This window comes from Syngnathus scovelli, chromosome 7, assembly GCF_024217435.2.
Source record: "Syngnathus scovelli strain Florida chromosome 7, RoL_Ssco_1.2, whole genome shotgun sequence".
In the NCBI taxonomy this organism is placed as follows: Eukaryota; Metazoa; Chordata; class Actinopteri; order Syngnathiformes; family Syngnathidae; genus Syngnathus; species Syngnathus scovelli.
In genome coordinates this window covers 2,211,532-2,473,326 of record NC_090853.1, presented here as the reverse complement: position 1 = coordinate 2,473,326, position 261,795 = coordinate 2,211,532, and the positions used below count along the sequence as shown (strand labels likewise).

General features: G+C 43.9%; 22 protein-coding genes, 4 long non-coding RNA genes, 2 other non-coding genes and 1 pseudogene across 58 annotated transcripts; 15 read left to right on the top strand and 14 right to left on the bottom strand.

The window, feature by feature from the left end:
* Positions 1–3,938: 3,938 nt before the first annotated feature.
* Positions 3,939–29,041, top strand: zgc:77784 (uncharacterized protein LOC402947 homolog). Of its 3 annotated transcripts, none has more exons than XM_049726682.2 (25): positions 3,939–4,358; positions 10,953–11,279; positions 16,039–16,196; positions 16,373–16,632; positions 17,271–17,398; positions 19,015–19,139; positions 20,003–20,174; positions 20,281–20,486; positions 21,377–21,458; positions 21,514–21,685; positions 21,746–21,912; positions 21,987–22,108; positions 22,186–22,402; positions 22,579–22,697; positions 23,916–24,093; positions 24,251–24,469; positions 25,161–25,203; positions 25,323–25,459; positions 25,527–25,811; positions 26,259–26,394; positions 26,966–27,237; positions 27,331–27,423; positions 28,026–28,154; positions 28,314–28,408; positions 28,481–29,041. In XM_049726682.2, the coding sequence occupies exons 1-25, from the start codon at positions 4,298–4,300 to the stop codon at positions 28,490–28,492; spliced, it is 3,915 nt and encodes a 1,304-aa protein (XP_049582639.1). In that variant the 5' UTR covers positions 3,939–4,297; the 3' UTR covers positions 28,493–29,041. The 3 variants fall into 3 exon arrangements, with proteins under 3 accessions (XP_049582639.1, XP_049582637.1, XP_049582638.1); XM_049726680.2 differs by having other exon boundaries at positions 3,941–4,358; positions 27,313–27,423; XM_049726681.2 differs by having other exon boundaries at positions 3,942–4,358; positions 21,517–21,685; positions 27,313–27,423.
* Positions 26,007–27,800, bottom strand: LOC125972732 (uncharacterized). Of its 2 annotated transcripts, none has more exons than XR_007482904.2 (3): positions 27,469–27,800; positions 27,015–27,158; positions 26,007–26,472 (listed from the first exon to the last, which is right to left on the bottom strand). It is a non-coding gene; the product is annotated as an uncharacterized lncRNA (long non-coding RNA). The 2 variants fall into 2 exon arrangements; XR_007482905.2 differs by having other exon boundaries at positions 26,007–26,365.
* An 879-nt stretch (positions 29,042–29,920) lies between the features above and the next one.
* LOC125972731 (lens fiber membrane intrinsic protein) lies at positions 29,921–31,346 on the top strand. The gene is made up of 5 exons (XM_049726685.2): positions 29,921–30,071; positions 30,260–30,435; positions 30,720–30,869; positions 30,996–31,130; positions 31,192–31,346. The coding sequence occupies exons 2-5, from the start codon at positions 30,261–30,263 to the stop codon at positions 31,251–31,253; spliced, it is 522 nt and encodes a 173-aa protein (XP_049582642.1). The 5' UTR covers positions 29,921–30,071; position 30,260; the 3' UTR covers positions 31,254–31,346.
* A 48-nt stretch (positions 31,347–31,394) lies between these two features.
* LOC125972730 (heat shock cognate 71 kDa protein) lies at positions 31,395–35,187 on the bottom strand. 2 transcript variants are annotated; one of them, XM_049726683.1, is made up of 9 exons: positions 35,021–35,187; positions 33,878–34,084; positions 33,588–33,793; positions 33,346–33,498; positions 32,717–33,272; positions 32,420–32,622; positions 32,144–32,342; positions 31,847–32,079; positions 31,395–31,767 (listed from the first exon to the last, which is right to left on the bottom strand). In XM_049726683.1, the coding sequence occupies exons 2-9, from the start codon at positions 34,080–34,082 to the stop codon at positions 31,600–31,602; spliced, it is 1,923 nt and encodes a 640-aa protein (XP_049582640.1). In that variant the 5' UTR covers positions 34,083–34,084; positions 35,021–35,187; the 3' UTR covers positions 31,395–31,599. The 2 variants fall into 2 exon arrangements, with proteins under 2 accessions (XP_049582640.1, XP_049582641.1); XM_049726684.1 differs by having other exon boundaries at positions 33,878–34,087; positions 35,021–35,178.
* Positions 35,188–36,518: 1,331 nt separating this feature from the next.
* si:dkey-4p15.5 (zona pellucida-like domain-containing protein 1) lies at positions 36,519–39,878 on the top strand. Of its 2 annotated transcripts, XM_068651283.1 has the most exons (11): positions 36,519–36,621; positions 37,125–37,225; positions 37,297–37,523; positions 37,585–37,769; positions 37,836–37,908; positions 37,974–38,071; positions 38,134–38,214; positions 38,294–38,465; positions 38,803–38,899; positions 38,988–39,017; positions 39,119–39,878. In XM_068651283.1, the coding sequence occupies exons 1-11, from the start codon at positions 36,608–36,610 to the stop codon at positions 39,196–39,198; spliced, it is 1,158 nt and encodes a 385-aa protein (XP_068507384.1). In that variant the 5' UTR covers positions 36,519–36,607; the 3' UTR covers positions 39,199–39,878. The 2 variants fall into 2 exon arrangements, with proteins under 2 accessions (XP_068507384.1, XP_049580768.1); XM_049724811.2 differs by lacking the exon at positions 36,519–36,621 and having other exon boundaries at positions 37,066–37,225.
* Positions 39,285–50,464, bottom strand: LOC125971804 (synaptotagmin-like protein 2). Of its 3 annotated transcripts, XM_049724800.2 has the most exons (21): positions 50,207–50,462; positions 49,958–50,061; positions 48,578–48,732; positions 47,186–47,343; positions 46,979–47,084; positions 46,032–46,080; positions 45,898–45,964; positions 45,507–45,828; positions 45,304–45,440; positions 43,359–45,167; positions 42,261–42,374; positions 42,148–42,198; positions 41,987–42,078; positions 41,819–41,902; positions 41,524–41,693; positions 41,008–41,110; positions 40,765–40,926; positions 40,578–40,662; positions 40,383–40,479; positions 40,103–40,308; positions 39,285–39,841 (listed from the first exon to the last, which is right to left on the bottom strand). In XM_049724800.2, exons 3-21 carry the CDS (start codon positions 48,679–48,681, stop codon positions 39,693–39,695), a joined length of 4,065 nt encoding a protein of 1,354 aa, XP_049580757.1. In that variant the 5' UTR covers positions 48,682–48,732; positions 49,958–50,061; positions 50,207–50,462; the 3' UTR covers positions 39,285–39,692. The 3 variants fall into 3 exon arrangements, with proteins under 3 accessions (XP_049580757.1, XP_049580758.1, XP_049580759.1); XM_049724801.2 differs by lacking the exon at positions 41,819–41,902 and having other exon boundaries at positions 49,958–50,464; XM_049724802.2 differs by lacking the exon at positions 43,359–45,167 and having other exon boundaries at positions 49,958–50,424.
* Positions 50,465–51,291: 827 nt separating this feature from the next.
* Positions 51,292–61,920, bottom strand: picalmb (phosphatidylinositol binding clathrin assembly protein b). 7 transcript variants are annotated; one of them, XM_049724805.2, is made up of 24 exons: positions 61,721–61,920; positions 61,240–61,382; positions 59,235–59,377; positions 59,024–59,099; positions 58,842–58,944; positions 58,666–58,759; positions 58,413–58,524; positions 58,229–58,335; positions 58,103–58,144; positions 56,722–56,807; positions 56,524–56,647; positions 56,314–56,447; positions 56,063–56,163; positions 55,756–55,908; positions 55,374–55,457; positions 55,003–55,095; positions 54,749–54,856; positions 54,238–54,354; positions 54,124–54,154; positions 53,947–54,046; positions 53,624–53,683; positions 53,161–53,265; positions 52,721–52,826; positions 51,292–52,122 (listed from the first exon to the last, which is right to left on the bottom strand). In XM_049724805.2, exons 2-23 carry the CDS (start codon positions 61,367–61,369, stop codon positions 52,734–52,736), a joined length of 2,196 nt encoding a protein of 731 aa, XP_049580762.1. In that variant the 5' UTR covers positions 61,370–61,382; positions 61,721–61,920; the 3' UTR covers positions 51,292–52,122; positions 52,721–52,733. The 7 variants fall into 7 exon arrangements, with proteins under 7 accessions (XP_049580762.1, XP_049580761.1, XP_049580763.1 ...); XM_049724804.2 differs by having other exon boundaries at positions 61,240–61,919; XM_049724806.2 differs by lacking the exon at positions 52,721–52,826 and having other exon boundaries at positions 61,240–61,918.
* A 3,758-nt stretch (positions 61,921–65,678) lies between these two features.
* On the top strand, positions 65,679–70,303 carry LOC125971807 (zona pellucida-like domain-containing protein 1). The gene is made up of 10 exons (XM_049724812.2): positions 65,679–65,811; positions 66,791–67,011; positions 67,145–67,326; positions 67,847–67,919; positions 68,425–68,522; positions 68,695–68,775; positions 68,896–69,067; positions 69,127–69,232; positions 69,765–69,794; positions 69,964–70,303. Exons 1-10 carry the CDS (start codon positions 65,679–65,681, stop codon positions 70,146–70,148), a joined length of 1,281 nt encoding a protein of 426 aa, XP_049580769.1. The 3' UTR covers positions 70,149–70,303.
* LOC137840433 (uncharacterized) lies at positions 66,858–92,868 on the bottom strand. Its single transcript, XR_011087075.1, has 8 exons — positions 92,627–92,868; positions 88,487–88,726; positions 87,636–87,710; positions 87,398–87,472; positions 84,968–87,303; positions 77,360–77,450; positions 69,957–70,138; positions 66,858–67,005 (listed from the first exon to the last, which is right to left on the bottom strand). It is a non-coding gene; the product is annotated as an uncharacterized lncRNA (long non-coding RNA).
* Positions 71,481–73,827, top strand: si:ch211-229d2.5 (zona pellucida-like domain-containing protein 1). The gene is made up of 10 exons (XM_049724926.1): positions 71,481–71,577; positions 71,759–71,979; positions 72,040–72,224; positions 72,295–72,367; positions 72,436–72,533; positions 72,711–72,791; positions 72,860–73,028; positions 73,093–73,198; positions 73,534–73,557; positions 73,697–73,827. The coding sequence occupies exons 1-10, from the start codon at positions 71,481–71,483 to the stop codon at positions 73,825–73,827; spliced, it is 1,185 nt and encodes a 394-aa protein (XP_049580883.1).
* Positions 92,869–98,033: 5,165 nt separating the features above from the next.
* On the top strand, positions 98,034–128,725 carry alcama (activated leukocyte cell adhesion molecule a). Of its 5 annotated transcripts, XM_049726909.2 has the most exons (16): positions 98,035–98,332; positions 120,745–120,851; positions 121,044–121,260; positions 121,433–121,497; positions 121,864–121,951; positions 122,480–122,653; positions 123,113–123,237; positions 123,330–123,462; positions 123,720–123,832; positions 123,936–124,062; positions 124,644–124,765; positions 126,271–126,403; positions 126,950–126,979; positions 127,324–127,435; positions 127,600–127,744; positions 127,803–128,725. In XM_049726909.2, exons 1-15 carry the CDS (start codon positions 98,266–98,268, stop codon positions 127,700–127,702), a joined length of 1,716 nt encoding a protein of 571 aa, XP_049582866.1. In that variant the 5' UTR covers positions 98,035–98,265; the 3' UTR covers positions 127,703–127,744; positions 127,803–128,725. The 5 variants fall into 5 exon arrangements, 2 of the variants coding, with proteins under 2 accessions (XP_049582866.1, XP_049582867.1); XR_007482944.2 differs by lacking the exons at positions 126,950–126,979; positions 127,803–128,725 and adding an exon at positions 126,699–126,882 and having other exon boundaries at positions 98,034–98,332; positions 127,600–127,730; XR_007482942.2 differs by lacking the exon at positions 127,803–128,725 and adding an exon at positions 126,699–126,882 and having other exon boundaries at positions 98,034–98,332; positions 126,950–127,435; positions 127,600–127,730.
* Positions 128,726–129,907: 1,182 nt separating this feature from the next.
* Positions 129,908–140,255, top strand: dyrk1ab (dual-specificity tyrosine-(Y)-phosphorylation regulated kinase 1A, b). 3 transcript variants are annotated; one of them, XM_049726907.2, is made up of 12 exons: positions 129,908–130,716; positions 131,952–132,013; positions 133,364–133,560; positions 133,683–133,775; positions 133,870–134,058; positions 134,158–134,305; positions 134,390–134,676; positions 134,758–134,904; positions 135,212–135,352; positions 135,442–135,745; positions 135,821–135,945; positions 136,096–140,255. In XM_049726907.2, the coding sequence occupies exons 2-12, from the start codon at positions 131,986–131,988 to the stop codon at positions 136,684–136,686; spliced, it is 2,250 nt and encodes a 749-aa protein (XP_049582864.1). In that variant the 5' UTR covers positions 129,908–130,716; positions 131,952–131,985; the 3' UTR covers positions 136,687–140,255. The 3 variants fall into 3 exon arrangements, with proteins under 3 accessions (XP_049582864.1, XP_049582865.1, XP_049582863.1); XM_049726908.2 differs by lacking the exon at positions 131,952–132,013; XM_049726906.2 differs by lacking the exons at positions 129,908–130,716; positions 131,952–132,013 and adding an exon at positions 132,059–132,626.
* A 213-nt stretch (positions 140,256–140,468) lies between these two features.
* On the top strand, positions 140,469–140,540 carry trnap-cgg (transfer RNA proline (anticodon CGG)). Its single transcript has one exon. It is a non-coding gene; the product is annotated as a tRNA-Pro (tRNA).
* Positions 140,541–140,763: 223 nt separating this feature from the next.
* On the bottom strand, positions 140,764–140,835 carry trnap-agg (transfer RNA proline (anticodon AGG)). The gene has a single exon. It is a non-coding gene; the product is annotated as a tRNA-Pro (tRNA).
* A 271-nt stretch (positions 140,836–141,106) lies between these two features.
* thap12b (THAP domain containing 12b) lies at positions 141,107–144,613 on the top strand. Its single transcript, XM_049725530.2, has 5 exons — positions 141,107–141,450; positions 141,736–141,856; positions 142,011–142,118; positions 142,197–142,233; positions 142,377–144,613. Exons 1-5 carry the CDS (start codon positions 141,362–141,364, stop codon positions 144,260–144,262), a joined length of 2,241 nt encoding a protein of 746 aa, XP_049581487.1. The 5' UTR covers positions 141,107–141,361; the 3' UTR covers positions 144,263–144,613.
* Positions 144,614–144,702: 89 nt separating this feature from the next.
* Positions 144,703–149,522, top strand: map6b (microtubule-associated protein 6b). Of its 2 annotated transcripts, XM_049725532.2 has the most exons (4): positions 144,703–145,562; positions 146,661–146,877; positions 147,083–147,131; positions 147,719–147,825. In XM_049725532.2, exons 1-3 carry the CDS (start codon positions 144,940–144,942, stop codon positions 147,125–147,127), a joined length of 885 nt encoding a protein of 294 aa, XP_049581489.1. In that variant the 5' UTR covers positions 144,703–144,939; the 3' UTR covers positions 147,128–147,131; positions 147,719–147,825. The 2 variants fall into 2 exon arrangements, with proteins under 2 accessions (XP_049581489.1, XP_049581488.1); XM_049725531.2 differs by lacking the exon at positions 147,083–147,131 and having other exon boundaries at positions 147,719–149,522.
* Positions 149,523–150,155: 633 nt separating this feature from the next.
* On the top strand, positions 150,156–155,985 carry zgc:112083 (uncharacterized protein LOC550461 homolog). The gene is made up of 10 exons (XM_049724771.1): positions 150,156–150,318; positions 153,766–153,932; positions 153,994–154,220; positions 154,294–154,405; positions 154,463–154,615; positions 154,700–154,774; positions 154,860–154,980; positions 155,061–155,199; positions 155,268–155,392; positions 155,462–155,985. Exons 2-10 carry the CDS (start codon positions 153,782–153,784, stop codon positions 155,859–155,861), a joined length of 1,503 nt encoding a protein of 500 aa, XP_049580728.1. The 5' UTR covers positions 150,156–150,318; positions 153,766–153,781; the 3' UTR covers positions 155,862–155,985.
* Positions 155,986–156,194: 209 nt separating this feature from the next.
* Positions 156,195–169,945, bottom strand: LOC125971782 (mediator of RNA polymerase II transcription subunit 13-like). 2 transcript variants are annotated; one of them, XM_049724763.2, is made up of 30 exons: positions 169,060–169,945; positions 167,580–167,814; positions 166,691–166,859; positions 164,954–165,099; positions 164,690–164,887; positions 164,409–164,606; positions 164,174–164,330; positions 163,985–164,092; positions 163,169–163,885; positions 162,853–163,069; positions 162,740–162,767; positions 162,538–162,659; positions 162,359–162,449; positions 162,079–162,275; positions 161,811–161,998; positions 160,858–161,747; positions 160,596–160,760; positions 160,140–160,363; positions 159,847–160,042; positions 159,439–159,751; positions 159,130–159,346; positions 158,850–159,041; positions 158,555–158,778; positions 158,334–158,476; positions 158,096–158,254; positions 157,832–158,014; positions 157,617–157,762; positions 157,327–157,491; positions 157,148–157,248; positions 156,195–157,000 (listed from the first exon to the last, which is right to left on the bottom strand). In XM_049724763.2, exons 1-30 carry the CDS (start codon positions 169,123–169,125, stop codon positions 156,868–156,870), a joined length of 6,288 nt encoding a protein of 2,095 aa, XP_049580720.1. In that variant the 5' UTR covers positions 169,126–169,945; the 3' UTR covers positions 156,195–156,867. The 2 variants fall into 2 exon arrangements, with proteins under 2 accessions (XP_049580720.1, XP_049580719.1); XM_049724762.2 differs by having other exon boundaries at positions 160,596–160,763; positions 169,060–169,944.
* A 794-nt stretch (positions 169,946–170,739) lies between these two features.
* On the bottom strand, positions 170,740–177,035 carry LOC125971786 (uncharacterized). 3 transcript variants are annotated; one of them, XR_007482612.1, is made up of 7 exons: positions 176,942–177,035; positions 176,128–176,311; positions 173,572–173,643; positions 173,326–173,495; positions 172,100–172,232; positions 171,833–172,023; positions 170,740–170,995 (listed from the first exon to the last, which is right to left on the bottom strand). It is a non-coding gene; the product is annotated as an uncharacterized lncRNA (long non-coding RNA). The 3 variants fall into 3 exon arrangements; XR_007482613.1 differs by having other exon boundaries at positions 173,326–173,467; XR_007482614.1 differs by lacking the exon at positions 173,326–173,495.
* On the top strand, positions 170,926–173,318 carry c18h3orf33 (c18h3orf33 homolog (H. sapiens)). 2 transcript variants are annotated; one of them, XM_049724772.2, is made up of 5 exons: positions 170,926–171,122; positions 171,352–171,411; positions 171,500–171,659; positions 171,885–172,045; positions 172,113–173,318. In XM_049724772.2, the coding sequence occupies exons 1-5, from the start codon at positions 170,985–170,987 to the stop codon at positions 172,353–172,355; spliced, it is 762 nt and encodes a 253-aa protein (XP_049580729.1). In that variant the 5' UTR covers positions 170,926–170,984; the 3' UTR covers positions 172,356–173,318. The 2 variants fall into 2 exon arrangements, with proteins under 2 accessions (XP_049580729.1, XP_049580730.1); XM_049724773.2 differs by having other exon boundaries at positions 170,928–171,122; positions 172,116–173,318.
* plch1 (phospholipase C, eta 1) lies at positions 173,452–201,882 on the top strand. 7 transcript variants are annotated; one of them, XM_049724766.2, is made up of 24 exons: positions 173,452–173,652; positions 176,527–176,623; positions 184,166–184,312; positions 185,093–185,336; positions 185,458–185,587; positions 186,649–186,819; positions 186,905–186,998; positions 187,340–187,543; positions 187,652–187,772; positions 188,245–188,416; positions 190,441–190,548; positions 191,429–191,587; positions 192,021–192,083; positions 192,571–192,665; positions 193,140–193,237; positions 193,326–193,505; positions 193,842–193,949; positions 194,757–194,881; positions 194,954–195,038; positions 195,134–195,280; positions 195,453–195,532; positions 195,678–195,737; positions 196,544–196,904; positions 198,006–201,882. In XM_049724766.2, exons 2-24 carry the CDS (start codon positions 176,545–176,547, stop codon positions 200,474–200,476), a joined length of 5,502 nt encoding a protein of 1,833 aa, XP_049580723.1. In that variant the 5' UTR covers positions 173,452–173,652; positions 176,527–176,544; the 3' UTR covers positions 200,477–201,882. The 7 variants fall into 7 exon arrangements, with proteins under 7 accessions (XP_049580723.1, XP_049580727.1, XP_049580724.1 ...); XM_049724769.2 differs by lacking the exons at positions 173,452–173,652; positions 176,527–176,623 and adding exons at positions 180,176–181,435; positions 197,213–197,237 and having other exon boundaries at positions 198,006–198,149; XM_049724768.2 differs by lacking the exons at positions 173,452–173,652; positions 176,527–176,623 and adding exons at positions 180,176–181,435; positions 197,210–197,237 and having other exon boundaries at positions 198,006–198,149.
* A 4,111-nt stretch (positions 201,883–205,993) lies between these two features.
* Positions 205,994–209,610, top strand: LOC125971862 (extracellular calcium-sensing receptor-like; annotated as a pseudogene).
* A 174-nt stretch (positions 209,611–209,784) lies between these two features.
* LOC125972177 (extracellular calcium-sensing receptor-like) lies at positions 209,785–213,140 on the bottom strand. The gene is made up of 6 exons (XM_049725598.1): positions 212,907–213,140; positions 212,553–212,838; positions 211,661–212,479; positions 211,215–211,436; positions 211,024–211,147; positions 209,785–210,960 (listed from the first exon to the last, which is right to left on the bottom strand). Exons 1-6 carry the CDS (start codon positions 213,113–213,115, stop codon positions 210,050–210,052), a joined length of 2,571 nt encoding a protein of 856 aa, XP_049581555.1. The 5' UTR covers positions 213,116–213,140; the 3' UTR covers positions 209,785–210,049.
* A 332-nt stretch (positions 213,141–213,472) lies between these two features.
* On the bottom strand, positions 213,473–216,380 carry LOC125971858 (extracellular calcium-sensing receptor-like). The gene is made up of 6 exons (XM_049724919.2): positions 216,178–216,380; positions 215,848–216,115; positions 214,980–215,771; positions 214,666–214,896; positions 214,475–214,598; positions 213,473–214,415 (listed from the first exon to the last, which is right to left on the bottom strand). The coding sequence occupies exons 1-6, from the start codon at positions 216,378–216,380 to the stop codon at positions 213,505–213,507; spliced, it is 2,529 nt and encodes an 842-aa protein (XP_049580876.1). The 3' UTR covers positions 213,473–213,504.
* Positions 216,381–217,233: 853 nt separating this feature from the next.
* On the bottom strand, positions 217,234–219,029 carry LOC125972178 (uncharacterized). The gene is made up of 4 exons (XR_007482704.2): positions 218,616–219,029; positions 218,286–218,415; positions 217,831–218,217; positions 217,234–217,756 (listed from the first exon to the last, which is right to left on the bottom strand). It is a non-coding gene; the product is annotated as an uncharacterized lncRNA (long non-coding RNA).
* A 1,206-nt stretch (positions 219,030–220,235) lies between these two features.
* On the bottom strand, positions 220,236–222,884 carry LOC125972176 (extracellular calcium-sensing receptor-like). The gene is made up of 5 exons (XM_049725597.1): positions 222,577–222,884; positions 221,701–222,507; positions 221,407–221,634; positions 221,211–221,334; positions 220,236–221,140 (listed from the first exon to the last, which is right to left on the bottom strand). Exons 1-5 carry the CDS (start codon positions 222,829–222,831, stop codon positions 220,236–220,238), a joined length of 2,319 nt encoding a protein of 772 aa, XP_049581554.1. The 5' UTR covers positions 222,832–222,884.
* A 455-nt stretch (positions 222,885–223,339) lies between these two features.
* On the bottom strand, positions 223,340–226,125 carry LOC125971857 (extracellular calcium-sensing receptor-like). Its single transcript, XM_049724918.2, has 6 exons — positions 226,037–226,125; positions 225,682–225,973; positions 224,824–225,612; positions 224,532–224,753; positions 224,344–224,467; positions 223,340–224,280 (listed from the first exon to the last, which is right to left on the bottom strand). The coding sequence occupies exons 1-6, from the start codon at positions 226,123–226,125 to the stop codon at positions 223,340–223,342; spliced, it is 2,457 nt and encodes an 818-aa protein (XP_049580875.1).
* A 2,486-nt stretch (positions 226,126–228,611) lies between these two features.
* On the top strand, positions 228,612–232,257 carry LOC125972457 (extracellular calcium-sensing receptor-like). The gene is made up of 10 exons (XM_049726146.2): positions 228,612–228,811; positions 228,873–229,173; positions 229,249–229,335; positions 229,407–229,514; positions 229,584–229,750; positions 229,816–230,269; positions 230,534–230,764; positions 230,901–231,024; positions 231,089–231,561; positions 231,820–232,257. Exons 1-10 carry the CDS (start codon positions 228,612–228,614, stop codon positions 232,252–232,254), a joined length of 2,580 nt encoding a protein of 859 aa, XP_049582103.2. The 3' UTR covers positions 232,255–232,257.
* Positions 232,258–237,024: 4,767 nt separating this feature from the next.
* On the bottom strand, positions 237,025–256,676 carry LOC125972003 (neprilysin). The gene is made up of 23 exons (XM_049725235.2): positions 256,420–256,676; positions 250,786–250,962; positions 250,594–250,629; positions 249,796–249,957; positions 244,781–244,861; positions 244,543–244,638; positions 244,358–244,476; positions 244,223–244,291; positions 243,812–243,946; positions 243,271–243,372; positions 243,061–243,197; positions 242,844–242,937; positions 242,634–242,762; positions 241,728–241,826; positions 241,571–241,648; positions 241,352–241,455; positions 240,934–240,992; positions 240,410–240,529; positions 239,745–239,878; positions 239,420–239,485; positions 239,169–239,264; positions 238,949–239,025; positions 237,025–238,814 (listed from the first exon to the last, which is right to left on the bottom strand). Exons 1-23 carry the CDS (start codon positions 256,460–256,462, stop codon positions 238,715–238,717), a joined length of 2,313 nt encoding a protein of 770 aa, XP_049581192.1. The 5' UTR covers positions 256,463–256,676; the 3' UTR covers positions 237,025–238,714.
* Positions 256,677–261,795: the final 5,119 nt, after the last annotated feature.

The following is a 261,795-nucleotide window of genomic DNA, read 5'->3' as shown; positions in this document are numbered from 1 at the left end:
GAGAAAGTAATCATTAGCACGGCAGTGTGCATTAGTGTAGAATTTGCATTAAGGAACAGACATAAGCAATAATGCTTCTGGAAACATCATTATTGGAAACAGAAAGCCGAGAGAAGAGCCTGTGATGAAATGCTCCAATAAAAAATATCATAAATACAAAAATGGGTTCTTCTGGCTGAGTGGTAATTACATGGCAGGTCTCTGTGTGCCATGCAATCAACTGTGGCACATTTCTAAGGTGAAAAGCACTTTCATTTTCTTCCCTCCTCTTCAATTTTTGCAAACATCCAAATGTGTTTGCTAAGTGAAAGTCACTCAGTTGCTTTTTTGAGTTGCTACGAAAATTAACTCTAGTTAGCTTACGCTAATAACGAGTTGGTTTCATAATGCTAACTATTAGCAACGGTTCAGCCTTGAGTTGGAGCCGGCAATCAATTAGCCAAATAATTTTTTCGTGAAAACTGTCTCGCTCTTATCTTTATATCAATGCTAATACGAAAGTCTCGACTGATGATTCATTTCTGACCTAGTTACGCAACTACGCAGTGATTTCGCCTTTCTTCATTCAAAGTGATATAGCCTCCTTTTTAGTTTGCTGACTAATAGGAGACGCAAATGATGTTTTGTTTTGTTTTCCAAGTGAACTTCTTGTTTGGTGACTCTTTTGTTACCTCTGCACTGGGGATTTTTTAAGCAGAAACACACACACTCGTACACACACATTCCTCCTGTCGTCTCTCTCCAGGCATTTGTTTGATGAATATTAATCAAGCACACCTTTTAATAATGAATACAGAATTATTATAAAGTTATCTTGAACTCCTCCTCGCCTACTTTCCCAGACGTTTTACTCAAGGCCACATTGCGAGACACCGGCCCGTGAGGCATAATTAATAATGATGAATGTGCGTTTTTCCAGCTAATTAGGCCTCCATTTTTGACAAGAGCTTTTTTTTTTTTTTTTTTTTTGCTTGAGAAATTGGTTACACAGCATCACAATGGCTTCTTGCTCAACCTTGTCCTTCAATAGCACAAAGCCATAGAAATAAGATTAATTAAAAAAAAACCAGCAGATATGAACAAAGAGGTCAGGTGCAAGGACCAAGGCGAAATCACGCGAGGAAATGTAACGTAAAATAGTGAGTAAATGGAATGTGAACACGTGAAATGTCCGGCAAATAGGCTCATTATATCAGCTGCAGCGCTTGTGGGTGTGCACGACTCACTGCAAACAAGTCACACAATGGAGCAGCGCAAAAGGAAGTGAAATGTTGAGTGGGGCGCTAATAAAGGCTTGGCTGAAGCCCGCTTACGCTATAAATAACGCATCGGAGTTCATCTGACCGTTTCAAGGTCCTTCGCCAAACACACATATCAGCGAAATGTGCTGACGAGGTTTCCGCTCAGGTCAACACCTCAGATCTTCCAGAATGGACAACGTGCTAACAGGCGCTAATTGCCACTAGCCGGCGATAGGGTGTTCATTTTTTTGTCGCATTTTATTTGAGAGGGGGAAAGTAGACACATAAGGTCAGAGCCCGGGGGGGTGAAAGTTGAATCTTACATTCTTCATGGCAATCACACTGCATCCCAACATCTATACACACACAGTAACACAAAATACACAACATAACCCACAGCGGAAACTTCAAATTCCTTATCTCACACATGCACATAAACGAAAATGACAGTAATGGTAAATCTTTCCTTATAGACTGCGCTTTAGGGCTTTAAGGGATTTTGTGCCGGTTCCAAATATATTGCATGTGCCCTTCGTGGAGCGCTTGACATTTTGATGAGTACAGTTTGTCAGTGCTGCACACACAATCCAGGAAAATGCTTCTACCTGAATCAAAATGACAAAGTCCGTGAAATGGCTTCCATTTTACACACTGGTCGTTTACATCGCAAGCTTGTACGTAAAACTCAAATTAATCAGTTTGGCCTCATAATATTTATTATTTTGAAACCCTTCAATGTACTCTCAGTTTTAAATATTAGATTCTGGCAAATATTTGTATTTTTCCAATTCCTATTTATTGTGAAACATACCAGACAAGCTAACTTTTAGCCTAGCTAGCATTTTGTTTGCTACCTTCTCCTTTGATTTGTACTACAACAGACTTTGTGTGGGTCATTTCAAGTACATGTATCCCGAGAAAGTTATTCGCCAGTGTCTCCTCACACTTGTGAAGCTTTTAAAGGAAAATAAGTCCGATCTTCTCAAGTGACACCACCGGGACCATCACCTCCATTTCATGCTTCTTTGCTCTTTGTGGCCCCTTAATAAGCTGCACACTTCGACCGAAGCAGAGACAGAGTCATTGTGGGGCTCTTCTTTGTGTCACGCTCTCCAACAGACATCTGGACTCCTCTCGCGCTAACCCAATCCCCATTCGCATTCACGACGAACAAAGGCAAGCCGGCGTCCAAAAGTCACCCTTCATCAAGAGCACCTCGCCTGGCCTGACACAAACACAATGAGGTGGAGGGATGAGATGCGCCGACACGGCTGAATCGTTTGCTCTGGGCAAAAGTGAGTCGCATCCTCTGGGGAGATATGTGTCCACGACACCCCACAAGGGAGAGACTTGGTCAGCCGGAGGAGACGCCATCAGGGCCAGATTGGTGGTGGGGACAACAGCTGGCTAATAAATCAACAGGGGAGGACTCAGCAACATGGCGCTGCGATATGACCAACAGGATTTTGCTTATACACGACAAAATCAATTTAAAAAATATAGAATTAAACAGTAAATTGTAAGACTTAAGAAAGTGTCAAACTCAAGGCCCGGGGGCCAGATACTGCCCGCCAAATCATTTTATGTGGCCCGCCAAGACAAATTGTGCATCGAATTCGTGTGTCATTACTAGAATTGCAAATTATCTTCACTATTATCTTTTTTTTTTAAATATTTGACCAGTTTTTAGAAGCTATAACTACAATGTAACCCGTGATTTCACTTAGGTGGTATCAACATGCTAACTCATTGCTAAAAGCTAACTCTACTGTTAGCTTTTAGCAATGAGTTAGCATGTTGATACCACCTACAATACTCTACTGAGTAGAGTTACAATGTAACCCGTGATTTCACTTAGGTGGTATCAACATGCTAACTCATTGCTAAAAGCTAACTCTACTGAGTAGAGTTAGCTTTTAGCAATGAGTTAGCATGTTGATACCACCTACAATACTCTACTAAGTAGAGTTAGCTTTTAGCAATGAGTTAGCATGTTGATACCACCTAAGTGAAATCATTCTCTAACTGCTTGTTGTTTTTTGTCAATATTGTTACGAACAACTTGTGAAAATGTTACATAGCCCTTATTTATCTATTTACAGTAAATCTATTCATTTGAATTTTGTAATTTGGCTCTACTCTGTGTTGACCATCGTAGAATATTGAACATTTATTGGATCTGTCTGTTTTCCAAGCAGATCGGGAAGAAACACCCTTAACACCGTGCACATGATAATCGCTCAGCGTAATCTTTCAGAGAAATCCAATAAAGCAAAAACGTGCCTACGATGGGAAGAGAGGGAAAAAATCTATTATTGGCATTTGTGTACTGTCTGTCCCTTTTCGCTCTGCACATAGTGTGCTTTTTATCCTTCTCCAAAAAAAGAAAAAAAATACTGCTTGCTTGGAATCAGGTGTCTGAAAATAGATATGGGCTGTAATCCTATTAAAAATAACGATTTATTTTCACTCCAATTTGTCTCAGTCTCCAATTTTGCATATGTGATGTCCGTATCGTTAATTCACTCCGAGCTTTACTGAAATATTATACCCACAACAAACAAAGGGAGATTGCATTGTTGTTTTTTTGCCCCCACTAGTGCATTACAATGTGTGTGTGTCCACACACACATACTCAGACAAACACACACACACAGAGCACAGATGTCGTGTCTGTCCCTTTAAAGAGTGGAGCTGGCTGAGGATTTGTTGCAGCCATCAGGCGAAGAAGCGCAGCTCTCGCTTCAGATTGGCGTCTGGAGCGCAGAGAACACGTTCTCCTCCTTCCCGATTGAGCTAAATCGACTCAAAGCCACCTTTTCTTTGTGTTCCAAGCACAACCACGAGAGCTCCGAGCGATGCTGCCGTCTTGTAAGGTTCATCCAAGCGGACGGTGATGCTGATGATGCTGACAAAGCTCTCTGGGATGGACTGTAAAGTTTGTTTGGGGGTGATTTCACTCGCTTGAAATCATCCAGCTGGGGTTGAAGAGCCCGCTTGGAGTGTGAAGACAGAAAAATCCCGGATTGGAGCTTTGACCCAGAGCCGGCTTGGCGATGAACTTTGGACATCTGCTGTTTGGGTTGTTGGTCATATTCACCAGCACCATAACATCAGGTAAGACACAGATTACATGCTCATATTGGGTTACAAAAAAATTTCAAATGTCAAATGATATTTTGAATATCTTAGAATTTACTCACATGACATGATTGACAGCTTCAATATGATTTGATGACTATAAACTCAGTGACTTAAGGGACAACCTGCATATTATGTACCAATAAAAAAAAAAAAAAAGTCCCAGTGGCATCTTTAGCATAATTTTATTCTGACATTCAAAGACCTGAGCAAGATTATTACTACTACCTGTAGAAGACCATCATTTATCCCAAAGGACATTCGGTAATTGGTTGATGTATTGTGAACGAATATTTTATTCTAGGAACTTATCGTCCAAGTGGGACAAATGAGCCAAAAAAAAAAAGGACTTTATAGTATGTACATTAAGAGCTACAATGACTTGCCATCCGGGTGATAACCTCAAAGGACACACTGACCCTTTACTTTTACGATCAGGATCAACCACGAGAGTAGCAATAAAATCTGGTTCTCTATAGGGACGGTGGCCTTAGCTTGAAATGGCCCCCCACGCTCACCCCCACCCAACTGAAAATGCTTTTAAGCGCTTATTTTTTTATTACCGTTGCGAGCTGGATTACAAAAGCATTCCAACCATTGCTTAATAGCAGATTATATTGACAGAGATTTAATCTAACCCCCAAATTAAATCTCGAGGAGAAAAAAAACAATTCACGAATATAGATTGTTAGTTGATCATTTATATCCGACTGATGTTCTGGATTCAATCCAATTTAAAAAAAAAAAAATTAATCAAGCAGCACCACAGTTTTGTGATTAAAAATGATCAAATATATTATAATAATAAAGAAACATCAATTATGTATATATGCATATATATGTACAGTAAAATAAGATTCACTGAATACGAAAATAAATAAATAAATAAATAAATAAATAAATAAATAAATAAATAAATATGTTTATTTTAAGAAATAAAATAAAACAAAAACCTACACTTTGAAAGCCCTTTTCACTTTTGGGGTGAGAATAACAAATGGCAAAAACTTTCACTGCAAACACAAAGTGAAGTTCCATGTTTGTTTATCAATTTGAATTAAAAATGCATCGAAAAGATTTTCCTGTGGCTACCGTCTTAACAAATTGGATCACTTTACCATTATGCTTAATTATGCTACTTTTCACATCGCCCCCTGTTGGCCATGACTAATCAGTAATATTGGCTTGGAAGTGCACATTTGCATTAAATTACCATCCACGATCATTTCACTGTTTGGTGGTCACTTACCTTTCATGTTTCCCTCTGGGATGATTTTAGCACTTCCACATTCTAATCACGCTCCACATCTCTTTGCGATGGCTTTTTTAGACAAGTGTAACTTCTCACCAACTCAGGTGCTCTCTAACACCCACCATCTCCTCGTCTGCCCGCCTCCATTAATACTGCATGGAAAAGACTGAAGCTCATTTAAACTGCATATTTTCCCGATGCGTCTGACGGTAAAGCACTCGAGCGTTGAGTTGATTTCGAGAGGTTTTCAAGAGAGGAGCAGGTGGAGCTCATTTGGTTATTGCATTGAGCGGACAAAATAATGGTGAAGGTACTGAAAGATTTTTTGGTGTGTGAAATTTGCTTTGAAAGTCAAAGGTACTTTATTCAGCGGGGCTTGACTCGCTTTATTCCATCAAAAAAAAAAAAAAAACGTGGGTGATATTAAACCACATGAAACCACCACTTGGCTGCAATTGTCTTTCATTGAAATGAATGGAAAAGGGTTAGGGTTAGGGTTAGGGTTCAATGAGGCTGAACTTAACGTTAAAAAATTGCAAACATCATGTGACCAAAACCTGTGACATCACTATCGTCTGTCTACATGTGTTGCTGCACAGCTTGTATCAAAATCATCAATTCCTGAAAGTATGAAATAAAAGGTGCAATATATTTGCCTGTCTACGGTGTTTCCCATTATTTGTTAGCATTAAGCTAGCCGGAAAATTGCAAACAGGCATTTGTATAGTTCTAAATACAGCAAATGTAATTGTCTTAGCTTTACAGTAGACTTTAACTGGGACTGGCATTAAACAGCTTGAAGCCTCTTCTTTATTCACTATCCTAAACTGTAGCTTGTTGTGGAGTTGAATTTACTGCCACCATTATATATCTAATTTTTGTTCACAAAAAAAATAAAAATACAGACAGCCCCTTCCACCTGTCTCCATGTAGCATGCACTGCTTTGAGGTTACGAAATTCATTGATGCCTGCAGTTCATTCTTATGCGGGAGCACAAATCTCCGTTAATTCTCCGTTAGATCCTATTAAGATGTGAGCTCTCTTGGCACACGTGGTGCTGAATGATGGCAAACAAGTCTGGCCTCCTCTTTGTGCCCTTGCAGTTAGTTGCATGATGACAAATGTAGCTGCGGGCTCACGAAAACATCTATCCCCGTCTCCTCCACACACACAAAAAAAAAAAAACGATCGCTTGATAAAGCCTCGGAAGAAGCTTCTTCTCAACGTTCGTCTCATCTGTTCTATACCTGAGTCACGCTGACGGAGGCTGATGATGTCCCTGTTTCGGGTAGAGCCGATGATGACATCACCGCCAGATGATTTGAAGGGCCGTGAGGAGGCACACAATGGCTCAGACGGCTCGGAGCGAGGCCAGAAGAGAATCAAAGTCGACTTGGCTTTAAATTTGTTTGGTAAACACGTTATCACCCACCGGCAGAGGATATTTGGAATGCTCCAAGACTGCGGCTGCCATTTTATTGGCCTTTAGAATCTGAAAATGAATTAAAAATGGATTAAATGAGTTGGAATTAAGCTGATTTTTACCTCATGTGTGAAAAGTTGTGAGGAGTCAAAAGTCCAAGCAAAAACAAACAAACAAAATACAGCAGGTCCTCTAATTGGTTTAAGAAGTACTCAATTACTGCCACTAGGGGGCGCTTCAAATGGTGTGTTATTTTAAGTGTAGTGATTAGCTGGTATAACTACACATTTACATAATTGCACAATTTAATCAATGTATATTTGAACACAAATGGTGCAGCAACACTTCTAAACAGACAATAGTTACTTCAGTAAATCAATTAAATATTAGTTTAATATTAGCTCAGTCTCAAAACCCTGAAACCTGAATTGACATATGGCTGAATGCCATAACGTTGACATTTTGAAAATGTTTGTGTCGACTGCATGATTACAGCTAAAAGGATTTCACACAGCTCACAGCACAGCACGACACTGCGACACTTCTATCTCGAAAGTTTCACATTCGTCACTCGTTACCATTCCGCCGTCTCATCCCTTGTGACTTATAAAATCAACCTAACGTGTCATCAATTTCTCCCGTTAAATGTTTAATTATTGTACCGGAGTGCCATAACACTTTTAATCTCACACCTTGGCCTCAGACCCTTTTACGCGGACCATTAAAGGTGTCCTTTTCACGGCTCGTGTCGCTGGTCCGCCAAGGCGTCTCAAAAGTCTCGTACAATTATAAGTCACTTTGTTTGGTTAGTTACAACTATGCTAATGTTTTCCTCAAGCTAGCAAACGTTACAGGTGGTCCGAGCTCGAGGCTTGTTAGGCATTTTTTAATTTGCCCACCAACTTGGAGTGTTTGATGTGCCGTCAACGCATCTAAAGACGCTCTGTCACTTTGCAATTAAGAGCTTGTCTGTCAGCGTCGCTAATGGTTAGCGTCCCGCATCCTGTTCCCGCCTTGATGTGTTTGTACAGCGGGAGAAGATGAATAAATCCTCACAGCTTAGATACAATCAAGGCGATTAGCGCACTTTAATCGTCCTCACGGTCGGTTCACGGTGAGTGAGAAGTCAACCACGCTGCTAATAAATCACTAAAGTGGTCTTTTTCAATAGAGGATGGCGATATGGCTGTGTGGGGGATATCGAATTAAAGAAGAAAATTGCTATAATTCTGCCAGAAAAAGCTCCACGGGCTTCTTGCAGTGGATTGATGAAGCGAGCCAGCAGGCGTCTGTAAAGGACGCTAGCTCAAGGTTGCATGTTGACTATATGCATTTTAGGGCCTTTCTTTTGCCAATATATTTTGTCCTTGAGGAAGCAGGAGATGCAGTTCTTCCAGATTAGAACATACTGCAATATCTTTATTTATTAGTCATCATGTTTTGAATTTTTGCTGCAGTTATTTTGTTTTTGTTAATTAGCTGATGACCACTGGCGGAGCTAGAGGGGGGTGTTGCGGGGGCACTGCCTCCCCATGAATTATACTTGAACCCCACAGGTGCCAGTTTTTGTTAACTGTAACGATTAGTTGATGACCAGTCACTGGCGGAGCTAGAGGGGGGTGCCGCGGGGGCACTGCCTCCCCCCGAATTATACTTAAACCCCACAGGTGCCAGTTTTGCGATTTTTCCGGGAATTATTTTCTCACTTTTCCCCCATCACCTGAAGAGCACATATAGTGATTATTAATCGGAATTTCCTGAAGAATTTTTGGGCTTTGAAAAACCATTATTTTTGGAACCCCCTGAGGTATCCTTGCAGTTCAGCTCTGACCCTAATGAGGCCCAGAGCTTTCGAAACATAGCTGGATGATCTATATGTTAATTATTGCGGCTGTATTTTCATTTAGTGTGCAATTATACTGTCGTCCATTTCCTTGTGAAAAAAAACAACAAAATATGCAGACTAAAACACCTCAAAAAAGGTGTCCGTAATTGAAGCGCCACATCTTCGTTCCCCTTTCAAAAGAGGCTTTCAAGCAATCATTCTGTCAGCGTTTAAACATTAGCCAACAAAATGTCGCTTTGGTACAAAGCAAAATGTGTCGGCGTGTTTGCTCAATGTGGCGTAGTCGCGTCCCTGATTGCAGGCTTGTCACCGGTAGAAGCTCGGCAGCCGCACAAAGTCAAGATGCCAGAGCCGTGTCGCACCGGTGACACACTGCCAAACGGTGTTGAGTACACACAGACGTCTGGCTGTCGTCTCCGGGTTGGCGTGTTTCGAATAGCTGCGTGCTAATGAGAAGCCGCCATCTCCGCGTGTCATTAATTTAGTCCATTTAAAGTCATTTGTCTGTGAATTAGTTCCCCAGTTCTCCCGACGGTCAATTGAGTTACGAGTTCATGCGTAGGCAGGACTATTGGCAGGTTTCATGCTTCGGAAGGCGTTGCTAAAATAATGAATTGCTTTTCTTGCTTCTGCTTCTTCAATGTTGGATGGAGGTCATGAACGCCTTACAAGAATTTGATTGGTTCCGCATTTTTAGCTCAGAAGACTTGTGTGGGTTGTTCTCAGGAAGCATGGTCCAGAACTTTGTTCATGTTAAATGTTGTCTCCTCGATGTCATGGTTTTTACATGGAGTAGCAAAAAAAGCTAAAAACAAAAATGGTACACACAAATTGTCTGATTGATTTCTCATACAGTAGTGATATTAAATAATATTAATGATGTATGGCTATTCATTAGCTTTGTCTTTTTTTTTTATTTCTGCGATGAACTTTTGAAGGCCATCTTAGTTGAGAGGAATCAAAGATGTTTCTCTTAGATGCAAACATTGAGCCATATTCTTGTTTGTTTGTTTATTTGTTTGTTTTGTGACGCCATCTTGTTCCAGTAGCATACAAAAGAGCGTTTCGAGTGATATTTCCAAGCCTTCCAGATGGCTTCGTTCTTTTTTGAGTTCTTGTTTACCATCTCCGGGCATGAAAAAATGTGCTTTGCAAACTGTGTCAACGCAGCGCGGCTAAGAGAAGAGGCCATCTTGAGCGTTAGCATGGGGCTCACGTATTTTTACAATGTGTTTGCGGTGACCCATCCAGAACGCCGGGGTTTCTTTTCTAATAGCTCGATTAGCGCTTGCATAAAACCTTTTAGAGCGGTGGGCGACCTTGAGGTGTGAGCGGCTCTAAAACGTTGACTTCAGGTTGACCAAAAGATGTCAATCTGCTTATCGCTACAAAAAGGAGGATTTACGCCCCTTTAACATCAGCAACTGCTCATCTGCAATCATAATGGATTTTTTTTTTTTTTTAGTCCAGATTACGTGCTGGAAATAATGCTTGTAAAAGCAGTGCAGTGACCATTTTCATTTTTAGTTGTGTTAATTCCACGAGGAGGAGACCATCTGTTCGTCAGAATCCACCTAAAAGCGGCGGCGTTTTGAATTATTCATGGCTAAGAGTAACACGTTGTTAGGGATGCCGGCTTGGCCTCTAAAAGCTTAGCGTAAATCTGCTGGCCCTTTTTCCCTCAGTGGTGAGGAAAAAGCTGGTAATGGATCCCTTGGGAGATGCAGAGATAGAGAAAGAGTTATCTTCATCACCATAGCTCACCTCTCATTCTCTCAATTTCCACTTTTTGGGGCCCAACAGTCTCCTTCAACCGCAACAGGCTGACCAGCGACATAATAAATGACAAATTAAATGCTTGGCTGCATCCTGAGTGCAGACCTTGTCCTCTGGGATTCTCAGGACACAGACTGAATGCTTTTGAAAAATCTCATTCCATTTTTTTTCCCTCCCTTCAATATTGCCGTTGTGAGATATATATGGTTAATAATAATAGAAAATAAAATATATATATATATATCTAATATAAACATCTTTCTATCTCTAAGGGTCACGGGTGCGGTTCGAAGACAGCGCCCCCCGGATCGTGGAGGACCCGTCCGACTTGATCGTCTCCAAAGGGGAGCCGGCCACCCTCAACTGCAAGGCGGAGGGCCGCCCCGGTCCCAGCGTGGAGTGGTACAAGGATGGCGAACGGGTGGAGACGGACAAGGACGACCCTCGCTCGCACCGCATGCTCCTACCCAGCGGCTCGCTCTTCTTCTTGCGTATCGTCCACGGCCGACGCAGCAAACCCGACGAGGGCGTGTACACCTGCGTGGCGCGGAACTACCTGGGGGAGGCCGTGAGTCGCAATGCTTCGCTGGAAGTTGCAAGTAAGATTTTGGGATATTCATTTCTATTAATTTTTTAATATATGTTAAGCTAGTAATATAATTATAATAATTTCGTAATTTCGATTTCTTTGTGTGTCTTGGCATGTGAAGAAATTGACAATAAAGCAGACTTTGACTAGCTAGGCCAAGCTAGCTAAGCTAAGCTAGCATTTGTACAAATGTTTGGCTGCTTATATACACTTTAATGGTTTGTTTTACAACTTATATTTATAAACTATATTATTCAGATAATAAAGAATACCAGCAAATCAGGTATTATCACACAAGTACAGAGGGGAAATAGATTTTACATTGCTGCAAAATGTAAAATGGTTTCCGTAGCTGAGGTTCACATTAGGTTACTGTCGCAGCGCCTTTTATTCAGGTGCACCATGTTGGAACAAATCACATTGATTGTGGTGGACTTCTTCTTTAATTGCATCATTTGAGATTTGACTGCGTGCGTATTGTCTTTGTTATGCAGCTGAGGACTACAGCAGGGGAGCAGAGCAGATACACGACACGCTCGCTCCGCTATTTTTCTTTCCCGTCGACCCCGGACGTGCGCCATTGTCTTCTCTCCTCCTAATTGCGCCAGCGTGGCTCGGCCCCCGGCTGAACCGCCGCTCGCCTTGGCGCGGGGGAAATGGATTAGCCGGTGCCTTGATTAGGGGAAGCTGCAGAAAAGATTAGCAGGGTCGAATCATCCCGGTAGGGGAGACGCAAAACAGCGGTTGGAGTCTTATCTCGTGTTGTGGCTTCATGACAGGGGCGTTCTATTTTGCATGGCTGGCCTCATCTGCATCTCACGGCCGTATTTAAAAACACAGATGTGTTACATCGCTCCTAAAGATACATTACATCCAGAAAGTAGTCACAGAGAAGAATATTTTGTAGCGAGATTCTGTTAGCAACATAACACGGAAGTATTGGCGCATTTCCCCTGGAGCATGATCTGTTTACTTTTAATCTGCTTTCCTTTAGCAAGCAGAAGGGCATATGCTAAGCCAGCATGGTCGTGGTCTTCTTAGACCCCCCCCCAACTCTACCTCCCCTATGAGGGCGATTGTGCTGACTGTGGGCTAAAAAAGTGACCCAATTACCTCTGGCAGGGAAGGCGAGGATGGGAGTGTGTGTGTGGGAGTGTTTTAATGAGAGACCACTTTTAAGATGGTGGTCTGGCACGAGGATTTGTGTTTGCGTGTGGCTTGACAACAGGTGGTGGAGAGGAACTCGTGTACAAGTCCCAAGAGCGCTAACGAATAGCCATACATCTGTTCCACTTCACCGAGATTTGCTAGCAGAGTCAACTATCCTAATTTGATCACTGCCGGATTGTGTCTTTTTATATAAGTCCACTTTCTCTAAAAGCAGGACTATTCTTAATAATATGAAACTGCAGGAATTATTTTTAAAAACGTGGACATTTTAGATTAGCCCGTTGTGTTTTTTTGTTGTTCTTGTCTGAGCCATAATGTACTGAGCCGCTTTCGGGTTCCTTTTGTGCTTAAAACAAAGAAAATATGCCAAGACAAACAAAAAAGTAGAAACAAAGCAGCTCATTCAAAAACTAAATAACAAAAAATAGATTTTTTTAGCAATTATTCCTAAAATGGCAGTGCACAAAATATCTTCCAGCCAGTGAGCGCCTTGTCTTAAAGTGTTTTTGCGCTTGGATGCAAGCCAGTGTCATTATTCTCTTTAACTACAAACTTCTAAAGCCTTGAAAGAAAGAAAAACACAAAATAATGAGACAATGTCGCAAGTGGCGCTTCCCTCCAAAGTGCCAACACCGATGCTAACGCCTCAGTGAGGAGACGGCGGTCACATGGCGTGGGAGGATTAAAGTAAAGTAGGACAAATAAAAAAGAAAAGTTGCTTTAAAAGGCTCGGCATCCAGATGTTCCTCTTATTCCCGATGAGGGATTATGAAGGAATCAAACTTGTCGGGCGGAGCTGTTTTCTCCTGTGTTTGAAAAGCAAACTGTTATAAAACTCATTATTTTTGGAAAAAAAAAGAAATTGTCTGAAATAAAGAGATTGAAAAGTTCCAAATGAACAATATTTTCAGGTAAATGGCCTTACATAGATCAATAAGAGAATTGGAACCTTTAAGAAACTCTAATTTTAACGACAGGAATTAAAAAATAGAAACGACGTAACAAATAAACCGTAGCAAAAACAAGACAAAGTGGCTAAGCGAGCTGATTGGATGACACAAAGGGGCGGAGCCAATAACAACAGGTACAAACAAGGAAAACAAAAAGTTCCATTCATCAAATCAGCTTGTTAAGCAGGGTAGATATTATAATAATATTCCTACAAGGAGACTCCAATAATAAATAAATAAATAAAAAGTAAGCAGAAGTGTGTGCGGTGATAAATTAATTCGTTCTCAAACTCAGCCCCCCCAGCAGGGAGCTCGGCCGTCCCGTGCTCGGGTGTAAAAAACACCTAGGTTAATTGTCCTCTTGCTGAGAGACGAACCACTTTACGACTTTAAAGCGCACGACCAGACAATCCGAGCGAGGATTAAAAGGATCGTCGTCGGCCCTCCAGCCGATGACTTCATTAGTTCTGACCGGCCGCTGGAATCGGCCTTATTATTATTGCGCAATACTGCTTGCAAACTATTCGCATAGCAACAAGAAAGCAGCCATCGTTGAAAAAACAAAAGTCAGATTGTTTCACGAGATCACAATAGATCATAATAAATATTTCAGTTGACGATCCGAAGACTTCACTTCCCGACATTTTCCCGTTCGCAACATGACAGAGGAGCATCGTGTTTCTTTCAGCGTGTCACTTATGTAAATAGCTTGTCGCCTGTTGACTAAACCACCCCGCGGCTTTTTTTTTCCCACGCTCACAATCGATTAATATAAAAAAGAGCCATCAAATGAAATTGTATCTCCTTTTTTTTTTTTACTCGTCTCCCTCTCACCAATCTAAGAAGAAGGCGATGCTCGGCAGGAGATATCAACATCAATCTAGCGAGAGCCGGCTCCCTGCCTGGAATGATGATGCAACGCTTATTTAGCCCTATTTTGTCTTTTATTGAAGTGCACAGGAAGCGCCTCGGGGAAATTGAGTTGGGAGGATTTGTCTCTCTGCGAATCGGAAGGGTCAGGGCCTCGCCCCCCCCCTTGAGGAGAATCGCTTGTCCCGCTCGGTGCTATCATGGCGGAGAAGTTAGAGGGGGGGGGGCCGAGTGACCGGCTTTGTCACGGCGAAAGTTGCAAGTGGGAGCGGGAAGGATCTCATTAGCGGTACTTTAAGGGGAACAACGGAACCACCATTAGTCATCTTTAGACAAATGCTTAAGATGGCCGCCTCGGAAAAAGTTTTACTTTCTGCAACTTTCTCCTCTTTTAAGTACCGTCTGTCTATCGGGGCCCCTCAGGCAAGTTGCCTGCCCTGTTATTTAGTGCCCGCTTCCGAGATTTTTCATCCAGGGCTTTGGATTGATAGCGGCATCTGAGAGCGTTTGTGTACAGAGCAAATGTCACGCGGGTTGATTTGGAAAGGGATGGTCGTGTTTTGTGTGTTCAGAGCAGAGCTCGTGACAGGAGCCAAAATGGACGCCCTTGTAGTTTCACATTGGAAGAGCGAGGTGATGGCAATTGTGTTTTTTTTTTTTTTGCACGTTAGGTGAATGAATATAAATGTACGCACCGACATCCCTAATGAAGCCTCGTTTCTGCAAAAGGTCACTCCACCCGAGTCTAAAATCATCCGAGGTGCGCCGGTAGAAGTCTCACAAAGCGGCGGGAATATTCATCATGGTTTCCCCGAGACGCTTGATGATAACGTTCCATTTTTACAACCTCGCCATCATTTAATTTCAAATGAGCTTTGCCCAAGCCCGGCGGGGTTGAAGATTGATGTTATACGGCCCGGCCCGGCCGTCGTCATCGTCTGAGCTGGCAGGCAAGCGTGCAGATCATTGATGGAGTTCAAAATTGCTTCCAACTGAAATTGAAGTTTGGTTAAATGTCATTATTAAGTTGGTTTTAATACAAGGTATATCTTAATAAATTATATATCTTTAAAAATAAATATTTTTAAAATATTTATAAATTAGTATTTTTGAAATACTTATATTTAATTTTAAAAATATTTTTAAAATATGTATGCAGTGGTCCATTATATATCTGCACCTTTAAGCAGATCTGCACCAAAAATCTTTTTCACCTGACTGGATGATGCTAATGAGCTACTTTTCACCCGCACGTTGAAGTATTTTTCAAAGGGAGCTACTTTGAGGTACTTTAGACTGCCTGATAAAAGTTCTCCAAGTTGATCTGCTGAGCGAGATTACAATGATGGATTCCGCCGTGGAGGAGACGGCTCTGCTTGACACCCGAGCTTTGCTCTGTCACTCACGGCGGGAAATTAAAAGATATCAAGACTTGGCAAAGTCAAACTTCTCCTGCAAACACAGGTGTAGTGACATCCATGGCTACGGTATATTCGCGAGTTCTTTGAAAGGATAACGCAAAGCTTCTGTAAATACACAAAGCCCGCCCCTCCCCTCCCTATGAATTATGAATTCGCAATGTTATTTGTTTACTCAGTGTAGGACGGGGAGATATGCATAATTCATCAGCTCCGCCAGAACGGACAACAGAGAAAAACGCTACAGGAGAAAGTCACGCAAATCAAGACTAAACAATTCCAACAAATGTTTTGCCAGCAATATGGCCGCCTGCTTCTCGCCCATGTAATTAGTTCCGGTGGGGTTTTTTTTTCTCCGCAGTACTCCGAGATGATTTCCGTCAAGCGCCGAGCGACGTGGTGGTGGCCGCCGGCGAGCCCGCCGTCTTGGAGTGCGTCCCCCCGCGCGGTCACCCCGAACCGTTGGTGTCGTGGAAGCGCAATAACGTCAGGGTCAACGCCAAAGACGAACGCATCTCGGTGAGTAGCGGCCGAATTATAATTTTATTTGTCGTATATATCAGGTGACTATCCAATAATTTCATTTTTTAACTGAAAATTCTAAAATTATTATTAAAATTAAATTAAATAAAATTTTGACCATGACTTATTTTTATTTTTAATATAAGACTTAGTTGTGATGCCATTCTTTTTAGGTGCGCGGCGGCAAGTTGATGATCTCGCACACCAGGAAAGGCGACGCGGGCATGTACGTGTGCGTGGGCACCAACATGGTGGGCGAGCGCGACAGCGACCCCGCCGAGCTGGTGGTGTACGAGCGCCCCGTGCTGGTGCGCAGACCCATCAACCAGGTGGTCATGGAGGACGACACCGTCGACTTCCTGTGCGAAGTCCACGGCGATCCACCTCCCACTGTGAGATGGCGGCGAGAGGACAGGGAACTCCCGCGAGGGAGGTAAGAAGTGTGAACAAAATATTTTTATAGCGCCAACTACTGCCAAAAGGACTTATTTGCAATCAGATTTTTTTTAAGGTATCGGTAGCCTCCTTGAGTACTCGATACCTCAAAATAAGAGTGCCAACTATTGCCAAAGAAGACTTAGTTGGAGTTTTTTTTATTTACCTTAAATATCGGTATCTGGTATCGGCGGCCTCTTTGAGTACTCAATACCTTAAAATAAGACCGGCATCGATACCTAGTACCGGAACTGTGACCTTGAATGTGTACTTTATGAGGTTAATATTAGTGTATGAATATGAGCGTGTGGATCAGTGGTCTGACCTAACTCAATAAAGACGGAACCATAAAAGGATTCATTAGTCGGCAGAATTATCCTGTGACTGATTTCCTTTCCCTTTTTCTTCCAACTCAATATACCGTGTACTTAGCTAAGCCTATTAAATAATTCTGCATTTGCTCACTCGCGAATGTAATTAATATTTGAAATTAATTGCTAATGATTAGTGGAATGACTTTCCATAGTTTGCAAAAAGAGCTTCTGTTTGATCTTATTATACCGACTCGGCTTCTTAAAGTGAAATTATTTTCCAGATGATGGCATAACGTCCCGCCGGGGTGTCTTCGTTTGTTAGGTTCGAGATCCGTAATGGCAACAGCCTGCGTTTATTCCGCGTGAAGGAGCAGGACGAGGGCACGTACACCTGCATGTCGGAGAACAGCGTGGGCAAGACGGAGGCCTCGGCCATGCTGCAGGTGCACGGTGAGCCCATGAACAGGAACAAGACATTCATTTTGTATGCCGGCTGAACATGCTCAAGCATGCATGGAAGCTAGCAAAAAAAAAAAAAAACTTTCCCCCCACTTTTTTCCCAAATCTTTAATCCGCTCATTTTTTCATGTTGTCAGTACGGCACTAATACTCTCTTCATGTCCACATCATATTAAAAAAAAAAAAAAAATGTGGTCATCTCCTGTCCGGTGCTTGTTTTGGCCCGAGTTAGCATTCGCCACATCTGTCGGGATTATGCTAAACTGTCGGGATTAGGCCATTTGACAGATGTTTTGCTGGACGTGCGCTTGAACTCACCGCCGCCGAGCATCCCCCGCATTAATAAGACATGACTCCTCTTCCGTTTCTCCTTCCTGGTTTTCCTCGCCCTGATTTCTACGTCTAGATTCAAACGTTTTCCTCCACTTATGTTTTTATCAGTCTAAATGAAATCCAATCCCGGCAAATTGTCGTTCACTCCCATTCGCTGTGTGTGTTGTTTTTTTTTCATTTTCCACACGCTATCGGCGCTTTTGTGATGTCGCTGCGTGTTTCATCCATCTCATTAATTTTCCATCTCTCTCCATCTTGTTTCAAACCCTATCATCATTCCAGCTGGCCGGCTACATAACTTCCACTCATCCCCTCCGTGCCGCCGCCTCCCCCCCCCCCCCCCCCCCCACCCTTGTCGTTTCGTATTCTTATTTTCCTGTTTGACAGCGCGTCTTCCTTGGCTTTGAGGAGCACAAATAAAAAAAATTCAGATAAGCGCAAGTCCAAATTACTACATCACAGACTCATAAATCCGTTCATGTCTCTGTCGGGCCTTCTATTGCTCAAATTAATTCTCACTCTGCATTTCTGAGCACCAATTAGCGCAATTACTTACTAACGGAGAGGAGCAACGTTTGACCCCAAACTGCTCTGATACGCTAACACGTTCACTACCATCGACGGCTATAGACGTGAAATTTCCATTTTAACTGGGCTGACAGTGTAAAGTATTTTTGCTTTGACTTACACGGCGACTTTTTCGCATCTTATTATTTAAATGTGTGACTTCTATAAATCTGTTCAGATGTTAAAATTCTGCACGAGAAACCTGTGGGAAGATGAAAACATGGACAGGTGTTTTCTAGCAAAACAGCAGAAGCATGAGATGTCATGTGACTCATGCAGCCCACGTTGAGCATCGAATAAACATGTTGAAATTTTATGTTGACATTTTTCCCAAAATTTTCCTTTTCTAGTTATAGCTGTAATAATTTTTTATTATTTTTTTTATCAGCCAATACCAATGAGGTCATTTTTTCACTGCCAGCACTACAAGTCCCAGAATGCACCAAAAAACAAAAACCACATTAACTCAAGATTTGCTGACATCACAAATGTTTGACTTTTGAGACACATTTTTTGGTTGCTCTTTTAGGACACTGATGCCGAAAAATATGCCGACTTGCAAACATAGGGGCCGACTAAAAGCCACGAAGTTTAATGGCTTATCTATTTTTGATGAGTTGCGCAATCACGTGTTTTCGAAGTAATGATGACAGCGAGGAAAAATATGTGCTTAACAAGTTTCGTCTTCTTCTCCTCTCCTGCTGTAGTGCCACCTCAGATCGCTTCCAAGCCACGGGACCAGATCGCCTCCCAGGGGAGGAGCGTCACCTTCCAGTGCGGCACCACGGGTAACCCCCCGCCTGCCATCTTTTGGCAGAAAGAGGGCAGCCAGGTGAGCAATTTGAAGAGTCACTTTTGTGACATCTTCTTGGAAGACTTAAAACGGAAGGAGATGCTCTAGTGTAGAGCGGATGGGAGGAGAGGTGGAGGAGGAAGTACAGCAGGTGTGTGAAGAACCTCTGCGGGCGTTACTTGAAGACAAACGGTGTCCTCCTTCCACGTGGGGGTTATAAATAAACAGCAAGAAGTTGCTTCAAATTTATTTTAACTGGTCTGGTTTTTTGGGGGGGGTCCATCTCTTTATGGGGATTATGTCTCACGTCTAAGCCTCTTACAGAAATAATATGCTTGTGCAAACACATCTATGCTATTTCCCGCTCTGAAAAATAGAAGAGTGTGAAACATCTGTTGGAGGCCCTCATGTGGATAACATAAAAAAAGCCCTTGTTATCTTTTTTTTTTTTTTTTTATGACACCAATTTTTCCCCGACAGACTACATCAGCTCATGAACGCTTTCATCTGCCGAGCCTACTTGAACTCGGTTGCTAGCCAAAACCAAACGATAAAAAAAAAGTCTCATATCTATTCGACAACTCAACTCTTTAACTCTGTTGCTAACCAAAACAGCAGTACCTACCATATTTCATCAAATAGAAGCCATCCTTGAAATAGAAACCATTCTATAAAAAGACACAACTATAATTATCTCAGTCCCTAGTCCCTGAGCTCTGTTGCTAGCCAAAACAGCAGCACTGATCTAGTTCTCTAAGACACGCCTCCCTTTTCCCCACTTAAGAATGGTGGTAATTATCTCAAACACCTCAATCTTTTCAATTCCCATCGCCACCTAGAGTACCGGAGTGGAACAGCATCATCAACATAATGATTTTTGTTAATGCATGCTGTGTTTCCAGATGTTGCTGTTCCCTGGCCAACCGCCATCCCAGTCAGGCCGTTACTCCGTGTCCATGAAAGGCGAGCTGACCATTACCGACGTCCACCCGGAGGACTCTGGCTTCTACATCTGCCAAGCCATCAGTGTGGCGGGTAGCGTGCTGAGTAAGGCCCTGCTGGAGGTGGAGGGAGGTATGATTAATCACTTCCACCTACTTGACCTTTCACCTCATGATACATCAATTATGCTGACAATCCAAATTTTATGCATAGATGTAAATAAATGTCTCCATGCTAGAACCTTCAGGCCAGATCCCGCCAATCATTCGGCAAGGCCCAGCCAATCACACGCTGTCCCTGGGTGCCACGGCCCGCCTCCACTGCCGAGTCATCGGGGGACCCTCGGTCAGGATTTCTTGGGAGAAGGACGGGGATAGAATCGAGGGGAACGACGCTCGCTTGACTTTAGCCGAGAACGGCACGTTGGAAATAAAAGACATAGAGGTGAGCCAGTGAGAGTCAATATGAAAATTGACTTTATATAAAAATAGCAAGGTCAAATTACGACAATTTCAAATTTGACCTTCATCGTCTTTTTTAGCTTTTCGCTCCGATCCACTTTGATGCCAACTGCCAATTTATTCCATAATGATGAGCGCGTTTCAAAGAGCGACGTCTCCGAGGCGCCACCTATCTCTCGCTCTCTCCCCGTTGCAATTACGTGCTCAGGCGGTGTATAATTGTAATGTTAATGAAGGCCCCTGTTTGCAAATGCTAATTTAGCGCTGCGCTTTGATGAAAGAGTGGGAGCGCTATCGGGGGGCCGTAACCCCACCTGGACTTTGGCAAGGCGGCATCCTTTATCCTTAATTGACTGGAGATAGCCTATTAATCATCTAACTGGCCTCTAATTAAAAGGCCTGCTTATTGTCTGCTCTTGCAAACTTAACATTAAGCTTGGCTCCAGTCCACCATTGAGAGGGTGAGGAAGAGGAGGAAGAGGAGGAAGACGAGGGGGGGTTGGTTGATCTGCCTTGGCAATGCCTTCAATGGAACAGAAGAGATGCATTAGTGTAACATCGAGGGGGTGTCGAGGGAATGCAAAAAAAAATGGAGAGGACGCGTCAGAGACTAAAAATATTTAGCCCGCCCGCACACTGACATCGCGCCATCAATATTTCATTGGTGAGCTGAAGTCATCTGAAGATGTTCACCTGATTGCATGCCGCCAAGGTCAACACTGCCGAGCATGATCTCATTCGGTCTCTGGATCTTTGTAGCAGTGCGGGGCGGGGCGGGGAGTTACTTTGCATCTTATTCTCAGAATCGACTCGATATTTTTAAGACAAATTCCTCCACACAACTCAAAATTGACTTTCCCAATTGCCTGACAGGAAGCCGACGCTGGTATGTACACGTGTGTGGCGTCCAGTCCCATGGGGGAGTCCAGTTGGAGCGGGATGCTGACCGTCAGAGGTATTTTGCTTTTCCGCACATCATCTCCAAAACCTCTCAGCGTCCCTTTCCTCAGCAGAAGGCCCGGTCTTGTCCCCGTCCCGGATTTCCGAGTTCATCCAATTGCCGGGACCCCCGCAGAAGCCCGTGGTGACCGACGTGACCAGGAACAGTGTCACCCTCACTTGGCAGTCCAACCCACATGAGGGCGGGGCCGCCGTCACCTCCTACGTCCTCGAGGCCTTCAGGTACGTGCGGCTGTTACTTTATTAGGCACCCCTGCGTCATCTTTGGATTGTCGCCCGCAGCCAATCGGTGGGCAGCACTTGGCAGACGGTGGCCGACCACGTGCGGCACGAGCGGCACACCGTCGTCGGGCTCATGCCCAACACCGTGTACCTCTTCATCGTCAGAGCGCTCAACTCCTACGGCCTGAGCGACCCCAGTCCCATTTCGGAGCCTGTCAGGACGCAGGGTGAGATGATTTACTTCCTGGATGCCAATTGCTAAATCTCTGCGGTTGAGTATTTATAGAACCGTGTGTTCCAGACGGGAGTCCTCCAGAAACGGGCGTGGACCACAGACAAGTCCAGAGGGAACTCGGCGAGGTGTCGGTTTACCTCTCAAAGCCCGTCGTTCTGTCTCCCACCAGCGCCAAGATTTCTTGGACCGTGAGTGTCGAAGTATCATCGCATAAGCTCCTCCATAATCGGATCACTGAATTTCCACTTGCGCCAACTCTCCGCAGGTGGCTCGTCATTCCCGCAACGTTCAGGGGTACCGGGTGTTTTACCGTACCATCGGCAGCTCGTGGCTGGTTCAGGACGTGGAGGCCATGTCGGATCACAGCACCGTCTTAGAGAATTTACTCGGCAACGCTGAATACGAGGTGAAGATTAGGCCGTACTTCAACGAGCTGCAGGGACACGACAGCCTCATGGTGTTGCTACGCACCCCGGAAGAAGGTAAATGACACCACGTAAAATTCTCCACCCAACTCCGCATGAGCAAGCACTAAACAACGAGGAAAAACTGCCACTAAGGGAGAAACTTCAAGCGCAACGGAGAATGTCTACGCTTGCTAATAGCGCTGAATAATTATAGCCATGCCATTTTTTTTTTTTTTTTTATCACTCCGCAGTGTTGAGCGCGGCTCCGCAGGCAGTGTCGGTGGTGCAGCTCACCAACAGCTCCAGTATCAGCGTGTCCTGGGAGCCGCCGCCTCAAAGTGTGTATTGCGGCATCATTCGGGAATACAAGGTAAAGTCGTTTCAACATCGAGCAACAATAAGAGCTAAAAATAGAATCTTGGATTTGCAATTTGACTGACTTAGATCCCTGCATTCCAATGCAAAGAGTGTTTTTAAAGTAAAATGACTTGATTCGATTCGATTCGATTCAATGGGATTACGATGATTTGATTCAATATGGTACATCTCAATTTGAGTGTATTTTTGTCAATTTATATATTGTACATAATTCATAAAAGAACTTGTCAAGACTCCAAATGTGGCATTTCCTTTAAAGATACTATATATCCCTTAAAAAAGACGATTCGATTCGAAGCATTCGCATCTTTCAAATCAAAATGTTAGCGCTAGCTTAGTGCACCCTTTGACTAATTCACATTTTCCTTGACTAGACCTCCTTAAATTACAAAGTACAACTGCTCCATAATAATTTTTAATCAGCTAATACATTCACATTAGCATCAGCGCTAATGTAGCTGTTACCCAATGGTCAGATGACTTATTAGCATTTAGCATGTACAGTGACTGGACTGACTTCGGAGCTTGTTATTGTCACAGTTTGGTTTGCTGCCCACTACGTTATATAACCAACTTCACCAACTTGGTCAGCTTGTTGACATTCGTAGCCCTTGTCTGTTTGCATTTATCACAGCGATGCTGTAAGGGAAAGAAGTATTTCTTACTGCAGCCATAATTCCCGCACTACAGTCACTAGCGGCAGCAGGGTGTGGTGCAATGCAAAGCAACTGGAACAATCCGCCTTCTTTCTGTAGCTTATACACTCACGTTATGAAATTAGTGATTATTCAGAGCCTCTTATCTGCTGCCAGTACGTGCCGTTGTCATCGTGTTCTCAAGCTTCGCCGTGCCTGTCATCTCCTCTCAGCGCACTGATAAAACGGCAGTGTTCTGATTATCTATTCTCTCCCAGTGAGCGCCGTGCTGATGACTCAGACCTCAGGCCTCATTTCGGAGAAGAAGAAAAAAAACATGGAAACAGAGCAGACTTGTTGTGATTCTGTCTGTTATGTATTAATGAGAAGAAATGCGATCGTAATATGCCTCAGGCAAGGATCACTTTTAATCCCCTTAAACCACTCGCCATGTTTGCTCTTAACACTGCGAGTCTTGAAAGTGGACTCAAACTATTTTTTTTTTGCCACGAGATTTTTCTCATGGGCTTTTTTTCAAACACCGCAGTGTGAGCTTGTCCACGTGTTGCGTTCAGGTGTGGTGCGTGAGCAGCATCTTGGACGAGGAGAAGCAAATCAACCGAACGGTGGACGGAGCCGTCTTTTCTATCCTTCTCAACGGTTTGCTGCCTGACGTGCGCTACGACGTTAGCGTGGCTGCCGTGACCAGCCTTGGAATCGGCGCTCCCAGCTCACCTGTCCACTTTGCCCTCAGTGAGTCCTCAACTAATCAACTATTTTTTATGACTAACAACTAGTTGTCCACCTTGAGCTTTGACAAATTATAAAAGGGTGGTGTGTGCCCCTACGGCCCCCCTTCTCTAGCTCGGCCAATGTCTCCAGAACTTTTAACCATGTGCTCGTTCCTCAGCTCCACCAACGGGCTACGCCTCCACGCCAGTGAGGACGGACGGCGACGTAAGCATCTCGGAGCAGATCACCGTGGTGGTACGGCAGCCGGCTTTTATCGCCGGGTTAGGGATGGCCGCCTGGCTGGCTCTGATGGGCCTCAGCGGCTGGTTCTACTGTCGCCACCGCCGCAGGAAGCAGCTGGGCCACTACACTACGTCCTTCGCGTACACGCCGGCAGGTGAGCGATGAAGGGCGGACGGCAAAGTGCATTTTCCAATTCAAAGGTTTCATGTTTTTTTCAATTTTGCCGCCATCTATTTGTTCCCCCTTGAAAGAAAAGAAGTCGAACCATTGCAGTGTAAATCCAGCCAAAGTGAACTTGGGTTGAACCTCTGAAATGTGACACTTCTCATTTTTAGATAGGCGGCGTTGTTGAAATTCGAAAGGATTACTGTGACTTCGACTGTCACTTCTGATAGACCGAGAAAAAAAGACATCTTGACACGTTTGCTTGCAAACAACTCATGGAAAAGTTCTTATTAGACCTCATGGGACATGCTCGAAGCTTACTGTCATTGTCAGCTGATTTAAGTGAATTTGTTTCGATGAGGCAACAAGAAACAATAGCGGAGAAATTTGTGACAACTTTAATTTCAACGCAGTTGCAACTCAAGACCTGATTTAGAAACATTTACTACCCAAACATACTTTTATGCATCATGCAACTGCCATTATAATTAATTCCTTAAGCAGAAAGCCCAAATTTGTATGCATGGTAAATAAAAATCATTAAATGGCCAAATTAAAAAAAATTAAACCTTCAAAATATTTTTATATAAAAATTAAACATAAATTTATTTTTTTAATTATTTTTTTTCCCAATTTCATAGTCTCAAAATTTATGCATGATACTTTTTTGATTCCTTTAGTTGGCTTTGCTCACGGTGAAGGATCCGGACTCATGAATGGAGGGTAAATATTACGCTTTAACATTTAATTCCGAATATCGTTTTTATGGTCATCCTCCAAAACAACCCAAATAATAAACACGATGAGTATTATATTAAATGCTTTTAATTCGTTTCTTCCAGGCCGGGTATGTTGGGTTCGAACATGAGCAACTTCCCATGGCTAGCCGACTCGTGGCCCGCTCCAAACCTGATCCACAACAGCAAAGATTCCATCAAGTGCTGCCCTGGCAAACTAGATTCGGAGAAATATTATAACGGTAAGAAAGCATGGGACCAAATATGGCCACTGGCGGAACTACATTTTAATTCCACCTTTGTGCGCAGCCGTCAGTATGGCTAACTACCAGTCGGTGAAGCATAACATGGCGTCCAACGACAGCCCCATCTACAGCACCATCAACGTGGCAAACGAGGAGGACCTCCTGAGCTACTACGACACCTACTCCAGCGCCTCCTACAAGGCGGGTCCCGACCCGTACAGCAGCAGCCCGGCGCTATCCAACAGCGGCCTAGTGGCTCTGGAGCAGGACCCGGACCAGTGGACCATCCAGTCTGGACACTCCACCACGGAATACGCCAAGCTGCACTACTCCAAGAAGAGCAGCAATGGTGATTAGAAGGCTTGATTTGGCATTTTCTGCTGCCAGGGCATGAGGAGGACTTACAAGGTTGCGGAATGTATCGCTTAGACATCTGCCGTCATGGCAACCGGCAGGACATGGTGCCAAGGGACAGCTTCGAGGCATAACAATAATATGTCCTTGCATCATTGAATTCCATGCACGTCACTCACAATAAGCTTCATTCTTGCAACTTATTTGTTTAATTACTCAACTCAGTTCCATCTCGACAACATTTCAAGGACAAGTGAACCGCTATACAATAATTCAAGGATAACAAAGTTAGAGGGAAAACAAAAACCTCGTTTAGTGAAAAGTTCATATACAAAAATTTTTTAGAGGTCCACCAAGCAGGAAAAGACATCGTAATGAGAATGTCCTTCATGCCCTGACGAGAGTTCACCCAAGCATGATGTCGCGATTGTACTCTCAATAGAGAAACTGGTCAAGCAGAGATCCACCGGGTCGGTGTGCCCACCGGCGCCTCTCACTTGGGTGGACGTGTTGTCGCTTCCTCTTCCCGCCAACAAGGAAGGACGCCACCTAGAGGTGGACGACGAGGACCAGCGCAGGTAAGATGGCCTTCGGGAATGGATAATTGTGTGTGGCAGAAGAAGGGCAGGGCCGCTCTCCCCATGGCGTGTCTTTAACTGATGGAATTAGCCGCAATGTGACAACATGAATTAACTCGTTTGACATGACTGCGTTTAATTGAGCCTGTTGGCATTGAATGAGTTAGTCATAAAAGTGCTCCTGGAAACTGCCATGTTGGAAATATTTAGTGAGTATCACTCCTGTTGAAAAAAAATTTAAATAAAAAAATATTGCTGTGAAGCGCATATTTCTCTGATACAGCAGGAATTTCGTGGGGCTGAATTTGCCTTAGTTTATTATTTTATTTTGCATAGAGATTATATTTGTCCTTTATTTCCTCAACATTTTATTATTTAATTAGAATATATAATTTTTTATTATAATTAAATTTTAATGAATTATTCAACAAGAGATGAATTTGCAGATTTAATTTATTTGTTCATTCTGTGATTTAAGAAAATACAAGGTAACTCAGTAATTAATTTTTTTTTTCTCAATTATTCAGGGGTCCTCAAGTCCTATTAACAGTACTCTTCCATTTTTTACTAGTTCCGGCGAGGAAGATGACTGGTGTCCCCCGTTGCCCGCCAGAACTTACCTGATGGACGAAACTTCCTCCGCCCTCCACTCGGCCACGTCCTCCCCTCAGCGGGATGCGTTGACCTCCGCCGACAACACCCGACCGCAGCATGTGGACCTCCTGGCCCGTCAGCACTCCCACTTCTCCCAGTCCAACCCGGATCTGTTCACAAAAAACAGCGAAACACCCCACAGCGCCACCCGCTGGGCGGAAACCTTGAGGGGCGACGGCCTCTACAAAGGTCAGTTGCAATTAGGCCTCTGCATTTTTTTTTTCAATCTTTATGATCCTGGAGGCTGATATTTGCACTCATCAGGACAATCTCCCGTGGCAGGCGGCGATTTGAGCCCCATGACGCACAGATGCAGAACCAAGAAGAAATCCCCCAAGGATGGAACGCTCAGACGGGAGCCACACAACCAAGCAGGTATGACTCATTATCTTCAATTTGCCCCAGTTAGTGTCTACTCACATTTTTTCAGCTGTTGTCTGCCAGATTTCACTTTCCAGAATGAAACTGCATGCAATATCTGAAAGAGTCATTATCAAATCAAGCAGATTAAAAGGTCTCAAGAGCATCCATTTCAAAACATAATAGATACATTTGTCATGGATTGGAGCGATCAAATGTTATTGAGGGAAAAGGGTATTAGAGACAGCAGACAAACGAACACAACGACCGAACAAAAGCAACAACAGGCCCGACCGACAATGACGTGAGACAAGAACACATCAACAATCGGACAGGAAGTGACACAGGACAGGACTTAAATACACGACAGGTAACAAGAGGCAGGCGATTGTGATTACATTGATTGTGAGGTACCACAGGAGGGGAGGGGCTACACAAACGGAAACCATGGTAACGCATAATAAAGTAACCGAGGACGAGTCGTGACAACGCTGCCTCAAGTGGCTGATACGTATTTAGTGTTTAGCATTAAATCACAACAAAGGCCATCTGTGGCCTCCTTCCGTGTTAATACGAGTTCGAACTAAGCAGGGTGTTTATTTCCTACTTGGCCACAGAGCTGCCCCCTCCTCCGGTTCCTCCGCCCACTGAGAAGTCCCTGCAGCCTCCCGCCGACGTTGGGACCCTCGCAAACGACGACCATGTTTCCCTTCACCGGAGAGAGGCCGCAAAATGGTCATCAGAGGGTAGGCGGCAGTAACAATGAAAACACACAACAGCTGGGTGACATCATGTGATGGTCATGAAATCTACATATCAGGATGGGGGAGGGGGGGGGGCATGAGAGTGTTTAGGGTTTAACCTATATCCTGTGTCAAATAAAATCATTTGAATCTCATCTACAGATGAGAAGGTAATCCAGTACGGGTCGTCGGAGCAGATGTCAGATTTTGGGTCACTAGGTGGCGTCTTCACCCGCTCTCCACACATGAAGAAGCAGGTACTTGTCGATTTCGATTGCAAACTTGCTAACGAAAACTTCCAGTACATCCAGACTTTTCTTTCCTTCCAGAACCTCATGTGAGCTTCTCCAATTCCGTCTTCGTGAACCATTCATCAATCAAAGTGTTAAAAAAAAAAAAAGGACTTCACATCCAAGTTGTCTATAAAATGTCAAGATTCAATCTATGGGACCCCTTCACGATTCCTACAGTGTTTTTTGTCAGCCTGAATTATTCAAATAAAAAAGTGTACATATTAGCTTGTGCTAATCGATAGCCACCATTAAACTGTGCACATCTGCAATATCGTGATAGGAGAGCGTGTGTGTGTGTGTGTGTGTGTGTGTGTGTGTGTGTGTTTGTGTGTGGTTTGTGTGTTTATTGCATTTCCATTGACTGTGTGCCAAAGTCAAGGGGCCACAACAGTGTACTGTCTGCTTGCATTTGTAATCCTCTGCTGCTATTTACACACATACACGCACGCACACACACTTGTGCTTTGTGTCGGTGCACTGTATTAAAGCAACACTATCAAACTATTGGCAACAGCGGCCACTAGTGGCCTAAATGGAAATTACAACACAGGCATATATATATATATATATATATATATATATATATATATATATATATATATATATATATATATATATATGGATATAAAATAATTAATAATTAAAAGTATTAGAAAAATATTTAGGAATATATTTCAACTTTCAGGCAATATTAAACTATTTTCTTTATGGAAATTAAATAATATAATATATAAATAAATATATTGTGTAATGAAAGAGTTACTTCAGATTTCATTGCAAATAAATACATCAAACGAATAAAGTTAATTATATACACAAATGAATATAAACAATAATAATCCCTAAAATTATAATAGTTTTTTAATGTTGCTTTAAGAATTACACAATAAAAAGATCCTCGATTTGTTGTCTTTTATATTTGATCTAATTAAAATGTTTCCCTGACTTTGTGTAAATACCTTTTCTTCCATTTTTTTTTTTTTTTAAAGAAGATTTGGGGGGCTTTGGGCGGGAGACAAAAGTATTTTTGCTCAATGAGATGTCACGGCAACCATGACATGGTGTAGATTTTTGAATGTATCTGAGAAAATGATGTGAATATAGTGTTTGAATCTTATGTGTGGGTGCATGTGTGTGTGCCGTGTGAATACTGTACTGTACTGTGACACCATTCATTATTTTTAATAAATCAATTTTTAAAAATTTGGAAGGTTGAGTTCCATGTCTGTAAAGCAAAAACTTTTGAAATCCGCCACATCAAAATTAATAAATCATAAGTAAATGAGCAATAGCAAATGTAAAAGTCAAAGTAACGCAAAATAAGTTCGTTTGACAGGACAGCATTTGTCCAAAGACTTTTTTGTGACATTTTGAAAGGAAAGTGCTCAGTCATCACTTTTCATCAGTGAGGTGCGCTTTAACAGTTTTGTGTTTTCAGCAGATTCCCTCCAACAACAAAACGCATCGCATGGCGCCCCGTGATTGGTCGCGCCCGCATTGTTCGGTGTTTCCCTCCGGCAAACAAAACTTTCCCGACACTTGCAGCCACACTCGGCCTCGTCTGCGCGTGGAATAATCACAGCGGTACTTCATTTTTGCTTTGGGAAAGGGAAAGCACGCAGGCCAGGTGAGAAATGCATCATCATTAACCCCAAAAAAAAAAAAAAAAAATCATATTTTTATAAAGCCTATGTCTGGAAATAAATGAAGTCTCTGAGATATTTACTTTTGTAGGACTTAAAAATGGCTCAGAAATGTTTTTTGTTACGTCAAATGTTCGATTTTTCTCCCAAAAATATTTGATTTGCCTGACAGTATGTACAGCTTCATGGGAGGTGGTTTGTTCTGCGCCGGAGTGGGCAACATCCTCCTGATCGTTTCCACGGCAACCGACTATTGGATGCAATACCGCCACTCCAGCAATTACATGCACCAGGGACTGTGGCGCTATTGTGTGCCCGGCAAATGCATGACACACACGGACAGTATTGGTAAGACCAAACCGCGCAATATATGTAAAAAATAGCAAAGAAAAAAGAAAAAGTTAGAAAATGGTACCAAGAGAAAAATTATGTAAGAAAATGGAAAAATGAGAAAAAAAGTATTCCTAATAATAAATTAAATAAAATAATGGAAATCCAAATATCATTGGATTACATTAAAAAAAAATCTGACCGATAAAAATCTGAATAGAAATATTACAAAAAATTAAATATTACACTTTACATAGTCAGGATTTATGAGCTGTTTAGCGAGCTTGCTTTGCGGTTGTCAGCATACTGGGACGCCACACGGGCTTTCATGATCCTGTCCCTGCTGGCTTGCTTCATCGGCATCGTCATCGGCGTCATGGCCTTCATCCACTACTCCTCCTTCGATGGCTTCGACAAGACCTTCGCTGCCGGCATCCTCTTCTTCATCTCCTGTAAGCGCCAAAACGTCCCTCCGACCATCCAGCTTCCCTTTTTGCCTTTCTGCTTCTTGGAATCATTTCATTTCCCATTATAGACCATTTTCTTGGTATTTTGGGTGCCATTTTGTATCCACGTAGGTTTCTTCGTGCTGCTGGCCATGGCGGTGTACACGGGCGTGACTGTCAACTATTACGGCAAACGCTACGGGAGCTGGCGCTTCTCCTGGTCCTACATCATGGGCTGGGTAGCCGTGGTGCTCACCTTCTTCTCAGGTACTCGCTCCTCTTCCTCCTCTTCATCATCAAGACAAGCTTTGAAACATCTTTGTTGCAGGTATCTTCTACATGTGCGCCTACCGCATGCACGAATGCCCACGGAACTCAAACTCGCGCTGACCTCAAGGAGATGCCCGTACCAAGTCCCCGACATCATTTCCTCTTCAAGCCTCATGAATATTCACGAGCAAGCTCAATAAAGCACTAAATCAATCTGAATGGTCGTTTTCTGAAAACTGAACAAAGTTCCATTATGACAACTTTGATGCTTTTGCGTAATTTTATTAAGGAAAAGTTTTGTATTGAAAAATGAGTGAGGATTAAAGAAGTGCAACGCCAAAGAGTTTGTGTGCAAATAAGAGCCCAAAGCCAGTGAAAGTACCTCGAAAGCCATAACGGGCGAACTGAGACGCCGGCAACACTTAAGGTAGACAACGTTGTGCCATGGCGGGGGGGGATTTTTTATTTAATCCACCTCCTCAATGGTGGGTCCGGAAGAGGCAGCGCCACCTGAGCTGGGGAAAGCTCCGCCTCCCGGCATGCCCCCAGCCCCCTGGTACAGCTTGGTCATGATGGGGTTGCACACCTTCTCCAGCTCCTTCTGCTGGTGCTCAAACTCGTCTTTCTCTGCGGACTGAGTGACGATGAAGGGGGTGTTATTGAAATGTAAACTTCACCCAAAAAAAACCCAAAACCTCTTGTCAAATTTCTACCTGGTTCTTATCCAGCCAGCTGATGACCTCGGAGCACTTGTCCAAAATCATTTTCTTGTCGTCCTCGCTGATCTTGTCCTTGAGCTTTTCGTCCTCCATGCTGGCCTTCATGTTGAAGGCGTACGCCTCCAGCGAGTTCTTGGCGGCCACCTTCTCCCTCTGCAGGTTGTCCTCCGCCTTGTACTGCTCCGCCTCGCGCACCATGCGGTCGATGTCGTCCTTGCTCAAGCGACCTGAAAAGGTTAACGTTATTTAAAAATGGGGAATATTCTCAGGTGTGGCATTGCGGGAACGAACCTTTGTCGTTGGTGATGGTGATCTTGTTCTCCTTGCCGGTGCTCTTGTCGGCCGCGCTCACGTTCAAGATGCCGTTGGCGTCGATGTCAAAGGTCACCTCGATTTGTGGAACGCCCCGGGGGGCTGGGGGGATCCCGGCCAGCTCGAACTTGCCCAGAATGTTGTTGTCTTTGGTCATGGCCCTTTCGCCTTCAAACACCTGTGGGCATTAGCCGCCTCGTTAGTTCCTTTGTGTGGGGTGTGCTTGCGAGGGGGCCGGCGTGGGGGGGGCCGTACCTGAATGAGCACGCCGGGCTGGTTGTCAGAGTAGGTGGTGAACACCTGCGTCTGCTTGGTGGGGATGGTGCTGTTCCTCGTGATGAGAGACGTCATAACGCCGCCGGCCGTCTCGATGCCCAGAGACAAGGGGGTCACGTCCAGCAGCAGAAGGTCTTGGACTGCCTCAGACTTGTCGCCGGAGAGGATGGCAGCCTGCACGGCTGAGGAACAAAAACAACGTTTTGAAATAATGGAACTGTTTTAAGATCTGTTTTGGTACATTTAAAAGTTAACGCAAGTTTGTCCACACGATACCTGCGCCGTAGGCCACAGCTTCATCGGGGTTGATGCTCTTGTTCAGTTCCTTCCCGTTGAAGAAGTCCTGCAGCAGCTTCTGGATCCTGGGAATACGAGTGGAGCCCCCTACCAGGACGATTTCGTTGATGGACGACTTGTCCAGCTTGGCGTCGCGCAGTGCATTCTCCACGGGCTGCAGGGTGCCGCGGAAGAGGTCCCCGTTGAGCTCCTCGAAGCGAGCCCTGGTGATCGAGGTGTAGAAGTCGATGCCCTCGAACAGCGAGTCGATCTCGATGCTGGCCTGCGTGCTGGAGGATAGCGTACGCTTTGCCCTCTCGCATGCCGTGCGGAGGCGCCGCACAGCGCGCTTGTTGCCGCTGAGGTCCTTCTTGTGCTTGCGCTTGAACTCGTTGGTGAAGAAATTGACCATGCGGCTATCAAAGTCCTCGCCGCCCAGGTGAGTGTCACCCGCCGTCGACTTCACCTCGAAGATGCCGTCCTCAATGGCCAAGATGGACACGTCGAAGGTGCCGCCGCCCAGGTCGAAGATGAGAACTTTTCTTTCTGTGCCGACCTGCCGACGGACGCGAGCGTGCCATTGGGGTTAAAACAATCAAATGGCTTGTTGGGCGGCGTTGACGTCTCACTTTCTTGTCCAGGCCATAAGCGATGGCCGCGGCGGTGGGCTCGTTGATGATGCGAAGGACGTTGAGGCCGGAGATGGTTCCGGCGTCTTTAGTGGCCTGGCGCTGAGAGTCGTTGAAGTAGGCCGGCACGGTCACCACGGCGTTGTTCACGGTCTGCCACAAACAGAAACGCACAACGTTTGGGACCAATCCTTCCACAATAAATTCGTGGGAGTAAAACGAAGCACACGCAGCTACCGTACCTTTCCGAGGTAGGCCTCTGCAATCTCCTTCATTTTAAGGAGCACCATGGAGGAGATTTCCTCAGGGTAGAAGCTCTTGGTCTCACCCTTGTACTCCACCTGGACTTTGGGGCGCTTATCATCGTTGATAACCGTGAAAGGCCAATGCTTCATGTCGGCCTGAACCACACTATCATCAAAGTGCCTGCCAATGAGTCTCTTGGCATCTGAATTGGACAAAAACAAAATGACTATTATGTAAAAGGGGACAAAAACACGCGAGGTTATTCGTCGATATTTGGGTTTCATACCAAACACTGTGTTGGTGGGGTTCAGGGCCACTTGGTTCTTTGCGGCGTCACCAATCAGCCTCTCTGAGTCGGTGAAGGCAACATAGCTGGGTGTGGTCCTGTTACCCTGGTCGTTTGCAATGATCTCCACTTTGCCGTGCTGGAACACGCCCACACACGAGTAGGTGGTGCCCAGATCAATACCAATTGCTGGTCCCTTGGACATGGCTTCTGGGGGGGGAAAATAAATCAATTAAGGGCAGAAAATAGCACTGTCATCAGAACAAACCACGAGGTCGTTTTATTCAGCTTCTTTCCAAACATTCGGAACTATTTTAGTCCACAAAGGATCAGATCAAATGTGGAATGTCCACTGAAGATCCACAGCACCTGTTTTCAAGCCTTTACTGTGGTAACAGTAGTCAAGGTGGACAAGGGCCAGTTTTGAAAGCAGGTTTGAAATGGTGCTCGAGAGGTCAAGACCATGAATGTTCGTTTTAAAATACATCTGTGAAGTAATTGTAACCAAGCAAACTATGTAATAAAGTTAGGAAGTGGCTATTGTCTTTCTTTCCTTCAGAAAATCACTATAACAAGACAGCCAAACTATTTTATCTTGTATAGCCTGTTAAATATACGGTATTTTAAACACTTATGCAGGTGTGAGTCTAAAATGGAGGCCGCATGGTGACGTGGGAATTTCTTGAGCTTCACCTTGTCGTTATTAGGGTGTGGCACATCACTTCCACGAGGCGAACAACTGCCAGCATTTCATTGCGTAACAAAACTTTGTTCAACAGAGCTCGACATCGAAAGTTTTTGGGAATAAGAAATATGAACAATCGCAGCTTACATACGTCATCCACACAATAAATAATATAATGGACATAGCGCACAAAAAGTTACGAAAGTCGTTACAATTAATGCGGGTGTGTTTCCATTAGTAGTTCAAGCTAATTGATAGAAACTATTTGGTAGCTATTTGTCCGGCTACTGTAACATACTAATATAGGGCTAAAAAAAAAAAAAAAAAAAAAAAATGTCCGTCGCCCCTCGTGGGCGAATACCGAAACTTCCGTAATGTCGGCTTGTTCCATTGTAAAACTTTCACTCGCCGTTTTACGAGCTAATATGGAAAAGACGAAAAGAAAAATATGTACTCACCTGTTTATTACAATGTGTGGTTGCACTTTAAGGCCTTTGAGGTGCTGTTGAACCGGTCCAATACCGAACCGGTGATATGTCGAGACAGTGACGAACTAAAATTTCCTGGTCTCGCAGGATTCTTTAAATCCCGCAGCACGCCCGCCACAGAAGTCTCGCGAAGACGAAGACGCTCCAATGAAAAAAAGCCATTCACTGTTGCTACCAGCTAAGGGGAAGTTTTTGGCAAGGGAGGCTTTTCGTTGGTTTAAAAATACCTTGCATTTTTATGACGTCACGGTTCGCTATTATACAACGGTGGAAAACTACTAAGCACAGATTGGACAGAAATATGATGAGAGCTAGTTCCTCATTCTGCCCATCCTCAAAAATGCCTTTTTTTCATATTTGCTAAAACTGTCATCACGTGACAGTAGTTACACAACTAGTTCTGCCCATCCTCAAAAGTATATTTATTTCATATTTGCTAAAACTGTCATTATCACTTGACAGTAGTTACTATATATATATATATAATTAAATTGGTAAGATTGAACTTGGAATACTGCAGCTCAATATAAATAATGGCTCATTTGTTGCCATGTGCTGCAGGGTCCATGTGGTAACCAAACAGAGTCATCCAAAACTTTGTTCAACTCAAAAAGAGGTCACAGTTGCTATTCTGGGTTCTCTTTGTGTATGCTACTTTTACATATGTGCTTTTGGTCAATGGGCCTCAATGTGTACACGCAAGTTGTATTTCCACAGGGACACAAGATTTACTGCTCTGGGATATTTAGTCCCAGACTTCTGCCAAAGGCATGACTTGAAGATAATACGATTTTTATTTAGATGACAAAAGTCATTAAAAATGGCATTTGAAAGGTGAGCTGTCTAATGTATTGTAATACTTCTTCACATAGCGTCATTTTGTGGGTGAAAGCCACCGGGGAGCTGTAAAGCTAGACGTCCCTTGATGCAAAGACCAAGAACCGGATCTCTCCCCACATGGGTGTGTCCTAACAGTCACAAAATTCTCCAGAATTTACAGCACAGCCTCGAGGGCGCATCAAAAGAGTGTCGGTTACAAAATTGTGACGAGCGGCGAGTTCCATTTTTATCATTTGAAAAGATCTCGGAGGTGTTCTCACGTCACTTTGTTTGTTGTTGTTGGCTACGCAACACTTTCACTGCCTTTCCCATGCATTCACACAAGGGATGAATAGTCATTCTGTAAACATATAGCACCTTAGAAACAAAATCAGTGATAACAGAAAATTCACGAAAAACATTCACCATAAAATTAAATTTGAAATATACAATGCACATACTGCTTTAATACTTTTTAAATACTAGCAAAATACCTGAGGTATATTAGGTATAATGTTTTATTTAGTGTTTTGTTTTTTTCTCCCAAAGTGTTTTTTTTTCTCCTTTGCAAAAAAAGGCTAAATTTCAAAATTGAAAATAGAAAACACATTTATGCACAGAATGTATACTGTGAACGTCAGGGCTCGTGTTGCACTATTGTTTAGTGGCTTCCCCTTCCACGCCCCTATTGGTGACCCTATAAATGGAATCCTGTGCGGGACTTCTGGGACAGACAAAATGGGGATTTACAGGTGAGAATTCATTATTATTATTATTATTATTAGTCACCATGAATTTGCTTTTTCACAGCTTTGACAATAATAGTCTTGTATTATCATTATTTTCTGATTCCCTTTATGTACTAATACTTGAGTGCGCTAAAAAATTTAGAGCCAATTAAAATCGTGTATTTTTCATTTTTGTGAATATTGAAAGATAAACATGAGAAAAGGGCAGCACGAAAAGGAAAAAGAAAATTACAACAGTAAACTTTAACAGCCCAGAACCAAAGTAAAGAAAATTATTTGAACAAGAAAACACTAAATTCTCAATATTTTTTTTTATTACATAGAATGACAACTTTTACTATCTTCCATTATTATTCAATTGGTTTTTTTTTGGCCTACATTTCTTATATAAAATCTTGCCTTTTTCCAAAATGGCTAACTTTTGCTAACTTCTTTTCCCTGAGCAGAAATTTGCACTGCACTGGATATTTTTCAAGTTTGTCCCTGCAAATGTCTTCTTCATCCAGAAAAATGAAGCTGGTGCTGCTTGCGTGCCATCTCGCTATCTTGGGAATTCGGGGTCAGACACCGCCCGAGTGCGCTACGAGTGACACGAACAGAGCCCCAGGTAGTGAACTTTCCTGTTTTCTTCCCATTTAGTTTTGTCTTGTGCAAAGTGTCCCACTTTGTTTGTCCTAGAAAACTCTGACATAATGGTCTACTGCGGGACGGACCGCATGTACCTGAGCATCTACCTATGCCCCATGTACCAAGCCCTCTACAACGAGTCCCTCATGGTGCTGAACAACGAGTTAAACAACGAAGAATGTTTCGGCGTGGCGGACTTCACCGTCGTCCCACCCGTCTTGAATTTCAGCTTCCCTATAAACGAAAGCTCCCCGGCGTCATGCGGGAACATGTTTACCGTAAGTGGCCGCGCGGCTCGCTCGGAGAGCTCCAGGATGTGACCCGAGCGTTTCTCCGAAGGTCACCGATGAGGTGGGCACCGGCGACTTCGCCGACTTCTCCAAAGTGCAGTTTATCAACATTTCCGGCACGGTGAATTCCATCGACCCGTCGTCCGGCATGATCACTTATAGGCCGCAGCTCCTCTACATGTTCTCCTGCCTCTACCCGATGCAATACATCCTCAACAACACCGAGCTGGGCGTGTAAGTGCGGTGGCCCGTGGGAGCTCTTTGACGGCACTTGTCTGATTTTTAAAAAAATCTTTACAGATCCGGTGTGAACGTGGCCATTAAAGACAACAACGGCAGCTTCATCAGTACGCTGAGCTTGGAGTTATTCGAAGTAAGACCATTCCGTTCGTATCTTTGGTACGTATTATCTAACAAGAAGGTCATTTGATTGGTCAGGACGCTCAGTTCCAAGACGCTCTTACCATCCCAGAGACGGGACTCCAACTGAAGACCAAAATCTACGTCGCCGTACGAGCCACCAATTTAACAGAAAGGTAGTTGTTGTCTTCTTAAGAGTTTTCGAAAAGGACAAGACAACTAAGGATCTTTTTGAAAGGTTCAACGTTCTGCTGGATCGATGTTACGCTACCACGAGCCCTTACCCGGACTTCAACAACTTCTATGACCTTTTTATCGGGTGAGCGCACGATGGCTTTGCAAATGAAACGTAACGTTAAGTTCTCGCTGTTCACTCACACTCGTTTTGTCGTCTAAAGCTGCACACGTGACGAGCAGACGGAGATACTGCTCAACGGCGACTCCCAGGAGGCGCACTTCTCCTTCGAGGCCTTTCGATTCGTGGAGCACAAGAATCTGACGGTGTCCACGTTCTATCTACATTGTGTCACGAGATTGTGCGAAGTGTCCTCCTGTGATGCATTAAAGCCTGTGAGTGTCACAATACAAATAGCAGAATACAAGTCAGTGGAAAGTTCCGTTAGCCTGCTAGCTAACCTGGACAAAAAAAAAAATAGAAAAAACATGACGCTACGTGATTTTTTTTTCCCCCTCTTAGATAAATTGAATTACCAATTTTAGTCATGAGTCTCTTCCATGAAATCCTCCGAATGTCTAATTTAATTCGCCCTGAACCAGGAAGTAGCCTGCTATGGCTAACTCAATGACCAATGAGTAAATATATGGAGAAAAACTGTATTTAAAAAATAAATAGATTTAAAAAAATGGAATTAAACTAACCTTTCTTACTTACGTTTGTTTTGAACAGGATTGTTCCGGTACCCGAAGAAAAAGAGACGTTGAGGAAGTGTTGGCTAATGCTACAGTCACCTCACAGGCCATTTTCGTGGCCAAAAAGAGCACGGGTGCGTATTAATTGTGTGTTTTTAAAATATACGATTGCATTGAATTTACATTTATTTTGTGATTTTTTTGGGGGGTTTTGCTTTTCAGATGATTTTCAAACTAACGCAGCTTCTTTGGGTAAGTTTGGACATGCCTTTTGTTTTGGAAAATAAAAATGAAGTTCAAAAATAAAAATACTGCTTATACAGTAGCGTATATCTATTTTCTCTATTCTTCAGGTTCGTCAGCGAGCCGCTACAGCGACCCACTGTTGGCGATCATCTTCTGTATTGTCATCTTGACTGGTTTTAGATTCTAGAATCCTTTCTAGATTATTTTCTTAATATATTGTATTTACCATACTTAGCTTTTTTTTCCCATAAGGACAACTCGTTCAAAAGCACCTTATTTTTAAGTGTAAACTTTATTTAACATACACAAACTGAACAACTGTTTGTTAGTCTCTGGAATTTAGTGTGAAAATCAACAATAAATATTGTTGTAATCTTACAGAAGTGATGATAGTACACCACAAGCTTTACTATAGATGCATATACACTTCTCAGTTTGATTTAGTGTTTTAAAGGAAGCTTCTGGAGTATTTGTTAATCATTTAACACATCCAAAATGAACAGTTGTGTGTTTTTTTTTTGTTTTTTATTCTCTTTTGTTCATCTTCGGCCTATTGAAAAAGTGAATAGAAAAGAATTCTTCGCCTTGTATGGATCAAGAAGACATCATGACCTTGGGCATCAAATTTTTTTTGCAAATGTTATTTGTGAAAGCGCTATGATAAGAGCGATGTACTTGTTGTTATTTGAAGGCCGTTTTGGCAGAGCTTAGCAGGCGCAGGGGCAGCACTCCCTCCGCCCATTCGTTGGGCGACGCCACCATGCGCTCCCACAGCGCCGCTTCGCCGGGCGTGGAGTCCATCCAGTCCACGGCCGACCCGTAACTCCTTCCTGAGAACAGTTGCCATTAAATACATTTCATGATTCAGATCTGTTGATCCCATTCTTTACAATAAAAAAACAAAAGAGGTCACTAAAGACACGACTAACTACAAATTAATTTATGCAAAACACACACTTTGTGGGGAGGGGCAGTGCCCCCGTGCCCCTCCCCCTCGCTCCGCCAGTGACAATCTCCATCTGCAGTGAAGTAGCTCAAGAGTAAAACAATGGCAGCCTTTAAGAAGTTGACTGTGTTGAAGTGGAGTGTACCTGTGCCGGTTCCGAGCCTGATTCCGCCCAGCAGGTTGCTGGCCAGCTTGTCCCTGTCCCAGACGGTGAGCTCCACGCAGGCCTCGGTCAGGTCGATCGCCCTGATGCCGTCGTACACCATGGTGTGGTTGAACAAAGGATTGGCCGTCCTCCTCAGCACGCGCGTCTTCTGACGACTCTTGCGGCTCGTGTCCGGGAGCACGAAGCTGGAAATGGCGTGAGAATCGAGTCAAAACACGATGACGCCGGCGCTAAAGATTTCCACCGGTACCGTGTGTACCATTTGACGTAAGGGTCAATGGTGGTTCTGATTAAAGGCAGGTTCCTGCATTCTTTCACCCAGATGTGAATCTCTCCTGTTCTGGGAACATGCTTAGCTAAAACAAAAAAGAAAGTTTTACATAAGGGTGGGACATTTATTGAGTTATTAAAATCCTGTCATCAACACGATGGGGAGAAAATCATGAAAATTGACCTTCACCGTAGATGACCTTAGGCAGGAAGCGTACAGCCAATCTCATCTCTCCTCGGCCACTTAACGATGCCAGAGTTGTTCTTGTCTGAATTACAAATATTCAGATTTTTACTTGCAGTACCAACTCTCAACACAAGATGGCGCCAGCAAAGGGATCAACAGGTGCGTGCGTGTTTTCATGTCCTACCTTGGCTTTGAGTGGCAAGTCGTTCATGCGGGTGTGGTCAAAGTCCCACTTGGAGAGGTCCACATCCACCTCACCCAAGAAGGTGTTCCGGCCAAACGTGTCGTGATGCCACACGGAGAGAACCAGCATCTGTGTCTTGAGAGACTCGATGCCAATGTGATACTGGAAAAGCAAATTGATTGTAAAATAAATAAATAAATAAAATATTAATGAACAATAGCAACATTCTGCGTACACACTCACCCTGAGGATCTCATTAAAAGTCGGATTAAGCGTCTTTTTCTTCACAGATGTTTTCTTTTTTCCCAGATGTAATTTGTCAGGAACGAGGTAACTTTTGACGTAGCTGAGAAAAACACATTTAGTCAAATTCTTCATCACGTGAATAATAGCAGCTGTCAAAAAGTTAATAAACATTTTTTGTATATTTCGATTTCATTATGCTAAATGTAGCTAAAACGATACACAAGCTGTTGGCAAATGTGTTTAAAACGTGATGCTGCCTCATGACAAGAATGATAAACATGTTTTTTTTTTTTTTTTTTACACTCTAATCCATCAAGACTCTAATCTAATTTACAACAGAGGAAGACTTAATTTGGTTTTATTTGATGAGAAGAAAGCTCTAACCAAATACGATCACGTCTGGAATGCTGGAGGTTCGTGACATTTTATCTCCTCACTTAACCCACGTGTGGAAATATGTTTTCCCGGGTATATTCTGAGAACTCATGTTCTCCATCCGTTTATCATACTCACGGGTCTGAGCGACCTCTCTTGAGGTCAGCGGCCGCCAAGTCTTGACACTGAGCCACGAAGATGTGGAACTCTCGGAGCTTTTGCACGTAGTTGATGGAGAACTGGATGCTGCCTTGCACGTCCACGTTGCCGAAGTCACCGCTGTACATGGTCATCACGCTCCCATTGAACTGCCAACCGACACAAACAAGATGCGTTCGTCGGTGCTGCTGTTTTGGTTAGCGACAGACTTTAAAATGGCTTTCGTGTAAGCGTTAGTGTAAGCGGCTCATGCGGTGAGTTGAGCGAGACATACAGACGACACAGAAGCCAAGTCAAAGGACGAGTCCGTCGTGCGTATTCCCGGGTGGAGAACGTCCTCGTAAAACTGGCTGTCATCCTGCAACATACGTGTGCTGCATCATGCACGGGGGGGGCACGCGTGCAGGGTCATGCCGGACGCCGGCGCCGTGCTTCGTTTTACCTCCGTCTGTAAAAACGAAGGGACCGACTTGCTCATCTTCTTCAGGCTCTCTTGCTCCGAGAACGGGCGTGGAGAAGGGAGCGTCATGGCGTCTATGGTGAAAGTACAAGGTGAGGAAATAACATTTATTTGAAATATTTACAAGCACTTGAGATTGTTACCGTCAGCGGTTCGCCTCGTGATTGGTTTCGGCTCTTGCCGTCTCTCTTGTGCTAGCGGGAGATAAATCATTAAAGTGTAATTAAAGGAAAAAAAATTGAGTGATGATACTCACTTGGTGACAAAGACCCAAGCAGGTCCTCCATACTTTTAGCAAGACCTTTAGGTCTAGCTTCTGCTCGCTGCAGCGCTTTCCTCACAGGATTCTCCTCATCCGCGATATTTTTGCCTGACAATGGTAAAAAGAGAAAGCGATTTTTTTTTTTTATTACAATCACAAGGCAACATAGGGCTAGCTTAACTGAATTGGGTTAGCTTTCTTGTTGTTCACAGCGGCCATTTTGACACACAGTCACAAGATTATGCTTAAGCAATTCCAGTAAAATGACCTGAAATGGAATTTTGCGCTACACTGTCAAAGTCGTTTTACGAGTGTGCCTGATGAACCTTCCCAGCCCACAAGCCAAATATCCGCCAAAGACTGAGTGTTGACGAGTGACTAACTTTGGCAAACAAAGATAACACACACACGGATACGGTAAGGTGTCCTGTGTTTGTTGAACAAATGTTTCTTCAGAGATATCATTGCTGACAAATCCATCTTTACATAGTTTCAATTCTGTTTTGAAAATTCCTACAGAAAAAAAAAAAAAAAAAAACACGCAAAACTTTTCCCTATTAAAATAGAGCTTTTTGTATTGATAGTTGCTGTGTGCAGTCATCACCAGTAGATGGCAGTCATGTTAAGTCAAAGTCAGCTTTGTCTATAGTTCAACAGGATATTTGGGGGGGACTGAGGAAAGTTCTGGGCGCTACGGCAATATCCATCCATCCATTTTCTGACCCGCTTCTCCTCACGAGGGTGGCGGGTGTGCTGGAGCCTATCCCAGCTGACTTTGGGACACCCTGAACTGGTCGCCAGCCAATCGCAGGGCACAAGTAGACAATCACACAATCACACCTACAAACAATTTGGAAGGAAACCGGAGTACCTGGAGGAAAGCCAACGCAGGCACGGGGAGAACAAGCAAACTCCACACAGGAAGGCCGGAATCGAACCCCGCACCTCTGAATTGTGAGGCGGATTTGCTAACCAGTGCTCCACTAAGGCAATATTTTTTTGAATTTTTTTTCGTACACATAAATTCCGGGAATCACTGACAGCATAGGTTCTTGAATGTGAGTAGAACATGGATGGATGGATAGTACTTACATTTGAAAATATTCCTGGAGTTGGACAAGGACTCGGACGTGTTGCTTAGAGGAGACTCGGGATCAGCATCTGGGTTGCTGTAATTGATCCTCGCCTGGCGTGGGCCGGGCTTAAAGTTCTTCTTGGAGCCCGTGGGAGTGCTGGTCCTCACAGGTCCGCCGAAAGTCTCGGAAATTTCCGCCTCGGGAGGCAGGGTACCCGGCTCGTTGGCCATCCCCAAGTAGTGGCTGTAGTCTCGGGGTACGAAAGCCCTGGCCAGGGGGGTCTCGGTTCCCTTGACGCTCTGAGCGCCATCGCTGCTCGGCTTCCTGCTTTGGGAGTGGACGGGGCTGACGTGGATCTTAAGCGTCGGTTCTTGCGGGTCGACTAGAGCGAACATACTGGTGGATCGACGCAGAGACCTCCCGCGACCGCTGGAATGGCTGAAGCTGTCCTTTCTTCTTTTGGGAGAACGAACCTCCCTAGGTGGAGTTGGTGGCGGTCTTGCAGTTTTGTCGACCCTGCTGGAGTCTTTCAAGATCTTTTTGGGTTCTTTGGGCTGAGCAGACTCAGGCAGGTTCTTTTTTGGCTCGTTGGCTGAGACTGTTTCAAAGGAGCGAGGCTCGGGCTGAGAAGAACCTAACTCTTCGGGTGGTTGTGGAGTGTTGATTTGCCTTTTGGGGCTTTTGGTTTTGGGGTCTGCGGTGGTTTCGTCCCAGAACTCCAGCAAGCTGCTAAACTGGGCTCGGCTCCCACCGAGGGAGGGCGACATTTTATCGATTCTCTGATTTAGAGGCAGACCGGTCAAATTGTCTCGATTGGAGCCTTCGCCGTCGCTGCCTGAGTGGTTGCCAATGGTCCGTAAGTCAAACTCGGATTTGGTGAATCTCTTGGTCATCTTTGCACCCCGCACGTTTTTGTGTTTAGCGCCATTAAGCGATGGTTTGCCTGCCTCCTGCTCCCAGAAGGTTTTGAGCTGCTTGATCTTCTCCGCTGTGGTTTTTTGTCTTTGAGGACTCTCTGCGTCTTTTGCTTTGGGTGACTGCTCGCAGTCTTTGGTGGAATTCTCCGGTGTTTTGCAGAGGTTCTCGACATGGTTCCTGCAAGTCTTGAGGTCTGTATGCTCTGACTCTGGACTCGGGCTATCTCTGAACTGTTGAAGGGTTTCTGCTTGATTTAAAGAGACCCCTTTTACATCTGGACTGGACCGCAGAGGTGTTTTTGGCACTAGTGGTTCAACAAATAAAAGCTCAACGTCAGAACCTTTCCTGTCAGCTACTTGGGGATTAGCGCTTAAAATTTCAGGGTATGGGTAGTTCCTGAAATTAGAACGGTCTAAGTCTTGGTCCTGTTTCAATCCCACATGCTGACTTGCGTTGACTACATTTGTGACAGAGGGTATGTTTGGCCTCTTCTCGTTTCCTTCTCTTGTCTGGGTTTTGTCTCCAGGTATCACAGGCGTGGTGCTTTCCCCAAACGATTTCATCCCGGTGATGTCATCATTTTTCATATCGTTCATGGTCTCATTGGCTGTTCCTTCTGGCTGACTCGTCCATATTTCTTTTTCCTGAATATCTTTCTTGAAGACCTCCTCGCTTCCCGTCTCACGGTGTCTGTCCGGGTTCCTCGAGACCTCTTTACCGTTCACCAAATTGCCGCTATCGGTTCTACGGTTGAACCAATCGAGCACTTTCGTGATGGAATCCTCGTCGTCGCCGGTGGGACTGGAGGCCGGGTTGGTCAACTTGAACGAACGTTTCTGTTGGGATCTCCTCTGTGTCTTCTGCTTGGAGGACTCAATAAAGTTGATGTCATAGGATATCGGAGCTTCTAAATGTAAAGAAAATGATCATATAAGGAATAGGAGCTAGAGGAGGAATTAGCATTAGCATTAGAGTAGCATTAGCCTTTCCCTAGCACAGGTTGGGTCTAAAAAGACGACTTTGGATGACATCACAGATCTTACCTGCGTTTTTTTGCCACTCTGGCTCCTCCACGGATGATATCTCACTGCCGCCAATGACTGGATCATGATCCCGGATTCTTTCTACGGTCTGATGCCGTCCTCGTGCGAAATTATCTTTGATCATCTGTTCTGTGTGTCTGTCCAGTGATATGGAATTATTTGAAAGTAGGACAAAAAAGATGCGAGTTAAGGTTGCCACTCACCTGTGAGCTGTAATAAAAGATAGCGTTCCATTTTCCACCAGACTGGAATGAGATAAAACCTGAGAACCATCATTCTGCTGAGGAGAAGCAGACGGGTGGGCTGACACCACGACTTCACCCTTGGATCGGTTGGAGCTTCCACTGGAGTTCTGATAGAGGATTGGTCTTGAGGCAGGAGCGACCTGAAGGTCCAGGGGTGCCTTTGTTATGAATGTCCGCTTTTTGGGGATAGGCTTAGAGGAGCCCTCGGATGTCGCGGAGTTCCCCGATGTCTGACTACTACTCCCCCTTGCTTGCTGATACTTCGGGAGGGAGGTGGGATCTAAGGAAAGGGAAATATCGTTTTGAAAATTTGTAGTCGGATTGACACGACTGAAGAATTTTGGCTCACCTGTTTTAGTGAGCTCAACCGGTTCGTCAACGAGGAGGGAAGCTCGATTAAAAGGGTTCGGTCTGGTCTGGAAGGAAGACAGAAAAAAAATTACTGTAGGAAAGAGGCAAAGAATAAATTTTTGCAAAACAAACCATTCTTGGAGAATGGACTGCCGACACCAGATCTTCTTTCTTTCGATTACTACAGGAAAAAAAAAAAAAAAAAAATATGAATTTGAAGGTCTCTGGCTTAGTGGTCCACCCACCAAGTGTGAAATTAAACAAAGTAAATCTTTAGTTATGTGTAATAATAACACAACTTCAAGGCTTCAATGCACGGTTGGAAAGTGCTAGAAAAAAAAAAAAAAAAAGTCAAATATTGACTGTTAAGAAACCATGTTGAAGGAGTCTTGGAAGTAGCACTTTGCTAGCTTAAGTCAACTTCTCTTCCAAAAGACTCCACAATGAGTCAATAACCTAAATCTAATTTAGATAATCAACAAACAAAAATGATCATCATATCAAAAAAACAGTTGATAGAATTCCAGTTGCCCAAAATAGGCCGCAACTATTTCTCATTCGGCGGCAATGACGCAGAAGGTTTTATTCAATTAGGCACTTTGCTTAACTTGCACGCCACAACGGGAACAAGGCAACTCATGGACAGTATTCACAACACCCGTGTAAAGTCACATATTCCCTTTTGGCGCCGCCTTTGTTTACACGTGAGGAGTCACAAGACACACACACACATGAACACACTCAGGTAGCTGAGCAAATATTCTTAAAAAAAAAAAAAGAGACTTTAAAGAGATTTCCACTCGAGGAAACCGAGCTACCGGTAGGTCGGACTTTTCGTTTATTATGTAATACATAAGCTGGTCATAATAACATGAAGGAGCATTAAGAAAAAGAAAAAAAAACTGTGCAGAAAAGTTGGAATGCTGAAAGTACTAAAGGATAAAAGCGGGAAAGTTAGAGCAAAGTCAGTTAGATTATGAAAAAAAAAAAGTCGGAGAAAATATAGCAGCAGAAAAAAAATTGACAGGTTATATTTTCCCCCAGAATAAATGTGTAAAGTCAAAAAAGAGAAATCATACTTCAATTCCCGTGGCATGTCCAAACATCTGGCAGGTTTCTGTGGTACCACCACGTCAGAACTTGGACTCTTGAATGCTCGCGATCTTTCTGGTCTATAACAGCCTTCTGCAAACATATGAAAGCTTCTGGTAGGGATTATCGCACACGACTATTTACAGCATCAACACGGAGCGTTGGATTATTAAAAAAAAAAAAACAGACACTACCTGAAGCGCTCCTTTGCTTCATGGAGGCCAAGATGATTTCCGAGCCATGGATCTTGTCCATATGCCTGCGAGACTTGGCGTCGTAGAACCACTGGCCCGTCAGGTACTTCAACTTGGAGTCTGACGATGGACCTTGGCTCACGATGCTCTCCAGCTTCCTGGTGGAAAAAAAGAGAAAACATATTTTCATTTTTGCAATATATACATACACCGCATAAAAAAATGTTGGTCAGAGTTTGTCGTAAAGGGAGATCTTTAATTAGGTGTTACCTGAGAGTGAGCAAATAACAAATTTCGGTCATGACATCATCACAAGATAGTAAATCGAAAATATAAACGAAGAACTAGGAAACCTTCGTGAAGACCTTTAATTTGAGATATGACTCAATTGGTGTTTCTTGATTTTTGAGTTTGTCACCAAGAACATGTTTTTAGGGGAAAATTGGTATTATTGATTCCTTGTGGTTATCCGCAAAGTGATTTTCTAATCTTGTTAGTGCTTAACTTTTTTTTTATGCCCTGAATGAGATTTCAAAGCAAATGAAATTTTCGTTGAGTTAAAAATCCTATCCATAATTGTTTTTTACGAGTTAAGACTCAATGTGGTTTGCGTCAAGTTGATGCATTTTTCTTCTTTTCTTGGGATTCCTCAACAAAGCTGCTCTTCAGCACATGAAGGAGTTCGGGAAAGTGGCAAACATCTCCATGGAGAGGAAACGGAATCAACAGAAGACGGTGTCATGTGATGAAAAGGCAGGGCATTATTATGGGATGTTGTCATAATCCTCTTACACGCATGCACACACATTGGCCGACCGCCTTCACTTAAAGCCTGATGCAGAACATAACGTCTGCTCGCATTCTTCATGCCGTGCGACTTACGAGGCTTTCAAGTTTGGCGCTCGGTGAACTTTGAACCCCGTTTGGAATGAAAAAGATTCAAAGGCATGAAGTGTACTTCATGTTGTGGCCTTTGACTCTTACCTGCACAGATCCAATGTATAAAAACACTACTTTTAATTTCAATTGATTTTATGATCCACCATAATAAATAAATAAAAAAGGGCTTCTTCAAAGCCACTTTTGTCACGCATGACATCACATGACAATAACATTAACTTTACATGTGTTGGTCCATTTCAATTGTGGTCAGTGCAAGGTCGCTAAGCCGCCTCCCCCTTAGCTCTGATTGGCCGTTAAAGCTAATATTTGACATTCTTGTGTGTGCCAGACCGCGAGTTACCTCCCCCCGCCCACATGTCCATTAACAAACTTCTTTATGTCACATTCCCAGCCGCCACTTTATTGTGCTAATCTCAAGCAGGGGTGTTCAACCAAAGGCTCGCGGGCCGTGGAGAGCTCAGAGGAAGGGTCCCACGTGAGATAACTAACCTGATTCTCTGCTCGTCGGCCTGCTTGAGTTGGGCGTCCCTCCTCAGCACGGTCATGATGACCACACGCTCCTCCTCTGTCAGGAAGCTCAGGTCGATCATCATACCTCGGCGCCCTCCTCTCCCTCCGACGGTGGGGGACAGATTGGGAAACACCTGGAGAAGCACAGATGCAGCATTTAAGCAGACATGTTGATGTTTATCACCTCTAAAATAAATATTGTTTCATGTTTTCGTCTGAAATTAAAATGAGCATTCCATTTTGTATTTTCTGCTAATAAGCTAACCATAATATATAACTTTATTTAAAAAATTAAATTAAAACAACAGGACCTCTTGCACTATTTTGATCAATTTCATTTTTACTTACTGAAAGGCAATTTGGGAGTTATGCTGTCAATAATTATTAGAATGAATCAAAAATGTTACGCAACACGTACTTATAAATAGCAAACCACAGAAACTGATCATTTTGTCATGGTCCCTTAATTTAATTTCTTCAGCAAACAAGCCAACTTACTAACATGTGACAAATGTCATTTGAGTTATTTTTTAATTTTTTTTAAATTGTTTTAGCTATGGGAGCTACTATTTAAAGCAGCGTGAGATTTAAACAAAGTTTTCAAGAACAGCACGCTTCCAATTCTTGTAATTCACCACAAATGAGGCTTAGTGAAGAGCTGCCAGCCACTAAACGCATTTGCCGACTATTTCTTTCATGATGATTTATGAGCCAAATAGACTGCTTATGAATTACAAACGCGTCAAAATAGCAACGGTTTTGACCCTAAGACTCAAGTGTCAGGAAAAGTCTGATGGGTCGGACAAAATTATTTTGTTTTCTAACACAAAAGTCTTCTCGCTTGTATGAACCTATTTGTGCATTTCTATTCCTTTTATTTATCCATGCCTGGTTGCAGATGAAGCTTTTGCAAATATTTGCACTAATAAGAATATTTTAATGCGTCATTTCAGCCAGGAGCAGGTAGAGAAGTAAATGAGTTGTCACAAGATATATTTAAAAAAAAAAGAGAGAGGAGTATTGTAACTAAAAACACGTATTTACAGTATATATTAAATATTGAATGAACTTTTACAAATGCAAAATGTCAGATTTTTATTAAGGTTTAACTGATATTTGAGTTTCGTGCTGAATAAAAGGCAATTACAAATTTGCTTTGTGTATCTTGAAATACAATTAAATAAAATAATTACTGTATAGGAAAACACAACAGCTATGGAAAAATCATTTTCCTCCATATTAATACAACTTAATATCTTAATTTAATTGACCTTTGTTTTATACGTTGCATTATACCGAGCGCGGTTTCTAATATGCTTAAAAGCAACTCCGCACGTAAATATTGAAATTGTCTCCTACCTTGGAGCTTTAGTGGGCCTCTTGTATGTGCAAAAAAAGGAGTTTAGCCACTTGGCTGGAGCGCCGCAGTCGCTTGGATGAACTCAAAAATCTTCAGGGAGTAGCTAAGAAGAGGGGCAGGACTCGTTGGAGATGGGTTGGACCGTCCAGAACAGACAAACCATCTCCTCACTCGAGCACAAGTGTGGCTTACAGCTGCTGACGTCACTAGAAAGGGCTCATTAAAAAAAGATCAAATAGTGAACGTACCTGTTGTAATTGCAGCCGGTGACCTGTAGGTGTCGTCAGTGTTTGCCAAAAGAGTGCAAACTAGTTAGTTGTTCTGCAACTTGTACAGTTATCTTGTCCTGCTTGAAAATAAAATTAGTATGGTTCAAAATAAATTTCCTTCTCTGGCCTACTAAACCATGTTCTGAGAAATAGCCTGACCTTTTTGGAACTTATTCCCCCCAAAAAATAAAAGCCATGAGAATTACAAAGATGAAAATTGAACCAATTGTGTAGTGTCGCAACACTGCCAAAGCCATTACTAGCGCTTACACGGAAGAGGAAAAAAAGAAAATATGAGATAAAGAGACGATAGGCTTTTTTTTTTTGTGGAAGCTGCTCTTTATTTGAAAAAGAAAAAACAATATTTGAGTGGTCGCCTGCTACAGGTTCTAATGACAGAAGAGATCTGCAGAGAGGATCATCCTGAATCAAGACTTAATAGGTGGAGTCAAATTGGATTTGAATCATGTTCACATTTCATACATCTTTCATTTTAGCAATCAAAGAACAGTCACTTGTTTTGTCTTAATTATCCTATTTACACTGAGCGCCGATCAACAGCGCTCGTCCCTCGTCCTCCACCGACGCTCGCCCACCCGCCGACCGAGCGATCGTGTTGATCTCCCGTCCGATTCACGTGGCGCTCGAGCGGGACGGCGGGTGGGTGTCTGCGTGGAAAGATGTGTGCAACATGAAGACAACTCTTCACATTCAGAGAGTAAAGGCAGCCTCGAGCGTGCTCGCCGAGTCGATGGCGTGCCAAGCTATTAAAGCAAAATGGAGCCCGCCGCCGCCGCCGAGATGGTGCGTGAAGTGTTACCCAAGTTACAAACAAAGACCTCGATATAGGCACAGAATGCACTATGTACTCCTTAGCGCAGGGGTGGGCCACCCTTTTCGTATCAAGTCCCCCAAGGGGCCGTACTAATTTTACAAAAACATGATCAAACTTCTTTTTTTTTCCTTTTCAATATTCATTATATATTACGAGAATGTGTTTCGGATTGGATGGTGGGCCGCATTGGTGCCCCACCCCTGCTTTTGCAGAAACCTCTGCACTCTCAGCACAGTGGCGGCTGTGATTTAATTTTTTTTTTTTGACATTTTTCTTTTTTAATTTTCATCTAGCAATAGTAAAAAAAAAAAAAAAATAACAAAAATCAATATTTAGTGCTCTATCATTCGGCTTAATAGGTGTCATTTATATAATAGCTATTTGTCACTCTACCTCTTGACGATAGTTTTAATGTTCAAGCACTCCCACGGGTGTTCAATGCTCATTATTATGCGCTGTTGATTTTACAATAAACCCCCCCCCGCTCGAGCTCCTTCGACCGATAATCATAAATAAATACAAACGACACAGGGAATGTCTACTGTAAACACGGTAAAAAAGACACAAACTAAACGGGTGTAAACGTCGTTAGCATCACTACACCGTGACGTGTGATGGACTGTGGCGCCGAGGGGGAGGAAAGGGGGAAAAAAAAAAGGGGAAGGTCCCCATCAACCGGCAACTAATCCCCCTCCCCCCGTTCGCTCAACACCCGACCGCAGTTTACATTTTTTTTTAGTGTCTTTTTTTTCTTAACCAAATACATAACATCAAAGTTTGTCAGCAGCCAGAACGTTACCCTTACAGATGACACTGTAAAATAGAGAGGGAATCCTTTTTTGTTACCATGGTTACAGAAAACCAATCGCAACATGTTTGATATTTTTAGTGAGTAGCGTGTGTGTGTGTGTGGGTTGGGGGGGGTGTAAGAGAGGAAAGTGGTGGAGGAGGGGAGGGTACGTGAATGTCTCTCCGGAGACCTGGACGAGGACCAAGCTTTTTGCTGCTAAGTGCTTCATCTTTCCGATAGACGAGCTCTTCAAAGTTACATGAACTGCGTCTGCAAGGGAGAAGGACACAAATTAGGCGAATGTACGAGGTCACGTCATCTCGGTGCTGCTGTTGGATAAGCCCCGCCACACACTCGGCAGCATATATTCGATGAGCTGCATTAATGATACATAGATTAAAAAAAAAAAGGTTTTCAGTTTCCATCCATCCAATTTCCACTACTGCTTAAGTTCTAGTTAGCACCTCAAACATGGTAGCTCAATGTCCCTTACACTTGTCCCTTAAGTGATATCATGCAAAGCTTGCTGTGGAAAAATATCTCGTGGGCGGGGCACAGAGAACAGTCAGCTGGTTAAATTCAATTAAATAAACAAAAAAATAAATCAGTTCTTAGCAGTATGCGATGAGTGGCAGGATAAAATAGGCGGCGTGAGGCTCATTACAGCCAAGACAGTGAGAGGAGCAAAGCAAGATCAAGCAAAGACTTAAAAGCATGTGGCATCTAAGTCAGATGAAGACAAAAACATGAAGACGACAGACAACGTGTGAGAGAAAAAGAGAGAGCGAGAGGATAAGCAGCCACACACGGATGTTGAGCACAGGCCACATATGGGATGCGGCCGCCAGCAGAAGGGGGCATGCTGTACCTAAGGAGACGCTCTACAAGAAATCCTTGAGAGAGAGGTGTGCAAACGGGTCCTGTCCGGGGGCTCGGAGAGGACTCTGGCTGGAAGGGCTAGAGGCCGCCGAGGGCTATTCATAGGAGGACACACACACACACACACACAAAGAAGTAGGGGGGCCAGAGGAGAAGTCAGAGAGTCAGCGCGGAAGACGGGGGAAGAGGGGGGATGAGATTAGTTCGGACAAGCGGCAATGTCAAATCGAATGTGTTGGATAGATGGAGGAGAACAATTGGAGGAAAAAAAAAAAACGAACAAGGAGATGATGCGGTTTGAGAGCAGAGCCGAAGCTCGTTCAAACCCGACATCATCGGCGTTTGCGCTAATTTGGGAATATGACAGCACGATGATCTCGCACACCAACACGAACACCTGGCAGAAGCAGGGAGGCGTGGTGCACCCACCTGAGTGCTGGACACGGAGCCAAAAGGGTTAGGCGGCCTCATCACTGGCTGCCCGTACATCATGGTGGGCGGATTCATCATGCCCATGGAGCCCATTTGTGGGGGCTAAAAAGAAAAATGGAGGATTATTTGTCAAACGTTGCAATCAAAGTACTGGTCCGGGGAAAAAAAACTATTCTTGGCTGATTTGGGAGCAAAAATTTAAGATAGGAGCACTCGATGCTGGAAGTGAACTTTACGAGGAGCAGTTTGGCCGATTGTGTAATTATTAAATAAACCCTCAGGCATGTAGTCCTTATCCTCTGAATAACAACCGAATTACTTATACCTACTGAGCAGCTGTAAAAAGCTTGCGCATGCAATTTGCTGCCCTCTAGCGGCCAATGTGCGCACATATTCAATTTCTAACTGAGCATGAAACAAATTTAACTTGTAACATGGTCGCTACACTTGCAGTACTCACCATGCCATAGCCCATCATGCCTGTGGGTGTGGTGGCAGGGAAGGCCATGATGGACGGCGGCTGTGGGAACATAAAAAGTTGTTCAAGGCTGCTAGAGATTTTTTTTTTTCTATTTTAAAGGACAAGTAAAATAAAAAAAATCTTACTATGTTCTATGCGCCATCACGAGTCTAATAAAAGTATTCTGATTAATATTGCATTTGTGGAAAGTCCACCCATTTTCATCCCATGTCAGGGGGGCAGCCATTTTGACACTGACTGTCGACTGGGCCGCACGCTGTACAGACCGAATGCCCCCCACCCCCGACGTAGATGTAAATCACCATGGAGACGGGGTTCCAGGTCGTCGTCGGTGCCGCTTTAGGTTGCCAGTTGGTGCCGCCTGTCAGCCTCTTCTCGCCGGGCTGACTCCAGTGCATGTCACTGTGGATTAAGGCGGCTTCAGTTAAGCGTTTCGACCGCAGTGCTGGGAGGACGCCGAGCGACCGTACGCCACTTACTTCTTCATGGTGCCGTTCCCGATGCCGAGGTCTGAGGGGAAAATCCAAGAGGCTTCAGGCAGGAACGATATAAAAATTCGATGCAGTTGAATAAATTCAGAAATGTATACATACTGCCGACAAGGTTGGCGAGGGAGGAGTCAAGGTCGTCCGACACCAGCTTCTCTGGCTGTTGATTGGACGGCAGGTTGGAGCCGGCAAGAGTCGGTTTCAGGATCCCTCCGGCGATATCTGACAAGACACGGAGGGTCAAATTTATGAATTGGTTCACTTGCCAAGAGAAGTTTCGACTATAATGTTTTGATAAAATTTTGTTATGACTGTTGACCATATGAAATTCTGGTGCCAACTTACGAGTTATGCTTCTAATGAAAAGTATAAATTACATGGCAAATAAAGTGAAATAAGTGACTAACCTCTCAATGTAGTAACATTTTGTGATCACAAGATGGCGGCACATGGCCATAAAACGGCATGAGGTATCATTGAGGTGACAATAAACTAATAAAAAAAATCTCAAGTGTGAATCGCAACAGGACTCTACCAAGTGCATATTAAGCAGGGAACATAAGAGAATAAAAAAATAAAAAATAAATAAAAAGATGACTTGAAATGAAATCCTAACCTTCAGCATTGAGGCTGTTGCTGCCCGTGGCTTTGGCCCCAAACACAGACTCAAAGTCCACTTGGAGACCTGCAGGTGGCTGGGGAGGGGGCTGAGGCGAGGAGTATCCTTAAAGAAGATGAAAAGAAGGCAGCTGCAGCTTAGACAAGCGACACCTCTCAAACGGGACGCGGTTCGACAAGCGCGGGGAGTCGTCAGCGAGTGGCGGAGCGGGATTGGCACATCCACGCGCACACAGAGAAAGCCTTCAATACCTCTGAATAGACCTGCTACAGTAGAGGGCTCTGTGGGGAAGGGAGCCTGGTGTGGGAGGTGCTGGGCAATGGACACTGGGCCACAGAAGGAGTCTGACACGCCACAGGAAGCATTAAGAAGAAGGAGAGGAAGAAGAACCAGAGCAAAAAAGAAAAAAAAAAAAAAGCGTTTCAGAACCAAGCCAAACAAGCAGGCAGGAAAAAAAAAAGGCAGCTAACATGTTAAGGAATTGAAAGTCACAAAAGTGTGAAATATTAGAGAATGTTACCATCATAAACGGGAGGGAGGGGGTGACTGAACATTGAAACAAAAGCTTTTGGGGTATTTTATAGGGTCCAATGTTTTACAGGACTCGGAGCCATTGCAGTACCTGAGATGGAGTGTTCTAGCCGCACTGTGCATTTGTTATTGCTTGAAACTGACACGTTTGTGTCAGTAAAAGGATTGTAACGATCTAGGGGAATCAAACATAGTGTTGGTAAAAAGAAAACAAACTTAAAAAAAGCTCTACAGCAACATCACACAACCAAACTTCATCTAAAATGGGATTTAGGTGGTTTGGGGGGGGTGGCGGTATCATTTTGAATAGGGGGTGGGCATCATTTTGGTTCTATAAAGGAGGACGCAACGATTTTAGCTTCACAGACAACAACACTGACAACATTTAAACGACATCAGCATGGAGGACAAGCACACTACGTCGTCATGCTTCGACGCCGACATGAGCGGAGAAACAAAATGAGAGTCATTACCACCAAACATTTCATGAGCAGACGTCCTAGTGGAAAAGCTAACACCGTCTGAAGACACGACAGGTAAGTGAGAGGCATCGACAACGAGTTTTGAGAGGAAAGGGTTAAGGTTTGGCATGGAGTCGTCTCCAGCTTCGGCGGAGGTGAAAGGATCTACAGGCAGGCAGAGAGAGAGAGAGAGACAGGAGAAAATGAAACAGACCAAAAACGAGTGGCGAGGAACTGGTGGACGTCAAAAAAAGAGCATGCAGAGCAGCTCCAAACAAGACGCAGGTGGCGAGCGAGAGGTGCGTCGGCGGCGCGCTACCTGCCCACGCCGTCGCCACGGGGAGCCCTGACGAGGCCGACTGCATGGCTGGCTGGAACGTGGACTGAAGGTCAAACAGGTCGCTCTCCATTTTCACCGCGCTGGAACCACGTTACAGAACGATGAGTCGTCATTACATATAAGAAAATGAAATATGCTGCCCCCTACTGTCACAATATATAATGCAGCAAAGGCAAATTTTTAATTGCATTTTCTGTTCTTGCCGCGTCAGACAATTAAATGTAAGGTACCCGTTGGAACAGCTCGGTGTGGAGAAGAGATCGATGGCCGGGGCCGTGTTAATAGTTCCCCCCGTGGTGGAGATGGGCGACGTATCAGTGGTGGCGAACGAGGGCCTCTTGGAGAGCTCCTTGAGTCTTTGCTCCTGCAAGATGAAGGACGCGCATCAAAAATAAAGCAAGAGCGCGACTCTTGAGCTAAGGTCGGCTCAGTTGAACCACCTTCAGCGCCTTGAGCCGGGCCTGCTCCTCTTCCAGCGCCGCCTGCTTTTCCCGCTCATCCACTTTGGTGAAAGACATTCCCGTGCTCGCCAGCGACGACACGGCGTTGGACAGAGTGCTGGCTCTGTGGGGCGGACACAAGTCACGCTGGGACCCGTGGAGTCACAGTCACAGCCCGTGATGGGCCAATTAACGTACCTGCTGGCTGCCGTGGAGTCTTTCACCTTCTTGCCCTCTAAAGAGGCCAAGTGCTGCTCCAGAGCTTCCAGGAGGCTGCTGGGAGCCTGTCGCGGCGAGAAAACACACTGTCAGCTTTCTGCTCACACGCCGCATGACCGTGTGGTGCGAACATCGACACCATGAAGGACAGTGGTGGGCAACCAAGCAAGGACAGAATATAAACCATCCTTTTTTTTTTCTTAATAACAGTTCCTCCAAAGTTAAACGACTCTAATGAGAACAAGCGCAAGAAGGAGGAAAAAAAAAAAAAAAAAAGATAGCTAAGATTTTCTAACGGTGACTAGTTTGTATTCTGCAACAACTGATTAAAAAAAAATAATAATCACCCTAAAAAATTTAGTTTCGAGTCAACCTTCATAGTAACACTCCATCGGATTTCACTTTCTGTGACTTGAAAGTTCATCGTCGCCCACCACTGATGGCATTCCTGCCATACACTTAGTCTGCATGAGAGCGACGTGTGTGTGTGTGTGCGTGTGTGCGTGTGGGATGACGCACTATACCGCAGCATGTTCAACAACCTACGGCAGATTGTTGGAATGGACCACAACTAAGCACAACAGGGGCAGCCATCTTGCAGCAAATGAGCTACTCTGATTTGACACTTCACTATGAGGAAAAAGACACCACATAGACCCCCCCCCCCCCCCCCTTCCTATTTCTTAGGCTGTTTGAGACAACCACGTGGTGGGAGACGGCACGAAGACATGCAAAAAAACGACAACATCGGCGAAGCAAGTCACAGACACAGAAGAAGAGTGAAATGAGAGTACTTACACAGACTGTGAACTAAAGTGGAAAGATAAGGGAGGGGAGAATACAGAATATAAAGGTGGTGACAGTCAGGGGAGGAATCCATTTGAGCAAATAAAGCGCCGACGGCACGGCACGGCACAGCACCTACAGTCCAAGCATGTGCGCAACCTTTACTGTCAATGTGCAAGTGTGACTCGACTGCAACCTCTGTGTGGACCTGACACCTTTATTTACTGTAGTGCAAGAAGAAGAAAAGGAAAGCTTGAGGCGCCAGAAGAAAAGGACAGAAGAGAGCACAGCAACTTCTGTGGAACCATGCGCTCAAGAGTGGCGGGGGTGAAAAAAAAAAAAAAATAACGGCATGCAAAGTGCAGAAAGAAGAGAGCATAGCCGATGGCGGCCATCTTGCTCAGAGGAAGCCGATCAGTGTGCTGCCTCATTCATTGTCATAGACCCGGGAAAAATGTCTGACATTATGGTATTTATCGCGGATGGAGCTTCTCATGAGTGTATATATATCGGTAGGTGATTTTAATTGATCCAAAAAGGGGAAAGAGAGAGAGAGACCAGCTTGCAAACTTACCTGGGAAAGGTCTGGAATGTCTCCTCGGTCGATGCCCACTTGCTGTTAAGAGCACATAGAAAGCCAAATTAGTTTTTCTTCACCCCCCACTTCTCACTCCAAGCATCCTGTAAGCCACTAACGTACCTCAGCTACTTTAAGGAACTCTGATATCCGGGTCATTCGGGTGAGGAACTTTTTGTAGATGTCCAGCCCTTCTTTGCACTGGGTTTTCTTCATGTCAAAGTATTTCTCTGTTTAGAAACCAAAGAGGAAAGTTTAAATGTTGGTGTGAGAAGAAGAGGAGGAGGAGGAGGCGGTGTTTTCTTACCAAGCAGGTTGATGATGCCTTCGTTGTAGGCAGCAAAGAGCCTGATGGAGTCTTTGAAGAGGAGCATGAAGGCTGCATTGATGACTCCATTAGTCAGCTCGTTGGCATTGACCTGCGGCAAAGCAAATTAGACATTTTTTGTAAACACGCCTGACGTTTCTCTTTGTGGCGTTGAGCGGAGAGAGGCCATTGACGCAGCACTCTCGCACACGAGGCTTTTTTTTTTTTGCGGCAGGTTTCACCTCCAACTCACATTGAAATCGAGGAGGGCGTCCATCTGGTTCTGAATAATGGGGATGGTCTTGAGCAGCTTCTCTGTATTCATGGTCCTCATGACGCCGTCCACTCTGAGAGGATCAGCGGACACGAGTAGTTAGTAGCCGCCGTTCTAGACAAGTACACGTTGTTTCCTCATTTTCAGTGTCTTACCCTCGCTTAACTTTGGTGAAGTCAAAGGCAACCTGTCTGTACGAAACGGCTTTCTCGTTCAGGTATCGACTGTACCGCCGGATAAACGTGGACATGTCGTACCCTGGAATGAAGAAACGGGTACGCGCATCAGACGTGTTATAAAAAAAAAAATATGACAGCGGGCGAGGTGGAGAGCTTACCTTGGAGGCCACTTTTGTCCAAGAAATTGCTGAGGTTGAATAATGTGTTCCTCGAAGCCAGGTACTGCACAAAACGCTGGAAATGGGAGTGAAGGAGAGGCAAACATCACTAAAAGGTATTAAATCCAATCATACATGCGATGGTAATCTGCTTGACATCAGTCGCCTGGGTGAGATTATCTGACATGCCGTGTGTGTGTGTGCGGCTCACCTCGTTGCCATACACCATGAGGTGGTGCGTGGTGATGAGCGACTTGAACACGACCACCCAGCTGGTGTTGGTGGTCCTCTCAAACAGCGAGTCGGCCAGTTGGGGAATGTTCACGTTCATCTCGTTGGTACAGTGGATCAGGTCTGACGCGGGAACAAACGAGATGCCATTTTGTCCTATTCTCGTCCATTTTTTTTAAACGTCAAGAACATTCCATAGGGTGATCGCAATGCCGTGCTGGCGCTATGAATAAACACAAGTGAGCGAGCGCCATGAGGGACAAGCTGAGTTTTGCGCCCCCAGGTTCAAAGTTGCCATGATTTGGACTCTCTCGATTCAATTTGGCAACGGCTGATCAATCCGTGGCATCTAACATGGCCTCTTTTTAATAGTAATGAGCGCATGGTGCACTCCATTCAGTTTTCTGTTCAGTGACGGCCGCTGCCAGCGATTGGTAAATCATACATGTGCTGTCTCACTCGCTCGGGGCTCATGTCGTTTTTTTAACATCCGCAGAGCTGGCCGAGCGACGCTAGTCAAAGCTGCTTGACCCGCTTTAAAATGGAAATATTTTCGACGGTCTTTATCGTTAAAAAAAAAAAAAAACTTGGCTGACGACAGCACGGATCAGAACGCCAACGTAATTGGGCCTCCCTTCTTTTGCCGTCCTATATTTGACTCCTCAAAATAGGGCAGGGTAACCTTCGCCAGAAGCGGATGCTAGTTAGCACGGGTGACTGCGTGAAGAAGAGCGAGGAGGATGAATATGGAGGAGGCAGTCAAGTGACAGCTAATAGCCGGCTTTTTGGGGGGCTTCTCGTGGGATATAATCGGACTCGTGCGACAGCCGTGATGATTCATACCGGAGGGAATTGCCTTGCGTCAGTGTGACATGCAAAGATAACTTGTGGGGGAATAAATCATGTTGCGCATGGGATCAAAGTGCAAAGTGTAACTGAGGGTCACACCAAATAGAACGAGAAGAAACTAACTGCAGCGTGGGCCAAAAAGAAGATCTAAGCTTTGAGGAAAAACATTCTTAGATTCACACAATTATATTTATCAAACAGAAGTCGTGAAGGCTCAATATTTGGTTCCACATTACAACACACTACAAAATGGCAACAATTTAAATAAAATCTTGCAGGATGAGGGCTTGATGGAATGTTTAGGGTTGCAACAGTCAAGAATTCTTGGTGTTGTGATACTGTGCTGAAAATACTATTAATTAAAATTTCTCATATCATATTAGGACTTCCAAGATTAATGATTCTGCAGGTTGGAGTTTCCTTAGGGTAGGTAGTTAGGATCTCAAGTATTTAAAAGCTGGGTCTCTAACCAGCGGTCACAATTCAACTTTCTGGGCCACCCAATACCGTGTAAGTTTTACATTTATGATGGCATTTTCTTGACTTGATTTTGCGATTGGCAGTAAAATGTTCCTCGGGCCGTTGGTTGCCTACCAGGCCGATGCTTTAACTCGTGACACCTCGGGCGAGTCACCTGAGCGGCACAACAGGTGTGCCACCTGCCAATAAAACAAAACGGGATCTACAAGCCCATCCCTAAAAATCATAATTGATAACATTTAATTTGTATCCATTAATTACAGACTGTAGGTGATAATGCGTGAATTTTGCTGGCAACAAATACATCTGATGTCATAGGGGGCCCGGTTAATACATTTTATACTGTTAGCATCTCCGACTACTATTACTACTTCTGCCTTTAACTAAAAGCAAAAATAAGGAATACAAGAAGAAACGTCATTAATCGACAACAAACAGCTTCAAACACAAATTCTGAAATTAGTTGAAAATTCACACGCTCGAGGAAACGTAGTTTAATTTGATGTCTTCTCCGTGACTTGCGATAGCTTTTAGCATGTTAGCGGCGCCTCAGGCTTTCGGGCCTAGTCGTTCCAACAGCCGCCATAACCTCATCAGCGGCGGCTTCAAAGAAGCGACACACTTTTAAAATAAAAAAGACAATAAAGTATACTCACAGTCTAAATGTTTCTTCTTCGGGCCCATTATTTCGTGAGTGGTGGCCTTGCATACGGTTTTGGATACGGCGGATCCCGTTACGCTGTGCTGGGCTGCCGTTATCCGGTCCGTAATGCTCTGCCCCGACATCTTCGCTCACTCGTTCCAACACAAAAAAATAATTCTGGGGAAGGGGAAAAAAAACACTTGCCGGCGTTTATTGTCGTCAATGTGGTCTAGCGGAGGGAGGATAACCCGTCCACCGCTTTGCGAAACCTGGCCGGACTCCTCCTTGCCTCTCCCACCGCGGTGGTTGGTGTGAAATCAGAGCTAAGCTAGTCGGCTGTTATAATAAGGAGGGCGGAATGTAGCGACAACAACAACAAACGTTAACAATGTGTCGTTGCGCCGCTAGCTGCCCGTCACACATTCAAGGCTTGCGGTGTTCGCATTCATCCGCCCCGGCTCTTAGTCTCGCTTTCATCCCGCTGTGGCTCACCGGATCCCCGCCTGCCTTCCTGCAGTTTATCTGCCTGCCTAGCGCCGCTCCGCCTCCCGGTGCCGCCGTCGCCGATGTAGCGCAATGGTGAGAAGGAAGAAGGACGCAGAACGGGCCCGGAGTGAGGGGAAATGGCGGAACTTGTCAGGCTAGCACGACGCCCGCTGACCCTGGATCCGCTGGCTCAGCGCCCGGGCTTTTAAAGACTGATGTGACGCAGGTGCACCTAACTGACCTCAGGCCAGCTAATATGGGCTATGAGGAGCCGTCAGGGACATAATTCACTATTATATTTCATACATACTACTAACGCGTTCTCGCATGTATTATTTATTTACCCTTCCCAGACACATTAGAAAACACTCTCTGAAGAAACACAAATGAAATGCTGTGATACGCACAAATGAAATGCACTCATAAAACTGATTTTTTTTTTTTAAATTCCACTCATTACTGAAAAGCTTTCATCCACGCAAGTCACATCCACCAATGAAACGCTCTAAAACGCTCTCTGAACTGCTCTCACACAAAGAACTGATATTTTTGCTCACTTATAAATTGGCTGTTGTTTTTGAATCATCTTAATCTGCAGAATTTTTAGCTTTGTGTTTTCAAATAATTTTAGTTGTTCAGTTTACTGATTAACATTTTTTTAGTTATACTTTCAGCAGAAAAAATATTTCACACACACAGACTCTCCTTAGTGACTATAAATAGTAGAATTTGTCTATAAATTAATAATTCCAACATAACAATGTATTCTAATTGACATTCCGTAATGACCTGCCTGAGCTGTGACCTTTGAACCCAGACCCGCAGGGTGGGAAGTGCATTTGTGGTGCAGTGACAGTTACTGACCACAGGGAGGCAGCATAGAACCATATGTCCTGCTCAACGCTTCAAGTCAAACGTCTTATTTTTTTCAGTTGCGGGGCTTTAACAAAACTCTAACACACAAATGACAATTAAAATGCAATATATTTTATAGTCATGCAGATTCCTTTTCTTTTCAATTTTATTGAGGTCAAAGATGAATGTCACACCCCACCATACACGTGGACACTCGGGGAGGAAGAAAATATTGAGTTGCTTTCATAAATAATGACGTACTATTGAGTTTCCCTGCTCCACCTGGATTAGTTGCAGGAGACCAAAACAACCTCTTCTTTCATTTTTGTTGTTTTTCATCATTTCTAACAAGTAAAAGGGTGAATCCAAATGCCAAATTTGGCAGAAACAAATTAATTTAAACCAGGTAGTACAGTCGTGTAGTGGGCAGCACATTTGCAACGTGGAGTTCATGGTTTTTTTTTTTCCCCCTACATTAATTTGGGACTCGCACATACGTGACACTCCTAAATTGGGTGAACAGGGCCGTAGTTGAGAGGAGGTACAGAGGGGACATGGCCCCCCCCCCCCCCATACTTTCTGAATCTGTCTCCTTCACAATTTTATTACCAGTAAAACAATTCCAATTTATTTTTTTTGACGCTGTGACAAGTTCTGAGATGCCCTTGAACGCATCACAAGTGGTTGTGTCAAAGGCGACCAATCACAAATACACACACACACAAGACAGACATTCTAAAAAAATATTTCACAAACTTGCCCGCAATCGACAAGAACATGCCGTTATCAAATGTCAACTTTTTTTTTCAAAACTTAAAGAAAAACCTATCAACTATTTTCACCCAATTGACATTTTTGGCTTTTGGAATCACACAGCTCACTGAGGTTTGAATCTCAGCACCGCCTTTGATGAGGGCTTCACCTTCCAGGCCGTGTTCAATCCGGCGCGTCGGGTTACGGTCTGACTCTCACAGGTTTTGTGACGCCACTGTTCGCTTTCCACGAGCGTGGATGTTTCAGCTCCATCAGATAACGGCAGCTCTATTTGGCACATCTTGAAAGTGGCGGTGCGTTGTGACTCGTGGGCCTTTAAAGGTCTCTGAGTGCAACGGCGCGCAAACACGGGTTCACCAGAGCACGGCCCGAAATGAGGACAAAAAAAACTTTGGAATCTCCATGATGATGGTTGACGTTGGAGATAATGAATTCATTTGAAATCGTTTTTCTACAAGAAACAGTAGGAATCGAAAATAATCTCGAGTCAAACTGTGAACGCCCTCTTAAAGAACACATTAACTCTACTGGTGATGTTCTCAGGAAGATTTCACAGGGAGTCAATTTGTGAGTAAATTGAGTCGAGATCATCATTTCAATACTCCTGCTTTTTTGTGACATTTGTGTTTAGCGGCGTGCTGTGCTGTGAGCATTTTCGACTGGTTCAATAAAGGTTAAGAAACTGCTCCAGAGCAGTTAACGTCTGTGTAAAATAAATATCTCATGTAAAAGTAAATCGCCTTGTGCGAATGTTGTTTGCCGATACCGTGTGCGAATACCGTTTATCGATTCCACCCATCAATAAGGAAAATAACATTCATTAAAACACTTCAATAGACTGTAAATTATTAAATAACAGTGGATCTTGATTATTCCTTCCGGTGTGCACGTCTTGGCCACCGGGTGGCAGTATAATAAATGAAACGAGGCAGAGGATAAAGAATATATGCCTGTGATTATTTTGAAATAATCTGTTGCTGCATTGTTTGTGTTGAAAGGTCTGTCTCTTAAAGGGGAATAAAAAAAAAAATCTTTACTAGGTTGTCATTATAGATTATTAAAATTAGGGCTAATAACAGATTGTCATGTGATGTGTCAAGAAACTCGTGCGTCTGAAAGACAAGCTCGCCCAGAAGTAGAACGCAGGGACACGGCACCGACTAAATAGGTCATTAGCTGGGTGTGAGTTGTAAAATAAGAAAGATGCTAACGGGCTTAGCATATGTATTCATTTCATGCGCTTGTGACCATCTGATCCCGTTCAGGGGCCGGCCGCCACTTGTTTGTTTGGACGCGGCCCATATTTGATTTCAGCTCTACCTCATCGTCAACAGCCTCGGGCTTCATCAGGAATTCCAAACGGGATCGGAGGCCAACACGTGAGGCGGGTGGGCCGGCACGAGTCGGAGGATGGAAGACCTGTTTTGAAGAGGAGGTCAACGCTGACGCAGGTGGAAGCGGGCATCCCGAGCATTTGATTTCAAAGTTCTGAAGTTTTATCATATAGTTTTTTGTTACAGAAAATCAAGTTTATGTTAGCATATAAAAAGACACCTGGGTTAGCGCATGACCTTGAGGACAAAAGTAGAATACAAACATTCGCATTTTCTGAACGTACATCCCAGCGTAGGCCTCCGACAACCTTTTAGCGACGCTTTGTGCATCCCAATCGCTTACAGACAGCTCCGCGTCGGACCATGAGCCGACTATTATGCGGATGTGAATGTGGGCCGATGACAGCTTAATTCGCGGGCACCCTCCCCCCCCCTCTCGGACTCATATACGACTCCCCCGCCCTTCTGAGACCCGGCGTTTGTGCCAGCTGACAGGTGATGATCAGAACCGGCGGAGGCGAGTGGGAAACGGCGCGGCCGGCTCGGGTTTCGGGGCTCCGTGAAAAGATTTGTTGAGGCCGTTTCAGATCTGATGGAGGTTCCCATGTCCGTCACCGAGGGCATGTTTGGATAATGGCCGCCGCTATCTTTCATATCTGATGCGGGCGAGGACGCCTTCTCCCTGGTGGCGTAGCTTTGAAGGCATCAGGAAACGGTTAACCAGGTGTCGAAAAGGAAGCGGTGGGGGTGAAATGAGGCGCGACCCGACTTAAAAAGGCCTTGAAAAAGGGCCGGATTGGCGACCGTCATGAGCGAGTGAGGCCAAAAGGGGGAGGGCAGAAGGGGGAGATAGAGGAGAACCCGGAGATAGAGGGTGGCGCTACTTTGCTTCGAGGTCACAGAGGGCAGTCGCCTCCGGACTGGCTGGCACTCGGGAGATAAACGCCATTTTGGAGCGTCCGTCCCGGGGAACGTGCGGCAGCGCCATGTTGGCCCTCTGAAGATGACGGCGGCCAAAGCTCTCGCCGGTGCCCAAATGTGCTTCCTCGTCCTACTCCTGATGAGCGGCGTCGCTTCGGTGTCGGCTCAGTTTAACGGATACAACTGTGATGCTAACCAGCACAGCAGGTTTCCTGGTGAGGATGATGCACGCTCGCAACATCAGGACCGCGTTAACGTTTCACATCGTCGATAATTATGACTCGAAATGTAATTTGGACCTGCGGATTGTAATGAGAGCCACTTTGAGCTGCACTTCATCACACTGTCTGATCATTTTTTAATAATTTAATAAGGACGGGTGCCTGACCATATTCAAATATTTACATTTTAATGGAATCTTTTTTTTTTTAGATTCACTTGTCAGTATGATGCAGTGCAGTTCGTTATAAAGCGAGTTTTCAATATTACAGATTTGATCGGGACAAAGTGTTATCTTGATTAAAGGCAGAGAGACGAAAACGCTTACACTGTATAGAATTATGAACAAAATGGATTCCAGCCTTCCACGTTGACAATCGGCTTCCCAAAATGAAAAAAAACTTTTTCATTTAATCAAAATAAAGTTTGGCTCTTGATGCTCACATTTCAAAACGTTTTGTATTTTTAAGTACTACAAATACAATTACAAGACTAAGCATCACGATAATAACTAGGGATAGGCGAGTACCGATACCAGACATCGATACCAGACTTATTTCAATACCAGTATCGTCCACCCTCTTGAGGCCATTTTACAATCAGGCCCAAGAAATTAGAAGAATGATCTGTCTGTTTTTTTGGGGGGGGATTTTATGTGTCCTTAGTACTAGTGGTATCGGTACTTGGTATCGGTGACAACACAACAATTAAGTACTCATACTGAAAAAAAAGTGGTATTGAATATCAATTGATAATTTTTTTTTAAAATTGATGTATTTTAAATCTCCAAATGTTGAATGAACTGATTTTGCATTTAAGATATTATCATCTTATTTTACTTGACATGATAACAGTTTACACACTTTTACACTTTACACGTCAACATTATGACAATATGGATTTGCGTAAGTCAGCACCCCCCTAGGTAATTGTTGCCCAATAAGTATAAATACTCACTCAGTTGTTGTTTGAAAGGCGAGCGGGACGTCAGCGTGTATTGCGGCGTGCAGACCATCACGGTGAAGATCAACTTCTGCCCGGTGCTGTTCTCCGGATACACTGACACGGACCTGGCGCTCAACGGTCACCATGGCGACGCCCAATGCCGCGGCTTCATCAACAACAACACCTTCCCTACCGTTGTGCTGTTCAGCATCGGCCTCAGCACTCTGGAAGCTTGCGGCAATAGCCTGGAGGTGAACACACACACACACACACACACACACACACACACACACACACACACACACACACACACATATTTAATCAATATTAGCTTCATTAAGATGTTTACTGGCTTGGTGAAAAGCGATCTTGCTTCCTCCGCAGGTCAGCACAGCTTTGGGACCCAACGCCTACGGGAACATGTCGCTGGTACAAATCGGGAACGTCTCCGGCTTCGTTGACACCCCCGACCCTCCGACGATCATCAGCTACCTCCCTGGTTTGTTGTACAAATTCAGCTGCAGCTACCCGTTGGAGTACCTGGTCAATAACTCACAACTGGCTTCGTAAGTTTACTACTTTCCTAATCAATCGGGAGTTGGTGACATTTATCTAATCAAGACGTATTCGTGATGCGGAAGAAACTGATCAGAATAGAAACTGCGATCATGATACAAACCCCATATTGTTTTCCATTGGAGGTGATACAATTAATCGATTAATCGAAAACTATTTTGCGAATCGAACATGCACGTCAGGTTCATTGAAAACTCGATTGTTCTCAAACTTATTATACCAACCCCGGAAAATACTTCCAAAGTGACCAACATCAAAATACAATAATTGATAATTACGTCATCCTGTTTGTCTCAATTCTTGGATTTGACAAAAATGGATTCTCATGTTGATATTGTTAAATACAAAATGATGGGCAGCTGAATTAATTAATACCGCAGCAGCTCTTTTGTGTCAATTCAAGAGCTGCTGCGTAAAGCCTTGAGCTGAGATGACGCTGGAAAGACTTATTGATAAGCTCCACGTTTATTATGGATGGCACCTGAGCTCACACATTGGATGTTTTCACAGTTCGTCAGCCGCCATATCCGTCAAGGACAGCAACGGCACGTTTGTGAGCACACTGAGTCTCATGCTGTACAATGTGAGTGAGCTGGTTCACCTTCATTCCAATCGCTGCACGTTTGGACCTCAAGTCGAGATCTAGTATCTAGTGAATATCAGTATTCGCCCAAGTGCCGACTTGTTTCAGATAGAATGTTATTTCTCGGCGGCCATTTGCAAACCGTTTCTATCACTATGACGATGTGCCATTTGACAAAAATTTTTTGAGGAACTATAAAATAGTGGAAGCAAAACTATTGTAAAGCTATTATTGATGATTATCATTATGAAATAGACACAAAAAGTATCCTTTTAAAATGAAGTTTAAAATGATTTGAGGTCAAATTTGGGGTCACTGCCCTCCAAGTAAACAAAAACTTCATCTCAAGCCATGTACTGTATATTTATTGACTACTATAAATGTAATAATAAATAAATAATAAAATAAATAATAAAAAAATAATGTAATAATAATAAATAAAATATTTTTTTTTTACAAACAAGCTCCCATTTTAATTAGCAATTTATGATTCCTTTTCCTTTAGGACTCCACGTACAACCAAATGCTCTCCATCCCGATGGCCGGCCTGGCTTTGAAGACCAGAGTGTTTGCCGCAGTCAAGGCCACCAATCTGGACAAACGGTAACGCAAAGCGATTATTTAACGCCGACTCGATTTGACTCGATAAGTCAACCGCCGCCGCCGCCATTATGATATTATACGACAGCGAGGCGCCGGGCCGTGACAGAAGGAGAAAGACCCGAGCGCATTTTCCCATGTGCAGTCTCCATCTCACCGTTTTGTCCCCCCGCAGTTGGAACATCTTGATGGACTACTGTTACACAACCCCCTCAGGGAATCCTAATGATGAACTTCGCTACGACCTTTTCCTGGGGTAATCTGACTTGTCCAGCCACCACAAAAGGGGAGCTATTAGCCATTCATGCCCGTCCGTCTCTCTGAAAGCAACAACGTCATATCGCGTACGCGGCTTTTTCTCTCTGTCTCGGCACAGCTGCTACAAAGACCCTCAGACCACCGTTTTTGAGAACGGCAAGAGTCAGATGGGACGTTTCTCCTTTGAGGTTTTCCGCTTTGTCAAGCACCGGCACCAGAAGATGTCCACCGTTTTCCTGCATTGCGTCACCAAGCTGTGCAAAAGCGACGATTGCATCATGCTCATGCCGGTACGACTTCATCGGATCGGACTTGACTGTTCTGGTGTGACCCGTGATGTGTTTGGCAGATCTGCGGGCGGCGGCGAAGGCGGGACGAAGGGACCGGCCTCGGATCGCCTCCGGCCGCCAGTGGCAATGCCGTCATTAGCGCTGGGCCAATCATCACCAGGAGTGGTACGAGCGCACTCTTACGGTTGATGCTTAGATATAAGGTCCGACACATTCGGTAGATATGCCAGAACCTCCAGAAGAAGACAAATTCATTCATTGATGTTTCATATTGAGGTCAACATTGCTGGCATTTTTTTAAGCCGATTCCAAAATTCCAATAACCGATTAATCGTTCAATTAATTTAAAAAATGGCATTTTTTTTCTTGATGCTTAAAAAAAGCATTATGAATGAATTACAGGCATAAAATTAGACTACGTTACAATACTTAATTTTTTTGTCGTATTTAATTTCAAAAAATCATTTCCATTTTTGGGGCATAGGTTTGAAGGTCATTATTTTCAACTTCAGTTGTAATTTTTTAATGTCTAAAGAAAAAAATTGACAATAAAAAATGGGAACCAGTGACAGGCACTTTTTAAAAAACGCTTTACTTTAGTGTTTTTTTTTTTTTTTTTTTTACTACGCTAAACAGCTTCTACCTTTAATAGGAGTGAAAGTCAATTTAATAAAAACCCATTCTGTTTTTATTCCAGATGATACCGCTGTCAACAACACTCAGCTCGGTAAGCAAACTCACAAATTTTATAAACTATAGAAAATGTTTAATATCTTTCTGGGATGCTAGGACTGATAATTTGTTTTTCTGATCTTGAATTAAAAAAAAGCAGGGTCACGATAAGTTCATGCTTAAGCACTTTTAAATTTCTTTCACTGCCCCATTTTACCTTCCAGCGCCAGGCGGCCCCTCCCATCTGATGAATCCGGTGACCACGGCGCTCATCTCGGGCGTGGTCATACTGGGCGGGACGAGCGTCGGCTTCGTTTTGCTGTCGCTTCGCCTCCTGCAGAAGTCACACGTGCTAGCATCCTCCTCCTCCTCGGCAGCCTCAGGAGTTTGGAACCCCGCCTTTAAATGAACGCAATTAAATTATAAACACACAATAGTTAATTCATTTGCACACACCTCACTAAATGTGTGTTTCAGGTGTTGTTAGATTTTAAGTACACGACAAAAAAAAAAAAAAAAACTTCAAGTTAGATAGTATGAATTCTTATAAGGCAGAAATCTTAAGATGGGTGCATTGTTATTATGATACTGACCAAAAGTATAGAAGCATGATTTAAAAATAGTTTTTTTTTGTGGTTAAAATCAATAATAAATATAATTTTTTAAAGATGCATTTTTGAAATACATTTTAAAGAACTTTTATGCTTTAGGTGTTGAATACTTTAATAAAAATGACATTTTTCATGTGTATAGTTTGTGCTTATAGCAAATAGATGAGAAAAAAAAAATATATATATACACACATATAAAAAAAAAAAATTCCAGTGCTCACTTTGAGAGATTTAAAGTGGATTTTTCTACTTTTCTCATTTTGTGAGCCATTTCCCCAAACGGCAACAGTACCAAATATTAACGCCTTTTGTGATTGCCAGAATGAACTTTTCCAATTTTCCCTGGATTGATTCTCCTTCGCCGTGACCCGTGTAATAAAAGTCTAGACCTCACGTGCATGACTGGCTCCGCTCTAATCCCGACTTTCAACTGCCATTATGCGAGCATGTCTCCATCACGCACAAGAAACGATGGAAGAAGTGGAGCGAATACTGAGACCCCCCGCCTGCCTCGGGTCACTGAAATCTTTCGCCCAAAGTGGGAAGAAGAGCGAAGAAAACCCGCGTGGGGGTCACGTCATCACAACACGGCATGGATGATAAACGCAGACAGCCATCCTTTATCTTGACCCGGATCTGAGCTTTCTCTCAGGTGGCTCAGCTGACAAGATCATTTTACGGGATTCTTGCTTAGTCTTTCGAACTAATCTTGAGTTTTTAAAAAAAAAAAGATAAATATCATCAAACAGACAAGAGGCCCTCTTCTCTTTTAGCTAGCAAACATTCCCCCACTTAAATTTCACATTAGCGACGAGAAAAAAAAACATTGTTTGTTTCAAGTCCTGCGTTGGGTTTCATCACCTGCCTGGAGGAGATGACCGCAAAAAGCGAATTGTGTCTTTGACCCTGTTCCCCTCCAATCCCGAAACAGTTCTCAACAAATCAGTCAGGTCAGCGCATATAAAAGCGTCTCCACCGGACGTCCTCATCAAAAACTGGGCCGAGAAACTGAGGTAGGTTAGCTCCCTCCGAATGGATTTTGTACCCTAATCCAGGAATGCCTTTTCCGGATTAATCTACCTTCTGAAGTGACATTAGCGCTTCTCCCTTAGCTTTCAGAGCGACGGGAGATGGCTTTGATCAGGTTCCTCATCCTGACCTCGTTGTGGATCGTGGGCCGAGAGGCCCTCAGCCTCTCTGACTGCGGAGTCTACGCCAGACGACCTGGTGAGACTGTGCAGGGAGGGGGGGAGTATTGATTTTAGTTTAGACAAATGCCCTCGAGGACAATGCACTGACTTCATATATTGACCCGCCGCATGTTGACTAATGTGCTGGTAGATATTTGCAGCCCAAACAATGTTGTTAAAACGTCGGCTGCAGTTTCAATTTTTTTTTTTCTGATCAGAATATACCGATATCGCCGTGGTGTGCGGCACATCCGCCATCGACCTGGCTATCCAAATCTGCCCGGTGGTCTACACGGGATACAACGAGAGTTTACTGATCCTCAACCATGTGATCGGAAATTCGGAATGTCAAGGGAGTCTGGATGAGACGGTTACGCCCCCTGTGGTCAGATTTAACTTCCCAATCCGGGAGGGGAACGCCTGCGGGAGTAACTTCTTGGTAAGATCTATTTCGGGGTGGTTTTAAAAAAGTTCGGTTTCTCAATGGAATTCTCTTTAGACCACAAGCGCGCCTGGAACGGGATTATTTTCTGACTTCTCGAACATCCAACGGGTCAACGTTAGCGGTGCGGTGCGCTCCTCCGACCCCACCGTCGGTACGATCACCTACAACGCGGAGCTCAAATATTTCTACTCGTGCGCCTACCCTTTGGAGTATCTTCTCAACAACACCCAGGTGGACGTGTAAGTACGCTAAGAGGTCAAGAAGTCGCAAGGTGTCGCCAACTCGGTTGTGCGTTCTCCTCTTTTGTAGGTCTTCTGCTTCCATTGCTCTAAAAGACAACAACGGCAGCTTCATCAGCACCCTCAGCATGACGCTCTTCCAGGTGCCGCTAACAAACTCGCTAACCTTTTAATGCCGTCTTCATCCTTAACGTCTGTCTTTATTTTCCAGGATGAAAACTACACCAGTCCACTCATCATGCCACAGGAGGGTGTCGAATTGAGAAAAAAGATCTACGTGGAGGTGGTGGCCTCCAACTTGACGTCACAGTAAGAACTTTTGTGGATTCCGTGTTTATCAAAGCCTCACAATTGATCAATTCTGGTACTGGATACTTCCTGGGTAGCTCACCGTTGTTTGGATCTTGATAGATTGTAAACTTGAGGCTTCCGCCTGTGACCTGGAGTCTCTGACTCTGTGCTGGGGGCCTCATTGTTTCTCCTCAGGTACTTTGTGCTTCTGGATCGTTGCTACGCTTCCGTGTCACCGCACCCAACCAACTCCACCTTCTTTAATCTCTTTGTCCCGTAAGTCCAAAGGGAAAAAATAGTTTTGTTTTTGACTAGAATATGTGAGGTTGGTCTTGTTTCGAAAGGTGCTCCATCGCCGAGCTGACCACCATTCTGGAAAACGGCGAAAGCCAAAAAGCCCGCTTCCACTTCTCAGCCTTCCGCTTCATCGAGCAGCAGAACGAAACCATCTCCACTTACTACCTGCACTGCGTGACGAGACTCTGCGAGCAAAGCACTTGCAGCTCCTTCAAAGTAAGATGGCGTCCATTTCCAATCACAAAAAAAAACCGACAAACACGTCGCTGACCATCCACAGCAATGCAACAATCGGAGGAGAAGGAACGCGGAGACGACGGTCGTCCAGCAAAGCATCGATGAGCCGTCCTTGCTCACCGTGCCTATAAAAACCAGAACCGATGAGCGTACGTATCCTCTGACACTTTACACAGACACCATAGCTCTAAATCGACAGAGTTTAGCGATGGAGTTATTCATCTACAGCAGGTCAAATTGCCTCAGGAGCCCGGAAGATTCCTGTTGCCGAAAAAAGCGTCATAACAGGAGGCTAAAGATTTTAAAGCTTCCAACCTGATGATTGGGAAAAGATGGATGCACGGTGCTAAAAATCCGCGGTGGCTTTATATGACAAAGTTGTATTTCTCAGCCTCTTTTTAAAAAACGTCAGCCTGCTTGTTATCGTACAGCCACTATTCAAACCGTCATCCCTCATATTGAAATACTCTCCCTATCTTTCCAGCAGCCACTCAATCGAAAGAAGAGGGTAAGGATTTTTTTTTTCCTTCTTGATGGCACCGCTATTTCAACATAAACAACTTTTTTTTCAATCTGGAGTCGCATAATTTCCTGTGCCGCCGGAGCGTCTCGGTCAAGTAATATTTTTGTTTTTTGTGTGCACACAGTTGAGTCCGGCGAGGGCCGACGTGACGCGTCGGTGGGCCTGGGGATCGCTGTGGCCGTCCTCTTTGCGCTAGGCGTGGCGGCCATTTTGACAGCGGCCTTATTTTATCATAAGATGAGGCGATTGAGCTAGCAGAGGTACACGTTGTATGCAGGAGGACTTTAAAAAAATAATAATAATAATTCCTACACATTTATGGACGTATCACGATGCATACAACTTATTCTGTATCTTTTTTGTTGTTCCAAGCTGGAATTGTTTTATGTAGTATTTAAAATCCACGTACGCACGTCACAACAATGATTTAAAGCAGCAGAGGATATTTTAATATTAATTTATTTACAGCTTTACTTTCATTAATATAAATATTGTAACAGTGTTTTGCCAATCCCAAAAATTTCAAGACTTGCTGCTGTGTAAATTGCCACCATTTTGGGTTGTCGGGGATGACGCCTATTGATTATTAAAGCTTGCGAGATGTACAAACAGAGTAAATCAAATCTAATCACTCACTGCATGTGATTCCCTCCAGTGACGCAATTCAGACACTGTGATCAACATTGCATTTATAGTCAAGCAGTTTTTGTAATGACTTTCCACCAGAGGGTGTCTAATCACCATTTTTTTTGTTCACTTGTCCAGTGAGTCGTTTTAGCAGTGGACAGGGAAAGTTTTAAGGAATCCAAATTTAAATTGACCAATTAAAGATGTCTTATTCGCTCAATAGGAGCGCTAGGAAAGATGTCTTATGTCAATAATTTCCATTTTTGCATTTCCGACTGGAATTCGTCTCCGAAACTCAATTCGTGACAGGCTGAGCTGGCGCCGCCATTTAGTGGGGTCATGACTGATTTGATGGAAATGGAGATGGTTTCCTGTGCGACAAGGGGAGCAATCAACGGGTGATGAGATGAGCCACTTTTTAACGTGAATGGAGGGGACGACCAGCTGATCTCGCTCCATTAAGGCAGCAATAAAATGTACGTTCGCGATGAATCTTTTCTTTTATGACTTCACTGTAATTTAATTAAAACAACAGGGATGGACACCGACCTTTAGATCGGGGCCGCTTTGCCCTCTAAAAGTGTTTACGGCCTTGAGGGGGGGTGTTGTGGACCTGCTGCCCGTGTTGCAAACGACAGGCCATATTTTATGTTTTTTTTTTTTTTTTGGTGGGCCGACGCTTGCTGACTTGTCATCGTGAGCGGCATTTGAATGGAAGCCATTAAATACTGTCACTTTCATATCTGCCAGACAAGGGTGGAGCAAAAAAAAAAATCCGTTTGGTGGTCCTTCTTAGCTCCTTTTCCTTTCGGTGAGCTGGATGAATAATTGTTCTGTCATTTCCACTCTAATTAAAAGGCACATGAGTGTGTCTGTAGGCTAACCGTGTAGCACTTTTCATGAAAAATGAATGGAGCAGCTGTAGCCTAGTTCAAGGCCGGCACGTGAGCATAAAAAGCGGCATGACTTTGAATAAACATGGGCGTAAGGACGCCAAAGGAGATAAAATAATACTAAAAAAAGCCATGCGTGGATAAAGAGAGGTGCAAAAGTGTTACGGCAGACTGCTGAGCGGGCGGAAAGCGTGTGAAGGGGTCTGGTTATTCCATTAACCTTTTGTAATGAGGCAGAGAAAGTGGACGGCGGCAGGTAAAGCAAAATGTCATGTTCAAGTCAGAGTCACAGCACATCCTCAATGGACACTTTATGGCTAGCCTATCTTAGCTTACCTTATGGTGCGAGACTTTTTGCTGGCAATAAACATCATATGACTATTTCTCATGCTTTGGCATCTATCTGAGCAAGAAACGTCTAAGAATAGGATCTGGAGATAGGCTAGTTGCTAACGCTAACTGATACAATTCTCGATATTTGGGGGAATGAAAATTAAGTCAAATGTTACTGCTACAGGCTATTAAATGGGTACAATTATTATTGTTAACAATAAAATCAGAGATGTTAGCTTGTTAACCAGAAGGCTATTAGCCGACTAGCTTAATTTGCTACATCTCATTTCCTAGTATTATTTTAATAGGGTTGGTGTAACCTTCAAAGGCTGACTATCTGACCATCTGTCTGCTTCAGTTGCAAATTTCCTTTTCCTCAAAATGTGTTAACATTACAAATTAGTTTGTGGGCTGTCGGTGGCCCTCAGGACGTAGGTTGCCCAACCCTGGTTTCCAGCGTATCTTTGCAGCTGCATCTCCCCTATGAATATAATTTGCCGTCAACAACAGGGATCAGCTACTTGAGCAAGTGAATGTATTATAGTTATCTTGAGGATAGCAGAAAAATGCCTCGTGATTGCACAACTTGTGAGAATTAGGAAGTATTGCAAAAGCACCACGTGTTTTTTGCTTTTCTTCCCAGGGCATATTGGCTCCGACAAACAATACAGAACATCATGTGGCGTATGTTTTGCGTTTGCGCCTCCTCCCGGGCCCTCGACGGAACACGCTGTATTTCAGCCGCGTCACATTTGCATGCTCATTTGCACATCAAGTGGACAACCAGCATCATTAGCATTCATGTGAAGTGGTGCATTTGTCCACGCCGACGTCAAGTAAGCTATGTGTTGCTCACTTGAGACATTCTTTACTCGCTGTGCGAGTCTTTTTGCTTGTCTCTAGATAAGTTGCTTCTTATTGGAAATATTTATCGTGACGCCTGGCCCCTTGTACCTGCGTAAAAATACTAAAAGGAAGAAACCTAGCGCTTTGTGCTAAACTTGCTTTGGGCACAAAAAAATAAGATCCTGGAAATAAGAGTTCAATGAACCCTCATCAACTTGGTGTTAATAGACTAGAAAGCGGTGCTAATTATTTGAATGTACTATATGGATTTAGAATGCTTTCAGTATCTGCTCCTGCTGAAGCGCCGCGAGTCCATCGGTACGACTCATGACAATGTAATTGTATTTATCGATTACAGTGGTAAACGTATTGATCGGTTGTGCTTCGCTTCTACAGGTGAGTCCATACCGTAGCTGCGTGTCTTCTTCGGGCTACTTTGACAAAAAAAACATTGAAATCTCGCGAAAAAAAGGGCACTCGAATGTTAAATCCTTCCAAAGAGAAACTAATCCTGTTCTGGATGAGCCCCTCTACGACATACCTGCACTTTAAATCCTCTCAAAGGCTTTCTCGGGACTTGTACTATAAATCCTCACGTTATATAGCTAGATGAATTTGAAAAAAAAAAACAAAGTTCACAATATGCACATCCTTTCTCTGATAAAAGTTGATAAATGCATTTTTAATCCATAAAACTAAAAGATAAAACAATTACACCTTGGGTATTTAAATGAACCACTTACCGTAGCTTTTCAGTCCATTAGCTTTATGCTAATGCTAATTAGCAAGCCTGTTGTAGTAAAACGTTGAAAAACAATAACAGGCTATATTCTTGATCTTCTATAATGACTAATATTAGTGCCGTACCGATGAGCTGGGAGGAGTCGAGACATCTCAATTAACAAAATGTCTGTCTGATATTGCCCCCATGTGGACAAACAAGGCAAGTACAATATTATGGCGTGCTATTTTTTTCTCATTAAAATATAAATTATAACTTTTTGGGGAGACTGGACCGGATTAATTGTGTAACCCTCCAGACGCAGTCTTCAAAAATAAATAAGACTGTCAAAACAAGGTCTACTTACTGCTGGCATTTCAGGAATTCCTGGCAAGTCTTTCCTGGACTTTTTAAGTACATTGCCTTAAGCGTTCAAGTAGAATTGCCGCACTCTCTCTCTGAAAAAAAAAAAAAAAAAAGTCAAGTTTAATCATTAAAGTTTAATCATGCAATGTAGAGGAGCTAAAACTTACAGTGTTAGCGTTTTCATCTTTTATTTTGGGTAATGTAAATGCATTATTATTAAAATGCCTCACCGCAGTTCCAGGAATTTTTTTTTTTGAATATAATTTGCTTGTGTGAATAAATATCCTTTTGAAGTGATGTAAATGCTCGCCTCACCTTGCCCTACTTCATCTTAACTTATTTGTCTAGCTGTCCATCATCCTTTCAGCACTTGGCTACTTGTTAATGATTGATGCGCCACCTTTTAACGTGATGGATGAACAGCCCGCCGCAGGATGCGACCAGCTTGGGTTAGCCGACCGCCCACCCTAAGACCCCCCCCCCCCCCTCGCCCCCCCACGGCCCCACCCTTTCGTCCGCTGATGGAGGAACAAAGGCACATTCAACAGAAGCTCCATTAATAATGTACAGCTTGAAGGGGTGATGGTGCCAGTCGGAGAAGTGGTGGGGGGTCTTTTCCTGGAAGAGCGGAGGTTCTGTTATGGCGATATTAAAAGTGTATTTGCAGCTACTGTACATGAGTCACATACAGTATGTCGGTTGACGTCTCCGTCCGTCATGGTTTCTCGGAAGACTCATGAAGCTTGAGATGGTACCGGCATTATGACTACCCTTATTTGGATAGCACTTAGCTTGAGGACTAAAATTTGCTTTCTTAGCAAAATCATACAAAAATGAGTTCTGGTCTTTGCAAGATTGAGTATCAATTTAAAACTGACTGTGCCGATACTGGAGTTAGATACTGCATTATTTGGTTGAAATTAATTGTGAATAAAATAAATATAAAAAATAATTATAAATATAATAAATATGTAAAAATATATAAAAATGAACAATAATTTGGTTGATCGGTCAAGTAGATACAATTAAATTAATTGCAAATAAAATAAAAAATTATAAATATAATAAATATATATAAACAATAATTTGGTTGATTGGTCAGTTAGATACAATTATATTAATTGTGAATAAAATAAAATAAAAATTGGATATTTATTAAAGTATTTTACATTAAAAAAAAATTCTCCTGCTCTTTAAATGACTCTGTCCATCATTGAATTTCAAAATCCTGCCCTTGAGCATAAAACTTGTTCGTCCCTGACTTCATTCCTATGACAAACGTGTCACACAACAACATAGTTTGTGTCACGCACAAGACCTCACGCAAACATTTGCAGTTTCACTGATGCGAAACCTTATTTTCGCTCTCGAGCAATTTCCATGATAATTTGTTTTTCGCTGCTTCAGTCTCACTCATAATGTGAACACCTGCGACTCCAAAAAGATCCTATTTCGTTGCGGACAACATATTTCCCACCAATGCGAACGTGCTCGCAGCATTATTGTGTCAGTTTTTTTTTTTTTCTAGATTGTGTCGCCGGCGTGGTTTGGACAGACACCAAAGGGACACTGGAGGAACATATAAACAGCTGGCTGGGATGCGGGCCCCCAATTCGTTGGTGGCCACCGGGAAGCCTGTGGGGGATTATGCTTCATAATTCATAGAGGGAAGGCAGACACCCGTAAAGAGACAAGCCTCAGGCAGGGCAAAGTAGAAAAAGCCCCCCTTTTTTTTTTTTTGTCATCTGCTGAGGGAACTCTAAAGGGCATCGCATCAAAAGCTGGCCAATTCGGAGTTCAATTACATTTTCATGAAACGCTTCAAAGAACAAAAAAGATGTACGTGAGATAAATGAGCCTGTAGGTCAGGGGTGGGCAAGTAGTTGAGCTCATGGTCCTCATATTTTTTGGCTAAGATGGGGTAGAAAAAAACAAAAGTTACATATACTAGCTTAGACTTTCAGTCTGCTAGCTTCATGCTAACGCTAATTAGCATATACGAGCAGTACGATAACAAATGAAGAAAGACATTAGTCTTTAGCGTCTGTGATGAGTGACTAATATTAGTGCTGCACTGATGAGCTGGGGGGGAATTGAGTATAGAAAATGTTACGAAAAAATGGCCTAGTTTTTATAAAGGTGACACTTGGCATCAAATTAATTCACTCTTTCATTCATTTTTTTTTCCCAGACGAGTCTCAAACATCAACATTGACTCTGATAATGAATTATTAGCCGAGCCAGGAAAAAAAAAAAAATTGCAGAGGTCTGTGATTAAGCAGAATAAGTCGACAAACTTCAGTTGTGACAAACACCAATGTAGCACTAAAGTTTTTTTGGGAATAAATCCCCTCGGTGTATCCAGACGTCTCCCGTTAAATCCCCACCTAGGCGCATTTGCAAGACTTTGATGCGGCGACGAATGCTAATGGGAGGCAGGCGATGAATTAAATTACGCAGCATACTCTGGAGCGCAAATGTCTTAGCTGTGAGTTATGATGTTGCCAAGCGGCGTCGTTTAGCCGCGGCGCGCTCTTTCAGGTGTCACTTTAAACATTTCAATTATTACAACTTCAATTTTTTTTGGGAGCCTTGTTTGCGTACGGTAACTTTTTGTTTGACGTTTTAATCCACTTTAATGGAGGGTGATACAAAATGAAGGCCCATAGCGTAGCGCACCGCTAATGCTTTATTACTATAATCGAAAGCAATGACCGTGGAAATCGCTCACAAAAGTGAGTAGTGTACATTTTTGTAATGATCTTTAATGAGAGCTGAGAAACCACTGAAGAAATTGCACATGTATTTTTCTGTTCGAGGAGCAAAAGTGTGCACACCCCTGAACAGAGTTTCCATCGCATCATTGCGTGGAGCTTTTCCATCATACTGTATCGCTCCGATTATCGGTCATTAGCGGCCATTGATTACTTCCTGGAGTACAAGCCAACTAAGTGATTTTGTCCTTTTGAGTAGTTTACATTACAGACATCTCCGTATAGATTTTATGCTAAGTGCTATCTTGCAAACTGCACATTATGGTGGCGGTAAACAGGAAGTAATTATTTATAGATGAATGAGATTAATGGCCGCGGGAAAAGGGAAATTTTTAGTAAGCCCATCAGTGGATTCTTTTATTATCTTGATAAGTGTGGCAGCTAGCTATTTACAGCAGATTACAAATTATTGCCATATTTTTTTGCAAAGCAGAGGCAACGGTATGCATATATTAAGTGTAAAAAATTTTTTTGCAATGTGGTTACGTACCACACACAGATACACAACGATGCCGTACCGCCCAATTATACAAATATATAACACGTACGTATACGTGCTGCCACACGATGCATAATCAGTCTTTGATACCCGAGCGGGAACATCGCATAGACGCAATGGCAGGCCGCGTAATTGCTTGCGACTCGGAAAGTGAGCTTTCAAAGCGTGCGTGCACAGCGAGGTGAAAGGCGAGGTAGGATGAGAAGACGAAAGGTGTCGGATGAGGATGGAGAGAAAAAAAAAAAAGGGGCAATCACCCAATACACCTTGCGGGAGGAAATCACTCACGCTGAAGAAATTTAAACAATTGCTGATAAAGAGCGACAAGACAAATGGAGGGGGCCTTTTTCTTTACGTGGAGTTTGCAATTCATGTTTGCGGGTTACCTGATGAATGCAAGATGCTTAATGTGCTACGGTGACACAGCAAAAAAGATTTTGCAATAGAAACCAGGATGGAATTCGAAAAAATGTCAAGGTTGGAGGAGTAACAAAGGCCGTTTGTGTGTGTGTGTTTATTCATAGTTTCGGAAGGTCAATAACATTCCAAGCCTACATCATCTTCACAAAACATTCAGTGGCCTAATGTAACACATGGTTGAATGTGAATAAATATATGAAATAAATAAATATTTTACGCGCTCCGACATTAACGGTGATCCAAGGCCTGTGTCGCCATCAATACAAATTTCATGAATGAAAGGAATGAGAATACTCTTGCAATTCCGGATATTTCGTTTTATTCAGGTGATCAATCATCTTTGTTCGGGTATTTTTAAAAGTGCTTTAAAATGGTTTATAGCTAAATTGAATGAATATATACGCTGGCTTTTTTTGTCCTCAGTCTGCGGTAAACTTGCTAAACTCCCTTCTGCATGTTTAACCAAGACCTGTTTTGCATACTTAACTGGGGGGCTAAATAATTATGCGCTTCCTGCCTGCTTCTCACTCTCGCTAAAATAGCACAGGCCCTTTCTCGTGGGAGATGGCGAGGAGGGAACCCGAGAAAAAAAAAAGAGCGAGAGGCGTCGGTGCACAGAGAGCAGCTCCCACGACACTTTGGTAGCGGGGAAAGGGGATTTATCCGTAGAGATGTAAGAGCTCAGCATCTGCTCTCCAGCGAGGCGGAGGAGAGCGCTGGAAGCAAGGCGCATCACCGTCGTTTGATTAAAGATTTATAACCTTTCAGACATGTTTTCTTTCCTTTTGGAGTAAAAAAAAAAAAAAAAAAAAATCTGCCATTTGCTGAGAGCAGTTTAAGGTAAGGAAGGGTGTGGTTCCTCGTCTGCATTGTTTCACGGAGGATTTTTTTTTTTTTTTCCACCACGATGCACATCACTGTGTTTACATGCTGGCAGATTTTTTTTTTTTTTATCGTGAGTGAAAAAGCCGTCTAGAAGCCTCCATTCAGTCACATCTGCATCCGAACTCGACATAATGACGAGATCGGCTGTAAATTGAATCCACTACTAATGAATGGGCACTTTTTTTTTTTTTTTTAATCAAAACAAATAATGTATGAAATTATAGAGAATCATTATTTTATGAGATGACTGCACTCCCACGAAAACAAATTGAAACAGAAAAACATGAAACACCTAATTTGCACGAGGACTAATCGTTAATTATTGATTAGATTACTTTGCTATCGCATAAAGCCCGGTTGACGTTTCAGCGGGAACGTGTGATTCATTTCGAATTTCGGGGAGGGGAGGGGGTGAGTACATTTCTACAATATAGAACATAATGTTCTCGGGAGAAAAAATACTGATCATTTAATAATACGTGACAGTAATTGGAAATGACTGATGTAATAATTGATTCATTGTGGGACTTAAAAAGAAGGTTTTTTTATTTAATCAAAGGTTAACTTTGCATTGTGGTTGGCATAGAAACGGGCGATCAGAACATTCAGACTTTCCACTTTCGACTCTCTTGACTAATTCGGCGCACTGTGTAAGGAGAAAAAAGATTTTAAATGGTAATCAATTAATTTCAATGAAAAAAGCTGATTTAATAGAAAGGTGCTTTGAGTTACAAGCTTGATGGTGAAATGAATTCAACTCGTAAGTCAAGGCGCCGCTGTACCTGTATTAGCTAATCCAGCAAAGATCTGACATGCTTGTATTTCATGAAGCACAAGAAGCAATCCGAATTGATTTTTTTTTTATGTGTCGTTTAGCGTGAATCGCTTTTGTCGAGCCTCAGGCAAGACTGTCTGTCTGCTTTTCAAAACATTTATGAGTGAAGAAAAAGTGGAACTTTTACCCAGTTCTAAAATAAGAAAAAAAAAATCTAAATATTTTGGCACACTTGGCAATTTTGTCCTTGGCGCTAGTTTACGGATTGACATTGGAGTAACGTTGCGTCACTGCTGCCAGGCAAGAAAGTTTCTTTGTCTCCGACTGCAGTTTGAAAAGTTTTATGGCCGTCAACAATCTCAGCGGAAGTCCTGCTAAATTTCAGACTACCATATGTTACTTTATAAAATAACCCCTCTCAGGGTTCAGACTAAAAAGCGTCAAAGCACTCATTTTCGCCAAATGCTTGTCTTACTCATCTAAAAATGTCTCGTAATAGATGACTCGGGTAATGTGAGGTACGGGAGTAAGTAAACCATGATTATCTTCAGCAGCAGAAACACTTGAACGGCCATTAATGAATCTCACGCATCCCATTGTCAACCATTTTCGAAGAAGAAAAAAAAAAAACCCATAAGTCTGCTATGATGGCTGCATGTTTAAACGCAAACAATAATGTCAGCTTTTGCCATCCATTTTTATTTTTCAAGCAGCGAGGTGCAAAAAGCCCCTCAGGCTCTAAAGAGCCAACGTAAGCAGGGTTGCTTTCACACAGGCAGGTTCTCAGGCACCTGTGCTTCTCCGGAGGGTGCCAGTCAACTCGTGCCCTGCAGCTTCGCCCTTAATTGGTCTCCATGTCAAAAATGCAAAGTCTGCTCTCAGCCACCTTAATCCGAAAGCCCGATATGTAAAAGTCCCAGCACCACTTTGATAATGTCATCGCATGTAAATTCAGAAGGATTCACGCATCCCCCCCCACCCAGCCAAATTTTACCTTATTAGAGGTCAAATTGGATTTAGTGATGCTTTAATGAGCCAAGTTGAATCGTTTTGGCTCTTTCATCAATTATCCATCATGCCTCGAGAAAAAAATAAAAATGGTCTGTCAGATCACATCAACAGTGTGCGAGTCAAACATTTGTGCAGTTGACTCACATTCATGCTGAGACCAAAGTCGAAGCATCCCAGAGTGATTCATTACTCATTAAACGGGAGTGGAAATTCCACAAAACAGGTAAATAAGCTTCAGGTAACTAACACGAGCCAATTTTGTTTTTTTTTTCCAAAATATACGATGGCAAGTAGGTCAGCCGCAATGATCTCAAACTCCTCAAGATGCTAAAACTGTACACGAGTTTAGTCATTTACAAAAGTTGTCTTCATCCAAACAATCGAGGAAGTCGACTGCGGATTCCACGTTGAAGAATTATGCAAGACATCCTCAAACTTTCATCAAAAGAACGGAAACATAAAAGCCTCGCTGACACGTTTCCTTTTTTTTTTTTTTTAAAGATGCTTTCCCTCGCCCTCGAAACAATCAGCAAGGGGCAGAGAAGAAACTCGAAAACAGGAAGTAATAACAGAAGACTCATTGTTTGCTTTTCAAAGAAATCGAACGACATTCCTATCCGACTGGCGAACGATGAGGTCATGTCGTAATCAGGCTGCACTTTTGTCAGGTGACGTTGGAAGCTCACGCACCCCCGACTGTTTGCAAACAAAGAACAACACACTTCAGTGCCGAGGGTAATCAAAGAGCTTTCTGAAAAGTTTGTTGTGTTATTTTTTATTTTTTTTCCACGGCTTGAACTCTCCCAGGATGACAGGCGCTTAATTGGATCGCTTCGATGAGAAAGACTTGGAAAGTAAAGTAAGATGGATAGCGCTCACCAACGATGAGTGTTAGCTTCACGCTGGGCATGAAAACATCTCCTCCCGTGTCGGGGGGGGGGGGGGGGGCTTTGTAAAGCTTAACAAGTGAGAGACAACATGAGCACATGCCGTGGTGGGCAGTGCAGTTGGTATTTGGGCCTTTAAAGGGGATTTACCTGACTTAATCCAGATCTTAGCACCACCATCGCTGTCACGTCGTAATTATAGAAAGCAGCAATATCCAAAAAACAACAACAGGTAACTGTAACGGTGCCGCGGATGTTAATCGAAGCAGTTCCGAAGCTTTCGGCAACTTAAATTACAGTCATGTGGAAAGTAAAATTTGACTGGGCGGTTAAAAAAAAAAAAAAAAAAACCACATACCATCCATATGCCAACAGTCAAGTGAAGTGATGGGCAGCTTGAATGTTGAGTTGCGCCACAATTAAAAAAAAAAAAACTTTGACGTCTTTATCCGTCATTGGTAGCGAACCAGTTTATTAGTGTCTATTGAAAATTTTAGGGGGATTAGATTTAGATTTAGATTTAGACTCAACTTTATTAATCCCTTGGGATTACTCCTTCAGGGAAATTCTGTGTCCAGTAGCAGTAAAATACAAAATATACAAAAAGAAAAAATATAAGAGATAAAAATATACAGAAATATGCAGAAATATATACAGTGCAAAAATTAGCAAATGAAATGTAAAAAAATTGGCCAAAAACAAAAAAATAATTCGTCAAGAGGCCATCCCTGATATATCCTGCACATATAGAAAAATCAGATTTTTTATTTTACGCCGGTAGCCATCGTCACCGAAGCTTTGTTCCGTACAGTACTTTTTTTTTTTTCTCGAATGCAACACTGTGAAAATCAAGTCTCCTGTGCCCATGCAAGACAAAGAAGCATTGCCGTGGCCCCAAGAATGAATCCGACCCGTAAGAACAAAAGCGGCATTCGCCGTGAAATACGCACTTGTCACATCCCAACGGTTTGTCTTAAGTCCCGCCGCCCCGCTTGTGTTGACGTACGGGAGAAGAAGGGGTGGACTAAAGCCATCCCTCATCAACATCACTCCCGTTTGCACGCTGTGTGTCTGCGCTGTGTGATAATGAGTCAGCTTGCCTGTGTGTGTCTCTAATTAGACAACCTTTTTAAGGTTTCCCCCCCCCCCCCCCTTACGTTTTTTTTTTGCCCCTGCTGAACAAATCATTCCTTTCATTTTCACCAACCTTGGAAACTATCACGAAGACAACAAACCATTCATTTCCAACACATTCAAGGGGGGAAAAAAGCTTTTGTGATCTTTCATTTAAAATACCTGTCACTTTTTTTTTTTTCCAGACAATGTATTTGTAATTAACACGAGTCTGTTCAATGGATTCTGAGCAGGGAAAAAGTACTTGATTAGTTTTTGAACAAGTGTGATGGAAAGAGACAAGGTTAGCATTTAAAGTGAGGATAGTTTTGCTATCCACATCCTGGCACTTTTCCCATTGTTTTCTTCAGGTAGAACGAAGATTTGTTTTGAAGCTGAATTGCGTCGGATTTCGCTTTTGTCACGTTGCGAATCGCTCTTATGTTCCTGACTCATTTTTTGTTGCAGAACTTTCTAGCCGAGCGGTTATCATCACACTTTGATGCTACCGTCCCGAAAAAAGTCCAAAGCAAAACATATGGTTTAAATTTAAATATTTTTTTTTTTTGCATTCGAGATTCCGAGGAAATTCAATTGGCTTGAACGGCACGAGATGATGCTTTGAACAAAAATTGTCTCGCGACCCGGTTTTCCCTCAGTTCTGCTAAAATTTCACTAAAATTTCAATCTTAATCTTTTGTCGGCACATTGTTCCCCGTTTTTTGACACACGCTACATCAAACCGATATGAGCCTCCGTTGCTAATATTAGCCGCGGAGTTCGGCTCGGAAACTAGGTTAGATGGATCCTCTGGGGTCATACCGTCCGTATCTTGGATATTATGACCACTCATGGATGTTCCCTCCTCTCTCACCCGAGGGCTTAATGAGGATCAGCGCTATAGAAAATGGATGGATTTTGTTAAAACTGCACAGGTGTAGCAATGAAGTGTCACAGAGATAATAATTTATTAAAACATAACCATGAAAGTTCATGCCGTGAAAGTTCATGTTTGCAAAGATTCTTTACTCTGGGCTGGCTGTCTTGGAAATAACTAGAAGAATTCTAGGACAACCGGAACAAGCGCTCGATTCAGTGGCCTGAGAATGCTAGTTCATAATATTTTCATGTATTGCTCCTGTGTTTCTCCATTAATAATTTGAGGCAAGAAGTAGCTATTTTTTTCGAATTTGAAAAACAAGTTTCAATGAAGCTTTACAGTGCATTCCGAAAAAGAAGCAAAACAAAAAAACTAATTAGTTAAGAGAACATCCTTGGGATATTTGACAAAGTTGTGTTGAAGCTGTTAGCAAAATGCCATCTTTACTTTGTCCTTCGTCAACTTTTGGCAGCAAGTCGTTAGGAAACGTCACTTAGTTGTGAAGAGGCGACGCACATAAGGAGGATGAACAATTCTGACTATTCATGTCACTCGGTGGATTTGATAGCAAATGCAAAAATAACGTTTCTTTAGAGATGACGCACGTTGCAGCCTCAAGCGAGCGGCAAACGATCAGCCTAAACATGTTGCTATTTTTCTCCCACATATTCGACGTGGCAAGCCGGGATTCACTCTCTGATCTTAAAACTCAAGTCAAAAATGTGTCTCACTGTTGAATCGTGCCTTTAGGTAAGAACAATTAAGAAGAAAAATCTAAATGTCATGCTGGCTCACCTGTTTTCTGGGTTTGGTCATGTGACTGTGATGTCATGTTCAGTCGCCAGCAGTGCAAGACAAAATGGCCGACGCCTGAGATGGATAAAAATGGTTTAATTAGTCTTGTGACAAGCCAGGATTCACTCTCTGATCTTAAAAGTCAAGTAAAAAATGTGTCTAAATGTGGCACTCTGTTGAATCGTGCCTTTAGGTAAGAACAATTAAGAAGAAAAATCCAAATGTCATGCTGGCTCACCTGTTTTTTGGGTTTGGTCATGTGACTGTGATGTCATGTTCAGTCGCCAGCAGTACAAGACAAAATGGCCGACGCCTGAGATGGATAAAAATGGTTTAATTAGTCTTTTTCCACACACACCATATGAATCATAAGAGCTTTATTAGACTAATGAGGGTTAATAGAACATATTATTGTGAAGAAAATTTCCAACTTGACTTCCCCCTTTAACTTCTTAAAAATTGCGCAAATCTCAACTCCAAAGTGAAACAATGTCGCCATCTATTAGCGCTTTACAAACCGGAATTTCGAGCTGGGCGAGAGCTTCGTCCAAGGAAAACAACTCCTCGACAAATATTTACGTCGATAGCAGTAAACAGTTGATACAAGCAAAATGAGTTAATAGTTGCTGTTTGCTTTCGGCCACGAATAGAAGCCAAATGCGAGGCATTTGAAAAAAAAAAGAAAAATGCTTTTGGCTCATCATGTTGCTGTCAACCCGCATGGTCAAGTGTAGTTTATCAAAGACTCCGGAGAGACTTTAGTTGCACATATTACAAAGCAAAGCGCAGATTGATATTTTTACAAGCCCTTGCCACGAGGCATAATACGCTGCCGCTGTTTGGGCGCTAACCAAGTTGTCCTAAGTGAATTGAATTAACCACGTTAACCCTCAATTTCACCGCAGGTCGCAAACAATCACTCAAATGTATATTTTGATCCACTTGCTGTAATTACACTCCAGATGAAATCTCTTTGGAGAAGTAAACCAGATTAGTCGTCTCAAGTGACGCCACAAGGGCGGCGCTATAAATTAGCACATTTGAACGCCATTGTTTCCCAGTTGGACTCAACACAGAATCCAAACAAACCTTCATCATCTCCTGGAGTTCTTTCGGGGCCGGGGATTTGGGAAGCTGAAGCTTCAGGAGTCAGGGTTAAGCCCACATCTGATGTTGTCAAACACTTTCCAGCACTTCCTCGTGATCCAATTTCTGAGCCGGCACAGACTTTGACATTTTGATCCCCCCTCAACACGAAGAAACAATTTCAGCCAGTGTCAGCTGGTGATGGCTTGGAGTCGCCGTCAGCAGCTGTCCAAATGCCACCGCCTGAGGAGAGGAGACATGATAACGAGAATCGATATGTTGCAAATATATATACGTATCCTGTTGAACATACAAAACAACACATTCAAAAGCAAGAGTGTCAAATTTATTTTTTTTTGTCCAGAGGGGCTCAGTAAATCCGAGTCGGGAAAATTTTCACACGTTGTCGAATTATGCGGCCCTCGAGCGACCTCGTTCAGGTTTTTGCAATATTACTTTACAACCATTATGTTGTAACTTGAACCCAATTGGATGTTTGAAATGATGTCAAGGCACGTTAGCGGTAAATGTCATGCCTGTACTTTTGTAACCTTTGACCTGCGTGCCCCCAGGCTCCTCCGGGGTCAGATATCCTGTCCTGGGAGAAGGTCACTTAGGAGCGCCGACTGCCTCGCAGTCAGAGAGCTTATGGTCGACAGGAGCGTCTTTTGAACTTTGACCTGCTTGATTTGATCGTCTTGTGTGGGATTATTTTGAAATCAATAACTGGGGTGACTCAATGTTTCAACAAGATCGCTGGAGAATTGACACCATTGAACCAGTTTGACCTGTAAAATCACTCCATTTTTTGTTTTTTTATTTGGACTTGTGTCTGGAAAATATTGACTATTTGTAAGATTCTGAGTTTCTACTTGATAAAAAAAATCTTTGTTATTCTAAGAACATTTTTTTTTCTTGGAAAAATACGATTATTGTGCAATTTCAATTTTTAACCCATTTTATACACTTTTTTTTACTGGTTTCAATGGTTTGCCTTTTTTCTTCCTGCGTTTTTTTCCACGCCATTTAGCGACACGCAAAGTTTGCTTACTTAAAGTCGCCTTGTTTGCAGGGTGCAAAAGAAGCACCTTCCGGGTGTCACCTTAAGCTCCTCATTGTTGGGACAACAATGCAGACCTAGCCCAGCCTTCAACTGACTCAAATCTGATTACGCCTATTTAAACACAGCCCGTTGCAAGACATACCCCCCCCCCTCCCCTACCCGTCTTTGGAATGTGGCCGGATGAAACCATCTTTGCCCTGAGGGTCTGGTCTTGTTTGTTACTTCAAACCAGGCAGACATTATCTCCGTTAGGCCTCGGGCTTTGACCCGCCGAGTTCATACGCGCCACTGACCTTCCACAGAAGACTGCAATTAACCACACCCACCGACAACCACCTTCATTAGCATAACAGTCGGCTCTGTTTCGGCCCGGGTTTCCCCTTCAGCTCCATGCCGTGCCCATGACAATGCTTCAGCTGGGCACGGAAGGCACGGCGGAGGGCTTTGTTAAAACCCGCAGCTGTTCACTACGATGTAAATGGCCGCTAAAACCTGCCCGAGGCTAGCGATGGCTAAAAGACTTCATATCTTACATCTGTCGTGGCCATTTTAAACTTTTGATGCGAGTGCCTAAGGTGGCCGTGCCTTGACCGAGGCGTGACTGCTGCGGACTGCACTTTCAGTCCCACTGTGCTGCTAAATGGGAACAAAAGTACGTTAAGTGGTCCACTTAGTTCAAGACGTTCGAGTACCGTTCATAATAATTTAGCATCGTGTCGAGCTGGAACAATAGAGGTGATTTTGCTTATAATTACATGAAATGAGCGGCAATTTTCTTTTCTCCATTCATGAGCACGTAATAAAATGAAGGGAAAAATATTTTTTTTATATTGGGACCAAATACTGTAAAGGTTGACTTTAAGGAAGGCAAGCTAGCTTGTTCTAAAAGCCCGACTGCAAAGTCTCAATTTGAACATCATGTCAAACAAGAGAGTAAGAAATGGATGTAGATGGATTGAGTTTCCAAGTGCTGAGCTGTCAATGAAGCCAATGGAAAAAAGGAAGTCCCGATCGGCGCCAGCAAATTACTTGTCGGAGGAAAATAAACTTCCTCTCTTACAACATCCTCTCAGTAGTGACGAGGGAAATCTAATGATAGATGGACAGTGGATGGAAACGATCCTTCTGCTGGTGCAAGCCTCTTCATGTCTTTGGATATTGATTCATGTAAAATGAAAAAAAATGCGTCGCTAGCAACCGATCATCATCCAGCTAAATGTCCATAGCGGCGGCCTACTTAAATATTAGCCAAGCTAACTAGCTACACGGCTAAATGCTATTATTGATGGACTTTTAGAACGCTAACTAGCTACACAACGAAATGCTATTGTTGATGGAATTTTAGAAATTCCATTTCATCTGTCGGGCGCGACGATTCATCTGATTATCCGACTTGTGTTTCACATGTAGACGATGTGGCCCCCGCCATTCGAGCGCCGTGCTTTCCATTTTACGACTTCTTATTACAGAGGGTGATTGGCTCTAAATAACCTTTGTATGCCGAAACGAGGTACGGCTCAAATCTGGTTTTTACGATACGAAATACTCCGCAGGGGTTATGATGAAGAGCCGTAAATGCAAGGCAGCGTTTAAAAGCCAAATTAGACAATATTATATTGGATAAGCAAGCGCTGATTACACCGATTCACATTAACTAACAGCATATCGGCGAATGAGTCACCGATTTAATGATTCTTTTCCTGTTGCTGCTTCATCAGGCGCCGATGTTTTTATTTCTGAATGAAGAAGTAGCAGAAAGCTGCTTGTATAAACTCCTTTAATGATTTAGTCAAAAGCGTCCAGACTGGCATGTTTTTAGTTCAATAAAAAATAGGGCAAATATTTAAGCACGATATGAAAAAATATGGAAATATTTCAGTACTTTTTGAATCTCCTCTGCAATTTTTTTTTTTGGTCTATTTTCTACTTTCTGCTTGAGTCTCGAGGTTCCACTGTACAAATTTCTGTCCGACTCCTTTGGAGAAACTAAAACTGCCAAGCGGGAGCAAGATTATCGAGGCGTACGTGACGTTCCGGCAGAACATTTGGTGGAGTTCTTCATGACCAACATGGAACATCTGGACACGCTCCCAAACGGCCATAGCGGGACGCAAAGACCACCGGCTGGTTGTGTTGTTACGCAATACAGCCATTTTCATTTTTTTTCTATACAAGCACTTTTATTGACTTAATTGGAGAAAAAAAAACCTGTATATCGACTTCACCTTTGAAGTTTGTTTTTAATTGAAAGAATCGCAAAAACAAAATCCATCTTTTATTTAAGTGGAGATTCAACTTTAGATTCTTGGATAATCAAGAGAAGGCGATTGAAGTTTAACCTCGGAATATCTGCTACCGTCTTAAAAGTAGGATAACAAGAACGTGTACGCTTTGTATTTACTTTGGGTTGTTGTTCAAAGGCGAAGCCGGCAGCAGGCGGCGTTTAAGTGCCGTCGTCCGCGCCGGTGACGGCCCCCGCCGCCATTAAGTGACAAGCCAACAAATAGTTTCAGGCCGAGGTGAGAAATAAACAACGGTGGCAGCTGACAGATGTAAAGCAGCCCGCTCGACACTTTGCAGATGGAGGAAGCCGCCTTTCATGTTGCTAGGGAATTACATTGACGGACGGAGCCAGGTAATTTAACCGAGCGGGATGCAGGAGGTGGCGGCGCAGTCGCCCGCCACGCCACGCCGGGTCGGCCGTATCACACGACAGCAGCGCCACTGTACATCCCACGCAGATGACAAATAGTAGACGGGCGGAGAACGTTTCACCTATGGCGCCTCTGAATCGTCTTTTAGACAGCTGACGCTGGCTTGGTCCACAAATTAGTTTTGTGCAATGGCGTAGGTGGCAGGGGTGAGGTGAGTCATTTGCAAACCCCCCTAATGGACCCCCAACAATACCTCAATAGAAAATGGACATTTTTTTAGGTATTCTGACGTTATTCTTGGAATCGTTTTATTTTTTGTAGTCCACCTGGACTGGTCAGATACTGTATATGTTTTCTTTACGGTTCCAAAACTAATCTTACATAGCAGTAGTAAACATTACACACGTCGAGAAGACGGTAACTCACCACAGTTTTCATAAGGTAACACTTTGCACATGCTACGAGGTCATTCGTCCCTTTGGGACCACCAAGTTCCCTGTGTGAAGATGAGCAAAAAAATCGGTGTAATATATCAACCACATCACAATTGTGCATCACTTGATCCATTTACACTTACAATACTTGAAAGGTATATTTGAATCTGAAAATGCTCTCCGCTGGAAAATCTGAGAACTAAAACAAAAGGTGTGAAAACGCTTTTATCAGAAAGCTTGTAGATTTCACAGAAGCACTTTCCGTCGCCGTGCACAATGAATTCGCAGGGAATTTGTCACGGCAAATTTATGCCGACACGCGCCCTCAATGCAAGGATTATAAAACCCACCCAGGGGGGGACGAAGACACTTTGACAATAAACCACGGGCGTGTAACAGTTGCACGCTCACGTTGACTGCCTGTGCGTAATGTAATGCCGGTAGTTATCACGGTATAATGCGGACCGATGACGGAGATTGAAATAAAACGAGATAGGTCTTTAAGGTATGCCGAGATCTCCCTTTATAGTTCGTTTCACGGTCCTCTTTGACAATATGTCCGTGGGCATAAAACCATTCAATTCTGTGAGGGCCGATCTTTAAGCGCCATCTTTGCGGCCACGTTATTTTCCTACAGCGGTGATTTGCACTTAATTTGATTTTGACTTAATTTGTTTCTATTAGAGGTTTAGAAATAATCTCTTGTGGGGTCAACACTAAACCCATGAGACCTTTATAGGTGATTTTCCCCCCCCCGATATATCCCTTGTGTTATTTCAAATTGTTTTGTTTTATTGGGTCTTTCTTTTTTGCTGGTCGCATTTCACAATAAATCTATCGTGTAAAGAGCCTCAGCTTTAATAGCTCAAACTTGGTGATTTAGGAGGAGGCCGGCGGGCTTATGAACACCGACGGGGACCGGTAAGATTCAACAAAGCGCCGTCTGAGTCCGAGCGGGACCGAGCCAACGATCCCAGAAGAAAGTGAAAGTAGTTATTACAAAAACGACTAACGGTGTAAAACGACACAGCTGGGAGCGCGCGAAGGGAATGCGGCGAGCTGATAAGACGGGGGACGTACGGTAGCGAGGCCGGTGAAATGCAGACAATGGAGATATAAAGTAGACAAGGGAATCATTGGCAGATGCCTCAGAGCAACAGCATGCCGGCCCATTTGCTGGAGGCTGATAAGGTTGTGCTTTCCGAAGATTAAACGCCGGACCTCTTGCTTGAAACTGTTTTCACGCGCTTAAAAAGGAGTCAAAGATTCTTTGTGGGGAAAAAAAACTGTATTATACAATGACGTTTTTCAGAACTTTTTGTCAGTACCTGACTGTGTACCCGAATGAAGCATTTTTTGAAACTAGACGGCGCCAAGACTGAGCTGTACTCAACATTGCAGGACGATCAGATGTCAGAGTCGACTGGAATTGTCGTTAAAGATCCGCAAGGTAAAATGATACTCAATAGTGTGCGGGAAATGCATTAAAAAAAAAAAAAAGGAAGACTCCAGACTGGGCTTTATCCCTTGCAAGTGAGTTCCGATGTGCTTGTTAGCGCTAGCATGAATTTAGGTACCGGGGCCATCTCAGGTCACATGGCAACGACATTACCCGACTACCCAAGTCGGAATGTACGGTCGTCCATGGATGAGATGGTCGTTAGCTGCGGTTACAATTCACTTCTCCTCGGAGGGAAAATGAGAAGCGTTGAGTTGGTCGAACCGCGAAAGAAGACACATGTAATTGCACACCTGTTTGTCGGTGTCAATCAAAAACCATGCATTAAATTGAAAAGTCGGAATTCGCTCACTCTCGTTAGACGGTCCGGGGGCACTTAGTATTACGGCCGGTAAGTGTACGGGCATTCCATTGCGCTAGTTTTAATAAGAAGGGGTTCATATTGATCGTCTTGGTAATAAGAACACCGTGGATGCAGAAAAGGGGGTCTCAAACAAAGAAATCCATTTCGCTTCTCTTGGTGCAAATGTGAGGATTAGTTGAGAGGGGGGAAAAGTTGGCCTCTGTGAGAGAACAATGAAATCAATAAAAGACATAGTCTTTGCAGAAGGGGAGGTAAGTCAGCATCGACAGCAGCCCGCGCTCGCACTCAATCGGATTAACTAATGAAGCAATTATCGACCCGGTCGGGGCTGCTGGCCAGAGAGCAGGAGTGGCCATTAAGTGGATCCCCCCCCCCCCTTAGGAACTCTCCAAATGTCAGAGTCACTCTCTTTGCCGCTTGACAGTTTAGCAAAACCTGTTCAAAAAGGGATTCGTGGTGGGGGGGACTAATCAAGTAAAAGAGAGGGCAGAGGGGACAGATGCCCCCAAGTGGTTGGGAGTGGGAGTGTGTGTGTGTGTGTGGAAGGGGGGGCAGTGATCACATGGGTGGATGGATGGATGGATGGATGGATGGATGGATGGATGGATGGATGGAGAGAGAGAGAGAGAGAGAGAGAGAGAGGTTGGTAGATAGATAGATAGATAGATAGATAGATAGATAGATAGATAGATAGATAGATAGATAGATAGATAGATAGATAGATAGATAGATAGATAGATAGATAGATAGATAGATAGATAGATAGATTTCCGAGTTGTGGTTGGAACTGGGTCGTTTCAGCTGCCAGCCACGGTTTGCGAAAGCGTTCGAACAATGTTGTTATTTCTCAACCTGGAGAACACATAGTGTATGTAAATTACATGCGTAACCTGAACCTGCGTGTGTCTGTTTATGGGGGGGGGGGGGGATTGCGGGGGTGGTTGCTCTGTGAAGGTACGGCACTTGAATGTCAAAAAAAAATATGTGCTGTCATTCGCCGTCTCTCCTCGTCCATAGCAACGGCGCGTTCGTGTGCTCGTCGCGGCAATGTCACAAGATCCCGTCAAAATAAAAGCACTCACTCTTTCATCAAGTGATGGACAGCATGGGCACCGGCACTTTCTGCTACATGACATGACGTATTGTAATTCATTATTCCGTATGTAATCTCTTCCAGCAGCCAGGGGAGAGGAAGAAAAAAAAAAAAAAAAAACACTCTCCTGTGAATACAAAACCAACCTGCAGCTGCTTCTGGAATGGAACGTTTTAACATAACAGTCTGGTTGATTCACCGGTGAAGACGTTTTGTTTTCATATTTGGCCCTTTCTCCTGGATTCCCAATTATGAGCGAGATGTTTGGTAATTGAACACAAGGCTTCAGGGCTGTTCATCAGTCATTTGCTTTCACCCGCACTGAAAAGAACCAAATAGTTCTTCTTTTTTTTTTTTTTTTTTTCTCCCTTATGCCCCCTTCACAGTGCAGCCAGGCAGGAAAAATATTGCTTTGCAGTTAACTTCTAATCAAATTGCATTAGCTTTTCACAGCCGGTGCCCTTACTCCATTTGCACAAACCATCACGGACCTAGATGAATTTCACAGCCAGGGTGAGGAACACACACACACACTCTCACACATAGGCAAGTGTGACCAGACAAGCATGATCGTACAGTCGCAGAGTAAATCATTCCATCTGCAGCGTCCTTAAGTGACATTTTAGCAACTTCTCAAATGGAACAGTCAATGTGAAAGTCACAGCAAAGCGTCATCGGTTGTTGTCTGACTTGAGAAAAGTGGCCGGAAACCACAAAATGGAAATCACATCAATATGAAGCTTCCGAGTCGGTGCAAAGGTCATAAAACATTTTGATTTACGGAACTTGGAAAGTCAAACAAGCCTTTCTTTGATGCTGATTGAACTCGAAATTAATTTTCCCACGGAGATCAATTGTGTTTGCAAAATCCTCCATTTTTTTGTTGTTTTTTCCTTGAAATAATAAATATAAACAATCCAAATAGAACTAAGCAGTCCTTAATAACTTTGCCTCGCAAATTTTGAAAATCAAAAGAAAAATGCAACGTTTAAGGCACTATACATCCGAGTCGAGATTTTACGAGCTGAAATCGATTGAATTTGGCGGGCGGTTAAAATTTATAGAGGAAGCCTCGGAAGCTGTCGTTAGTTCCAACTATTACCAGAGGAGTCCTTCTGTGGATAACAATTATTTCGGTGCCACATGCAAATGTACTCTCCGGAAGAAAAAGTCAGAAGATATGACCAGCGAGCTCAATTATTAATTAGCTGTGAATTATTAATATGGAAATGTCTTCATTATGATTAACGTTGAACTCACATCCTATACAGCCTAATTACCGTCAACCTTCTGTCAGCTGCCTGTAGGCACAAAGCGGCTGTGCGATACCAGCTTGTTCGCATCTTTGTGTGCGTCTGTGCGCACCAGGTGCACACACACACAACACATAAACACACACAACGGCTCATCCGCGGAAACAAAAGAAAGCCCCGATGACATAAATCTGAAAATACACCAGCCATAACATTACACACAATGCGCGATACACAATACATAAGCATGATCAAACTTTCCATTAATGTAACAAGTCTCATCTTGTAGAACCTCATCGAGGTTAAAAATAAGTTAAGAAAAAAACTGAATCAAAGTAACGCCCACGATGCTCTTCTCACGAATTTCCATCTGCGCTATTTATGTCGCGTTTTTAGGTCAAGCGAGGCGGTTTGAAACGTCATGGTAATTTTGAATTGTTCACTTGGAGAAACCCTCAGAAGTTTATTGTTGGGTATTTTTAATCTGAATTTTGTCAGGCAATAAGAGAAGGGTCCCCGACAAAATGAGCATAGCTGTACGCAAAGTGCCTGTACGTCAAGTAAAAATCCGACAAAGATGATTAAAAATAACAAATGACATAAAATGAGTCGCTACTATGCTCAGTCAAAAATCAAACAGGCAAAAAAAACAAAACAAAAAATTCCCCCAAAATGGCCGCCTTCGTAAAAGACACCAGGCTACAATCTAATTGGTCACTTAGCAACCAGCATGCCTAGGCTTTAGTTCTTTTCGTTGCTTGCGTCGGACGTTACTTTTGTTGGCAAAATGAACAAACAACACTTTTCAGCACCTCGCTGACTCACTTATAAAGATGTTTTTACTTCGAAATGACAAGTGGCGATGTTGGTAGTGAGTGGTGGGGGGGGGGGGGGGGGGGGGGGGGGGGGTTGTTCAATTTATCCGTTTGAATGGCACTGGTCCTCCTTGAATTTTATATTGTGGCGGTTTTGCATTCGCGCCACTCACAGATGTTGATAAAGAGAAAGAGGGAAATGTTCGAGATAAGTGTAAAGAGGTTGAGAGGACGAGTAGGAGGGGAGCATGATGGGGGGGTCGTCAGAGGGTGGTCGAGAGCACTTGTTTGAATGGGGGGCGAGAATCTATGGCTGCCAGGGTGTGTGTAGGGGAGGGGGGGATGGGGGCGTGGTTTAAACAAAACTCCCCCCCGCCCTTCTTCCCCCCCTGAACACTCCCCCCTCCTTCTCCTGCCGCTCATTCCTCTCTCGCTGCGCCCTACTGTGTTACCTGTTCCAGCACAACTGGCTCCAGCTCTCGAGTTGGTGTCCCCCGCCCGAAAAAAACTCACCTCAACTGTTTTCAACGCTTTCCAGGATCACTAAAAGACATTTTTATCAATAACAACTCGCCGTAGGAACCCACCGTCTTTCTTTTCTTGCCGCTCGAGGACCCCCACCACCACTCCGCGTTAGACTCGCCACCATGCACTTGTTGTCCGTCGGCTCCCTGGGCTCCCTCGTCTTTCTCTTCGCAACCGTTCTCCGCCAAGGTAAGACTTATTTTTAATATTTTAAGACATTAAATGGCGTTCCCGAGTGGTTATGGGATGATTGTACCGACTTCCGTGTGCTCCCGGTCGTCTCAGGGGGGGGGATAACGTGGCGCATGCCACGCGCGCGCAGGTGCCGACGAAAAGTTAACTAGCAACCCGTTTTAGCATTTTGGAAGGGGGGCGCTCAAATTTTCATTTTACCCCCAATTCAAAAAAAAATATATCGTTTTAAACGTAGTGTGTATTTGCTTTTTCAAACTTATAAACCTCTTGAGTATAACCGTTGATTTACCCCCCCCCCCCCCCGTTTTCATTGTGTGATTTATCTGGTTTCCGAATTTGTTGGTCCGTGAACGCATCAAGGCCAATTCAGGCGTCAAATATTGGACTCTAGTTTAATTCGGTGAGCACCATATGGCCCTTGGGCTATAGACTCACATTCACACCATCACCGTGTGGCATGACAGGCTAAATAACTCCTTCAGTGACTTTCATAATCAATATGTGCTTATTTTTTTTCCCCCACAAGTGTGTATTACCCCTGGATGACTTGCATACATACCGCATGACTGTTAAAGCCCATCATCATGTGACGCTAGTTCCCTTTTTGTGAGCTCCGACTGAGCATGAGTTTAGTCTATTTATTTCATCTCTTCAGTTTCATGTGCTTTGCACTCGTGTTTTATGCAGCTGGATTGAGCTTCCTGGATTACTGGGATTACGATCAGTGGTTCTGTCTGATGGTTTTGCTAAAAGGTCAGACGGCTCCTGTGGTGCAGGTTCTAATGGGCTGGGAATGCGGCATGTGGTTATGGATGCTGGGACTGGTTCTGCAGCATCAGTTTAATGTGTTTCTTTCTAACTCAGTTCCTCGCCTGGAGGCCAACAGGTAGCGGAACTGTTTTTTTCCACAGTACTGCCTGCCTATTTATTAGCAAAGAATGCAGAAGGCTCAAGGGACTGGACTCGTAGTTCTGACCTCAGTCACGCCACAGCTGTTTCTGCTGGAAATTGACCCCCGAGTAACACCTATCACTCCATTTATTTGTGAGGAAACAAAGTATTTTTTGCACCGCCGTGCCGTGCTTCGCATCTTCACATGGTGGAGAAGTGCACCGGGTCGAGGTCAGACTTTTACGGCCCCGCCTGCTGCTCTGTGTGTGTGTTTAGGGAGTGATGGTGTAAACGCGTGCGCACAACAGATGGTCACCCGCCTGAGTCCGGCTCGAGGTTCTTTTTGAACGATCACGGGGTAGAACTGTGAGTCCTCATTTAAATAATGGAGTCTGGATGAGCTCATCGATAAACATAAACTCAACAAGCGATGTTTATCGCGAAGTAACAGATGAGCGCCGCAGCCATTTCAATTTTGCGAAGTCCTCGGGGCTGCGCAAAATTGATATTAAAAGTAATGAATCAACAACTGTTCGTGATTACGAGCATCTGTAGGTTAAGCGTGGTTGAATTTCTTTTTCCAATGCAGGGCTGGATGTTATGAAGCACACGGGCCATATGTTGCCCACCCCTGCTCTCAAATCTTTGTGCTTACGACCCACATAAAAAGACAAACTCAGCCCTAAATCTCTCCAGGAAGAGTCTGGAAAAGGTTTTTTGTTCACTCCCTCATCTCCACCCTACCCCCAACCCAACCCCGAAAAAAAAAAACGCCCTTCCCCTCCCTTACCGCAGAACGCACAGCCATCCTGCGCTCGGTGTCACAGCTGGTATTACTTGTCAAGCAAGTGGGGCTCTTCCACCACTAATGGACTTAGTGGGGGCGGTGGGGGGGGGCTCTCACACACCCACCCGATTTCACCTGAGATGGATCCCCTCTTTTATCCCGCGCCGGGTCCCGTCCAGACTTGCGCGGCAGGATGTCGGAGGCTCCTTTTAATTGAAGGCTTCATGGCACGGTTGACAAGTTGTGTGCGGCTGTGTGTGCGTGTCCCATCTCGCCTTCTCTCCACAAGAAAGCAGATGGGCCCCTCTCCTCAAATCCATCCCCCCCTCCCCTTAAAAGACATGAAAACTATCCCTTTGTGGAAAATTCAGATGCGGTCCTGACAAGTCTGCCTGGTCTTTGACAAAAAAAAAAAAAAAATGCTGCATCTGTACTTTACTTCCTTGTCATCTGTGCTAAAATAAACAGGCTGATGGTATCGGCCGTCTGCTCAGCCAGGAAATAATTGGCTCGGTGACGATATACAGGTGAAGCATAAAAGTCAAACACGTTCCCTTACTGGATATTTGTTCAGATTTACCCGAAACATCCCTTAAGAAATCTCGGAAACTCAATTGATGTTTTCCAGCGTAAATTGATTGACCTTTGGAATACACACGCACCTTTATTAGTCCTGTAATGAGAAAATTCCCACATGGTTTCTGTGGAGTATTCGAATTTAGATTATTTATTTTCAGGAAATGTTTTTTTTAAGCGATGTCAAACTGATACATGCGTTGAAATAAATGAGATATGTAATTTAATGGTGAATTAGTGTCAAAAACAGTATTGGTGCAACCATAGCATTCTTCTTCTACTATTTAAACATCCCCAACTATCATTCAAGTGCAAAAAACTGCTATTTTGAAAAGTATATATATGTATTTTGTAGATTTATCAATTTTGTATCTGGAAAAACAACCACAAAGGTTCTTTGTTTCAAGTTAAAAAGTGAGTAGAATGAATCAAGGAGCTGCTTGCACTTTTTAAATAAACAAAATGGCGGCAAATATAAATTTCAATGTAATTTTGAGACAGTAGAAAGATGTTAGAAGTATTGGCGTAGTAGCTACTTAGCGGTTAGCATTGTTAGCTATAGTGAGTACGACTGGTTAACTGATATTTTTACGTCATCCTAATTTGTTCGGAATGTGCCATAGTTGTCCGTCGCAGCGGACTTGGAAGTGTAAAGCAGCTTATTTCGAGTGTCAACGAGCGCGTGACGGCTGAGTTTCTGATGGATTCCTGCTGGACGGAATGCAAGACGAGTGCGCGCCCCGGCAACGCCATTGTCTGCCGTGGGAGAACACAAAGCCGCTGAGATGCAACAATGAAAGTCGCTCGAGGGATTGTTGCATTCACGCTGTGGGTTTGACGCATTGTGTGGCCTTGAAACTTATTGTGAGGCTGTACGGAGGAAATAATTCGGATTCCCGTAAAGAGGTTGGATTTTGTTGCCATTGCTTGATTGTCATTAGTTGAAGAAATGTCTGTTTCGGAGTGGCAGTTTATTAGTGTACATACTGTTTATCATGTTGCTTTAACTTTTTCGGCAGAGTCAGATAGTCATCTGTTGTCGCGGGCTTGAGGCACCATGCACGCCCCGCCCAACGATAAGAGCGGCAAATTCAAACGGGCGAGGTCCGGCTGTAAATCAAATGGAGTGGCGGGACTTCCTTCCAGCGCCTGTGTGTGTGTGAGGTGCTTGTAATCATTGTAGTACAGCCCTTGAAAATACACATGTATTTTGAAAATATCCAAATCAATGAATGAAATATGGAATTAGTACAGATATCGCTATCGAGTGTTCACGATTGCTACCGATACCAGCCACGATACTTCAAATCTCTCTCGTGGCACATGCTGTTCCGAACTCTTGCTTCAGGATCAGAATGGCTTTGATCGGTCTTCGTGGCTGCTGTTCGACTCTCCCCGTACGTGACATCACTTTGTTTTCTTTAGAACACCATGTACTAGCGTAGCACGCTCCATTGTTCCATGCATCACTCGCTCACAATCCACCCAAGCTAATCGATGCTTCCAGCCCTTCCTGTCTTTCTGTGTTTGCTCATCTTCTATTATGTTGATAATTTCCCCAAATACAGTCCGTCTCTGACAGCCTCCCTTTCTTAATTGTCTCGTAATGACAGTCATTTGTTGCAGACAGCGAAGTGCGTCCGCGCCGTGCGGCGCCACTCAATTTTGAGTCGTAATGGCGAGTCGTCGCGCTATGTGCAAATCACTTTAACATTTAAGAGCCCGCTCGAATGAAAACAGTAACCTTGAGGGAGCACGGAAAGGTTCAACGCCCGCTGGTTTTTTTTTCGTTTTGTTTTTCCCTACCCGGCCGAACAGGTGGTCGTGTGCGTCTTGTGCGCGAGTGTTTGTTTTAGTCACCATGGACGCGCCCCCCCCCCCCCCCCCCCCCCCCCCGCACGTGTCTCTTTATGTTTCCCGTTGTGCGTGCATTTGTCGCTCACTCACCACGTGATACGCGACTCTCGGCTTTCCACCGTCATTGTCGATGATTCGATTACGACTCCGCCGAGCCGGTTTGAGTCGCTGCCGGTCACAGGTGCCATGGAGGCAAATGAGAAAACGGCTTCACTTCCACTATGTCAAAACCAGGAGATGTATGACTGACGTTGCCTTGAGTGAATGAAAAAACAAAATGGTTCCCGGGGAATAATTCAATGTGAAAACGGGGGGCTCTTTTGTTCACCCTTGACAGTTTTACACTCGAGATTGTCAGTAAAGCAGCAGCAAGTAAATCTTGATTACACTTTTGGTGATTGCATCGACCCGTTTATAGCGTATTTCTACGGGACACATTCTCTTACCCCCCATTTTAATCCCCGTTGAAATGGCCTCTTCAGGCGTCCAATCTTGCTTTAATTTGCCAGTCAGGTGAAGATAGGCTCTTTTACGTTGACACCTGTTTAAAGCCGCAAGCTTTTTTTTTTTTTTTTGGTTTCCATTTAGGTTGGGAATTCATGTTGGGGAACAAATGCTTCACTAACTGAAAAAGTTTCCCACACCTTTTCAGGCAGGTTATTTGATATCTACCCACAACTTGAACCTGTAAAAAAATACTTTGACACACAATACCAACTTGTCAAATACACACCAAACTGGTTTGTTCACCAAACGCGTAATTAAGAGAATAAAACACATTATACTGTATATTTAACCAAACACTTAAACACTATTTTCCCTCTGCTAGCATAATGCTAGCATAAGCCAAAAGTGCTACAAGCAAGCAAGCTAATGAATGGCATCTGTGTCACGGTACAGTATAAACTTTCTGTTTGTCCGGAATGTTCTGGGCTCTATATTCCATGGAAATGTACATTGAATGTTTATCATTGGCTTTTAAAACAATATTTAAAAAATATGGAGGTTATTCACTGCAATAGATATAAGGAGGATTAAATTAAAGTCTCAAATTGCAATAATATTCGTCTGTTTTGAATCCAAAAGCTTAAACTCACTTTGAGCTGCATCCAGTAGTTTAAGATTACCGCTCTATTGCTATTTCTTTTATTTTGGCAGGAAAAAAAAAAAAAGGTTTATTTGTTATCTGAAGAGAGAAGGACCAGAGTTGCATTGTTTCAGAAAAAATGGCAGCGGGTTCACGCTACCCTGCCGCGGCGCTACTTTCTAAATGCAGGAACTGCCCCATTGACATGCACAAAAGTAGAAGGAACTGGTTTTTGGTGAAGACCAAGAAATTGGGCAGACACAAAAAAAAAAGTGAGGTTCCCTCGTCTTTTGTCATTGAGGCCCCCCACCCTCCCTTAGCTTTCACCGGACTCCCGCCGACTGTATTGTGAAGTCGTCTCTTTTCAAGCAAATGAGTGCATGATGGCGACTTCTTGCTCCTGTTCCTGTCTTTGTCATTAATATGGAGGAACACTCCTCCCTGCCTTGGAGGGAGCCGCCGCTCCCTGTTTCTGCACTCCGTGTGCAACCCACGCGCGTGTGTTTTCCAGAAAGAAGGAAATCATCCCTCCAAATTGAAAAGCCGGTGGCCACACCCATCTTGGAACGGAATCTTTGTTCAAATTCTCCATTAGAGTCATTGCGGCGCTTTAATGAATTCCTGAAGAGGGCTCCATTAGCTGCGGTGACAACGCAGCTACCTTGGAGAATGACTGCGGGGACCTGAGCTTTTGTTTTTGAAATGACACTTAATGAATGTTCTTTTGTTATTAAAATGCTATCTTATACATTTGGAAAGGCAAAGCAAGGGGCCGAGACACCGGGGGGGCTATTATTGACTCGTAAAAAGAGGTCGGCGCTCAATCTCCGATGCATGCGACGCAAACCCATAAAGTCATTGAAGTCCAACGCTAATACTATTGTATCAGACTTTTATTTGGGCTTTGTCCGGGTTTGGGAGAAGTCACTCGGGTCAACACGGCTTTTGTGCTGAAGGTGAAGCTTTTATTCAAAGCCCCTGGCCCATAAATGGAACATGGATCCATTGTTTTTTTTTCAAGCAAGCTCTGTTCGGGTTCAAAGGCTGTGTTCACTTTGCCACATCTGGTGCGAATTTTTCTTCGGTCCATCCATTCTCAACATTGCTTATCCTGTTCAGATCTGTGAGGGGGTTGATTTTTGCATTTAGCAACGATAAAACGTACTGTTGTCATCCACTAGGGGCGCCATCCTCAACGTCCACATTATAATAACTGTGACTTTGATTGTGTGTGGATTCAAAGGTTGGAGCTGGCCTGGTGAGTGACATGGGTGTCGATGACTAATAGAGTTCAGAGGTCAGTTTCTGGCCTGTTAACTGGCAGTTCAGGATCTCAGCGTCTTGCTCAAGGACATGGCAGTTGTGAGGACGGGTGGGAGGGTCTTGAACCGGGGTTCCCCCTGGTGGTTGATTTTAATCTCTTGGCCATGATGTGTCCTTTATTCCGATGGGGAAAAAAAAATATCCTAGACCTGGACTCTTGAGTCGAAGTTACTACTGAGGAAGGATGGCTTTTCTTTTTCATGACTTTTTCCTTCGGCGCCCAACAGAACAGCCCCCGTGTCGGTTGCTGACCTCACATTCCTGCCGTTTTGAAGGCCGCGTCTTTGTTCAGCTCCAAAGTCCGCCACATGGACAGCCCGAAGCCATCTTCAACAACACACTGCTTGCCGCCAACTCGTAGCAGACAGCGGCCCTCATTCACGGGAGCCTTGCTCACATATATCAGGGCCTGGAATTGAAAGCATTCACTTGGTGGAGACAAAGGATAGAAAAAGCAAGGCTGTGTTCCAGGGTCATCACGCTACCCGCGCTCACGCCATTTGTAAATCTCTCCATTTCTCCTTCCATAATCTCTGGAGATGGGGAAACTTTCTGAACAACGTAGTTGACCTTCATTTCTGCACTATCAGGCTCGATGGACATGATACATCCGGGGAGGGACGGTTGACATTGGAACACATCTGAATTTAAAACAATGAAGTTATTATACTGGGTGGAAAAAGAAAAAAAAATCCATGTGGAAAAACGTTTCCTGCGATCCAAAGTTCTCCGTTGTTGTGATTTATGAGTCTTCTTGCTAACTTCATTATTTCTGGGAGATGATTGTGTTTACACACAGCAGGAATTCGCAACCAAACATCGTGTAAAATAAACTGTGACAAAAAAACAACAACGTTATTTTCGATTCCGATAATTAAACGATGTCAGTATCAGGTGTTGAACCAATTAGTCCTCAAGTCACTCGTTTCCTGTCCACCTCCTTCACAACTCTGGAGTAGCACAAAAGGGTGAAAATTAGCAGGTTGACTTTCTCCGTTAAAACCAAAGACAACAAGTCGGTATAAAAGCTTCTCGCCAGTGTTCCCTAAATTTGAGTTTTAATTTAAATAAGTGGCAAGTGTTTACGCGGCAATTACTCCCACAAGCGAGTCTTTGTCTGGCGCTTAAGATGTTTTTTTTATGATAAGACGCTGTTGAGCATTCCGTAGCGCCGCTGGCAGACCTCCCGGGGAAGGTGAAGAGATGCTTGTCTGGTAATTGGGAGTGATTCTTAATTTACTAATGGGATGTCTGAAGAGGTCAAACGGCCTCGCGTTTCCCCCGGAGTGAATTGTTAAGTATCACATGGCGTCCCCTCCGCTGCCGTTTTAATGCAGACTTTTTATGCTGATTTATCCCCACGGTGCAAACAAATCACCGTTCGCGATATTACTTTGCGTGCCTGGATACTTTAGAGAATGAGGTCTTTGTTAAATTAACTTTTGCCGCGCGTAAATTGAACCCATTATGTTCGCTGTCATTTTCACTAAAAGACACTTTGATTTGAGCGACAGTCCGTCAGAGGAAAACGTCAAGCAGTCTGCTAACGTTAGCCGTATCGCTCTATACGAGGAAGTCAAGCGAAAGGAAAAGAGCCTCCGTTATTTGTTACACGAACGTTTAAGACAGTAACGGCTCCCGGCGGATTTCCGATAATGAGATCATTTTGTTAAATTTCATCTTGGGCCATTTTCTCCCGTGTAACACTTGAATGATTATATTCATTTTCGATCTCTTGCTTTTGCTTGCTCCAATTTCCCCACCTTGTGTCATTATGTTGAAGATTATGAGAACGGGGCAAGAACATTTTGGGCGTAATTCATCCATGGCTCTTGTCACACCGCCGGATGCTACGCTAGCTAGCAGTTGTGGTTGTAGAAGCTACTTTGACATGGTGACATTGGAAACGCCATGGATCAAAACGAATTATTGTATCGTTTCTTTGCTTGAATGTGTTCGATTTTCACATTTATGCTATTTTTATTTTATTTCTTTTTTTTTATTTGAACACATATTGTCTTTGATGCTAATCCTTCGGGGATCATGCGTGATTTCTCTGACATTCCTATTTTGGTGTGGAAACAGAAAAGGTATACCTTTTTTTTTTCCCTAACAAAAGTTTTTTTTTCTTCTTCTGGAGCATTTGCCTGAAGGCGTCTGTGTTCGTCTGACCTTGCAGTAGAAGATTCCTCCCGAGACCTCCTGAGACAATGTAGCCTCAGTTTGCTTGAAGGGAATAATATGTGCAAGAGATTTGTTTTTCTTCTCTTCAGGCCATATATTGGATATGGGAGGAAAGGCGGGGGTGGCACATTTTTTTGAATTGATAGACAGGTTGTTTTTTTTTCTTTGCAAAGAGATGTTTCCCCCACCGTCTGTGAAGCTCATCAGCAGCTTGATCTGCCCGGCTCATGCTGCACACAAAAGTCTTCCAATTGTAGCACAGAAAAAAAAAAAAGAAAAAAGTAGCAGCCATGTGAGGCTGATGGTTTAAAGCACTTATCTTGATGTATGGGCTTCCCTTCATGTCCTGATGGAAGAAGAAAATGTAATGGCCACCACTAATGAAATTATTATGCCTTAAAGGACCTTTGGACCCATGACGCCAGCGACATATGTTGAATTGCATCAAGCGGAGAATTGTTATCCCTTCCTGCCCAAACAAAAGAAGCAGACCAAGATTAGTTCTATTGTGACATTTTGATCTACTACGCATCTTTGGAAGAAAAGAAAAGAACACTATTATTGACCGTGTATGTTCAAAAGACAAATGTTCTGTTTAATTGGATAGAAGCTCACTAAAGGAAACATATTTATAAGTTCCTGTGTTTGCTGCAACAACAACAAAAAAGGCTCCCATTGAGATCAATTACATTTGCAAGAGTTCACTTAACCCCGGAGTTTAAATTCTTAAGACGACGCAGGCACTATTTTAAGAAAGACTTTTGTAAACTTCATATAAATGTGAGTTAACTGGTCCATCCGTAGGAAAAAATAACCTGTTCTTAACAATGTTTAACTTTAGGGAGGAAGGGTAATAAATATTAACTGTCACAAAAGTTCAAGAAAAAATAAAGCACGGATGTAACGAATACAGCAGTATATATCGTTTCTTAGTTGTTTACCTGTACATAAAATATTTTGCCTAATCTCATTTTGGTTATTTTATAGTTTGAGGTGTTAAGAAAACTAAAAATATTCGCATCAGTCATTGTTCGGCTTGTTTTCTCCGCTTACTAGTCAGAAACTGTTGTTTTTGGCAAAACCAAACTATATTTTCCGCTGATTACTAAAAAACAAAGAAATCTCGAAACAGTCTTTTTTTACTCTTTCGTTTGGTGTGTATTTATACTTTATCTTGAATGATCAGTCCAAATGTTTGAAAACAACTGTCTAGTTGTGAATGAGTTAACAAAACTACCATCCTTGGTTACCGGTGCAGTGGACTATGGACTCTTGAAAATAGACACAAAATTCCATTGATTTTAGTTGCACTCCGAGCAGCCATCTTTTACGCTGATTAAATAAAATATTTTAATCCCCTTTTTATTTAACTAGTCAAAGGAAATAAGATTAGTGGTTTGATCAAAGAGGTTCGCCTTCGCTCCACTGGAAGATGTGGAAAACCGACAAATTATATTCTGAAAGCATGTACGTAATCATACGTGTGCATTTTCTACATCGAGAATCTCGAGAGCTTGAATCGGAATGCACTTGAAAGCGTCATGCCCTCTTAATATCAAGCAGACGGCCGAGCTTATTGGCATGGCAAGCACAGCCCACTCAGGTCCTCAGCGAGAGGGGGTCAGGAGGTCCGCCGTTGCCTTATGAGTATATTGCAACATGCAACGCATCAACTCGGCCTGATGTGAAAGTATCGGCGGTGCGACAATCGGCAAGGCAAAGCCATCTGCTGAGCGAATGCTAATGCCGCTTAATAGTTTGTGCCGTTTATAGACTAACAAGGCGTGAAGCGCAATCGACGCAGTGCGTGAAAATCAGCCGTTAATGGAGCAAGCACACATGGGGTGGATATGAAAAGTCGACACACCCCTGCTCAAATACCAGGCTTTGCCGATTAAAAAAAAACAATCACGAGATCAAAACTCTTTTATTGTCAATATGATCTTCCACCATTCAAAACACCTCTGATGAACCCCCAAATCAATTTCAGATGTTCTAGTAGGCTTGTCCTTATTCTATTTCTTCAAAAAAAAAAAAAGTTCAATTAAATTTTATTTCATTGCTTTCTTGCAGAAGCCTGAAGCTGGCGTACTGTGCTGTAAGAAGTGACTAATATAATGTTAAGAAAAGCATGTCAGAACATCTGAAATTAATTAGCAGTTATTCAGACTCGAGGCACTTTGGGAAAAAAAATGGTGGTAGGTGTGTGATGACTCCCGCTTAACTCGTTCATTGCCATTGACGGCTATACAAGTCAAAGATGGATTTTAGTGAATGAGTTACAGTTATAAGCGGGTGTGCACACTTATGCAACATAACCTCAGTTACTTTATTTTCATTAATATAATTTTTTGATATCACAAAACCTGCCATTTGAGCAGTGGTGTGTAGATTAATGTCCACTGTAAATCAATTAATGTCTTTTTTTTTTTTTTTTATTTTACTGCAAGCCTCAGTCAGAACCTGATGAGGCTATTAAAAGCAGTAAAAGGGGCTGCATGGTTGTTGACTCATGGAGTGATAGACTCCAGGCTCGTTGGTAGACCTCATTTACATTCCGCAGCAGTTTGGTCACCTCCAAAATATAGTCATAGCGATAATGGAACGTATAGGCGACCCGTCAAGTCTTCCCGGAAGGAGACTTTAATCTGTTGCCGCCAGCTTGGCTAATGTTGAAAAATAATATGATTCATCGCATTGCTTCTCGGTCGCAAGGATGCCTTTTTGTCTGCCGCGTATTGACTTTTTCCTCTCTGCTCGTCATGCATCTTACTGGCGGCGGCAGTTAGAGGTGATCCTTTTTGTTTTGTTTACCCACAATTTGGTCGCCGTCTCGGTGAGGAAAGGAGCCTGAAGAAAATGAGATGACAAAGTAATCTATTGTTAGCGGAGAGGCCGCTGAGGTGGCACAGTCAACCAAATGCGCCAGGTTTTTTGGGGGAAAAAAAAATGTCGGGAAACTTTTAATGTCAAATAATTTCAGGGACAATTCTGAGCATCTGACAGTTCCTTGCCAAAAATATTTATTATTATTATTTTTTTGCACTTTCTTGACGTGGAAGACCTCAACGCTTATTTTGATAGGGAACACATGTAAAACCAGTCCTGGAACTTTTCCGACAAACCTGCTATTTCGAGTTCAAACAAATACAGGTCAACACAATAGACCAAAGTTCACTTTACAAACCTTTGAAATGTACATGTTTGCGTACTCTTTCTAAATTTACACACACATCGAGATGAGAACGTTCCTCCGAGACAAACCGGGCCAGACTGATTGATGACGAAATCCATTTCACGCTAGAAAATCAATCGATTTCATCGATCGGCTGTTTAAGACGTTCTTCCGCTTTTGTGTCATTACGGCACAAGAGGAGCCTTTTTAGGTGATGAACAAAAGTGATTAGGAATGACGATCAATATACAGTCATGACAAGGAGTCAGCCCTTGCTCCATTTCCAGTCGGTGGCCTCTTAATGTGATTCGGCTTAAAGAGATCCCGGCTTTACCGCAATTTAAAACCCTCCTCGAGTTGATTACGTCTCCCCGTGATTTCAGGCTGTAGTTTTAATTACCCCGACTAAACGATAGACTTTGTAAACAAGTCCAGCCTCGCCTCCCTTTGACAGCCTTCCTTCCCTTCCGCCGCCGGTATGGCGAGTAAAATCCCATAGATCCACTCAAATCCCCGCAATATATGGAAGGAACGGCGAAAATGATGTTTTCGTTTTCTAGTGCCTCTCCTCGTACACGCCTGTGGCAAAAAAACAAGGCTTCTCTTCTGCACGGAATGCTGAAATGGCTTTTCATCGGCGCCCCTGAGTTAAGAACGGCCGGAGAAAAGTCGTTTTTTGTTCAACTCCGGTAACCAAATGTGACTCCGAGAGCGCTTTCATAAACTGCGGCAAGAATTAATGAACAAAACGCAGCAAGGCAACAATAAAGCTCGCAGGATCATGCGAGAGGAAATTGAATGGATTCCAGCAGGTGGATGGATTTCATAAATTGTGTACAGCTTCTTTTATCTGCACCTTATAAAAGTCAACGTTGTTGCCTGCTGCCCACGAGGAACGGACACTTATTTTTAATAGGCGTCTTTTGATCGCTGCTTTTAGGTAATGAACTGAGAGATTACAGCGCATGGGTGGGGGGGAAAGTGTTTTCTTATCAAGGGTTCAGTATTTATAAAACCCTCCGAGGGCTCTTGTAAATGTACGAAAAAATATGATGGAATGATATATTAACAGTATTTGTGGGTTAAATGTTTTGGGGGGTTTTTATAACGGTTCCGCTCAACTTACTTGAAATTGTTTTCTTGCTCCGTCTTTGTATATAGACCGAATAAATTGACATTTTCAGGTTTTACTCGTACTGAAAAACTCACTTAGAATGTTTGCGACTCCTAAAAATTGTCTCCATTGAGGCACATTTGGAAACCTCATTTTAGATTTCGTCTTACAAAGAACCCAGTCGGCCATTTTGATTGACAGTCAAAGTAATTCCAGCCATTATCAGGGGATCCTTCAAAAACAACCTTGTCCGAGATGACTGCTGAGACTTAATAGTGAAGAATTTCAGTTTTCACCATGGCTCACCGTAAAACATAAAACGCCAAGATTCATTCCGCTCCATAAGGTCAGATCTTAACCCCGATGTCAGGTGTCCAACTCTGACAACGTCCCATTTTCCGTAGCTTCGGCTTATAAAGACAGAAATTGAGCGCGAAGGTTACTTGCACTTAGAAATCAATTTGACTCGACTTCACCTGTCACAATCCCCCCCATTTTTTTTTTCGGGGTGGGATGCGTTCACCAATACGTCACACATCATTTCCGCATGTTACCATTCCAAATATAATGAGTTTTATCAACGCTGCTGTGGGAATCAGAATGGCAGGACCCGGGTGTTGCTTTTTAATAGCTGCAAATTATTCGCTAATCCCATTTGCACCTTTAAACCTCACGTATGACTGAATCCACACCGTCTATTTTCAGAGTGTAATATCCCGGCAGTGAGTCACGCGTGAATTATTATGCTTTTCTCACGACACACATTGGCCATTTGCTCTCTCTTGAGACAAAAGGTTGAGGTCAGTGCTTCCGGAAAAGCGGATGTAAACTAAATGCCAGAAACATCGGCTTGCCTTATATCGGGAATGTTTAATGGAAAAGGAGGAGGCGGAGTTAATGGCCGTGCTTGGTTAATGGCCTTCTGTTGCCTTTAATGGCACGTCGTTAATGGGAGGTGTGCTCGGGCGTTTTGAGTCATGACAGTCTGGATTACCCCCACCGTGGCCCGGACCCCCCCTCAAATACATAATTCACCACATAATGGACGTGATTTCTAAGTGCACTCAGCGCTCAACCACTCCAGACGGCTGGAGTCTTTAAGAGCGATGTGAGGACACAATTTATGATTTTTTTTTTTTTTTTTTGAAGAGGATGCTTGTGTGGTCCTGTATGGGTAGGAAATGATTTCAAAGACTAATGATGGTGCTGGTGAGATCAATTTCTCTACCTTATGGCACGTCATTAAAATAGTGATAATCACCATCTTTTCTTGGGTAATATGCCTTTTATCTTCCTCATCAGAACAATACAAAAAAATATAATAAACGCCGGTGGGAACGTGCGAAAGTCTGCAAGCAAAACTTTTTTTTTTTTTTCCGGAACCATTTCAATTAAATCCTGATCGACTGCTTTGATTGTGCCGCGGGTGCCTTCAGTGTGAGACTGTAATGAATAAAAAAAGGAAAAAAAATATCAAGCCTGCTTCCTAATCAGAAGGGATAAATGTGAAAGAATCTCGCCGTTCTTTGTGTTTTGTCGAATATGTTTCTCTCGTGCGGCACCGAAGCTTGAATGTTAGCTACGAGACGGACATTCTGATTGTTCCGCCGATGAATAGAATCGGCGTTGAACTTAACAACGAGACGCCCGGGTTGTTATTTGGTGCCGTGTTTTACAAAAAGTTCCCCTGAACAAAATCAATCACACATCACGCTGAGTGAAAAATGGCAAAACTTTTAGAAACATGCACACACCGATTGTTTACCAGCTCGCCCCTCATTATATAAACCAACACAGCACAACTGTCTGTTTTTATGATGGACCATAATGCAACGCGCTCTCGAGGTGCTCGGAGAAAATGACTCACTTCTTCCTCCGGGCTTATTATTGTTTCCCCGCTCGACCGAGCTCGGCAACGCGGACCTGATGCAAATCGCACCTGCCGCACTGGGGATTGTCCACTGGCATCCTGGGAAACGTAGGAAATGGCCAATGTAGAAGTAAACAACACAAGATGGCGGTCCCAGAGGAGGTCACGAATAGAAAAACTCTCAAACTAGTTGTTAATTTTAACTCAATAAATGGAAAAGCTCATATAAATTAGGGATAGGCGAGTATCGGTTTCAGGCTGACATTATTTTAAGGTATTGACTGAAAAGGACTTCACGGTTGCTAGGGGTAACAACCAATCACGACGGCTCACCTGTTTTCCGAGTTTGGTCACATTCGCAAGCTGAGCCGTGATTGGTCGATGACGGAGCCTTGAGTAACTGTGATGTCGTTTTCAGTCAAAATGAGATGGATCCTTGAACGCCGTCTTAATCAATATTTTATTTAGACTTACGGGGTGGCAGAGAAAATATTATTGTAAAGAATTGTTTTTCCTTGACTACCCCTTTAAATGTTTTTGAAAATTTACACCAGATGAGCATAGATTTTAATTGGAGCTCGTCCTTTTTGATGCATCAAGAGAGATTGGGCAAAAAAAAAATACACCTTAAGGGTCAATCATCTTGCTCAGAACATCATGCTCATTATCCAAGGTTATCTGCCGGCTACTTGCGTTATAAAAACACTGTAGTGGCGATAACTAGCTTTTGTCTTAACAATGTTAAGAGTCTTCAACGCAAAGTCAATGGGAAAGTGTGCAATGAATTTAAAGTATTTGTTTGCAAATTGAGATACTTGTAAACTAAAGTGTTAGAAATTTTTTTTTTAGTGGTTGCACAAACCCGTCCGTGACATTGATGATTGCGTGCTAACACTCCGAGGACAAAATAATTCTTTGTCCTGGCTTCGTCCATCCTTGGCGGGGATAAAAAGAAACCGGATGCCGCGGAGCTCGGAAACATTTGCAAACACAAAGCAACTATAGGAAGCGGACAAAGTGAGATTTCAGGCGATGCATTAGCGGGATTCACACCTGCTACCGTCCGCGGGTGTCTCGTGACCACACATGATGCGGCAAATGAAAATTGTTTTCTTTGCCCGAGGGGGCGGGAGCCATCAAAACGTCTCCCCAGAAAAAAAACTCTATTTCACACCGGCCATTTCATCATAGCCTGGCTCTATTCAGCCTTCAATTACAATGAAGCACAGAGAAGCATGAAAAGCTTGTAAAGCTTTCTCACTTCCTCGTAAAAGTTTTGGCCTATTTTTCCCAAATGACACGCAGCATTAAAAACGGCATGATTGGGGTTTTTTTTTTTTTTTTGTTTGCCAGGCCACTGCTGGCTGGAGAGCACAATGTTCAAAAACAGAAAAGAAAATCACGTTGCCTGGTGACGCTTGGGGAGGCGATGAGGGGGGCATTATGCTCAGCGGACCTTGAACCCATGATGCCGAACTGACATAATTCCTCCTTTTCTCACAGTCCTCTCCTCCCACCTCCATAGCCGATTGTTGAATGTGTCCTTTTAATTTCTAAACAGAATAAATTTGAATCAACCTATACTGTAGTAATGGCGATAGTAGAATATTCATTTCTGGAAATGAATCAAAACATGGGCAAAAAACTTCTTAAACTCTTAAAAAGCAATTCACGGTGCATATGCTGTTTTTAATAGGGACATATAAATCTACATTTAAAAGGTACTCGTTCTTTACAGAGGATAAAGAATATATGCCAATTGTTCACTGTCTGCTAAACTTCTGTTTATTGTGAAGCAAGGCGAGTTCACTGCTGCAAGTTTATGCTAACGAGTGAAAGCAACCAAAAAAAAATTAGGAAAATGGCGACTCCACTCTTAAACGTAAGTAGATGAAGCAATGTTTTCTAAACATACAAAATGATTTCCATTACATTCTGCTTTTCTGATGTTTTTATTTCTGAACGGATTTTTTTTTTTTGCCATGAAAACCAAACCATCGCATGAATGATGAATTCATTTTCGGTTCGGAGCACCCAGCGGGATACCTTGTGCATATTATGAGTTGCAGCGGAGAAGATAATGTGTCCCCAAGTATGAAAGAGAGACTAATTTATCACTTGCATATTTTTTTTATTTTTTTTTTTGACATCGCTTGGCTGTGCATCAGTTCGCCATGTCAGACCATGTCAGACTTTTTCGTCACAAACCTAATAAATGCGTTGGACAGTATTTCTCGTGGAACTCGGAGATAAGAAGTGGCAGAGAGTGGCTCACTTATTAGACCGAAGAATAGTGAGACTTAGTTCGGCTGGCCTTGTGGCGGGAAGGGGGGGCGGGGGGGGTGTCATAAAATGGACCCTTTGTCTCCCATCTTTTGACGCACAAGTGGACCTTTTTTTTCACAAAAGGATCCTTTTGAAGGTCACGGAGATGGCAACATCTTTAGGAGGCCGGGTCACTCTGCCCCAAAACAGATGGTGCAGCTGGAGAAGCGGCGTGGACGCCTCACACTGTACAATCCCATGATCTGCCACCTGGTTACTTCCCAGCATGCCGCAATGTGGGATTTTTTTTTTTTCTTCTCTCGATAACAAAAGCACTCCATCATTAACAATCATCCCATTGAGTTTTTAGTTGAAACTTATGACTAAAGCAGGGCTTCCCGGACTTAATTGCTAATACACAACGAATGGCCATAACATCGACGTGCACGTATAAACGATTGATAAAGAACACAAAAGACTTTAATTCACTAAGGCCAACGTGAATCAAAAAGACCTTTGCCAAGAAAATGTGGGCCTGCTTGACAATCAATAAAACGGTTTACAGCCTTTAACTCTTCATTCGGCGCGGCAATAAAAAGTCACCCGGTCCCAACCCGAAGGCTGCTTTAAAGTAAAGTTAGTTGTGTGTTCTTGGGGTAAAGTTTTTCCAATATATTATTTCCACCTTTCCTGTGAAATAAACTGTACACAGTACAGCTGTACGCAGCTATATTGAAAGCTTACTTCTTGTCCTTATTTTTTTTTTTTTTTTTTTTTTATGTAACCGGATACCATTAGCCTGTGATGACAGTGATGGGCAATTATAGATGGCTTGAAAAAGCAAAATTATAGCGCGGAGAAAATTTGACATTCCGGCCCATTTCACAGAGCAACATGAAAGGGACGTAATGCTGCAGCAATGTGATTGTCGGGATGGAGTTGTTTGTCGAAATGGCTTCACCAAGTACAAACTCTATATTACACACAACAAGCTCATTAAATGGCAGCCACTGGGTTGTTTAGAGAGCCCTGATGGCGGCCATTTTCTCAAATCATGCCACATCTTCCTGTGGGACTTTAGCTCGTTGCGTGACAATGGATAAATTAGGAAATTTCTAAAATCATTGGAATCAAAATAAACATTAGGCGCCCCCGGCTTAATCGAATAGAATTTTGCCTTTCCGCTTACATTTTTATGACAAGCCGAGCACATCGACAAGGTCAAACAACAACTCCGAATTTTGCTCACATCTGTCGTTTCAAAATCTTGTTATTACTATCAGTTAAAAATATCAGCGACCCATGCCGACACTAAAAGTATTAAAAAAGGTGGGGGAAAAAACGGTTTTGGTGACAAACCGCTAATTAATTACAGCTCGTTTTACACGGAGCTCCACCGAAGCGGGTTATTTTCACCACTGCGTGCTTTCAACATAACCCAAGTGAGAAAATTCCATTTCACACTGTTACTGTTCTACGTCTGGCACAAAGTCGGAAGGTGAAGAATCGCTTCGTCGCCTTGCTGAATACACAACAGCAAAACGGATAAAAAAAGATTTGGGGCTTCCCAGTTGTAAAAGTCTAAAAAGTTTTTTTTTTTTAACCAAAAGTTTTTTTTTTGTTTTTTTTTACCAAAAGCTACCCAAAGACTTGATTGACCAACATCAACTCAACTCCTAATTCAATTATTTTGCTTTAAAAAAAAAAAAAAAATCTAAATTAATGCTGAAACATGAGCTGGCTAAACAGCTAAATAGGCCAAATTAATTTAACGTAATTAACTTCCTTTTGCAAGCTTGACTCAACAAGTCAAGTTTATTTACATAGCCCTAAATCACAAACAAGTCTCAAAGGGCTTCACATATAAAAAAAAAAAAAGACAATTATTCTCCAACCTCCCTATCTAAAACTATCAGGGGAAAACTAGCGCCTCTGCTAATTGTAGCCAATTAGCGCTCCACATTTTACCTCAATGTTACCCAATAATCATTTCTTTTACTCGTCCATATATTTGATTGACAGCACCACTTCCAACTCTACAAAATGTGCACTCACTCTCTAGGCCAGTGAGTTTATTTACAAAAAGAAGGCATTACTGAAGGCTCCTTATCAGAAGCAGCCTTCATTAGAAACTGCAAGCCTTTTCCCAAGTGGTATCGATCCAAGTGAAGTGCTCCTTTCTGCCCCCTCACCACTGATCCACCGCTGCAAGGAGGCTATTTGCCATCCTGTCTTTGTGGACATGCGCCACGGGACCTCCATTCAATGCGCAACCCTCATTTTCAGTGCTTAATAAGTTTGGACTGGTTCTTTCTTGTGCCGCTGAATGACGAGTGGGGTGGGGGGGGTTCAAAAGCTATGGAGGGACGTTGCGATGAGTGTGTGCTGGCTGATTTCCCTCGGTGAACTCGGAGCCACCACCCTACCCCCCCCCCCCGTCTCACGCCTGTTACCAAGCCACCTTAATCAGGAACATGAAAAGCATCTCCGGTGTTCCCGCCTCTCGCTCACTTGTCGACCCGATTCACCCCCCCCTTTCTCGCCGTTTCGGTAACATTCGAAAATTCCCGCCCCCCCGGTTCAACGGGTTAATGTGGTTAATAAATGACACTTGATGACACACAAAGGAATGCGCTTTGATTTCAACTTGGAGATAGTTCCTCATGTGTGTTTGTCAAAGTGAAGTCACGGAGATCATCTACTTTTGTTGAGAAGGATTACCTTATCTCGGGCGGCGGCGGCGGCGTCTCCAGCGTGCGATTAGCTGTCATTGTTTAACAATGCAATCCGTGCCGATAACAACCCGGCTTCTTAAATTCACTTTCTAAATGTTCTCAGTGGATGAATACAGCTCTGTTCGGCCATTTTAATTTGGAAATGGACATTGTAGTCTACCGCTAATCTACACTGGCGATTTCAGGGTTAGAGATTGGCTCCTCTCCTGAGCTCCACTCTGTGCTCAAATTAGCATTAGCGGTAGCCACAGTTTTGTTTTGACGACGTTAGACAAATACATGCTTCCCCTTCAGAAGGAAAAACTGCATTATCTGCGCTTTGACCAACTTATTTGCTAACCAAAACAGCAGCATGTGGAAATGGCCTCTTGACACGCTAACTCGTCCGGTTTCACTTGTATGAATTTGACCTTGTATGAAATAAAATGTATATAAAACAGTTCCCCAATCCAGATAATGCGCAAAATCTAGCAGCTGAGCAGAGCATCCATATGCGTAGGATGTCCTTTGGACTTCAAAAGCCCTCTTGAAGCACGAGAGAGACAATTTCGTTGCATTTGCGTCAGCACGGCACAAAAATAAAACCTCAACTCTGAAACTCCGGCGAAAGCCTTGTAGCGTCTACCCGGAGTTGTTGCTTCCTCTTTGATTTTATCAATTTTTTCACCTGCATATCTCACCTTCCTGTCTTTTGTTTGCTTTACCACCTGTCTTATCAAGCTCGTAAGCCCCGCCCCTCTCTATCCAGTAGCCAATCAGCTGCTTTCCTTCTATTTATTACCTTTGTTCTGCATCGCGGTTTACCCGGTTTGCTTCCTTATTGTTCAAACGTCAACTCAGGCAGGTTTTGCAGATCAACTCGACTCCATGCAGTTTTTCAGTGTATTAAATTGTGTATGGATTTGTTTATTCCATGTGTTTAAATGCCAACAAGGCTCATTTGTAAATCCAGGTATTGTATTGAAGAATGCCACTGCAAGGTTTCTGAAAATGTAATAAATGCATTCCCACGGCTAAAGCGCGCTAACAAGCGAGGATATCACATTTTAAAATGCCAGCGACGCTTTTGGATATATTCGATGTCTGTGTAAAAAAAGATTTATTATGACCTTGCTGAACACAAAAGTAAAACTATAATAAAAAGTCACAAAATAGTAATGAAACAACGATGCTTGTGCGAATAATAATGATAATCAAAATGCGGGGAAAAAAATTCTGTCAATATGAGGGTAAAGTTATTGCTTTTATTTCAACTTTATTCTCATAACTTTAATTTACTTAAGTTTTTTCTCCTAGTATGCCATTTTCCCCGAAAAAAATGACACATATATTCCGATTTTCTTCTCCTGAAATTACGATTTTCTCAAAATAATACTTTTATTCCCATTGATTTTAATTAATCAAGTAATTTGCTCAAATTTGATTATTGATGACTTTTGACTAAACGTAGTTGGCTATATTAAATTAATTAAACCTTGTGTTGACATCTTCTTTTTTGAAATTATTCCAAACTTTGGACCTTCTGTCTTTTATCGACTGTTTCCTCCTGGCTGGCCGCCATCGTGCCAATTTATTTCTACACGCAGTGTTGCTTGTGTCCGCAGGAGCATTCTGCTGTGTCCAAAAAAAAAAAAAAAAAAAAAACATCATCCCAGCAGAGCTTTGAGCTTTGACACTTTCCTTCAACCTCAAATTATTCAACTTTTTCAATTCATCATTTCAATCGATTAATCGTCATACACTTTTATCGCAACGATTCCAACAATTTCTCACATGCATTTTTAAACTTCTCATCAAAATTGAAGGAAATTAGAGCAGCTCATCTTTTTTCCATCGATTTAAAGTCTGCCGCTTTACAGGAAGCCGAAGCGTTTAACGTCTGTCATTTTGACTTGAATACGATGTGACGCGATGAATAACAGGCACTCTTTAACGTGTCTTTAGTTTCCTCTTAGTGCAAGGACATTACTCTTCTCCCAAAACGCGTTTGGGGACTGACTACTCTGTCCACTTAGATTGGACTTAAGTGCTGATGAGCTGTTTCATATTCAAGCTTTCACTCTGGATAGCTGACAGCCACTCGTGAGCACAGAGTCCTCGCGTTCGGTCCCCGTGAAAAAGTTAACGAGAATAACTGCTCATTATCAGTTGGGCCACGCTAGCCTCTGGTTCCCTGCAGCCTTCTACCTCCTAACCCTCGTCGCATCCAATCCAAGGCTCCTCCTTGCCAGCACTTTGTCTCCATGGTGATGTTGTGAATGAAAATTTAGGCCAAGAAGTTTTTTGTATGTCTATCTGATGGGAGTTATTTAATTATTAGTGCTACTCACTTGAGTCAAATACTAAATGAAGTCGTGTGAATTATTAAATTCGGTGGTGGAAATACACAGATATAAATATATATTTTTAAAAAAAATTAGAAAGTCGCATGTATTTATTTGAATGCTCATCACTAATTCAAAAAAAATATGTTATCTTTTTTTAAAATTATAATTTATTCATCATTTTAAAAACATGCCCCGTCTCTTTTGTGTCCTCACAGCAAGCAGCCTGGAGACGGTGGTGGGCATGTACGGCCAAACGTTGGAGATTCCGTGCAACAAAGGAGTCGTGAAAGCGGAAGATGTTCTGATCACAAAGTGGAAATATGTAAGTTGGCGGTGGGGGGAGGTCAGCGGATTCAAAACGTTCGAGTCCGTCTGACACCCCGGGTCCGACACCCATTTATCATGTCGGAGCCACGCCCAGTCTGAGTGCATTTGTGGTGCACCGAACCGTGCGTCTGTTCCTCAATGTGACAGTTGTGTGTTCCTCATGTCTTTGGCGACAAAATCTCTCCAGGATAAAGGAGATAGACGCGTAGGAGACCTGCTGGTCCGAACGAAAACCGAAAGCGTCTCCATTATCGCCACGGACGAATACAAGGACCGCATCAACATGGCCGCCAACTCCAGTCTGCTACTGTCTGCCGCCAAACTTAGTGACCAGCGCACTTTTACCTGCATGGTGGTCCTCAGCTTAGATATCAATGAGTACCCGGTCAACGTGGTTGTCTACAGTGAGTCGCATCAACAGTGTTCAAAATTGGAAGCTGTGAATTTCCAAATTTTGGAAACCCCCCCCCTAATAGAAATCCAAAGAATCTCCCGTCCGTGTAACTTTTTTGGAGCGCACGCTGCACTTTTTGATACCACTCGGATCATCAATATATTTATAACTTTGGATTACAGAGGCACCCGCAGGAGTGGAGATTTCGGACAAGGCACCAGAGCTGGAGATCGGCAAACCCACCAAGGTGTTTTTTTTTTTTTTTTTTCCATGCCCTGCGTGACAAACGTTACTTATACCGACATTTTTATTTTTTTAAGAAACATCAAGGGAACCTCCCTCCCCTCTCTTGAGGCGTTGTGGTGACCATGTTACTACAGTAATGAGCCCTTTTGAAGTGCTACTCATGAATTAGTAAGCAGCACATCCCACGCCGCTGCAATTAGAATTCCCACAGGACCGGAGAAACGTCTTTAGGCGTTTCATGGTCCATTGCGTAGAATATCCTCGAGTTATCAGTAGCGGGAGGGGGAGGGTTGGCTTTACTGATATTTGCTGAGTGACTTTCAAAGTGTTTTTTTTTTTGAGGGATTTTTGTCTTGTTGTTCCACAGCTGGCCACTTGTGTCGCTAAAGACGCCAACCCGGCAGCCAACATCACATGGCTGAAGAACAACAAACCTCTGGTGGATGGCGGTAAAGGTGCGTTCTTTGTTTACAAAAAGGATGCTATCGGTTTTCTCTCCCGTTAAGGTCCTTGAATGGTGTGAAATGTCAACGAGTCATCGATTGAGAATCGATCCCACGTTAGCTGCACAAAAGTCAGCTATGTGGATCACTACACCGTTTTCCTTATAGCGCAGCTCATTTGACGCTGTCGATTTTTGCTACTTGGTCCGAGGGCGGCGAGCTGATGTCAAATCGGTGACCATTTTTGCTCATTATTCGGTCAATATTTCATCCTTGTCCTGTCATTGTGATATCTGTTAGCACACATGCTAACGTTAGCCTAGCTTGGACATAGATTATTCTACTGTTATTGTTGACTTGACTGATATGTTTAATGGCGCGTGGAAAACTGACCGCCCCGGAGTCGTCCTAGTCTGGAGTTCCTCGTGAAGTCTATTTGTAGCGTACATCAAAAGAGAAACGAGTCAACAGAAATTTCCACATGGGGCTGAAGTTCTAAATTTGTGATCGCGTCTTTGTGACGGCTCGTCGTTTGTTTAGGCGTTTCCATCCGAGCCTCGGTGCAGGTTGACCCCGTGACCGGCCTGTCCAGCACCTCGTCCACGCTGGAGTACTCGGCGACCAAAGAGGACGCCGACGCGCAGTTCTCGTGCAGCGCTCGGCACCAAGTTGGCAAGGAGTTGACGTCACCTGAGCTCACGTTCACCATCACATGTGAGTCGACCGACTTTCTCCGTTTGGATGCAAAATAGCAAATGTTTCTTTGAGTTTCATCACCGCAGGACTATGAAATAATAATTTCGACTCGTGTTTACCTCCTTTGAAAGAAAATTTTTTTTTCCTTCTTTCTTTTTTCACGAACCAACAGTGTTATACGGGTTATCTGAAAAACTTGTGACTTTTTGGTCCTCTAGTGTTGCGAAGATGAGCCGGCAAAACGGGATTAATGCAAAAGCGCCATTAAATATTGAATCTGCTTGCTCGCTGTGGCCTCCAAATAAGCGGGTGCACTTTCACACAAGGGAGGATAACAGTCTGTCAAAGACTCAGCACAAACTCACGTTTTGAAAAATATTTTTTTTGGGCCGACTACTCCCATCCAAGCATGCTTTATTTTGCTACCTTGGCACCTTTAGAGCGCCTCATTGTCACGCCTTAACTATTTCCTCCCAGACTCCACGGAGACCATCATCCTTCAAGTGATTGCCCCAGAACCTCTGCTGGAAGGCGACAACGTGACCCTCAAATGCGTAGCGGACGGCAACCCGGCGCCGACCAGCTTTAACTTCCACCTGAAGGTACCGCTGATGAGCCAAAGTCTCACACGGTGTCATTAATCAGCGGACCACCCCCGAGCTAATCAGCGGCTATTGTACGTGTGTGTTTGCAGGGCGATGTCATCCCGGTGAAAAATACAAATACATACACCCTCGCTCATGTCTCCCGTGACACCACCGGTGAATACCAATGCTCCCTAATTGACAACCCCGCCATGATGGCTTCCAAGAACGTCACAGTCAATTGTAAGACATCACGCCGTGTTTGTCTGAAAAATTACTGTCATTTTTCTCCTTTTTATTTTTTTTGTGTTGCTGTCGAGAGTGAAGCGTGTTTGCCCCGTACCGTTCAGATCTTTTGGTCTTCGTACTTTGTTGTGTCATTCTCCGCTAATAAGCCGCGCTGCAACAAGAGAAGTGGAGTTAATAATAGAAATATCTCCCAGCTTGTCAGAGACACGAGCCGTCGTTTCTCCATCCTTTCACGTCTTTGTCTCTCTCAGACCTAGACATCAATTTAAGCCCCACTGGGAACGTCATCAAGACAGCCGGGGAGGCCTTGGAGCTGTCTTTTCAGATCGACTCTTCGGGCGAATCAAAAGTCTCCTGGACCAAGGTATAAAAAAAAACAAAAAAAAAAACAACTCGAGCTGTCGAAAGCGTCTGCCTCAAAGAATAGTTTACTCTTGAAATGAAAAATACTATTTTGTTCTAATCAGGACAATGTCAAGCTGGACAAAGAGCCCAAGTTTAACAAGCTGAAGTACTCTGATTCTGGCTTCTACGAGGGTGAGGTGAAGATGGGGGCACTCCGCAGGAAGGCTTCTTTCGACCTGGTTGTTGAAGGTACGGACTCAGATTGTATGTGGAAATGCCCATTTTCAATAAAGACAAGAAAATATCTAATTTGTCATATTTTAATTGTCATATCAGTCAGGCTGAGCTCAGCTTGTCTCCTCGGTAGCTTCGCCTCAGGAAATCCATATTTTATTCAAACGGCAAGGAAACGTTGCTTTCGATTAGCACAAATTAGCATGCCCTCATTTTTTTGCATACAAAAAGATGAAGGGGGGAAAGAAAAATGACCCTTTGTGATTTCTTTGCATCTCTGTGCCCAGCTGTCCAGGAGCTGTTGCCAGGCAACCAGCTGAGACTCCACAAAGTCCCTGACAGTTATAGAGTTAACAAAAAAAAAAAAAAAATGGCAGGATTAGGCAAATGATGTCCTTTTGACTAATTAGCGGTCTTTGCCGAGTTTATTATCACTGCTGTTCACTCTTTTGGGTTGAAACGGGGGTTGACGATTTCAATCATCAAAAAAAAAATAAAAAAGTAAACACTTCTGGCTATTGCTTTGAGCTCCACTTTATATCGGATGTGTGTGTGAATGAAAAAGGAACATCACAAGAGCGTGGTGTTTGTTGCAGGCGCTCCAGTCATCAAACAGCTGTCCAAACACCGTAGTGAAGATGGTCAACATAAAGTCTTGATTTGTGAGGCCGAGGGCTCTCCAAAGCCATCTGTTTCCTGGAGCATCAATGGTACCTCGGTATGTACACACTCACACACACACATACTGCCACAGCGGCGACGAGGGAAATTGTATTCATTCCTTTTTCTCTGGAAACTATACAAGCAAAAGGAGTGTTGTGATCATAAATGTTTGTTTTCGTTGTTGTTTTTTTACTCCAAAAAGCAACACAGCAGTCAGCTATGCCGCCAATTTGGGATGGCAAAACCAATTAGCCGTATTGTCATCGTTACCAAGGTTACGCAAAGATCAATATATCTCTTCCCCTGTTTTGGATTTGGTAACTTCTAATAATGAAGAAAGGAATTGATTGTCGAGACGTTTTTTACAATGATGAAATATGCTGATAACCTGGAAAGTATTTTTTTATTTTTTATTTTTTTGCAGACATCTGGTGTTTCACTTGATGTATTTTAAGAAATCAAACGTATATTTGAGTTAAAACATATCATTCGTACGAGACAGAAGAGCGTCATTGTCAATTTTCTTTGACGCCTGCTGTCCATATGAAACATCACCCATGACGTAATATCGCTTTTTTTTTTTTCCATTGAAAAAGTATCAGTTAATCGTATCAGTTCATGTCATTTAATCTGAAATTTACCATTTTCATTTGATTCATGGAAATGACATGACTTTTTCACATTTGCCTTGAGTGATTCTAACTTTATTTAATTACAAAACTTTCTTAAATACACCTTTATTCAATACAATTCTTCTCTAAGAGTATTTAAGGACCTATCGGAGGGGCTGGGCTGCCTTTTACTCGTCAAATCCCTTTTTTATTTTCAATAACTGAGAATAAATGAGACGTGGCCTGAAGAAAGGAGCTGATTTTCAAAAAGCATCACCCCCCCCCCCCCCCCCCATCTTCACTGGATGTTCCTGTTGAGCGCCATATCACCTTTTGTTTGGGTTTTTTTTCCCCCTGCAGCTGTCACACCTGTGAACATATCCGATCCTGGCAATTCGAGGCAGGTGCACCCTTGGAAAGCACAAACAAGCTTAATTTCTCCTAGGCACGATCACCTTGTTGACACAAAGTAAAAAATCCCGCTTTTTTTTGTTTTTGTTTTTTTGTTTTTTCACTTAGTGTACCTGTGAGGCGACTGACAGGACAAAAGTGTCAACGTGGGCAGAGTGAATTACATCCGTGACCTCGGGGGGGGGCTTTGGTCTGAAAATCTATTTGCGCGGGATCATTTTTATTGCTTTTAGTCCAAGCTGCACTCAAAGGGTGTTGCGTATTCTTTTGTGTGTTTTTTTTTTTTTTTTTTTTTTGTGGGATCGGCTTCAGCGCTTGCAGGCATGCACTTGAACGAGAAACTGGTCGAACATTGCCTCCTAGTGGTGCTTAAAAGCACTTGCCATTTTGTCCCTGGTTACATGAGTCAAATAAGACTCGCACAGTTCTCCTTTGTGCTTTAATTCATTGTTATTACATTTATTGTTATTATAACAGGTGTCATAAAAAAAAAAAAAACTATCTTCTCTGAAAAGGCAAATTTTTTTTCCCCCCACAGTATGATGAAAGTCCCTTCGTCAACGGCAAGGTCACGCACAAAATCACCGTGGTGCCCGCTGTCAACCTGACCGTCTACTGCACCGTGTCCAACGAATATGGCGTTGACACGCGGGACATCAATGTGTCGTCTCGTAAGTACGACGTACCCCGCCCGGTGGCGTCATCCGCTAAGCCGCCTTCATCGGCCGGCGCTTCCGCTCCACCGACTGTCCAATCCGCTCGCATGCTGACTCGACATGATGACACTTCTCATCCTTCACTTTCATTAACTGCTTTATGTTTTTCTTCACTGGTAAACAAAGCTGTATCAATGTGGGCAAAAGTATTGGGTCATTTAGCATTTACAAACAACGGAAGTAAATGTTCAGTAATGGTGGTTAATTACGAAGGCTTCTACCACACTAATTAAGTGCTGCCTTTTTTCAGGTATGTCAAAATACTTTTGTCCATCATCACAAATAACTCGCATGCCAACCGTCTCATCCTAAACGATTGCCGTATCCTCTTTTCCCGCTGAGTCATGTCTGCGCGGGTGTGTGTTGGGATGCCGGGACTCCACTCGACTCGTCCTCTCTCCGATTCGAAACTCCTGCATGCAGACAGTAGACTAGTACGTAGCCTTAGACGTCACTTTTGCCTTGGTTGAACGATAATTTTCATTTCGTATCTGATTTCAGTATTTGAGGAGGTGAGAGTGGATAAACGAGGTAAGTCGTAGACGTCTTTTTTGCATGTGGTGGAAGCGGCCGGAGAGCAAATGTTGTATGAAAAGAATTCGATACGTGCGGAATACTGATAACACAGAAGGAACCGGCGCCACCAGCATCCTGGCAAACATGACCCATTTTCCTGCTGGCTGAACAAATGACGTCATAAAAAAAGGATTGCTGTCATTAACATTTACCCCAGCGAGTCATAATCACGTACAGTGGCAGTGTGTCCATCCAGCCAACGCGTTTAGGGTTCAACTTCCTGTTTGTGGTCAGGAAGGTCCGCACCGGCCGCGTGACCGTCAGCGGCGTGACGCCGGCGTTTGTTTTGTGTCACGCAGACCAATCGGACGACGCCGATCAAACCAAGTTGGTGGTCGGGGTGGTGGTTGGACTTCTCATCGCCGCCATGGTCATTGGGCTGGCTTACGGGATCTACCAGAAGAAATCCAAGTGAGTCGTAATTACGACTATGCAGTCGAGTGGAATATGGATTTTGTAGTTATGAGGCTCGGGAATAATATCAGCTAGCATTATTTAGCCCAAATAACACGCTGACTGTATCTTTGAGTGAGTGCCGTGGGTGTCAGCTTAACCAAATGCGCCGTCCTCATTAGACAAGGCAGCTGGAAGACCGGCGAGAAGGAGAACGGCTCCTCCGAGGAAGAGAGAAAGCTGGAGGAGAAGGTGGAGGAGAACAGCCAAAAAGCCGAAGTGTAGAGAAACGCCCGAGCCGCCTGCCATCCGTTGGGAATGTGAAAGGTACGCAAACCCGTCACAAACCCGTGTCAATTCCGACTTACATTGTCGTCCTTTGCAGTGAGAACATGGAACTTTGCACGTTTCTCCTCCTCACCTCATCTCTTGAGAAAAGAAGACAAAAAATAATGTGTACATTACAATGAAGACAGCTTGGATTTGATTTCAGGGAGAATTTGACTACAAATCCAATCCCACTCTGGAGGAAAAAAAAAAAAGCAGACAATTGGATACTGTATGTGATCTACATGCACTACTTGACACACACACACACACACACGCGCGCATATACACAGTTGTAGCTCTGTCTTCTGTTAGCAGTCATGTTTGTTAGAAAGGAACTTTTTTGGTTAGTTGCTGCAAGTGAAATCACTTCTAGACCAGTTTTGCCTTTGCTGTAAAGATGTGTGGAAAGCGTGTCTTGTTATGTCATCTGCTTTTTTTTTTTTTTTTTTTTTTTTTTTTTTAGGATGTATATACATCTGTTTGTTCATTCGTGGCGTAGACAAAGGACTAAAGGGTTATTACTGATGTCGGTCTTGGCGAGGATGCGTCATTTATAATTTTTTTTTCCAAATGTACTGTGCAGTGGCGGCGGCCGCCACCGAGCGGGTAGATCGATCCCGGCGAGTGATGTCCATGTCACTTTCCCGAATCTACCCGCTCGGGTCTTCATTTTTGAGTTTGAGTTGTCACTGCTGGATCTCAAAATGGGACGATTCCATTGTGAAGTACGAGTTTGATTTGGTCGTTGTTGCTGTTATTATTTATGTTGTGCAAGAAAAAGAGCTTTTTTTCCCAAGTTTTGAATTGTTGATGAAACCACGCTTGCAGACTTGAGACGTATCTTAGTTCATTTCTGATTTGAAAGCATCCAATTGGAAGAATGACCAAAGAAAGTGAACATTGCCATGCAAGTATTGTAAATATCTGTTTTGTTTTTTGTACTTTTGTTTAAAATAAAGTGTACATTTGGAAAACATGGCCACTGTTTTATTTATTTATTTATTTTTTTTGGGGGGGGGGTTAGGGTTATTGCCATTCAATTAGCCACCTCCTTCAAATAAACAAATTTTAACAATTAAACTTTGTTGACAATTTATGACTTTAAGCTTTTGTGGAGGTCTGAGCTCTGTGACATCTTTTGTGGTACTGGAGCTACTAATAATAAATAGCTGGATTAGGATCAGCAATTAGTATAATTGGACATGAAGAAAGGCTATAGAAGTACATCATCATTATATAGAGTACAAATCTAAAAAATGAATAACAATACATTTGTTTTTAAAGCACTTTACTGGACACATAAGGACACTTTACAGTTCATACAAAGGCGAAATTGTTAATTACAGTGTATATGTGTGCGCATGCGTGTGCGTCACATTGTCATAATTCAACGATTTTATCTTTAATTTTTTAATCCAGAGATGTACCTAATTAAATGTCCAGTGAAGTCTTGCTCTTCATCCTATTTGAATCTCTGCTGCCATCTTGTGGTCAATAATAGACCTCACTGTTAGCACACGTCTGCAATTTTGTTAGGTTGTAGTGATTTCTTTATGATTTTATGTTTAACAGTTAATCAAGTTGCATGAAGTAGACCTGTTTTTTGTAAATAAGAAAAATAGTCGAATACCAAACAATACTATTCTTGGTTGTGAGAAAATTAAATATTGTATTCAAATTAAAGAGAACGTTCTGTTAATATATGGTGACTTCTATGATTAGTCACGCCACACGTCACATTTTTACAATATTCACTTTTTTCTATATAATTCAGTATTTCTTTCAGATGCAAATTTCTAATTGTAATAATTCAAGGGAAATTATAATGCATAGTATTTCTGTCTGAAATCTAATAAAATCCAAGCTACAGTATTATAAAGAATATACAAAACACCTATAAAAATAAAAATAAGTTTTTTTTTTCAATATAAATGGCCGCGTAAAGTTAATAAAACTTGTCTTTGTACATATGTCTGCTGAAGTAAAAAAAAAAAAAAAATCCAATGAAGTTACGCATAAGGCGCTGTGGAAGAGTTTCTCTGTCCTCTTTGGCCAGTTACATTTTCTTCGTCATTGGTGCATCCGGGTACTTTCGGTTTTTTGATTGACAGTTGCCATGGCAACAAGCGAGCGCATCGCCATTTTGTCAGGAGGTTTTTTTTTTTCTCCCCCCCCCCCCCCTTCCAGCTTCAGTCTTTTTCAAATGTTTCTCCCTTCCCGCCGGAATAATGCTGTCAGTGGATATACATTTGACGTTTTCGGATAACGAGATGCGTCTAATGGATCGAGTGAAGAAAATCAAGAGGCCGACGTTTTAACGCGGTAGAAATAATTAGGCGGCGCCGCCACGAAAGTCGGCTTGTCCGCGTCTGTGGTCCACCGGGCCGGTTCACTGCGCAGGTTTGGACCGCGCGCCATTTTGTGAAAATTGACACAAAATTCCAAAGCGGAATTACCGGAGGACGCGGTGTCTGTTTTGGCTTTCAAACACGCCGAATCCACCGTCGCCGTCGCGCCGCTCGAGGAGGTCGACGCGAATTTGACAAAAGACTGCGTAAAAATCGCTTTGACGTAGCATTTATTTAGCGGCGGGGGCTAACGATTGTTAGCTCGAGGCTAGCCCGGGACGGGTCGCTAACGTTAGCCGCGTTCATTTTGTCAACTAGCACTAGCCCGATTCGCTAAAGCTTAGCCACTAACTTATGCGTGCTAGTCAACGCTAGCATGTTGCTAGTCATCAGCTGATAGTAACGTTCCTCCCGATCGTCGATCCCCCGTCCAAAATGGAGTGTTTATTAGAGCTGCCTGGCAAATAATTGTCATATTTGCCCGTCGGAAGACGGACGCCGGATTGGATTTAACGTGATCATTCCTCGCTAACCGTGCAAAGGGAGGGGAGAATCTCAAGCTGGATAAGTTTCCTCATCATACAGGTTATTGGACTTTAAATGAAGATCGTGCCATCAGAGGTGAGCGGCTACTACATTTATTTGGTTTTTCTTTTAAGCGGAATGCAGCCTTGTGCTTCGTGCCGATTGTTTTGTATGTATAAATCAAAATCGATGATGGAGCTGTGAACGGTAGCTCAACCGCGGTACATGGCGGGGCTAGCTAACCTATTAGTGGGGCTGAAAGTCGAAGTGTTAAATGAGGACTATTTTCCATTTCGAAGGCGTTCTAAAAAAAAGGGGGGCGGCCGTGTGTGGAGAGTCATGCTGGTACCGCTAACATTAACCCTGCGGTATTACAGTGTCATTGTGCGATCGGGCTTTTTATAACACACACGCACGTCTTTATTTCAAACCTGGATTGGTTGAATTCTATACATATGTGTGTGAGAGCTCGTCTAGCCTTCATGTTGCTAATGCCCGAGAGCTAATTCAACGAAGCCCTTGGCTAATGGTTAACGTTGACTTGTTGACGAACCAGCTGAGTGGGCCCCAACAACCCGCTGGCTCAATTGAGCACAGCGTCACTAGCTAAAGCCTTCCTTTCCACCACCGATGGATGGATGGATCGCATCGGATCGCTAGACGAAACCCCTCGGAAGGACGATATGCGTTTACGGGGGACCAGAATAGCACTGAATATGCGTTCTAATAATTTCCAGCCATGACGAAATTCGCCCCTTCGTCTGTAAGTACACCGCTACCCACAGCCGCGGTCCTTATTACATATATAGATGGATATAAGATTTTGGAATGCAGTCTGATGGGGGGGCCTATTATAGAGGTCACTAATATGATATCATGATTTTATATATATATATATATATATATATATATATATATATATATATATATATATATATATATATATATATATATATATATATATATAGTGCACCTTCAAGGCCTCTGTGGATTGTTGAGACAGAAAAGGAACTGTTCAGATGCAGCCAGTCCTGAACAGATATATCAAGATAATTTCCACCCCAAAAAATGAAGCAGTGTGCTACTATTTTGTTGACGGAATGTAGTGTCAAAACCAAACAATCTGTGTGATTGTATCTACATGTCCATACAAACAAGAAAATCGACTCTGCAGACTTTTATATCTCCAAAGTAGACTTTTTAAAGTTTGAACTCAACTCGTTGGACATCCTACAACCCATAGACAGACTTAAACCAACTAAAACTAGAAGAGGAAGTCTCATTAAAAAAAAAAAAAACTAGTGATAATAATGTGCTTTTATTCCTTGTAGTTGGTTGTCTGCTGGACTCTCCTGCCAGGATGATATGACATTTTTGCACAAGATGCATCCAGGTTAGCGGTTGTTGTGTGTTTACATTTCTCTCTATATCTTCTTCTACTAAATGGGAAGCGGTGAAGTTAAGTTCCTCCCTGTCGCGGTGCTCTTCTCCAAATTTGCATCACGCTGTTATGTGGGACAAAGATGCAGCGCAGTTGAACTTTTCAGTGCTTTAGGTGATTACCTGGAGTGTTTTTTTTTTTTTTTAAAGCTAGCAAATGAAAGCTAACATGTCGAAGAATTGCAAAGAAATGTTCCTGGGCGTTCTATTTCAACCAGGTCGTCATGTATGTATTTATAAGTGGAGCAGAAGGGATCTTGTGTTACACCTTGTGTGCGCCTTTAAATACAGCCTTTGCCTGCGCGCTCTCGTCTTGCCGTCCGTCGCCTGCCTGCCTGCCTGCCTTTATTGCTTGTCGCTGGCCGTGTATTTTGAGGCGCTCCCCGGGCTGGCTCAGCTTTCCAACGCTCTCGTCGCGAGTGTAGCTTTTGGGGCTGTGCGGCGATTTTGCCGTCAGCCTCTCGTGTCGAAAGCGGCGTCTAAGTATGCCAAAGTTCAATTTGATTTCTTGTTTATTTCTTGTTTTCTCATTGGAAAATGGGAGCCGCTCTGCCCTGGCAACAAAAGTAGGCTATTTGCATACCGCCTTGTGATTGGCCTGTGCGTTGATGGGCTTGCCAAATCACGCTGTATCTCTGTGGTGATAGGCTATGCTAATTAGGTGCTGTTGCTGGGATTCTGAATAGTGGTTACTGTGTAGCGCTGCTGAATTGTGTTGTGTGCTGAGAGATGCTGATAGCTCAACGTGCTATTTCATATTTTTTTCCCCCCATTCCTTCTGCCTTAAAATGAAGGATGATTCACTGTACAGTATGCCGGGCCTTTCTTTTCACCCCTTTTTACTCTGCAGCCTGCTCATGCGCTGCCCTTTTTTCTCCTTGCATCTTACTCATGGCAACCAATAGGATTTATTTCACTCGTTCAATTCTACGCTTTAAAAGCAACGTGTTAATATTGTCGCATATATTACATTCTACTGCTATCGTCCTCCCATTTTGTCAGCAAATCTGCCACTTCGGCTGTATCACACTGATCATTTCAATACACGCGTAAATATTGCGTACATTTCATTCTTGCACGTTTTTCCCCTCATTTAATAGCACACGTGCAAATCTATGCTTACCTGTTGGAAAAGCAAATGAGTTGATCTATGAATACAGGGCACATTGTCCTGTATGTGGTGTGTGAAAAGTAAATACGACCCCTCTGCATCGTAACGACACATTGTCATGATTAGTCTCTTTGTTTTGATGGTATACCTCGCCGGCGCGGCGACTCAAGGCAAGGTGCTAATGTCTTGCAGGAGGAGAGACTTCAGCATGCAAACCTTCGTCTGTCCGGCTTGCGCCCTCTTTTTCTTTACACACTGCTGGTCTTCAGATGGCTGCTCCAATGCCCCATACGCACCAGCAGTACAGTGAGCGCCACCAGCCAAGCACTGACCAATCTGTTACGGTCTTACCGTACAGCGACCAGACGACACAGCTCACTGCCAATCAGGTACAGGGACACATCCCAAGTAGCTCCAAAGCGCCGCGTAATAACCGTGGCGCTTGAATTGTCCACCAAAGGACAAACATGTCATTTATGATCTGTTATGTAACATTTTTTTGATACTTCAGAGGCACATGCCCCAGTGCTTTCGTGACCCAACTTCAGCTCCCCTGAGGAAGCTCTCCATTGACCTTATCAAAACATACAAACACATCAATGAGGTCAGTCGGAGCATTCGGAAGCAATGACATGAATCCCAAATTGTTTTTTTTTTTCCCCCCCTCCCCTAAACTTTGTTTTTCTTTCTCCCTTCAGGTGTATTATGCAAAAAAGAAGCGGCGGCACCAACAGGGTCAGGGCGAAGACTCCAGTCACAAAAAAGAAAGGAAGGTCTTCAATGATGGCTATGACGATGATAACTATGACTACATCGTCAAGAATGGGGAGAAGTGGATGGACCGATATGAGATTGATTCCTTGATAGGAAAAGGATCATTTGGACAGGTGGGTACTGCTGCGACGTGTTTGTTAGCTAAGCGTAAATCATCAATATTTTAACTGTCGTCATTTAATTCAAACTTTGAACGTCTTCCTTTTTTTTAGGTTGTGAAAGCATACGACCGAGCGGAGCAGGAATGGGTTGCAATTAAGATCATCAAGAACAAGAAAGCTTTCCTCAATCAAGCCCAGATTGAAGTGCGCCTCCTAGAGCTTATGAATAAACATGACACCGAGATGAAATACTACATCGGTAAATAAACACTCGCTTCCAATCCGTTCAGTCACACAATCCAAATTTTTGTAACGCCCGGACGCAACCGTCTCTTTCCCACAGTTCACCTGAAGCGGCACTTCATGTTTCGGAACCACCTCTGCCTCGTGTTTGAGATGCTTTCATATAACCTGTACGACCTGCTCCGAAATACCAACTTCCGCGGCGTCTCGCTCAACCTCACCCGGAAGTTCGCTCAGCAGCTATGCACGGCGCTGCTGTTCCTGGCCACGCCCGAGCTCAGCATCATCCACTGTGACCTGAAGCCCGAGAACATCCTGCTGTGCAACCCGAAGAGGAGTGCCATCAAAATAGTGGACTTTGGCAGCTCGTGCCAGCTGGGACAACGGGTACCTAATGCTCTTTGTCAAGACCGCGTGCAGGATTCCAAATGTATTCAAAGTGCTAATTAGTTTTCTTTGTCCGTGCAGATATACCAGTATATCCAAAGTCGCTTCTACCGCTCCCCAGAGGTGCTTCTGGGAATGCCCTACGACCTGGCCATCGACATGTGGTCCTTGGGTTGCATCTTGGTGGAGATGCATACAGGAGAGCCTCTCTTCAGTGGAGCCAATGAGGTACACGGAAGACCATCATCCAACAGATCATGTCCCCATGCCCATTGTTTTGTTACGTGGGTCAATATCGCCATACCTGCACACCTTTTGTCATTATGAAAATGCGGTGGGACATTTAAATTTTAAAGTCTCCTTTTATGGGCAGTAGTCACAGGCAGATGCAGAAGTCTCTTCCTTTGTGACTCTTTTTAATTGGATGTATGTGATTTTTGACAATTTGTTTGATAAGCCACTCGCAATTTACATGTGGAAGTTGTCCAGGCCTATCTTGAAATGTGTTGAACCTGATTTGTGATGTCTTTCTCAGGTGGACCAGATGAACAAAATAGTGGAGGTTCTCGGCATCCCACCTAATCACATAATGGACCTAGCCCCAAAAGCCAGGAAGTTCTTTGAGAAGCTTTCAGATGGTACATGGAGTGTTAAAAAGACCAAAGATGGCAAAAGGGTAAGCGGTGATCTTTACGCCATTTCTGAATCCACCAAATAAACTGGAAAAAGATAGGTAACTGTATTTTGTTTTTCTTTTCATCGCAGTATAAACCTCCAGCTTCGCGGAAGCTCCACTCCATCCTGGGCGTGGAGACCGGGGGTCCGGGTGGGCGGCGGGCAGGCGAGTCTGGCCACGCTGTCGCCGACTACTTGAAGTTCAAGGACCTGATCCTGCGGATGCTGGACTATGACCCCAAGAGCCGCATCCAGCCCTACTATGCCCTGCAGCACAGCTTCTTCAAGAAGACGGCGGATGAGGGGACCAATACGAGCAGCAGCGTGTCAACCAGCCCCGCCTTGGAGCAGTCCCAGTCTTCGGGGACCACCTCCAGCACCTCCTCCAGTTCAGGTACATGACTCTTGAGAACATTGGAGAGCATTTGTTTAGGCGGTACTGCTGTAACACTTTTGATGGCTTCTTTAGGAGGCTCCTCTGGAACAAGCACCAGTGGCAGAGCGAGATCAGACCCCACCCATCACCACTTACACAGTGGAGGACATTTTGGCACTGCCATGCCAGCCATCGATGGAGACAGCCTCTGCCCACAGGTCATACTACATTCTACTACATTCCGATATTGATTGGATTTGAGTAAGGGTTCAGCGCCAATCAATTAGATGTATTTAACTCTTAAGCCGACGTAGCACTTATTTTTTTGAAACGGAGCATCACATGACGCTATCAATCTTTGCCAGCAGGCTCGACAGCCTTACCCGCCTCCGCTGGTGTGGGGAGGCGGCGTCGTACCGGAGTCAGTCACCGGCGAGACCCACCCAGTCCAGGAGACCACCTTCCACGTCCCCCCCCAGCACCCGAAGGCCCTGCATCCCCACTCGCACGCTCATCACCACCACCACGGGCCCATGATGGCCACGCGGCCGCGCCCGCGCCACTACACCTCCCCGACGCACAGCTCGTCGACCCAGGACTCCATGGAGGTGGTCCACGGCCATCTGTCCATGACCTCCCTGTCTTCCTCTGCCTCCTCTTCCTCGACATCTTCCTCTTCCACCGGGAACCACGGCAACCAGGCCTACCAGCTCCGCCATTTGCCCGCCGGAGCGCTCGACTTTGGTCAGAACGGCGGGCTGAGCATGGGGCTAGGTGCCTTCTCGAACCCACGGCAGGAGACCGGCATGGCTGCGCACCCTGCTTTCTCCATGGGCACGAACACGGGGCCTGGCCACTACCTAGCCGAGGGCCACCTGAGCATGAGGCAGGGCATGGACCGGGAGGAGTCTCCAATGACTGGAGTGTGTGTGCAGCAGAGTTCCATGGCCAGCTCGTGACTGCGCTGACATTTTTGGCTGTGTGTTCCCCCCTGTGCGTCATTTTTAAGGTGGTGTTTTTTACTACAAGGTGTGTTGAGAATCAAAGCTGCTCACGTCAGAAGGGAGATATCACTGAACCGCTACTACAGAGAAAAAAAACAAAACAAACAACAAACCCTTTGTTAAGAAGAAGAAGAAGTATATATGTAATTGTCATCCGATTTTTTCTTTTGCGACCATTAGGCACAAAGTAATACTGCGGAATAACCATAGTGAGATTGAGACATCCATTTGACCATTTCACCACCGTACGGTATTTTGTGGCAAGGAGGAGCATTTCACGCAAAGTTTAGGCCGCCAAATGCTTGCCTGACATTACTGTTCCACTGGTTTGTCATTATTTCGCCCCCCACCCCACCCCACCCCCCCTCAAGCAAAATGTCACACAAAGAAGCTGCTTGTAAATCCTGTAGCTTGACGAGGAGGGCGAGTGTTTTTTGCGGTGATATTTCTTGTCGGTGGCTAAGTCGGTGTTGTGTAACTCGACATGACAGCGGAGTTCCCTATAAGCGTGTGCTGGCCAGGCGCGGGCGGATACGGGCGGATCCAGATGCCGAGCGGGTCGGCAATGGGGGAGGCGCCCGCTCCTCGCGCCAAGACGCCCCGAGCTCCCACCCCCCACGAAAAGCGGCGGCGCGAGCTCCGACGACACGAGCGCAGCGGAAGGAATACAGTCGGTGGCTGGTTCGAGATAAACCCTTGGCCTTATGACTCATGGACTTGGACTGGGGATGGAGCTGGACATTATCATTTTGAATTAAGATGGCTTTTCTCTATTTTTCTCTCTAGACAGCCCTTAATTCTTGAAAACATTTTAGAAGAAAAAAAAGGTAAATAAGAATGGTAATTTGAGGCCTTTATCGACAAAGATTTCTTCTTCAGCAGGGCCCCACATAACAGGGTCTTATTGTACACAACAACCTCCTAAACATGACTTCCTTAAAAAAAATCTTAGTCACCGGTTAAGGCTTTTTTCAGTGGAAAGAACTTATCCCAGAGTCGCCCTTTTTTTTTTTTTTTTTAAATTTGTTTTTTGTTTTGTTTTGTTTTTGCATGTAGTTCCTCATCAGAACCACCTGCACAAGTCTCTCCATCCCCCCCCCCCAAAAAAACATGGAAACTGAAGAAAAAAACAAAACAAGAGTTAAGTGACTGCCTTTTTTCGTCCTCAAATTATGCTGTGAATTTTACACAAATTTATTTTCCCTTTGGATATGTTTTTATACCAAAGCAGTTGTTTTATAGCATAATAGGTGTCTGTAACCAATAATGTAGCAGTTCACCACGCGTTGACATCTTATGAGGGCGTCAACACAAACAGCTCCTATATATGTATATTTATATATATATATATATATATGGGCTGCTCGATTATGGATAAAATCATAATCACGATTATTTGTTTAATATTAAAATTACGATTATTTACATGACTGTTTTTTTAAATTGGAACAGCGTTTATTGAACATGTTTGTAACAGTATTTATTGAACATGTTTTAAAAGAAGAACACACTCTCCTCCTGTTAGAATATGGCCTGGATCCACACCCACGGGGGCGTAGCAGTTGCATACGCGTCCCGGAAACCCCAAATAATAATTTTCAAGTATATGAATTCTGAAATCGTCTGAAGCCTCAAGCGTAATCATGATTTAAATTTGATTAATTGAGCAGCCCACATATATATATATATATATATATATATATATATATATATATATATATATAAAATACACATTAGCAAAACTGGAGAGCGTTGTTCAGGCTATTATTGTGTACACTTTGACCACATTTGTTTGCCACCTTTTACCAAAACCTGCTTCCATAATTGGTAGATTATTTTGGGAGTCTTTTAAAGATTTAAAAAAAAAAAAGTTGCTATGTTTATAGAATCTGGTAGTTACTCTGCAGGCTCCGGAGTAGCAAGATAGCTGATGGTGGTTTAAGAAAATTCTACAAAGAAAAAAAAAAAAAAAAAGAGACTAATGCGTTCTATTTCTGTTTTTCTTTTTTTTTTTTTTCTTTTTCCCCATTTTTTTTTTTTTTTTTGCCCCATCCTACATACTATTTCAAAGGGTTTTTGCTGCCTTTCATACATTTGGTCAACTTGGCTTGGATAATTGTGTTGAGTGGTCTAATGTTGTAGTTGGTAAAGGGCACATCCCCTTGATTGTTGTCTTGTTCAAAGGGACGCCCGCCATCTCATGTTTTTGCCTGGGCAGACACGCATGTCCTCAAAACATAACTTTTTTATTTTTCTTTCACTTTTTTTTCCTTTTACATCAGGGATTTTGAAGTGCTTTCTTTCTTCCTTTTTCTTTTTCCCCCTTTCTTCCGTTTGCTCATTTTGACCAGCTTTGAAATTAGAGAGGAGACAACCTGCCCACGGCCACCCGTCCAAACGGACGACAGGCCGCTCACACGTATACGCTCGAACGAAAACATACATACGTCATACCGTTGTGACATTTTCGAAGGAAAAAAAAACAAAACCCATATGCCAAATCACGCTCCCATTAAACACCAAATATAAAGCTACCTATATTGAGACTGGGGGGGGGGGGTCTATCTGGATGTCAAGGTTAATTGCAAATTTGCAATCATTTTTGTTCACACCCTCGCCGAATTTGAGATCTTTCGACACGTCGGTCGGCCGTTTTGATCGCTGCCGGCGCTCGTACTGGTACTAAACATTCCAAAAATAAAGAGTGAAAAAGACAAAAAAATTGACTGCAGTGACTCGTAAGTGTGCGCCTATATTTCCGATCATGCTGATTGACCTCTTATTTAGAGCAGTTGTCATGAAATGCAGCCCCTTTTTAATAGTTGAAATAGAATTTATGTATATATTTATATTTTTTTAATAAAGGAAGTATAGAACTCACTACCTTGCTCCTGCTGGTATGTTGATTATGTTTGTCAAATTGGGTGACCATTCATTGGGGCAGGAACTCCTGTTTTTTCTTAGTGGCAAAAACTTGACTGCATCAGGACAACACTATGAGGTAGGGTTTGAATCAAACAGGGAACGCTAGATCTTCAAACCTTAATAATTTTCACAGGGTATATTGTAAGTGCATGTACATCACAAACCTTACTTTTTGGTTCTATGAGAAGCACATGGTTGGTGAGTTAAAAAAAAGAAATATATATATACATATATATGTATATATATATTTTCAAAAATGAGATAAGGTTCTATCTTTCAAACGCCTGTTCCGTTTGTGGGTTGGACACAAACATTCTTGTTGACATATCTGAACACCCAGCAGAAGTGGAAATCCTCTTTATTTAATTTGGATTGATCCTTGTTTTCTCCATTTTATACTTCACTTTTTTTTCCACTCTTCTCTTTTTTTTTGTACATGCAACATGCACTATAGAATTGAACAGCATGGGGGAAAAGGATAAGTCCATGTATCCACAGATTGTAAGATCTAGTCAAGACTTTGCTGTGTTTATGACAATGCCCTTTGTATTATATTAAGACAGTCTTATGTATGATATATAAAAAGAAGTTAATTGAAATGCTCCGTGTCTCTTCTTTGATTCTCATTCACAAAGCTGTCTCATTTACAACTTATACTGTAAAGATCCGAAGTTTGCCATTGAAGCTATTTTATTGTCATGCAAACCCGCGATTTGTTGTAATTGTTCATATACATATATTCGGCGTACGTAAAATTTTTGCGAATTCTACATCAATTTCATCAAACAAGAATGTACGTTGATCGACGACTTGGCTCGTTGGTCTAGGGGTATGATTCTCGCTTCGGGTGCGAGAGGTCCCGGGTTCAAATCCCGGACGAGCCCGTTTTAGATTTTGCACGTACGTTACATCCGTTTCAAAGTTAATGCCGAATCCTATGTGTAAAAGGAGATTTTAGCTTTAATGAAAAAAAAAAAGCACTTCCGTAAATTGCTTTGTGGCTCTTTGTTTTGTTCTGAGATGACGTTCTAATACCCGGATGTCTAGTATTACTGTAAAAAAAGTGCTTATGTAATTAAACAACTCGCATAGTGTCGGCAAAAGTAAGGGCTCGTCCGGGATTTGAACCCGGGACCTCTCGCACCCTAAGCGAGAATCATACCCCTAGACCAACGAGCCACATATAGGGTCGGGCCCACATTTATAATTTAAATGTAATATCAGTCTGCTGCGCTTTGGTTCTGAATTGTCTCTTCATGTATTTATCCAAAGAATCAAACTCAAAGACAAACGTGTACGTCATCACACGTCACTGTCAAATCGCTGGCAACAGCGAGAAAACCCTGTGATCTCTGACGTAGCAATTACGTCAAGCAGAAGAGGACTCGGGTTTATTGTGATTGGTCAACGTCTTGTAGACTCAACCAATGACTGACGCTCTTGTATGTCTCAATCCAATCAATAGCCGGAGTGCTGCGTCCAGCGGAGGGATTGCCGCTCGCGCTTCTCGCTTTTCAACAACCGTCAAATGACCATTTTTGAACTATTGCATGATTGTTGTACTCGGTCCTCCAAGACGCAGTTAGGCGCAGTTTGTCTGGTTTGACAAATGTAACTTTCTGAACGAAACGATTTTTAAAAGGGTGACTTAAGTCAGTCAAACGTAGTACTGTTAGCCGAGTTAGCTAACGAATTAGCTTGAAACATGCCGAATTTTTGCGCGGCCCCAAACTGTACACGGAAGAGCACACAGTCGGATTTGGCTTTTTTTCGCTTTCCAAGAGACCCTGGAAGGTAAGCTATAATATTTTATACCGATATACAGTAGCAAATATGGGCATCGAAGCACAACTCACGCTTGCAAACCATTTTAATTTACATACTCATGTGTTGTCATAATTACAACTTTCTGCACACGATAGGGTTAGCCAAAAGTAAAAAAGCTAAAAACCCTTCATTCCACGACATTTTTATTATTGTCCCCCCACCATTTTCTAACCTTGTAACGTTTAATGTTGGAACGCAGTAATCCAAGAATATATTGTAATGTCAACAAATGTGAGTCCTGTGTGTTTGCAGATGTCGAATTTGGGTAGAAAACTGTCGCAGAGCGGACTTGGAGGCCAAAACGGCCGATCAGTTGAACAAACATTACCGATTGTGTGCCAAACATTTCGACCCGGCCCTGGTGTACAAAACAGTAAGTACCTCATTCATGTGCTTACATGAATGCTCGTGTTTGCTTCTAATGTTTAGAAAGAAAAGGTACTTGTGACATTTTCTCAGTCAATTCTCAATAGTAAAAGAGTTTCAAGTTCTTTTAACACCTTGGCTCATTAGTATGTTTGTGTCAGAGCCCTTACAGGACGGTGTTGAAGGATACGGCCATTCCCACCATCTTCGATCTGACCAGCCACTTGACGAATCCTCGCGTCAAACACCGCAAGCAGATCAAAGAACTTGTGAGGGAGCTGGCCAATATGTTTTTAAGGGTATCTTCTGTTCGGTAATCTCCTTATTCTGTCATCTTTTTGTTGTAGACGGAGGAGGACCTAAAACGAATGAAAGAACGAAGATGTAAGTAAATTAGGGCTGAATCTAAACCATCATTCAGCCCTGCCAAACACGCATTGTGCCATTTTGAAAAAGTCACTCCCAAAAACCTGATCAGTGCTAACCAGTTGACCACCAAGCAAATTTATCCTGTCTTCACTCCCTAGTGGCATCATCTGCTGAAAAGTCCCAAAAAGACGCGGCCGCCGAAGAGCCGATCGCAGATGAACCGCAGATGTCTGCAGAGGAGAAGCAGCTGCGGGATTACCTGCGCTCCCTATTTGAAGTGATCCTGATGCTGGCCAAACAGTGCATCCCCTTGGAGTCCTTCAAAGGCCTGGACGGCGACGACGCGCCCAATAACTTCCAGGCGCTGTTGGAGTATCGCATGCACGCGGGCGACGAGGCCCTGAGGAAGCGCTTCGAAGCCACGGCTGTGAACAGCGAGTTCCTCACCTCGGCGCAGCTCTCTCAACTGCTGGACGTGTGCGAGAACACGGTGCGGGAAGAGGTGTTGATGGAGGCCAGGGAGGGACGTTTCTTCTCGCTGGTCACCGACGACTTGGTGGACTTTTGCGGCGACAAGCACCTGCCGCTCTTCCTTCGCTTCGTCAACCAGCACAACGTCCTGCGCGAAGAGTTTTTGGACTTTGTGCCGTTCGACGGTGACGAGCAGGCGCTGGTGGAGCGTCTGGAGGCGCAGCTGACTGAACGCTGGGGGCTCATTATGGAAGATTGCCGCGGGCAGGCGCACAAGGTGACCGGGGCGTCGGCCACCAAGATGAAGGCGGTGGCCGTGCACCTGATGGAGAAGTACCCTTTGGCCCTCTACATGCCCTGCTCGCGCATGGCGCTCAACATCCACCTGGCCAACAGTCTGCCCTTCCCCAACGTGCAGGTGCTCATGGAGACACTCAGGAGGTTGGCTTCCTTCTTCAAGAGCGCTGCGACGCATGCTGTGCTGACCGCCCGCATCTCGGCTCACTACCAGAAAAGCGACGAAAAGGTGGCGGCGCTCCATCAGGCCTGCGGCCACGGCTGGACCGAGCGACACAACGTCTTTGACGTGCTCCTCGACATCCTGCCGCCGCTCATCGCCTGCTTGGACGTCATCCACAAGAATGACGACGGCGCCTTTGAAAGCGAGGTGGCGGCCGACGCGTACTCCCTCGCCGAGACCCTGGCAGACTTTGAGATGGTGATGACCGCCGTGGTCCTGAAAAGCGTCCTCACCTTCACGCGGGCGTTCGGCCGGAACCTCCAAGGCGAGACTCTGGACGCCTTCTGCGCCGCAAACAGCCTGACGGCCGTTATGCACTCGCTCGTGGAGGTCAACGACAACATCGACGTGTACCACGAGTTCTGGTACGAGGAGGCGACAAACATGGCCACCTCCATGGAGATCCCGGTGCGCGTGCCCAGGCTCTTTGTTCAGCGGCAGCGCGCCGCCGACATGGGCGACATCCAGGCGGAGGCCTACTTCCGCGAGTACGTCACGCTGCCCATCATCCAGAGCGTCATGCAGGAAGTGGAGGAAATGTTCTCCGAGGTCAACCTCAAAGTCCTCAAGTGCCTGTCGCTGGTGCCCGCCATCATGGGCCAGATGAAGTTCAACACCAGCGAGGAGAACTCGGCCGACGCGTACCGCGCCGACCTGCCCAGACCCGAGACGCTGGCGGCCGAGCTACACTGCTGGCGCATCAAGTGGAAGCACCGCGGCAAGGAGGTGCGCCTGCCCACCACCATCCACGAGACCCTGCAGCTGCCCGACATCAAGTTCTTCCCCAACGTCAACGCTTTCCTCAAGGTGCTCTCCACGCTCCCCGTGCTTCGGATGGAAGAGCAGCAGAGCGCCACCGCCGGCGAGCGGCTGCGGGCGTACCTGGACGCCGTGCCCGCCAAGCTCTGGAACCGCAGCCTCGCCGTGCTCAACGTCAATGGCCACGTCAAGCCCGACTTGGACGTCATGGTGGACAAATACTGCAGACTCTACCCCGAGGACGAGCCTGAGATGGAGGCGGAGCCCGAGGAGGAGACGGCGGCCGCCAAATGAGCCTCATCCTCCATTTTGTTTCTGGACTTAAACATCATTTTTTTTGTATGACCCCTCTGGTGGTCAGTTCATACAAGTACGGAAAAAAATCGACATTGTCCGTTGCCATGATTTGAATTTGTGACTTTATTGCTGTCGAAAAGCAGGGAGACCACAAGAAGGTGCTGCTGCACCAATTACACACTTGCCTGCCAGTTTGTTAGGTACAGAAAACTAAGGCATTTGTTTTGTGTATTACACGTTTTTGTGATATGGGCACCACATTTCCCTAACGATCAATTAAGTTTGATCGTTTTAGTATTGTTATATATGAAAAAAAGATGTTTCTCAATAAACTCTGGATTTCGGTCATTGCTGTGTCCTATTTTTATATTTTACCGTGGCATTAACTGTCCTTGGGACAACTGTGATTTCCACAGCAGATGCATGTTTGTATTTTGTGGATGGATAATTGAATTGTGTCCTTTCATTACGCCCCAGAAACTAAAGCGTTGCTTCCTCCCTCTGCTGGCTTAAACACGCAGTTGCGTTCAGGTGCAAACTGTGGGTGTGGTCGTCTTGACGCGTGCAGCCTCAGCACGTTCGTCGAACCCGCCGACATCCTGCAGGAGGAAAGCAGCGAGCAGGGAAGCCCGCCAAGCAGCCTTGCATTAGCACCACCGCGGACGCAAAGCAACATGGCGTGGCCGTGCATCACGCGGGCTTGCTGCATCAACCGCTTCTGGAGCGAGCTGGACAAGGCGGACATCGCCGTGCCGCTGGTCTTCACCAAATACTCCGACGTCCAGCATAAGCAGCCGAGGGGGGCCGCTGCGGAGAGCCAGCCGGAGGCCGCCAAGGCACCGCCCGCTTCCGCCGGCCCAGATGCCTCCTCCTCCGTCATGCGGCAAGACTTCAAAGCGTGGAAAGTACGCCCGGAGCCCAGCTGCAAACCCCGGAACGAGTACCAGCCAGCGGCCGGCCCCTTCAACCCGGTGACCCAGTACCAGAAGGACTACAAAGCCTGGCCTATCCCCAAGAAACACGACCACCCATGGATCCCCAAAGCCGACGCCCCCACAACCACCACCGCCGCCGCGGGGAAGGTGGAGCGAGTGGCCGCCGAGATGGAGATCGGCGTGGAGAAAAGCGAGATCGAGGAGAAGCTGCAAGAGAAGGAGGTGAAGGAGCCAGCCGGGAGGGACAAGTCCGTCGAGAGGAAAGACCTTCAAGAGGCGCCCGGCGGCGGCAAAGGCAGGGCGGCCGCCGACGCTCTCAACAGGCACATTAAGGAGACCAGCACTTCGAGCAGCAGCTACAGGTAACGCCGAGACATCTTCACAACGTTCTTCTTCTTTTAACGAACACAGAAGATGCTCAACATGTCGTCATTTCATGATGGAATTAAATTTGTATTTTTTACAGATGGTCCCTGAACGCCACATCCGCATCTCTTAATGACGTACTGTATTCATGATATATATCCATTTAATCATTTACCATTTAATATAACTTATAGCAAAAAACATGATATACATGCACTGTCATTTTATTTTAATACTAATGTTACATTAGAATGTAATGATTAGAATGTGAGGTACAATAGTTTTTATTTATCACGGCCTTGACTGAGATTTAGTTACATTGCCCCCATTAGTTTGTCTAAGTGTAGATGAGATTACAATACAATTGTAGTTTAAAAATAATTGGATTCAACCAGAGTTTAAGTCAGGCTCCTCCACCCTTCTACTGTCAGTGCTGTGATTTAACGCACATTCTCCTGTTACAAGACCCCCATGACCTCCATGAGTGAGATTTCCGTAAAGATAGGTCTAATGTATTGATCCGCCCCTCCCTCCTTGGCTATCAAATCAATTTTGTATGTTGCACCAATGAGACTCTCTCTAATCACATTGGAGCGTTGACTTCCTGCAGGAACGCAATGTAGGCCAAGATTGAATAATTCAATAAACCGCCGTGAGGTTGGTTGCATGGAGATTGTCAGCCATGTGATCATCTCTTTCCATTTCGGATTGGAAAAAGAAGATGAGCAATTAAGCTTTATTAGGTGGAACGACTGTTATGGCCATTTTACACAGTGGATGGTCAATGATGCTCATTAGCAAAGATGAATGTTGTCATGCTTCAGCTGCCTGTTTGCAGATAATTTATACATCCAGAAGAACCTTCAAAGTTGAATATCCCAGAAGTGGTTTTCACAATGATTTTTTTTTTTTTTTGCATAAATCATGAACCACTTTGGGGACATTCAACGTCAATCAACAGACAGAGCGTGTCGTGTCGTCACGGTTACCCAAATGAGCAGCTGAGTCCAAAAGCGAAATGCTCCCCGGAGACATGGCAGCCTTCACTCAATCAAACCAAGAGCCTTCGACATTGTGTTGCCGCTGTCTTGCAGAACTGAATTCAAGGCCTACAAGGACGTGAAACCGGTCAAGGCCATCAAGGCGGCGTGCCAGTACAAACCTCCGGCCGGGAAGGAGAGCAGCTTGGAAACCAGCTACAGCGCCACTTACAGGGGCGAGCAGGTCAAGGCCCAGCCGGCTGACAACAAGCTGCTGGAGCGCAGGAGGATACGCAGCCTGTACAGCGAGCCCGGCAAGGAGCCGCCCAAGGTAAGCGCACGCCTACACACACACACACACACTTCCCAGGATCACTTTGTTAGAAACCCTGATGAGGTCCAATTGAATCAAATGTGTATATTTTACTTTGCCATTTCAATTTCTCCACCCATAACAGAAATAGTTGTCCCATATTGTGTGTGCGTGTGTGTGTCAACATGTGTTCATGTAGCCCCTCCCTCTCTCATTTTCGTAGGACGGGTCAGAGGCTGAGAGCACCTCTGTTCTAAATCTGCTCTAGTCAGGTGTGTTTCCATTAGAAAAGCATGGAGGCTCACCTCAGACGACACACACACACACACACACACACACAAAACCACAGTATGCACTACCTTAAGATTATTATTTAAGATCTCCACCGGTTGCCTGCGTCACCTCATTTCTTTTAATGAATCATTCATCAATATTTTGTGGAGTCATACTACAAAGGCATAAATTGGAGACGACCACATTTATTTTCCCCACGGGACCTCCTCCAGGTTTGAGTGATGCCAGTGCTGACATACTATTAGAGCACTAGAAGACCCACGAAGAAAGACACAATGTCTTTCTGAGACGTTTGTTTTCTTTTTCGACTTTTACCATCTATAAGAAAGTCATTGACTGCACTAACAAAGACGAACAGAATGTGGAATAACTGATTGTCACTTTCTCCCGTTGCAAGAAAAAGCACAAAAAAAAATTTTTGGGTGCCGTTGACGTGTCATTACACTAACCTCCATTAAGACCCATAGGACACCTTAAGGCTACGCATGCTCGAACTATAAAGTCGAACTAACAAAAAACATTTTTTTGAAATTCACATTCCGGTGTGTTTTTGTTGTTGTTGCAGACGGACAAATCGGCGACTCGCATCCGGCCAAAGAAAACGACCACGGGGAAGTCTGTGAAGAAGGCTAAGGAGAGCAAGGAGAAGAAGCTTCTAGCCGCTTCGGCCAAGAAGAAAGACGATGCGGCGGCAGCGGCGGCGGCGGCGGAGGCGGGCATCACCAAGAAGAACAAAGAGATCAGCAATAGACTGGCCGAGGCTAAACAGTAACAGCCGCATCGTCTTCGGGCCTAATCGCAACATGCTCCACTGCCTTTTCCCTCATTTCGCTCATGTATGTGAATGTGTGTGCGTGCACAAAAGAGAGCAAACGTGTGTGTCCGCAAAGCTGATTTATTGTCACACATTGTTGATTCAACACTTGATAAGACTTCATTTTCACACATTTTTTACAAATAGATTGCACATTTTGCAGCCAAATCACTCCACAACATTCCTAACATATCATTTTAATCATTCCATATTCCATTTCATTTATGATTTAATATCACGTTAATCCATTTTTTTTCCAGCTATCCAGCATTCACACCTTTTTTTTTTTTTTTTTACCAGAAATTGCATTTTCTATTGTTATCCAATACAATACAACTTTATTTATAGCACGCTTTCACAACGATTAGCTAAGCACCTAATTTGCACGTTGGTCCCGAAGAGCCACGCTAATGTGTTCTGTACATGTACAAAAGGGCGTCTTTACACTGGAACACATCCAAGGATTGTAAAAAGTCATTATGCCAGGGGATGAAAGTGTCGATTTTGTCGTTATTGTGCCTCGACTGCCTCGCCATCAGCGGCTGATCTCCAGTTTCATTCGTTTTGTTGCTAAGAAACCAAATCAATTGGAGTAGAATTCCCTGCAGCTTGCATGCAAGGCCCCTTTTTTGCCCCCCCCTCACCCCACCCCCGATATACAGTACGCATTCTCGCTTGTACATTGAGCCGTTTAGGGTCCATATATGCTGTGCTTCTTGAAATTATATATGCATGTCTCGTAGTAACAAAAAAAAAACCGATAAGTCTAGTAGTGGCTGTACAAGCTCTGAAGTAAATACACACCAGCAAGGTGGTTCCTAATGCACCCTTAGTCTTACACAAATACGAAATTGTACTTTTTAAAGTAAATTGTTGTCTTTTGCTTTCAATGCATTATGTAAAGAAACAATACCCATGAGGCCAATAATTGACATTTTGAGTAGGAGTCTTAAAGCCACACTGGAGAGCAAAAATATAGTGATGAGAAAATAGTTACAAAAATACAGAGGAAAAAAATATAACATTGTAAGATAGTTTTAATGTTGCGAAAAAAATGTCATGATTTTAATATTGTAAACGCTTCATATTGAGAGAAAATAAATAAGTAGTGTTATGACCAAAAAACGTAGAGGGAAAAATGTAATTTTGCAAAAATCCGAGTAAAATTATTCATCAATGACTTTTTTTTCTCGTAATATTACAACTTTATTGTCATATTTGTGCTATTTTGCTTTTCAGTGTGCCGCTAAAACTCCTTCGTTGTCTGCATACGTGCGTGAGTGTGTGTTTAAATGTGTGTGTGTGTCCATATCACAAAGACAACAAAGTGCCCTGGTGCCCAAGGCCCTCATGTATTTTTTTTTTTTTTTTGGGATCCATTTTATTCTGAGCGTTTTCTCATCACAGTGATGAAAAGCTATAAAGGGACAAAAAGACAAACAGATGCAGACGATGACGTGTGTTCTGATCTTTGTGTGTGTGTGTGTGTGTGCGTACGTGTGCTTCTTAGCTTGTTCGAAATGAACTCGAATTAAAGACAAAAAGTGAATGTCAACTCCTGTGATTTGTGTTTCTTCATTTGAGGTGTAACAGGAATAAGTAAGTAAAATGAGGTCAACATTTTTTTGTCTTAGAAAAAACGTGACTGATGCACAACCTCAATAAATAGCGAGAAAATAAGATTTTATTTAAAAATACACATCAAACATATCACAAAAATATTATATGTATGCTTAAACTTTCTAACCAAGAAATGGTGAAAGCAACATCCTTGGTGAAAATCCATATGACTTGCCTAACTGCATTTCATTTTATTTACTCGTTGAAATGTTGTAATCCATTTTTCTGCAACTCAGTCATCTTGACACTAACGTGCATCAATAATTCAGTTGTTATGTCTAGTGTGTTTCCAGAGGGGCCCCAGATAGTAAATAAATGATTAGTAAGGACACTAACAGTAAAAGACCACCTGCACCAATTCTGCTTATTAAAATTGTATTTACTTCATGATCGAGTCAATAATACTTCTATTAATGACAGAGTTTAACCACTTAATTTGAAATCATTACGGTATTATGCATGTGTTCAGTGCAAAGAAAAAAAATCCCCAAGAACATCAATAGAGGGCGCTGTCTCAATAGATGATGGCAATTCTAGTTTTAAAAAACACTACGAAGAAGAAATACGTCACTTCCGGGTTGGTCAAAAAACAAAGCAGAACTGTCGGGTGCAATTTTTTCCATAATAACATATTTTTTGGGTCCCACCGGGTTCTGATCTCGCGTTGCTGGGGTGTGAGTCCAGAGGACTAACCAATGCACAATGGAAACCTTGCTTAGATCGCACGGAAGGTACGTAAACTATATGGTTCAATGGAGCAGCTCAAGCGAATAGACCAGAGACTTGTCGAACTCCAAGTCATCAGCATTAACTTTGCTACACTCGTGACATGGTTTTTCATTTTGGATGCGTTTGCAGTTCAATTGTTCACCATACTGATGGAATAAAATCGAGAGGTTATTTGAATTCTACGCTCCTCACGTCTGCATGTGCGCTATAGTATGGTCGTCGTTAGGTTTCATTTATTTGTCATTTATTTTTGAAAGTGACACCCAAATTGGCTAAAATGGTCTGGAGCCACTTTTTCTTTTTTCCGGGTGATTTGGTGTTGTTGGCTATATTCAAAATTATCTGTTGCTGTTGATGTGTGTCACGATAGCACACCGATTAAGGCTCTGGCAAGTACAGTACTCTTATTTCTTTGCGTCATGGGTTCAAATCCCGTCGATGGTTTTTTTTTTTATTATTTAGAGTGCTATTTTTTGCAGCCATTCGGAAATGCAAACGAGACGTTTCGTTCAGCGTTTTTATTGAGAATTTGAACAGTTTTGGAATCAGGGAAGTTCCAAGTCGCTGTGAAGAATATGCAGTCGCGAAACACAAAACTGCGCAACTCGTAACAGTCGGAACTCGAGATGGGGAGCAAGATAACATGGGAGCATCTTGACATGTAACACCGGAAGTAAACAAAGTCATAAGTGAAAGACGGGAAACAGCGATTCGGTGGTTGGCGTCACTTAAGTATTTGTAAGAAACATTTCTCATATTGACGAAAACACTAATGCAACAAAAACGTCCGTAGAATATTTTCACAATCAGCAACCGCGATCAAACTTTTTTTTTTTTTTTTTTACCGGATGTATCAGATGTTAAACTTAACCAACCTACACTGCTGCGTATTGTAGTCATGTACATTCCAGATTGCTGGTTTGAAATTTACTTTTATTATTATTATTATTATTATTATTTTAATAAACATTAAAACCTGTTAAAACTTGTCTGGTGTTTTATTCCTTGTTTTTATTTTTTTGGGCATGAAAACAAAAATCTGACATTTGGTTAACTGCTTTATATGACAATATGTATGTGTTTTACGTTGTGTAATATGTGTTGGTTGTCCCCCCAAATAAAGAGCAAGTAGTCAAATACACATTCTTGACACATACAAAAAAAATGCATAAAGTTATTAGATACACCTGAAAATGGTGGTGTACCTAATGTAGTGTCCGTGTGACGTCACAGATCAAACAGCCAATCAGAAAGTGGGGGTGAGGGCGGGTGTGGCACTTTTCACTTTCAGTTAAGCTTTGCCCATGATTTTTCCCTAATGAACTGGCCTGTTATTAGGTACACTTTAAAATGGCGGTGTACCTAATGGAGTGTCCAAGTGACGTCACAGATCAAACAGCCAATCACTTAAACCAGGGGTGTCGACCTCCAGTCCTCGAGGGGCCGCGTTCCAACATGTTTTTCAAGTGACCCTCGTTAAGCGCACCTGCGGGAAAACTTTTAGCTTCTTTCACGTTCAAAAGGAGCTAAAAGTTTTCCCGCACCTGCACTTAACGAGGGACTCACACAGACGCTCCATTAGGTACACCGCCATTTTCAAGTGTACCTAATAACAGGCCACTTTATTAGGGAAATATCATGGTCAAAGGTCACAGGTCTTAAGCTCTAGTCCTCAGGGCCGCGTTCCAACATGTTTTCCAAGTGACCCTCGTTAAGTGCAGGTGCGGGAAAACTTTTAGCTTCTTTCACGTTCAAAAGGAGCTAAAAGTTTTCCCGCACCTGCACTTAACGAGGGAAGCACACAGACACTCCATTAGGTACACCGCCATTTTCAAGTGTACCTAATAACAGGCCACTTTATTAGGGAAATATCATGGTCAAAGGTCACAGGTCTTAAGCTCTAGTCCTCGGGCCGCGTTCCAACATGTTTTCCAAGTGACCCTCGTTAAGCGCACCTGCGGGAAAACTTTTAGCTTCTTTCACGTTCAAAAGGAGCTAAAAGTTTTCCCGCACCTGCACTTAACGAGGGAACCGATTCTAAACTTATAAGTGGAATGCACATCACTAGTATAAAAGAGTGCAGACAACTACAGCCTGCCAGGTCGAAATAGCTGACTGGTTAGTGACATGGGCTCTTGCTCAGTAAGACCTTGGTTCGATCCCAGATGTGAGAAAATACCTAGATGTGCTTTTATTGTGCAATTAACCCTTTATTTGTTCTTTTTATTTTTTACTTCCTGTAGTGTAACTATTGAAATGTTCATGAGGTGTACCTACACACATTGTCATATAAAGCAGTTAACCAAATGTCAGATTTTTATGTTTTAATTGGCAAATATAAAAACAAGGAAAATAACACCAGACAAGTTTAAACATAAATGTTTATTAAAAATAATAATATTAAAAGTACACTTCAAACCAGCAATCCAATGTGAAATTGCAGTAGATATATTGGATAACAATATTTAGGCATATATATGCATACACGTTAAGTGTTATAAAATCAAGATTACCCAAAGAGAAGCATAATCTCCCTGATGTTGCATCCAAAGTCAAATTCTGCTTTATTGTCAATTTCTTCACGTCAAGACACACAAAGAGATCGAAATTACGTTCCCACTATCCCACGGTGACAAGACATAGTACACAATATACAAGGAAACAACACAAAAAGTAAAAACAAGAAGGCACAAACAATGAATAAATAAGAGTGATGAATAAATAATACATAAATAACATAAATAAGAGGAGCAAAAATGGAGCAAGTGTGCATACAGCAGACAGTCAGAACATAGCGCAAAAATACAGGACGTTATGCAGCCGAGGATGGAGGGGGGAGAGAGTTCAGGATCCTAACAGCCTGGAGTATGAAGCTGTTGGTGTGTCTGGTGGTGCGGGATCGCAGGCTCCTGTACCTCGTCCCAGAGGGCAGAAGATCACACAAAGAGTGAGCGGGGTGACTCACATTACACACAATCGTGGTCGCCGGAGTGCAGCACCAATAATCTTACCAGCCGTGTTCACTATGCGCTGCAGGGCCTTCATGTTGTGTTCAGTGCAGCTACCACCCCACACAGCGATATAACTGGAGAAGACGCTCTCAATGGCGCCACGGTAAAATATGGTCATGATGGCCGGAGGAGCTCTTGCTCGCCTGAGCTTTCTTCACCAGTAATGCATCGTTTACTCACAGACTCGTTCGTTGTTGAACAGGAAATGCAATTCACGACTCGTTCGTGAACGGGAAGTGACGTCATGGTCTTCTTCGTTTTCTTTTACGGCGAGGTGGCACCAGCTTCAATGCGCATTACCGTCACCTACTGGTTGAAGTCATGAACTGAGATCGTTCGCTCTCGTTCACTGAAAAGAACCCAGCGTTCACTCGCCACTGCGCTATCAGTGCTCTCCGCTTGTACTATGATGTCGAAAATGTCTTCTCCTGTACTCAGCATGTAAGCCTTCATCATGATGACCACCAAAAGGCTGGATCAATTTGAGGTGGTGTGCGAGTGGGCGTCGTGCGGTTTCAGAGGACGTAGCATGGAGGAGCTGAGCGACCACATGTCTGCTCATTTGAGAGACTACCTGGGGGACAAGGACGCCCTGGAGGAGCTGGGTGAGGCTGATGTGATTTAAATTATGTCCTATCACACTCACCTTTTCACGCGTTTCCCCAGATGAGTACACTTGCCTGTGGAAGGGCTGTCCCTTCGTCTCCATGGGCAGCCCGGCAGAGTTGGAGGCGCATGCGTACTTCCACAACTACCACACCAAGCTGAAGTTTGTGGGCTCAAAGCTGCTCCGGTCTCGCCCCGACCTGCCCGCCTGCACCCACGCCGTGCACAGCAACAACCTGCTGCCCGAGTGCTCCGACAGTCACGTCTGCCAGTGGGAGAGCTGTGATGTATGTGGCAGCTCGCTTTTAGTCGAAACAAGAGTGCTTTTAGAACTAAAAGTGACCATTTGTCTCCACATAGAGCACATTTACCAATCCTGAGTGGTTCTATCGGCATGTGGACAATCACATCGAAAGCGCCGAGCCGCAGTCGCTTTCGCATCAACAGCAGGCTCTCTACTGCCGCTGGTCAGGTAGGACTGTCAACGGTTTTGCTCTGCGCTCTGTTTGACTTTGATTGGTCCTGGCAGGCTGCGATGCCTACTTCAAGATCCGCTACCGCCTGAGGGAACATATGCGAAGTCACACGCAAGAAAGACTAGTGGCCTGCCCCACCTGCGGCAGCATGTTCTACAGCAACACCAAGCTCTTTGACCATCTCCACAGGCAGGCCCAGCCAGTGGGTGAGAGGACACTTCAAATTGTCTTTTGACACCCTATTGAATTTCTTCTCCGTTGTTCTAATACTCCTCCATGTGCTCTTGTAGAGTCACTCGTGTGTGAACACTGCGGAAAAGCTTTTTCCAGCGAGAGACTCTTGAGGGATCACGTACGACAGCATGGTAAGCGTTGTCATTTTCATATCTATACATCTACAAAAAAGCCTAAGTAATTTTTTGAAAATATATTCGCTGTGTGATTTTCCAGTGAATCAAGTCAAGTGTCCTTTCTGCGATATGACGTGCACCACACTGGCCGCCCTTAAGATCCACATCAGGTTCCGGCACTGCGACGAGCGGCCGTTCCCTTGCGACTTCTGCGATAAAAGGTCCATACCCTCGCAGACGTGCTCTTACGCTGACAACACAGACGTGACCAGAAGTTATCTTTACACATTTTTCTCATCAGGTTCAAGAATCAGCGAGACCTCCAGAAGCACACAGACGTCCACAACGAGGGCTCGGTGTTCCACTGCTCCGTTGAAGGCTGCACGTATTCATGTCAGACTTTCCAGACCATGAACCAACACTTCAAGAGGGTGCACGAGGTCAGTCGGACAACAGTCGTCGGCTTGTCAACGCCAATGAGATGAGTGATGTCATGTTTAATGTGCAGGTGGGGGGCATGTCCAAGTATAAATGTCACCTTTGTGACAAGGTGTTCTCCTGGTGTTATACGCTCACGCTTCACCTGCGAAAGATACATGAACTCAAGTGGCCCTCTGGACATTCACGATTCAGGTCAGGAAGATTAAGTTCACATTTGCAAAAGCTTCAGTCCTTACCAAGGCATAAATGGCTCTCTTGCAGATACAGGAAGGACGTGGACGGCTTCCTGAAGCTGAACATGGTGCGCGTGGAGACTGAGGAGGTGACCAAAGAAATCATGAAGAACATGAACAAGAAAGCTGCCAGCCTTCGCAAGAGTCAGCGAAGCCGTGGCGAGAGGGCCGCCGTCACGCCCCACAGCGGACGCTGCTCTCCGCCGTCGTCCTCCTCTTCCTCTAACTCCTCTTCAGAGGAAGTGTCCACTCAGTCCAGTCCCCAGCAAGGCACCGATTCGCCCGTCTACTGCGTGATGAGCACCATCCCGCATATCGAGGATGAGCTCGGCGGGAGCGGCCAAGAGGAGGGCGACGCCGGCGGGACGTCTGGAGCCGTGCAGGCTCTTACCATGGTGGCCAGGGGGCTGGGCATGGATGTTGTGTGACAGCACTGACATGGCGTTTTTAGCAGAACCTCATTTTATTGTTCTCAAATGTTGACTTGAGCTTTCATTGTTCTAGATTCCAAATGCATATTTTTTTTTCTTAATAATGCTGCTTTTAAATTTACACACGTGCTTTGTGTTATTTTATGAGCCAATCCCAAGTGAGCATATCTCATCAAAAAGTTGAGGATGTCAACTCAGCCAATCAGGACCAATCTTTACAACCTTGAGATTAAAAAAATAGTTTGAGATTTTGGTGGACAACTATGAAAGGGTTTTGTTTACCAAACTTATTCTTCATTTAATTCCAACAAAAAAGAATCTAAGAATCCATTCAAGGAGGTGGCATCATATAGACGCACTTTATTCCTAAAACAGAAGCTGCACCATCAGTAGCGGCACACAATTATATGTACACATATACACACACGCACACACACGATTACCTAAATCTGTTATATAAAATATATCATCTGACAATGTACCTTTTGAATTCCTCTCCAGAGCTCATTGAGTTCAAGTGTGCGAGAGCGTCTGGAGCCCCAAAATGGCGGGCGAGACGCGACGCTTCCTGTGCGCTCGCCGCGGGGAGGGGGCGGGGCCAGGCGTCCACTTCATGTTTACAGCGTGGCGATAAAAAGGCGTGTACCCTTCTTTGAAAAAATAAGATTCTAAAAGTCATCTACAGCAAAAAGTTCACCACTTGTTCCAAAGCCACTTCCTTTACACTGAGATGTACACACCCGCTAGGATTTGTAATATATAAAAGATATTAAGCGTTAAAAATTCCACATTTAAAAACTTACAATAAATAATATATGCAGGCATTTCATTAGGATAAAATTTCATCGATTGCAATCTACAGTCATTTAAAAACACCTTTTTACGAAACCTCCCTTGATCATCCAAAATGGATTCTTGGCATCTGATTGGACGCTGGGCGGGAGCGCCGAGAGGCTTCTTCCTGCTCCCGGCGAGTCGCGTGACGACGGCTCGTCCGTGAGCATCAGAGCATGTTCATGATGAAATTGTACATCTGCGTCAGCACCACAAAGTGAACAGGCAGACAGGAGCGGCGGTCCTGAGTGGCGGGGTCGCACGTCAGCCAGGAGAGGGCGTTGTACTGCTCCAGGACAAATCTGAGACACCCCAAAAAATTTTTTGTAAAATGTTCAACATGAAGATCAAACTTTCTTCAGCTTTAAAGCATTTAACAACCTCACGTCTGTACATGTAAAACTTTTATGTCGGGCATAAAAAAGTGGACCGTGCGCTCAGTGACTGACCTGAGGACGTCTGAGGTGTGGTTGGAGTCGAGGGGATGGGAGTGTTTACTGTGCAACAGCTCGTCGGATTGGACAGAGGACACGTGCAGGTGCAGAGAAGCCTGGAGGAGACCACGTTCATGAGAATTTATATTTAATCGTAAAAAAATAAAAACTGGAGAAAAGCTCTTATCTGGTACCTTGAGGAACAGAGGACACTGGTTCTGAGCTTGAGGACAGGCTGACCAAAACCAGTCGGGTAGCGGTCCAGCCTTGGCAGTGGACACGAAGTAGCCCAGCGCCATGGGTTGCTGCAGGATGTTCAACGCCTCCTCGTGAGACTCCATGCGATCCGCGCTCTGACCCTGCAGCACAAAATGCCAAATGAAAATCAGAAAATCATTCAAATCACAAAATTCATTTTCAAACAAATTGGAGTGTGTTTGGAGGTATTTGCGAGCCTACAACACGAGCTAACGTCAGTACCGACCTTGCTTCCGTCGCCGCCCTGGTGGTAATGCGAGCCAGGCGAGTGAACAGGGGAGGTGGTGGGCGAGTTGGGCAGGATGCTGATGATGTCGGGGTCCACCATGTCGTTGTCGAACAGCTCGAAGATGCCAATTTCGTCAGAGCCGTCTGTGACGAAGGAGAGGTTTGCTTCGTTCCAGAGCTAATCCTGCTACTCGGCGTGGCGCCAAGGCTCACCTGGATTAATGGGGTTGAAGTTGATGTCGATGGGCTCCGACGTGTTGGTGTTGACCTGCACCATGGCCGAGGTGGGAAACACCAAGATGTGCGTGCACGACGTGTCTTGCGGCGTGCTCAGCTGCGACGTCTGCATGTTGAGCGTGGTGCTGCGGCCGAACACCGAGCCGGTCGACACCGAATCTGCACGGCGGGAGAATTCACACCAATCAAAACCCAGAACAATTGTTTGTTTGCTCACTTCACATGTGTCTTGAGTTTCACCTGGCATGACCACAAAAGAACCTTGAGGCTCCATGGCGACCAGGCAGGCGCTAAGGATGCTGGGAGTGTCGGCAGCGGAGATGCCGCACATCCGGCATGTCTCTTTCAAGCGTTTGCTGAGGGACTGAAGGTTCCTCCTGCTCAGCAGAATACTCCAGTCTGGACCAATGAGCACAACAAGAACACATTAAGTTTTTCTCTAATGATTTGGGGAATGCTGTCATGGGCACGTGTTTACCTCTGAGCTCGCCGTGGCCCATCCTCCCCAGGCGACCAATCACCACCCTCCACGGCAGTGAAGTCACCTGCACTAAGCCCAGGCACCAATCCCACAGCTTCTGCAGACCCAACCGTCGGGCGGAGCCCATTTTCCGGCGGGCCCTACAACCAAAACACACAAGCCAGTTAAAAAAAAGAAATAAAAATTGTCGGTCCTCAGCGCTGTCGCCTGTGGCTTACCTGTTGGGCACGTCGATGCTGATGATGCAGCTCTCCAGCAGCTCGCCGTGCTGGTCGGTACAGGAGGCCAGCAGCCAGCGCTGGTCGTGCGACAGGCAGTAGCCCACAAACAGGATGTTGTACTTCTGCGACGCCTCGCCGAACGTCTCGCCTAGCTCCGTCTGCTTATCTTTCACCGGGGCCAGAATGAAAGGTGGCGTGTACAGACGCAGACACTCCGGTCTCTGCACGGACGGAAAAAGTTTATAAAGCTCAAAATGCCAGGAACATTTCAGATCAGCCAGGATGACGCTACCTCTGGGTTTTTGAGCGCCGTGTCGATGGCAAGGCCAGGACCGAAACCCGTCAGAGCTTTGAAGTTGGTGGAGTTAGGCAGGGGCCGGCGACATTGCGTGAAGACGGAGAAGGCGAGCGACTTGAGGTGCTGGCCGTACAGGTGCCGCTCGCCGCTGTGCACCGGCTGCAGGAGGTACTGGCACGGAACGATCTGACAAAAAAAACCACAAGCGGACGTTAATGAATAAAAGGTGGCGGGACAGCTGATGTTCGAAGCAGACCTTTTCCACGACACCTACCTGCACGGAGACGGCGTTTCTGATGCGACTGGGAAGGAACTGGAGCATCTCGGTGTAGCAGCGTAAGAGGCCTAGCGTGTAAGCGCTGGAATGGACCTCGCGGTCGGCGTCGGTGTAGCTGAACGGGTCCACTATGTACACCACGATGGCGGGCGGGTAGGAGATGGCGTGCGACTCGCCGTCCGTTGGCTTGCCCACTTTGTCTCTCTCCATTGTGCTGAAAACAATGTGCAATGGCTTGTTAAAAAAAAAAGAGGCGGGACTAAATCACATAGGTGAAAAAATTATATTTCCGTAGAAATGACTCACCTCTCGGGTGCCTCACTCGAGCTTTGGGCAGTGGCCCCATTTTCCGCACCCGGGCCTTGTGGGTTGGACTGGGGCCCGTTATGCGCCGCGCTACCCTGCAGCCCGCCGGCTCCAAATGGGGCGTAGGAGCCCGGCTTGGACGACGACAACCCACCCATGGTCTGGGTGCCGGAGGGGGCGGGCGGAGGGCCGCTGTTGATCTGGGTGGCGTTTGAGTTTCCTGAAGAGGCGGAGCTCTGAGAAGATGCGGCAGTGGCTGGGTTGCGCTGGGATAGGAGGGAGCTGTCCAGAGACTGCTCTGCTAGGTAGGGAGCTAAGAGAGGAGATGAACATGGATGTTCTCAGCACTGATTGGAGGATTATAATTCAAAATCTCAGAGGAAAAATACAGTCTGGTGAGAGAAGGACCTAGATCGTAGCGGCACACTTGAGCAAAGACTTTGAGTTTATTGAAGGCCTCGCTGTTGCCGTCTCTGGCGGCCATCTTGAGGAACCAGTCGCTGAGGGGCTGCTCGGCCATGCTCCTGCCTTCTGTGCTGCCGACCTTCAGGATGCCCTCGGGATGGCTTTTGCAGATGGGCCTGTGCTGGCCGAGCTGGCACGCCTGTCAGAGGAAATCATATCACAGCTTCTGCTTAGGAAACTTTTTTTTTGGGGGGGGCAGAAATGTGAGCATATAAATAAGAGCAGGAAGCACGCACCTCATACATGGCGCTCAAATCTTTGAAGAACGTTTTGGCCCGGCCGAGGAGCGTTTCGCTTTCTGGGCAGACGACGACAAAGCCGACATCCCTCTGGGAGCCGAAAGGATCCAGGAGCAGCTTTTCCCAGTAGGGCAAGCCAAAGGGGGACAGCACCACAAAGTCGTACTCGTAGCCCACCAGAAATGTCGGGATGGGCAGCGGCTCGGGAGACTCGTCTGTACCTGTGTGCCAAGCAAGAAGACAAGCTTAAGAAGCTCCAGAAGCAAACTAGGGCTGTCACTATCAAATACTTTCAAAATCAATTCATATAATAAGATGTTATCTTGCATGCAAGTGCAATACAAATACATTTTTTTGCCCTGATCGACATTTGAAGATTCAAACTACTTGAAATTGAAAATATGCTGCTAATGTCGTGAGCTCAACTTTGACTTGTGTCCTCTGCGGTCTTACCATAAGACCCCCTCCCGGCCATCTTGTGGAACTGCTGCCAGGTGAGGGGTCCTTGAACGCCCCACGAGCGCACGCTTCTCTTCTTCTGAATGGTGTCCTGCAAGACAGGCTGGAGGGACAACAGCACACGCAGCACGTCCTGAGAGAACAGCTTGTTCATGTCCGCTGCTGCATGAGGGAACCACACACAAAAGAAGAAAAATCTTACTTCATAGTCGTTAACGGGACGAGAAAAGAGAGAAGGATGGAAATGGATGCTTACATTTGCATTTTGGCCACTGATGAAGACAAGTGCTTTTCACGAGACTTTCATCCACTTTGCCTCCCGACATGTTGTCCATGAACTGCCGGCCGTGCTCCAGCGCCATGTAGCAGTCGTTATAACAGTCTCTCTCCTCCACCCTCACAAAGGAGCTGGGGGCGGAGCTCAGTTTGGGGTACTCCACGCCTCCCATGGGCGCAAATGGGTTGGTACACTGGTCCTGGAGGAGTAGAATGAGCTCGTCGGGCGGTTTCTCCTTCAGACTGCACGACTTGTGCTTGGCGGACGCCCGCAGCTCTTCGAAGCAGCGCTCCGTGTCGCGGCCGGCGTCCGAGCCGCGGCCGACCACGTCCAGCTCGTCCTCCAGGAAGAGCCCGGCGGACTGGCCGAAGCGGCGATTGGCGACGGCGCTGAAGCCGCACGTGCAGGGGTACTGGGCCTCGCCGTTGTCCTTCAGGTACACGCCCACGTCGGCGCCTCGGATGTTCATGTTGCACACGCACACGCAGCAGCTGTCGAAGTTGCAGTCCTTGAAGAGGTTCATGACCGACTCGGAGAGGATGAGCGTGACGTAGAGGCTGTGCGCCTCCGGGACGGACGGGACGGTGGCCGGCTCCACCGAGCTGAGCGGCCGGCAGGTGGAGGAAGTGGAAGCCGGGGAGTAGAGGTCAGAGTTGTCGTACTTGAGCGAGCCCTGGACGCTGGAGGGTCCGCGTGGCGTTCGAGGGGTGCGGGGAGTGCGAGGCGTGGGCACGGAGAAACGGGGCGTGGCCGGCGACGGGAGGATGCCCGCGCCACTGTTGCTGGGAGGGGCACTGCTGGACATGACGGGCGTGTGGGTCTGAGGGGTGTGGCTCTGGATGTCATCGGGCTCCACGCTTGGGATGTTGCTTTTGCAAAACAAATTGTGCCGTTAGATGGTTCCAACATTTGACAGCGTCTTCATTTCTTACCTGTCTTTGGTCACCACCGGTGGCATCAGCTCCATTTTGCCGATGCTCCAGTTCCGCATGTACACACATTTGTGCTCGGGCAGCTTGATGGGCATCAGACACTGACTGGGCAGGGTCTTCAGAGGGGCGTACATGGAGCAGCCAATAAATGGCTGACTCGTCTCCGGCTTGTACACAAAAGAAAAGTCCTACAAGAAAAGCGAGAAGGCGGAAATTCAAAGACGGCGCGCTCTTTGCGTTGGGCGCTTCGGCGGGGGGTGCGGCGTACCTTTACTTCAGTGGGCTTGGGGCTGCAGAAACCCTCCTCCACCTCCATCTTGAAATGGTTGTTGAGCTGGCTGCTATCCAGCAGGGTGAGGCCGGCCCCCGCTTCCAGGCTGTCCTTGCTGCCAGAGTTCATGGGGGAGTAGCCCTGCTGGTCCGTAGACGGCGGGGTGGGAAACATCTTGTGCAGATCTGCCGTGCCTGTCCGAGCAGGGAAAGGAAGATGTTACTGCCCTGCTGAAAAACATTCCCGACTCCAAAAGATCCGTGAAGGACAATCTTACTGATGGAAGCCAAGGGGTCCAAAGAGGCGGGCTTTGCTTCTTTCGAGACAAACTTGTCATCTACACCAGCGCTGGCTCTTTTGGCTCCAGGCTTTGGGAATACATCATCATGTCGGTGAATAATGCAACATTTAGCAGCTCCTCGGCCAGCATGTGATAATCTTCAGATGTGCACTTACCGCTAACTCATCCTCATCCGAATTGAAGATTTTATCCAAGTCGCTATAGGACACGGCCAAGTCGTTCTCATGGATGAGGCTGGTGGAGGCGGCTGGCTTGCTGCCTGATGGACCTTGACCTTCTGCACCGCATTTACACAAAAAAGCACACCGTGAGAACGCGCCAACTTGGTACTTACGCAATGATCGAGTTAGCGCTCACCATCAGCTGAAGCCGATCCGTCATCCAGCTACGTTTGGGAGAGAACCGGATCAGAACTTAACCCAGCTTTGTCTCGCGCAGTGGTTCTCAAAGTCAGGACACACGACGCCTACCTTATGTTTCTTGCTCCCATCCCTCTCAACTCCAGACTTGTCCCTCTTTTCCCTGAAACTGAATTCCTCGTCTCCTTCGTCAAAGGCGTAAGGGTCAGGCTCGCCGCTGTGGTCGCCGTCCGTCGTGGCGCAGGACAGGTATGTATTCCTCCGCTGGGCGTAGGTCTTCACCACGTCCTGGGACACTTTGAGAGGCTGCATGGAGCCCACCATCAACCTGAGGAGGAGATTTTTTTTTTTTTTTAAGCACACATTGTATTTCTACTCAAGTACTGCACGCGAGTAGTTTTCCCATCTCTGCTGGCAAATTGCTTACTCTGTAACAGACACGACGCTTTCGGCTCCCGCGCCGCCTCCAGAGTCATCTCGTACTTTGTCGGCAGGTAGCAGAGGTGTGTGAAAGATGGCCGCCTTCTTCCTCGGCAGGTTGAAATACTTCCAGGGGTTGTGTCCGGAATCTTCGTTGGGGTTGACGGCGGAGCCGATAAAGACGGTGGGCTCCAAGGTTTCGTTAAAGGGTGGGGGGAAGGGTAAAGGCATGGGCGTGCTCTCCGGAGGGGGCTCCTCCGACGAGCTCTTCTGAGGCAGCAGGCAAGGCTCCACCGAAGGCGGGTAAAAGGGCTGGTGAATGGGCGTGGAGTTCTTCATGCCGCTCGGAGTCAGGTCGCCGTCGGCGTGGTCGCACGGGTGCGGGCTGAGCGGCGGGGGCGGCGGCGAGCCCACCAGGTCGGCGGTGGGACCGTGGGTGTGCGGCGTGGGCGCTTTGGGGGGCGCGGCCGTGTCCACGTGGTGCAGGCTGGGGTAGGTGCCCTCCTCCTGCCCTCGCAGGCACAGCCTGGGCGTCTGAGGCTCCAGCGGCTGCTCGTCGCTCACAGAATTGCGGTGGTGAAAGGGAGTTTGCGGCCTCTTTTGCTGCTTCTCGCCCTTCTCCAGCTTCTCCACCAGCTTGTGCTTTGGGGCTGGCGGGGTGGGCTGGCCTGACGATGGCGGGTGTCCTGAGGTGTTGATGGGCCGCTGCTTCGGATTCTTATGCCTAAGTGAGGAGAGGGGGGGGGGGAGATGAAATGGAATCTTATTTGCCCCCCTCTCCAAATAAATGATACTTTCTGCCCACAATATTTGATAAGCAAACCTTGAACAATTGCAATGTGGCCTGTGGACGGGCTCCACGAAATCCCAGAGCCCGGTTTTGTCTGCCTCGTCCTCACAAGTCCCGTTGGTCAAGTTTGTAAACTTCCTCCTACCGAGACAGAAGAATTGACATTTACCAAGAAATTCCTAGCGTTTCTCTTCTGGATTTAAAGATTGTGCTTTTATGTACTTGTTCCCTGTGCGGTTTATGTTGTACTCCTGCCAAACGGACTCCACCATGTGGCTGGCCAGCCTTCGAGGGATTTTCCCCCCGTGAAGAGTGTTGTTGTTACTGAAGCCGTCGGACGCAGAAGACAATTTATGCCACCTGTGTGCTGGCTGATAGCCTACAATGGCGGCAAGACAAACGTGATATATTCATATATAAACCCAAGTATATTCCGTAAAAACTGCCGCGGCCGTACCAGTCTGAGCTTCCTCCGGCGACGTTGGTGGCGTCAGCGTGACAGAGGACATGGCGGGATCTCGGTGAGCGGCCTGGCCTGACTGAGCGCCGCCGCACGTGCTTCCTGAGGTGTTGGATGAACCTTGAGAGACCACTGCGGGGAGATCTGTCAGGGGGAGGAGCACCAGACAGGACGGGTACACCATCCTCACTCCAGCTGGAACAGGAACACACGCAAATCAGAACGAGCACAAGGAAATGGGTGGAATGCTTCTGCTATTAAAACACGTGACGCCTCACCAACGAGAACCTCCACGGCCGCCAGGGAGTCATCTTCCCAGTCGCCGTCCTCCATCTTCTCCTCCTGGATCTCCTTCGGATTGGGGCTGATGGGATAAAACTGCCGCCACTCTTCAATGAGCTTCTGCGTGGGGTGGTCTGACATTTTGAAGCCCTGGCCCGTGAGGGAACCGTTCAAGCCGTACGGGCTCAAGATGACTGCAAAGCAGGTGAGGGCGAGTTAAGCGGAGAGTGACACGTGAGCGGGATCTGCACGGGGCTTACCTTGCAAGGGGCTGGAGCTCTGCTGGGCGAGGCTCAGGTGCTCCTCGCTCAGCCGCTGCAGAGGCTGGTGTTGCGCAATCTCCACGCTGGTGCACACGCTGCTGTCGCCGTGCACGAAAAATGTGAACGCGCAGGACAGATGCTCGCTGTCATGGAGAGCGACAGAGAGAGAGAGAGAGACACACAGTGGCGCATTTAATAGGGCGGGATTAGGTCTTTGAAACGACACAATGACACTTTGGAACGAGGTGTCAAGTGAATCTCCTACCCATTTGAAATCATGAACAAAAGCTCACGGCTCATATCCTCAACAGCCTCCATCTGACTTACTTTTGTCAGGCTATTTCTCAATAAAAATGTAAAAAAAAAAATAACTTGAATAGTCTTAAAAATAATACAACAATCGAGGTCGTTATTTTCCATTTCGAACAAGCGGCCAAGTGCACTGAAATTGTACTTGTTGACATAGTTGGTGTAAAAACCACAGTGCACGCTCAGCATTTTCCAAAGGCTGACCCTGTTTACTGGCCAGCAAGTGTGAGCGACAACAACTGTGTTAGGAGGAACTGACTCAACTCCCACTTACAGCGCCTAACACATTTATTAGACCACCACTCCAACGTGAGCTTCGTGCCACAGCTGCCTTGAATTAACAGCAAAAAAAAATTTTTTTTACTTGTATTCCTTGAACAAAAAAAACCAACCTAAATTTCTTTTTTTTTTTTTACTCAAGTCAAAAACTAAAGGTTGGTAGAGGGAAGAAAAGAGTCATTCCAAGGCATCCATTTTGTGTTTGCCTGCTGGGCTATCAAGCAATCAAATATGAGGACAATGTTGCATAACGGCTAAATAAATACATCCCAAGCAACAAAGAACCCGTCTGCGGTCAAAGCCGAGTATGTGAAGCAAACACATTGGAGCACTCAAGGCATCTATGCATCCACGTTTGATGGCCTTTCTTTTAATTAGGCTTGGCTCGGATCCAGGGGAGTCCGCTCGGGGTGGCGCGGTTGACATGTTTTGGCGCCGTGCACAGAAACATATTGAGAGACAGGACAAGGAGCTTTGCTAAGTGAACTGGCGGGCTGCTCTCCAGAAGGCGCGTTAACTTGCATGGAGGAGGTCACACGCCCAGACAAATGTGATTTTAAATGGACTTCATATGACACACTGACGAAAATGCAACGTCAATCTTTGAGTGGGACACTTCGACATCAACATCTGCGAAGGCCCCTTTTTCAGACAATCCCCCCGCTGGGAACGAGCGAAGGACATCGTGGCGTGGGAAGCCCCCGAATTGTAGTATGAATGAGAACATCTGTCCCTACTGCGGTATATTTACTGGACATACGTGTGTCACAAAAGTTCCAGGACTGACATCACAAAAGACATTTCAAAATCCAAACTAGCAGTACCATGGATCTGTTCGAAACAAACTAGCTCAGGTCTTGCACCAAAACAGCTTTTCTTTGGAAACAGCAGCACACAAGACGAATGTTCCATCGCTCAGAAACCAAGTGTGCGATTTTACTACTGTATTTTTTCGGTAGCGGTTTTTCTGCTTTGGTTGCACTGCAAAGAATTTGCCCCGAGGCATGTTTAAGCTGCATGCCGCATTTAATGGGAGAGACAGAAAACAGCTATATGTTTAAAAAAAAAAAAACACACACCTCCATCTATCAGCATTAGCACAATGACAAGCTTCTGACCAGGTGCAGCTGCGGGGTTCCTTCCTACCTTTTATTGATGACTTTCTCGTCCTTCTGATAAGGCTTCACAAACCACTTGCCGATGCGTACAAAGCCGCGGTTCATGAGGCAGCGCTCCAGCAGGTTGTGAATGGCTTTGAACAGGAGCGTGCGACACTCGTAGGACAGGCCGCTTTCCCACTCGCCGTCCTCCTCGCCTGGAGAGAGGTGGAGAAATTAGGGAAAGAAAGAAAAAAAATGGAAATATGCATGAACAAATCCCAACGGGCATCCTCAGATTGTGTGTTTAAGTACGATAAAAGTTGTCAGTCAGGTTTCGGCAATATGGAGGGCGTGAGTGAAATTGAAACTTTTGAACGACGTCAACCTAACATTTATGGTGCTGTAAGGAGGTCATGTGACATATTCTAGGGGTGGTGTCTGGTATTTGCAGATTCCCACTTTGTGTCTTCAGCTGCAAGTGTTTGGGGGGAACGCCTGTTGAAATTCCCCAGGTGTACCTAATACCATGGCCTGAAAGTAAACAATCCAAATCTGCTTGTTTTTGCCTCAATTGTAGAAAGATAGGCTCGTGATCTGCGCTGACCCAACGAAGAAATGAGTTATAAAACCCCGGAAGCGATCATCTTGAATGGCTCGCTGAGAATCAAATTCCACAAGCGTTTTTTGGAGGAAAGCTGCTACATACCGGCCTGAATCTTCCGTGGCACAGAGCCAGCAGATTCCACACAGCTTTGGACGACTGACTCAGATGTTGTATAATGCAAAAACGGGAAAAAAAAGGATTGCTTTGAAATGATAAAACTAAGTAGAACGTTCCCGTGGAAGTGCCTTTATTACACCTGTGTTGTCACTCGAGCGCTAAGAGCGGTTATATTTGACCGAGTATGCCCGACGCGACGCGGAATCAGACTCACTCAAGAGTTCGTTATGGATGAGCTCGGCGAAGCTGGGGTCGTCGCCCCACCAGAAGAGCCAGAGTTCCCGGCGACCGGGCGTGTGATGCCGCCGCCACACGCTCAGCACGTCGGCCGCCATGCACCGGCTGAAGCTGCACAAGATGGGGTCCTCCTCGGTCACGGGGAAGAGGATGGGCGACGACGTGGGGCCTTCCCACACAAAGCGTCGCCATTTTATCCCGGTCAAATCAGCCTAGAAAAGAAGGGAGAGCGTTGATGAAAAGGTTGGCGAGACAAAATATAATTTCTTATCCTAGCTGCAACCTTTCCGTGTCTATTGTCCCTGAACTCTATCACTATTGCAAAACACGTGGACAAAGCATAAAGCTGGCCACCAATCTGTTGAAAGTTTTTTTTTTTCTTCATTAGTGGGACTCTTTCCTAGTCTATGTGGCCTAGTGTTTGATTGTATATATATATCATGTGAAAAGTTATCATCTGTTGACCATACAATATAACCCATAGATCATTTATATTGTCATGATTGATGTGTGGAGTTTTGGCTTTACTCTACTGCGACCCTGCTCACCGGTGATGGCGCATTGTGATTTTCTAGGAACGTGATCGTTTGAAAATATAAGTGCAGGTACAAATTGATAGTGGTTAAAAAAAAAAAATGCGGTCAGTGTCATCATTAATAATTTTAATTAATTGATAACATAATGTCATTATTATTAAAGTAATTTGCTAAATTAGAAGAATATAAAGCGCAATTTTAAGGCCGTTGATAAAAACATCAAGTCTCAGTTATGTAACACCGCGACTGATGATCATTTGAAAGTGTGCATGCTCCTCCCTAATAGCAGTTACTTTCTAAACTATACATTCCTCGCTGACATGCATGTTTTGGGCATGTGGGAAGAAGCCCGAGAACCACAGGGAGAACATGCAAACTGCACACAGAAGAGTGCAAATGTGCTCTAAAACTTATCGAAGTAAAATAACAGTCAAAAAGCATATAATCCTAAAGAGCCGCTGCGAATATGTTAAAAAAAAAACATGCCACACACGATCATAATGATCATAAAAAGTTGCCAGCCCACATGCGCATATCAGTGGAAACAGATTAGTTAGTAAAACATTGAACAGCTGACGGGCTCGTCTAACACGACTTCAGTGTTTGTAGTAAGACTTGCTCGTAATTAATGCTAATGTCAGCGTATTGTGCGCACCCTTGGCGGCATACGAGCCCTATTCATAAGGCAATTGGGCACCGCTTGGCCCCGCAGTATGTGTGCTGCTCCTATTATGGAAGTTGGCCGAGATCACGATTTGCAACTTGCAGGCCCCGATGCCTTCACGCCAGTCTGCAAGTGACGTTACAAAGCTCGGCAGCCTGATTAGCCAAAATGGCTTTCCGTGGCCTCAGCGGGCGCAGAGCTAGGCTAGCTTACACATACACATTCATATACACTCACAACACAACACACAGCCTTACCAGGCAGAAGAGGTTGGAGTGGCAGTCCTCCAAACTGGCCCCGTTTGGTACAAAGCACGAAGTCATCCTTGTCACTGCGTCTTCGGAACCTTTAAGTCCATGGTCTCACACAAGAACTGCTCGCTCGGGGGGTGGTGAGGGGGGGTTGCTGCTTCTACGACCAGCCGCCGCTAGTCAGCCAGGCAACTTCCAGCCGGCGCTAGCCGCCGCTAGCCCGAAAGCTAAGCCAACGTTATGGATCGCATCGAGCGGAAAGACAAGCATCTAGCTAAACGATTCATCAATCCGATTTGAAATGTATTGTCCGGTGGGCTTTTCAGTGAGCGAGCGTATTGGCGGCGGTGAGGCTACATTACCGTAAATATCAAAATAGCACGAGTTAACATGACCGGATTGACTACCGCTGACTAAGTGATATTCGCGGTGCACAAAAAATACGGGGGAGCTCCGAAAGTAAAAGAGGAAAAACTTCAGCCCCGAATGCGCTAGCGCTATTGGCTGCTAGCCGATCTGAAACAATTTCAAGGCAAAGGAACTCTGTGTGTCTGTCTGTCTTGTCTGTGTGTCTGTCTCTCCCCTCCCCCTGGTCTCTACTAGCCTGCTAGCAGACGAGCTAACATGCCAGAGGTCCAACAACGCTAGCCTCCATAAAACAATTAGCTCCGCCGCCCCCCCGTTTCGCTAACAAGCACCATGATGCTCCCCCGTGCGATCTCCGAAAACAACCCCCGAGAAAGGAAGGAAAGGGCGAAACGGCGAGGCTACTCATCGGCTTGCGCGCCCCCCTGCCTGTGCTTTATGGCTCCAGCAGATTTCCATTATTTCAACTCATGGATTGAATTCTTTAATGGCGGCCAGGAGGACAAGTCTGCCTCTCGGCTCTGATTGGCCATTTGCCGCTAATGGGGGCGTCATCCGGCTTCTAGTAGCTCCATGACTTCACAGTTTACAAGATGAAAAGCTCCACTTGCATCTGTCATACTACTGTCACTGGAGCTCACCCCCTCAATGATGTCTCTCGGGCCGACACGTTGCTCACTGCAACACGTTTTCATTGGATTGATGTTAGTTGACATAATAAAAACTTAATCAGTCATTTGCACGGGCTACTCATGTCCTGACACATTTCGACACCTCTTCTAACCATTCCAACTTCAACTAAGCAAAGAAAATCAGGACTACTAGGATCCTTGAAGTTCTCACTTCTAGGATTCTACATTCACCACCCCAACATTCATTCAAAATGAGACAGTAAATAAAAAATGTTCCCTATTATTGTCATTCCAAAGTCAAACAATTTAGCTCATTCTAAACTTTTAAAAATGCAATTGCAATGTGCAGAGTTGCCAATGGATATATATGATTTGTATATTCTAGGCCCATATTAGAATATCTTTACAATGTCATGGAATTGTCAAAAATGGCTATGATTGAACATACTTTGACTAATTCAATTTAAATAAAAAATATGTGGGTGTTATATTATGTACATTTTCTGAATGGCCACATTTTGCAAATGTATATATGACAGAAATAAATATGGCCCCTTTATTTTATTTTGTCATATTATACTTTGCAAACAATAATTTCATGGAAACAGGGAAGCATTTTAGTCTATCTATTTTACACATATTTCAATTTTATGTGATATAGAAAAACTTTAGATAAAAAAAAGGGGGCTCTCTAAGATTCCAATTTATTTCAATCTGAGGTACAAATTTGGAATGGTGTATGTATGTAATAAATACATAAGTAAAATCCTACTTTATGTGTCAAATGACGCCTTTCAGTGGACTTGGACGTCAGCGTGTCATTGCAAATGAGTCCACAAGGCGGAGACTGACGTAGGCGGCGACGTCTCTCCTGGTAGGTCGAAGAAGAGAAGGGGGCGGGACTTCTGGCAACACAACCAACATGTCAACAACATGCCGGAATCCTGCAGAGAAACACAAACTGAAGACAAGGAAAGACGCGGGCCACAAGCACAGCGGCAAAACACAGCGTCACACAACATCGTGGCTACTATCTCTCAATTTGCAGATGATAATCTCACACTTGTGCGGGTAGGAGCCTCCTGAACGCGGAAGTCGTACAATCTGATTGGTCCATTGGTGTGAGGACAAGCCGGTCACAACATTAGACACACTCGTGCAGTGTAAAAAGATCCAAATACAAACAATTAATTTAACAATATTTCGTTTTTTAGATTGTAACCTCCATTCCTTCCTTCCCTTTAACGCAACTTTCTTCATACTGTTTTTGATGACATCTCATCTCTTGTCTCACACACAGAGCTTAAGTGGTGGGCTCGCTCTTACCGGGGTGATTCTAATAGCAAGGAGCATCAAATTGGTAAGAGTTCAAAAACACATCAGCTTCTCACGCAGGGAAACACTCCAAGTCTTTTGGAGTCCAGACCATATGTGCTCTAATGGTCTAGATCACCAAATTCCAAGCAGTATCTGAGATCCCCGCTCGTTTTGTGGAGAACAACATCAGCCTCCGCGGGAGAGTTCATTCCGTCAAGGAGCAAAGCCTCCAAGTGGAGCACGTACCCATCTACCTGCCGTTGCTGTCACCTCTACTTACAAAACACAAAGGTCACGCGCATGACATGACAACCCCCTCCGTCAATATAACGGGTCACAAACACCGGTAAAAGCAAATCATCAAGATTGCTTAATGTAGGAACACCAGCTTCCTCTTCTAATGTCACTTTGACATTTGTTGTGCCTTTTCAGCAGGTCGATTATCAAATCATGGCGAGCGTTACCGTGGTAAGTGTCCAGTTCATGCGCTTCAATGCGTTCATCTTATCTGGTCAGGTGTGTCCACGTCAACCTTGCTGGTGAACCTCGCCGGTGTGGATCTGACCGCCGACGGCAGGTTATGGCTGCAGAGGAACGTCCGTCCCTCTCAGACAGTGTGGTTGAAGCTGATCAGTCGACAGGAAGACACGTTGCACTGTTTTGTGGCACACAGTAAGGTGAAGAAGACCCCCCTCCATTAAATAACCCAATGTTTGAGCTCATTGTCCTACCCTTGTTGTCCAGCAGAGGGCGTCATGGGCTCGCTCCATGAACGAAGAGGCCCTGAGACTGGGTCTGGCCCGCAGGGCTCCTATCAACGGGCTTTCCCCGGACACTCGCATATTCTGGCGTCTGCACAAGCGTCTGCACAGGGCAGAGGTCAAAGCTGAGAAGAAACGTCTGGGGTTTTGGAAGGAGGAGAGCCGATGGGAGAGGGCCGTCAACGCTGTATTCAAACTGATACGGAGAATCTTTGGGAGGACCTGATTCGTTGAACATTTTGATTTTTCCGAGAACATTTTCTCGTATTATTTGCTGCAAATTGTTGCTTGTATCTCGTAACAACTTACACGCTTGTATCTCAAGGCGCCATTGTATCCTTAACTTTTTGTGCCTAATGTTTGTGTGTCTCTGGATACTACATGGTCCACTTGCCCCTCCTATGAGATCACTGTTGCTATAGAGCCACTAAATGTGAAACACAAAGCCGACTCAGGGCAATATTGGCCTTGCTCGAACCCCATGGGAACTTTGTGTGTGTCTGTGGGGAGAAGAAAAAAAAAAAGTGGGGGGCGGGGGAATCCTAATAGATGCATTAGCGCTGAAACACGAGAAGGAAATGATGGCCACAAACTGATGTGTTTTGCTTAATGAGAGTGATCGCTAACAAGCAGAGCAAATTTTCTAAATGTGTTTACAAAATGACACCACGCAGAGGCGCTTCTGCAAATGAGACCGCAGTGAGTGTCCCGTGAGGGTGCACCCAAGCACTCAATCCCAATGGGCACACAAGGAGATTAGAGGAGGAGGAGGGTCACGAGGGGTGGGGGGGGGGGGGGATTTTTGGGTAGCCAAGCACAAAAGACCAGAGAGGAGGAGTCACCGGGATAAGGGAGAGGGGGCAGAAGGGGGTGTGAGTAGCAAGGAAAGAGGGAGTGTGGGGGGGGCGTTGATGAATCAACCGGGACCTTCCTTTGTTGTGCAAATGTCGCGAGTGACTGTTAAAGGCCGGAGAGGCTCGCCCATTGGCTGGATGGGTTTAAAATTGTAAGGTGCATCTGTGGGCTGCCAGACTTTGAACTGTCACTCCGAAAGCGGTGGGAGGGAAACCGCGGTCCAGATCCAAAAATGAGAGACCAAAAAGAGGTTGGAAACGTGTGGACAAAAGTATTGGGACACGTGAATGTTACACCTACAGGATGAACGAATAAACACAATTATCTTAAAAAATAGTTACTGTGATTTTTTCTTCTCTATCCGTGTTGTCTATCAGTCCACTCCGCTTTCTCCGCTCCATGTTTTCCGAGTCACGAGTGTTCCCACTCCAGGAGGAGCAGTGTTTGAATAAGGCACCATGCTTGAGGTTGTGGTGGTGGCTGCTACCTTGCCCACACACACCAGTAAAGTCTGTTGGAATAAGCTTCACATGTGACGGCAAAACACCATCCACAGATTTTTTTTTTGACAGTTGTGATCTACTCACCATGGATGGATAACCTGAGGATGGAGTGCTCTGCTAAGGGTGTCAGGACTTTGTGAGGGAAGCTGTCAAGAGCTGGAACAAGTAAGATAAAGAATGCATGACATTTACTTTATGAGTGGACATTTTGGATTTGAATAATATCTACACGTAATTAGTTTGAAGGCCAGTGTGCCTATTTTGTATCATAATTGAGTGAATCGGAGAGAAAAATGAATTTGATACATTGTTGTGATTCTTTCAGTAGGCCTAAACGATGCAATTGTTTTGTATTTTTTTTTTCTCCACAAATTAACGGTTGACTGTTGAGATCACATGTGGCTTGTCTTTGGCCATTGTGCCTCAACAGCAAAGATTTTCTGCTGCAGGGCAGCTTAACAAAGGCCTTTATTACACTCAGCCGGTAGCCATCCCAGAGAGAAGACGCGGGGGCACTCTCCCAGCCACAGAGACCCGACTGAGTCCTTGGGGAGTTTGATTGGAGCGGACTCTCTGTAGTTGGATGAATGAGGGAGAATGAAAGTGACAGGAAACAGGCAGAGATTTAAAGTAAAAATCATTCCGACATCATTTTTGAAAAAAGTGAGTCAGTGTCGTTATCCAGCCACGTGCACTGGCAAGTAGGGGTGCACAACCTGTGGCCCGTGGGCCAAGTTTGAAATCGTAATAGTGAGGAGAAAAATTACGCTGGTTAACATAAAATTTTATTCACAGACGTCACAGTCAACCTAAACATATTTTTGACAGATTTTTTTTTCCAAGCACAATTTTTTCAGATATATTGAAATGTTTTTGTTTCTAAGTTTGACATTTTAAAATCTTGAAATATGTGTTTTATATACATTATAATTTATAGCTTTGGTGTTTCAGGAATAAATTCCACCTGTTGCTAACCAAAAAATAAACTTGAAAAATTTACTTGCATATTTGATTATTATTATTATTGACCAGTTTATTTTTCAAAATATTTGAACCCTACAAAATATAATGAAATAATATGACTAAAAGATTTATTTGTGTTAATAATATTTTTTATTTTAGTCATATTTTGTATTCTCCACCCGAGACCTTATGCATGCATGTGTGTGTGTGCGTGTGTGTGCGATGGAATGTTTCGGCCGTAAATTGACTCCCTTGTTGTGATGTGAGCGAACTATTGTGAGCAGTATATCAGTTTGCTGGTTTAGAGTTGTAGGAGGCGTAACGCGAGCCGCTGCATGTGGGCGCTCTCGACTCTCATGAATAACTCAGGCTCCGCAACCCATGTTGGGACCGAATGACCGTATTTATTTCCAGGGAGAAAATAAAACATGACAAGTGAGTTAACGTGATTGCATAAGTGTGCACACCCTCATTTCTTGGGCTGTTCTCATTACAAAACAACTGATTGAATTAAAACTTGATTAATTTATTTTAATTGTCAGTGCATACAGTCCAAGGTAACGATTGAGATGCTAAACTGAAGTCTGATGAGATTTACATGATGTCACACATGATTTGAACTCCAAGTTTGCTTCAACTCTAATTTAAAGCAGCACCTTTGTCGCTTTGTTTTAACGGCTCCAAATGGAGAACTTTGGACCCGGCTATTTATAATTGACTTTATTCCCCTCTGCACTTCCTTGTACTTAAATTTATGTCACTTTGTGGCTGCTAAGCTTCTGAGATGGCTATCTGGACGCTCTGTAATGTGACTCTGACCCCTCCGTAACCTCGCCGCTTCTTCCAGGTTTGCTCTGTCCCCTTATCAGGTCAAAGAGCTCCGGGAAGCAAACCTGGCTTGGCCCTTTTCATTCTATCTTGCCCTTGACAGCTTTACAATAGGATACTCCGAATGAATGAAAAATGGCTGACATTTGCTTAATTTGCAAATAACAGCTGGTGGCATAAAATGAAGTGTGCTGGCTTTGTGACATGTGTTAGAATGGGAGGGACAGATGCCGCTTCTTTTGTGTCTGCATTTATTAGGTCATTGTTTCAATGCATGACCGTAATGGGCCATTTGGGCTTTTGTGGATGTGACATGCAACCTTTGAATTCCCATCAGCGTGTATTTACAAGACAATGGTGACTTCAAAAGACAGTGATCAATTGTAAACAAGCACTTTTAATGAGGTCAAACATCCACTATGAGTTAATCCTAAAGTGTGTTTAACATATTTTTGATCTACGTGAATTTATTATATCTTGTAGTTTTTCCCTACCAATCACAGCGCACATGAAAACAACCACACTCTCATTCATAGACAAATTTAGACGTTAATGAACCTAACATGCATAATTTTGAAATGTGAGAGGCTTTCTTAGAAAATGTACTGTATATTTAACGTTTATCAGCATTTTTTGAAGAATTTTGTGACTTATTTTTTATTTTTTGCTCCATTTATATATATCATATTATATATATATATATTTTTAGTTGAGATTTTCTCCATGTTGCACGAATGAATGGTGGCGGTCGACTGTATAATAAAAAACATTAAATAATTACATTTGTGACACACACACACGCACACACACACGTTGCGCTTAGTGGACAGTCAAAGGAAAGCACTTGACCTTTGCCCTCTTTGAGCAGACTTCCTCTCGGTTCAGGAGACTCCAGACGCTAATAACTCACTCGCAGACTCTTCGGCCTTTTAGATCTCCAGTGTGTTTGTGCTCAGTGTGTGAACGGGGGAAGTCGTACATCACAGCGGGACAGACAGGCGACAGGTGGCGAATGAAAGGTGATCAGAAGCGTCTACAGTGATGGAAAAAGAGGAGCAACATGAGAGTTGACATAAACGAGAACATATGTTAAGAGTGGCATGTGGAAAATCAGCGTCAATCAAGACATGTAGACCCCCGATGGCCTTTTAGCTGTCCCTGTCAGTCATTTATTATATCTGCATATTATGTTTTCACTGCCAGACCATTTGTAACTAACATCTTCTACTTGATTGTCCTTTTCTTGAGGTGGTTTCACGTGTCATCATGAGCGCCTGGGTGGTGAACAGAAAAGGGGAGCCGCAGTACCGCCGCCATTTTCTGACCAATAACAGCGTCTCGCAAGGTAAAAACCTCTGTTAGAAATTATGTTGAATTATTATTATTGTTCCTATTATTTTGATGTGTCTGGGATTAGGTTTTTAATGGAGCGTCACTCATTTTAGTGTGTACCAGGCCCAAATCTGTCACTCATATCTAAAACAGTCAGACCCGCTCAGTCTACTAACTTCCGGGTACAAACGTCACACACTGTCCATGTTATACGCAAAATTATACATTGTACAACAATAACCGTATGTATCATATTATCAAATAATAATTAACTCCGAGTACCAGCAGTATTGCGAGTTCTGATCATCATCATTTCAACATTGTTACTCACCTGTAACACATAGCACAACAGAGGCAGTCAGACCCGGCGAAACTCCCGCGCAGTCTACTAACTTCCGGGTACAGAGGACCCCCGTAGTTGTCCTAGGTGCCTTATTTAAATCCCCAGATACCTTATTTAAATCCCCAGGTGCCTTATTTAAATCCCACTGATACAATACAGTACTATTTACATATAAGGTGTTCAGAAACATATTCACAAAGTAATTAAAAAAATAATTAACATGGTGGGTGAGTATGAATGTCCATTTAAATGTGCCAAAAACCACCTGACTTTTCAATAAAATCTTCTTCGATTACATGGTGCACATCACAAAACGAACAGTAGAGGGCGCCGTCTCTCTATTTTTTGCGTGTTTACGTCTGCTTGATGGCAGGTCACACACAACAATAAATCAGCATCATTTGAAGCTATTTAGTCTGAATTGTGAGTGTTGCTCACAAATCTTTTGCAAATATCTGACATTTTGCTGCATACAAAACAACTCGATGCTAATCAAGTAGTTTGTGTTGATGGTTTAGCGTGGAATGTGGAAAATGCAGCTTATAAATAAACGATCATGCAGGTATTTTTTAAATAATAAATCTGCCGATAAAGAAAATGAAAGGCAAGGCAATGATTGTGAGAAAGTCTGCAGTGTCGGTGTCGGTAGCATGTACACGCACGTGCACACGCATACACCAAACGCACGCGCACACACAGAAGTGAGCGGTCACGTTCAGATGGCTTTTTTTTTCTTCCAGACTGCACTAATCGATTTACCGACGACCTCTGCGGCTGACTTTTTGTGTTTAAACACAACTCTGTGTCTGCACCACATTAATATGTGTGTGTGTGTCTATGTGACTTTATAATTGTTCCCCTGCCTCCAATCCTAAATTAAATGGCTTTAATGTGAACTATGCCGTGACCGAGACTAATGTAGAGGATTCCCAAATAGGAACACTTTCATCAGGGTAATGTCTCCGGGATACGCGCGCGCACTCACGCACGCGCGCGCACGAACGCGCACTTCCAAATCGCCAAATAAAGGCAGGGGGGAGACATGCAGGGGGAAGACACAACATCACAAAAAAATGGGTCACTGTTTTGGTGCATTGGTGTTTATTTTTTATTGTAAAAAAAAAAAAAAATCAAAATAGTATAGACTCACTCACTCACTCACTCACTCACTCACTCACTCACTCACTCACTCACTCACTCACTCACTCACTCACTCACTCACTCACTCACTCACTCACTCACTCACTCACTCACTCACTCACTCACTCACTCACTCACTCACTCCCCCGCCCCAATGGACCCCCGATGCGATCCCAACCTGAATGATGGGAGACATCCAAGTGTGTATTCTTGCGCATCTTCTATCGTCCTTTTTAACACGCACGCGCAGGCACACACGTTCTCACACACGCACTCACGCACTCGTGGGTCCGTGGAGCGTGTGAGAAATCGGCTTACACGCGCTGAGGAGGGGATGTGCGCGCGCGCGCTGTCTGTGGATGTCAGCCCACACCGCACACAGGAGCCAGGTGTCCAGAAGCTCGGTTTCCTTATTGTTTATTATTTTATTATGACATAGAAAAAATGACCAAATCATAATTTGAACCGCTACCAGACATGCGGGACTAGTCGCGTGTTTTATTTTTTATTTTTTAAATAACCAGTTAATACAATGCGCGACAATAATGGACCTTAAAGCGCATGGAGGGATCTTGTGAGACAACTCAATGGCAGAACTTGAAGTTTGCAGGAATCTCAGTTTGGAAAGGGGTAAGTCAACAGTCTTGTGATTCTGATTCATAAGATTCAAGTGAGTCATGTCGTTCCAGATGTGCGTAAAGTCTCCATTGCGCACGCATAGCGATGGAAGCCTTGCGCTGTTTTGACTGTTGCTGCGAGTTTGAATTACATAACATGCAACAATGCGACGTCAACTAATGATCGTAAAATAAATGGCAAAAAAACGTCCCTTTGGTGCGTGCGTGTCACTAGGGGGCAGGAAAGCCTCAAATTGTCCGCCCACAGGGAGCAGTAAATGATGTTCGAGACTCATTGCTGCATTTTTAGAAGGGGAGGAGGGGGTGTCACGTGACTCATTTCATCATTTAGGACAATAATATAGAGGCTGATCTTTTTTGGCGTGGTCTCTCTTTCATTCTGTTGTTATTCCAAGGATGGGAGTAGAAAGTCTTATCATCCCCCCCACGCGCCAGAAATGGCTTTCCCGTGTAAAATATGCTTGTAAAATATGTCTCCTCCTCCATTCTGATGATGATGATGATGAATCTCAGCACGTTGCCGCTCTCTCTCGTCTAGCTCTGCGTTGCCCCGGGCCAGAGAAAACAGCGAAAAGACACCAGGGGATCGCGCGCATCCTCTCTTTCTCATCTCCTCGCCTCTCGTCTCCTCTTTTTGAGTGAATTTCTTTCTGTTCTGCTTCCGTGTGTTGAATAATGCAAACACCAACCAACAGCTGGCATTTAATAATCCATCCGACTATTTTTTTTTTCCATACCGTGGCAGCTCTCAGGTTTGGCCAGAAGGGATTGCTTTTAAAATAATGGAATGAATCATACACCATTACTTTTAACGAAGCATTTCCATGAGGAAACTCATCACAATTAAAATCCAATGCACGATCCACCTGTTTGAATGGGACCACTTGTGCTTCGACATCCCCCCTCACTTCATAATAACCCACCCGGAAACTCGGCCCTGCTTATTAACACATCTCAGTCTCCCTTCCGCGCCTCTTCTCGTGCTCCTGAAGATCAGTCAGTTTGCTTGACAGAGCGGCTGCGCTGCCAAAGATACTATATCTCAATGTGCTCACACAGCCTCACCGTCTTGGCGAGGAAGAAAGAGCAAAAGCTCACAGGGGAAGTCAGCATCAGTATGTGCTGACACACACACACATGCACGCACAAGTACACACGCCATAATGAAGACTTCAGTTCTCTCACTTTGATGTCAGAACTCCTTCACTCATTGGAGCCCCCCCACCAATGCTGCAGCACAGTCGGTATACACATATTATCATGCTGCAATAGTCACGTGTTTTTATTTTTTTTATTTTGCGGACTCCCCAAGGGAATCCTAGCAACTCACGACTTGAGCGCTTCCTAATTAGCAGAAGTGTGTGTGTGTCATTTCTCAATATTTCGCAACCTTTCATGTCGCAAATGATGACTAAAACAAGACTGACAAAATAAAAAATATCAGCTTATGTTTAAATAAAAGTACATCTGCATTTAATACTCAGCAATGAATAGCACCAAAGACTGAATTTTTGATTTGAGCAGTCTAACCAACTTAAAAAAATTGTTTTTCAAAAAAAAATCAGGGAGCTGTCCATGGTTGAAAACCAGTCAACGTGAAGCTAAGTCGTGTGCTGCTGTTAAAAAAAAAGTCTTCCAGTTCCATTTAAAAAGTGAGCAGCAACATTTTGAACGTGTGAGGGAAGAATTAAAACACTCCAGAGACCAGATTAAAAAATAGAGAGCTACATTTGGATTCCCGCTCTAATATTAACTCATAATGACGCAGAATTATCAAATCAGTACGAAAATAGAAAAAAAACGAGTCATCAGCTTTATCCTGATATATTGGGGATTCCATCACTGAATATCAACAACTAGATCTTGACTATACACGTCAAATATTCATTTTAACAAAGCTGGCTATGAACGAGTTAAGACGTCCGATATGTTTGTTGAGTACTTTTTATCAAATGCAATTTTGAAACACCGGGGACTTTTTTTTTTTTTTGCTCTTATACCGTCTGAAACACCAATGCAGAAGGCCAACCCTCAGTGTTTCCCCGTGTTTATCCTGACAGAAATCATTTGCGTGTGTAACGGACAGATGGGTGACCTCACATATCCCACATGATTATCCCGGTACATTATCATGACTGTTATGTCACACGGCGGGTTATTATTGCTCCGGTTGACCTTCTAAGTGCAGTAGACGAGTCCATGTGTGTATTTGCTTCAGCTTTATCTTCATCTGCTCAACAATAGAACTTTAACTGGCACAACCTGAGCTTCAGTCAAGGAGGTGGGAGGATGGAGAGTGGATGACCAAGAGGAAGGCGTGTGTGTGTGTGTGTGTGTTCCGGGAGATGAAGGTGCTGACACACATCAGAGGATGAGGGGAAAGCAGCGGGAGCTCCTCAGCCTCTGTTTGTGCGTTGCGGCAAGGATGCTCGTGTGAAGTGTCCATCAAGCCACAGGCGGCGCAACTGACTGCTGGTATTACTTTTTGGACAACTTTTTTTGGGGTTGTAAACTTTGGGGAACAAAATGGAGGAAATCTATTTTTCACTCTTTGGTCCCAGCGCATACAAAGGAGCAGCTTCTTTAATTGCCGGCTCTGTGGAGAAATCGGCGGTGTTAACCGTTGCGACTTTGCTGGCGCGTAATGTCGAGAATGTTGGAGGCAACCTGGCTGCACCCCCAAAATGCAGATTAACGCTCATAGGTGAGCATGGTAAAATCTCGTTTTGTTCTTTCTGTAATTGTGTACAGTCGTGGGTCGAATCCGGATTATTCTGTTCATTTTACTGTGCTGTTTCTAATATTTTGCTTCCCTCACTGAGCTATACATCGAACAGTTAAAAATATTGTAATATTCTGATGTATAATAAAAAAAAATGAGTAAGAAAATTCATATATATTCAAAATACATCATATATTATTCATATAAATATGAATATATAAATTCAGACAAAAAATAGAATAAATAAAATATATACAATAAATACAATAAAAATAGAAGACTAATAAGATTTTGTAATTTATTTTTATTTATTTATTTATTTATTTATTTATTTATTTATTTAAAATTCAACAAGATTTACTCAAAAATAAATGGCAATTTTTTTGTGACAAATGGCAGAAAAATTGGGTCGAGATGCTAAAGCTAAAAGTAGCTCCAGATTTCTGAGCTGTCAGGGATTTTTTTGAAACAATCGCAAACGTTGCAATATTATAATTCAAGTCTTTTGCATTTGATTGCATCACACCGTCCATGTATCTAACATCCGGCCGCTCACTTGATATTTTATTTGCTGTATACTTCGCTCCACTCGGATTTAACAGTGTGTATGTTTGCTGACAAACATGTTGCATATTGATAATGTGTTCGGCATGCTGCTGCCGCTACTATTTAAAACAGTAAAGGAAGAAACAGAAGCTCATGTTTATGCATTGGCAGAATCCCCACGACGACGGCGCGCCTCTCGCTTCCCGCCATCTTTGATCCTGTGTGAGGTGAAAAGACGGACGCTCATTAGTTGTGCTAGCTGATTTGACGTCTGCCATCTGTCATGGACATATTTTAAGCTATTTGTCCGTCAGTCAAAGTGGATGGATTAAAAACAAGGTAGCGAAACTTCAAGTTGGAAAGTTGGAAAGGCTGAACTTTGACCCCAGGTCTACATTGGTTGATGGAGGTATTAGTTCACGTTATGAAAAAAAATCTGGTGAGATTTCACTTTAGTGAGCATCCAAAAGATTTTCTTGTGAGCCCAACTGATGCTAATTGTGTGTGCTAATGTGACACGGCTAATGTGATCTTCTTTGTGTGGATCAGAGAGAGGACAAGCTTTGTTCGATCACATCAATGCAATCGGCTCTCTTATTAAAATATGTTTGAATTTGCCGCTTCAAAGCTTTCATGTGTTATTTACTCCCAGGGTCGGTAAAAGTCGTCTAATACTACCGATGTCGACGTAAGACATCAAGATGGCAAACTGTCTGCACATGTCCGCCTTGTTCTCGATGGGATAAATCAATGCGTACATTCTCTTTCATCCTCCCCCAAAAATATTTAAACACAGAGGAAATTTCACCCCCACCGATGTTACATAATTGAACTCGTGCGGTTTAGAGCCTGAAACCAACCGAGATACGACACCCAGAAGAATACGTCGTCTAGATCCGGAGACTTTAGATTGTAGATCAATAACACGACATTTTCACTTTGACCGCGGTTAGGAGCCATCTGTTAATGAAGCCGCGGGCTTGAGAAGATTGAACGAGATAAATAACGCACACTCCGCCTATTTCCTTGTCTCTGATTAATTCGTTTTGTGTGTCTGTGTCTTCATCATCCGATTATTTTCCTAAAGGCTTCTAACCATTAGCCACCCAATATTGTTTTAGCTGAAGATAGCCACGCTAATGCTGCAAATATTTGACTCATTTGTGAAGTTTGCTTTCTTATAAATCATAAATGGGTGATCTTATCTCTTTGAGGACTTTTCTACCAAAGTGGTTGTTTCCACATGGTCCACATAAAGTACCTCAGACATTTTTATCCAAAGAAACACCCCAGTTACATAATACAGACTATGGCTCTTGAAGTATCACCATACTCTTGTCAGTCTTCCCACTGCACCATTCTGTTTATTTTTTAATTTATTCTTTTGGAACCTATCCTCTGTTTTTGTGCTCAGGCCAAGGCGATAAGAGTATTAACTTGGCGCCAACCATTGGAATCTTGTTGTTTTAATTTCATAGATGGTGTTTTGTCGTTAGCGTCTGTTTCATTGGTGGTCCTTCAATACACCTTTTGGAGTTTTTTAATTTTTTTAAAAAGTACTATTGAACGCGTTTGTTTACGTAACACGCGTTCTGAACTGTGTACATAGACGACTCTTTATCATCATCTTTTTTTAAATGATTTGCTGCCATCTTGTGGTGTTCATATGCAATTACAAACGAGTACATACCGAACGCATATACTGTACTGTATCTTTCGGCGATGCCGCTATAGGTGCTACTGTTTTGGTTAGCAACAGTCGGTTTAGCCGAACTGCCTCAAACAGAATTATCCGTTGGATGCACAGGTGTACCTAAAAAAACATTCGCTCCTTCCAATGTATTGAATGAAGCTGAGACGTTTTGCTTCCTCCTACCCGGCGAGGCTTGGATGTTCTTCCTGTGCATCAATGACTCTGTGTCTCGCTTCTATGAGCTGCTTTCAGGGCTTCCTCTCAGTGGCGAGATAGATGGCCTTGTGTCCACACACACAGCAGCGTCTCTGTGTGAGCGTCACACTCTGACCTTGCCCACGTGGAGTGAGACCAATTAAAAGACAAATAAAGAACACACACCTGCTCCTTTTGTGTCTTACATCATCACTCTTATTTGTTTTTTCTCATTTTAGTTTGATAAAAATACATATGTGTTTGTTTCTTCTCTCCAGTGGAGCGATGCATGAGTGTGATGCAGTCCGGGACACAGATGGTGAAGCTGAAGGCGGCATCCAAAGGGCTGGTCAGGCTCTTTTACCTGGATGAGCATCGCTCCTGCATCCGCTGGAAGCCATCACGCAAGAGCGAGAAAGCCAAAAGTACGTTTGCATAACACACGCTCGGACGAACGTACATGGCACAGTCGGGGTATAGTATTTAAAAGGGGATTTAAAAATAAAAAAGGAAATAAATACATAAAAGAAAATGAAATAAAAATTAAATAATAATCAAAATAACAAATTAAATTAAAAATTAAATCATGTAAAAAAGAAAATTACTAAAATATATGTAATAAGTGATGTCATCCTCTTATTCCACCTTAAATGGCTGACAAGTTGTGAGTGTGTGTGTGCGAGTGATCTTCACTGCTTCCATCCAAGAGGATTATTTTTTTCTATTCAACATCAACCCACAGAGACGCCTATGGATGTGTACAAACATGTTGAAAAATGACACTGTTTGCCACTGTCAGCGTTCGATAAGCCTCTTAAATATGTCTACTAGACGCCGTTATGAAACACACACTCGTGCCCTGTCCGCTCCAAAAATGTGTGGGATGTAAAATGATGCAGCCATATTGTTACTGTCAGCCAAGATGGAATTTTGGAGATGAGAATTTGCCAGGGGAGGGGTCGGGGGTGGGGGAATCATTCCACAATGGATGGTGACAAAAACATTTTGGCTCAAAATCAAATCAAGGAGCTTTATAGGGTGCATCCAATATGGCCGAACAATAAAAAAATAATGGATTTGAATTCATTTTTTTTCTTTCTATAATCAGGCCAAGTGGAGGGGACAGTTACACAGTGATTATTTAGCGTGATTAGCTAAATCGTCTTAATTTTTTTTTTTTTACCTTCCCTCTTCCTTCCCGCCAGTCACCATCGACTCTCTGTACAAAGTGACAGAGGGCGTTCAGTCGGACATCTTTCACCGGCATCCCGAGGGCAGCTTGGACCCGGCGTGCTGCTTCACCGTCTACCATGGCAACCACATGGAGTCACTGGACCTGGTCACGTCCAACTCGGACGAAGCTCGGACTTGGGTGACGGGCCTCCGTTACCTGATGGCCGGCATCAGTGACGAGGACTCTCTCGCCAAACGGCAGCGCACCCACGACCAATATCCTTTTTACGTCAATTTATCCAAGCTTTTTTTGATCGTCGATAGGTGCTGCTGTTTTGGTTAGCAATAGATTTCAAATATATTTGCACAAATCTCCTTAACGTGCGCGTGAGGTGACGTGGATGAAGCAGACGTTTGAGGAAGCCGATAAGAACGGTGACGGCCTGCTGAACATAGACGAGATCTACCAACTCCTCCACAAGCTCAACGTCAATCTCCCGAGGAGGAAAGTCAAGCAAATGTTCCAGGTGTGAGAAAAAACACAACCGGTGTACCTAATAAAATGACCTGACCATTATCAGATTAAATATTGACAGTTCTAGGTCAATATGTTCACATTTCTTTTGGGTGTGGCGGTACGTTCAACACGCATGAGCGATTTTATGGTTTTAGGTGAGATAAAAAGTTTTATGTGAGGGGAAAAAGGCGAAAAGTTGTAGAAGAGTGTTAATTTTTAAAGGTGAAGTCACACTAGGCTAATGTCAAAGCTCCACGTGGGACATTAGTGATGTTTCTGAAGAGCATCACGCAGTGCTGCAGTGCAATGTTAATGACCATCAATGTCTCACTTTATTAGGAACTCAAGCGGAACGCCTAACAGATCATTGCGCTTTTCGTCATCGATATTTTTTTTTTCCCGACAGTCTTCAATGATTTGTGACATCACTTTGGCTTGGCGGTTTAAAAGCCTCACTTCTTGCCTGGAAAAAAATGATGGCATCAAAATAATTTATTGCCCAGTAATGAGAGGAACGAGGACGCTTCCATTTAGATCCTCACCGAAATGATTTTTATTTAACGGAAACCAGATTCCTTTTTTCCCATAAAGCTCGGTAAATATGTCACGCCGAAGGTCTTTTGTAGAAGGCCATCATGTGAATTCTCTCGGCGAGCTCATTCAGGGTTGTCGTGTGATGGAGGGATTAGCCGCCGTTATTAGATCTCCCGCCCCGTGAGATCCAGGTGATATGAGGCGGCGGCGAGCTGTCATCGAAGGTGGCGGACTGGAACGAGCAATGAGGCGTACTGAGGGTGTCCTTGGGCAGCGTGTGTGGTGATATGAAAGGAAATCTTGCACTCAAATAGTTATTATACACACAGAAAAGGTGTGTTCTCTATGGTTGACATTTGTGAAAAGGGTAGAATGTCGATCAAATTGATTTCATACACTGGAAATAAGGGTTTTCCAAACTGAGGGTTGGGGCCCACAATGGGTCCCTGAATGTAAAACTTTGGACTTGCTGCTACTTGACTAACCTAGCATAACCTTAAAACATTTGACCGACGTGACTTTTTCCCCCGTCCTCAGGAAGCAGACACAGACGATCAGCAGGGTACGCTTACGTACGACGAGTTTGCCGTTTTCTACAGGATGATGTCCATGCGACGGGACCTCTTCCTGCTCATGATGGCCTACAGCGACAGGAAGGACCACCTGACGGCCGACGAGCTGGCCAACATGTTACGCTCTGAGCAGAAGGTGAGCAAGAATCAACAATTGAGCCCAATTGAAACATGTTGCTAACCAAAACAGCAGCTGATGAATCTTACATTTTGTTTTGCAGATGGTAAACGTGACTCCGGAGTACGTGGCAGAAATTATTGACAAGTTTGAAATATCAGATGAGAACAAACAAAACAGTGTCATGGGGATTGAAGGTGAGTTTTGTATTATTTTTATGTACCGTATTTTCCGCACTATAAGGCGCACCTAAAAACCTCAAATTTTCTCAAAAGCCGCCTTATAATCCGGTGCACCTTATATATGGACCAATATTGAGCCACTACAGCAGGCGTGTCCAAAGTCGGTGGGTTATTGTGAGAAAATGTTTTTTACAACAAAATTAATATGACCAAAATCCAATATTAAAGTGGTAGTATAATTTTAAAAATGTGATAAATCTGAAATTACTCTGGAGTATTATGAAGAAATATTTGAAATCAAAGAAAAAAAAAAACATAGTCATTTAGATTTTTTTGTTTTGTTTTCCTCCCTGTAGGTTTCACGAGCTTCATGCGCAGTCCGACGTGCGACATTTTCAACCCGCTTCACAACGAGGTGAACCAGGACATGGACCAGCCTCTGTGCAACTATTTCATCGCCTCCTCTCACAACACGTATCTAACCGGGGACCAGTTGCTGTCGCATTCCAAGACCGACATGTACGCCTGGGTTCTCCAATCCGGCTGTCGCTGCGTGGAAGGTTCGTGGCTCAGTGATGTCACAGAATCCTTTTTATCAGATCCGACTATCATCTCATATCAGCCCTTTTGATCCACGAGGTGTGTTTTGCCTAACCCTCTCTCCGCAGTGGACTGTTGGGACGGTCCAGATGGTGAGCCGATGGTCCAGCACGGCTACACGCTGACTTCCAAGATCACCTTCAAGTCCGTCATCGAGACCATCAACAAATACGCCTTCGTCAATAACCAGTGAGCCAGACTATGACATTTAATTATTCCCCAAACAACAATGACATTCTGTCCACAAACCATCCTCAACATCTAAGTGAACCATCTGCTCATCAGAGTTCCCTCACAGGAGAGTCCAACGCCACCTCAACAAAACGATTTCTCTACCAGTCGCTCTTTTTATAAAGCTATTTATTTCCTTGAAAGCCACTGGCAACGGATTCAAGCGGTGTAATTAAGTCTCAAGTGGAGTTTCAATTTGGCAGCAGCTTGTTGGAGCAAAAAATAGAATTGCGTCGAGTTTGTTCACCCGCTTGGCTATTATTTAGATCAATTGTCAGCTTGTTCTGTGTTCTCTGTGGCCAATTAATTGGACTAAGTGTTCCTTATGCATGAAGCTAACGATCTTGTCGTGTTCTCCAAGCAGGAAAGAGGTGGTGGTTCTTCACATGGCTCACTTTTCTCTTACTCAGCATTTGTTGATATGCGGCAGGTACCCGGTGCTTTTGTCCATTGAGAACCACTGCAGCATCCAGCAGCAGAAGAAGATCGCTCAGTATTTGAGGGAAGTGTTTGGTGACAAGCTGGACGTCGGGCATGTGCTCACTAGAGAGTCCAAGATGTTACCTAGCCCTCAGAGTCTGCAGGGAAAGATTCTTATTAAAGTAAGTCAAAACTAACTTTGAGCTCAAAAACCATCCATTTTTCATTTTCTTCATTTTTTTTTTTGTTTAATTTTTATCTGGGTTTTTTTGTTTTATTTATTTCATTTTCTTCATTTTTTTGTTTAATTTTTACCTGTTTTTTTTGTTTTATTTATTTCATTTTTTATTTTACTTATGAGCAAAGATTTGAGCTGTAATATGATCACATGATGGGACTGCTAAAATATTCATTTTATTACATAATAATATTACATTTTGATGAAAACATTACGAGCAATTCTCAGTATGAATCCCATTTCATTAACACTGGTGCAGATTATCCGGCATTTATTGAATTATTCTGCTTTGGCAATGTTTGACATGCTAATTAAAATGATTATTAACAAAATAATAGAATTTAGGATGACATTAATTAGCTGTGCTCAATTTACTTCATAATACGAAGAAAAGGAGCCAATGAGTTTTAAACAGAGAGCCAGTTCTCAAAAAGATTTGCTGGATTTAATACAAAATATAATGCAGAAAAATGAATATTCGCCCGGAAAATATTTGAATAAATCACCGTTTTAACAATACACATGAGGATATAAATATTTAAAAACATCTCATATTTACGGTGATCTCTTTTATGACACTGACGCGTTCAGATAAAAAGCAGCAATATTTCCGTGAAAAAAATTATCCTTAATATGAGCGTCGCATAAATAATAGAACCGTTCATTAAGTGGAAATGAAAGATTCCGTTGACAAAATCCCGTCGGTACATCTCAGTGCTCGTTACTCTTTTGTATCAAAATAACGGAAATCTCATTCGGTTGTAGTTTGACTCACAGCGGCCATTTTCCATTTTGGTGCCACAAAAAAAAAAAAACATTTTTGCTCATAAAAAACGGAGAGAGAGAGTTTTCTAGCAGCTTCCGAGTGAAGAAAAGAATGCAGTGTTCCTCGGCAAAGAGCTTTCATCTCCAAGCAAAGAGTCAAACAGCCTTATTGATTATCCCACAAAGCCTTTGAGTCCCCTTTAAACTCCTCGGCAGCTTCCAAGAGTACGGCCAGATAACGAAAAATGGCAAATAAGGAGAAGAGTGGTAATAAAACGTACGTCTGCGAGGCCGCCGTGTCAACTGCAGAGGGCTGAGAGTCGGGCATTGATTTTTTTTTTTCTTTTTCGTGGAGGAGCTCAGAAAATCTGCCTCCTCCCACTCACACCCTCGCTAATGGGCTCCCGCTCGACCGGAAGAGCCTCTCTTGGGGAGCTTTTCTGAGAGTTGGCGGCGGTTCGTACATTTATGTTGATGTGGAGGAATATGCCGATGTCGGGGAAAAGGATTGAATGAGTCATTTGGAGGAGTACACCTCCTCTGTTTATTTGTGTTTATTTTTTGCGCTGTTATTTTTAGAACAGGGGTCACAGGTCATGTGATTTTTCCATGATCATGTGACAAATTTGTGGCAAATATTTTGTTAAGGTCAAGTTTTATTATTTTATTTTATTATTCTATTATTCTATTCTTTTCTTGTTTTCTTGTTTTATTTTCTTATTTTCTTATTTATTTGTTTTATTTTGTGTTTTATTTCCTGAACAGGTGTTTTGAAATGCTAATTTTTAGAACAGGGGTCACCCTGGAGGTCATGTGACTGCCTATTTTGTGGCAAATATTTTGTTAAGGTCAAGTTTTATTATTTTATTTTATTATTCTATTCTTTTCTTGTTTTCTTATTTCATTTTCTTATCTTCTTATTTATTTGTTTTATTTTGTGTTTTATTTCCTGAACAGGTGTTTTGAAATGCTAATTTTTAGAACAGGGGTCACCCTGGAGGTCATGTGATTTTCTCCATGATAATGTGACTGGCCATTTTTTGGCAAATATTTTGTTAAGGTCAAGTTTTATTATTTTATTTTATTCTTCTATTATTCTATTCTTTTCTTCTTTTCTTATTTATTTGTTTTATTTTGTGTTTTATTTCCTGAACAGGTGTTTTGAAATGCTAATTCTGGTTCTTTCCCTTGGACTGCGTTCAGGGCAAGCGCCTGCCCGCATATCTGTCCGCCGATGCCGAGGAAGGCGAGGTGTCCGACGACGACAGCGCCGACGAAATTGAGGATGACTTCAAGCTAAAGAACAGCAACGTGAGGAGAAAAAAAAATCCAGAATTTTTTTTCTTTAAACTTTAGCTCAGTGAGGCCGCCAAAAAATGCGCTTTAGCAATTTTTTTTACCCTTCTCCTCTCAACGGCCTGCTTTATCGTCCTTATTAATATGACAAAAAGCAGGACAGCCCTCCAATTATTGGTCACATGGTTCCCTTGTGTGACTAAATACGGCAGCGTTCCGCCATTTCTAGCTGGAGGCGCGTGGGCCGCAGATGCCACTTTGGATGAGCCGAGTCCTTTTTTAAAGGGGCGGTAGCAGGTTTCTACTGACGCAGAGCTTTTTATTTATGTTGGAATATAGGGTGCTCATTAAAACCGCAAACAGATAAGCGTTCTGGGCTGCGGACTAAAAAAGTTAATGCCAGCGGGTTGCAATACGTGATAATTACTTGCTTCCTTCCTGCCCGTGAAACAAAATTGTATTTAAAATCGCTTCCGAGTTGGGCAGCTGCAGTAATGAATTTAGAAATAAATAAATAAAGATGAGAAGTTGAGCTTGAACTCTATTAAATAACTTTTTTTTCAGATTAGGACAAATAGGCGTCTTTGAGATTTGTTATGTTATCTTTGTTTTTGTGTTGTTGTGTAAATATTGATTATTTGAAGCAATCACACTCCCGGACGCCGATGCTAATAACCGTTAGCATGTCAATGGGATTTTTCAATGACTTTAGCATTAGCACAAAAACAAAACCTTTATCGTATTTAAATACAAAATCAGTAATTATTTTTGTTGTATGTTTCGTTTTACTGTAAACTCCAACTGAGGTGAGATTAATCATCTTAAGAGAAGCTGAGGGACGGCAAAATGAGCCAAGTCAATTGCTGAGTCAGCCATCAATTTTTGGTTCTTGCAGGGGAACGGTCAGCATCATCAAGTGGAGTCTCACATCAGGAAGAAGCTGGACTCCCTCCTGAAGGAGTCTCGTATCGGCGACAAGGAAGACACCGACAGCTTCAGTATCCGAGCTCTGCTGAGGGCCACGCACCAGGGCCTTCAGAAGAACCTCCGTCAGGTACACCAGCGACGCTCGGAAACAATACAAAATGGCCGAAACGGAAAATAGTCATCTCTGAGCTCAATGCACGGTCGGCGTGTCATGTAACGTGTCAGAACGGCTCCAAAGTGATGAAAAACTCAAATTCTGAAGTTGCTTTACTTAATATTTCATCTCCTCCTACTTTGCCTCTTGTGCTATTTTTAGAAGCTAGTGTTTCCTGAATGCTGTTCGAACATAAAAGCTGCCTTTTTTTCTTTCTCACGGTTACAAAGCGGCGCAAAAATATTGCCTTTCCCTCAAAGAGGTTCACTTAATCGTTTTTCGCAGGCCCAAAATCGAGGGTCAAAGGTTAATATCATAAACTAGATTATTTTGAATCACTGTTTTTCTGTCACATAAGTAAACCCGCGTGATTTGCCTTTGACTCTCCTCCCGCTGTGTGTTGCAGAGCTCCAGGGGGGTTCTGAAAAAATCTCAAAGCCGATCCTTCATCACCACACTCAAACAGAAGGTGGGCTTCATCCGAGGAAGGCATTTAGTACATCTTCATCTTTTTATCCACCGGCCTTATATGTAATTCTATACACAAGGAGCACATATAGAAAATAAATTATTCATATCTGCAGGATGCGTGCACTGATTTCAGATGTTCTCCTAAAGACGTTTCAGTTTTTTAGACTGAATCCTTCAAAGTTATTGTATCATAGTTTGTGTAAAAAAAAAAAAAAAACACTATTTTTCATGCTTTCACAAGATGTTTAGATTTTTGTTGTTCTAAAAATGCCACTGAAGATGCATCATTTGCATCCTCCCCCGCATGTTCACGTGTGTGCGTGCACGCATCGGTGCACGTAATGCGCTGGTGAGGTGCTTCCACTCTGTCGTAATCGTTGTGAACCTGCTCCTCTTCTCGAGTGGACTCGCACACACACACACACACACACTCAACATGCCATTCTGTACATGCGTCAACTGAATTTTTTTTCTGTTTTGTCCAGAGGCACTCCAAATCACGGCTGACGTGTCAAAGTGGGGAGAAGGAGGAGGACGAGCAGGAGACGTCCACAAGGGACAATGGAGGACAGTTTAACAGGTCAACTTGCTAAAAACACTCCCACGTAGCACACACAAGGTTTGATGAAAGATTCAAGCAAAAGAAAAAGAAAAAAAAGACATTACTATAAAAAGCTTGATAGACAATGCAAAATTATACAAAAGTATTATGACGGGTAAAAATTATATAAAAGGAAAACATAAAAATATCAAATGGACTAGAAAAACAATATACCAGACAGTAAGAACTTTGTGAAAAATACACCAATATTGAAAAATAAATTTGAAAGAAAATTTACAAATTATACAGCATTTATACAATAATAGAACATGTGGAAATTTTAATATAATGTAAACAAATAATTAAAAATAATTGGCTGCCTTGGGCCATTTTTCCTATAATGACTGTATTAAAATAAATATTGTATATTAAACTAAAACTACCCTAAAATGTTTTCTCAATTAATCACCCAGCGGCTATGCATGCTCTGACTGTTCTGTCTTTTTGTGGTAGGGGAGGACGGAAGAGGAAGACCATGAAGCTGAGTCGGGATCTATCAAACTTGGTGGTGTTCACCAACTCCGTGGCCTCGCAAGAGTGTCTCAACGAAGGTGCAAATTTATGCGCGGCTCAAATCCGCCGCAGCTGCAATTTCAAATCCCATTTTTGGAAACACGCCTCATCCATGTTTGTCTTCAGGTACGCCGGGTGACGTCCTGTCATTCAGCGAGACCAGAGCCCAATCGCTGGTCAATCACCGAGCCGAGCACTTCCTGGCTTTCAATCAGAGGCAGCTGTCGCGGATCTATCCCTCGGCTTACCGCATCGACTCGTCCAATTTCAATCCCCAGTTCTACTGGAACGTCGGCTGTCAACTGGGTAAGCGTGTCTTTCCGCGCCTCTGGTGACAATAAAAATCCATACAACCCGGCGGGTTGCTAAAAATGCTTTTTTTCTTTCATCGAGTTCATCCCAAACTTTTTTTTTTTTTATTCGATTCTTCCATGTGAATCTCAATCAAGCCAGACGATCCTTGTGTAGTCAGTGCAGCAAGTCCTAAGTTAATTACAAACATGATTGCTTGAGAGAGTAGCAAAGGCTAAGCAAACAAGCCTCTTATTTCCTTCGATAGACTTCATGAATGCCAAATATGTCAGGAAAGAAATTTCATGGAGCTCAAATACATCCAGCGGTGATGACATATTTGCCTTTCAGTGGCGCTCAACTACCAGACGGAAGGCCGAATGATGCAGCTCAACAGGGCAAAGTTCATGGTCAACGGAGGTAGCGGCTACGTCCTGAAGCCGCCGCCCATGTGCAAAGGTAACGACCTACACTGGAACCTCACATTTTGTCATCCATCCATCCATCCATCCATCCATCCATCCATCCATCCATCCATCCATCCATCCATCCATCCATCCATCCATCCATCCATCCATCCATCCATCCATCCATCCATCCATCCATCCATCCATCCATCACTCCCCTGGTGGGGGAATCTGAATAGACACTTGCAGTATCAACCTTCTGCCAATAGAGGGGGCTAGCATCAGGAAGGCCATCCATCCATCCATCCATCCATCCATCCATCCATCCATCCATCCATCCATCCATCCATCCATCCATCCATCCATCCATCCATCCATCCATCCATCCATCCATCCATCCATCCATCCATCCATCCATCCATCCATCCATCCATCCATCCGAGTCACAAAACCATCAGACTAAAACCAAAAAAGAAAACAGAAGCAAAAGTTTCCATGATTATAATTTAAGTCCAATCTTACTCTATCTTGACTTTTCTACAACTCTGCATATGTAAGTGACATAGACTCGCCGCAACTCTACTTAAAATGTCATTAAGGGGATTTAATGGGTAGTTTACAGTGGGAAATAACACTTAATGTTTCCTTTAATCTTCATTTGACAACAAAGCAGAGGGGTGCTTAACCTTGGGTGACTGGTTCATGATGGGGCATTTACTGCCTCGTAACTTTGCCGTCGTGTATTTTGTGTGTATGCTTTCTGTATTTAACCCAAGAGGAAAAAAAAAAAAAAAGCCTCAGCAGTGCTATTGAGTGATAACGTTCACATCAAAGCTGTGATGTTTCACATTCCCTGCAGGCACTTTCAACCCATTTAGCGATGACCCACTTCCGGCATGCCCCAAGAAGCAGCTCGTTCTTAAGGTCATTAGCGGACAGCATTTGCCCAAACCGCCGGATTCCATGCTAGGGGACCGAGGAGAGGTACGGAAAAATAAATAAAAATTGCAATAGATTAGACACACTAGTCTTGAAAAACTGTCATTGTTTTTTCAGATCATTGATCCATTTGTGGAAGTGGAGATTATCGGTCTGCCCATCGACTGCTGCAAGGAGCAAACACGCGTTGTTGACGACAATGGTAAGTAAAAAAAAAAAAAAAATGTCGGTGTGATCAGAAAAATCAGAAAGCGGAACAGCACTTGATTTTGGATGGACTTGTTTGACTCTCCCGAGGTTTCAACCCCGTGTGGGAAGAGACGCTGTCCTTCACGCTGCACATGGCCGAGGTGGCCTTGGTGCGCTTCCTGGTGTGGGATCACGACCCAATCGGTCGAGACTTCATCGGCCAGCGGACGGTTGCCTTCAGCAGCCTCATGCCCGGTTCGTGCGCACATTCCATCGCCCGGCTCGGATATAGAACCCAATTAGACAGACCCGACAAGACACGTTGTCACATCTGAACAAATGTCTTCTTACTTCGTGACAGCTATCACGGCCCTTGGCCGCGTTTTTGTGTCAAGTCGGTTTTGACTCGAAAAAAATCTCTCACCAGGTTACAGACACGTCTACCTAGAGGGCCTGACCGAGGCGTCCATCTTTGTGCACGTGTCGGTGCACGACGTCTACGGCAAAGTGAGTATCCCGCCGCCCTCGTCTGACTTTGCGGTTGAACCGCTTGATGCCCGCGGGAATATATTTTGCAAGCGGGCCTGAGGAAAAGAGCTTTTCGCCAACCCACCGCTTATCGGCTTCTCTGCCAATCCTTTTGTCTTTCTAGTGGAGTCCTCTAGTCCTGAATCCGAGCTTTACCATAATGCACTTTTTAGGATCCAGCAAGGTATCCATCCGGATGTTTTTGTGAAAGCTGTGTGGTGCTGCATGAACTGTAGGAAAATGCATGGATGCAAAACCCCCCCCCCAAAAATACGCTTTGTGTTTGAGACACTAAACAAACAAACTTGACTTGACCTGACTTGACTTGAGACACTAAACGCAAAATTGCCACATCAGAGCCGCAACAGAATATTTTTTTTATTTACGTGCATCTTTTATTTATTATTTAATAATTATTATTAATAAGAAATATTTATTATTGATAATCTACAACTGTGCATGTGTAAGTGAAATAGAATCAATGTGACTTAAATAAATAATAAAATATTAAATAAATAAATATTATTAATAATAAATAAATAAAACAATTTATAAAAATAAAACAAAATGTTTATTTTGTCATTATTAAGAGATTTTGAAAAACCAAATAAATTGTCATGAATTGCAATACCGAGGAAATAAAAAATCACATTTCGATTTTTTAATTCGCTTCCAGGAAATTGAATATGCGGTGAAGTGTCAAGTATCAGGTGTTAAACCTCACACTTCTGTCACGGCTCTGATTCTACCTCCCAAGGCGGAACATTTCTGGGTCATGCCGATTTGTGTCAGTGCCGTTTATATGGAAACGTGAAAAGCCTTCTTCCCCAGCTTCAAAAAGCACTCCTAAGATTTTTTTTTCTCATGTAAGCATGCTTACATAACCCACACAACGGCTTCCTCCATATTTTGCTGTGGTATCTAAAAACGCATGTCACGTTCTGAAAACAGCACCGTTCTTCTCGAGCTCACTGTTTTTTTTTTTCCCAGGGAAATCAACTTCGAGGCATCCGCGGTTTGTTCCACCGTTCTTCCAAGTCCTCGGTGGATACGACCTCGGCGGGTCTTCGGAAGCGCTCCATCAGCGACCACCTGCTTCGTCGCACGGCCAGCGCCCCAGCCAAGGGCCGCAAGAAAACCAAGATGTCGCTTTCCGAGTCGACGGCCTGCATGTCTGAGCACAAGAACGGGGTCGAGGCGATCGGGGAGGAGCCGGGGCCGGAAAAGAAGCCCCAGGCCCGGCCCCTCCTCACCCACAGACCCATTTCTATGCCCTTAGACAGGCTTCTGCAGGGACAGCTAACTCTGTGCTCCTCAGACAAAGAGCATGATGGTGCAAACGCCGTCGTTGGTGGGTATCAACTCTCTTTTTGAATTCTTATCTGTTAGAGAAAAAAACATTTGGAAATACAGACCAACTGGAAGTTGACCTTGACTTTGGAAGTTCGACTGTACTCTAAACTGCATGATATTTTCCGAAAGCAACATAAGGACTTCTTCATCTAACAAATCTCGAATCCAGCTCTTCTGCTAACTCTGCTACAAATCAATTTAAATATGCTGTAAAAGATGTGACCTGAGCGACTGCAGCTTGCTCCCCACGATGCCTTAACATGCCTTTTCTGTCCCATCTTCATTTGCTGTGCTTCTTGATAGTAGAGAAGTGACTAGGATGTTCCTGCAGGTAAATCAGACTTACGTGCCTCTTGTCTGAAGATTGCATCGTTCGAACAACATGCCAGTATTACGTCTTCCCAGTGTTATTCTATTTCAGCCCTTTTCCACTGCACGGTGCCTACTCAGCTCTCAGAACCAGGTACTGCCTGGTTCTAGTTCTCGTATGGGGACAGGTTTTGAGTCCCAAGATGATAGCAAAAGGCAACCTCAAGCCAGTGCTACGCGCACATGCTAACATTAGCATCTGGATTTAGCTTTAGACACTGGACCTCAAAGTTTCCCATCGGCCCATTTTTTTCTGCCCACAGTCTTGTCTTAAATAACGAGTCTCTGTGGTCGACTACAATCCTTCATTGTTGTTGTTTAGTAGTTCATCTCATGACGCGTTGGAAGCAATGTGCTTTTTGCAGTTTTTCCCTCGGCACTATTTTGAATACCCCAAACTGAAATAAGATAAGCTAAGATGAGACTGTGCTACGCGGTGGAAAAGCGGCAACTGAAAGTGATATGAGAACAATATGGCTGTGCCATTTGATCCCAACCCCATCTGATCATCTCTTTTCCTGAAATGATGTTTGCAAACATGGACTCCAAAGCTTCATTCTCCAGCTTCTCCCTCACAGTACTTGGTGATCCATTTGTCTGTGGTTTACGTTGTATTGGCTGGATTGTTAATTGTCGTCTTTGCTCTTGTTGGATGGCTTGATGGCTTGCAGTCTACCGATTCAATTTCTGTATTTCATATCCCTTAACGTCCAACCATCTGTTTCCACAGGAACTTATTCGTTTGACAGAGCCAGGTCTTCCTCTGTGGATCTTCTCATGAAATCATCCACTTCCATTCAAGAAACCATCCAATCCCCCTCGAAGATGAGGAACAAAAATCCCAATAAACCACAGGAGGCCTCTTACCTGGTTGTCGGTGATGATAACATTAGAAATGAGGACGACTATGTCAATTACCAAGCAAGTAATAATCGAGTCAACCAATCGAAGATACACTCAGCACTTTCTACCAACAAACAGTGTCGATCAGATAAACTAGAAACTTCTTCGATCAGCACGGCGTTCACCGTTGCACCTTCTGTGTCCTCTTCCTCCGCCCCTTCTTCCGTCACCCCGCTTCCCTCTATCAACATGGACCATGATCTGAAAAGTTCTAGCTCTCTCCATGACAGCACCATCTCCAGACTCATTGATGCTATGTCCTTAGGCAACGAGCAAGACTCACGAGGCTCCATATCAGCTCTGATTGGTCAATTTGAAAGCACTGAAAACGAGAACCAAAGAACTTCCCAAATCTGCACTCCAAGAACGACCCTTTCACCGTCCACCATTCACCTGGCAGACTCAACCGGACCTGCTCTTTTCTCCAGTCCAGAAACCGCTGAACTTGAAGAGGTCTATACCATTCTCGATGAGGAGATGCTATCATCACCCCCTTTATCGGCGTACAACCAGAAAAATCAGTCCGTCCACGATCAGGCAAACACTCTGAACGGCCTATCGTCAAGCAGCTTGGCTTCTTCTCCGGTAAAAGGGGCTCAAGGTTTAGGGAGCCAGCGCAATAAGTGTTGGGACGAAAGGAATGGAGATTCAGAGGAGGTAGAGGAAAGTGTGTACGAGGAAGTGTTTGACCCACCAGCACCGATAACGGAGCAACAGAGGAGTTCTACTCAACGATACGTGCGTCCACCTTTGAACAATTCTTTTCAGCTGTCCCATGACCGTGTCAGCAATGCGTTTGGAGAGGTAGAGGTGAACGTCGATGAGGATCCAAAGGAGGTGAGCGTAACCTCATCGAGACGAGTATGGGAATCCCTCGGTAGTCCCTCAAAACAGAGTGCTATTTACCAAAACGAATCCACTCCAAAATACTCCCAACAACGACTTCCTCTGCCATTTTGTGAGCCTCAGCAATACCCAACATTTTCAACACCATGTCCTTCCTCGTACAGTAAACCTTTGTATCAACGACCGAATCAACAATCCGGTGTTCAGTTTTCTCCGATGCGTAGACCCGTGGACTCTAAATTTTCCAAACCACGACCCCTAAGCCACAACGGCTACCCGAGTCCTCAAAGCAATCCCTTTCATTATAGTCGAGAGTTTACACAACAGAGAAGCTTCAACAACAGCCCGGTTCCAAACGGTTTTCTCCAAGGCAGCCAGATCCCCAACAGTTTTCACAAGGGAAGACAAGGATATCAAGTCAGGGAGCAGGAAAGATGCTTGCAAAATGGATTCTCCTCTTCGGAAAATCTTCACTCTGTGCCGTCAGGAAATAGCTTCAGTGATCGAGGCCTTTACTCAATGCCTTCTGATTTTGATACGGTGTACAGTCACACGGACTCTGGTGACTTGTCAGAGTCCGCACCCCCTTCAGTCTCGCAACTAAGTGAAATCCAAGCGTCCACTCCAAAGCTTTCTTGCAATCAAAAGGTAACCGTGTCCCAGGTACATTCCGACACCAAAGCTCCAAAGATTTCAACCCCGCGCTCTTTATCGACCCGTCCCCAGTCGATTAGCGTGGATTCCACGGTCAGCACTCCGTGTAAGTCCAAATCTCTTGGGGATCTGACATCTGAGGACATATCATGTAACTTTCAGAGCAAATACCACATCATAAGTCGTAGTTTCATCACTCCACACATGAGGAGACAAAAGAGAATGGGAACCATGGGGGGCGGTACTTTCCAGTCACAGTCTTGTGACCCGCTGACAGAACAGTTGCGTAAACTGGTCAATCTTGAGATTGAAGTTAGTGAAAGAGACATGCGTCAGTCTCCTCGGCGCGATGAAGAACCCTCGCGGACAACCAGCACAGACCCCTCGACTTCCCGAGATATTGACGACTCCCCTCCACCACTCACGCGTCGCTTATCGTCCCGTAGCCAAAGCCGAGTGCGCCACATCAACAGCCGCGCTCGCGAAAGACAGCAGGAGGCACTGAAGCCACGCTCAAGCGGCGTGGTCAACGGCACCGCCGCTGTAGGCGGGGTTGTTTTGCGGAATAAACCAGCCTCACAGAATTCACCCGTGAACAGACACTCCACTGGCTCTTACATCGCAGGTTATTTAGGCCAGCTGGAGGACAGAGGACTTCCCGAGGGAGCTTGTACAGCGTCACGTTACGGAAATGGCGATCAACATTCAGATCGTTACTGTACCGATGACTCACTTCCTCCTTCAGACTCCTCCCACTTCTCATCAGAGCCAGAAGTCTACTTCCTGCTTAGACTTTAGCTTTGACCTAACTTTTTTTTTTTTGTAATCCGCAAGCTTTTCCCTGAAGCTGGACATGGACTGTACCATTTTACTAGTGTTTTGTTTACATTCTGATTCTGTACGAGCTAATCACCTGTGACTGAAAAAGACACCGGTAACCAGTGATGTGCTAAAGCTAGACCTGGGCCGTCTGCGCTGTTGCTGTTCCACTCAAGTTCCATAGGTGTCAAGAGTACAATGACAGAAAAGGGCTGAGTTTGGAGAAGCTAGTCATAACTTCAAATGTGTGAAAACACCATCGCAGCTGACAGGGTTTATAATTTGAACGTTGTGTTTACCCCGCAAGAAAACACGGAAAATCAATTTGATATTAGCTTTCATATGAATTGGTTTTACAAAAATCTCTTATCGTCCGAATAGTCTGGTCAAATAAACAAAAGTTAAGCAATATACCTGTCCTATACGTAAAATAATGTTAGCTTGTTAACCAAAATGCTAACATCATGCTACTACTACATCTTGATTTGTTTCGCACGATTTATTTGTATGTTGGACATCACCTTCAAAGGCAGAAGTCAATTTGCACAGCGTATGCCGATTTTCAGATTCAAAATGGCGCCATACAAACTGCATTGTTACAGCATGAAATTCATGTATGAAATGTTAACGGTTTTGCTAGTCAAAAGTTGTTCAGTCTGGCGGTGTGTTGTCGATATTCTACTTTATGTCCAAATAAGACAGACGTGTTATCGTTGTCCCAGTGTTGTCAAAATTGAGACACCGACGCTAAAAAAAAAAAGATTCGACTGTGAAACAAAGTGTTAATTTGTATAACTGGAATATGTCGTGAAGGTCACCACCATGAAAGTCTTCCTTCTCGTTCACGTGTAAATAATTCCGCTGTTGTCTTTAATCTTTGAATGGTCTTTGAATTCTGACTGTACGTTTATGCATGTTACCTACACGTGAACATCGTCGCGCATGACTATGCACCCGTTTACACACACAAAAAAAAAATGTTGCAGCGCTCGACAACTTTTGCACAGGATGGACGAATAGTCCCACCGGGGAGGACGAAGACTCACAACTGGGTTACAATCTAGCGTATCAACTTCTGTGCTTTTTGGCTCGTTGCCTTCTATGGTCTGCAAACAAACAAAAAAAAAGATTTGGAACTTTTATTTTTTTAATTGCTTTGATACAGAATAACAAACTCTTGACAATTCTGGTGATTTTTATTTTGTACAACTTGTAACGGAATGCAAATAAGTGTACAGCACTGAGGTCAAGGAAATGAACGGAGCAATGTTGTAACTGTATTATTTTTTATTGTTCCAGTGTTAAAATGGTCTTTTTTCTTTGTATTGTTGCTCATCACAAGACTGTGAGCATTTTCCTACCAATGCAATAAAAACAATGAAATATTTGGTTTCCACTGATCCTCTTCTCTTCAAAATACACAATATATATATATATATATATATATATATATATATATACACACGTATATATAATTTATTTTACGTATTTATTATATATATATATTTATTTATTTTATGTATTTATTATATATATATATATATATATATATATATATATATATATAATTTTTTAATTTTTTTTATTTTTTTTCAAATTTTGTTGGAAATTGACTAGCGTTAAAATATTAGTCACCATTTCTTATCACTTTAGAGGTCACGCAGCTTTTACAAGTGGTCACAAAATTGTGTCTACTTATCCACTGCATCATTTACATCCTACAAAATTCTATTAAAATTCAGGGATTTAACGCTCTCATTCATGCTCCCAAGCCTCACCATTTATTCAATAATAAATGCTCAGAAAGTCATAATTGTCAGGACTCGTCCCCGATCGTTTCATAGTTCTGTTCGTGTGTCTGTGTGCTCGCCCCTCCCCTCCTGTGTGCCCATGATCAGTGTAATTATTCCCACCTGCCGCTCGTTACCTGTCGGGTATATAAGTCCTGTCTGCCCCTCACTCCCTGTCGGTTCGCCGATGTCGTCCCGTTTGCTGTCCTTGTGGTTCCTGTCTGTTTCGAGTCTGTTTCTGTTTGCAATCCCTGTCGGTCAGTCTCTCATGTTATTAGTTTTCCAGTTCACGTCTGTTTCCCTCGATGCCTCCTCCTTCCACTTCCCTTTTCCCTCAATAAACCCTGGTCCAAGCTGCACTTGGTCGCCCTGCTGCATGTTCCATCCGATCCGTGACAATAATGAGACCCAATATGGCCTATCGCACACAATGAGGCATAATTACTCGTGAAATAGCCATAATGGAGCTGATAAATGGAACACCTGTTGGAAGCGGGTCCTCGGTTAACCTGCCACACCTTGTTATTATTAATGTTTGTGGAGCAGAAGGCCGATGCCCGCATGCACGCAGCATCTGGCCTGTGGAATGACTTCTTTCTGGCTACTGACAATCATAAACACCCTGCTTCATTTCCTATTCAGTGGTGCGTTAGTTGCCCATTATTTTTCCATTGATGGAATCCTCCATAAAAGTCAACATATTTTTCTCTAGATAACTAAAAATGTGATTTAACACAGACACTTTATAAAAATAGTCAAGGATGATAGAAAATAATCTGTTATCAACTCAATGGATCGAACCAATATTTTATAATCTTTCTAGTGCATGAGCTTACATATATTTGCGGGCATAACTTGGTACAGGCCACTTTATTGTTGGATTGTTTTTTCCACCATCACTGCAGAGAGGAGTCATTTCCAATCCCGGCTGGCGTCATCATTTATCTTCCAAAGGCCTTCTGACCATTATGTTATCAACAGCGCTTTCTCTACCATAGAGACCTACCATGGTTCTTCTTTCATGAAATCAAACGAGCTGTGTGTAGTAACATAGTGCTGCTTAAACTATACACGAAAAAAATAACCACTAGATGGCAATGTCATACTATTCAAATTGTGCCTTTCCTCCGGTGATAGCTTTTGCTTAGTCACGAAGACACCAATTGTCTTTATGATTTTATTGTTTTTTTTGGGGTCAAATAAACATGGTAAAACAACAGATGTAATCATAATAATGCAAGGTAAATTTAACAATAAGTAAATGAAATATAAGAAATCAATCATAATAATGCATGGTAGATTGAACAAATAATATTGCATGGTAAATCATAACATCACATGTTAAGTCAAGAAGAAGAAGAAGAATGCATGGTAACTTAAACAGAATAATAACACATGGTAAATCTAACAAAAAGACTAATGCATGGTTAATCATTCATAATAATGCATGGTAAATTGAACAAAATAATGCATGGTAAATCACAATATCACATGTCAAGTCAAGAAGAAGAAGAAGAATGCATGGTAATTTAAACAGAATAATAACACATGGTAATTGCATGGTTAATCAATCATAATAATGCATGGTAAATCAATCAGTCAATCATAATAATGCATGGTAAACCAAGCAGAATACTAGGGATAGCCACCAGGAGGTGCCCGAGGGTGACCGGACGTTGTGGCGGCCATTTTGGAAAAATCATGGTACCGTGAGTGTAAGGGACACCCAAAATAAGGTAAGAGCGGATACCAATAAAAGATGCTGTGAAGATTTTAGTGACCTGAAGGAATCACATCAAATGGGATACTCTGCCAGTGGAATCCCCAATGTCAAAACTAAAGTGCAATATAATGAAATGTGATAATTGGATGTTTGAATTAAAGTAGAAGTACAATACCAATAAACAGTAACTATCAAAATAAAATTGATAGCTGAACATTAAAATCAATGAGATCAAAAGTGTAGTGGATAAAAATAAGTAAAATAATAAGATAGTGAATGGTGTGAAATGGATAAGCAACTTTTGTACTCAACAGGGACAAAGGACGCAGCCATATTTGAAGACACAATACTCAGGGTTGTGAACATTAAAATAGGTTTTGACTAACAATCGGAAATCCAATAAAGCCACCCTCAGGGCTGCTTGAAAGTATATCCAAATTTACCTGGAGTAACTGCCGGGAGAATGACAGATAGGACACAAGGGATCCACAAGAGGGCGCCACCAGGAACCTGAATAAATGGAAACCGTGAGTGTAGGAACTTTCTGAAATAGTGACCCTCTGGCAACAACCGCAACAACAACAGGTTGGCCTTCCCTGGGGCCTTGCGGTGTATGAAGCACAGGGAAGTGGATGGAATTAAATCCAGCAACTCCTTAGGTGCTAATGGGACAAAGGAGATTGCTCAAGAAGATTGGAGCATACTTTTGTAGGCTGGTTCTCACTCTGATCAGGGTGGATTGATCCTGACCTAACGGATCTAGCGGTGTTAACGAAAGGTCAAGGTGACTCAGGGTGCAAGTGCTCAGGGGCTCCAGTGCTCTTGGACCCTGATTGGAGGAGAAAGCCAGTGGTGCACTGTGGTTGGTTCTCACTCTGATCTGTTCTTTCTAGGTACTTTGGAGGCAGGTTTGCCTTCCCTGGAACCTAGCGATGTACGAAGCACAGCCAAGTGGAAGGAATGAATCCAGCATCTCCTTAGGTCGTGCGTTGTCATGGGACAAAGAAGATTTCTCAAGAAGCTTACTTTTGTAGGTACAACCGGGAGAGAGCACTGGAGAGGCACTGCTTAGTCAGGGCTGGCTCCAGTTCTCTCGGACCCTGATGGGAGGAGAAAGGCAGCGGTTCACCGCGGCTGGTTCTCACTCTGATCGGCATGGATTGATCCCCAGCTCTTCTGCCCTGAGCGGCTTGACCTGGATACCTAGCGGTGTTAACGAAGGGTCAATGCAACTCAGGGGGTAAGTATGCGGCCCCCCTGAGTTCCGACTCTAGGAACAAAGCACGCAGGGTGTGGTGGTCCAGAGCGGAAGGACCTTAATCGAGGCTCAGTCTTCTATGAGGGGTAGCCTCGCTCATGCAACAGCACATTGCACCACATACGTTAATATTGGACTTTAAAATGGCAAACTGGAACAGTCTCGAAATTCTTACCCATAATACTCACATCCCCTAGTCCAGCTTAGGTGACTAGGCCGAGGATGCACCGGGACCTAGGCGAAGTAGAATAGCTTTTCTTTTTCAGCCATTCCCTCAACAATGACTGCAATACAGGCGAGTTCTGGACTGGAACCCCTAAACTTAACCCTAATACTAACTCTATTGATAATATTCATACTGTATATTTTCACATCGAACTTGAATGATTGAATGAACGCCAACAATGACAATCAAGACCTCCTTCCTTCCGCCGTCCTTCAACATGTGGAACCCCTGAGTGGGTTGTCTCTGTGACTTTGTTGCTCTTGTGAAAAACACAGCTGTCTATCTTAATGTTTTTGCTTCATGTTTGGGAGAAGGGCGTTTGTTAGGGCGTCATCTCGCCGGGGGCAGTTCATGACACTTAGAAATAGAGGCGCAGTGAGAGAGAACTGCCGGGGCGGTCACTGAGGCGAAGTACTTCTCGGCTGTAGGTCGTCTAAATGTCCGTTTACTGCAATTATCAACTAATAATTCACGGTTTCTTTCTGATCCACAGTTATCCATGTCTTGGCTGTCCTGGTTCTCCACTCGCCGGTGGCCTTCCTCAGCCCCGCTGGTGATTCTGGTCGGGCTTGTGAGCAGGCAGCCGGGCCTCATGATGGGTTCGCAGGCGGCTCACTCGCTGACTTGTTCCCGGTGGGGAGCGCCCGCTAGCCCGGGGCTTTTCCAGGATGGAGATGTCGTCATTGGCGGACTCTTTCATTTCCACCACCAACCTCCTGACATAGACTACGATTTTATTAGTGAACCAGACTACAAAGAATGTACCGGGTATAACCTTGACATTTATTAATTATCCCATATTCATTTTGGCGTCTCAGTTCCAGTTGATTGTTCATTATATCATCTTGAATTGCAATCCAATTCAAGAATCAGATGATATCTTTACGAGTCAGTGTTTTGTCGTCTTGTCCCTCTCCACCCCAGCTTAGAGCAACTCCCCTTACAGTACATTTACTCCATGGTGTTTGCCGTGGAGGAGATCAACCGGAGTCCTCGCCTGTTGCCGGGTGTGACCTTGGGCTACCACATCCACGACAGCTGTGCCCTGCACCCGTGGGCCACGCAAGCAGCCCTCTCGCTGGTGAGCGGAGGCGGCAGCACCTGCGACCCAGCTGAAACCCCGCAGGACGGTTCTGGAGAAAGCTACGGGAAAGGTACCAACTCGTGATATCAATTGCACACCATCGTGTTTTACATTTTAATACGGTCCAAAATGTTCTGTGAGGTGTTCCGTTGATCATCGGTGGTGCTTCATCCAAAACGGCCATGATACTCTCCAATGTGCTGGGGCCACTCTCTGTGCCTTTAGTAAGTTTATTAAATTACTTTTTAGAAGGTCATACAAACATTTTATTTTGATTGACGTAGTCAGTCAATTGAACATTTTTTTAGATATTTTGCCGCATCATCTCAGAAGGAAAAATATTAAAATAAAATAGGGAAATAACATTGAATCCTATATATACGTTTTTGCTTCTTAGATGAGCTATCAGTCGAGCTGTCCTTGTTTGAGCGACAGGCGCCAGTATCCCAACTTCTTCCGGACCATCCCTAGCGACATCTACCAAGCACGGGCCATTGCCAGGCTGGCCATATACTTCAAGTGGACCTGGATCGGCGCCGTTGTTGCAAACAATGACTATGGTCTGGTGGCTGTCAAGGTGAAATTGTATCAGGAATAATGCTTACTTTTAGTTACTAATTAAATGTAGTTTGTTTTGGTGCACAGCTGCCGTTCATCCGAGCAGTTCATAACACTTATCATCATATTAGGTGTTCCAGGAGGAGAGCGAGGGATCCGGGGTATGTCTGTCCTTTGTGGAGACTCTAAATAGAGAAAACATTGTGAATGATGCAAGGAGAGCTGCCCTTGCCATTAAAGCATCAAGCGCCAGAGTGATCCTGATTTTCACGTGGTACACGGACGTCAGGGAGCTGTTCCTGCAACTGGCCCAACTAAACGTGAGATGTAAACCGTCGTTCAATCTTTCCGATTCTACGTGATCCTTATTGTTGCTGACGCCAGGTGACAGACAGGCAGTTCCTTGCCAGCGAGGCCTGGAGCACCAGCGGCGATCTTCTCCAACACCCCGTCACGGCAAAAGTGGCGAGCGGAGTCCTGGGCACGGCCATCCGGAGCTCGCCCATCGTCGGATTCGAAGATTACCTCCGAAGCTTGACCCCGTCGCGTCGCCCGGGTGATTACATCTTGAGGGACTTTTGGGAGACGCAGTTCGCTTGCACCCCTCGGCTATCCGACGGCACAAGTGCGCCTGACCGCACGGCCTCCCCGCCCCTGTGCCGAGGGGACGAGTCCCTGGAGGGAGTAGACAATCTGTTCATGGACACCTCGCAACTGCGGCAGGCCTACAACGTCTACCTGGCTGTTTACGCCGCTGCTCACGCCCTTCACGACAGCCTCGACTGTCCTGACAGCTTCTCCGGGGACGGCAACTCCACCTGCTCCTCCCCCACAAATGTTAAACCTGCTGAGGTAAACACACTTTGATTTTCTTGACTAATCTACAACAACATTTATGTCACTGTCCCCCTTTCAGCTGCTGCAGCACCTAAATGAAGTCAACTTCACCACCCCGCAGGGGGAGCAACTTTATTTCCAAGGTGCCGACATCCCCGCCAAGTACGACCTGGTCAACTGGCAGAAGAGCCCCGACGGTTCCCTGAAACTTGTTCTGATCGGTCGAGTGGACGGCTACGAGATCCACATGAACGACACGGCCGTGCAGTGGCACTCGGGATCCAGTCAGGTGCTTATAAGATTTCTGATCATTTTGTCCCACACACTACGTAAGGATATGATTTGACTTTCTAGGCGCCCGCGTCAACGTGCAGTGAGAGTTGTCCTCCCGGTAGCCGGGTGGCCACCAGGAAAGGAGAACCCGTGTGTTGCTTTGACTGCATCCCGTGTGGTGAAGGACAAATAAGCAACATGACCAGTGAGAGAACATATCAAGACTTGTCACTGACATACTGTCTCATTTCCTGATCCCTTGTCTTGATATATTTCAGATTCGCCCAATTGTGACCGCTGTCCACTTGAGTTCTGGTCCAACGAGGACCATACAGTCTGCGTCCTCCGCCAGCTGGACTTCCTGGCCTTCAACGAGACTTTAGGGATTACGCTCACTGCGGTAGCCGTTTCTGGTACCGTGGTGACCACCGCTGTTTTTGTGGTATTCGTCTACTACAGACAAACTCCCGTGGTGAGACGTCTTACAGATAAAATGTAGCGATGCCTACATGACAAGATGTCTCCTCTTTCCCCTTTCAGGTCCGAGCCAACAATTCAGAACTGAGCTTCCTTCTCCTCTTGTCTCTCAAACTCTGCTTCCTATGCTCGCTGCTGTTCATCGGCCGTCCGTCCGTTTGGACTTGTCGCTTCCAGCAGGCCGCCTTCGGCATTAGTTTTGTGCTCTCCGTGTCTTGCCTGCAAGTCAAGACCATCGTGGTCTTAGCGGCCTTCCGCTCGGCTCGGCCTGGCGCCGAAGCCTTGATGAAATGGTTCGGTCCGAGCCAACAGAGAGGGAGTGTCTGCGTATTCACCTGCATACAGGTTAGTATGTTATGAAATAAGAGGTTAAATTTAGTAGCTTGGAAAAAGTACTACCCTGATGCTCTTTCCGTCCAATCAGATCATTATCTGTATAATTTGGCTGTCCCTGAGCCCGCCCCAACCGAAACCGGACTATGATACCCCGGGGTTAAAGGTGACCCTCAAGTGTGACATGGTCTCAGTGGTGGGCTTCTCTCTGGTGCTGGGCTACATCGGCTTGCTGGCCTGCACATGCCTCCTGCTAGCCTTCCTAGCTAGGAATCTGCCCGACAACTTCAACGAAGCCAAGCTGATCACCTTCAGCATGCTCATCTTCTGCGCAGTGTGGGTCGCCTTCGTGCCCGCCTACATCAGCTCGCCCGGGAAGTACACGGTCGCCGTGGAGATCTTTGCCATTCTGGCCTCCAGCTATGGCTTGCTTTTTTGTATTTTTGCTCCAAAGTGTTTTATCATTCTTGTGAGGCCGGAGAGAAACACCAAGAAACATTTGATGGCCAGGTAGCAACTTATTGTCAGGTTATCATTTATTTCAATGCACTACATATGAAATATAGGATTTTTTTTTTAGATTTGTCGTAATGCAAGTTATAAGGAAATATACATATAACCATATAAGTAAACAATATCTGACACACTGCATTCTTTTCCTAATAGATTAATATTAAAACAACCTTTTTCTGGAAATGTATGGAATACAATGTTTTTATGTCTGTGCATGCAAAAACAGCAATAAATATATAACCAATTTTATTGTCCTGTATATTTTCATAATTGTCATACTGTTTATTCTGAAGTTAACTTTTAGCGGAGTTTTTAGGATCAAAGAAAATTTTGTTTTAAAAATAGCTTAGGTAAACTTGAGTGGAAAACCAATAAATTATTAATGGTCATACATATTTTTAGCAAACCACAATATATTCATGCAGTCATTTTGAGTACATGGAATGAAATAAACTGCAATTATACAAAAAGTCAATAACCTCAAGGACCGGTATGCAACATTTTCCCCATGATATGCTTTTTGGTATTCTTTTCTGGTTTTATTAGGATGATGTAACATTTCGGTGCAAAAATGCTAACAAGCAAACCAAAAGCGGAAGCCAAAATAGCAAATATCTCCACAGCCACGGTAAACTTTCCGGGAGAGCTGACGTACGCCGGGATGAAGGTGATCCACACTGCGCAAAATATCAACATGCTAAATGAGATCAATTTAGCCTCGTTGAAATTATCCGGCAGCTTTCTCGCAAGGAATGCCAGAACTAAACACAGAAGGGAAAGAAAACCGATGTAACCCAGCACGGCATAGAAGGCAGCTTCAGAACCAGTGTTACATTCTAAGATGATCTTATCGCTGTGTCGGAAAACCGTATCCGGAAACGGTGGATTTAATTTTAACCAAAGTACACATATTAATATTTGGACCAGAGTACAAGAGCAAACAATAACCCGTTGCTGCCTCGGCCCAAACTTCCCGGCGACTTTACTTCCGGGGAACGAGGCCTTGAAAGCCGTCACGACCACGATGGTCTTGCCCAAGACGCAGGAGATGCAGAAGGCGAAGGTCAGTCCGAAAGCCGTATGGCGCAGCATGCACACCCACGTTGTCGGTCTGCCGATGAACGTGAGGGGGCACAGGAAGCACAGAAAGAGAGAAAACAGCAAGAAGATGCTCAGCTCGGAGTTGCTGGCCTTGATCACCGGCGTGTGTCTGAAGTAGATGAAGACCAGCATGGTGGCCAGCGACAACGAGGCCCCCAGCAGCGACACGACGGTCAGCGCAACGCCCATCGGCTCGTGATAAGTCAGGAACTCTATGATTTTCGGAACGCACTCATCCCGCCTCTCATTGGACCAGAACTCTTTTGGGCAGGGCGTGCAATCTGCTGCACCTGTTGGATGGCAAAGTTTTATTCCCCGAATCGGGAATTGTGCTTTTTGTTTGATGCACACACCTGTCGTGTTGGCTATGGTACCATCAGCGCACGAGATGCAGTCAAAACAGCAAATGGGTTTTCCCTTTATTTGAGCTTTTCTGGTACCCACCCGACATTCGTCAGAGCAAACCGATACCGGCACCTGAGGAATTGAAAAAAGTACAAAGGGTGCAAAAAACAGAGTCTAAGTGAATCAAAACTGAGCTCACCATTTTGCCCGTTCGCCACACGATCTGCTCCTCCTGGATGCTGAGCTCATAGTCGCCGTTATCAGCCAAGGCAAAGCGACCCAGCGTCACGTGTTTCACCTTCCCGTCTCTCAGCTGCCAGTTGATGAGGTCATAAGAAGCCGGTGGGTCACCATTTTGGTCGAAGAAGACGTCATCACTGAATTGGTTCTTAAATTTAACCCTTTGGAGGTGATACATCACCTAAGAAAAATAGCAAAACAGTTTTAAATTTTTGCATTGGATATCGTGTATGAAACGCTGGAGCCAATCCAGGACACCATGGATAGATTACCAGGAAATAGACCGTGCCCATTTCTATCTAAACTCAACTTTGAATCTTCAAATAAATATCCATTTCTAATTTTTGAATATGGAAGAAGGGGCATCAGAGTAACTTCGTGCCGGGTCACAAATTTCAGTCTCACCTGTTTTGGCTGAATGTCCGACACGTTCATACACAGTCTTGCTGATTCTCCACTGGCAGATTTACAGAAAAGCAGCTGGTGCAGGGCATGTGCAATAGCATAGACGGCCTTGTACACATTGTAAGAAACTCTCAGCTCAGTGACGTTGAAGAAATCATCCTGGGATTCTGTTAACGTCTCATTGCCGGTGCAGATTCGTTGTGAAGTGTCAGCTTGCTCCCCTGGGAGAACAGCTTTGCAGCCCACCATTATCTCCCAGAATTTCCTCACAAACGCTGCGTTGGCATCAGCGTAAGGACTGATACCAGTGAGGAAGGACTTCAACTTTGGAATGGCCATCTTAGGCATGACAAAACCGAGCGCCCCGCCGAATGCTCGGTAAATTTCCGGGTTGGACGGTCGCGCTGCGGTTATCCAGGCCTCGCTGGCGATCCACTGGATCCCTGTGAGGTTCTGTTGCACCATCATTTTCATCAGAGGGTAAAAGTCACCCTCAGGTACAAACGCAAGAATAACTTTAACGCTTGATCCTTTGATCATTTCCACAACGACCTGGAGCTTTTCCGTAGAGTACGTCCGGAGTATTGTTCCGACGAATGCCACACAAACCCCGAACTTTTCAACCTCGTGTTGAAAGGCGAGGACCCCGTGACGCCCGTAGTCATTGTCCGACTGAATGGCCCCGATCCAACGCCAGCCAAAGCGTTTGACCAGGGCGGCCAAAGCTTTTGCCTGGAAGTAGTCGCTGGGAATGGTTCGAAAAAATGTCGGATACTTTGAGTTGTCGCTTAAACAGGCACACGTTGAGAAATAACTCACCTACGAGACAAAAACAAACATCAAACATGTTCAATTCAATCGAGGTATAATTCCGAAGTAAGGCTTTCCTCACAATGGGGACTTGGAACGGTCCAAGTGTCCCGGCTACAGCGAGAGACTGCGACGATCCGGACTCCGCTATGAGTGCAGATATAGCCGGGAAACAAGACGAGCTGGGTTCCGTCTCCTGTTTTCCACCAGCGAGTGTTAGAGCAGCTCGTAAAGTGTTGGTGGGAGATGCACACGAGTTGAGGATCCTGTACCCGAGTGAAATGTTAGGCAAGAGTGTCGTATCGTTGTTGATCTCTTCAATTGCAAACGCCATCACTTGAGTCCATCGAAAAGCTCGAAGGTCAAACCTAAAAATAAAACAAAGCCATGAATGGACGGATAGTCGACCTGACTATTCCGATGTTATCAAACTCACCCCGCGCACTCCACTCCAGGAGGGTGATACTGGAAATTTACGGTCCTGCCTATCTCTTTATTAAAAACTGGAAAAATGCCCCCAATCATAACGTCTCCTCTCCGTAAAAGACTCGGCATGTCGAACCTGCCGGACATCTCGCAGCCGCTTGCTGTTTCAAAGTCCAACAGAGACAGGAGAGAAGACACGAGGACGGTTCTCCCCAGCATGTTTGCGCTGCATTATTGAGGCGAGACGACGACTCGGCTCTTATAAATGCAAATGAGCCAAATAAACAACGGAAGTAATGCCCAGAGGACCCAGCCTTGGCGTGTTGGAGTCGTATCAGTGTGCTCACAGAATATAGAGAAGAGAGTGGAATAAAGATGAGGTCACTTCCTGTTTGTCATTTGTTGGGGGGGTTTGTGCTTGTGAACAGTTTGGGCAAAGATGGTCCAGGTTGAATGTGAAAGAGTGCTTAACTACTCCTAAACTTGAGATGGATTTGATATTTTTCATGTAAACACCAGCCGATTGTCATCAGGTCAATTTATTCAATGAACAGAAAGAGTACACGATACAAATTAGCAGTTCGCCTGATTTAAATGAAGGGATGTTCTTAAAGGGTTTTTGGTGGTATTCTTCCCATGAGATGTTTTTTGGAGTTTTTCTCTGGCCTGAAGATAATAATGTAGCATTTTGGAACAAATATGCAAGCCAGCAATCCAAAACTTGAGGCCAGGATGGCAAAAATCTCCACGGCAACTGTGAACTTGCCAGGGGAACTGACATAGGCGGGGATGAAGACGATCCACACTGCGCAGAATATCAGCATGCTGAACGTGATCAGCTTGGCTTCATTAAAACTGTCCGGCAGCTTCCGGGCCAGAAAAGCAAGTAGAAAACACAAGAGGGCCAGAAATCCGATGTAACCCAACACGCCCCAAAACCCGATTGCGGAACCCAGCGCACATTCAAGGATGATCTTCTCCTTGTAGTATTTCAGATTCATAGCAGGGAATGGTGGATTTGTACAAAGCCAAATGATACAGAACAGAACCTGAACCAGGGTGAGAGCCAGAACGACAAGCCTCTGCTGTAACGGCCCAAACATTTTCACATTCTTACCTGGCAACGTAGCTCGGAAAACCATCAGCACCACCACGGTTTTGCCCAGAACGCAAGAAATACAGAGTACAAAAGTGATACCGAAGGCCGTGTGGCGCAACATGCAGGACCACTCGGTGGGCCGACCGATGAAGGTCAGAGAGCAGAGGAAGCAGAGTTTCAAGGAGATGAGTAGCAGGAAGCTCAACTCCGAGTTGTTGGCCTTGATGATGGGAGTGTCTTTATGCTTCAGAAATATGAGGAACGTCAGAAAAGCTAAAAAAACACCAACGCAGCTTAACCCGGTTAAAAGCGCACCCATGATCTCTTCGTAAGAAAGATACTCGGTGGGTTTTGGAAGGCAACGGTCTTTCTCAGCATTGGGCCAGAATTCCGCTGGACATGTCAAACAGTCGGGAGAATCTGGAAACACACGTGTCATTGAATGATGCCCAAAACAAGTTCGACTTTGATTCCCATACCTGTCTGATTACTTATTGTCCCCTCAGGGCATTCGAAGCAGTCAAAGCAGCATATGGGCTTGTTCTTGTTCATGGCCTTGCGGGTCCCAGGAGGACACGGTTCCCTGCACACGGACCGGGGAACCTGGAAGAGCAAAACAAAGCAGCAATGGGAAAACATTTCAAAAAGACCTTAAAGCTCATCACTTTACCTCGGGGCTGTTTCCTCCCCAGACTATTTTGGCGTCTTCCTTCAGTTTAAACTTCCGACCCTCAGGAAAAGACGTGTCATACCGGCCGATGTTCACGATCTCAACCGTGTCGTTGTCGCTTATGTGCCAGTTGACTAAGTCGTACTGGACCATGGAGTCGCCGTTATTGTCAAAGAATACCTTGGCCCCGTACTGAGTCGTGAAATTCACGTACTTAAGGTGCTCCAACACCTACAAATACATTTCAAAAAATAAAAAATACCAGGTAACACATTTTTACATTCCGAGACGGATCCTGTGTGTTTTCTCCTTACCATCTTAGGTTGGACCTCGCTCTTGTTCACGCAGGAACTTCCTGTGGTGGGATTGGCTCCATTTTCACATTGCAACAAAGCGTCAAGTGCATACGCGACCGAGTACACGGCTTTGTACACGTTACTCGTGGCCCTGAAGTGGCTCACGTCCGTGTAGTCACTAGAGACCGTCTTCAGGTCCTCCCCACCGGTGCACAGGGTTGACGTGTTGGAGGGAGAAAAGCTGCAGTCAAAGAACTTCTCCCAGAAAGCTTTTATGATGTCGCTCTGGGGCTTCAGGTCGAGCAGGAAGTCGTCCAGCCCAGGAATGGAAGCCCCTGGAAGCGCAAAGCCCATCGCCCCTTGGAGAATGTTCCTGCTCTCTACCGAAGCCAGGTCCTGTTGCGTGATCCAAGCCTCGCTGCCGACCCAGTGCTTTCCGCTGATATTGTAAGCGGCCATTTTAGATAAGAAGGACTTGGTGTAGGATAAGGACATGAACAGCAGAACCACTTTTGATGACGATTCCCTCAGCATCTTCACAATGGCCTCATGTGTTTCGCTGGAGGTCTTTTTGTAAACGAGCCGATATTCAACACAAATATTTTCCTTCTTTGCTTCAACCATAAATTCAGTCGTGCCTTCCTCAGCATACAAGGATGCACTATAAATGATCCCCACCCAGCGCCAATCGAAGTACTTCATGAGCTGCACCAGGCCCAGCACCTGAAAGCGGTCGCTCGGCACCGTTCTGAAGAAGGTGGGGTACAGGGTCTTATCCGATAAACAAGCACACGTTGAAAGATGGCTGACCTTCAGGTGAAATCAAAGAAACACATTCATTCTATTACCCGTCCATTTTCCGGACCTCATCCGAGAAGCACCTCACCTGCGGAATGGACAACGGGCTCAGAAGGAGGTTGATATCCTCGCTCACTCCGGATGACGAGTGACCGAGGAGAGCTTGGATTCGCCCCCTGCAATCGGACTCATCCTGGCTGATGGCTTCTATGGCCGCTCGGATCAAGTTCTCGCTCCCGCAGCCGCTGTAGATTCGATAGCCCAGACTGACTCCCGGCAGGAGCTGCGAGTTCCTGTTGATCTCCTCCACCGTGAACATCACAGTGCGGACAAACTTCAGCTCTCTATCATTCCACCTGTAAACCAGTTTAAGCGTTAGGCGTGTGGACGTTGGATGAAGCTGGTTACCTTTACTTACTTAACGCAGTACGAATGAGGGACCGCCTCGTAGTCATGGGTGTCTAATATTCGAGTCCTTGCCAGGGAAAAAATGCCCCCTATCAGAAGATCCCCTTCCTTTGAGAACTCCAAGAAACCTGTCTGCCCAATCAGTTTGCATGTTTGGTCGTCTGCCTTTGAGGTTGCCAGCAAGACGACGAAGATGAAAGTGAACCAACCCATCGTCGGCCGCCCTCCTCTTCGCTGATGCAACGCTGACCCCGCGAGCTGACCTTTATAACCAACACAGCAGCCAATGTGCGCTTTCTGACAATTCCCAAATGAATACTACTTGCTTTTCAGTGGTTAGTATTTTGTTTTGGTGGCTGGCAGATATGCTGTCCCACCCAAAAAAACAAAAAAAAACCAAGTTTATTATAGTTCATTATTTTCAATTAATTAGACAAAAGAAATTGAATATTCCAGCACAATGTTATGAAATACTTTTACAGTATTATTTATTGATTTTTTTTGTTGAACGTACTAAGTTGTCCTATAGTCTCTGGGTTATATACATTTTTGTTCATTACCTATACCTTTTTCTTTTTACTGTCTGAGTCACAACAAACTTCATAACTTTTGTCAGGTGGCCTTTTTTTGATGCTGAGATGAAGAAAAAAAAATACGGTAATCACAATTTATAGTGTAATGTGTATGTGATCATATTTTTCTGACTACAATAGTCTGGTGAAGTGGAAAACATTTAATTAAGATGGGTACAAAAATGTGTTTGTAAATATCAACTGAGTTGCTTTAAAAAATTTAATTGGACATTCAGAATTACCATAATAAAAGAACGATGTACGATAATGTAAGTCACAGATTTATGCAAAGTCATTTCTTTCAAGCCTAATTAATTATCAATACACAGGAAAACATAAGTTTATAGTTTTTAATGAGATAAACATTTTTAACCACGCTATGAAAAAGCTCCACCTTGAGGTTGCCTATTTTTTCCTCAACACATTTTAGACACAAATGTCCCTGATATAAACATTTGATAAACAGACACCAATGAATGGTTTGCAAACTTGCTTCTTTCCAACATTGTCACATTATTTGATTCATCTTCACAACCAGCACGTACTTCATTGGCACTCTCGAGCCGTGCATACGGGCGACCAGCTCCACATGTAAGACGACGCTTATGGGAGTCAGCTGTGTCCAGAACCCGAGAACCAACATGGACAGTGACGTAAACAAACAGTATAAATGAGACACCAAGTCCGAGTGGTCCAACATAGACCAGAGTTGTAATGTCTCCACGGCATAATAAGCAGCCCGACAGGAGATGAGCAGAAGGGAATTTTTACCCAAGGAAGACTTGAAGCAGGCAACTAAGCTTATCCAGAACTTCTGGGAGGACGGACGGATGCTAACAGGCGATGGAATCCAGCACAGTGTGAAAGAAAGAAACGTCACAACGGTGGTGTTGCCGGTTCTGATCGGTGATGTTTTCATTCTGGTGATGTGAAGCCACGCCAGTAAAACGGCGGCCAGAAACACCCTCCCGACCCATCTGCTGGTATCGGACCTGCCTGGGCTGAATTTGATTGTGTCTGTGGAGAAGAAATTAGCGTGTTGGACGGGATCTCCAGAAACATTTTGCCTTTCTCTTCCCGTCTGTTGTTACCTGATCTTGTGAGAAAGGAACCCTTTGGGGAGAGAGTTGGAAAGGTTCCTGACGGGATCTGCAATAACGGTACGGTAGAAGAAAAAGTCTACTTTTGGAAGATGGACACAACAGAGACTCTTTTTGTCCTCAGAGCAATAAAATCATAAATTGTATCAAATGATTTTTTTCTGGAAGAAATTTTAGAGGCAAAACCTGCTCACAGCAGACCCGGATGTCAACCCTGAGGATTCCTCCGGCCCCAAACTTGAGCTGGAGTACACACGTACGACTATCCCGGAATGATCTTTCCTCGATGATGTGATCGGGGTCATCGTCCACATTTTGGAGGTCCGAGATGATAAACCTGCTGCCAATCAGATGTCTGCTGGAATATTTGGCGTTTATCTGCACAGATTTCAAAATCGGAATGAAGATAAACAGAAGCAACTTGCGTATGTGACTCTCGTACTCACATGCATCAACACATATTTAATCGGCTGAAGACACAATAGTCGGAATGTAGTTATTTCTTCTTGATCATCGTGCATCAGAAGTCCAGCAAGGTGTGTGTCCTTCAATGTAGCATTTCTTCTGAAGAAGATCCTGAGCGGGACAGAAGTCTTCGTAAGAGATCTAAACAGGTATGGAGTCTCTGTTTAGTGCAAAAGGACAATTATTGCACTACTTTCAAAACAAAAGTAAAAATTAGGCCATCGTTATTCAAGCTGCTACATGTCGGGTTGTAGATGATTCCATTGATGGTGTCCAGATCCTTGAGAAAAAACAGAGAGAATGTTACTTACCTGTCACAGGCTAGCTTAGTTTTATGGAGAACATGAGGTGACATATTGGAGCCTTCACGGTAGACATGACGAGAGCTGCCCAGTGACACCTTCCAAGTGAGCAGTGCCAGAAAGACCAACGCCACTGATGTCATCGCAGAGATTCGCCTTTGGCACAGTCCGCCTTCTTCCGAGGGGGGCCTGACTTTTTATAGCATCCCGACTGCCATCCAGGAGTAGGAGGCAACCTTGATGGCCGTTCTCCAAGCTCAAAACTTGAGGAAATCATGTGACAGGAATTGACCCAGTGCACGCTTTTTACGATTGATTATTTGGTGGTCAGATCATGGCTTGAGCATCCTACAGTTCCTGCCCGGGAAGAACATTGGCGTGTTGGAGCAAGCTTTCTACTCCCTCACCCTTCTGTTATTTCAAAGGGGAACACAAATAGTTTGTGATTTGACGTTGAAACATATTTTTCATGATTGACACACACAACTTGACACACGCATTGAATTAAAAATATAATATACTAATAAAATAGAATAGAATATAGCATAGCATAGCATAGCATAGCATAGCATAATATAATATAAACAAATATAACATAACATAACATAATATAACATAAACAAATATAACATAACATAATATAATATAATTCAGCTTTTATTTATGTCACGTCATCTTAATTTTGTTTTGAGATTGAACAAAAGAAGCGGGACAACACCACTACAAACTCCGTCAGTGAAAATGAACGTGATGGAACAGAAACCGATTTTGCCCCAAACTGCTTCCACAATAATGGAAGCATTATTCATTTTGACTGGGAAAAAAAAATGCAATATTTCTGAACTTTGATTACTTGAATAGAACTACACAGAGACTGGAAAAAGTGGATCAATAGCAAGCAGGCCTTTAGGTCAAAACCGGAGAAAACCAGTCAAGGGAATAAATGAGAGATCCAAGCAAGCTCTTAATTGGCATAAAGCAGACAAGCATGTTGTGATGAGAGAGTTAATGAACGTGGATTCTTATTTTCTGCTCGAGGCAACATGCCACCTGTTGTTCAAGTTGTTGTGGAAGGATGAAGCAACATTGTTTCATTTCTTGCCTGATGCCTTTTGTCCTCTCCCTGTGGGCCGGTACCTTCGGGTAAAAAGGTTCCAAGATGAGGATGTGTTCATCTCCCACTGGTCTCCTTTCGTCTTTGTTTTTTTTTTTTTTTTAATTGTAGTACAACGTGTCCTGTTGCATCATTGTTCATTTGAACTTGAGACAGGTTGTCAAGGGATTTGGAGGTGGATGTGCATTTATTTTTTTACATCAAAAAAATCTTCATGATCTTTCTTATGATCATTTTAAAATATTTATTTAAATTTATAATGACTTTAATTTAACAAGAAAAAAATTACCTTTAATAAAATATTTTGAATGTCAGAATGAATGAAATGCATTTTTGCTCTCAAACAAATATGCATTTCATTTTAAAATTCCTAATACTTTAATTCAACAAGCCACAATTTTTACCTTTACTACCAAAGGATTAAAAGACACGCAGAGTAAATTGATTTAATTTATTTGTAATGGCAGAATGAATGAAATGCATACATACACAAAAACTCACATTTTATTATTTATTTATTTATTTGACTTCCCCATGATGTGTCTCTTTGTGTTCTTCTCAGGCCTGAACAATATGATGAAGCATTTAGGTACAAAAATGCAAAACAGTAATCCATAACTTGAGGCCTGGATAGCAAATATCTCCACAGCCACAGTGAATTTTCCCGGAGAGCTGATATAAGCCGGTACGAAGGCGATCCAAACTGCACAAAATGTCAACATACTGAAAGTGATCAGCTTAGCTTCGTTGAAATTATCAGGAAGCTTTCGAGCTAAGAAAGCAATGACGAAGCATAAAATGGCCAGGACGCCAATGTATCCTAAAACAGCCCAGAAACCCAAAACGGAGCCCAGTTGACACTCCAGGATGATTCTATCCGGATAGAGTATCATATTCCTAAACGGGAAAGGAGGTTTAATGGTTAGCCAAAGTATGCAGATGACCACTTGGATGAGGGTGAACATCACCACGCAAAGTCTCTGCTGCGTGGGTCCGAACCACTTCAAGAGCTTACTTCCAGGGAGGGAAGCTTTAAAAGCCATCAAGACCAGGATGGTCTTCCCCAGAACGCAGGAGATGCAAAGGACAAAAGTAATACCGAAGGCCGTGTGCCGCAGCATGCAGGACCACCGGGTGGGCCGACCGATGAAGGTGAGCGAGCACAGGAAGCACAACGTTAAGGAGAAGAGAAGCAGGAAGCTCAACTCGGAGTTGTTTGCGCGAACCAGCGGCGTTTCTTTGTGGCAGTAAAAGACGATCGTCGTCAACGTGGTCAGAAACACTCCCAGCAAGGAAAACAAGGTTAGAAGACTTCCCAGGATTTCTCCATAGGTCAAGAACTCGATTCCTTTTGGGATGCAGGCATCTCTGTGCTCATTGGACCAGAACTCTGGCGAGCATTTCATGCAGTGGATAGAATCTGGAAGCAGAAGAGTTTTTGTTTACATGAATACGTTTTTTGTTCATTATGCCACATCTGGTTGAATTACCCGTTGAGTTACTGATTTCTCCTGCGGGACACATGATGCAGTCATAGCAACACACTGGACGTCCTTTCTGGAGAACCTTGTGGCTTCCTGGAAGACAGCTCTGACTGCACACTGACACGGGCACCTGTCACCCAAACACACAATTCCCGTACTTCCTCCAGAATACACAAGTAAAGCCTCGCAAACCTCGCTTCACCTCGGAGTCTCCGTTTCCCCACACCACTGGAACGTCACTCATGACGAACTGATGGCCGCCCGTCTTGGAAGCGTCATAAATGCCAACCGTCACCGCTTCCATGGTGCCTTTGTTTGTCATCTGCAAATTGACCAGTTCGTATCTGGCTGGCGAGTCGCCGTTACTGTCAAAATATACCCTCTCCCCTCCTGGGGTAGTAAAGTTCACCATGCTGAGATACTCCAGAACCTGGTAAAGGATATTAAAGGACATTTGAAGTGGTTTGAACGTACTTTTTAAGAATCAACTCCTCACCTGCCATGGCTGAATTTGTGCGGGATCGGCACAACTCCCATCGGGAAAGGGCCCTTGCCCTTCTTCACACTTGAGTAGGGCATCAAGAGCGTGGGCCACTGAATAAACGGACTTGTAGACATTGTTGGTAAACCTCAACTCGGACAAGTCTGTGAATTGGAGGTCTCGCAAGCTCTCCAGGCCGCTGCAGGGCTTCTGTCGTCCCGCCTCGGTTGCGTTCAGGGAGCAGTCGAAGACGCCCTCCCAGAAGTCGTGCACAAAGCGGCTGTTAGGGAACCACGAGGGGCGGAGGTTGCAAAGGTGTTCCTCCAGCCCGGGGATCCGAGCCCTGGTGACGGTGAAGCCCAGCGAGCCCACCAGGACGCTGTGCCCCTCGCTGTCAGCCAGGGAGGGATCCGTAATCCAAGCTTCGCTGCCCACCCACTGCACACCTGTAACATTCCGCTCGTACAGCTCCTTAGCCAGCAACTTAATTTCTCGGTGAGACATAAAAGCCAAAATCACTTTAGAAGAAGCACTTTGGATTTTGGATGTTATCCTCTGTAGATCGGCAGGTGGACCAGAGGAGGAGAAGGCGTCCGAGTACTCAATGCACACACCGTATTCTTGGGCGGCTTGGGTGAAAGCAGCGATGCCGTTGAGGCCGTACTCATTCTCCACGGCTATGACTCCGATCCAGGTCCAGCCTAAGTACTTGACCAGCTTTGCTAGTGCTTGGCTTTGGTAGTAGTCACTGGGAATGGTTCTGAAAAAGGTCGGGTACTCTTTCCTGTTGCTGAGACAGGCACAAGTAGCAAAATGGCTGATCTGTAATCACAAGGACAAATGATGCTGTGATAACGTATTTAACTTTGATGTCACGGAAACAGTTCTTACCACCGGAACATGGAATCGCCCAACAACTGGTGCAAATGCGATGGTTGGTGTGGATCCTGAATGTCCCAGGATGGCTTGCACCGTCTCGGTTTTGGTGCAGTTTTCATCATCGACTTCTCCATCAAGGCCACTCAGCAACGCCAACGCGGCTCTCAGAATATCCATCGTCCCGCAGTCGTCGTAGATCTTGTAACCCAACTTGATGCCAGGTAGCATGCCTGGGTTTTTGTTGATCTCATTGATGGCGAAAATCATTGCCTGAGCAAATTTAAATTCCCTGAAATTGATACTGGGATGGGAAAAAATACACTTATAAATACAAGCAAGAGACTTGAACAGTATCAAACAGGACATACTTTTTACATAACCGCACTTCTGGAATTACTTGATATGTATCAACCACATAATCCTGCCCTGTGCGGAATGAGAAAATGCCTCCGATGACAACATCGCCGTCCTGCGCCAGCTCAGGCGGGAGCGCCGGTCCTTGCATGCGGCATACACACTCCACCCTCTTCTCGGTTAGCAGCACCAACATCAGAAGGCTCAACAATGACATCGTGTCACTGTGCGGACCAGCCGGCCGGCACTCAACGTGGTTTTATACACCCAGGAGGGAGAAGTTGTCATGGTTTGTCATCTCGTACCTCAGGAGACCGCAAGAAACCAAACAAATCCAAATGTGTTCATAGTGCAAGTCTGGATTTTATTTTATTTAGATGTAACAATTGGCTCTATAAGTAATCAATATTTCTATTATGACTCATACGAATCCAAACGGTGTCCCGATTGGTTTCCGGAACGATTTTACAGTCCCTTTAATTCTCTTCTTTGTATTCTTCTCAGGTTGCATTAGTATAATATAACATTTAGGTATAAATATACAAACGAGCAATCCAAAACTAGAGGCCAATATTGCAAATATCTCCACGGCAACGCTAAACTTCCCAGGGGAGCTGACATAAGCTGGGATGAAAGTGATCCATACGGCAGAAAAGATCAACATGCTGAAGGTGATCAGTTTGGCTTCGTTAAAGTTACCGGGCAGCTTGCGGGCAAGAAAGGCCAGAACGAAACATAACATTGCCAGGATTCCGATGTAGCCCAGCACAGCCCAGAAACCCACGACTGAACCCACAGCACACTCCAAGATAATTTTATTTTTAAACTCCTTGAAGTTCTTCAAAGGAAACGGCGGGGCGATTATGAGCCAGACGATACATATGACCACCTGGACGAGAGTGAACGCCACGACACCGAGTCTTTGCTGAAGAGGCCCGAACCACTTCATGACATGCCCGTCAGGAAGTGCGGACCTGAACGCCATCAACACCACGACGGTTTTCCCCAGGACGCAGGAGATGCAGAGCACAAAAGTGATACCAAACACCGTATGGCGTAACATGCAGGACCACCAGCTGGGCCGGCCGATGAAGGTCAGAGAGCACAAGAAGCACAACGCTAATGAGAGAAGCAGCAGGAAGCTCAGCTCCGAGTTGTTGGCCCTGACGATCGGAGTTTGCCGGTATTTGAAGAAAACGCGAGCCACGGCGGCGGTGGAGAACAAGCCCAATAACGACGCCACGGTGAGGAGAGCTCCCATGACCTCGTTATACGATAGAAACTCTGCTTCCTTCCTCGTGCAGGCGTCTCTCCTCTCATTTGACCAGAATTCAGGGTTGCATCGTTCGCACGTGACCGAATCTGAAAATATCAGAACATTTAGTAAAGTCCAAAAACTTCTCAACAGGATTTGATGAATCCTACCTGTGACGTTGCTGAATTCACCCTCAGCACACCTCACACAGTCATAGCAGCAGACGGGCTTTCCTTTCTGAAGAACCTTTCGTGTCCCTGGACGACATTCCTTACTGCAAACAGATACCGGAACCTGCATGATGAAAGGGAAGTCGTAAGCACGTTTCGCAATCAACGTTGGCAACTTTGGAGCTCACCTGCTTAGAGTTCCCCGCCCAAACCAGAGACCGATTCTGCAGATTCAGCTGTTTGTCCGCCGACGCGTCGTAGAGACCGACGGTGACGAATTCAACCGTCCCATTTTCTGTTGGTTGCCAATTTATAATTTCATACTTAGCTGCCGGATCTCCGTTTTCATTGAAGAAGACCTCGTGGCCTTCTTTAGTTGTGAAATGAATCTTCTTCATCTGGTGTAAAATCTTAGGTGAGATACACAAGAGTGCTAATTAGCTGTTTTGTAAAAACAACAAAACTTTTGTTTGGACTTACCGCAAACGGCTCGAGCTGCATCCGGGTATTGCATGTGGTGTTACACCCAAGAACTTTATGGACTGCATGGGCCACGGCATACACAGCTTTATAGACATTGCTAAAGATGGGCATGAGTGACATATCAGTGAAGCTGTTCTGCACATCTTTGAGGTCTTCAAGCCCGTTGCAGTCTCCCCGATTCCCGACTTTTCTCGACTCAAGCTGACAGTTGAATATCGTCTCCCAGAATTGCCTGAACGTGTCATCACCGAATGAATTCAGACGTTTCACATCCAAGATGAACTCCCTCATACCGTCGACGTGGGCTTTCGGAATGGCCAACCCGAGGGCTCCGTTAAGGATACGCGTCCGATCCGAAGCTGCCGTCTGGGAATCAAAAATCCAACTCTCTGTGCCAACCCACTGGTAGCCGCTCAGGTTGTGATGAGACAGTTGGTGTATCAAGACATCCAGATCCATGTGGGAGAGGAACGTAACGATCACCTTGGATGTCGAAGCCTTAATCACATTGATTATTTTTTGTATTTTGCCAGGTGGATCCGTCCTAAAGAAAGATACCGAGTACTCGAGACAAACACCGAGCCCTTTGGCGATCTCGGTGAATGTGGCCATTCCGTTATTGCCGTAATCGTCGTTGCTTCTGATGGCTCCTACCCAGGTCCACCCAAAGTATTTGACCAGGTGAGCAAGAGCTCGACTCTGGTAGTAATCACTCGGGATTGTTCTCAGGAAAGATGGGTACTTGGTTTTATCGCTGAGGCAAGCACAAGTGGCAAAGTGGCTGATCTGCAGGATAAGACAAAGACGAGATTTATTTTAGGTGACTACAGCACACCATGGTCTAACTCGACCCACCAAAGGGATCCAGAAGGGTCCGACGGTGGTGGCTATGGCCATGCAAGGAGAGGAAGACGTCTCTCCCACAATGGCCTGCACCCGGGCTGGTCTGGGGCAAAGCTCCTCCAAAGGACCATCTCCATCCCCATTGGCCAAAGCGAGGGCCACCCTCACCCCTCGAGCAACGGAACCACAAGAATCGTAGATTTTATACCCGAGAGAAACTCCAGGCAGGAGATCGGTGCTGTTATTGATCTCCTCGATGGCAAAGAGCATAGCCTGGGTAAACTGGAAGCCCCTGAAATTCAAACTGGGCACAAATGGTTTGCATTTGAAGGAACGCCGTTGAACCTGAAAGAGGTCGTTTATTTACCTGGTGCACTGAAGCGACTGCGGTTTCTGCACAAAGCTATCCTGTCGGTCTTTCCAGCTGCTGTGGAGGGAAAAGATTCCCCCTAACATGATGTCTCCGTCTTTAAAGAGCTGGGGGTTCTCGGGATCTCCTCTGTGCCTGCAGATTGGCTGCCCAGCCCAAGAGAACGACCCGATTAGGAAGAGGTGGAGAAGTGCCAAGCCTTGCTCTGCCCACCTGTTGGTGTGTGTCATGGTTTCTGAAGCTAAACCACAGAGTGACCATTCAGGTGAATCCAAGCTAGGGTTTTTATAAATGAGCTGACCCGTGAGGTGGGGTAAGAGGATGGAAACAATCCAAAGACATGAATACTTTTTTTCTTACTTTCAACATCTGCATCAAGCGGCTACGATGTCTGCATTTTTTTCTATATGATATCTTGCGTGAAGCTTAATTCTTTGAGAAGCTAGTTCCAAAAAAATCTAAGCTGGGTTCACCTTCAGATGGCAGGCCAGAGATCTTTAGGGTCCCCAGACTCCCAGACTTTAGGGTGAACCGAGGAAATTCCAACACTTACATCCACTTATCCTTGAATTTTTATCACTATCTCATTCATTGGAAATAAAACCAAATCTGGAAAAGAGGATTTAAATTCCACTTTTGACAGGTGATCAAAACAAACTTGCACGCACGCCTGATTAGGCAGCTCATTGGCCCGTGTCATCTCTAAATTGCCCTTATTTTTATTTTCCACAGAAGGGGGATGTTTAACAACCATCTGATGAGGGTCACATTTCATTAAAAACGAGGATGTTTGTGTGTTTGCAGTGGAGCAAAGATCTCAGAGCTCTCCCGAGGGTCAGCCAGGTGGGATGTGTACAAAGTCTGATGCCTCGGGCTTGACCTTGACTTACACCTGAGGTGCATAAACACTCACACAAACAAGCGGAAAAGTTCCTCGGGAATTTTGTGGCTCTTGACTTCTGTCACGGTTTGCTCTCGAAAATGCGAGAAAAGGCCATGTGGCTTTAATTGAAGAACTAGTACTTGTGCAAGTGTGTGTGGTCCCCTCACAAACACCATACGATGAACTATTGTGCCCCCTTCTGGCAGTTTGTCGAACTACAGCTGCAATAATACAGAACATATACAGGAATTAACCTTAATAAAGTATATGCCAGACTTCTCCAAGCATATTAAGATGATTTTATTTAATGTGCAAATTTGAGGTGTTATGGGAAAGTCAAAGTCATCCAATTAGCTTGTTTTGACCTTGTCCAGTGCTCCTTCAATTAAACGTGAAGTCAATTTATCTCCCACGTCGCACCTGATGAGCATGTGTGTCTCCCCAGCAGCCTCAGGCCACATGGCATGGTTCTTTCTGGAAACTCTTGCTTGTCTTTGCTTGCCTGGCGGCCCGCCGGGAATCAAGTCCGCTGAAGCGGTGCGTGCCCACCCGGTCGACACAATAACACGTTTAAGTGCATCCCAAGTGTGTGTTATGATCTGCCCTGCATGCCACCTTATTATTACTGCTGAAGGTCTGATTAAAATGAAAAACATCACCAATCCCAAGGCAATCCCACACCTGATACCTTCACTCTGTTGATTTGTCCAAGTTAGACATGCAAACTTTGAAGTGATTTATGTATATGTATGCAAATAAATATAATATAATATATATTTTCCACACTACAAGGTGCACCTAAAAACCTCCAATTTTCTCAAAACCCGACAATGCGCCTTATAATCAGGTTCGCCTTATATATGGACCAATATTGAGCCACTACAGCAGGCGTCTCCAAAGTCCGGCCTGCGGGCCAAATGTATATATCTCATATATGGACAAAATTTCAAAATGGGCCATTCATTGAAGGTGCGCCTTATAATCCAGTGCGCCTTATATATGGACAAAATGTTAAAATGGGCCATTCATTGAAGGTGCGCCTTATAATCCGGTGCGCCTTATAGTGCGGAAAATACGGTAATATAATATATAATAAATATATACATACGTATACACATATACATATATATATACGTACATACATATACACATACACGTATACAAACGTATACACAGGTACGCACATATACATACATATATTTACTTATACACATTTATGCATTCATATATGTACATATTGTGTGTGTCTATGCGTCTAAGTGTGTGTATCCATCCGTCTCTCCTTATCACTGAAGGTTGACTTAGGCCTACTCAGGCGTGACACGGCGAGATGACACGGCTAATGTCTCGTCTCAATTTGGTCTAACGCGCCTCCTCGTTATGCTCGTTATTTACGTGGAAGCCGAGTTTCCTTTTCCATTGATTTGCTGACTCGGGGGAAATCAGTTCAATTTGCCGGTGATGCTATGTGACAGGGGGCATAGACATTGAAGGCTATAAATGCGTGGTGCTTTGAAAAGTGCTTACGTTGTGACAATGAAGCACTGTGTGAGGTTCTCACTGATGCTCAAAACAAAATAACTTGTAGTCTTGAAAGTTTTTCCTCAAATTGTTTTAGAAAATATGTTTCAGGTTTGGAGAAAGCTCAGGTGCTGGTGGCGGAGAACTGAAGTGGTGGTCTGGAGCGTCATGTGGGTGTCGATCTTGTTCCCTCATCAATCCTACCAAGATCAGTCGCAACATTGCGACGTCATCCCAGGTTCCATGATCTTGCCATATCTGGAGAAAAAGGGGGACATCATCCTGGGTGGGCTCTTCTCCCTACACGATACGGTGGTGGAGCCCAGCCTGACGTTCACCTCCAAGCCTCCACCCACGGAATGCACCAGGTAATCGTTCGGAGCAGATGATGAGTCAGCGGATTTAATTGTTGGACGGTTTTGCTCGCAGATTTAACTTCCGAACATTCCGCTGGATGCAGACCATGATTTTTGCAATCGAGGAGATCAACAGGGAGGGAAAACTGCTTCCAAACATCACTCTGGGTTATAAACTCTACGACTCGTGTAGCAACCCCCACCAGGCTCTCAAGGCCGCCATGGAGCTTCTGGGAATCCAAAACGCCTCCGTGACCGAAGGAAAAGCAAAGCAAAGCATCTGCAAGGGGGGCGTACCTGCCGTGATCGGAGACGGGGGCTCCACCCAGTCTCTGGTCGTGGCCCGTTTCTTGGGGGTCTTCCACGTGTCGCAGGTGAGCGGGACAAACCATTTTGGTTGTAAATTGAAATTTTGGACTTATTTCGAATAAAAGTGGATTTCTATACAGGTCAGTTATTTTTCCAGCTGTGCTTGCCTGAGCAACAAAAAGGAGTTTCCTGCTTTTCTCAGGACCATGCCCAGTGACATCTTCCAGGTCTTCCGTCGTCATGGTGGGAATTTTTCAACTTAAGTTTGGACATGAATATTCAATTTTATTTGTTTTAGGTGGATGCATTGATCCAGCTGGTCAAACATTTCGGGTGGACTTGGGTAGGTGTGATCGCGGGTGATGATGCGTACGGTCGAGAAGGTGCAAACATTTTTGCTCAAGAGGTAAGTCCGCAGCAACGGAAAATTGGTCAAAAGAATAAAGTTGTATTTTGGAAACACTCTACATCCCAGGTTCGCAAACTAGGCGCATGTGTGGCCCTCCATGACATCATCCCCAAGAACCGAGCACCTGAGGTGATCTCATCCATCATTTCCAATATCCGCTCTTCCGGGGCCCGCGTGATCTTGGTGTTCGCCGTGGAACAGGACGCAGCGGCGCTTTTTGATGAAGCCCTCAGGTGGGGACACATCTTTCTTTTTCAATCACTCCCGAGTGTGAGATTCTGCAATTCCATCATTACAGAGAAGGTCTGGACGGGATCCAGTGGCTAGCAAGTGAGGCTTGGAGCACGGCGGCTGTACTCTCCACTCCCAAGAAGTACTTTAGCATCCTGCAGGGCTCCATGGGGTTCGCCATCCGTCGAGTCCACATCCCAGGACTTCGGGACTTCCTGCTCCGTCTGCATCCATCCAACCCCGACTCTGTCACCGACCCGTTTCTGATACCATTTTGGGAAGAAGTTTTTCAATGTAGTCTGAGCGAGGGAAGGGTTAAACCACCGTGCACCGGGGCGGAAGATCTGAAGACGGTGACAAATATCTACTCGGATGTGTCCCAGCTGCGGATCTCCTACAACGTCTATAAAGCGGTGTATGCGATCGGGTATGCATTGAGGAGTGTGGGGGGCTGCGAGGATGGCAAAGGTCCTTTTGCTCTTCAGACGTGTGCCAATGCACAAAGCGTCCAACCGTGGCAGGTACGATTACGAAATACACGACTCGGTCATTTATTTTTATTTCAGGATAAACTCAAAGTGTGCTAAAATGTTTCCATTTGGTGCATCAGCAACATCACACGCCACTCCACCCTCTTCTATTGGAATAAAAATAAAATAAAATAAAATAAAATAAAATAAAATAAAATAAAATAAAATAAAATAAAATAAAATAAAATTAAATTAAATAAAATAAATAGACAGTACATTTGTTTTGAATTATCTAACAATATTGTTTCTCTTTAGCTGCTTCACTATTTAAAACAAGTGAAGTACTTCAATTCCTTTGGCGATGAGATCACCTTTGACGAGAACGGCGATCCGGCCGCCATGTACGATTTGGTCAACTGGCAGCTGAGACCAAGTGGTGGGATCGAGTTTGTCACCGTCGGCAAGTTCGACGAGACGGTCAAAGACGGACAACAGAAACTTCGAATCCAAAGCGAGGACATCGTGTGGAACGGCAACAAGACCCAAGTAGACACATAACTTTTAACAACTATTTGTTTTGGATTTTGGATACAGCTCTTGGATTACCTAGCATCTGTACCTAATGAAACGTCTCGTAACTGTGTTTGTTTTGTGTGACTGTAAAGTTGCCCTCGTTGCACAGGTCCCGCTATCAGTATGCAGTAACATTTGTCCGCCCGGCACCCGCCAGGCCATCCGACCTAACTTCCCTATCTGCTGCCATGATTGCGTGGTGTGTACAGCAGGGGAGATTAGCAATCAGACCGGTGCGGATCCTCGTTCCTCCTACGTGACAAGAAGCTCCGCTGTTAACCTTATTCTGTATTTTAGACGCCGTAGAGTGCACACGCTGCCTGCCCGAGTTCTGGTCCAACGACGAGAGGACCGCCTGCATCCCTAAAGAGGTGGAGTTCCTCTCGTTCAGCGACACCATGGGCATCACGCTGATGGCCATATCCCTCATGGGTTCCTTCTGCACCTGCGTGGTGGTCTTCGTCTTCTCCTACCACAGGAGCACCCCGGTGGTTAGGGCCAACAACTCGGAGTTGAGCTTCCTTCTGCTCTTCTCTTTGACTTTGTGCTTCCTGTGCTCGCTCACTTTCATCGGTCGGCCCTCAGAGTGGTCGTGCATGCTGCGCCGCACGGCTTTCGGTATCACCTTTGTGTTGTGCATCTCTTGTATTTTGGGAAAGACCATCGTGGTGCTGATGGCGTTCAAGGCCTCACAGCCTGGAAGTCGAGTCATGAAGTGGTTTGGGCCCGCTCAGCAAAAAGCCATTATTAGTCTTTGCACTCTGGTTCAGGTGAGGACTATGTTTTGATTTAAAATAATAAAATAATAAAATCATAAAATAAATAAATAAAATAATAAAATGATAAAATGATTAAATAATTAATTAAATAAATAATAACATAATAAAATAAAATAATAGCTTTCATTCAGATTAAACTTCAAAAAACAAAATTTATCCCCCATATTTTATTCACCAAATCAGTTATTTAGTTAATTTTGATAACCTATCTTGCAGGGTCTAATTTTTGTTAATTTTTTATTCCTCTAGGTGCTAATCTGCACAGTATGGCTCATCGTGGCTCCCCCGACCCCTCACCAGCTGATTCCCCCCAAGAGCGCCGTTGTCCTTCTGCTTTGCGACGTTGGCTCGCCCGTGGCCTTCAGTTTGGTCCTGGGCTACATCGGCCTGCTAGCCTGCCTCTGCCTCGTTCTGGCCTTCCTGGCCCGGAAGCTTCCGGACAATTTCAACGAGGCTCGCTTTATCACTTTTAGCATGCTCATCTTCTGCGCCGTGTGGGTGGCCTTCGTGCCCGCCTACATCAGCTCCCCGGGGAAGTACTCCACAGTCACGGAGGTGTTTGCCATCCTGGCCTCCAGCTATGGCCTGCTGGGCTGCATCTTTGCACCAAAATGTTACTTGATTCTCTTTAAACCAGAAAAAAACACCAGGAAGCATCTTATGTCCAGAATGGACAAGTTTTAAGAAACAGTTTGCTTAATCAAAAACTAGTTTGAGTTCATAGTTTCTAAAAAAAAATAAAGATCTTCTACATACTGGTCTAATACATTTAAGCACTGTATTTTGTGATAGATAATAAAATTGTATTACATTCTGCCTTTTAAGCTTTTGTGATATTCTGGACATAACAGGGGAATTCTTTTTCTTTTTTTATTAAAAAACATATTTTCTTTTTATTTGACCGCTAGGTGGCAGCAGAAGCTAGTGGTGCACTGCCTTCAGCGAAGTTCAGCCATATACAATATAGTAAAAAAAAAAAAAAAGGTGAACCTAATTTTATGCAAATGTTTCATAGTGGCAGTTTATTTTCATTTGATTGGAATAATTTTAAATTATTTTCAGTTATTTGTGGTGCCATTTGACTTGTTGGAGCCACATTAGACTTATTGGTGTCACGCCCGTGCCACTTCGCTCAGCCACACCCCTTTCGTTACCGTAATGTCTGTCACCTGCTTCCTCTTGTTACCCTGTGTATTTAAGCCCTGCCCGTGTGTTTCTCCCTGTCGGTGTCTACTGTTGTGTCCATTCCTGTTCGTGCGCAGTGTTCCTGTTCGTGTCATCTGGTTTTCCCTCGGTCTGTCTGAAGGCTCACGGTCAGAATTTTAATCTTGTCCAAGGGGACTTCATGTCGGTCTGTCTGTTTTGCTGGCCGTGAGTCTTCCTCCCGTCTGTGTCGTTCGTTCCCCACCTGCCTCCCTTCCAACTCCTTTTCCCTGCAATAAATCCTGGTTCAAGCTGCATTTGGTCGCCCTGGCTCAACTCATTCCTGACAATTGGAAGCTCATTAAGAGGCAGAGGCTCACTAAAATAAATCTGGTGACTCCATTGGCACTTTTATCAAGAATTCAGCCATTTTCTCAATTCACCCTCCATACATTGTGATTCTTTAATGACGGAAGTTGCTAAACACAAGTGTTCCAAAGGAAGAATTCTTGACAAAGTACAAATAAAAGATGACTCAGGTTTTCTGTGAGTTGCGGCAACAGACAGATTTTCAAAATAACAAAATAAACTGTAGAAAAATCAGGCTTGGACAAAACAGCACAAAGCACAGCATGGAGGAAAACAAGGAAAAGATAACACTGACTAAACAAAAAACCTGGATTTTTACATTTATTTCATGATCAATTATTATTATTGTTATTATTATTTTTATTTTATTATTTCCACTCTATTTTTGTCCATTCATCATTATTATTATTATTAATATATTAATATTATATTATTAATTATTATTATTGTTGTTATTCAAAGTCAAAAAAGTCAATTATATAATAATAATAAATAATAAATTTAAAGTTATTATTATTATTATTTTAATTATTTTTCCCCCTTCAGCATTTCTCCATCTACACTATAATGCACGTGATCGGGTACAGAAATATCAGTGCAAGGACATGCTTGTGTTGCTTAAGTACAATTAGCAGGAAGTATTGATTATCAAGTCCAATTAGGATGAGAGGCATTAGGGAGACAAGAAGGAGGCGAAAGCTGTCTTGCTGGCAAGAGACAAGTGTTGGCCTAATTACGCCGCTCTTTCTCGCTTTCCTCCTTCTCCCGCTCGTCTTTCTTCATCTCTTGTTCTCGGTCCCTTGATCCCCTTCAGCTTTAGTTTAACAGGAATATTAATAAGCTTTCATTTGATAAGATGTCGGAATCGTTTCATGCGTTTCCATTGACAAAACGGCTAAAGAAGGAAATTGAGTCACTTGATTGGTGGGGTAGTGTGATGGACTCTGAGAAAGTAAAAAAATTCTCAGCCCTCACCCAAAGCAAGAAATGGATGGGTGGATTTCAAGCTCATTTTTGAGCTTACGTTCAAATTATTCCCGCTTCAAAAATTTCGCTCTCCAAGAAACCATCATGACCGGCATTAAAATACACTAAGAGCAGTGTTTCTGTTTTTTTTTCCTAGAAAGTACATTTCTATATTATCGAATGAAACTAAAATATTCTCCACAGCGAAAGATTCTTCGGAGAAAATCTTCTGGTTACGAAGAGCCACAAGCTGAGAAGTAATAACAGAAAATGGAAGATAATTATGTCCTTTTGCTCATCTTTGTTGCGTTCATTGGCACAACATAAGCTTGTTCTGGCTTTTCTGTTCCAAGACAAACTTTATTACTTCATGGAAACTTGGGCGGATAGATTCTCAGTAAAAAAAAAAAAAAAAAATACCACAAAAAAATACTGCGATAAGTCTTGGGTAATTTTGAGCTCATTCTTCCTTTAAGAGCAGTCTTTCAAAAATTGTTTCTCGTTTCAGTCAGCCTATGACTCATCCCTTGACTAATTTTTGATAGGGTCAGAAATACGAAGCTACAGATATATGATTAAAAGAAACGAGCAAAATTACTAAAACCAACTAACTTAATTAAAAAAACAAAAACAGAACTACTACTGCTTCTTGAGTCACTTCCAGTTTTTGTGAAACTCTTCTTTGTTTGTGTCCACATGACTATATTACACTGCCCTGTAATACGGAGTACCCCAAGGCTCCTGTTTAGGTCCTCTTTGATGTATAGACTGAAATATTTCTATAAAAAAACACTTATAGCCCTTAAATATAAACTAACAAATTAGTTGATGATGTACAGTTGAATCTTTCACACTCTTGTCAGTTTGGATTTTTAATGACCTCACCAGTAGTTGACGTTTATTTTACAACAGAATGATCTTTAAGAGACGCCACAAAGAATCTTTCTTAAGCTCTACGAAATTAACCCAATTAAACTTGAAGCCACAGGAGATAGCAAGGCCATTCCTCAGCTAAAGAAGATCCCCCTGGGAAAAAACTCAGAGGTCCAGCTGGGACCGAATCCATTGAGAAAAGACAATGAAGACATTTTTTAGGCGTCTGCGAGGAATTTTGAGTATCGCGGCTTGATTTCAGTCCGACGTAGGATTCCAATATCAACTCTGGATTCTGCTAGTCGAGAGCGACGCCAAGACAGACACAGAGTGTGATTTGTTCTCAAGCTTGAAACAAATAAAACCATTTGTCATCAATTTATGACTTTTATTTGTCCCGACCAATCTGCAGAGCACTTTTGAACCCGCGCTGAAGCCCAAAGGAGCCTTGCCCAGTAATAACATCATCAAAATAAAAAGTAGGCAGAACATTCGACGATAAGCTGCCCCATGTTCACAACTTCCTGCCAGGGATTCGATTCAAGACGATAATTAGACTTGCATGCTTTACCGGGTCACTCGCTCGTAGATTAATGACAGATGTTTGCTTGTTACCCCATCCACAAATATTCTCAAATATGACGCATCGGATTTGCTAACATGTATGACGGGATCAAAACAGGAAATGGACTTTAAAATAATTCAGCTGTTGTAACTTTCTGGAAATTAGTTGAACCGTGTTTTCTATTTAATTGAGTGAAGTTGAGTAAATGCAAATGGTTTGATGGATGGATGGATGGATGGATGGATGGATGGATGGATGGATGGATGGATGGATGGATGGATGGATGGATGGATGGATGGATGGATGGATGGATGGCCTTCCTGATGCTAGCCCCATCTATTGGCAGAAGGTTGATACTGCAAGTGTCTATTCAGATTCCCCCACCAGGGGATGGATGGATGGATGGATGGATGGTTGGATGGTTGGATGGTTGGATGGATGGATGGATGGATGGATGGATGGATGGATGGATGGATGGATGGATGGATGGATAGATGGATAGATGGATGGATAGATGGATAGATGGATAGATAGATAGATAGATAGATAGATGGATGGATGGATGGATGGATGGATAGATAGATAGATAGATAGATAGATAGATAGATAGATAGATAGATAGATAGATAGATAGATAGATAGATAGATAGATAGATAGATAGATAGATAGATAGATAGATAGATAGATAGATAGATAGATAGATAGATAGATAGATAGATAGATAGATAGATAGATAGATAGATAGATAGTGTGGCTGCAAAGAGACACAAAGGCAGAACTTGTGTTTGTCAGCAGCCTTTGACAGTGAGAGCACTCCACTTTGTGTCGAGAGTACGTCAGTGTGGTTTCATCTCACATGTAGCACTCAGGAGAATTACAACCTTGCGTGTATTATTAGCTTCCGTGTGTAGGTCGGCGTACGTACATGTGCGCTGAATGCACACAACGAAGCCATGATTGCCTTCTGGACGACTCACAAACACATACATGGGCCGCATGTGTAAGAAGTGGGTTCTTTTACAGGGACATGCTGAGGTGCTGTCATGTTGTGTGTTTGTGTGTGTCATGACAGCAGGATTGCGTGGGTAGTGCGAACCGTTCACAGTGGTTGTCTTCTACACACTCAGGAGAAGAGGTCACCATTCGTGATGGCGACTAATGAACAGATGAGATGAGTCCCGTCAATGTAACAATTTGGGTGTGTTTGCCCCGCAACACAAAAAAACTAGCTACGGCCCTGGGCGGAGCCAGCGATGATGTCACAGATATCGTTTTATTAGCAGGTTTTGCGTTGATGGACGAGGCAGCTCGTTTTTGACTCTCATGTCATTTTCAACATCCAGTCGCAAGAAGCTCTACATTCCAGATGGATGGATGAATTTTTCTTTAGGCAGTGACCAAAAGGAAACATCTGCTGGCTATCACTCTAAAATGCATCAGTGGAACATTTATCATTTTCATGCCTTTTGAGTTATTTTCTTTTGAAAGGAGGCCAAGTTCACATGTTTGCACACCCACAGTAGGAATAGCCCCCCCGTCCGCAGTCATCCAAATGTTTTATTTTGAAAGGGGAAGAAAATGCTTTTCAAGATGATTATCTTACGATAAAATATCAAAATACAGGCAAGTGAGGTATATTTGTCTTTCTACGGCTAAGGCGCGGCCGAGCCAAAGAAAGCCCGAGCGAATGATTGACACAAACGATTGCGAACGGATAATAGGAAAACAGCGAGATGCCGAGAATGATTTCTATACAAAAGGCAAAGGACTTTTTTATTGCAGCCTGCAGTTACATGTGAATAACAAAAGTCCTTAAAGAGTATAACCTTCCACAAATAACGGCATGCACCTTACAAGCGATGCCAACTTACAGAGACTGAAAATCCAACAAATACAGGATTCTAATTTTTGCCCCCCCCAAAGTACAAAATAAAGCTCCCCCACTTTTTTCGTTACCTTTAAATATTTGCCACCCCTACAAAGTCAGACACGAGTTTTTTTAAAGATTATACTGCTGTTTTAACCATCAGCTCATACGGGAGTGTACCTAATATTGTGACCGAGGCAACAACAACCCCCCCCAAAAAAAACGAGGAGCTTTTTTCAACTTGAAAAATAGCAAATGCTCTTAAAATTTAGTACCGTGTTCCATATGATGAAAGAGATATGGGTAGGCAAGTTTCCCTTCTTCACACACCTGATTCAAACGATCCGGATCATTATTAAGTTCTACCCAGCTTGCTGATCAGGTGATTATTTGAATCGGGTGTGCTCCGACCTGGAAAACAGCCAGGACAGAGGTTCCTTAAAACCGGACTTGGCCAACCCATTGCTCAAATTTCCTTACTCTCTTCTGCATACACAATTACACCGAATGTCAAAAAACGTAATAACCCTAACCGCTAACCCTAACGTAACCCCTTGCAGCGAATTCCTAAAAATCAAGTGACTCACTCCAACCACCGAGCCGAACTGCCAAACCACAATCCCGAACCCTGACCACAAATGTCCTATCTCTAAACCACAGCTCTAACCCTCCCTCTAGTTTAATACATAACTTTTAAACGTATCCGCTGATCCGTCCCTAAGAGCGGCACCACAGGTCATGTAAGGCATTGCGATTGGCGTGACGAACAAACAGGCAGCCGTGACAAAGCCACAAATGGAACCGAGCGTGTTGATTGTCATCTCGAAGAGGATCTAAAAAAAAAAGACCGAAGTGAACGTACTTGACGGAATAAACATCAGAGCTGCAGTAAACAATTCAGTGAGAGTAAAAATCACAATTAACATGTTTGTTGCAAAAAAATAATTGCCTGATCTGTAATCATTTAGCTCAACGGGACGTATGGAGAGACGAGATGAAGGCTGAAGACAGTCCTACATAACAGCACAGTGGTTTCAGCCCTCTTCTGTGGGCGTTTGGTGTATTTATAAGCCAGTGGGTTGGAGTACATTAACCCCTGTGCAGTACAGAACACGAAAAAAAAAAAAGAAAAACAATAAAACAAAGACCGATTGTTGGCTGTATCCAGTTAGGATCATTTGATGAAACAGAGGTGACGGTGTTCCATCTGTTCGGGGAGCGTTACAGTCAACGATCTGTTCTCCGAGGAAGTGCGCGTACGGTACGGCGGCCCCGCCCCGGCCAGATGGAGGAGATTCCACTTCCTACGTGAAGTCCGAGGACCGACGGTACGCGGAAGTCCACACGGGCCCGTCGCGGATCACCACACGCGGCACACCTTGTCCGATACCATGTAGCTGCTTTGGTTGCAGCCGTACACCTTGGCGAACTCGGGGAAGTTCTGGAGAGACCCCAGCACCCTGACAAGCAAATCATATCAAAAACAGAACATGTAGTTTCTGTTGTATTAAAAAAAAAAAAATCGTTTTACTTCCTTAGCAATTTTAGCTAGTTAGCTAGTTTTGGTCGATTTCAATAACCTTAAAGCCCCTACCTGAATTTTCCCGGACTGTGCTGATCGACTTGGATGGAACTCAAAGCGTCTTCCGGTCGCCGCGTTCCACACCACACCTAACGCCGATTAGAATCGATTTGATATTTTGTTGTTATCCTTCAGACCGCCAGCTAATCAACTCCACACGATGAATACCATTCTCAAAGAATACGTCTTATTATTGATCTAATCATTCATCTGTCAAATAATTGTCTACTACCTGAGCAAAGTTGAGGAAGAAGAGTTGATCGTGATTAAGGTCGAGCCCTGGCAGCCGTGGTTCCTCACCGTGTTTCTTCACGTAGTTCTGATAGGCCTGCAAACACAGAAACACGATATGGAAATCTAAATCTAATTTTGGGCGCCGAACAACAGAATAATTGACAAGCTCTACTTGTCAGTCAGACTTCTCCAGTTAATATTGGCAAGAGAAGACAGTTGTGTCCCAAACGTTGTTTCCGGGCTCATTACCTGATAGGCCTGTCGTACTCCTCCGTTATCAGCGATGTTCTCCCCCAGGGTGTTGTTACCTTTTAGCTAGAAGGATGGACAACAAAGAGATGGCAGCGTAAACAGCAATCCAGCACACACTAAACAAATCTCTTTCTTCAGAATGGAAGAAGCGGTTTGAAAAGGAAACGGTGCCTGGGGGGAAATAAATAAGTACCGCGGGGGAGTTTGCAATCTGTCAACAGAGGAAAAATATGAAAGCGTCCGTGAGGCAGGGAGGAGATGAGCGGAAGTGACAGATGTGGGAAAAAAACGGGAGAAGGTACGACTTTTCGGGATACCGTACGTTGAGTCCGTTGGCCAGGTCCCAAGAGAAGTTGGCGTACTGCTCCACGATGCACGCTGACAGCTCCAAGAACCTTTGAGCCGAGTCCTCCGTCCACCAGTCCTTCAGGTCGCCGTCTTTATCGTATTTACGGCCTTGAAAAACAGCAAATACATCACTTTGATAAATAAATGAAAAAAAAACGTCAGGCGTTGACTGAAATCCAAAGATTTCAGTAATGCGCTTCCAAATGCGGAATGCTCTCTTGTCATTTTTATATTTTATTATTTATTGGAATACTAAAAGGGGGGTTTTGGTTTACGGGAGTCCTGATAGATGAGCTTTTTTCCGATTAGGAACACGATAAACAAGTCTCTGGGGTGACACCCTCGAAGATCTCTGCACTTCCATTTTTTCCCAAAATAAATATACGTTGGCCTACAGTGGTAGTTAGCCTTACATCCCTCATCGCCATGGCAACTCAGGCGCAAACCAAAGAGCCCCTCGGTTTACCTGCCATTGATTTTCCTTTTAACCATGTTTAAATATTAGCTTTGCTGCGTCCCAATCGTTCACGAGGTCACACATACACGCAAGCTTCCTGCCGTCTGACCTCGAGACCCGCAAGGTCACATAGCCGGGTGCCCGGTTGCTATGACGAAACAGGGACTAAGTTAGCAACCTACCGATGTTGTCAAAACCGTGCATGACCTCGTGGCCGATGACCATGCCGATTCCTCCGTAGTTGAGAGATTTGGCCTGGCCTTTACTGAAGAACGGCGGCTGCAGGATACCGGCGGGGAATACTAACGGAAGAGATGAGACGGAAAGATTTGCAGACCTGCTTCGAGTAACAACACGGACAAGATGAATTGTGGTTCAGTGGATCGAAAAAGTCTGCACTGATTAAGACCAGGAGAAGCCGACTAGACCAGTTACAATTTATTTGGGGTTAATCGGAGACACGGTAAATCGTGTTAATTTTGGATTCCACTTGTGAGAGGGTGTGCACACTTGTGCAACCACTATCTGATTTTTTTTTTTCCACTTGAGTTGAACACATGTCAGATTGGTGGAAAAAGATTTGAGATGATTTATTTTGGTCTCGTATTTTTCATTTCTCATGGTCACATTTTTTATGTCAGCAAAAAAATCCAAAGCGGGTGTGCAGACTTTTGATATCCACATTGTGAAAGCGTATGTGGAATACTTATGATGTTTTTTCTCCACGAGTAGAAGGCGTTAATGACAGCTGCTCCTGACACCCACCTGAAGATGAGCACAAGATTTATTAGAATAAAAAAATGTATTTATTTTTTTTGGTCAATTTTTGGTTGGTTTTGTTCTATTTCATTTTAACATCATGTTTTCCTACGTCTACTTTTCATGGATTGGCCATGAGTTCGATTTTGGTCTTTACCTGTTCTCAATCAGCGCCGTCCAGACACACCTGTGTCTTATCCAGGTGTGCCTGGTTGTCTCGTAAATTTGTTTGTATTCAGTTTTGCGGTTTCTATCAGTCTATGTTGCGTTGTGGTTCGGTCTCGTCATGTTTTTTGTAGCGGCAAAGGTTTTCTTTCTTTGTGCTTACTTTCCATTTCAAACATACATCATTTGTTCAGTCTTACTCATCTTTGTTGACTTGCACTCTGAGTTTCTGCAGAATTTTCTTCTTGTTGTAGGCCGTGGTGTGCACGATGTTTTCAAAGAACTCGTCTACGCTGTAGTTGAGCTAACGCCAACACACAAGGCAGTTACGAAACCATTTCAAAAAAAGAGATCTTCAGCCACGATAAAGCCATCGTGTATCATCTTACATCAGTCTGAAAAATTTGGCGGACACTCACGTCTTTGTACTCGTCGTTGAGGTAGTTATCGTCCATGATGTTGTCAGAGTAGCCGATTTGTTCCCGGATAGCGCGAACCTGAGAAGAGGAACCGATTTTCCAAATGATCCTTCACTCATTCCAACGTCCAAATGGATAAAGGAGCTGTTTCCTGTACCTTTTCCTCTGCTGCTTTTTTGGTGACTGCATCCATCCAGGTCAGTTCCTTGAGGTTACTGATAAAGACATCTCGGATATCTTTAATCATCTCCTCCATCTTGGGCCGGAAGACAAACGAGTCAATGGATTTGTCACATGGAAACGCAAAGCTACAACACACCGTTTAGTAAGAATTAAGATTATTTCCCTCATTATTATATAATTGGGTCAGCAGGTTAAAATAGATCTTAAAATAGTCATCCAGGGCATCAAACAGCCATCAGAACCCGGCGTTGTAAATCATCTCACTTTTTGGGTTGGGTGCGTTCTTGCACATTTCTCAAAAATGACACCCGTCGTAAATCTCGATGTCACATCCCACTCTCGCATGAGGAACGCAGTGTTTGTGTGTCTTCTCGAGTTGTACGACCATATGCTGGTAAATAGATTGCAGCCTCAAAACACAATGGCCGACAAAGATTTATTTCCCGAGTGACTCGCTGTGAGGTAAAACTCACAATACCGTGAGTGCTGCTGCTTTACTACGTCAACAATTCTTGAACTTTTTATTGTACTGTACGCTTTCCCTATAATTCTTCTCTATATGCTATTTTTTTATGGGTTGTATTTTTATCGAGAGTTGAAACAAATTTTAAGACTGTTGATAACCTAAAACTGGCCTCAAACTCTAATTTGAAACCCCAAAACTGTCTTTAAATCCCAATTTGGAATGCTTGAAACTCCAATTTGAAATCTTAAACCAGGGTTAGAATTCTGGCCTGACAACCTAACCCGTGCTCGAAACCCTGAATCTGGTTTGAAACAACCCAAGCCTATCTTAGAACATTAATTTATACCCGTAGAGATGTTGAAGGGAATTTACTCAAATGTGAAAAGGTCTGAAAGAAACCAAAAATGGACTGACCATCTTTTTGCTGTTATCCGAGAAGGCCTCCTGTACGTAGAGGCGCCCGACGGCATTGTACATAGCACTGCTGACAAAAACAGCGCACTGACGCCACACCGGTTCCTCCGCCGTCGCGCCGTGCATCGCCTACGAAGAAACACAACACGTCCGTTTGATTTCCCCGAAATCGTTCGTGACAAATTTTTCTATCAACATCCCCGGCCGTACTTTTTTGAAGGCTTTGGCCGTATCCCTGTACGCTTTGCTCAGGTGATCCACCATCCCTGAAGCGAAACGCCACATCAAGTAGTTCTGCACGTCCCTGCGAGGAGACGAGGGAAGGCCTTCAGAAAACGTGACGGATCGATCGGATCGATCGCTAACCCTCGCGAAAACGCGGAGAGCCGCAAATATGCATGAGCCGTGTTTATTACGAGTCGCGTACCTCTTTGAATATTTGGCCAGGAGTGGGTTGAGCTTTTTGAAATAGTTGGGGCTCAAGTTTATCACCTCCTCTGTGTCTGTGACGCTGATGTTGACTGTATTCATTATCTGGGCGGTGAAATAACTCCAGTTGAATGGCTTCGGGACAAAAACAGAATATATTACAACGAGGACGAGAAGGTTTAGGAGAGCAGAGTTCCCGACGGTTTACCCTTGAATCCACTTCGAGGGTGAAATTGGTGTTGAGATCTCCAAGTTCCATCCGGTTATAACGCAACTCTCGATCGTTAGAGACACTCGGGGAATCGTTAGCCTTGGAGAAGAAAAGAAAAGAGGTTAAAAGTCAACTCATTTCTCCATTTATCCACCCCCCGGTCTCTCTGAACCGTGAGCTTAGCCGGAGTGCCGTTCCAGGAACAACAAACATCTCTGGCGCCTTTGAGTTCTGTAAATGTCAGAGTCTGCACAGCGGTCGAGATGGCTTTGTGGATGTCGGCCGTGTGTTGGTAGCCAGGTGAAAGTTGTGATTAATTTGAGCCTTCTTGCCACTCAAAACACTTTCCCCCATTGGAATGAATGGAAATGTGATTAATCCGTTCCAGCCCTCACCGATAAAATTCCAATGTACCTGCTAACCCGATGGGAAAGAACCAAAGCTACTTTGAGAAACGTGCTGTTGATTGTAAATTTTACCACGCTCCTGCTCCAGTCTAAGATGACGTTCTACATCTTAGTGCCAAGAATATGCTTACCTCGGCAATGCCCCGCTCCAGCTCCATTACCCGCGCCACTTCCTCTCTGATCAGCGTCTCGTTGACGGACAGACCTCGGTCCGTCCGGATCAGCTTCACCAGGTCAATCGCAAAGAGCTCGTACAGCCGGCACGCCTGTCGAGCGATCACGATCAAACGAGACAAGCGAGAGTGAGCGAGGGCTGTCAATTATTGAAGTTCAACCGTCACGGACCAGTCGGCGATCGCCGCGCTGCGTGAATTTCACACAGAACAAACACACGGCCGGCCGCAAGCTGTGAATCCGATCGATTGCTTCTCTGAATTGAGATGAGCCCGAATACTGCTGGCAGTTAGTTATACGCTTCAGAGCTGATTTTGTTACGTATCGGTGGACAACACGATAAAACCAAACAAAAACATTCCACCCACTTCTTCGTTGGATCCATTACAAGCATGGTCACCTTTGGACCAGACGCCCAGACTGTGCTGCTGCTCAAACTGCCAAAGAGAAAACATTTTTAGTGGATGATATTTGAATATTTGCTTGAGTTATTTCACACGTACATGAATGATGTGTGATTTGGAGTCCCGTTCATCAACGTCGACGTACATGGACACCAGGAGAACATTTTGATATTTCACATTCAATTTAGCTATGACATCCTCCACCCGCCATTTTTTACCTGCCGGAAGAGACTCAATGAGAATGTGTGGATGGTACAAAAACAAAACTAAGAGGAGTACTTCACCGTAGTCGGCGTGCCAGTTGTCCACAGCCATGGGCCACTCAAAGACATCAGGCAGGGTCATGAACAAAGGACTACCTCCTTTTTGCTCCGTTAGAGCTTTGGAAAAAACATTTCATCATCCAGGGGTCATTTTCCATGGACAATTTATTTATTTATTTATTTATTTATGTATTTATTTATTTATTTATTTATTTAAATTTTATTTCTATTTTAATTTAATTTTATTTATTTCACTCACTGTCATTGGTGCAGGACTTGTAGAGGGTCTTTGCCTTGCTGAGAGCTTCCGCTTCACCCTCCACATTTTTTTCAAGAACACCTACAAAACATAAAAAAAACCATATAATTTTTATTTGGCAAGCGCTCTTAAAGCAAACAAAAGAAAACTACCATTGTTTTAAAATGTCTTTATTTATACTCAATGAACCTACAGATTTGATTTGAGTCGTCCTCAGTAATATCTCATGTTTTACGAAAAAAAAAAAAAAAAATCTTGAAGCGAGCAGAAGGCTCTTACACAAAAACCAACATCCCATCAATGACACAACCATATGCCGGGATAGAACAGAAAATAATTTGTGTCACATTGAGGCCGCTTCAATGCGGAACCGTCGACATCTCCGGTTTGCGGGAAACCACTCGAGAAAATGGGTCGAAGCTACATCCAAACATGGTCTCTAAAAGTGTTTCATTTATCCACTCTGCCCTCATTTGCCTTAGCTGCCAGTGAAAACACTCTAAATTGAATTCAATATCCAATCAAAAGGTTAATTATTTGCTTTTTTTTTTTTTTGCTTGACGTTTGCAAGCCTCCGGTGGACTCATTCCATTTGCACTATTTATGTGCCGGTTAAATGTTAATGAAGAGAGAGCCTTTGGCGGGGCGCTAGCAGCTAAAGGGCACACGTGGCGTGCGCGATCGGATTAGCGACTGCTTCGGCGCGAGTGTTTAACTACAACCAGGCTATAACTCAAACCCGCCACGCGTACGTCTTACATTTAAGGGCGCGCTTTTATCGGAGAATGGATTTTACGTTTGTTTAAGGCATCCTGTCTGCTTGAAGCAAAGCGTTTAAATAGCTCACGAGTCGGATTAACCTTGATGATCTTAAATCACACCCCCCTGAGTTCCCGCCGACCTTTGCTAGTAATGCATATTAAACCAAATTTCACGGTTCGTTATATGATTAGCTTGGCTGGAGGGAAATCCAGAGCCGTTTTCGATAAACACACTTGCATCATATCAATAACAAAAGGTAAGCAGCATTGAGTTCCGTGTATTGGACAGTCATGCTAACGCTAATTAGCTTAGTGCTGTATTGATGAGCTGAGAAGAGCTGCGGTATTTGTATTCATTTCAATGGGAGGGAAAAAATAATATTTATATCCCTGTATATAATTCTTGAACCTCGGGGTATTTTGTCAAAAGCAAGAAAGTCACAATCCTAACTAGGAACTGTTTTAAATTCAAACATGCACAATACGTCTTCCATTTCCTTAAAATATTTGTCAGCACGACAGCTCATTAAAGTGCATCAGCTCCTTCACAGCATAAATAGTTGATGTCGCGGGCAATTACCGTCGAACCCTCAGCGATCATCATCGGTAAACTTATGTCGCTGTTACGTGTCTTGTCAAACGTAAAATGGCCGCTCAGCGTCAAAGTGACGGCACATCCGAGACCGAGAAATGTGGATTTATTCCAACTGGCTTGTCGTTGTTTTGTATTCACAGCAAAGAGGAAAACATTGATTTTGGAGCGTTCGCCTGGTTATAAAATGTTCTGTATTGTAGCCAGTAGAGTGTCGAGTGAAAGGCCGCGAGCGAAGGTTATATATGAGCCTGTAAAAAATATGCCACTAAAGCAATATTTGCCGGCATCAACATGGAATTATTTCCAGGCTCATACAACGACGTGGCACGCCGGATATCGCCGAGGGCGCTTGAGTTTGACATCGAAACATAAACGATGACGTACGCTTTGACAGCCCTCACTAAAAGAGAAATATCACATATTTTTAGAAGAGTTCCGAGGTTCCTTATCACGTTTTTTTTTTTTTTTACAGTGAAGTGGACGATATGGAGAGTAATATTTTTCCCATAATATAATCATTATATACTTTTCTTATGATTTTAAGATTGGTTTAAAATGATGTTTTGGGAAGACACATTTACTTTTTGGACGTATTATATTCAATTATAGATATTTTCATGGGGTTACTTTTTCTGCTATTTATTCCAGAGCTGAGTCCCCATGCAAGCAATAAAAAAAAGTGAATTTTCCACAGTATCGTTACTCTAACGAGATGAAAATGATTCCATTTTCCAGCTGATAAATTAGACTCCGCCCCTTCATCACACCGTTACATTTACCACTTTGTGTTCTTCCAAGCAGTAAATACTTTGGAATACATTATGACTATCAATACTACAATTAAATTTGCTTAATTGTGTTTATTGATTCTCGATAAAATATTATTGATAATGAATAATATTCCTTTATTCTGTCATAAATAATAGCTAATAAAGACGTATCATCATAATAAGGGTCATCAATGTATACCATGATTATCTATTTTACAAGAAAGCTTATGTGACGGAATTATTAACCACGACATTCTAATTCATTCATAAATCATTGATAAACAACTAGTGTTTTATAACGAGCCCCGCCCATTGATTGCTAGCAAAGGAGCAAGGTGGGGTCACGCTCATAAATCTCCATAAACTTCTCAACAAATGAATTTTTCGAGCATTTGTGAAGCGTTCATAAGGGAATCTTCTATTTGTTGACGGACATGCTGGAATTGGACTTGAAAACAGCTTTGGTTGCCAACTTCCACACGCAAAAATAAACCCCAACATGTGTGTGTATAGATCACGTCTGTCGAGGCCGACGGCGTGACGGAACGATGCTTGTGATGTGGCTGATGAGCCCCCTTGTATGCTCGAAATACAATACGGGATTTCGACAGAGCTTTTTTTTTCTTTTTTTTAATATCCCTTCCCCCTGGTTTTATTTCTTTTCAGGCTGACAGCAAATATGAAAAAATACACCAAGCGAAGACAAGCCACGTGCGTAAATGCTCAAGCAAGATTACTCGAATGAGACGTTGAGCAATGTTTATTTTGCCCACCCTCCCCCCCTCCCTGTGTGATTTTGCATGTCAAGCCAGCCAAGCGGGGAAAGAGCAACAGATTATATTTGTTTGTTATGAAAACAAAACGCTTAATGCTGGCCATTTGTACGTATTTACTAAAGTGAACAGACCGGCCTTTGGAGCCGTTACATCTCGTCCCGCGGCAAATTAGTCACGGGAAGCAGAAGCCGGAATTTCATTTGAGCGCTTCACTAATGACGCTTTACAATATGCACTTTTATCGCTAAAAGCGCCCTGTGAGGAAAAAAGGACGGAAGCATTAAAATTGTCTGCATATCAATATTATGTTGAGCTGCGGAATTAATTTTTTTTCGGGGGTTTCATTACGCAGCCCTGATTTGAGATGCGAGTTTAATTTGTTCCGTAACTCAAAAACACTTGCTACTGTCCAGCAAGTTTTATTATTCGAGTCCACGTATTGTCACTTTAACAGCTTTTGGGCAACTTCCAATATCGTATTTTCGCCGGAAAATCCAATTTGACTTTAGAAGATGCGCTGAACGATTCATTCAGTTTCGTCCGTGGAAGACATTAACGCTACACAACACTCAAATACTACCGGAGAGAGATTTTTAGTACGGATGTTTATACGTATAGATGTCCAATCACTAAAATACCGCGCACGTTAGTGTTTTCGATAATGTGTCCCCCTTCGGGCTGTCCAGATTGCAAAGATAAAGTGCGACGAGACACGCTTTGCCTTTTCCTTCCGCCTTAAGCAGAGCGTAAACGGAATGATTTCACAAGTGATAGTTACGAGGCCTTCCGTAGCCGTTCGTCGCCTACCACTGAGTTAACAATTTGATTCATCGCTAATAAACATTAGCTGTTCTTTTTTTTTTGCTTAGCGGAAGCCTGAAGGTGTTGTTGTTTTTATTTAAGTTTTAACCAAGCAAGTCTGCAACTCAAATTGATGCCAGCCGCGGTAACGACGCTAATTTCAGCTTCGGAATGCTAATGCTAAAACGTTAACCGCGTCGGAACGCGTTTAATTATGTGTGTCTTGAAATTTTAGACCCCTCTGGAATTCATCCCGTCATCATATACCCGAGCTGCTAATTGCTACTTGTCCTCTCGCAGAAAAACTGCAATCTAATCGAAAGCCGAACTAACTGTTATTAAGTGTAAAGAAAATGGCCACGTTGGAATTATTAACTGTATTTCGATACCCTGTTGATAAAAAGGAGTTAACAATATTTCAGCGACTTGAGGATGCTAAAAACGTGTTTCTGTTGATTGTGTGCATTTTGATCCGAATTTCAACACAGGCAGAAATTAATCCGACTGGAAGCTTCAGTTGAGCGGGGTCGGGGGTCGTCCTTCAGGCAGTTGGCTCCACACCGACTGCAAATTGACAGCGGTGACCTCCATGCCTGCGGAAGGACCCTCTCACTTACAAGTATTGCGCGTCATAAGGTGAGAAAGAATGTAACACAAGCTCGTTTGTATCCGTAGCCACGCTGAAGACACGCGGCGGAGCTCCCTCAGCGGATCAGATCAACTCTCCCGGCATTTCTCACGGCTACCCAGTTTCGCTTCCTGAATTAACATACACTTTAATTGACAAAATGAGTCGACTCCTCATCCTAATTGATATTCCATTTTAGACTTGGAAGCTAAAGTTTCAAAATCACCAGCAAGTTTCTATACGATTTTTTTTTCCACGTTTGAAAGGGGGGGGCTGAAAATATATCCGATTCCATGTTTTTTTTTTCTTTTCCATTTACGCTGCCATGACGCACATCCTATTATGCCGCTTGAGAATAGAAATTGTGTCACTTGAGCCATACAGGATAAAAGCAGATCATTTAAGTCAGATAATTACAGATCATTTTCACTATAACGTCCAGTTGCGCAATCAATCCATATTAAGTATACACAACATTAATTTAAGAATAGAATCACTACTTTGTATTAAATTTGGCTCCGGCTAAGCTCTAATGAGGACAAGCACGATAGAAAATCCATGAATGGATCATGGATAAGCAAAACACTGTTTTTCACTGATCGCCATTAAGGAGAAAGGACGCCATGATTTGTTTTGTGGCCTTTATGTGTGTGTGTGTGTGGGTGTGCGTGAACAGACGCTGACCTTTGAGAACGACCGCCAATTCATCTTGCAGGATGCCAAAGGTGCTGTATCTCGAGCTGGTCTCGGGGATAATGTTTTTTTTCAGCCATCCCCCGCAGGCGTATTGGTAGAAGTTGTCGCAAGGGTCCACGGCGGCGTCCATGTTCTCGATCAGCCGAGCCGCTGCAAGATTGATTGAAAATCTTTCAATCAGTCTTTTACGTGAAGAATTTCATAACTCGGATGAATCGACGGCGCTCCATTCGTCTTTTCTAAAGCAGATGGAACCAAAACGTCCCAAAATGTGCTCAGGTTGTATGTGAAGAGCTAGCGTTAGCTAAACACCATCTGACAGGGTAAATACGCTTGATTTGTTTTCTCTTTCAGAACCAGTCAAGCTTTTGCCTCTTTTTTTTTTCTTTTGTTTATACCCGAAAAATAAAAATCAAACATCATCGAACCCGCCGCCTGATATTTGTCTTTCGGGTTTGACCAGAAGATATGGACCACCGGCCTTCTCCGATGTTTCGCGCTCTGCCGGTACGGTGAATTACGAACATATACACAAGTCGCCTTGAAAACAAACGACTCTTTTTTTTGTCCGTCGGAGACAAATACACACATAAAACACACACACGTGGTGAAAATCTTCATTGGTTTTTAGAGAGCATCGGTCAACCGTTGCACAAGTCGGACAGTGATCCGCAGCAGCAGCTCACGTCATGTTTCTGTCAAGATCCAAGTTGTTGACTTCAGAAAACATCTGCACCGCGTTTATCTCATCACGTATGACGTCGAGAAAGAAGACAAACCGCTTACCCGATCGAGTGCAGTCAGCTGTCGTGCAGATTTCGACTACAGCGAACACAGAAGAAAAATCTTGGTGAATATTTACTGTGATGATGTCAGGGGAGAAATTGACTATGTGTGATTTCACACTGTCAATGTGCACACTCAGCAGGACACCTTGTGTTTGAAGATGATGGATTTTGGCTCACTCCGGGAACTCACCAGTCTGCTGAGTGGCAAAGAGAATGACGAGAGCCACGACGATGATGAAGAGCAACGAAACCACTGCGATGAGAGCGACCTCCAGGGAGGTCCAGCGAGGTTTTTTGGCAGACTTGGGCGTGTTGTTGTCGGTCATGGTCAGTACTTCACCTTCTGCTGCCAGTTGTATGGAATCACCTGAAGAGCACATTACACATACCATGAACTGACTTGAACAAACAGACAGACTGCCAAATAAACAGACCAAAACTGTGACTGAGGTAGTCATAAATGTATTTAACAGAATCCTAAATAATTGCTAATTTCACAATATCTCATTTTAATTGACAAGCTAGTTTGGTTCCAAAAAAGCTAGTAGCTAGCTTCTGCTTATGTCATCAATATACTGTATTGTATTGCTTAAAAAAACATATTTCTGAGGTAGTCATAAACACATTTAACAGAATCCTAAATAATTGCTAATTTGACAATATCTCATTTTAATTGACAAGCTAGTTTGGTTCCAAAAAAGCTAGTAGCTAGCTTCTTCTTATGTCATCAATATACTGTAGTGTATTCCTTAAAAAAACATATTTCTGAGGTAGTCATAAACACATTTAACAGAACCCTAAATATTTGCTAATTTGACAATATCTCATTTTAATTGACAAGCTAGTTTGGTTCCAAAATAGCTAGTAGCTAGCTTCTGCTTATGTCATCAATATACTGTATTGTATTGCTTAAAAAACATATTTTTCAATCAGTGTAGTAAACAGAATCCAAATTACTTGCTGTACTTTGCGGCACGTGCTATTTAAATAAAACATTCTGTTAGATTATGCATTAATAGATTCATTCTGGCCCTAGCTAGCTAGCTCGCAACCTATATCGCAAGCTAGCTACATCTATAAATTTTGACAAACGCTTCATTTGGGTATGCCCTACTTGTCAGTGTGTCTCTTTCTTCACAAGCCTTGAGAATAATAAAAAAAAAAATCTTGAAAATTTGTCACAGTTCAACTTCATGGCCACTGATGGCATAAAGAAGAAAGAAAGCGGTGGGAAAACAACAGATAGATACTGCAGACGCTTTCCTCCTGCTGCTCACTAAACAGCTTTGTTTTCCTCTCTGGGGCCAAAGTGAGAACTTTGCAAAGTTCATGTAACAAGCAAGAAAGTATCTCTGAAGGCAATTAATCTGTAATCCCCCCAGCACGCACTCGCGCAATCGCTGCTTACACACACACACACACACACGGGCCTCAAAGCCACGGTGTTTTTCTCTTTCTCTCTCACACATATTTTTATAAGCCGGTGTCGTGAGGATCCCGTAAACACGGTGGGTCTTTCCATGTGTCGGCTGAGATGAGAGTGCCACACAACCAGAGGACAAAGCCTCTTGGCTTTTCTTTGAACGAACACAAAGACACACACAAACACTCGAATCGTATTTCGTTCGACGACGCTACAGATCGATTTAGCGGTTAGCACGTCTGCCTCGCGCTGAATCTCGGTTCAGGTTTCCAATAAAAGTCACCTGGGATGGGATTCGGGGGTCATCTACGACCCTAATGAGGTCAAGCACTGTTCAAAAAAACAGATGGATGGACCAATTGTTTTTTTCGAATCACTTGATCGTCACTCAGATCTTCCGTCGCCCACTCCTGCCATCAAACCATCGAAGTTTATTTGCCACTTGAGCATGCATCTCTTCACTCCTCACGCACCCGAGTGGAAGCTTTTCAGTCAAAGCCCGTCTTTCTTTTTTCGCCAGCACTCGTTTTGAATAAAAGAGAGACAAACAAGGAAATGAATTCAAACATCCTGTGCAATCTGCCTCGCCGAGGAGGCGGAAGATGCGGAGGTCAGATGCTTTTGACTTTATTTTACTCGTCTGGAGGCAAAACGCGTACCGGTGACAGCCAGGCGTCCCGCCGCTGCAATCAAACTGTGTGTGTGTGTCAGCCTCGGCGTGCATTATTCCACTTCTCCATCCTGATTCATTGCGTGCCAAGAAATGAAATGCAGATGCAATGAAGTTTATACAAACACAAGACCAGGCGAGGGAATGTGCGGAAAGAAAGACAAGAATGGAGGAGGTGTGCAAACCAAGTGGGACACTGACAGACGCTAAATCATGTTTAAAGGCGACTACCTCACACTGAGCTGAGGCATGTACGGTATGGCTCTCGTGGGCCAATCAGAGCCTGTCGTTCATTCGCCGTCACCGTGCTGGCAAATGTGTATATACATTGGAACCTCCAAAGTGGAACACCATCTAATCAAGCCTTCCATGCTAAATGATGGAATGAATTTGTTCCAAGCGAATGGTCAAACCTGAACATACGTTAGCATTTAGCATTTTAGCATTCACAATAAAAGTATAAATAGAAGTTAGCCAGCGTATTTTGTGACGAAGTGGATGGATACGTTAGCATTTAGCATTTTAGCATTCACAATAAAAGTATAAATAGAAGTTAGCCAGCGTGTTTTGTGACGAAGTGGATGGATACGTTAGCATTTAGCCTTTTAGCAGTCACAATAAAAGTATAAATAGAAGTTAGCCAGCGTGTTTTGTGACGAAGTGGATGGATGGATGGATGGATGGATGGATGGATGGATGGATGGATGGATGGATGGATGGATGGATGGATGGATGGATGGATGGATGGATGGATGGATGGATGGATGGATGGATGGATGGATGGATGGATGGATGGAAACCATGTTTTCTATTTAATTGAGTGAAGTTGTGTAAATGCTAATGGTTGGTTGGATGGATGGATGGATGGATGGATGGATGGATGGATGGATGGATGGATGGATGGATGGATGGATGGATGGATGGATGGATGGATGGATGGATGGATGGACGGCCATGTCATGAGTCATTCAAGAGACTGATCAAAAGACTTTTTGGAGGAACCCTGCGGAGGTGGCTGCTGAATTTCCCAAGCCCCATCAACCTGCTTCTCTCCGCAGGCCCGTGAGCCCGAAATGTGATGTGTGGTGCTTTTAAGGTGACAAGGAAAAGAAAGAGAAAGATTACTTCTCTGGAAGTGTGTGGCGTACACAAGTGAATTTCCTACCTGACTGCTGTGCATAGCCTGGAAGCAAACCTTTGCTACTAATAGTACTCACATGTAATTTAAAGTTCAACCTAGTCCCTTTTAAACCATAACAGGGTAACAAACGTAATTTAACAGGCTGTCCAACAGTGGGGGAGAAAACGAGTGTAAAAACGGTCAAGCCGGTCTCGGACTGAGCCACGATCAAGTCGAGTTAATCATGTTAACGATGCACGAAGGGTGAAAGCAACCAATCAATGAAGAGGAAAGCATAACAAGTGAGTCCACAGAGAAGAGAACAGCAAGCTTTACGGCAACATGTTTTATCGCGTTGATGCTTTTATTTGAGAAGACCTCAAAGTTTCCACGCTCCCCCGTCTCCCTTTCCTACAGCCGTCTTTCCTAAAATATCCAAAACATAATCACTCCCCGTGTCTCTTGGGACCTTGGCAACCCCTTCAAAATTAAAGCCATCATTCACCGGGACACCTGAAAAAAAAAAAAAAAAACACCCCAACAAACGCACACACACAACACAGTCGGAGAGTTTTACAAGCATGTGAGCCATGAACATGTCATACGGTTAATTGAGGTGTTCTAATAAGCACTGGAATGTGGCCTAGTTTAACTTAAAATAACACATTCTGTGTGGGGGACATGTGGCCAGTAGCTAAAATGGATCGTATCCACCGACGAACGCTAATGAGAACATCTGGGGAAGTTTGGGCACTCGATGTTTGTCCTATTAGCGGTGTCGATTTTATACGGTAAACCCCAAGAAAGAGTCGGGTTACTGGAGGGACGCCACAAACAGGCGAGGTTCTGGATAGGTGGCCAAGAATGCGGTTTGTGACCAAAAAGGATGACCGCAGGTTTGAGTCCCTGGAAGAGATTTTGGACACATTCACTCCTCCGACTAAACCAAATAGTTTCGCTGACCAATCCGTGCAAGGCTCATTAAACATTGAAAAAGTCTTAGAAATAAAACTTCCTAGTCAATTTGACATTTCCACAAAAGTTGAAATCATATAGATGAAAAATATGTAAATGTGGCGTTAACATAGCAGACTAAATCGTATCATGCACCCACCCCCAACAGCGTGCATATCACAATTTGGGAATCCGCGCTCAGAGGGATGCCGAATGCACCATTTTAATTCGCAGCTCAGCAGACTGCAACCCTACGAAACCTTTAATAAATCTTCACAGTCCCTGACACTTTGAACCCGTGCACTCCAATAACCAGTAATACGAATTTTGTTCTAAAATGTCAAACTCTCGAGAAAACATATTTGTTTTCGAACACATTTAATCGCAACACTGCCACACTAATTACTATTGAAATTAAAGATTTATTTTTCCACCAGAATAGCATTTTAATGTGTCATTGACGCAAACCTGTGAGCCAAAAAATGTTCAAAAACATTGAGAACAATTAAAATTGTATTTTCTATTAAAAAAAAGTGTCGGATGTCAATTTATATTGATTAAACAATAATGTGATTTTTTTTTAATTAAATTTGAAACTTTAAAAGAAATGTTTGAAACCACCACTAGGGGGCTGACGCATCCCAAAAGTCAGCATGCTGCTAATCCATGTGTTGAGGGATACCTACTGGCTCATTCCACTAATTTCAAACTGAATAGCAGCTCAGTGGCCCTATAAAACTTTTAATATATTTTCACACCCACAAACACTTTTAATCTCGTTCACCCCTTGAGTGCAGTGGAATGTTAATTTTACGACAAAAAGACCTTCGGGGGACAAAAACTACATAAATGTTGCCATTGCACTTTTAATCTTGGGCACCCCCATCAAACCCCAAAGAGTATGCACGCCACTTTGAGAATTCCCACTGCCCCTTTTGCCTTGTAATTTCGGTGAGAATAACAGCTCGGCCGCTCTATTAAACTTTTATTATGCCCTCGCACCTGACAGAATCTCATTTGAAACATCGAACTATATTTTACATTTTCATTTCCACCATGCTGCCCGAATTTCAATCACTGTACGTACTTAGAAATCTTTGATTAAAATTCACAATCTACTTATTTAAAACAATAAAATAAACTGCATCATTCACGTTATTCGCAAATACTCGACGAACTACTTATCGAGTCACGTTTTAATTAACCAATTTGAGGGCACCGTGTCGCCCACGCGCCACACTTTACCCACCCTCCAATTCTTCCAACCGAGTCCCACTACAACAGTGGCTCTGTGGTCCTATAAAACTTTCAATATGCCCCCGCAACCTGTGCCACAATCTCTCAGTTGAAAAATAGAGCAGCATACTAAATCTGACATTTCCACCTCGCTTGAAATAACAAAGATGAAAAGTTTGCGCGCGGGGAGACTCGCTCGTGCCATCAAATCATAGCACGCGCAAAAGTGGACTCCGCTCAAGCACACATGGTGACACTCCTGTTGCACGTCGCGAACTCCTGTGGGGCATTTTTTTTTTTTTTACATGAATCAACTGGTGCAAACTGGTGTCACAAAACGTGCACGCCGATACCCCCCCCCCCCCCCCCCCTCCCCCAAATGCACACGTAATAGACAGAAACCCAAATCGGCGCAACTTACCGGACGTGTCAGGGAATTTTGCGACGATGCTATAAACTGGCATCCCATCCGTTCGTTAAACATCCATCAAATCCACTCGGGAGGAGGAGGCGCAAAGTGCAGGTCCGCTCGTCGCAGTCTGGAAAGGCGCAAAATCCCGCCTCTCTCTCCTTCCTTACTGCGCGCACACACACCCGCGCACATGCACACGCACGGACAGACTCTCCACTACCTGCACCAGCATGACATGCAACCAGGCAAGAAAAAAAAAGGCAGCATCTCCGAAGTGATCCATTGCGCTATTGCGCATGCGGTGCAAGTCTAGTCAGGTGTGAGGTGGGTGCTCCACTTTGAAGCCCCCCCCACGGAGCCGGTGAAGTGCGCAAAGGCTGACAAGCACGGCGGAGCAAACGTATTAACTAAGTGGACTTAAAGAAAATCCATCTTAATTGTATAGTCCTTTGCATTAATCAGCATTCAAGTAGCTCTAAAATAAAGGTGAGTGACCCCTGTTTGAAATTGTCCATGGGTGTGAATAAAATTGTTTATGCAAAACTTCCCCTGTGGTTGCCAGGGTTACTTGAATGCCAATGATGATGAGCAGCGTTATCACTTAGGTGGCCATATTGTTCTCTGCTTGTTTTAAATAACCAACAAGTGTCTTCTACCTAACAAGCCACGATTGCGTTCTCGTACTTCAAAATGTACGTTCATGAGAGGCTATGAGTAAGCTCGTGAAATTCTGCCTAGCAACAGGGCATGGCAAAAAACGTTTGGCCTTATACAATAGCATTTTCTTGCTCATATTTCATCGTTCTAGAGTTTTGAATTATGATTTAACATGTTTTTTAAAGAGCATAACCAAACTGAGGGTTGTTGTTTTCCAAGAGGCTGTCTACAGAATAACGGAGAAACGATCTTGTAATTCGGATAATTCTGTGGCGGGCCAGTCAATAAAACCTTTGTCACAAGATTATCTTGGATTTTCCCACTGTTATTTTTTCAGTAAATCAAGCATTTGACATGCCTCAATGTTTACTCGAATGCGCTAATGGATAAACGCCGCTTTAGCTTTCTCTTTTGTCCTTTTGTTTGTGTGATCCCGCTCGCATGAGGCTATCTGGTGTAAATAATAAAAGTGTGTAATGGACCATCTTGCGACATTGGAAAACATTTGGCCTCTCAGCAAAATAGGATCAATGCAATGAATCAGTTGTAGAAATTACATTCAGAATTGAGGAATTCAATAGTGGGGGTTAGCGTTAGCCCGCTAAGGTTATTGCTAAACGGTGTATGGTTCTTTTTGAGACAACCTGTGGATTTATTATATTTCAGTTTTAATAAACTTCTTTTTACGTACAGTCTAATGTTACTTCAAACTTTGCCTGTGCAGTATTTTCATGTTTTATGAGGACTAAATTCACTTTACGCTGCTAACTATACGATTTTTTAAGTATATCAAGATGTCAACTGCATTCCATTTGCTCTGTTTACGAGTTTAGTCCCAAGTGGTCTTTGGCTTCCAGTTCTTTTAATCAAGGTCAACTAGGGGACAACAGAGCAATTGTTCCCGACCTCCCTTCCAAAAAAAAAAGAACGTTAATAAGTTAGGTCACTTTTTGAGACACATTGATATGTTGTAATTGAGGTAAAATTGGTTAATATTCCCGACAGCATTGTCAACAAAAAAAATGACTCAAACTTACGCAAGCTTCTTCTCGTGTCACCTCGTCACCGTTGTCTATATTTGTTTTCCGTCACGAAAACACGCGCGAGCATGATTTCCCATCCACGTGCTATGATAAAGTCGGCGAAGCACAAGTGACAGCTTTCAAAGTATCGTCAACACGTGAAATACATCCAAAGGGGCCAGCTGCGCAAAGGCTGTAATCAAACTCTTCATCATTTCGCAGCGGCTGGTCATAAATTAAATCCCTCGCCCTCTGTCACAGTTGGCCATTGGAGGCCTGTTCTCTCTCGGTTTATCGCCTTGTAATTGTGTTTTGCCCTGGGTGGCCAAAAAAAATGAAAAAATAAATATTTCTTTTTTTTTTTTTTGTAGCATGAAATTTATGATAGTTCATTAATCTTTTTTTTTTTTGGTATTGATTTTTAGATTTTGTGTTTGCATGCTAGTGTTGGCTAGCAGCTAGCAATCATTCACTCGCTAACATAAAAACAGGAATGTTTTGTGGGATTATCGTTGATGAAATTATTTGATTTTTGCCTTTTGGCTCACAATAAAATCATTCCCCCTGAGCTTTTAATAGTTTGCTCTTTTCATCACCTGTCATAAAGGAGGACTTATACCTAACTAACAAACGGCCGGATGAACAGGATTTATTTTCATAAATTTACATTTTCAGTTTGAATCACGATAGAAGTTCATCGGAAACAAAAAAATGAACAAAAAGTAGCTTCCTAAGCAACAAAGAGACATGAACATGTTTTTTTTTTCTATTTTTTCATTTATTTATTTTTTGGTCCTGACTCACATTGGAGATCAAATGGTACATTCCCTCATTAATAAATAAATAAATACATTTATAGATAAATAAATAAATAAATAAATAAATAAATAAATAAATAAATAAATAAACGAATAAATAAATAAATAAATAAATAAATAAATAATACATAAATAAATACATACATAAATAAACGAATAAATAAATAAATATGAAGCAATTTTTTTTAACCTTTAGACCTTTTGCATGTTTCATAATCAAAGCTTCAACTCATAGTCCAAAATAGTCCGGGCCCGTCATCCGTAAAACAGGAAGTGACCTCCCCGACATTCAAACAACCACAAATAAAGAGCTTCAAAAAACCTTTCTTAACCGCCCAATCTCCCGTTTCTACTTCGCAAAATCCCATTCTTGACTATTTGTCGCCTTCTTCTTATCGTCGCTTTCCACAACAGGGGAACTGTACGACGCGAGCGTATTGGAGGTGAAGTGTCAGGTTGTTTGCTTGGATCAGGTTCACTCCAGTGGTTTGTTTTATCAGTCGCTTCTCGCTGGGAAAAGCGTCAAGGGAGAGCTTCCGCTATCAGCACCAGCCCGGGCTGCTCGGTTCTGATGTCGGCGCACACACATGCACACACTTTAATGAGCTCGCTTCTGTCACTCAGAACTCTTAGATTGAGCCTCATGCCGGTCGTAAGGCTGCAAGAAATAGAAAAAGATAGAAAGGAAGAAGAAGACGAGCGAGAGAAATACTTCCGAGTGCCAACTTCTTCTGTAATTCCCCGACTGATACAAGACACTTGAGTCATTTTATAGATGTGCTTTTCAAGAAAGACTCCGTTTAATCCCTTAGCCACACTCGAAAGTAGCGGAGCAATCTGGAGACGACCGATAGTCGGCTCGGAATGTAAAGTCGTGATAATAAAAATTGTGTCGGGGTACGAAAGATTGGACTTGGTTCATTCTTCGGGTTCCCGAGATCATGAAACTGCTGTGACTTTTCAAATACTTCTTGAATAGTCATAAAATGTGTTGGAACTTCTTGCTCCTGTGGTAGAAACCAAAAACTTGCCACCTTGCAAAAATTTGGCTTTGCCAGGCCGTGTGACAGGAGATAAATCATCAGGTACCAATGTGTCAAACGTATAGCTTCTCACCGAGACACAAATCCGGTTTTGTCAAGCACTTGTGTCTTCTTGGCTGGTTGCCGACGAAGGAATCACTGATGTTCGGGCCCTTGATTGATGGCACACGTCGAAGGGAAAAAGGTCCAAGTCCTTTGAGTTCTTTATGGAGGGCAACCAGTGACCAAGAGGGTTAGGTTTCGGGTTAAGGTTAGGTTTAGGGTTAGCTAAAGGTTAGCTAAGGTTAGCTAAGCTAGCTAAGAGTTCACGCTAACGTGTTAGCTGTAGCCACCCCTTTGGTGACTTTAGGAGAGAAACACTGTTGAACTCAATTTTGGGGGGAATATGGGGCCAACCAAATTAGAGTTAGCGGGAGGGGCTAGCTTACATTCTGAAGACAGCAGGCCACTTGCTAGATCAGCATCTCATTTCCTCGCCAACATGCAACGGCGATGCCCGCAGCAGCTGCTCCGAAGGTGCTGACAGCTGGATGGCAGGCAGGTCAACGGCATCACGGCTAGCTCAGCATGATGAAGTCGTGGAAGCTAACGGAAATATGACCATTCCGGTTCAGTCAAAGTGCAACTAATGACTTGCTATTGTGCCAAATGCCGAGGCTAACATCACGCTGGTATTATGAGCGTTTCTCTCGCTGCTTGCCAAGGTCACGAAAGCTTTTTTTGTCACATGATCCTTCCTTCAAACAGTGTCAACAACACCCAAGAATTCCGACACACTCCTTGTTGATAAGAGACTTTCCGAAACTCCCGATAGACTTTAAAAACGGCATTTTACCGGTCGAGCCGCATGTTTACATGTCGCTTTAGCCATTAAATTTCTTTATTTATTTCTATTCCAATTCTTGTCAGGTCATAGTAGCATATTTAATGCTATGGCGTAGCATGACTCAGCATTTTTATTTATTTTAGAGCCTGTTTTTGTAACTTTTGTTTTTTTTTTGTGACAAACTTACTATTTCTTACCAAAACTGGAAAATACGAATTTTTGCCACATTATACAGAATAGTAGCGTGTGATGTTGAGTAATGGAAGCCCAGCGACATTTACTCTTTGCTTTATAACCCCCCCGGTGGCGAAGCACGCTTGCTATTTATAGTGGAGTTCAAAAGGAGGCAAGACTTTTCTTTTTTAAAGGCAGCCAAGCTGCTCATTTCAACTGGATGGGGCCGATTCAAAACACACGAGATGAGGTTTGATGAGGAGATGGCTCACGTCACATTTTGTGTGTTTGTGCGCGTCCGTGCAAAACGTGTGTGTTTCCGAGGACAGGAACCGAGCCGGTGTGCAGATAGCTGCCAAGAAAGCGATCCGTCTGACAAGTATTTTGGATAAATATGTCGGCGAAAAATAAAAAAGCATCACACGCATATGTCACATAACTTAATGTCGCCTGTCTTCGTCTAACAAATGTGACGATTTACTCGGCCAAATGGTGCCAAGTATTAAAAAGGCCAATTTCTATCGGTCTCGCTATGCTTAATTCATCAGAGAAGCATTTAAATGAGCCCAGGAGGCGTGCTAATGGGGCCTTAATGAAAACCTCCAGCCTGCTCATTAAAGTGGACACACACAAACAAACATCAAGCAGGAAAAACACATACACAAGAGACGCACAACCCAATCTGTTTATCACATGACCTGTGTTCTACTCTCCTTTCATCACCTCCACTTTAGCGCATCCCGTCACAGGCTAGCAGGAAGCCAAATGCAACGGTCGCCATGGCAACTTGAGAAAAAGCAGCCATTGCTGCAAGCAACTTTGATGTGGATAGGGATCTCAATAAG

What these genes read in the sequence shown, in the direction of transcription:
- zgc:77784 (XM_049726680.2), top strand. Translation starts at nt 4,298, where the DNA reads ATGAACTTTGGACATCTGCTGTTTGGGTTGTTGGTCATATTCACCAGC. An exon ending in TTCGGAGAAATATTATAACG is followed by an intron (nt 25,460 to 25,526) that starts GTAAGAAAGCAT and finishes CTTTGTGCGCAG; the next exon opens with CCGTCAGTATGGCTAACTAC. An exon ending in GACGACGAGGACCAGCGCAG is followed by an intron (nt 26,395 to 26,965) that starts GTAAGATGGCCT and finishes ATTTTTTACTAG; the next exon opens with TTCCGGCGAGGAAGATGACT.
- LOC125972731 (XM_049726685.2), top strand. Translation starts at nt 30,261, where the DNA reads ATGTACAGCTTCATGGGAGGTGGTTTGTTCTGCGCCGGAGTGGGCAAC. An exon ending in GACACACACGGACAGTATTG is followed by an intron (nt 30,436 to 30,719) that starts GTAAGACCAAAC and finishes TGCGGTTGTCAG; the next exon opens with CATACTGGGACGCCACACGG. An exon ending in CATCCTCTTCTTCATCTCCT is followed by an intron (nt 30,870 to 30,995) that starts GTAAGCGCCAAA and finishes GTATCCACGTAG; the next exon opens with GTTTCTTCGTGCTGCTGGCC.
- LOC125972730 (XM_049726683.1), bottom strand. Translation starts at nt 34,082, where the DNA reads ATGTCCAAGGGACCAGCAATTGGTATTGATCTGGGCACCACCTACTCG. An exon ending in AGCTGTGGCCTACGGCGCAG is followed by an intron (nt 32,623 to 32,716) that starts GTATCGTGTGGA and finishes TTTGTTCCTCAG; the next exon opens with CCGTGCAGGCTGCCATCCTC. An exon ending in CACCATCACCAACGACAAAG is followed by an intron (nt 32,080 to 32,143) that starts GTTCGTTCCCGC and finishes TAACCTTTTCAG; the next exon opens with GTCGCTTGAGCAAGGACGAC.
- si:dkey-4p15.5 (XM_049724811.2), top strand. Translation starts at nt 37,108, where the DNA reads ATGTCTTCTTCATCCAGAAAAATGAAGCTGGTGCTGCTTGCGTGCCAT. An exon ending in TGACACGAACAGAGCCCCAG is followed by an intron (nt 37,226 to 37,296) that starts GTAGTGAACTTT and finishes TGTTTGTCCTAG; the next exon opens with AAAACTCTGACATAATGGTC. An exon ending in AACAACACCGAGCTGGGCGT is followed by an intron (nt 37,770 to 37,835) that starts GTAAGTGCGGTG and finishes AAATCTTTACAG; the next exon opens with ATCCGGTGTGAACGTGGCCA.
- LOC125971804 (XM_049724800.2), bottom strand. Translation starts at nt 48,681, where the DNA reads ATGATGATCGACCTGAGCTTCCTGACAGAGGAGGAGCGTGTGGTCATC. An exon ending in ACTTGGCTTCTGTGTCGTCT is followed by an intron (nt 41,694 to 41,818) that starts GTATGTCTCGCT and finishes GTCGGTTGGCAG; the next exon opens with TTCAATGGGAGCGTGATGAC. An exon ending in AAGAGAGGTCGCTCAGACCC is followed by an intron (nt 41,111 to 41,523) that starts GTGAGTATGATA and finishes TGTTTTTCTCAG; the next exon opens with CTACGTCAAAAGTTACCTCG.
- picalmb (XM_049724805.2), bottom strand. Translation starts at nt 61,369, where the DNA reads ATGTCGGGGCAGAGCATTACGGACCGGATAACGGCAGCCCAGCACAGC. An exon ending in ACATTCCAGACCTTTCCCAG is followed by an intron (nt 56,808 to 58,102) that starts GTAAGTTTGCAA and finishes TCGCCGCGACAG; the next exon opens with GCTCCCAGCAGCCTCCTGGA. An exon ending in TGTAGCAGGTCTATTCAGAG is followed by an intron (nt 54,857 to 55,002) that starts GTATTGAAGGCT and finishes ATCTTCTTTAAG; the next exon opens with GATACTCCTCGCCTCAGCCC.
- LOC125971807 (XM_049724812.2), top strand. Translation starts at nt 65,679, where the DNA reads ATGACGGCGGCCAAAGCTCTCGCCGGTGCCCAAATGTGCTTCCTCGTC. An exon ending in CTTGCGGCAATAGCCTGGAG is followed by an intron (nt 67,012 to 67,144) that starts GTGAACACACAC and finishes CTTCCTCCGCAG; the next exon opens with GTCAGCACAGCTTTGGGACC. An exon ending in TGAGTCTCATGCTGTACAAT is followed by an intron (nt 67,920 to 68,424) that starts GTGAGTGAGCTG and finishes CTTTTCCTTTAG; the next exon opens with GACTCCACGTACAACCAAAT.
- si:ch211-229d2.5 (XM_049724926.1), top strand. Translation starts at nt 71,481, where the DNA reads ATGGCTTTGATCAGGTTCCTCATCCTGACCTCGTTGTGGATCGTGGGC. An exon ending in AGTCTACGCCAGACGACCTG is followed by an intron (nt 71,578 to 71,758) that starts GTGAGACTGTGC and finishes TTTTCTGATCAG; the next exon opens with AATATACCGATATCGCCGTG. An exon ending in TCAGCATGACGCTCTTCCAG is followed by an intron (nt 72,368 to 72,435) that starts GTGCCGCTAACA and finishes TTTATTTTCCAG; the next exon opens with GATGAAAACTACACCAGTCC.
- alcama (XM_049726909.2), top strand. Translation starts at nt 98,266, where the DNA reads ATGCACTTGTTGTCCGTCGGCTCCCTGGGCTCCCTCGTCTTTCTCTTC. An exon ending in CAAGAACGTCACAGTCAATT is followed by an intron (nt 123,463 to 123,719) that starts GTAAGACATCAC and finishes TGTCTCTCTCAG; the next exon opens with ACCTAGACATCAATTTAAGC. An exon ending in TTTCGACCTGGTTGTTGAAG is followed by an intron (nt 124,063 to 124,643) that starts GTACGGACTCAG and finishes TGTTTGTTGCAG; the next exon opens with GCGCTCCAGTCATCAAACAG.
- dyrk1ab (XM_049726906.2), top strand. Translation starts at nt 132,218, where the DNA reads ATGAAAGCTAACATGTCGAAGAATTGCAAAGAAATGTTCCTGGGCGTT. An exon ending in GAAAAGGATCATTTGGACAG is followed by an intron (nt 134,059 to 134,157) that starts GTGGGTACTGCT and finishes CCTTTTTTTTAG; the next exon opens with GTTGTGAAAGCATACGACCG. An exon ending in CGAGATGAAATACTACATCG is followed by an intron (nt 134,306 to 134,389) that starts GTAAATAAACAC and finishes TCTTTCCCACAG; the next exon opens with TTCACCTGAAGCGGCACTTC.
- thap12b (XM_049725530.2), top strand. Translation starts at nt 141,362, where the DNA reads ATGCCGAATTTTTGCGCGGCCCCAAACTGTACACGGAAGAGCACACAG. An exon ending in TTTCCAAGAGACCCTGGAAG is followed by an intron (nt 141,451 to 141,735) that starts GTAAGCTATAAT and finishes GTGTGTTTGCAG; the next exon opens with ATGTCGAATTTGGGTAGAAA. An exon ending in GCAAGCAGATCAAAGAACTT is followed by an intron (nt 142,119 to 142,196) that starts GTGAGGGAGCTG and finishes TTTTTGTTGTAG; the next exon opens with ACGGAGGAGGACCTAAAACG.
- map6b (XM_049725531.2), top strand. Translation starts at nt 144,940, where the DNA reads ATGGCGTGGCCGTGCATCACGCGGGCTTGCTGCATCAACCGCTTCTGG. An exon ending in ACTTCGAGCAGCAGCTACAG is followed by an intron (nt 145,563 to 146,660) that starts GTAACGCCGAGA and finishes GCTGTCTTGCAG; the next exon opens with AACTGAATTCAAGGCCTACA. An exon ending in CCGGCAAGGAGCCGCCCAAG is followed by an intron (nt 146,878 to 147,718) that starts GTAAGCGCACGC and finishes TTGTTGTTGCAG; the next exon opens with ACGGACAAATCGGCGACTCG.
- zgc:112083 (XM_049724771.1), top strand. Translation starts at nt 153,782, where the DNA reads ATGATGACCACCAAAAGGCTGGATCAATTTGAGGTGGTGTGCGAGTGG. An exon ending in TCTCTACTGCCGCTGGTCAG is followed by an intron (nt 154,406 to 154,462) that starts GTAGGACTGTCA and finishes TGGTCCTGGCAG; the next exon opens with GCTGCGATGCCTACTTCAAG. An exon ending in ACTTCAAGAGGGTGCACGAG is followed by an intron (nt 155,200 to 155,267) that starts GTCAGTCGGACA and finishes TTTAATGTGCAG; the next exon opens with GTGGGGGGCATGTCCAAGTA.
- LOC125971782 (XM_049724762.2), bottom strand. Translation starts at nt 169,125, where the DNA reads ATGACTTCGTGCTTTGTACCAAACGGGGCCAGTTTGGAGGACTGCCAC. An exon ending in TCAGTGGCCAAAATGCAAAT is followed by an intron (nt 160,764 to 160,857) that starts GTAAGCATCCAT and finishes TCCCTCATGCAG; the next exon opens with CAGCGGACATGAACAAGCTG. An exon ending in GGCCGGGAGGGGGTCTTATG is followed by an intron (nt 160,364 to 160,595) that starts GTAAGACCGCAG and finishes CTTGGCACACAG; the next exon opens with GTACAGACGAGTCTCCCGAG.
- c18h3orf33 (XM_049724772.2), top strand. Translation starts at nt 170,985, where the DNA reads ATGCCGGAATCCTGCAGAGAAACACAAACTGAAGACAAGGAAAGACGC. An exon ending in TCTACTTACAAAACACAAAG is followed by an intron (nt 171,660 to 171,884) that starts GTCACGCGCATG and finishes TTATCTGGTCAG; the next exon opens with GTGTGTCCACGTCAACCTTG. An exon ending in GTTTTGTGGCACACAGTAAG is followed by an intron (nt 172,046 to 172,112) that starts GTGAAGAAGACC and finishes CTTGTTGTCCAG; the next exon opens with CAGAGGGCGTCATGGGCTCG.
- plch1 (XM_049724764.2), top strand. Translation starts at nt 181,258, where the DNA reads ATGGAGGAAATCTATTTTTCACTCTTTGGTCCCAGCGCATACAAAGGA. An exon ending in TGCTAGGGGACCGAGGAGAG is followed by an intron (nt 194,882 to 194,953) that starts GTACGGAAAAAT and finishes TTGTTTTTTCAG; the next exon opens with ATCATTGATCCATTTGTGGA. An exon ending in CTTCAGCAGCCTCATGCCCG is followed by an intron (nt 195,281 to 195,452) that starts GTTCGTGCGCAC and finishes ATCTCTCACCAG; the next exon opens with GTTACAGACACGTCTACCTA.
- LOC125972177 (XM_049725598.1), bottom strand. Translation starts at nt 213,115, where the DNA reads ATGCTGGGGAGAACCGTCCTCGTGTCTTCTCTCCTGTCTCTGTTGGAC. An exon ending in GACCGTTCCAAGTCCCCATT is followed by an intron (nt 212,480 to 212,552) that starts GTGAGGAAAGCC and finishes TTTGTCTCGTAG; the next exon opens with GTGAGTTATTTCTCAACGTG. An exon ending in TGTGGCGAACGGGCAAAATG is followed by an intron (nt 211,148 to 211,214) that starts GTGAGCTCAGTT and finishes TCAATTCCTCAG; the next exon opens with GTGCCGGTATCGGTTTGCTC.
- LOC125971858 (XM_049724919.2), bottom strand. Translation starts at nt 216,380, where the DNA reads ATGGGTTGGTTCACTTTCATCTTCGTCGTCTTGCTGGCAACCTCAAAG. An exon ending in CCTCATTCGTACTGCGTTAA is followed by an intron (nt 216,116 to 216,177) that starts GTAAGTAAAGGT and finishes ACTGGTTTACAG; the next exon opens with GTGGAATGATAGAGAGCTGA. An exon ending in GGGGAGGAAACAGCCCCGAG is followed by an intron (nt 214,599 to 214,665) that starts GTAAAGTGATGA and finishes TTGCTCTTCCAG; the next exon opens with GTTCCCCGGTCCGTGTGCAG.
- LOC125972176 (XM_049725597.1), bottom strand. Translation starts at nt 222,831, where the DNA reads ATGATTTTCGCCATCAATGAGATCAACAAAAACCCAGGCATGCTACCT. An exon ending in GGCGATTCCATGTTCCGGTG is followed by an intron (nt 222,508 to 222,576) that starts GTAAGAACTGTT and finishes TTGTGATTACAG; the next exon opens with ATCAGCCATTTTGCTACTTG. An exon ending in AGAAATCAGTAACTCAACGG is followed by an intron (nt 221,141 to 221,210) that starts GTAATTCAACCA and finishes TTCTGCTTCCAG; the next exon opens with ATTCTATCCACTGCATGAAA.
- LOC125971857 (XM_049724918.2), bottom strand. Translation starts at nt 226,125, where the DNA reads ATGTTAGGGGGAATCTTTTCCCTCCACAGCAGCTGGAAAGACCGACAG. An exon ending in CAGTCGCTTCAGTGCACCAG is followed by an intron (nt 225,974 to 226,036) that starts GTAAATAAACGA and finishes ATTTGTGCCCAG; the next exon opens with TTTGAATTTCAGGGGCTTCC. An exon ending in GACCCTTCTGGATCCCTTTG is followed by an intron (nt 225,613 to 225,681) that starts GTGGGTCGAGTT and finishes CTTATCCTGCAG; the next exon opens with ATCAGCCACTTTGCCACTTG.
- LOC125972457 (XM_049726146.2), top strand. Translation starts at nt 228,612, where the DNA reads ATGTGGGTGTCGATCTTGTTCCCTCATCAATCCTACCAAGATCAGTCG. An exon ending in AAAGCGTCCAACCGTGGCAG is followed by an intron (nt 230,270 to 230,533) that starts GTACGATTACGA and finishes GTTTCTCTTTAG; the next exon opens with CTGCTTCACTATTTAAAACA. An exon ending in GTCTTTGCACTCTGGTTCAG is followed by an intron (nt 231,562 to 231,819) that starts GTGAGGACTATG and finishes TTATTCCTCTAG; the next exon opens with GTGCTAATCTGCACAGTATG.
- LOC125972003 (XM_049725235.2), bottom strand. Translation starts at nt 256,462, where the DNA reads ATGCCAGTTTATAGCATCGTCGCAAAATTCCCTGACACGTCCG. An exon ending in CCAAATCACACATCATTCAT is followed by an intron (nt 244,292 to 244,357) that starts GTACGTGTGAAA and finishes TCTCTTTGGCAG; the next exon opens with TTTGAGCAGCAGCACAGTCT. An exon ending in ACCTGGCCAACGGACTCAAC is followed by an intron (nt 239,486 to 239,744) that starts GTACGGTATCCC and finishes CCATCCTTCTAG; the next exon opens with CTAAAAGGTAACAACACCCT.